Source organism: Aotus nancymaae, unplaced genomic scaffold (genome assembly GCF_030222135.1).
Source record: "Aotus nancymaae isolate 86718 unplaced genomic scaffold, 86718_ANA_hifiasm-v0.15.2.pri h1tg000039l, whole genome shotgun sequence".
Lineage (NCBI taxonomy): Eukaryota > Metazoa > Chordata > Mammalia > Primates > Aotidae > Aotus > Aotus nancymaae.
Genome location: NW_026988453.1, coordinates 4,207,368 through 4,464,757, shown reverse-complemented (window position 1 = coordinate 4,464,757; position 257,390 = coordinate 4,207,368). Strand labels below are relative to the sequence as shown.

Genomic DNA, 257,390 nt, shown 5'->3' with positions numbered 1-257,390 from the left:
AGGGAGACGCCCCTCTGTCCTGTTCTGCTGGCTCATTGAGAAAGCCTGTGCTCAGCTCAGGAACAGAGAGAGAACTCTCTCTAGGAAAAAAGGAGTGTTTCTTGACCAGGCTGCCCAGGAGAGCCAGGCGTCCATCTCCCTCTGTATTGAGGTCATGGCAGAGACCAGCCTTGTCGGTGGAGGCTCCCGGGCTGGTGGCAGAACCATAGGTCTTGCCCCAAAGGAGTGCTCCATCTTATGGGGGCTACCCAGGCGACTCTAAAGCAGCTTCCTCTGAAGAAAGAGAGGCAGAGGCAGGAAGGCCACATCAAGGAGCAGACTTTAGATAACAGAGCACACGGTAGGTGTGCCTTGGTAAAACTGGTGGTTATTTCTTGTTCATGAGTATACCCCGGTAAAACACCACGTGAACAGCAAATCCTCTCTGAAACTCCACACAGAGCTTCTAAAACAACGCCTGGCATAAAACTAGGCACTCAATAACAAACATTTTTAAATAGGTGAATACACAAGGGCTAACTAATTTAATGTAAATTAAGTCGAACTTGGATCCTAACCAGATCCTCACTGAAACACCGAAAAGCTGCTTTGCCCTAAAAGTTCACTGGGGATTTATTACTATTCTGGGACCACTATGTGCATTCTCCTGTACACACTCACACCCCTGGGAACACATGAGCAGTGAAACTTCATTCATGTAGCATGCTCTGCTGCCATGCAGGGAGCCCACATCAGTGAAATCGGTGTGTAACAGGAGCCGAGTGTTTTGTAAAGTATTTACTTTGATGGAAATCTTTCTAAAAGGCATCACTTTCTGTCTTGCCTCCTAAAGCAAACAATACTGAACGTACTTCCTGTACTTCTTGATGCCCTGGGTTTCTTGTTCTGGACATCCATTACTGAACTGTGTGATTGTGTAGTCTGGTCAGCTTCTTAGTTTTGGGGCCTCCACCAGCTGTGTGACCCTATCACAGCTGTCACTCTTGCTGCCATTTGTAGCTGCTGCTCACAGCTCACATGCTTCACTTTTAGTTTGCTTTTAGGGAATTTTATGTCGAGGAAGGATCCAGAAGACTGAATGACTGTCTTGGGGACCACATGAAGGCCACTCATGCACTTCCTGAGATGTGGGTGTTACACGCGGGGAGTCCCAACTTTCCCAAGGAACGTATTTCTAGTAGCAATTTGCAGAGCAGATTACTGGAAAGCAGATTACAGTCTCCAATAGAAACAGTTTTATTATTGAGGACTGTATTCCTAGGAACAGCCTCAAGTGAGCCAGAGATGTGACCAAAAACACTTCATAGATGTGTACAAAACACCTGTAAACCTCTGTAATCACTTAATATTGTGAGATTCTGCTTCCAGAGCCCTGGACTCCATCCAGCCAAGCACTGCATTTCACTGATGAGGAGAGGAGGCAGCTTGCTTGGAATGCCACAGTTAATATGTGGCAAAGCCTGCATCCTAACCAGGCCCTGTGACTCCTGGCACAGTGCTCGTTCCACCACATCATCCAGCTTCCCTTATAAAAGTCCTATAAAATGGGCATTAAAGTACAGTGCACACCGATTATATAAGGGCCCCAATGTACTATAAAGTATACACAGCAGCATATAAAAATACAATTCCATTGTATCACACATTTGGCCTGTCTAAAACCTAATACACCAGCCACAATAAATGTTAATTACGTCTTTAAATAATGATAATTTTCCTATTCTAGGATATAGAAGGGCCCTGAAGGAGGGGTTAGAGTAGCTCATCTGCCTATAAAAGGCAAGTCCATGGAAGCTGAATTGATTATCTTTAAAATCATTTCCAGGTATGAAGTTCAGTTTTTCTAGCTACTTCTCTACTATGTTAATATTGACATTATTTTGACATATTGGTAGCAATAGCCCATATTTACTATGCTCCTACACACACCATGCCTACCAACCAGGCATGGTTCTGAGCCCTGTACATGAACCACGTCATTTGATTCCTTACTTTGACTCTATGAGATGGGCACCATCACCCTTCTTTTTCAGATGAGGAAACTGAGGCTCCATGAGGCCACCCAGCTGGTAATGGGCAGAGACGAGGCAACTGCGATCCAGAGCTGGACACTCAGTGGCAGTGCCAGGCTGCCTCCTCGAGATTTCCCTGTGACAAGCAGATCCTTTTCTGGATGGGTCTTTTAACAGCATCCATTCCCATCACAGGGCATGAAAGTCAGGCCAGCTGGGGTCCCGATCTAGTTATGTCGCTAACTGGCTTCATGTTAGATAAGTGCCTTCCTCTGTCCCTCACACCAATCTGCAAAGAGAGGGGTAAACTTGGTGGCCCCCAAAGTCCACGCTAGCCTAACACTCTATAATTCTGAGGTCAACTGTGGGAATTTGCAGAGCAGGACATCTTGAATCAGGTTCTTCGGACAGAGGAGGAGAGGAAAGGGCAGTCAGGTTACATACTCTGGGCCACGGTGAGGGAGGTGTACTCAGGCTGGGAGGATTGGTTTGGGGCTCAGGTGTATGTATGGTTTTGAGCCAGCAGGCCAGTGTCATTTCCATCACCTCTTTCTCTCTTCTGCCTGCCTGAGCCCCACCCTATATGAGGCCTGTCTCAGAAATCAACCAGCAAGGAGGTAACACTCCTGAAGTGAAGAAAAGAAGTGAAGGAGGCACAGTCGCACGGTCTGAGCTCTGAAATGGCATGCTTTCAGGTGACTGTCAGAACATATATCTAGATGGTAAAATTCTAATGGATATAGGTTAATTTCAACTTGGAAGGTATTGGGGGTAGTCAGGGGAACCTTCCTGAAAGAAGTTAATTTTGACTTGATTCTGAAATGAGTATATTTTCATCCTCAAAGGAATGAGTACCAATGGGCTTCTAATTCTCTTTGCTGCCTGCCCTAAAGCATTAAGTGTGACCCAGATTTCACTTTCAACATTCAGGCTCCCAGACTTCATATCCTGTCATCTCTGTGTTCATTAAAAAGTAAAATATGAGTTCATTTATTCAACAAGTATTGGCTGAGCCTCTGCTATGCAACAGACCCTGTCCCAGGTACTAAGATACAATGGTGAGGAAGGCAAAATTCCTGCCCTTATAGAGTTTACTGTTTTTTTTTTTTTTTTTTTTGAGACAGTGTCTCTCTCTGTCACTCTCGCTCTGTGCAGTGGTGCAATCTCAGCTCACTGCAACCTCTGCCCCCTGGGTTCAAGTAATTCTCCTGCCTCAGCCTCCCGAGTAGCTGGGATTACCGGTGCACACCACCATGCCCAGCTAAATTTTGTATTTTTAGTAGAGACAGAGTTTCACCACGTTGGTCAGACTGGTCTCAAACTCTTGATCTCAGGTGATCCACCCACCTCGGCCTCCCAGAGTGCTGGAATTACAGGCATGAGCCACCGTGCCTTTCCTAGAGCTTACTTTCTACAGGGGAGAATAAGGAAGGCTGGGCCAGGGATGGGGGCTGGCCCAAGGAAGGCTGAGAGGAGGTCTCTGGGGCTCCTGCTGCTTCTAAGAGTGTCTGGGCTGAATCTTCTTGCTCAGTTTCCAGCCCACAGGTGAGGGGACCTGCTCTAGCTGAACCCCTCCCTGATGCAAACCCCTCAGGGATGTGGGAGAGGTAGGCTTTCTTTCTGGATCCCTGGGCTTGCCAGGTGGCCCCACCTTACTCCTCCCAGTCCCTCTGCAACTGATATTCCTGGACAGCGGCCAGGGGGCCGCTGTTGTGAAGGGCTCCCTGTTGTGAAGACTTTTCTGGATGAGATCCTTTGGCCGGTTAGCAGGCTCCTCAATGGCTGCTCAACTCAGAAATCTTATGCCCTTCCCTGATGAACTCACACTGCCCCCGCCCCAGTCTCTAAATCGCTTCTGTCTTCTCTCCTGTGTTATTTCGTTTTCATCCTGGCACCCACCTCATGCAGCCACTGCCCCTTACCTCTGCATATTTGCTGTTGCCTCTGTGCAGAACACTGTTGGTCAGTTACGTAAATATGTATTGAGTGCCTGAAGGGGCTAGACCCTATGTCAACCCTGGGGATACAATGATGAAAAAGACCAACTCCAACATGGCGACAGAGCAAGACTCCAGCTCAAAATAATAATAATAAGAAGAAGAACAGGGGCTTTGGAGTCAATAGGCCAAGCTGTGCACCCTAACTTTGCCACTGCTAGCTGGGTGACCTGGAACAGGCCATCTAGCTTCTCCGTACCTCAGTTTCCTCAACCATAACATTAGATTAGTAACATCTACCTCACAGGGGCCTTACTACCATCAATGGGTATTATACATAAAATGCCTAACAGTGTTTGATATACTGTAGGTTTCTCATGGGGCCTATGTTCTAAAAAGGTAGACAAAGAGTCAATTTGTAAATGATTGCAAATTATGTTAAATGCTACGAAAGAAACAATGAACAGCCTAGAGGCTGCAGAGAGGGACAGCTCTAGCTATGGAGGGCAGAGTTAGGCTGAGACTTGAAGGATGAGAGGCAGCTGCCCATCTCAGAGGTGGGGGAAGGGGCTCTGGGCAGTGGGAATGATGAGTGTACAAGCCATGAACCTGGCACGTCTTCCAGATAGACCAGGGAGACTGGGCAGGTGGGCATGAAATGGGCATGTGGGCAGTGCTATCCCCTAAAGCTTTCTTTGATCATTAAAATGTTCCCTGTCTGTGCCAGCCATTTAAATCAGTTCAAATTGTATAAAGGAAACATTCAGTTCCTTAAACATACCAGCCCCATTTTAAGGGCTTGATAGCCACATGCCAGTAGTGGCCACTATATTGGCCAGTGCAGGATCATGCTGGAGCTTAGAAACTTCTGTCTGGGGGTTGAATTTTATTCTAAGAGCAATGATGGGCCACTGAAAAGTCTTAAGCAAGCGGGTGACAATCCCCTCCTACCTCCTGCCTCGATGCCACTCGTCAATCCTATCTGTCCCCGTGGAAGAATCTCCAAACCGAATTCAAGACCCTGTCCTGGGGCCCTTTGTGCCTGGTGCCTACTGTGTTATAGCCCTTGGCCACTTTGTCATACTCACATGTCCATGAGGCCTGGAGCAGGCTGGGGGAGGGGATGTGTGCTATTCATTTCTGTTTCCTCCCTGTTCACACAGGTACTCATCAGGTGCTCAATAAATGTCTTTGTTAAACTGAAGCCGCCATCTTGCTCTGGAGCAAGGCCATGTCCCAGACCTTTCCCAGGTCTCTGGAGTGGTTTGAGCTCCCGGCATCCTGGCCAAGCTTTTGCCTTTCATAAGGCCAGTTTCCATTAAGACCACTGTCCTCATCTCCTGCCAGTAGGGATGCCCTCAGGAACACACATACAGCCCCTGCTCATCCCACTGGGCTTCCACAGAGCACAGAAGACCTGCCCTTCTCACTTCTCAAGGAAAATTTACATCGGGATGCCAGAATTCATCCAACCCACTGCCCTGTCCTGGGCATCTCAGAAAAAATCAATCCAGGAAGTAATCTTCACAAGGATCTGTACAAACAATGCCTCATAGAAACCCTGTGATGACTCCTTCCAGAATCCCAGACCCTCACCACCCTCAGGGTACCAGGGCAAGAATGGACTAGACTCCCAGCCTGACTCCTGGTGTGATATATGCCACTGCAGGTACCAGACTGCAAGCCATTATGCCTGGAAAGTGCAGACAGTGCACAGAGAGGCTCCCAACCATGGACAGGGAAATGGGGGCTACTGGGGCAGGGGTGGGAACAGTAGGGGCCACTCCCCTAGCCCTCTGGCAAGCACCCCAATTAGAGGATCAGGGCATGTGACCATAAATCTCCAATTCATGAGGGTGGGGGCGAGAAGGCTGGCCTGTGCCTATTCACACCAACCCAGCTCTGCTCTGGAAGGAGCTGAGGGGGACGTGCTGGTAGTGGGAGGAGAGAGACAGTGAAAGGGCTGGTTACAGAGGCCCAGAAAGGAGGGTTTGGATGAGTCTAAGGCGTGCTGGGCTAGGCCAGCTAAGGGGCGAGGCCAGGGTGTGCACCGAGGGCTCCTCCACACGCCAGAACGCTCTCAGAGCTGCCCTTCTGGTCTCTCTGGGTGGGGTGGGTGGGGTGGAGGCGATGAATAACAGCAGGGACCCAGCCCCATGCTGACTGGCTGCTGTCAGCATTAGATTTGTCCTGGGTCCTGCCCCTCTGCCAACCCAAATTCTCGTTCTGTCTCCCGACGCTGGCATGCCAGGGCCCTGCCTCTTTACCCACCCTTTTCCCCTGGCCAGCAGTGCTGTTTTGTGGCTCTCCTGGAAGGACGAGGGCCCCAGGCCTGGACCACAACCTCAGGATCCTGCTTAGCCCCCAGCTCTCTCTGGGACCAAAAGCCATTTCACATAGACTCCAAAGTGTGTCTAGTGGGACAGACTGGGAAAATAAGAACAGGGGTTTTGGGCCAGGTGCAGTGGCTCACGCCTATAATTGCAGCACTTTGGGAGGCTGAGGAGGGCAGATCATGAGATGGGGAGATTGAGACCATTCTGGCCAGTATGGTGAAGCCCTGTCTGTACTTAAAAAAAAAAGTACAAAAATTAGCTGGGCGTGGTGGCACATGCCTGTAATCCCAGCTACTCTGGAGGCTGAGGCAGGAGAATCACTTGAACCTGGAAGGCGGAGGTTTCAGTGAGCCTAGATCTCACCACTGCACTCCAACATGGCGACAGAGCAAGACTTCAGCTCAAAATAATAATAATAAGAAGAAGAACAGGGGCTTTGGAGTCAATAGGCCAAGCTGTGCACCCTAACTTTGCCACTGCTAGCTGGGTGACCTGGAACAGGCCATCTAGCTTCTCCGTACCTCAGTTTCCTCAACCATAACATTAGATTAGTAACATCTACCTCACAGGGGTCTTACTACCATCAATGTGTATTATACATAAAATGCCTAACAGTGTTTGATATACTGTAGGTTTCTAATAAAGATGCAGAAATTCTTCCTTCCACTAGCGGCACCGCCTGGCCTGCTATCTAACTGCCCTCTCTCCCACACTCTCTCCTTTTGACATATTTTCCAGGGCCAAATTCCCAGCTCATGCCCTTCCTTCCTAGTCTCAGGGCCTTCAAGCATTCCTCCTTGCCCTGGGAGCGGGGCCATACCCCACTCCGGGGTCCGCTCACAGCCTCTCTGCTAGCGTCCCCCCCTCTCATCCTCTCCCCATCCAGCATTTTTGTCTGCAGCTGTGGCTCTGCCATTATTGCCTTTGGAGACTTCAGAAGTGCAGAGGTGGAAGGGGCCTCAGAGCCCAGCCCTTTGAGCCCCTGCATTTGTCAGAAGAGGCAGCTGAATACAGGGAGGCATGGTGACGTGGTCTTGCGAAGCCCTGGGTATCTGGGTCCTACTTCCCCCACGTGGGGGCCCGGGTTCCCTCCTCCTTCCTTGGCAGGTGGATGGGGGAGGGGGCTTGGTGACAAGCTTGAGCCTTAAAAGGGAAGCCGAGGCTGGAGAGGCATCCCAGAGATGGTTCCTGCAGGAGCTGCTCCTGCTGCCCTGTGCTGGAGGCATCACTGGTATTTGGGAGGTGGAGCAGCAGCACAGGGAAAGGCCGTGGGAGCCACAGAGCTGGCATCAGTGTGGGGTGTGTGGCGGAGCGCCGAGCAGGCTCCTGTGCTCACTCTTTCTCTCGGTCTCACAGTCACCAGCCCAGCCCCAACCCCAGCCCTGCACAGCCTCGATGATAATTTCATGAGTCACCTGCCCTTGCCTGCAGACAGGGCAGCCACACCCAGGGCAGCTGGCACCCTAGCCAGGGTTTCTGCTGTGAGCTGCTGGGCAGGCAGGCTGCCAGGCCACGACGGCCACTGATGGGGAGCCAAGATGCTCCAGCACCTCGGGCCAGGCCAGGAACCTGCTGAGTGGCAGAGCCTCCCACCTGCATTGCCCCATTGCTACGGCCAGGGCCTCCTGTGGAAAGCCTCGGCCAGGTGCCTCCTTATTAGGATCACTAATAACAAGCAACGGGCCGGCACCTGCCCCATCTGTATTCAGTGAAGCCCTGGGCTTCAGGCTACTCCCAAAGGGTGGGAGTCTCCCTCTGACGGGGCTTGAGTCTGGAGCCACGATGGGTCACTTGCGGCTCTCTCTGCCAGACACAGCTGGGACTTCATCGCTGACCCTTTGAATCCCATCATGGCTCTGCCCTTTGAAGCCCAACTCAAATGCTCTCACCTCCCCCACAACCCTCCCGATGTCCCAGCTGGGGGTGACCCCTCCCTCCTCGAGCTCTCAGAGGGACTTGTACCTCCTTTGCCACTTTGTGCACCATGGGAAGTGCTGAGGTGCACTGTGGGTTCTTGGTTTCACCAGCAGATCCGCCATAGTGCTCTGAATATCAGAATGGCTCAACAAATGTCTGTACAGCCGATCCACGGTCCACTTACGTATTCTGTTACGACATTCCTGGGACCAGATGCCGCTCTCGGCACCTTTCCCCTCCCCGTCCCCTCTGCTCTTTCTAGGCCATATTATCCTACTGGACACCATCCAGCAGGCCTTGACTTTAGGCCCTGCTGGGGTTGGAGCTGGGCCTGGACCAATTTTGACAAAAAGCCCTCGAGGAATTGGGAGCTTTCATGACACTCTGACCTCCCAGCCGTCTCCAGCCTCAGCGCTCCATGGTTCACCACAGCTGCCAAAGGAGCAGGGTAGGGGGCACAGCAGCCTGGGCAGAGCCTGGGAGAGCTGGGGAGAGCCCCTCTCCTGCCTTCCAGAGGGGCCTTGTGATGATGCTTCGTGTTGGCCATTCCTAGCCCTGGACTGGCTTGCTCTGAGAGTCCCTTTTGCCCAAGAGAGACACTGGGTGACCAGTATCATGCATGGTTCTGTCTCCAGCTCCACTGTCTTAGAAGCTGATTAGTCAAGGAGGGATCACTGGGATTGGATTGGTAAGAGGGGTCAACTCATCAGCTCAGTGTTCTTCTCGTGACCCCAACCCCCAGCTTAGGCCAAATAGGCCTGCCTCAGCTCCAGAACTCAGGCTGGGGGTAACAGGGACCAGGTGTTGGGGAGAGTGGGCAATGTGACAGTTGAGACAGAAGTTGGGGGCCTTCTAGGAGGCTTTGAATACTGGAGACCACTGAAACCGGGAAGGTGAGTTTGTAGTCCATGGAAAATAGTTTTGTTTTTACTGCTGCAAAGGGAAATCATATGCTGACTCCCAAAAACAGTCAGGACTTTGAGGGTTCCTTGCGGTTTTGATGATTTTGCCTCTACTTTCGCCTTTTTGCACACAGGACCATGATAATGTTTCAAATCTATCTAGTTCCTTACAGTCTACCAAGTGGTTTCCAGCCCTTTATCGCCTGGGATCTGCCCATCTATCCCTTGAGAATTGTGGTCATCCTGTTATCATCCCATTATAAAGATTAGGGGACTGAGGCTCAGACAGGGTGTGTGGCTTGTCCAAAGTCACCACTGTTTAGTGGCAGAGCTGGGCCTCAAAGGTGCTACCTATGGCTCCGAGCCCACTGCTTTTCCTCCATGCCACACCATACGTGCTGCAAGATATTTCTGGGCTGGAGCGAGCTGCTGTGACATGCAGTCTTCAGGGGACACTTTATTCTCATGAATGGCACCCCACCAAAAAAGGTATGTCCATGTCCTAACCCCTAAAACCTGTGACCGTGACCGTACTGGGAAAAGGGTCTTTGCAGATGTCGTTAAGGGAAGGATCTTGAGTTGAGATTATCCTGGGTTTAGGGCAGGTCCTCAATCCAATGGCAGGAGTCCCTCCAGTAGAAAGGCTGAGGGAGACTGGAGACACAGAGAAGGCCACGTCTTACAGAGTTATGCTGCCACAGCCAAGGAATGCCCAGAACCTCCAGAAGAACCTGACCAGGACGATACCTTGATTTTGGACTACTGGCCTCCAGAACTGCGAGCAAACACATTTCTGTTTTATTAAGACAACAAGTTAGTGCTAATTTCTGCAGTAGTCCTAGGAAATTAATAGGACATTAACCCTGAAACTCCCAGTCACATGGCATGAGCTGTCAGTCTCTCAGCAAACCCTCTCAGCATGTGGCCTGGTGGGCGTGTGAGATTCGTGAATGGCTTGGTGGGCAGTACCAGAGTGACATCGCCCCTTAGCAATGGTCCGTGTGAGGACTAACTGGCTCCTGCCCAGCGCCGGATGGCCAATCTCTCGCTCCTTTGCCCTGCCTGCTTCAGCACCCGCCTTTACGTCTGGTTTCACTCCACACCAAGAAAAGAATGATGCCCCAACGGCCCTGGGAAAAGTGAAGCAGCCATGGGCTACGTCACCGTTCCTCCAGGAGGAATTTACGAAGCCAGTTACGCCTCTGCCAGGAAGTTGGGGGGGCCAGCCCCTAATAACTGCCAGCCTCTCAGCCCTGGCAGGCGTCATCTTCATACTTCTCCACTTAATGGGATGTCTCGAGGCAGTCAAAGGCAACACAGCCACAATTAAACACAACAAGAAAACATAATAGGACTTTGTCTTTCCATGGGGCCTTTCATTCTGAGAGCTCGGGCAGTTTTATGAGCCTTGGGAGGCCCCCTGTTACTCCCTTTACAGAAGGGTAAACTGAGGTTCTACACAGGAAGAGCACCAGAACAGGGCTCTGGTCAAGTTATTAATCAGTGCTACTGACCCAGAGCTTAATTCTGAAGGTCCATCTAGCTCCCTTGATGGTCAGGGCCAGCAGGCTTCAACAGGAAGCTTAGTTGTTATTTTTTTTTTCAGAAAGTTCTCAGGATTTGTGGTGTCTTCTTAGAAATGGTCAGAATGGGGCTCAGATAGCCTGCCCCGCCTGATGGGGAGGAGCGGATTGGTGGGGCAGAAGGTGGGCATTGAGGCAGAAAAAGCGCTGCACTAGGAGTCCTTGGTACTCACTCTAGCTGAGACAAAGCAGAGTTATGGGCACGGGTTGGCTACCAATGCAGAGTTATGCTGCGTGGCTTTGGACAAGCCACTTGCCCTCTCTGGTTTCAGTTTCCTTGCTTGTAAAATGAGGGGTTGGAGTAGACGCTCTCAGTCAGTACTTCTCAAATCTTAATGCACACTGAATCACTAGGAACCTTGTTAAAATGCACATTCTGATTCAGCAGGTCTGGGGCGGGGCCTGAGGCTTTGCGTTTCCCGCAAGCTTCCAGGTGATGTGGATGCTGGAGGTCCTCTGACCACACTTAGAACAAGTCTCAGGACAGGTCACTCAGCCATGAGCTGTAAATGCCGTCACCTCATCCTCTCCACTTCCTCAGGGGTGCTGTTTGGAGAACAAACGGGCTAAAGTGGGTAAGAGCGCTTTATAAGCTATAAAGTCCTGTACAAATATGTTTTTTAAAAGATCACCAATACATGATTAAGACTTGATATTTGATGCCAAAGAACTCGGTTCAAGAGCCTGGTCTCGGTGAGCCTGTGACATGGGGATAATAAACCTACCTCGTGGACTTGTTATGAGGACTAAATAAAACAAGATCATTGAGAGCAGCAACAGAACAGCAGATCTTGTACACGAAGACACTCAGTGGCCATTCTTCCTCTTAACCATGGTCCCACGTGCAGGATGGGAACCCATCAGCAGGAAGCGGATGCCTTCAGTCTCACCTGCTTTTGTCCCTGCCATACTGGAGTCCACCTGCTGGGCTGTGACATAATGGCCATTTGGTCTCCAAGGTCCCCTAAGGTCCTCCCCCAAACTCCTCCACTTTCCTATTGTCCTAGAGGCTGGACCAGCAGCTCCTGCCCAAGCCCCCTGACTGTGCCTGGGTGCTCCACTTGGAGCTGCTGCAGCATCTGTGAACACAGCTCCAAGGGAGCGTAGCCACCTCCCCACCCCATCTCTGCGCCCACTGCTCCTGAAGATGCCCTGATTGGGTCGGGAGGGAGGCTACCTGGCTCAGGTCAGAGGCATGCACATTTCATTTTTCTTGGGAAACTGCCTGCCGCTTGAATGTGCATGGGGGTTTGCCCGAGAAGTCTCCTCTGCGATGGAGTAAGCTTTGGGCACAGCCTCCCACCCCCATCCAGGCCTTGGTAACAATGGGGACTCCTCCAAGTACTGGCCTTTCCTGTCCCCACCCTGTCCCCCAGCATGAGCCACTTGCGGGGTGGACGCTGTGACACCAGAAGCGGCAGCGTGCAGACTTCTGGAGAAGGTTTCAAGTGTAGACTGTCTCCCAACCCGTGGCAGTGAAGTCTGGTTATGTCTAAACAGAACAATTACGCTAATTGCTGTTTGTGCTAGTTATACTGTCATCGTTGGTCCGAGGATAGGATAGGCATTACTCACCCCACCTGGTCAAGGAACAGCAGCCTGCTGCAGGCCAGAGCCCAAGCCACTGGAGAGGGAGGACCCAGAATGCAGCTCAGATGGCCCCCGGATGCCAGCCAAGTCCTGTTTGAGCCTAGGTCTACCACGCAGCACACTCCCGGCCTTTAGGAGTCTCTGACCATGATTAGAAGATCTCTTCATTTCTAGGTATGATTAAGATTTATGGATGCACAAAGTTTATATCATATACTTAAGTGTGCAAAAAAAAAAAAAAGTAATTACTTTCTTGTCTGTACCCAATACTACTGAACTCACAGGCCCCCTTTCTGATGATGGTAGTGAATCGATAGTAGAAATCAAACCAAACTTGCCCACTGAAGGAAACTGGGATCATTATTGCTATTATTTTTTTGAGATGGAGTTTTGCTGTGTTGCCAGCCTGGAATGCAGTGGTGTGATCTTGGCTCACTGCAACCTCCAACTCCCTGGTTTAAGGATTCTCCTGCCTCAGCCTCCCAAGTAGCTGGGACTACAGGTGCGCGCCACCACGCCCAGCTAATTTTTGTATTTTTTTTTTTTTTTTTTTTTTTTTGAGACGGAGTTTCGCTCTTGATACCCAGGCTGGAGTGCAATGGCGCGATCTCGGCTCACCGCAATCTCCGCCTCCTGGGTTCAGGCAATTCTCCTGCCTCAGCCTCCTGAGTAGCTGGGATTACAGGCACGCGCCACTGTGCCCAGCTAATTTTTTGTATTAGTAGAGACGGGGTTTCACCATGTTGACCAGGATGGTCTCGATCTCTTGACCTCGTGATCCACCCGCCTCGGCCTCCCAAAGTGCTGGGATTACAGGCTTGAGCCACCGCGCCCGGCCTTTTGTATTTTTAAGTAGAGATGGGGTTTCACCATGTCGGCCAGGATGGTCTCGATCTCCTGACCTCGTGATCCGCCCACCTCAGCCTCCCAAAGTGCTAGGATTACAAGTGGGAGCCACCGCGCCTGGCCTGGAATTTTGCATAGAAGCCTCTTGGATTCATTCAAAGTGATTTGGGGATGTAGTCAATTCAGAATCAAAACTGTCTATAGGGCTGTCCCTGCCCATCTAAAGGGGCTTCTCCACTCACCCACCCCCTTGCCTCCTGCCCCAAATGCTCATTCATGGTTTTGGGAGAGTGGGGTCTGCCCACTGCCCTCTGCCCTCCGCTTTCTGAGCCTTCTTCGATGTCTGGGGTCTGGGTGAGACCCCACCCCATCTCCGTGCTCGCTGGTCCTAAAGAAGTTCCAAGTCCTTCTTGGGACAAGAACTCCACCCTGGCCTGGGTGTGCCACCCTGTAGCTCCTGGCTGTTTCCTGCCCCATCACGGAATCCCTGGCAGATCTGCCAGTCAGCACTCTCAGTCTCTTGTGCAGCTTCCTCGGGGGCATGTAGAAACTTCTAGATGTCCTGCATGCCTCTGAAAGGCCACAGCCAGTCAAGGGACAAGAACTCAGGACCACCTCTCTTGGTCATCTGTAATCTGTTGCCTTGTCCCTTTTTGGAGTCTAGTGGCTCCATGGGGACCATGAGAGTTTTCTGAGAGCCTAGAGATTGTCTACGTCTACATCCTTAGAACTTATGAGCAAGGTCCCTGCCCCGGAGTCTCCCACCAACTGTCTCTGGGTATTTCTACCCCTAATGATACTTTCTTCCTCTTGCTGTGAACCTGGTAGGGGAGGGGGGCAGGACACTCATGTCTGATCCCTTTATCCTCCCCCCACAGCCTTTCCTGTCCCTTCTCCCAGGTTACAGGAGGGTTTTCTCTCTCTTCCTGTTGGGTGGAAGCTTCTTTCCCCTCTTCTATAGCCTTCCTTAGCAATAAGCCTCCTGGCTTAGCCTAATCACAGAAGAACTTCAGGGAAAGGAAGAAAAAAAAATCTGGATTATATCAGGAGACATTTGAAAATCATCAACCACATTATTCAGAAAACTCGTAGCGACCTGGGACAGAGGAACGAGCTGGGACTTGGAGCCAGAAGGACTGGTTTATGTCCCAGCACCGCTCCTTTCCTAGCTCCGCCTTTTCAGAAAGAGCGTGCCCTGACAGTGACATGGACCTTTGGGGGTCCAGCTCACCTGAACAGCTCCAAGCAGTAAGCCTGAATATGGAATCGGGACTCTGTGCTAATGAGCCTCTCTGGGTAGCGGGGAGCCTATTTGTCTACCATGTTGTCTGGCATATGGAGAACCCCGTTTCAGAGAGAGAGAATGAAGCAGAGCCACAGGGAGAACAGAAGAGACAAGTGAGTCTTAGCAGACGTCCAGCCCCTGATTCTCACTCGGGTGGCCTTGTGGCATCCTGGTGTTTGGCACCCATGATAACTAATAGTAGACTCTTTTGAGCAAGGGAGGGGCCTGGTCCCTGGGGAATAAAATCAATGACAGCACCCATTTACCAGGTGATTCCACACAGCCTGGCTCTCAAGATCAGACATGGCCTCCTGGCCGCCAGCCAGTGTCCACCCTCTCCCAGACACTGCCTGTGGACACTTCCCTGTGGACGAAGCCTCTGTGAATAATGAATCATCCTGGACACAGACATGGGAGCGCCATGGTACAAGGGAGTCTGGCAGTGATGGGAAGAGCCACATGGCCTACTGGGCTCCTCCCGTCATAGGATCTGGTTCTGAGGCACGGCTCTGCCTCGGTGTCGGTCAAGGCAGAGGGGATTAGCTCTCCACCTCCCTCCCTCCCTGCAGCACTGCCGCTGAGGCAGCTGGATCAGGATTGAGCAACGAGGACGAGCTTATCCCAGACAGAGCGGCTGCCATGTCAAGGGTCCAAGGCCAGCAGACACAGTGGAGTGTTGCAGGGTCCCTGCAGGCTCCTGGACACAGCCGCCTGCCGGGGGAAGACTGGCCATGTCTACATACTCCTCCAGACCAGTTTCTCATCCCTAGTCAGGCCTCTTCATTCCAGCCAATGGTTCTCAAACTACAGAGCATGAGAATCATCTGGCAGTACTTCTTTTAAAAGGGACATTTCAGGAACCCACCCAGATCTAGGCTGAAGCTCAGGAATATGAACTTTTAAGGAGCACTTGGGTCTAGCTAAATAATTACACATTTTTTGACTGGTGCGGTGGCTCACGTCTATAATCCCAGCACTTTGGGAGGCTGAGGCAGGCAGATCACAAGGTCAGGAGTTTGAGACCAGCCTGGCCAATGTGGTGCAACCCCGTCTCTACAAAAAATACAAAAAAATTAGCCAGGCATGGTGGCACATGCCTGTAATCCCAGCTACTCAGGAGGCTGAGGCAGAGAATTGCTTGAACCAGGGAGGCGGAGGTTGTGGGGAATTAAGATTGTGCCACGGCACTCCAGCCTGGGCAACAGAGCGAGACTCTGTCTAAAAAAAATTATTATTATTGTTATTATTATTATACATTTTTTATTGTGGCAATATATGCAAAACATAAAATTCACCATTTTAATGATTTTTAAATATACAATTGAATGGCATTAGTACATTCGCGTCGCTGTGTTGCTCTCACTGCCATCCTTCTCAGAATTATTTCATCATCACTTACTGAAACTCCGCAGCCATTAGAGAAGGACTCCTGTTTCCTTCTTCCCCTAGCCCCTGACGCATCATCCTCTATAAATTCGACCACTCTCGGCAACTCATACAAGTGGAATCGTACAGTGTTTGTCTTCTGGTGACTGGCGTATTTCTCTCAGCATAATGTCATTAAGATTCATCCTACTGTGGCGCGTGGCAGAGCTTCCATCCTTTCCTGCCACGTGGATAGACCACATGTTGCTTCCCCGTTCACTGGTCAGTGGGCGGTGGGTTATTCCCCCTTTTGGCTGTAGTGAGCAACGCTGTGATGTACGTGGGCGGACAAATCTCTGTTCAAGTCCCTGTTTGCAATTTTTGGGGTGTATACTCAGGCCCTTCTCTGGCATCTCCCTCTGCCATTTCATCCTGTTTACTTGCATGACCTAGAATGCTGTCTTGATTTCCGTCTTCCAAGCCTCATTCTGTTTCCCTTGCCTCGTCTAAACCTCTCTAAATCTTGAGTCCCTAAGGCCAGCTTGGGAAGCAGCACAGCGGAGGGCACTGGCTCCGGGGCGGGACTGGGGGGTCCGTGCCTGTCTCAGAGGCCCACCAGTCTGTGTCCTCTGACTACTTACCTAACTGCCCTACCTTCAGTTTTGCTCTCTGTAAAAGGAGACAGGGAAACGCGCTTGTAGGATCACTTGAGAGGATTCAGTGGGAAAGGCCGTATAAAGTTTCTGGCACAGAGCAGGTATTTAATAAATGGTGGTGGTGGTTGGAATTTTTTCAGAAAGCTTTTCCTGACAGGGTAGATACAGGATGTAGCACTTTGCAAAGCAAACTCTGCACTCAGAGAAGACGAGTCAAATCAAATCCCCTCTCCTCACGGAAATAACCGTACGGTTTCTGCCACTGTAAATTAGTATGAGTTAGTAGCAGGCAAACTCTTGGAATTTAGGAAGTTATGTTTTCTGAGTAATTTCCATTTCTTTTGCTGTAATTTAAATACATCTCATCTTTTTTTGTCCTCAGTAATTTCCCAGAACTCCTGCTCAGAATTCTCTGGCATTTTTTTTCTAAATGGCTTTTAGGACTTAAGAACCTGATATATCCCCAAACTCTGACAATTAGAGTCAAAACCCAGAAACCCAATTCTGTGTGCCTGTGGCCAGCCACATTCCAGGGAATAGCACCGAGGCTGGAGGAGAATGAGGCAGGCTCCTTGTTTCTGAGGAGGCCACAGGCATTCAGGCAGGACTTACTCGTATGAGGCAATTCAGGGAACAATACGAGACACCTGTGACTCATCCGCTTCATATCAAAGCAAGTAGAGGGTGTGGACAGAGCTGATCATGTTAGCATCAGCAATATGAAGAGAAATAGCACAGCCACTATACACATAGACTATGGAGGGAGGGGGACAGGGAGGAGGGGAGATAGCCTGAAAGCAGGTGAAGAGTCCAGGCTGGAAGAAACCCTGAGCTGAAAACAGAAACAAATTTCTCACCAGCGTTTCAGGTGTCAGAGTATGATGATACAATATCAATTCAAAGACTAGATAATTATAAAACTCAATGAGATGTAGAGATAGCAGGGTTAGGAAAACACATTGGGAGCTAGATACAATTATACAGCTAATCAACTAGTTAGAAAGGAGAGGCTTGAAATCATCACGACCCGTGCAGAGGAAACAAGAGGCAGAGATTCAAGCAGTTCAGAGGTGGGAGGTTTGGAGGATACAAGAAAGGAAGGGAGGAAGGGACAAAGGGAGGGAGAAAGGGAGGGAGGGAAGGAGGAAGCAAGGGAGGAGGGAGGGAAGGAGAGAGGGAGGAAGGAAGGGAGGAGGGAGGAAGCAAAGGAGGGAGGGAGGAAGCAAGGGAGGAAGGAAGAGGAAGGAAGAGGGAGGGAGGGGGAAGAGAAGAAGGAAGGAAGGGGGGAGCGAGGGAGGGAGGAAGGGAGGTAGGAAGAAAAGGACAGAGGGAGCGAGGGAGGAAGGAAGGAAAGAAGAAAGGAAAGCAGGGAAGGAGAGAGGGAGGAAGGAAGGGAGGAAGGGAGGAAAAGAGGAAGGAAGGGAGGAAAGGAGGAGGGAGGAGGGAGGGAGGGAAGGAAGGAAAGAAGGAAGGAAAGGAGGGAAGGAGAGAGGGAGGAAGGAAGGGAGGAAGCAAAGGAGGGAGGGAGAAAGCAAGGGAGGAAGGAAGAGGGAGGGAGGAAGGGAGGTAGGAAGAAAAGGAGGGAGGGAGTGAGGGAGGAAGGAAGGAAAGAAGGAAGGAAAGGAGGGAAGAGGGAGGGAAGGAGAGAGGGAGGAAGGAAGGGAGGAAAGGAGGAAAAGAGGAAGGAAGGAAGGGAGAGAGGAAGGGAGGAAAGGAGGAGGGAGGAGGGAGGGAGGGAAGGAGGGAGGGAGGGAATGAGGAAGCAAGGGAGGAAGGAAGAGGAAGGAAGACGGAGGAAGGGAAGGAAGGAAGATTAGCCAATATAAGAATAATTAATATCCCTAAGTAGAAAATCATATAAATGAAACAGGAAAGATATTCAGGGATATAATACAGAAAATTTTTTTCTTCAATAGGGACTGAATTTACAAAAAAAAAAAAAAAAATGGCACATGACATACCAGAAAAAAAATAGAAAATGGTCCACACTGAGACATATCCTGTTTAAGTTATTGAACTTCAAAGCATAAATAATTTTTCAGGAGTGCAGGCAGGAAAAAAAAAAGTCATCACAAGACAGAAAATGCAGGTTCTACTCAGACTTCTCCACATTTAATGCCAGAGGTCAATAAGGCAATATCCACAAAACACTGAGTGAGGTGAGCGTGACCCACAAACGCCGTACCCGGTAAGTTGCATCAGGTGGAAAGGCAGTAGTCCAAAATCAGTTCCAGAGCAGAAGGGGTGGGCGCCACCGGCTGGCCTGTGACGAAGACTCTGCCCTCCCTCTGTGAGACCGGTTGGCCCTCTCCAATGACAGGGACGATACAGGAGTCAGCTGCCTGGAGGAGACGGAGTTGGAGCTGAGTCCTGGAGAGCATCTGTTCTGCCGGGCATTTCATGAATTATCTTCCTCCATCTTCCTAGATCTGTGGAGTGGCGAGGATGTACTGCATTTTAAGGATGAGGAAATGGAGGCCGGAGAGCAACAGCAAGGGAGGAACACACGAGACAGAAGCACGAAGCACGGGACTTCTGGGAACTTTAAGTGCGGCGGGAACTCCGACTGGCAGCGCTCAGACCTGGCCTCCTATGGTGGCTCGGCAGAACCCTGGGGAGAATATCCCAGTCTGAGCGAGGGAGGTTCTATACAGAGGCTCTGGGGTGGGACCTTGGAGCGGTGTGTTTGTCTTCAGAAGTAGATGGCAGGGAGACTGGACTGGGGAGGGGGCGGTATTGGCCTCCACCTCCCATGCCACAACAGACAGGGTCCCAGGCGCTGCAGACCAGCTCCCAGCAGCGACAAGCAGTGCCTGGCCCAAGAGAGGGAAGGCGAGACAGACTGAAGCCACAGCAGCAGGCAAAGGTCATGGCGGTGACTGTACCCAACCGAACCTGCAGGGCACAGAGACTCAGATCTCAAATGGGGTCACGCTCTCAGAGATCATAAATGACTCTCCTGCTCCTTTTGCCTCCCAAAAGGTCATTAAGTCATTAATTATATAGCAAGTGACAATAAAATGGTCTCAGCTTTCCTCCTCTTCCCCAGAGCTCAGAGCCTTGGGACTCATGACCCAAGGGTTCTGTTCTGAGCCAGCTGCCTTGCTATATCCCACTTGAGCTCCAATATCCCACTTGAAACCGGTCATTGACTGGCTGGCGGAACCGTCACAGCACAGCAGTCCTGACCTTGCAGTCAGGCCCGCGACCTACCCACTGGATGATTCTAATGCAGATGCATAGAAAGACCCAGAACATTTTCAGAGAACATCGGTTCTGCCCTTGTCCTTGCTTTGACCTTCGAAGCTCATTCCTTCCCTCTCCACGGATGGAATTTTCCCAAGCTCCACTCCTACCTCCGAGACTTCAACCATCTCATGGGAAAAGCTAGAGGTGAACCGTGCGAGCTTGGAAGTCCAGTAAATTGTATTTGAATCATGGCTCTGCCACTTGCTAGGGGTGTGATCCAGGCTGAGTTAGTTAACCTCTCAGCCCAGTTTCCTCAGACATAAAATGGAGATATGATTTACCCCATCTATTTGTCTGTCCCTCCTCCCTCCCCTTCCCCTCCCCTCTTCCCCCTTCCCCTCCCCTCCCCTCTTCCCCCTTCCCCTCCCCTCCCCTCTTCCCCCTTCCCCTCCCCTCCTCTTCCCCTCCCCTTCCCCTCCCCTCCCCCTCCCTTCCCTTCCCCTCCCTTCTTTTCTCCCAGTTAGGGGACCTACTGAGAGCAGAGTTGGAATGAAAGCCAATTGGGTAGGGGAGTCACACAGCCAGGGGACCTTCTGCAAAGGGACTGGTGGGGAAGTGGGAGGAGCTCCTGGTTGCTATGGGGCTTAAATGGGACAGCACAGATAAGGTGTCTGAGATATGGCAGATGCAGATGCCCAACAAGAGCGACTCCTTCCTGCCTACCTTTTCCTTACTGTCATGGTCACGGATTTCCTTTGCACTCCTGACCTCTTTTAGAGCTGGGTGCTGGCTGGTGGCCTCGGACAGTCAGGTTTCCTCTCTGGTCTCAGTTTCCCCACCAGCTGCTGGGCTGTGGGTCTAGCTGATCTCTGGTCACCTGACCCTGTTCATAGGGCCTGGCCTTGGGTCAGATTTCTGCCAGTCAGGAGGGCAGGGCTGGGCTGCATGCCGGACAGAGCCTTCAGATTCCAGAGCTGGAGGAGAACGGGAAGAGACGCCTGTAGACCACAGCTCTCCAACAGAAACACGACGTGAGCCACCTGTGCAAAATTTCCTAGTAATTGCATTTTAAAAAGTAAAAAGAAATGATGAATTTTAATGTTTTATTTACTCCAAAATATTATCATTTCAACCTGTCATGAATGTAAAAATTGAGCTATTTTGCATCCTTCTCCTATGACATGTTGGAAACCTGTGTTCCACAGTCACACTTGATAATAGACAGTGAAGATTTTCAAGGCAGAAACAAGAGTATCATGACGAGGAGCCTGGGCGTGGACAAAGGAAGCCGGTGAGATGTGAGATATTCATCCAGCCAGCCGGTAGCCAGAGCTCCTCCCACTTCCCCACCAGGCCCTTTGCAGGAGGCCCCCTGGCTGTGCGACTCCCCTACCCAATTGGGTTCCATTCCCAACTCTGCTCTCAGCAGGTCCCCTATCTGGGAGAAAAGAAGGGAAGAGAAGGGAAGGTGGGGAAGGGGAGGGAGTAGGGACAGAGAATAGAATAGAAAAGGTCCCTCTTGATCTCAGGCCCTGGGGGATTTGGGGACAGAGGAACTAGCCTCAAGTCTCCCCACAACTTCATTCAACACATATTTATGATGGTAGCCCAGCAACAGGCCTTGGGAGGAGTGGCAAGTGGCCCAGGCCGGCCCCTGCCCTCATGGAGCTTCCATTTCAGGGTGGAGCAGGGGAGAGCCTGAGATCTGGAGACCTTCCGGGAGGACTGGAGAGCAACTGCTCAGGGCCCGGTCCGCTCCCCATCTGCCACCCCGGGTATCCCCGGTCCACTGACGCCCTGTCTTTCACCAGAGCCCATCCCCCTCCACCTCTGCCACCCCCTCCTCCGGCCACTCTCAGGCCCCAGGCCCTGCCAGGGAAGCTGGCCTCCCTGGTCACAGAAATCCTGAAAGAAGGCAAGCTCCCTCCTTCTGTCCTGAGGGTGGGAAAGCACAACAGTCAAGCTTCCTGGTGACAACAGCGGGACAGAGACTCCCCCTTCCTGCCATGACACAGACTCCTCGCTTCATGCCCGCATGCTTGCTGAGTGACTATCAGGTGATGTAAATCTCCCAACTCAACAGAGACGCCCATTCAGACCAGGATTCACCCACCCTCCTGGGCTCCTCACCGCAACCTGACATTCCTGGAGGCCTCGGGGGTTTCTGCCACTAGCCAGTTGCATAATCTCAGGCGCGGTCCTCTCCTCTGTCAGCTTACATCCTCATCCACAAAGTGGGGTAGTAACCCCTGCTTTGCTGAACGGTCATGAGAATGAAATTAGGTCATAAAGACTCAGGGCACATGGCAAGCACTCCATGCTAGGGAGAGCCTACCCACCATCACCTACCTCCTTGCTCACAGAGAGGGGTCTTTTGGGGTGCCCAATGCCTCTCTCTGAGGCAAGGCCCCACCACCACGAACTTCAAAGCATGGGTCGTGGGACCCAGGGATCCCCCTGGAGCTACTAGGGGAAGAGGCAGAAGGTTCCTCCCAGTGGGTGGGGTTCTGGACCCTTCTTGCCTAATTCTGAGTGGTTTCACTTTGTCTGCTTCATGTATTCAGGTTCCAAATAGCATTGTTTGAAATTTCTGATGCCCTGAGAGTTTGACGTCACTTCTTTCTAACCTCTTCATTTTATAGATTAGAGAAATGGAGGCCTTGCCCAAGATCGTAGAGAAAAGGCAATGCGGAGCTTAGCAATGAAGCCAGAGCTCTGTGGCTGTGAGCGGGTTCCCTCCAGCGCTGGGGCAGGGGGCTACTAACTCATGCCCCACAGCTTCCCCAGGTGGAGTTCAGACTCGAGCCTCAGCTATCAACACCCCAGCACAGGCAGGGCACTCAGCTCCCAGCGCCCTACCTTCCTGGATTCTGTGGGTGCAGGGAGGCTTCTCACCCTGGGTAAGTATTCGTAGATCTTAGAGCAGGGAGCGTCAAGACCGTGGGGAGTGGATTCGTCGGGGACTCTGTGAGTTCAGTGGGGTCGTCCTTCACTCTCAGAAGTCTCTGGACACAAGCCTGGGTACCCGGAGATCCCCTCTGATAGGGAGACAGTGTGAGGGGCGACTGTGTAAAAGGAAGGCAAGCCAATCAAGAAAAGGGTTTCACCCCGGCGGGCGCGGTGGCTCATGTCTATAATCCTGGCACTTTGGGAGGCCCAGGCAGGTGGATCAGAAGGTCAAGAGATCGAGACCATCCTGGCCAACATGGTGAAACCCCGTCTCTACTAAAAGTACAAAATTAGTTGGGCACGGGGTTAAGTGACTGTAATCTCAGCTACCCTGGAGGCTGAGACAGGAGAATCGCTTGAACCCGGGAGGTGGAGGTTGCAGTGAGCAGAGATCGCACCACTGTACTCCAGCCTGGAGACAGAGAGAGACTTTGTCTTAAAAAAAAAAAGAAAAAGAAAAAGAAAGGGTTTCCATGCACAGACTGGTGCCCAGTGCCAGGTCCTGGCGGGATGCAAAGGTGATTGTAACACAGGTCACTATTCACAGAGAAGGACGTTCAGGGTATGGGAATGTGCTGTATTTTGATTTTTATACATTCATCAGAATTCGTCAAGTTGTACACTTAGGGTCGGTGCATTTTCTTGTAGGTAAAATGTACTTCAGTGACTAAAAGTATCACCTGAGGGAGACACTAGGAAGGAGGAAAGTTTTGAATGGGGACCACCAGGTAGGTACCAGCCGCCTGCACAAAGGCCCGAGCAGAAAGGACTCCATCACATGGCGGAGAGCCGGGTGTGGCTGCCCATCCCAGCAGGGGCCCCGGGAGTGCCCGGATGGCTTCTGTGTCAGGAAGCCCAGACCAGACACGCCCATCCGTGTGTGCACAATTTTACCGGAACCCTCCCTCTGCACAGGCCTCTCTCCAGTCTGGAGGACACACCAAGACCTGCACTCAGGCTGGGCACAGGCCAGCTAGCTCTTGGTCCCTTTCCCGTCCTCAGCCACACCCTCGGGGTTTGGGGAAGAGGCTGGGGGCATTCGTCCCCAGACTGGAGGAGGAGGGTCTGTTCACCTGCAGCTTCATTTCCCTCCTGTCCACCGACGGGCCTCCCTCCTGCAGAGGGAAAGGCAGGCAGGCACGGGCTGTTCGCAGAGAGGGGATCTGGGAGCACTCTGCAAAGCTGTCCCAGATGACAGGGTGTGAGCCGCCAGCAGCTTGGGGCGGCAGGCTGGGAGCCATGTCTCATCGCTTGGGAAGCCGGGTGCAAGCGCCGACAGCTCCCCTGACGCGGGAGGTGGGGGTGGAGGACAGGTGCTGCTCCAGGGAAACAGCAGCCCCCACCCCGCCAGCCTACCAGGCCTGGTACAAGTACCCCAGCGAGCATCCCAGGCACCCCATCATCCCAGCACCCCTTTCCCTGGGGGTCCACACCCTGGTGGAGCCTGCCTGGGCTTGGCCTCCTGGGCAAGGGGTCGCCCTTCCTGGCTCCAGAATGGGAGGCTCCCAGAAGAGGGCGGCTCTCTGGGTGAGGCCAGGCCTGGGGGAGGGGCGGATCCACCACCGCAGCCCCCAAACAACCAGGCCACTCCCCTCTTACCTATAACAGGTGAAGGCTCCCCCACCCAGGTCTCCCTGACCAAACTCGCCTTCTGCCCACCCTAACCCTGTAACTGCCATGAGGGTGCACGACTGGGCCCTGCCCTCTTCCCCCGCTGAGCTGTCCTGGTAACTTCCCAAGCCCAGCCTCCCCCAGCTCCAGGAGGGAGGCTCGCGCTCTCGGCCTCTATGGGGAAAGCCACCAGCAAAGGAGCAGAGTGGCCTAAGACAGTCCCCAGCTCCTGGGGCCGCTCAGGATTCGGCAGTGCCCGCGATGCTGCTAGGACGAGCCAACATGACCAATTCACTGATCTTTTATTTTTCTTAATCATTAAAAAAACAAAAACAAAACCAAAACCTCCTCCAACTGTCAGGAAGGAGTTTGAAAACGGAAATCTCAGTAGAACTGGGGGCCTTTCCCCTTCCCAGTGTCAGGGGACAGCAAGCCTGGGAACAGGAGAGGGCTGGCTCAGGGCCTCTGGGGTCCTGTGCTGTGTGGCCCCTGCCACGGCTCCCGCGGCCCGCCCTCCGATGCAGCCCTGCCTCTCTCCAGCTCTGCCCTCACCTTGCCCAGTGTCTACTGCTCTTGGGCCAACACACATTATTTCAGCGTTTGAACTGCGAGTGGGCCGCATCGGCTGAGGCCGACATCAGAGATGAATGGCACAGCAGAGCCGGCGTGGGCACTCAGCGTCCCGTGCAGGTGCCCGAACTCCGCTGCGCTGTGGACGGGAGAACTACTCCTCAACCACCAGCCTAGTGGCCTTCTGGGCAGGGAAGCAGCCGAGGGGGGTGGGCTCCCGCCTGAGGACGTGTCTCCTCCACAGTCCAGTCATGAGCCACTAGGGTGCCCTGGGGACCTCAAGCCTGGGGAACAAGCCCCGGTGCTGTGAGCTGCTTGTGGGATTGGGAAGAGGAGGGGGACAGAGGGACAGGGCTGAGCTTCCTGGGTGAGGGGGGATGTCCACACAGGGACGAGAGGCCCACAGAGAGTGACTGGGGGTGGGAGTGCAGGCTGGCAGGGTTTGACCCTGGCTGAAGGAGTCGGGGTTTTGTGGAGCAGCCTACTCCCCGAAAGTGGAGGCTGGAGACAGCTGCTACCTGCATCACCCCATCACTCCATCACCCCATCACTCCATCACCCCATCACCCCATCACACCATCACTCCATCACTCCATCTAACCCCAGCACTCCATCACTCCATCACCCCATCACCCCATCACCCCATCACCCCATCACTCCATCACCCCAACACTTCATCACTCCATCTCACCCCATCACTCCATCACCCTGTCACTCCATCACTCCCTCACTCCATCACTCCATCTCACCCCATCACCCCATCACTCCACCACTCCCTCACTCCATCACCCCATCACTCCATCACTCTATCTCACCCCATCACTCCATCTCACCCCATCACTCCATTTCAACCCATCACTCCATCACTCCATCACCCCAACACTCCATCACTCCATCACCCCATCACCCCATCACTCCATCACTCCATTGCTCCATCACCCCATCACTCATCACTCTATCTCACCCCATCACTCCATCACCCCATCACTCCATCACCCCATCACTCCATTTCACCCCATCACTCCATCACCCCATCACTCCATCACCCCAACACTTCATCACTCCATCTCACCCCATCACTCCATCACCCTGTCACTCCATCACTCCATCACTCCATCACCCCATCACTCCATCTCACCCCATCACCCCATCACTCCACCACTCCATCACCCCATCACTCCATCACTCCATCACCCCATCACTCCATCACTCCATCACTCCATCACCCCAACACTCCATCACTCCATCACCCCATCACCCCCTCACTCCATCACCCCAACACTCCATCACTCCATCACCCCATCACCCCATCACTCCATCACTCCATTGCTCCATCACCCCATCACTCATCACTCCATCTCACCCCATCACCCCATCACTCCATCACTCCATCGCTCCATCACCCCATCACTCATCACTCTATCTCACCCCATCACTCCATCTCACCCCATCACTCCCCATCACTCCATTTCACCCCATCACTCCATCACTCCATCACCCCATCACTCCATCACTCCATCACCCCAACACTCCATCACTCCATCACCCCATCACCCCATCACTCCATCACTCCATTGCTCCATCACCCCATCACTCATCACTCTATCTCACCCCATCACTCCATCACCCCATCACTCCATCACCCTATCACCCCATCACTCCATCACCCCATCACTCCATTTCACCCCATCACTCCATCACCCCATCACTCCATCACCCCAACACTTCATCACTCCATCTCACCCCATCACTCCATCACCCTGTCACTCCATCACTCCATCACTCCATCACCCCATCACTCCATCTCACCCCATCACCCCATCACTCCACCACTCCATCACTCCATCACCCCATCACTCCATCACTCTATCTCACCCCATCACTCTATCACTCCATTTCACCCCATCACTCCATCACTCCATCACCCCAACACTCCATCACTCCATCACCCCATCACCCCATCACTCCATCACTCCATCGCTCCATCACCCCATCACTCATCACTCTATCTCACCCCATCACTCCATCTCACCCCATCACTCCCCATCACTCCATTTCACCCCATCACTCCATCACTCCATCACCCCATCACTCATCACTCCATCACTCCATCACCCCATCACTCCATCACTCCATCACCCCATCACTCCATCACTCCATCTCACCTCATCACTCTATCTCACCCCATCACTCCATCACTCCATTTCACCCCATCACTCCATCACTCCATCTCACCCCACCACTCCATCACTCCATCACCCCATCACCCCATCACTCCATCACTCCATCACCCCATCACTCATCACTCTATCTCACCCCATCACTCCATCTCACCCCATCACTCCCCATCACTCCATTTCACCCCATCACTCCATCACTCCATCACCCCATCACTCCATCACTCCATCACCCCATCACTCCATCACTCCATCTCACCCCATCACTCCATCTCACCCCATCACTCCCCATCACTCCATTTCACCCCATCACTCCCCATCACTCCATTTCACCCCATCACTCCATCACTCCATCACCCCATCACTCCATCTCACCTCATCACTCCATCTCACCCCATCACTCCATCACTCCATTTCACCCCATCACTCCATCACCCCATCACTCCATCACCCCATCACTCCATCACTCCATTTCACCTCATCACTCCATCTCACCCCATCACTCCATCTCACCCCATCACTCCCCATCACTCCATTTCACCCCATCACTCCCCATCACTCCATTTCACCCCATCACTCCATCACTCCATCACCCCATCACTCCATCACTCCATCTCACCTCATCACTCCATCTCACCCCATCACTCCATCACTCCATTTCACCCCATCACTCCATCACCCCATCACTCCATCACCCCATCACTCCATCACTCCATTTCACCTCATCACTCCATCTCACCCCATCACTCCATCACTCCGTTTCACCCCATCACTCCATCACTCCATCACCCCATCACTCCATCTCACCTCATCACTCCATCTCACCCCATCACTCCATCACTCCGTTTCACCCCATCACTCCATCACTCCATCATCCCATCACTCCATCACTCTATCTCACCCCATCACTCTATCACTCCATCACTCCATCTCACCCCATCACCCCATCATTCCATCACTCCATCACTCCATCTCACCCCATCACCCCATCACACCATCACCCCATCACTGCGGCTCACCCCATCACTCAGGGTTGGGAGGAGCCCTCCCCAACAGCTGGATGGTGGCAGCTTCTGCAGCATCAGCAGCAGCCAACTGCCAAGGAGAGGAGAGCTCTGCCCCTTCCCTCGAGGCCTCCCGCTTGAGCCTGTGCCCCACATCCCAGGCGCCTCACCCAGGACACTTGTCCTAGGAGTGCGACAGGACTGTCAGCAGCCAAGGCCGCACCCTGAGGCCTCTCTTCTGCCACTGGCCACCCCCACAGGCTCCCCAGCCGAGAGGTGTAGGGTGGAGAGAAAGGACTGACGCCATCTTCCAGGGAGCGTATCTTGCCAGTGAGCCCAGTGCCGGCTCCTGGCCTCAGAGTCCTCTGTTCCATCCCCTGTTCCTGCAGTCCTGTTCAGGCCATCTGAGCCAGGTCCCGAGGGAGCTGCCATGCCCTCCTTGACCCTCAGGGAGACCCCCAGCTGTGAACCAAGGGAAGAAGAGGCGAGGGCTGACCTGAGGGCCCACCTTCTGCTCCACCGCTCTGTCCCCTGGGTCCCACAGGGCCAGAAGAGGAGGGAGTCTAGAATCCTGCCAGCATCTGGGAGGAAGGAAGTGGAAAGAGGGGCGTCTGTGGTGGGGGGCCGGTGAGGAGGCCAAGCTAGCTGGGCACACAGGAGAGGGCGGATGGCGCCAGGCTGGGGCACCGAGGGCCAGTTAGCCCCTCCCTCACACACACCCCCAGGCTTCCCAGGGCCCACCCCACCGACCTCCACTCTGCAGACCCTCTGTGATGCCCAGAGCCTGAGTCCTGACCTCTGGAAGACCCCAGGCTGAGGACCATAGAGGACAGTGAGGAGGGGAAGGAGGCACCCCTCACCCTGGGGACAGCATGCCATCTTCCCCAGAGAGACCTGAGAGAGGGAGAACCTGCTGGTGCCCCATTACATGTTCCCTGCCCCAGGCTGTGCCCAGAGGTCTCAAAGGGCCCACTCGCGTCGCCCCAGCCCCAGCCCTTCTTCAAAGCCTGTGGTGCCACCTGGTGGTCTTGTCTGGGATGGCAGGCTGACCCCAGGGACTTGGGAAGGGGTCCAGGCCTCTCCTGCTCCCTCCAGCTCTGTCCACCCACTGAATCCCGCTTTGCTTTCCCTGGGGCTTCTGGCCCCCAGTGATTCAGCTGCGGTGTCCACAGCTGCTCCTTGGGTGTGCTGGAGAGCCACGCCACGCTGGCCTCCACCCGGGGTGTGAGAAGAGATCTGGAAATAATAGCAACGCTATGATGCGGTGTGACCTTGAACCCTATAGCGCTCTTGGGGAGAGTCCATTATTATCTCCATTTTACAGATGACGAGCTGGCCTCCGGATGTGAAGCCACTTGCCCAAAGCTACTCAGCTAGTAAACATCACACTGCATTGAAACATCCAGGAAGCCCGGAGCTTCCCCCAGCGGGGCCAGCGGAATCCACGACCTCAATCCCAGGACAAGCGCTAGCCCTGGACGGGGAGAGTGGAGAGAATGTAAACTAGCAGTTTGGTTTTAAGCCCAGTTCTGGCACTAACTCGCCGTGGACGCGGGGCAATCTCTCTCTGGGCCTTCTCCACCCTAAAGGAATCAGATCAGGCAATCCCAAGCATCCCCCAGCTGGAGCTGGGCCCTGGGCTCAGAGGTCCAGGCTGCTCCTCGCAGGGCTGGGCTTGGCTGGGCGGCTGTGGCTCCCACAGGAAGGTATTAAATGGAACCCTGAGTTCTGATGGTGGTGTCTGAAATGGGCCCTCACAAACTGCAGGTCAAGGCTCCATGACACCTCCTTTGTGCCCCACCTCTCCTCCTTCTAGAAAGCGCCTCTGATGATTCCTTAAAACCCCTGACCTCCCCTTGTCCGGAAGCCTTCGAAGCCCTCCTCTCACTCCCCACCCACCATGGGCTCCAGCGCCCTCAGGATTCCTTCTGATGGTCAGAGGTGCTTTCCTGGCCTCTGACTGCACGGGCCTCTCCGCCCTGAAACGCTCTCCCCTCACCACTTAGCCAGGAAGCCTCTGTCCCCCCAGGCCTCAGCCCAGGCCCGCTTGGGACCCTGTGTCATATGGCCCCATGGCACCCAGCACTTCCTATGGAATTTGCACTGGTTTGGCTGGTACAGTCAGCCCTCTGGGGAGCGTCACGGGGAGCCTGCTGCAGCACCCTGAATCCGCTGCTGCCCACGACTTGCAGATGCTCCAAACGCCTACGCACTTCAGGGCACGGCCTCCTGCGACCGTCTATCGCCACCTGCCCGTGGCATCTGGCCCCACACTCGCTTTCACGCATTTCCTACCCCCTGCACCCCTGTCCACCTAAAGACAGGAGCTCTGCCTCTCCCGCCTCCACAGAGGGCCTCCTCCAGCCCCGGCCCCAGCTCGCTGTCATCCACAGCGCAGGCATCCTGGGAAGGTGCCTGACACATCACCAGCCTAGGCCGTGCTCTCCTCCCCTGGGCAGCAGAGTGCAAACCTGGGGAGTGGACACATGTTGAACGCCAGGAGGAGGGAGGAGGCCCAGCCCCACTGCGGCCAGAGAGTGTCAGAAGCACAGGACGAGCAGGAACGAACCCCGGGGTCACCTAGTCCAACCTGCTCATGCACAGAGAAGAGAACAGAGGCACAGATGAGGTGGGGACTTGCCGGCCTCTCAGAGCTGAGGTTGGAGGCCAGGGGTTCTGGCCCGGGCTCTGGCGCTCTCTGTGGTCCTGGGTGCTCCAGGCTGGGTCCCCATGGAGGCGGGAGAGTCCCTGACCAGCTCCCCAATATAGTAGGGTAGGACTGCAGGACCGGATTCCTCCAGGCAGGAGACAGGAGCAGAGCCTTCCTCCCTCTTGAGTTCTGTTCTCCAAGACCAACGTCTCGCTCCCTGGGGAATTTCAATTCCCAGCAACCTGGCATTGAAGCCTGTTATTACTGCTGTTATGAATAGTCTAATACTAATAGCCTGTTAGTATCCTGACAGCAGTCGAACGCCTGCTAGGTGCTAAGCACTTCCCACACATATTTCCTCATTTAATCCCAGCAACTCCAAAATCCAGGTATTATTACCTCATTGGACAGATGGAGACGAGGTGTGGGGCGATGAAGTGGCCGGAGAAACGCTGCCTGCTGCTGTACCCCTCCCTGCAGCCCCTTCAGACTCCTCTCCCTGCCTGGCTTCCTCACCATCCCTGCGTGGCACTCCCCGCCCAGCTCAGGCACCACGTGGGGCAGTTGGAAAGGTCTCCAGGATGGTGGCCCTGCTGCCCAGCTCTGTACTCTGCTCCCAGAGACCCTGCGGGGCAAGCTGCGTCTGCTGCTCCCGGGCCAGCTTCTTGGCCTGCAGCCTCTGTAGCGGGGACCTGGGGGCTGGAGGGCATGGGGCTCCATGAGCTGGGCCCACTAGCAGCCACTTCCTCTCAAGGTCTGCCCTTGTGGCAGAGTCCAGTGGCCCGAGGAGGCAGCACCATCCCCCCTATGCTTCGGCTTGTGGGCCTCCTTCTCTGCCCAGAACGTCTCACTCAGGCCTGCACATCCTCCCATCTTGGCACTCCCTGGGTGCCCCTCCCACCCACCTTGCTGCTTGGCCCTGGCTGCTTCTGAGCCCTCTGTCCACCTTGGAGGCCACCGTCAGCTCACCCCTCTTCTCGGTTGGCACCCTATCCCGGGGCAACGTCAACCCCCCCCCCACATGCTTCTAACCAAAGGGATGGTGACGCCTCCCAAATGCAGACCTCCAACCCCGACCCCCCACCGGACCTCCCGCCAGTCAACATGCTGTGTTTCAGATGACCTCATCTCTACCCTCCCGTCTCTCAGGAGTGGCACCACTGCCCCCTCAGCTGCAGCCAATCATGAAGCACCATGAACTTCACCTCCTTCCCTCCCAGAACTCCCACTTCTCAGTGGCTCCTCTATCTTGAACTTCCTCCTTGCCTACATGATGCTCCAATTTCTGCTTTGTCCTCTGGGACTCTGCTCAGGTGCCACCTCCTCCATGAAGCCTTCCTTGATTCCTCTAGGCTGAGTCGGGTATCCCACTGAAGCACTTCCATGGTGCCCTGTGCTTATCTAAGCTAAGACTGACCTGCCAATAATGCAACTGCCTGGCCACTGGCCAATGCCCCCTAAACTGGGGACTACTCTAGGCCATAATATGTTCTCTCAGCACCCAGGTTGTACCTGGCACGTAGTGAGCACTCTGTAACTACTGGATGAGGGAATCGATACAGTCATGAGAATAATGCTTGGGAAACCCTGAGGCTTTGGGGCTGGGAAAACATCCACAAGGGAAGAAGTGAGACGGCAAGGTCTTCTCTGCCCATCAGTACTCCTCCCCACAAAGCCCGGGGCCCTGCTGTCATTCGCCAGCGTCTGTGAAGGAGACGGCAGGGTCTTCTCTGCCCATCGGTACTCCTCCCCACAAAGCCCGGGGCCCTGCTGTCATTCGCCAGCGTCTGTGAAGGAGACGGCAGGGTCTTCTCTGCCCATCGGTACTCCTCCCCACAAAACCCGGGGCCCTGCTGTCATTCGCCAGCGTCTGTGAAGGAGACTGTGAAAGAGACACGGTGGGAGCCAGTTACACATCACCCAGTGTCCGGAGTGCTTGAAGCACGTTCATTCTCACGACCTTGTGAAGCAGGCAGGACAGAATCTCAGCTCATTTGAGGAAAGCCCAAGGCCCAGGGTGGCTAAGTGAGGAGCCCAAGGTCCCCTCACAAGGCAGGGCTACCTTCTGACTCCCCGTGCAGTCTGACCACCCCTGTTCTCAGCAGTTGTTCTCCAGCCGCTGCACCCCAGAGCCTCCACTCATCAGCTCTGCCACAGTCTCCTTCACCTCCCTCAGCCTCAGCTGGTTTCCATCCAACTGTAGCTGCAGAGCCTAGGAGAGCGGCCCACCTGGCCCAGCACCCTCTCCACCTCCAAGGTGCTCCGGGCTACACCCCACAGCCTCTGCCTCTGCCCCAGCCTCCAGCCAACCCCTACTGTAGCAGGAGCCTAGGGGCTGGAGGGCAGGGGGCTTCATGAGCTGGGCCCACCAGAAGCCACTTGGGGCCTGTAACCCAACAACCCTCCAATACTCCTCTCTCCAGGGCTTGGAGCGTCTCCTGGGTCTCCCGGAGGCTGGTGGCCAAAGGCTAGACATGGCACTGCAGACAGAAGCCTGATGCCTGGACGCAGTCCAGCCCTTGCTTGAGCAGCCTCAAGGCCCCTGCTTGGCACGCCTGCCTCTCCTGCAGCATGGCCAGGGGCTCTGCAGCTCCATCCTGGCCCGGAGTGCCTGGGTCAGTCTCTCCTAGGGGGCTCTGACCAGGGCCTGCTTGGGTACCCCTGCTGCTCAGAGCTGGGCCTGCACCATCCGAAGCTCACCCAGCTCCTATCCCAGGACCCCCAGGCCAGGGTCCTGAACCCAACAAAGCAGGGGGCCACTTTCCTGCTTGAGACACGTCCTGCACCCTTGCTGCATTCCTAATCATTTATAGTCACAACAGACTCACTTCACGTTCTCCTGCCAGCCCCTGTGGGAGGCATTTTATGTACCCTTCTTTCTCTCTGAAAGGAGTGCTATTTCGTGCTCATTTTGCCGATAAGGAAGCCGAGGTTCAGAGAGGTTAAGGAACTTGCTTAATATCACAAGGCTGGTCAGTTTATTGGGTTGAGACATTAGTTTGACTCCAAAGCCCATAACTAAATTACAACCCATTATGGTTTGGATGTTTGTCCCTTCCGAGATTTATGTTGAAACTTAGTCCCCAGTGTGGCAGTATGGAGAGGTGAGACCTGTAAGAGGTGACTGGGTCATGAGGACTCTGCCCTCATGAATGGGTTAACACATTCATAGGTCGGTGGGTGAATGGGTGAACGCAGGAGCAGGACTGGTGGCTTTATAAGAAAAGGAGGAGAGACTTGAGCTAGCCTGCTCAGCCCCCTTGCCGTGGGGTGCCCTGGGCCCCCTCAGGATGCTGCAGAGTCCCCACCAGCAAGAAGGCCCTCTCCAGATGCAGCCCTCCACCGTGGACTTGTCGGCCTCTATAAATCTAAGAAACAAGTTTTCGTTCCTTATACATTACCCAGTTTCAGGCATTCTGTTATAAGCAACAGAAAACAGACTAAGACACTACCCTATTCATTATTCATCAAATCTTTGAGTGTCTGTTTTGTGCCACGTACTACTTTAGGCCTGGAAATAGAGCAGTGAACATAAAAGAAAAAACAAGCTTGTGAAAAAGCAAGTGGCAGGTAAGAAATCTTACATTCTCACAGGAGTGATGCAGACACAAGGCAAACCAATAGACCCAATGTGTCATGCAGTGATGTTAGAAAGATAAACCAAGGAAAATGGACAGGGATTGGTGACAGAGAGGAAGGTCGCCATCTTAGATGAGGTGGTCAGAAAAGGCCTCATGAAGAAGGTATTGATGGAACACAGACCTGAAGGAGGTGTGGGGGGTGAGCCGTGCAGATATCTGAGGAAGAATGTTCCAGAGAAGGGGACAACAAGGAGACCAGTGGGGCTGGAACAAAGGTGGCCAAGACCAGTAGCTGGGCTCAGAGAGGTACAGGGGGGCCGGGGACAGCCTCCCTAAAACAATACGGTACCCAAGCATAATGAAAGATGTCACTTCTTTGAAATCCCCAGAAGTTTAGCCAGCTGTGGGTGGGCTGGCACCAGGTTTCTCGTTCACTCCACATCCACCAAGTTACTTACTTCATCAACCCAACTGTGGCAAGTGGCAGGTAAGGGAGGGATGGTCCAATCTTACAGGAGGAGAAAACTGAGGCCGGGAATGGGTCCTAGCCACAGAAAGCAGTGACTTCCCCACAAGGAATTTCGATTCTTTGTCTCTTTAGGGTTTGGAGGGTCGGGGTGAGAGAGGTCAGAGATGAGAGTGATCCTCTTTCTTGTTTGCACGGGACAGAGTAATACGCTAGTCTGGAGCCAGAAACTACATCCTCCCCAATCAATGCTCCCACAACACCGAGCTCCAGGAACCTAAGGCACAGGCCTGGCGCCCCGCACCTGGCCCAGGTGAGCCCAACCTGGAAAGCCCTGGAAGGAGGTGCTAAGGTCGTCAGAGCAACTGGCTTCCGATTGGCTGCTGCCGGGCTCCCTTGGCCAATGAGAGGAAAGAGAGGGAAGGCTGGGCTTGTGGCCTCTGGGTAGAGATGGAGTGGGCAGGGCCAGGTGGTCGAGCGTCAGGTGGACACAGTGGACGGATGCACGTGAGATGACGTAGGGTCATCATTGTTCACCACGGCAGACAGTTCCCAGCAATGATATTATCTTTTATATGTCATGCAGGTATAAGAACTTTCATCTATGCAAGGTCTGAAATTAGGAACAGAAAACACATGATTCATATACATCTGTAATCCAATCTAATACATTTAGGTTTGGAATCTAAACTAATACACTCAACAGCACTCTTTCAACTACTATATAATACATATCTAATTCAGTTAAGCGGCGTCAGGAGAGGTGAAAGAAGAGGGAGGGAGAGAAATGTTTTGTGCAATCGTTTATTACTTTTACTATTTTATTGTTAAATATATCATCCATACGAGAATTTATGAACAGATATTTTTTGGCTTAAAGAATGATAATAAACTCCATGTTACACTACCCATATAAAAAAATTAACAAATAGACTATTACCGGTTCCTTAAAGGCCTCCCCTTAGTTCCTCCCCTATCTTATTCTCTTCCCCTCAGGAGCAACCACTATCCACCTAATTTCCCACTTGCTTCTCCTTGTAGCTGCACCACCGATGCAAGTATCCATCCTTAAGCAGCATGTTCAGTTTTACTTAGTTTTGACCTTTACGTAACTGACTTGGACTGTATGTAGTTTATGTCCTTTGTTTCTTTCAACCAAGTTGGTTTTGCAACACATTCATCTTGCTGAATGAAGCAGTTTTTCATTCTTTTTCAAAGCTTTATTATGTTTTTATTGATTCTACCATGGAGGGTATTGGGTTATCTCCAGTTTGTGGCTATTGAATAGCCACAGTGCTGTTATGAACATTCTTTTACACAGGACACATGTGCAAAAGTTTATCATCTAGTTTATGTACTAGACACATGAATTGGAATTGCTGGGTTAGAATACGTGATTTCCATGGTCAGCCTGACCAGGTAATGGCAGACTTTCCCCAATTTGCACTCTTATCAGCAGTGGGTGAGAGTTCCTATTTCTTCACAGTTTCACCAAAACTTGTAACAGATTATTAAGGTTTGACAACCTAATAGAGGTGAACTATTACGCAATTGTGGCTCAACTATGCACTTCTAGAGTTACAAATGACGCTAAGTATCTTTTCACATGTTTATGGGCCAATATTTGTTGAGTTTTTTTCTCACTGATTTGAAAAGTTTCTCGTGAATATTAATTATGTACAACAATTTAACAGATTTTTCTGTGGTAAATATTTCTCCTACCCTGTGGGATATCCTTGGACACATGTCTAATTTTAATATAGTCAAATTTATAATATTTTCCTTTATGGCTTTGCCTTTAGAATTTTGTTCAAGAACTCCTTCCCTACTTCAAAGGAACAGAGATATTGTCCTATAGCATCTTCTAAGATTTATAGTTTTGCCACCTACATATAAATGTTTAATACATCTAGAATTCATTTTTGTTTATGGTATAAGGTAGGGATTCAATTTCACTTGGATAATCAATTGTTCCAGAACAAGTTATTAAACAGTTTATCCTTAACCTATTGACCTGTAATAACCACTGTATCATAAATTGTTTCCAAATAGGAAACTGTTCTTGTTTACTATTCTATGTGGCTATTGATACACCAATATTAGACTGTTTTAATTGCTATAGAGATAATAAGTCTTGATATCTGATAGGGCACATTTTCTCCCTTCCTTTTTCTTCTTCAGCAATGTCTTCACTATTTTTGATTCTTGGCTCATTCACATCAATTTTAGAATCACTTTGTCAATTTGCGTGAAAAGCCCTGTTGGGATTTTTATTGAAATGCATTGAATCTATAGATTCAATTAACATCTTTGAAATACTATCTTCCTATCCTAGAACATAGCATGTTAATTTATTTATGCCTTTAAAACATTTTTTCAATGAAGTTTCATGTGGGTTTTGCACACTTTTTCTTAGGTCTGTTTCTGGGTGTTTCATATGTTTGTGGCTATCCAAAATGATACCTGTTTAAAGTAACATTTTCTAATTGACTAGCTGTTCATGGAAATACAAATAATTTTTTAATGTGGATTATTTTATTCAGAATTTCTGTTAAATTGTTTTGTTAATTAGCATAATTTATAGATTATTTGGTTTATGTTGGTAATTATACCATCTGCAGTAGCTTTGCTTCTCTCTTTCCAACTCTTATGTATCCATTCCACTGACTAGTTGCCCCAGTCCAGTGATTATTTCTATAAGTGATGACAGTAACAATTTGTCTTGCTTCTGATTTTAAAGAGAATGCTTTCAACATTTCAACATTAATTATAATGTTTCCTGCAGGTCTTTCTAGATGCCCTTTCTAGGGTTTTGAATGTTTCCTTGTTTTTCTAGTTAACTGTTTGTTTGTTTGTTTTCGAGACACAGTTTCGCTCTTTCACCCAAGCTGGAGTGCAGTGGCACAATCTCAGCTCAATGCAACCTCCACCTCCTGGGTTCAAGCGATTCTCCTGCCTCAGCCTCCTGAGTAGCTGGGATTACAGGTACATGCCACCATCCCTGGCTAATTTTTGTATTTTTAGTAGAGACAGAGTTTCACCATGTTGGAAAGACTGGTCCCAAACTCTTGACCTCAGGTGATGCACCCACCTTGGCCTCCCAAAGTGCTAGGATTACAGGCGTGAGCCACCCTGTGGGCCAACTAACAGTCCTTTAAAATCACAACTATAAGAGCAAACATGTATTACCACGTGAAAAGATTGTTCTAAATGCCTTACATATGTAAATTCTTTTAATCCTCACAACTTCATAAATAATAATACCTATGAAGAAAATATTATTATTTTTATCTGTATAGATAAGAAAGGAAACTGAAGCTCCGAGAGATTAAATACTTTGCTGAAGGTTATAAAGTTTCTTAATAGTATAATCAGCATTCAAAACCAGGCTGTCTGGCTAGAGTCCCTCTTATAACACTCTACTACCTCTCACTAGATGATGAATTTTATTGAATTTTTTATCTACATCTATTGAGGCGATTGTGTGGTTTTCCCATTTATCAGTGTGGTGAAATATATTAATCATTTTTCTAATATTAATCCCATTTTGCAACTCTGGTATAAATCTATCTTGGTTGTAATGTTAAACATGTTTCCTTCTTGCTGAATTCAATTCACTGACCTTTGTTAAGAATTTCATTGAAGACTTTGCATCTAAATTACTAAATTAGATTAGCCTGTAAATTTCCTCCTTTGTGCTCTCTTTGTGATTCTAGTGTCAACATTAGTCTAATTTCATTTAATAAATTGAGGAGGATATTAGTGAGCTCAGGCTGCCACAACAAAATATTATAGATTGGGTGGCTTCAATGACAGAAATTTGTTTCTCCTGGTTTTGGCCAGGAAGTCCAAGATCAAGGTACCAGCTAATTCCACTCCCAGTGAAGGCTCTCCTCCTGGCTTGCAGATGGCTCCTTTCCTCCTGTGCACTCACCTGGCTTTTCCTTGGTGTTTGCATATGGAGAGGGAGAGAAAGCTCTCTAGTGTCTCTTCTTATAAGGACATTAATCCCACCGTGAAGACTCCACCTTCATGACTTCATCTAACCCTAATTACCTTCCAAAGACCTCATCTCCAACTACCATCACATTGAGATTTAGGGCTTCAACACATGTATTTTGGGAGGACATAAACATTCCATAACAGGAACTGAATGAACTGGCAAAGTTTGTAAAGATTGTAAATGTTCCTCAAACATTTGAAAGAACTTTTCACCTACCAGATTTTTGGGCTGCGTTTTCTTTGTGGGAAAATGCTTAACTACCAATGGGATTTAATTAATAATATAAGACTATTTAAGTTTTCTATCTCTTCTTGAGTCTCTTTTAGTAAATTTTTTTTCTAGAAATTTACACGTGCTTTCAATTACATTAACCTATTGTTTCAAATAGTATCTTTTATCTCTTTTGAATCTGTAATGGGTCCTCTTTTTCATTCTTAATAGTATTTGACATCTCTTTTTTTCTTTGATTAATCATGACAGATTTAATATTAATAGCCACTTCAAAAAGACAATATTTGAATTTGATTATCTACTCTATAATGTGTTTTAAAATCATTAATTGCTGCCCTTTATTGTTTTCTTCTAAGTTCTTTTAAATTTATTTTGCTCTTTTTCATTTTTAAAAAGTTATTTTCTATATTAGTCAAGATAGGCTAACTGCTGTAACAACCTCCAAATCTCAGTAGCCCTAACACAGTTAAAGTATGTTTCTCATATCTCAGTCCAATGTAGGTTGCCCTGGAGAACCTTGCTTCATCCAAAATCATTCAGGAACTGGAGACACTTTCATCAGTTGGCTCCACTATACTCTGGATTACAGAGTCCTACAAAAGAAGCTTTGCATTCAGCTGGTAGATGAAGGAAGAGAGAAAGAATGGATGCTTGTACAGGAAGTAACATTATTCACATTGCTTCTGCCCTTATTCCCTTGACCAGAGCTTGGTCACATGATCATATCTGACTGTGGGAGGCTGGGAAATTGTCTCTGACATGGATCCTTGTCTTATTAATATTGAACCTTTCTATTCTTTTTCAGAGTAAGCATATAAGCTACAAATTTTCTTCTACATTTTCTTTTCACTGGATTCTACAAGTTTTGATATATGGTTTAAAAAATTACTTAGTTCTATATATTTTCTTCGTTTTTATTATGTTTTCTTTGTGTAATTAATTGTTCAATGGTATGCTTTTGAATCTCCAAATGTATGGACTTTTTATATATCCTATTTGTTTTAAAATATCTATACTGCCATTCTTTCTTGCTTCTCAGAACTTATCTCTAGAATAATTTTTCTTCTATCTGAAGTTAATGAGTTGAAAATTATTCAGTTTATTGGTAAATTCTCTCAGCTCTGTTTTTCTGAAAAAGTCTCTATTTTGCCCTCATGACAATATATTCAGAGAAGTTAAATTATTGTATCACCAAGAGATCTATACATGTTAAGGCTTTTGATATATATTAACGAATTTTCCTGCAGAGATATTCTATCAAATTATAGAACAGCAGTATATAAAAGTTTATATTTTTGATACACTGAAAGACTAGTTATTATAATTCTTTAACTCTTACTAAACTGAGGGGTGACAAGTGGCACATAATGGCAATACATTGCTTCATAATTTTTATAAATTACACAATTCCTTTTTGTACAAATGTCTATTACAGTGTTGTAATAGACAATTTTCTTTTCTTGTTGACTTATAAAAACTCTTTATTATCAAAATTTGACTGCCATATATGTTGTAAAAAATTTAAACCAATTTTCCATTTGCCTTTTAATTTTATGGTCATTTTAAAATTCAAACGTTATTTTGTTATGTAGTCAACTCGTTAAAAAGTTGTTGTCTTTGATGGAAAGGACTCAGAAAGCCCTTTTCCAACCCCAAGATGAAATATATATTAACTTACATTTTTTCTATTCCTTTCATACATGCATGTTTTATACCTGTCTCTTTAATCCAGCTGGAATGTGTTACGAAGTATGGTATGAAGTAAGCATCCAATTAAGTTTTTCCCAAACAGTTGATCAATTATCCAAGTACCATTTCTTTCCTTACTCAAAAAGCCATCTTTATTTTACCTTTACGCCAAGCATTTGATTTTTTATTTGTTTGAATAAAGTCTTTCTCTCCAACCACATGGCATTTGGTAGATTTCCTCAGCCAAATATGACTAAAAATTGTACTTACATCAAACATTTATTTCACTTTCTGTACATTTGTCTCATAGTCTCTCTTTAAACCTTCTCTCCTTTTTATAAATTAGAGCTAAGATGTGTGAGTAGTGCTGTCTCTGCATGTGGGCCTTTGAGAGATTAGGAGGGATACTCACATCTTGAGAAGAAATAAAAATATTGGAGCTCACTCTATGCCAGGGACTGAGCAAAAAGTTGAGAAGCCAATAACAAATAAGATCCAGCACCTTGTTCTAGTTGGAGAGACAGACGAAGAAGCTGAAAAGACAAATAATGAACTGGTAGATGCATTCCTTTAACATGGTGAACGATACAGGGATGCCTGTTATTTATGCTGCAGTTACAGAGTTGGAAGCAGTAGTCAATGCAATAGTGAGGAAAATTAGGGTGCAAAAAACAGGAAGAGGAAGAGAAGAAGTGAAACTGCATTATTTGCAGATGACAGGATAAAATATTAGACACTGAAAAGATTTAACAAACTATTATAACTAATACGTTTAGCAAAATTGCTGAATACAATATTAACTTTTAAAAAATAAATATCAGTGTTTTACATCATCGGTAACCAACTAAAAAATAGAGCAGACAATAGAATGCCATTCATAGTTACGAAGGCTACAAAGGAGCCAGGAATTACTCTAGCAAAGGATGTACATCACATTCTTAGAGAAAACGTGAAATTTAATAAAGGGCATTTAATAAAAGACATTGAATAAGGTCAAGACGTTTAAAGATTTGAACAAGTGAAAAGGTTAAATCTTTCTCATCAGTAGAATAACTAAATATTGTAAATTTGTCCATTATCTCCTTTGATTACATTAAATCAATGTAATCTCAATTAAAATTCCTACAGTATTTTTTAAAACCCAAACTTATACCAAATTCTATATTGAAAAGTAAAGTTCTACAAATAGCCATGTCAACTTTGTAAAAGAAAATCCAAAAGAGGGGTTTAACCCACCACCTATGAAGTCATACTTAAAATTACACCACTATACTACTGGTGTGGAAATAGGAAATGGATCGAATAACAGAACACAGAGACCAGAAACATATCAAATTACATACGAGAACTTTCCCAGGCGGTAGAAGAAGAGATTATTGAATAGCATTAGAAAACTTGATCAGAAAATGGAGAGAAATAAAGATGGCTTCTACTTCCATCCATTTATGAAGGTGAACTACCAATGATTTAAAGACCTAAATGTGAAAGTAATACAGCTAACCAAAGGAAATGTAGTTGGATATCTTTGTGACTTTTGGGTCCAGAACGATTTCTTAAACAAAACTCCCCTGCAACACACACACACACACACACACACACACACACACACACACACACACAAAATAAAGAAAAGAATAATGGATTTTGCTACATGCAAATTCATGATTTTTGTTTACTAAAAAGCACCATAGGTTAAGTTAACAAACATGATAGGTTAGGAGCCTTCCATTTCTAGCAATATAATGGGAAAAATATCCTGAAAACCCAGTGCTGCAAAACACCTAAAAAATGCCAGATAAAATATTTTTAAATACAATTTGAAATGCATAGCTGAGATTGCAAGAAAGAAAGGAAAATCCTGAGAGGCCAAAAATAAACTGGAGCACAAATCCTGAGTGTCAAGTCAGCGTTGTGCCATCATCAACACCTTTAGAGTTTATCGATTTTAATGACGGCGGTAGAGGGACAGGAAACAGGACCTTTGGTGAAATAAGTCTTAAAAGGATCACACGGATTCCAAGAAACTTAACTGTGTGCCAGAACAAAGACCAACACTATTTAAAGGAATGTAACAAAATCGAAGATACAACAGTGTAAATTTACAATGCCTGGTGTCAAATAAAACATTACCACGTATGTCAATGATAAATACGTGTCCCGTTACCAGGAGAAAATCCATCAAGATAAACATACCCAGAAATCACAGCGATGGTAGAATTAGTAGGCAAGGATGTTAAAACCACTATTACAAATGTGCTCCATAACCTCAAGAAGGTAGAAAACGCGATATGACAAGAGAAACAAAAGATCCACACGTACTTCAATGGAGCTTCTAGAGATTTAAAAAATGCAATATCTGAAATGAAAAACATACCGAATGAGGTCACCAGAAGTTTAGAGACTGCAGAAGAAAAAAATTTAATGAACTTCAATACATAGCTATTGAAGCACAGAAAAAAAAAGAATGAAAAAAAAACCAACAACACCAAAAAATACCCAGAGCCCTAATGAGTTGTGTTCAGATGTCAAGCAGTCTAACATAAGTGAAATTGGAGCCACAAAAGTGAAGGTACAGAAAAATATTTGAATAAATAATAGCCAACATTTCTAAATTTGATGAAAATGACAACCCACAAATCCTTCACACAGAGAAAACTCCAAGCTCAGTGGTTTTATCGGTAAATCCTACCAAACATTTAAGGATAATATAACATCAACTGTATACAAACTTTTCCAGAAAATAGAAGAGGAGTAAGTAATAGGGAGTCTAAAAGTTGACCCACAGATACATGGTCAATTGACTTTCAACAATCCCCCAAGCTAAATAATCATAAAGAAAATCCCACCAAGGCATATTTTAATTAAATTGCTGATAAGGAGAAAATATTAAAAGCAGAGAAAAACGTTCTTTTACCTAAAAATAAAGATAAGAATGATAGACTTTTCAACAAAAATTGCAAGTCAAAAGATAATGAAGTGAGAAAAGATGATGAGGTAACAGATTAAGAATAAAAGAGAGACAACACATGTTTCTGCTATGATGAATGAAAGGGGATATCACTAGAGAGCCTACAGATGAAACGATTGTAAGGGAATATTATAAGCAACTTTGTACCAACAAATTCAACAACGTAGATGAAACTGACAAATTCTTTAAGTGTCGCAACTTATCAAAGCTCGTTCAGGAAGATATTGGTAGCTTGGATAGCCCTATATATTTATTGAAAAATTGAGCTTGAGGTCTAATCCTTTTCACAAACGAAACTCCAGGTCCCCTAGTTTCATTGGTAAATTCTACCAAACATTTAAGGAATAAGTAATAAAAAGTCTAAAAGTGGACCCACACATATATGGTCAATTGACTTTCAACAAGCATTCCAAGGTAATTCAATGGAGACAGAAAATCCAAGGAGAGACCCGACCTTTACCTTTTTTTTTTTTTGACAGTCTCATTCTTGTCGCCCAGGCTGGAGTATGATGGCACGATCTCAGCTCACTGCAACCTGCCTCCTAGGTTCAAGCAATTCTTCTGCCTCAGCCTCCCAAGTAACTGGGATTACAGGCTTATGCCATCATATCCGGCTAAGTTTTTGGATATTTAGTAGAGTCAGAGTTTCACCATGTTGATCAGGTTGGTCTCAAACTCCTGACCTCAGGTGATCCACCCGCCTCGGCCTCCAGAAGTGCTGGGATTAGAGGTGTGAGCCACTGTGCCCACCCCCTACCCTGACTCTTATACTACATACCAAAATTAACATAAAATGCACAGAACGACATGTAAGAAGTAAAACCATAACACCTCTAGAAGAAAGCAGGAGAAAAATCTTTGTGACCTTGGATTAGGCAACTCTTATTCTTAATTTACAAATGAAGAATGAGGCATAGATAGGTTAAACATCTTGCACAACTAGCTAGTAGCAGAACTAGTCTTTAAACCCTTAAACTTATGCTCAGATTCTATACTTGGCTGGCAAGGACTTTTTCTGGCTTTGTGTGGAAATGAATGAAAATGCCATGACTGTTCCACTGTCCCTTTTGCCTTTTTTGTCTTCATATCCCACCCCAGTTACAGAAGTATGTTAGCCCCTCCCAGGGACACCTAATCTGCCCCAAGATATTGACACTCTGCTGTCCGCTGCCAAAAGAGACCACCGCTTTCCACTGTCCCAGGCCTCTGAGGGCGGGAACTCTGCCTCCGTCGTTGTTGGTACCCAGAGCACACATAGGCCTGTAAATTTGGTCCAGGAGTGTTTCCCTGTGGCATTAGACCAAGGGCTGGGATAGCCATGTAGGTCACCTGGAGTTGTCCGCACTGAATCCTTGCCAGCGCTGGAACCCAGCCCGTGCTTCCCTACCTCCTTGACTTTGCTCATGGTGTTCTCCGCCCCGATGCCGCCTTGCCCGTTTTTGCCTGTCCAGTTGCCACTTCTCCCTCAAGGATGTTACCACTTCAGGAAGCCGTCCTTGAGGCTCTCAGCCCGCAGCATCTCTCCTCCTCTGCACTCCTCTGGACTTTACTGGCGCCTTTCTACCTTGGATTATGGCTTTTGGTACACAAGTCTTGCCTCCCCGCCCTGGGTCCCTTGGCGACAGAAATCAGGTCTGAGTCATCTTCGTCTCTGCCTCCACAGCGCCTGATCCAGGCTCATCAAAGAAATGACGGTATCTCATGAAGCCATCATGGGTTACAGTCTTTTCTCCTTATATTGACTCAAAAGATCAGTCCCCAGTACCCCACCCTTAGAGGTGCAGAAAGGTCTCTCTTCTCATCCTTAATATGAGTGTCTGATCAGAGCTAGGCATGCCGCGGGCACTGGATCACCCACTCTGTGCAAATGACCTCTTCTCTGCATTTCTGAAATCACAGACTATTGGCCTGAGGCTCTGCCCTCCTTCAACTCCAGGACTACACAGCAGGGAAAGCACTCATGAGAACAGCCCCACATAGGCTGAGGTGTCAAGCAACTGCCTCTCAGGTTCTGAGAACTCCCTTTTTCCCTATGGCCCTGCTGCGATAGCAAGGTAGAGATAACGAGAGAAATTCCAAGGAACAGTTCATGCAGGTTTTTTTGGTGGGGGAAGGAATGCACTGTAAAAGGTCATCTGGTCCACGCCCCTGCCTCTGGGGGACACTCTTGGTCTATTTTGGGTGAACAGTTCTCTCTCCGATTCAAGGAGCCCTCCCTTGGTCACATATTCTCACTCTTCAGAAACGGGTTTTCACATCATTGCCTCCTCCTGTGATTCACGCTCCTTCCTTCCTGCAGCTGACTGGCAGTTAGTGGCAAAGGGGGGCTGTGGGAAGCAGAAGCCAGGATCTGAGCAGAGCGAGTGAAAGGCAGACAGCGTTCTAGCTCATCGGGTCATCTGCTGGGCTCAGAGCTGATGCCCTGGGAGAGAGTGGGGCTCGGCCTTCCTCAGGGCTCCTTCCTTCCTTTTGGCTCCTGGAAACCGGAGTATTTCCTGGCAGCCTGAGAGTTTTGGGGCCGTGGCTTGAGAATAGGGAGTGTGAGGGAGTGTAGGAGTTCTGGGGGCAGTGGCGGGGTGACCCGCGTGGGAAAGGGAGGCAGCCCATCTCTCCTGTGACATGGGGCAGTGGGGGCTGTGGAGAAGCTGAGGAGGCCTCATGGAGCCTGAGTGAGAGTCATGCCCTCAGGTGCTTGATGGTCTCATTCATCCCTTCTGACAGGGCTCAGATCCCGGAGTAGGATTCTCCCCAACTCAGGCTCTTTCTCATCCTGGAGAGTGACAGACATACGACAGCCCTGAGCAACCCCAGCCCTGTGGTCCCCACACGTAACACCTGGGGAGGCCTCCGGCCCTGCTGCTCACAGGATTCCTGCCAGCCCGGAGTGCAGGAGGCGGGCCAGGAGGAAGAGAGGCGTCTCCATTACCCACTAACCCTTCTTGGCTTTCTCCCTCTTGCCACTAGCTGTGCAGGTCAGGGCTGCAGGAGAATCCAGTTCTGAGCCCATTCTTCCCTCCATCCAGAACCCACCCATCCTTCCAACTGGAGCCTGGAATAAAGGCTCTGCTTTGGGAATCTTTCCTCCAACACACCCACCCCCAGTAAATTTGCAAATGATCTGCTCATATTAGCCTAATGTTTTAATGAAGAAAAGTACACATGCCACACCCCTGTGCCCACCCACACACACGCCCTCGATGCCCTAGTCCTCACCCAGGTCCTCTGACCTCCTCTCCTCTTTCTTCCCTGGGGTGACAGCAGGCCCAGCTGTGCCCACCCTCCCTCCAAGGGGCTCAGCCCAGGAAAATAAGGAGCTGGCCCATCCTGCAGGCAGGTGCCCTCTGGATCTCCTGAAGCGAAGAAGAAAGAAACCCATATGGTGAGGGTCCAGGAGGTCTGCTGTCATTCTGTTGAGTGACTTAGCTTGGAGCCAGGAGGCAGAATGCCCTCCTCCCTTGTTTTTCTTCCCTAAGGACTTCATGTCCTCCTGGCCAAAACCTCACCAGGAGTCTTCTCACTTCCGTCTTCCTGGGGCTCCGGGCATGGCCTCCATCCATCCTTTGGGACTGGCTTCCTGGGCCAGTGCAGGTGGCAGAAGTGAAGCTCGGAGGGTCCAGGACCATCCCAGGGTGAGGTGGAGCTAGGAGCTGGGTTCTGCAAGACACAGGATATTCCCATTGGTCCAGTGGGGCAGCCACCCCACCCCACACCTGCTTAGTGGTGAAGAAAACTCAGCATGGGGTTCAGGCTACGGGCTCTGCTGTTGGGGGTGTGGGTTCAAATCCGGAGCCACCAGTGCTCTCTGAGCTTGGGTAAAGCCCTTTGCTGGCCCCTTAGAGAACCATAACCACCCCCAATAGCAGCTTCTTTCCAAGACTATATGTGTACACAAGCTGGGGTGCTTCGAGAGTGGCTTCCCAAATGCCTGAGCATACGTGCTGCAGAGAGGAGAGATGCTCTGCTCCAGTGAAGAGGAGCTGTTTCTGCACAAAGGTCAATTGAGGGTTGCCTTTTATTGCTATTCAAAATATAAGGTGTCTTAAGTACTATTGAAGGAAAAAATGTTATTTACATATGTTATTTGCGCTACCGAAAAGGAGACTATCAATGAGCGAATCAGCACAGCTTTCTAGGCACTAAATGTCCATATCTGGACATATTTAAGAAAGAGCAAAACAGACACCTGTTCATCTCTCAGGCTGCCATGTGTCACGTGCCCCACTGGGAAGCTTACGTGGACAGTACACAGCCCTTCAATCAATGGTTGCTCACCGAGTTCAAATACCTCATTTTAACAGTGGACAAATCGGCCAGGCGTGGTGGCTCACGCCTGTAATCCCAGCACTTTGGTGGGCCGAGGCAGGTGGATCACCTGAGGTCAGGAGTTTGAGACCAGCCTGACCAACATGGTGAAACCCCGCTTCTACTAAAAATACAAAAAATTAGCCAGGTGTGGTGGCAGGCACCTGTAATCCCAGCTACTCAGGAGGCTGAGGCAGGAGAATCGCTGGAACCCAAGAGGTGGAGGTTGCAGTGGGCCGAGATGGCGCCATTGCACTCCAGCCTGGGCAACAAGAGCAATACTCCATCTCAAAAAATAAATAAATTAATTAATTAAAAAGTGGGCAAATCAAGACCCCAGGTGGACCAGTGTTGGTCAGTTACATAACTGAAAGTTCACAGTCAGGCAGAGAGCCCCTGTCTTCTGACCCCTGGCTGAATCCCTCCAGCCCCCTCCCCCAGAGGTTTTCTGAAGGCAGGCAGGTGGCTGCCCTCCTGGCTGTCCTTCCCGTCCCACTGCCACGGCAGCCACCATTACCTATGACAATGAGGGTGGCCGTGCTGACCGCCTGGCCCAGCGTGTTCTCGGCCACAGCCTTGTACTCGCCGCTGTCCTTAGGGGACACGCTGGGGATGGTGAGGGAGCACACGCCCAGCAGGTCGGTGCTGTACACCCTGGGGCTTCCTTCCAGGCTTTGGTCGTTCTTGAACCAGGTGACGTGGGGCCGGGGCGAGCCCTGCACCGCGCAGCTCATGCAGCACTCACAGCCCTGGGGCAGCAGATGGGACCGCAGGCCCACCAGGAACCGGGGCTTCTGGCTCAGATCGGGTTCCCGGTAGCTTGGAGCCTTCACTGTGAACCTGTCTGTGGTGAAAACCGGGGTCAGAGGGAGGAGGGTGAGAAAGTGAGGGAGGCCTGGCTGAGGCCCAAGTCTGAGTAGAGAGCTCATGATGCTACCACGTGGGCCTTAGTTGGGGCTTCCTGCTCATCTTGCCTGCAGATTTGGACCCCGAGGCCTGACGCAGTCTATCCTTTTCCTAAAATTCTTTATGGATTTTTTTTTTTTACTACATGCTAACACACATTCACGGTGGACAACTTAGAATACACAGAGATTCAAAGGAGAAAGAATAAAAACCAGTCATATTTCACTACCTGTAGATGACCACAGCTGACATTTTGGTGTAGAGCTTTCCTGATCTGTTTGTATTTTAGGAAAATGAAACCATCATCTGATTTTATAGCCTACTTTTCCAGTGACTGATCTTAAGGTCCACATCTACTTGGTTGCAAAATACATTTTGTTGGATGGGCGCGGTGGCTCATGCCTGTAATCCCAGCATTTTGGGAGGCCGAGGCAGGCAGATCATGAGGTCAGGATATTGAGACCATCCTGGTTATCACAGTGAAACCCCATCTCTACTAAAAATACAAAAAATTAGCTGGGCTGTGGTGGCGCACACCTGTAGTCCCAGCTACTCAGGAGGCTGAGGCAGCAGAATCACTTGAACCAGGGAGGCAGAGTTGCAGTGAACTTAGATCGCACCACTGCACGCCAGCCTGTGAGACAAAGCGAGACTCCGTCTCAAAAAACACACACACACACAACGCTTTGTTTTTCAGAGAAATGTTTAACCTCTATTCACCTTATTTTCTAAGGCTACTTTTGAAGTTTCTCCCAAAGGCATCTCAGACACCCAAACACCCACACCCATCTCGTTCTCCCCACGGAGGTCAGGGGTGCAGAGGATGTCAGTACAGGTGTGTGTGAGGCAGGAGTGGGAGGAGCAGCAGCCCAGGGCTGCTGGCTGTTATTTGGCGTGCTCCGGGCCAGGTCTGCCACAGCCCCTATCCTGCGCGCCTGCCATACTTGGGTGCACCCCGCTGCAGTGCAGAGCGCAGCCCCCACCCTGCCTGCTCCCCACTCTCAGGGGCTGCTTACCGCGCTGCCGGGGGATGCACCAGGGCTGGCTGGTGTCCGAGGGTTTGCTGGTCCCCAGCTCATTCTTGGCCACCACCCTGAAGTAGTACTCATGGCCGGGGACGACACCCAGGAGGGTGAAGCGGTTTGTGTGGATACGGTCGGCCGCCTCGCGCCAGGGGCCGTGCGCGGAGGAGCGCGTGAGTACCGCGTAGTGCAGCGGGACGCCCCGGGCCTCATCTGGAGAGGGCTCCCACTCAGCTGTGACCGTCCCAGGCACGTTCTCCTGCAGGTGGATGGGCCCAGGCGCCTGCGGGCATGCTTCAAGAGAGATGGCAGAGGGAGGTCACATGGAGGGGACCCAGCAGGGCTGCTGCCAGCCCCCTCCAGGTCCCAGGTCTTCTGAGAGCCCTGGGGAATGCAGTCTCGTCACCACTCAGCTGGCTGAAGCCAGACTGAGCTTAGCCAGAGGTCCAAAGTTATCTCTAGAGGGTAGAAAATCTCCCCAAAAGAGTAATTTTAATTCACTTCAGTTTTTAAGTAAAATGACCCAGGACAAGGCGTGCATTTTTGGGCAGAGGCAGGGCTCTCCTGAGGCTGCATTACAGAGCCCCCACTGTTAGTCTCTTTGCTCATTTTTGGATATCCAGAAACTCCTCCAGGGCGGGAGCTGTGTGGAGCCACGGCTGGGGAGGAAAGCCTTTATCCTGCGCAAGGGCTGCCGACAACTCTGCCCTCTGGGTCTTGGGAGTGAAGTAAGGGCGGTGACTGTCTCTGCTCACTCACTCACAGGGAAGGATAACTGAGGCTGGAGAGGAGACACAACATGACTGTCTCCAGGCTCCTGAGGCAGAAGAACAATGGAAGTCCCCAGGGACACTTCCTGGGTCTTTTCTACTTTTATAACCAAGCACGGAGGAGAAGCAGAGAATGGAGTGACCTTGCACACCCAGCCCTGGTGAGTGGCCGAGCCAGCATCCCGAGCCCAGAGCCAGGCCTGCCTCACCTGCCACCGTGATGCGGAAGCTGTGGGCAACCTCCTTCCCCTGTGAGGTCCTCAGCACCACAGTGTAGAGACCGCTGTCCGAGAGGCTGGCCACAGGGATCAGAAGCTGGGTGAGGCCATCCTTGGTGATAGTCACACTTCTTTTGGGCAAGGGCAAGCCATCCTTCAGCCAGGTCACCTCAGGCATGGGCACAGCCTGAGAAAGGAGAGGAAGGAAAAGTTGCGAAGGGGCAGCTGGCAGTTTCATGGAAGTGATGGCATTTAAGCTAGGCTGAATATAGAAGCGGTGAGAAGAGCCTTCTACAGGGAAAAAGTCGACAAGAAAATACAGGGAGAAAGAGGGGTGGTGATAAAGTGTGAGGTTGGCAGGTGGGGATGGTAGCAGGTTGGTGTAACAGGAAAGGAAGTTGGACGGGAGGTTCAGCAAAAATCCAACGTGCCTTCCACGTCACCTGTACAGACGTCTGGATGTTATCCTGTAAGCCAGGAGCTGCTGTTGTCAGATTCTGAGCGGGAAAGCATAATGAGTTCTGGATTCACATGGCAGGGGGTGGGATGGGAATGAGAAGGGACGTGTGGGGAGGGAAGCGTTAACCACCTTGCATCCAAGACGACGTCGGAGATAATTTGGGAATCCCAGCAATAGTGCAGGAGGAGGATTGTGGTGTCCTGGCCTTGAGCTGTGGTGACCCTGAACAGGGTGGGAAGGCCATCCCAGCTGCCTGGTGACTGTGCCACCAACTCCCTACAGGGCCCTCAGTACAGGGCACGCTGGGCATCAGAGTCAAATGAAGACGCTGATAGTAACTAATGGACCCTATGGGATTGTTCTGAGAATTTAAGGCATTAATACATGAAGGCCAGGCCTGGTGGCTCATGCTCGTAATCCCAGCACTTTGGAAGGCCAAGGAGGGTGGACTGCCTGAAGTTGGGAGTTCCAGACCAGCCTGACCAACATGGAGAAACCCTGTCTCTACTAAAAATCCAAAATTAGCTGGGCGTGGTGGTGCCTGCCTGCAGTCCCAGCTACTCAGGAGACTGAGTCAGGAGAATCACTTGAACCTGGTGGGTAGAGGTTGTGGTGAGCCGAGATCACACCATTGCACTCCAGCCTGGGCAACAAGAGAAAAACTCCATCTCAAAATACCAATACCAATAATAATAATAATAGATGGAAAGCAGAGAGAACAAGGCCTAGGACGTGGTAAATACTCAGTGTGTGTTAAATATTCTTGTCATTATCGTTGTCTTATTATGGTTAAGAACAAGTCGTTTGAGTAAGATAGACGGGTTTGAATCTTGCTGTGTGTGCTATGAGCTTCCTCCACAGATGCTGATGGTTTTAAACAATAATAACAATATTCAAACATAGTGGGTACTGCCATACGCCTGGCCCTACTTACGCACTTTCAATATAGTAATTCCTTGAACACTCAGAACAACCCTTGGAGATAGGTTACTGTTAATATGCCCTTTCGACAGATGAGGAAGGTGAAACACAGAGACGTTAAGATATTTGTGCAGACCGGGAGCGGTGGCTCACGCCTGTAATCCCAGCACTTTGGGAGACTGAGGCGGGTGGATCACCTGAGGTCAGGAGTTCGAGACCAGGCTGGCCACCATGGTGAGACCTTGTCTCTACTAAAAATACAAAAATGAGCCGAGCGTGGTGGTACCTGCCTGTAATCCCAGCTACTTGGGAGGCTGAGGCAGGAGAATTGCTTGAACCCAGGAGGCAGGGGTTGTGGTGAGCCAAGATCGCACCACTGCACTCCAGACTGGGAGACAGAGCGAGATTCCGTTTCAAATATATATATATATGTCCAAAGTCAAACAGTTGTGAGTGATGATGTTGGAATTTGAACATAGGCAGTTTGTACTTTTAGACACCACCCTACTGTTACAAAGTCAGGTGGTGCTGGTGTTGGTTGATGTCACTCTGAGTTAAATGCAGGTCGTATGCTTGCACAAAAATACACTGTGAAGTCAAAAGGGATTATTTGCACGGCAGGCTCCCTGAATTCCCAGACTAGGAGAGGTGGAGAACAGGAAGAGCCCTAGTTTGGAGGTGCAGTATCAGAAGCTACCACTAGAGGGATTTGCGGGCCTGGAGCAGAATGGCCACCCAGTGGCCAAGCGAGGGCGGTACCTTCGAGGAGGACCTGAATCCTTCCTTCATCATGTCTCGTCTGATTTCCACAAGCCCGGGGCACTAACTAGGGGCCAAAAAGGAACAGGGAAGAAAAGAGAGCCACAGGGCTGAGTCTGGTCCCTTGGCCTCTCTGGGCTTCCCTCCCCACACCCCTGTAGGTACACTCACTTCAAAGGAGACGGGCACACGGACGGTGTCCCCAACCTTGACCGTCAGCAAGTCCTTGGTGCTGGAGTCCATGAGGAACTTGGGACAGACTGAAACACACAAGAGGACTGGTTACCTCCCTCCTCCCTCGCAGTAAACTCCTGGTCCCCAGCAAGGCAGGGCTGGAGGGGAAGACTGGGCCAGTTTGATTGATGCTGAGACCCCCACACTGGGGTCTCTGAAGGACTGGAGTGCAGCTGGCAGCAGACTCTTCAGGGGGACCCCGGGGACTGGTGGGGAGATGCTCCCAGGGGAGGGACAGGAGCTGAGAAAGGGATGCTGCAGGGAGAGGGGTGGGCTAGGCTGGAACAGAGGAAGATGCTGATTTGTGATGGGGCGCTTATGTTTTGCAGATGAGATAACCACCAATCTAAGACAAGCAGTGACTTCCTGAGGTCACACCCTGTTCAGGAGGGAGCCAGGACAAGATTCCGGGAGTCTGGACTCTGTGTGCTGTGTATGCGTCTCCCTACTGTCACAGTGACGGCTAGGGTCAGTGTCAGCTTGGGTCAGAGGCAGCTCAGGGACTTGTAGTGGTTAAAGCCCAAAGGCAAAGACAATCCTCTTTTCAATAATAACAGGGAGCTGGGTGTGTCCCGTTCTGAATGTGAACCGAGGGAGCCAAGCTGCACGTAGGCCTTCTAAGGCCATGCCCAGGAAGCAGCAGCCCTCTCTCCCGGACAGCATCAACTTTGGAGCCTCCAGGTTTAAATCCTGGCTCTACCACATACCATGGGTGACAATTTGGGCAAAGTACCTTGAACCTCAGTTTTCTTTTCTGTAACTTAGGAATAAAAACATTAACCTTGTAGCAGAGTTGAAATGAGAAAACATTTCTAAGAAGGAACTGCCTAGCTCAGTGCCCAGCACATAGTAGGTGCTCAATAAATGTTGCTTGCTGAAACTGAGGGTGGGGATCCTGGCTCAGCAAGTGAATGGCAGCTGCTCAGGGGCCCCCTCTCAGGAGGGGCCTCCAGGGCTCAGGGGTTGGGGGAGGAGGCAGCACTCACCAGTAACAGGCACGGCTTGCACTAGTGTGTCCAGGGCAGTGGGCTGGCTCTGGCCTCCTTCGTTAACTGCTGTCACCCGCACGAAGTAGCCCTCTCTGGGCCGAAGCCCCTTGGCTGTGTAGGTGGTGGCTGGCACGGTGCCCGCATGGCATGGGAACCATTGGAGGCTGTCTGAGCCGCACAGCTCCACCACGAATCCCTGGGCTTCATCCCCGTCCTGGGTGTCTGGCTCGGCCCAGCTGAGGGTGATGCTGGTGTTTGATGTGTCTGTGACTTGGAGATTCCGTACCGGCCCAGGGGGTCCTGCGGGGCCACATGGGAGCGTCAGGAAGGGCATCTCCTGAGGGAGGCCACTCAGCACGGATATTGATTAGCTTTCCTTGTGGGAGGCTGGGAATTTTTTTCACTTAGCAATTCTGCCTTTAGATTCTTCTTGAATTTTTTTTTTTTTTTTTTAAGATGGAGTCTCTCTCTGCCTACCAGGCTGGAGTGCAGTGGCCTGATCTCGGCTCACTGCGACCTCCACCTTCTGGATCCAAGTGATTCTACTGCCTCAGCCTCCTGAGTAGCTTGGATTACAGGTGAACACCACCTCGCCTGGCTAATTTTTGTATTTTTAGTAGAGATGGGGTTTCACTAGGCTGGTCTCGAACTCTTGACCTTGTGATCTACCTGCCTCGGCCACCCAAAGTGCTGGGATTACAGGTGTGAGCCTTGATCCAAATTCTTACTCTAACCAGTACTTTGTTATGTGCACAAATCCCAGGCCACCTCCCCCAGGAAGCCTTCCCCAACCCATTCCCCTCATTCCTTCACCAACCTGCCAAATGCCTTGTCCTAAATATCCTTCTGTAATTCCTGAAAACCGATATTTTAGTTGATGACCTCTTGGGTTCCATTATCCTGCAAGACTAGACTTCTATGTGTTTGTATTCTGGACTCTAAGCTCTCAGAGTCAAGACTGTGCCTTTTGGGTATGCCAGTGCAGGCTTCCTGTTCTCCACTTGCTGCGTGAGAACAGTAATAACAGCCCCGCCCACCCACAGAGGTTTTCGAACAAGCAAAAAGCACAATGAGTGTGAAAGGGCATGGAAATTGCCCAGCAGTCTAGGGTTCCGGCCCTCAAGCCTGGCTGCGCATTGGAAATACCTGGCGAGCTTAAACATACCGGCACCTGGATGCCACCCCAGAGAGTCTGACGTAATTAGTCCGGGGTGCGGTCTAGGCATCCACATTTTTTAGAGCTTTCCAGGTGTTTCGAAATATGCAGTGAAGTGTGAAAACCATTGGGCTAGGGCAGTACTTCTCAAACTTTAATTAGTATAGAAGTTACCTGGGTGTTTTAGTAAAAATACAGACCCTGATCCAGTAGGGCTGGGGTGACGCCTGAGATTCAGCATTTCTCATAAGTTCTAATAAGGTGATGTTGCTGGATCATGGACCTTGCTCAGCAGCAAGAATCCAGAAAATGTAGTGACTGCTGTGGCTACTGTTAGACACTGCTTATCCTATCTATTATCTCCACTCCCCACCACTGATCAGAGAGGTTAACAGGCTGCAGGCCTGTGGCTCATGCCTGTAATCCCAGCACTTTAGGAGGCCGAGGCAGGAGGATAGCTTGAGAGCAGGAGTTCAAGACCAGCCTAGGCAATATAGTGAGACCCTGTCTCTACAAAAACAAATTAGCAGGTCATGGTGACATATGCTTATAGTTCCAGCTGCTCAGGAGGCTGAGGCAGGAGGATTGCTTGAGCCCAGGAGTTGGAGGCTGGAGTGAACCGAGATTGCATCACTGCACTCCAGCCTGGGTTAAAGAGTGAGACCCTGTCAAGAAAGAAAAAAGAAAGGAAAGAAAGAAGAGAAAGGAATGAAAGGAAAAAAGGAAAGGAGGGAAAGAAAGAAAAAGGAAGAAGGAAATAAAGAGAAGAAGGAAATAAAGAAAGAGAAGAAATGAAAGGGAGGGGAAAGGAAAGAAAGAAGGAGAAAGACAAAGGAAAGGAAGGGAGAAAGAAAGAGAAGGAAAGAAAGAAAGAGAAGGAAAGAAAGAAAGAGAAAAGGAAAGAGAGAGAAGGAGGGAGGGAGGGAAGGAAAAGAAAAGATAGAACATGCTTGGTCCATTTGCAAGGAGTAAGTTGCATGGGCCAGCTTTCTTCCCCCATCCCTCCATTCCACACCCTGCCCTTCCTAGGACTAAAACTCAGATACCACTTGAACAACGACACTTAGAGAATGTTCCGGTCTTGTTGGGTTCATTCAAACAGCCTGAACACCTGCAGTGGGCTAGGCCCTGTGGGGCACAGAGATTCTCTCCAGGTGTTGACCACCTGCCCCATCCAGCAAGTGCCAGAAATGTGCTGCTCCCCAGAGGACTTGACGCAGGCAAACTCATTAGGGGAGGAGAAATACGGAACAGCATTTTCTAAGCTGTGTGCCTTGGAGTGACGCTTTTAATAGGTATTTTGTGAAAAAGCTAGATTTGGATCAAGGTTAGACGGTTTTTTTCCCCCCGCAGGACATGTAAATACTTAGGCTCACATCATACAGATCTTTGATCCCAGACATTTTTGCTGTTCCTGTTATTCTTAGAATGTCTGTTGGCACCTCTTGATACACTCGAGGTTCCTGAGACCACAGGTCTCAGAAACGAAATGCTATCTCAGACTAAGTTTCTCAAGGGCAGAGACCAGGATTGACTCACCTACTTCCTGGCACAATGCTGGCCATTTAGTAGGTGATGGGCAAATACTCATTGGCTAAAGAATTGATGCTGAGCTTCCCCTGTTACCTGCCCCCTGCCCTGCCTGAGGGGCACACTGGGGTGAGTGGATGCTTATGGGACTGGGGCATGTGGACCAGCTTGGGGGCTGAACTGCGTAGAGGCCAAAGAGTGAGTTAAGTGATCTTGAAAAGGACTCTCCTTTTTTCTTTCTTTTCTTTTTTTTGAGAAACATTGTCCCTCTGTTATGTAAGCTGGAGTGCAGTGGTACAATCATAGTTTACTGTAGCCTCAAACTCCCAGGCTCAAGCAATCCTCCTGCCTTTGCCTCCCAAAGGGCTAGGATTACTGGTGTGAACCATTACACCTGGCGGGGAAGGAATCTTCTCATCCCACTGCCTGGCTCCTGGGCCTATTTGATCTCGATGTAGGGCCCCTAAGACATGCCTCACCCAAGAAGCCTTTTGATTTTTATACCCAGCCCTCCTGCCCGTCTCCTTCAGGACTGCCCCTGACCTGTGACCTCCTGTCGTGTCCCACCCGGCTTTGGGGCTATCCCGTGCTCACCCCCACCCCCATCCTGGGTTGGCACTCTACTTACTCATGGGGTCCCGAGCAAAGATGGCATCTGATGGGGGCCCAGGCTCTCCGGGGCCTGAGGGAGCCACAGCTGTGACCCGGAACTCGTACTGACAGCCCTGCCGCACGTCTGCCACCGTCCACTTCCTCTCTGTGAACAGCCCACCCATGTGAGTCCCACCCTGATGGGGCTGGACATGGGAGAAAGCTTGGGTGCCTCCGAGTTCTGAAGGAGACCAAGCCTGGGGTTCTAACACATCCCTCCCTACATCCCGCCACCCACTGTGACTCAGTTCCCTCCAAGGTGGAAAGGGCACTGCTCACAGCGTCAGGGGCCCCGGAGCCCTATCTGGTTCCACCACTGACTTGCTGGGTGTTCTTGGGCAAGTGCCTTAATGTCCCTGGTTGTCTCTGCCTTATTGAGTTGCTGTCATATTTAAATAAAGCAGAATCACTAAATAGTGAAATTGGAAGGATGCCTTTAGTTCATCTCTCTCTTTCCAGAGATAAGGAAACTGAAGTCCTGACAGGCCTTAGCTTCTAAGTAGCAGAGCCACGACCTGAACCCAGGTCTCCTGGGAAGCTGTTCTGAGCCCGTTCTTTCCTCCTCAAACCTGGACTTCCCCGGCACGCGTGCAGAGCAAAGAAATGCTAAGGGTTGTCAGAAGACCCCTCAGCATCTGCCCAGCCCTTTGGCTTTTCCAAGTTCTTTCTGATCTCAGAATGCAGTTTGTTTCTCAGGAAACTACTTAGTGGGGCGGGGAGCGGGGGCCTTCTCTCCACTTTATGTTGTGGAAATTAAGATCTAGGCCCAGCATGGTGGCTCACGCCTACAATCCCAGCACTTTAGGCCGAGACGGGTAGATCACTTGAGGTCAGGAGTTCAAGACCAGCCTGGCCAACATGGTGAAACCTCATCTCTACTCAAAGAACAAAAATTAGCTGGGCGTGGTGGTGCAGGCCTGTAGTCCCAGCTACTTGGGAGGCTGAGGCAGGAGAATCACTTGAACCCAGGAGGTGGAGGCTGCAGTGAGCCAAGATCACACCACTGCACTCCAACCTGGGTGACAGAGTGAGACTCTGTCTCAAAAAAAAAAAAAAAATCTAGAGAGGAAGTGAACTGTCCAAGGTCAAGGCCAGAAGTATAGGGGCCAGGGCTAACGGCTTCATCTCTGACTCCCAGCCAGGATTTCTGGATCAGGGCTTCTTGACCTCAGCACAACAGACATTTCTTTTGCCAGATACTTCTTTGGGTGTTTTGAGAGGAGGGCGTGGGTTCCGCCCTGGGTGCTGTAGGGTGTTTAATGGCATCCCCGACCTCTTCGCACTAGAGGCCAGTGACATCTACTCTCCACCCAGTTGTGACAATGAAAAGTGTCTCCAGACATTGCCAAACTACCCTAGATGAGAACCACTGTATCAAACCAATCTGAACTGACGAATCCCCGGGATCCTGGAGCCAGGAGGGGTCTAAGGAAGCTCTGGAAGCCAGGACCATGCTCACCAGGCACAGGCTGGTCATTCACTGCTGTCCAGGTATTGCTGCCCTTCTTACGCCTCTCGATCAGGTAGCCCAGGATGTGGGCGCTGCCAGGGCCCTGAGGTGTCGTCCATGTTAGTGTAATGCCCTGGCTGGAGGCCGACAGGATGGCTGGTGCAGAAGGCGCCTTGGGGAGAGCTGGGGGCAGGAAAGGGTCCAGTCAGCCAGAGGCCCGGGAAAGGTGCCGGCTGATGGGGAGCCCCTGGGGGTAGGAGGCACGGGCATCTGGGGCAGGCCACTCTCCACCCTGTCCTGGGGAGTTTAGGGGCTGAGCCAGCCTGCCCTGGGTCAGCGTTCTGGCTGTTCAGAGGAAGGAATGAAGGGACAGAGAAGGCACTGTATCCTCGGAGCCTGGAGCTGGCCCTGAGGCCCCTCAGCCTCCAGTCCCCTGATAGGATGTTGGAGGCGGATGCTCCTCTCTCCCTGGGCCAGAGACAGTGGGCTTTGCTGGCCCATACCCTCACTCCCGGAGACTCTGTAAAACACTTCCCGATCTGAGTGCCAGATCCCAAATGCAGCTGAGGGAAGGAGTCTCTAGAGTGCTCCAGAAGGGCCTCTGGAGCCCCGAGCACAGGCTGGTGTCAGCCTCTGGGGCAGTCTGCCCACCTCAGCACAGCGGGGAGCCCAGGAGCCTTTTCTCAGCCCCAGCCTTTTCTCTCACCCTCAGGAGCCACCAATGTCTCCTCGGACTCCAGGGCCTCGCCAGCGCCCTCCGAGGTCACAGCCCGCACTCGGAAGGTGTACTTCCTGCCCGGCTCCACGTGGGCATCCGTGAAGGTGGTGCTGTCAGCGGGGGCCTCGCCCACCTGCAGCCAAGTGCTCCTGCCAGCCTGCCGTCTCTCCACCACATAGCGCTCTACAGGCCGGCCCCCATCGTCCCTTGGGGGCCGCCAGCGGAGGCAGACACCAGCCTTGTGGCAATCCTGAACCTCCAGGGGGCCTTGTGGGAGATCAGGCTTGTCTGGGGACCCACAGAGAGGAGCAGGAAGAGGGGAGGGTCAGAGGAGCTGGAGGGGAGCAGCGCTGGTTCCCTTCCCATGCCATCAGCAATGGGGCAGACTGTCCAGAGAGCCTTGGGCATTACCCGGAGGGCCACACAGGCTTGACATTCGTCTCCACCCAAACACACGCGTGCACCCAGGGATGTGCCATGGAATGCGCCAGGTCCGCCATCCAGTGGCTGGTATGGGCACCTGCTTGGCCCACAGCAGTCCTACCTTGCTGGCGCCACTGAGGCCTGGGGACCATCATCCCACCCAGCAACTTCCTGAGGGCCCATGTATTGGGCTCAGAGAGGCACAACCGGCTCCACCCCCCGCAGGAGCCCAGCACGTTGCTGATCTCAACTGTTTTTTCCTAAGCAGTGTGAGCAGAGTTAAGGGTAGGTCTGGATGCAGATGAGGATCAGAGCCAGCAGACATCACACCCCAGCCCTGCCCTTGCTGATGGGGAGGGGACTCAGGCCTTGGCTGGGGGAAGACGGGGCTGGTACCTATGACTTGCAGGGTGAACTCAGCCTGCACGGAGCCTCCCTTGCTCCTCAGCGTCACACTGTATTGGCCACAGTCCTTCCTGCCTGCGCTGGGGAGGCACAGCCGAGAGTAGCCATCCCCCAGGTCCACCTGGGCCTCCCCGTCACCACTGCCCACCACCTCGGCCCCGTCCTTCCTCCAGGCAGCATGAATGGGGACGTGGCTCTGGAAGGGGATCTTCACTGTCACCGGCTTCCCAGCCTTGACCACCAGCGGCTCTCTCAGTTTCTCTGTCACATCTGGAGCAACGGTGGGGGCATCTAGAGATAAAACAAGAGACTCAAAGAAGACCAGGGCCCTGGGCCCCTGGAGAACGCAGAAAGGAGGACCCAGAGAAGGAAGTTTGGGCTAAGAGTAAGGAACCCTGTACCCTGCCACATGGGGACTAACAAGGGGAGCGGGTTTCATCTGCAGCAGGAGAGACCAGGCTTAGACTTCACCGAGGACTCCCTGGCAAGGAAAGAGCTCAGATGCTGGAACAGGCAGGGTATGAGTCGGCTTTTCCCGTCATCTTCTCTGGGGATGAGATTAGATACTTGCTGCAGACTAGCCGCATGTTCAGGTGTTTTAAAGCAAGGCATGGCACCTGGTATAAAGAGACTGTGGGACAGGTCAGGGCAGGGCTCGGCCTTACCCTGGACAGTCAGGGTGGCCTCGCTCTGCTGGTCGCCGGCTACAAAGGTGTACCTCCCGGCTTGGGTCCCCTGTGCATGTGCGATGAAGAGTCGGCGCACAAGACCGTCTTGCTCAAAGATGACTCCATCCTGGGCGGTGAGCTGGAGACAGGCCAGAGCAGGAGAAGGTCACCCCACCCCCAGCGCAGCCCCGCCAGCTAACCAGAGCCCTTTACTGATGCTGGGATCCTGATGACAGCTGTGTGAATGGAATGCTTATCGCATGCCAATGCTCTCTGTGCTTAGCACCTTATCTAATTGTCATAACAACCTGATGAAGTAAGTACTATTATTAGTCCCACTTTATAGATGAGGGAGCCAGAATGTTAGCTGCTTGCTTGAGGTCCCATAACTGGTAGTGGCAGAGCCGGGATCTGAAGCCAGACCTAGCTGACACCGAGGCCCCTGCCCTGAGCCGCTGCAATGTCTATCTTGGGGTGGCAGCTGTAATGCAGGACAGAGGGGTTGTACAGGGAGATGAGGGCTCCCCTCTGGTAGGGATGAGAAGGTGGCATTTGTACGAGGCCTTGAAGCACGGGTAGGACGCTGCAGGTGTAGAAGAGGCATTTGGCATGGTGGAAGAACAAGGGGTGCGCTGAGGGGCGTAGGACATGCATCATTTAAAAATCCAATTTTATTTTAAACACACCAAGTTAGTAGCTATTGAAATGTCTCCCAGGGTGGATACATTAGTAAAATGGAGGGAAAAAATCTTTCTTTTAAAGCCTCTACCCCTTCCTCTTCCCTGCTTTACCTCTGTCCCTCCAGCTTGTAAAGAGAAGGTGTGAGGGGGACACAGTACCTTGACTCCATCCTTAAACCAGGTGCCGGGTCCCAGGTCGCTGGTGAGGGTACAGGAGAGTGTGGTAGCCTCCCCCTGCTGCACCTCCGTGTCAGCCAGGCCCTGGGAGAAGTGGCCCATGGGGCCTGGAGAGACACAGAGGGAGTCCTCAGGGCCGAGCCTCCCAGGCCATGGCCTGCACTATGCCCTGCAGGGCCACTGTGGTCCTGCCAATGGGCTCAGCTGGTGTCAGCAGGGTGGTTCCCAGCATCTATGCTGCCTTGGCGCCAACACCCTGGTCTTCCCACACAGGAGACCAAGCATTGCTGCTTTTCTCAGCAGGACCTAGGCTGGTCCAGGAGACCTGGGGAGTAAGATACATGAAGCCCCTCCACCGCCCACCGAGTCACAGAGGGGAGAAGTCTGGTAACCCACAGAGAGTTGGGTCCATAACCCTGGTGCTGTGGACATCAGGTTTCACGAGCAGATACCTAGGAGACCTCTGAGCCTCTCACAGGCTGGATCCCATCGGCACAAAGAGGAAATGGTTGTTTCCTAAATTTGCAAAAGGTTCCTGAGAATGGAACAGACTCCTGGGGCTGGAGGCAGAATTGGAACAGACCCAAGCATCCTGGTGGTCAGGGAGCTCCCCACTATCTCCAGCCCACTGGAGCCGGCTCAGCGGAGAAACACCTACCTCGGGCCTCCTTGGAGAACCTGCCAGTGCCAGGCTTGTATCTGGATGTGGAACTCTGGGTAGCATCTCTCTTGTCTCCACAGACGTCCAACCTGCCGTCTTTGCCACCTCTCTTGCTGCCAAGGTGACCGGGTGGCTCCCAGCTCTGATCTTCATGCAGCGTCCCCTCTTGGCAGCCCCAGTCCTCCCCAGCTGGTGGCTGCCCCCTGCTTCCGACCCCGTCTGCTCCTCTTCTCTTTGCTCCTCCAAACTCAGCCCCTGACTGTGCCTGAGACCTGCCCCTGAGTGAGCCAGGCCTCCTGCCTGACCTCCCAGCCTCTTCTGCTCTCTGCCTGTCATCCTCCTTCAGGGCCCCAGGACCCTGGGCCTCACCATTCTCAGCCTTCAGCAACCCCAAGGGCCCCCTCTTTCCTCCTCTCTGTCCCTTGCCTAGCTGAGAGCTCAGGCCCTGGGTCCCTCCTGACCCATCTCCAGAGGCTTTTCTGCCAAAGGGACCATCTAAGCCATGCCAGGCTCCCTGAGGACCTGACTCCCCAGGTTTTGAGGTGAATGCATTCCCCTGCTCAGTAGAATTCCCTTTGCCCAGGATACCTGAGTCCTCTGTGCCACCAGACCTGCCCCTTCCAGGACTTGAACCTTTGCTAGCCGGGGACCATGGGCTTTGGCATCCACCAGCCACCTCTTGGCCTGGTGCACCCTCCCTGCCCTTAGAGCCCCCTGGCCCTTCCTGGGTCCTACCAAAAGCAACGTCTTTCTCCTGCAGAGAACCGGAAGCCCTGGAGCCTGTGGGCTGCTTCCCAGCACCTGTGCTGCCCCGGCCAAACCCCTGGTCTTCCCAATCGGGAGCCCAAGCATTGCTCATCCCCTGGCTGTCAGCAGGCCCTGATGTCTTGTCCCTTCCCCCAGGCATAGAGCTGCTGTCCAGATCCTGGCCTGTCCCCGCTGAGCTCCCTGAGCCTGCTCCCATCCTTCTGCCTCCCAAAAGTGCGTGCCCATCTCCCTGAGATGCTGATCCCTCCCAGCCAGCAACTCTACCCCTGTCTGTCATTCCTGGGCCTGCTTTCCAGATGTCCTGTCCATATCCAGACCCCAGAGCAGCCATTCCCGCCCAGGTCTCACCTTCCACTGCCCCATTGCCATCAAGAAACCCAGAAGCCCCTATAATCCCTGCATGGTCTGGAGATCTGTCCTTCGCCCTGGGAGCCCCTTTGCCCCTAGACGACGCTGGAGTCCCAGAACTCTCTTGCCACTCTTTGACATCTGATTTTCCCTTGGTACCAGCAGCCTCCTCAGCCTCAGGGATCTTTGAGGTTCTATAGTCCCCAAGACCACTGGTGGAGCCTCGCCCATCTGAGAGAGTCTGTGGCCCTCCCTGAGACCCCAGCACCCCGGGGCCTCTGTCTCTGTGTGCTGTGCCACTTGCAGCGCCCACCATTCCAGCCATAGATTCCACCCCAGCTCCTGCCCCATCCACAAGCCCTGTTTCTCTGGCTGTCTCTGAACCATCCTTGGAGCTTGTGCCACCCTCTGATGTTACCCAATATCCTGTCCTGTGCCCCATGGCTTCGTGACCTCTGGGTCTAGCCTCATGTCCTGTTCCTACCAGTGAGCCTGGTGCTCCAAGCCACCCTGGACCATCTCCACAACCCATCTCACCCCCTGGCCCCATTTCCCCAGATCCTCCTGAGCCACCCCTGTAACTGACCTCACCCCCTGACACCATGCCATCAGTCCCCCCAAAGCCTTGCCTAGAACCTGCCTCACTCCATGACAAAATGCCCCCAGAATCCTCCAAACTACCCCTAGAACCTGCCTCACTCCCTGATGGAATCCTCCCAGAACCCCCTAAAACGTTCCTATAACCTGCCTTACCTCCTGAACTGATTTTTCCAGAACCACCTACACCATTCCTATAATCTGTGTAACTCCCTGAGCCCATTCCCTCAGGAGCCCCCAAATCCTTCCTATAACCTGCCTCACCTCCTGAACTGATTTTTCCAGAACCGCCTACACCATTCCTATAATCTGTGTAACTCCGTGAGCCCATTCCCTCAGGAGCCCCCAAATCCTTCCTATAACCTTCCTCATCCACTGACCCAATTTCCCCAGAACCCCCTAAACCATCCCTAAAACCTGCCTTACTCCCTGAGCCCATTCCCTCAGGAGCCCCCAAATCCTTCCTACAACCTGCCTCATCAACTGACCCCATCTCCCCAGAACCCCTTAAGCCACCCCTATAACCTGAACCCATTCCCTCAGGAGCCCCCAAATCCTTCCTATAACCTTCCTCATCCACTAACCCCATTTCCCCAGAACCCCCTAAACCATCCCTAAAACCTGCCTTACTCCCTGAGCCCATTCCCTCAAGAGCCCCCAAATCCTTCCTATAACCTGCCTCATCAACTGACCCCATCTCCCCAGAACCCCTTAAGCCACCCCTGTAACCTGAACCCATTCCCTCAGGAGCCCCCAAAACCTTCCTATAACCTTCCTCATCCACTGACCCCATCTCCCCAGAACCCCTTAAGCCACTCCTATAACCTGAACCCATTCCCTCAGGAGCCCCCAAATCCTTCTTATAACCTTTCTCATTCACTGACCCCATTTCCCCAGAACCCCTTAAGCCACCCCTATAACCTGCCTTGCTCCCTGAACCCACTCCTTCACAAATCCCCAAATCCTTCCTATAGGCTGCCTCATCAATTGACCTCATTTCCCCAGAACCCCTTAAACGCCCCCTGTAACCTGTCTTGCTCCCTGTGCTCATTCCCTCAGGAGCCCACAGATTCTCCCTATAACCTGACCCCATTTCCCCATAACCTCCAATTCCATCCCTATGACGTGACTCATCCACTGACCCTATCTCCCCAGAACCCCTTAAACCACCCCTATAACCTGTGCCCATTCCCTCAGGAACCCCCAAATCTTTTCTATAATCTGCTTCAGTCACTGATCCCATTTCCCTGGAACCCTTTAAACTACCCCTATAATCTGCCTTGCTCCCTGAACCCATTCCCTCAGGAGCCCCTAAATATTTCCTATAACCTGCTTCATCCATTGACCCCATTTCCCCAGAACTCCCTACACCATCCCTATAAGCAGCCTTGCTCCCTGAACCCATATTCTCAGGAGCCCCCAAATCTTTCCTATAACCTTCCTTATCCACTGACCCCATTTCCCCAGAACTCCCAATACCTTTCCTAAAACCTGGCCCATCTGCTGATCCCATTCCTTGGACGCCCCCTGAACCATCTCTAAAGCCTGTCTCACCCCTGGGCCCTGTACTTCTAGGCCCAAGGCCCCTTGACCCTTCTCCATATGCTGCTCTGACCCCAGTTCCCTGAGCCCCTGGATGTTCTGATCCATCCTCATAACCCCGCACACTGCCAGCCCCATAAGCCCACTGGCTCTCAGAAGCAGCCCCGATGTGAGGCGTGAGTGCCTCAGGGTCCCTGGTATTGTCCCTATAACCAGCTCCAGCTCCAGAGGCCCTGGCACCAGGGTATCTTGTCCCATCCCCCTCACCCACTTTGCTCCCTGCCCTCAGAGACCCTGGCTCCATGGCTCCTGGACCCCCAGAGCCATCTTCATAGTCTCCTTCTCCAAAGGCCCCCAGGTCCTCTGAGGCCCTGAAGCCCCCATAATTTGCAGTCTGACCCCAAGGCCTTATTCTTCCAGAGCTCCCTGACTCTGCTTCCACACTTCGAGTCTCAACAGTCTCCAGTGCTCCAGGGGTCTTGAGACCACCTCTACCCACAGACCCCACCATCCCAGGACTCCCTAGGGCGCCATCTGAACGGTGCCCTCCTCCAGGGCCCATGCCAGCCTGGCATGCAGAGGCCCAATTCCTGGCTCCACCCATGGGTGCTCCATCAGGGACACCTGAGCCATTCTTAAGACTGGCAACTCTCCCAGGCCCTCCTCCTGCAGGGCCAGAATCTTCTTTGTTTCCAGACCACACTCCCCCGGGCACTGCGGAGCCACGCTTGTAAGCACCCTCTTCCTCAGACTCCATTCCCACAGGTGCCCCAGGGGACACTCTACAACCAGCACCATGGCTCAACCCCATTTCTCCTGGCACCCCTGAGCCATAGCTATAACCAGCCCCGCTTTCAGAACCTATTCCCCTAGAATATCCTAAGCCATTCTCATACCTAGATTCCATTCTCCCAGGACCTTCCAAGCCATCCTTATAACCTGTCTCACCTCTGGGTCCTTTTACTCCAGAGCTCCCCGACCCATTCCAGAAATCTGGTTCAGACCTTATTGACCCAGGACCTTTGAATCCTTCCGTATCTCCTAGTGTTCCCCCAGATCCCCGAGCACCTAGGCCTGGAGACCCACTTAGCCCATGGCTTCTGGCCTCCACCCCCTGACCAGACTCTGTCAGTCCAGCCACCCAGACACCACCCATATCCTCTTGCCCTTGGACCCCAGTTTTTCCAAGGCTAGATGGCGTGTCATCCCAAGGACTTGTGCCCTTAGAGTCTATTCTGCCAGCACTGCCTGCTGCTCTGTGACCTGCTGTCCAGCCCTGGGAAGACTGGAAGATTCTGGGCTCATCTCCTACCTCGCCCGAGGCCCAAGCTATTTCCTGGCCATCCCTTCCCCTGAGCCCCTGGAGGCTGCCTTCGCAGCCCCTGGGGTCTCCTGGGCCTCCAGGGCCAGTTTTGTAGACACTTCCTCCAACTATGGACTCCCCCTGGTATGGACCATCTGCCTCCTGCAGTGAGTCTTCAGCTTTGGCCTCAGGACTCCCATCTCCCAGAAGGAATTTTCCACCACCTGATAGTGATGGTTCCTGGAAGTCCTTGCCTCCAGGTTTCTGTCCTAGAAACTCTCCTGACCCCCAGTAGCCCCTGGCATCCCCATAGTCAGTAACTGTACTTCCTTGGGAACCCCAGGATTTAGGGCCCATGCCTGCCTTGGAGCCAGAACCTCTTCCTCCAGTAAACTCCAGGGTGCCAGGACCTCCTGCCCCATTGCTGCCTCCAGCTTCTCCCAGGCCAGTCCCACTACCCCACGCTACCACTCCTCTCTTGGCTTCCCTACTCGAAGCATCCCCTCCCTCCATCTCAGCCAGGCTATCACCCTGCGAAATCTTCTCCATCTGCTTTCCTCTTGGCCAGGACCCTACAGGATCAGACTGGCATCCCTGCAGGTCCCTCTGTCCTCTCCCAGGTCCCAGTCGAGTGTCCCACAGTTGCTCCTGGCCGTGCCTGTCCAGTTGTCGTCCACTGTCCCCCCCACTGTCCCCTCCACTGTCCCTTCCACTGTCCCCTCCACTGTCCCCTCTGTGCTCCTTTCCTTCCCTGCTGCTCCCCAGTCCTCCAGCCTGAAGCGGATGGGACCCAGCCTCCCAACCTCCTGCTGTCCTCCAGCATCCATCACTGTTGCTGTCTCTGCCACCATCTTGCTGTCGTTTTTCTGGGAGGCCCAACCCTGATTCTGAGCTCTCTCCCTGTAGATGGACCCCCCCTGCAAGGCTTCCAGCCCAGCCTCCCTCTCTGAGGGGCTGAGTTTCCCTAGGAAGAGTGACTCTGCTTGTCTCTGCTTCTAGAAAGCCCTCGCCCTCCTGTCCAGGGCCCCAGGATGAGTCAGCTGCCCCTTTGTCCCCCATCAAGGAGTGGCCACACCTGCCAAGGCCATCCCTGTCTGGGCTGGCTATGTGCTGGAGCCCAGAAGCCAGCCCAGCCCCATCAAGGGAGCTCCCTCTGGGGCCCTGCTCTCTGAATTTCTCTCCCTGGCTGCTGGTGCTCCCAGAGTCTTCTGCTCCTGAGGCCTGGGCTCCTTGCTTCTGCAGTTGGTGGTCAGCACTTGTGGATTGAAGGTCTTTATCCTTCCCAGCTTCAGTGAGGGGTTATTCACGTGGAAGGTCAGTGCCCACGCAGAGAGACAAGAGAAAATACCAAAACTCCAGTTAAATCCGGCCAAAGCACCTGCCTGAGCACAGCTGCTCACCTGGCCTGGGCTTCCCCAGTAGAGAAGCAAGCTGACCATCTGGAGAGGCAGCCAGGCTGCTCCAGGGATGGATGGGTGAATCCCATCACCACCTCCCCTCTTCCTATACCCACAGGCCACCTGCTACGGGGCTCATGAGGATTTTGGAGAAAATGCATAAGCCAGAAGCCATTTGTAATCAAACTGCCACAGCAGGTGCACGGTTTTTAAAATATCTACTTGCTCTACACCTGCCTTCCTTATGTCCAATTTACACTTTTCTGGGAACATCTTGAACCCAAATTTCAATCCCCAGGGAGGTTTCAGAGTGTTCTCTGGTGTGGTGCAGGGGGTTCTCGTCCACACCGAACCTAGGCCACTGTCCCCAGGCTGCCTACGACCGTACGGCCATCTGTGCCCCAGAGTAATTCCAAGAGCCCCAGTGGAGCAGGCACAGCTGAGGAGGGTGGGGGTGGCCACAACAGTCTGCACTGCAGTGGGTGGAGAGTGATCTAAGGAGCCTTCCTTATTCTCTCTGAGCAAGGGAATTGTTCCAGAGTAAATGGCTGACCAAAGGCAATCCCACTGCCTCGCCTTCCTCATGCTCTCCCAGCCCCAAGGTCTTCCCGGGAGACGTGAAGCACTCACCTTCAACCACCAGCCAGGCGCTGGAAGTGTGGAGCCCAGTGCCCAGTGAGTAGGGGCCCATGTCTGAAAAACGGGCCCCCCTCACCACCAGCCGGTGGGTCAGCCCGTCAGGGGACACAAACACTTCATATTTGTCACTGGGGTGGAGTAGCCGGTGCCGGAAATGCCAGGCTGCACTAGGGCAGGGGCTGGAGAGGGTGCACTCGAAGACTGCATCACCCTGCTCCTCACAGCGGGTCTCGGTCAGCGGGACCACCACTCTGGGGGGGATGGCTGCCGGGGAAGCAGGAATGGGGGTGTCAGCTAGATGCTATGACACAGTGTGACCTAAGGCAGCAAGGCTGGCAGTTCAGAAATGCAGGCTTCGACCAGCTCAGCCACAAACTCTCTGTGCTACCTTGGACAGGTCACCTCCATACCTCAGGTGTCAATTCCCCCCACATAAAGTGAGGGGTTATCGTTATGAGCAATGGGGCTATTTTCAGCTCTGGGATTCTATACTTCTAAACCCAAAAGTTATATTTGGGGACAAGGTGGGTGCATGAAGGAAACCACATGCTAAGAGCCAGTACTTGATCTTATTAATCCTTGTGACCATCTCCAAGGTCAGTATTATTAATTTATTTTTACAGGTGAGAAAACTGAGGCTTAAAAAGTTAAATAACTTGCCCCAGTCTCATGCAGCTAAGGGAAACCAAGATTCACAGCCAGGTCTGGTTGATTCCCAAGCTTATACTCCTTTTCCCAACCTGCACTGCTGTCAGGCTTTCCAAAGTCCCCTCTGGGCACCTCCCCGCTGCTGGGACACAACACCCCTTCTCTCTCCCCAAACCTCGATTCAGCCGTGTTCTTATAAACATATCTGCCCAAAGCTCACTTCCCTGGGGCTCTCCTTGTCCTTCCAAGAACCCCCCTTGAGTTGGCAGGTGCTCTGAGAGCGATGTGGACACAGGCACTTGTGGGGATGGGACTGAGTTTGATGAGGGAGGGGTGGCAGTTCCTAGAAGGGGAAGGAATACAGGAAGCAGGAAAGGAAAGGTCTGTATGGAGCACGAGGATGCCTAAATAGAGATTCTTGCTGGGGCATTGTGGAAGATGAGACACGCAACAGAAAGGCGTTCTAGAGCCTCTGCAACTCGTCTGGATCTGATCTAGCAGAGACATGACACGTATGCTCTATGTCTGTGATGATGATTCAGTAGAGCCCAGCTCAGCACCAGGAGAAGAGAGAACGTCCACCGAGGCTTTTGGAAAACAGACAGCATCATAATTTAGCCATCTGGGTATGCATCCCACTTTGCAGTGGGGGCCACGTCACATTTACCCCCCGACACACACTTTGCACCAACATGGGCTCCACTTCTAACGGATCTCCCCGACTCCAACTTTAGCAGTGTAGACCACTCACCACTGGCCTCCAGCTCTGTGGAGAAGACCACAGCATCCTCCACCTTCACCTGGTAGATCCCAGAGTCCTCGGGCTGCAGGTCCCGGATCTGGAATTCGTAGCGCTTCCCCAGCCGGCGCAGACTGTGCTTGGTCTGGTTGTTGAAGCCATAGGGGATCATCTCACCATCCTAAGGCAGAAAAGGAAGAGGGTCCTCAGTGGGTCCCCAGTGCTTCCTGCCCCAGTCCCATTCTGGTTATAGCCAGCAGTTTTCTCCCCCTGGCCCAGTCACCAGACAGAAGATTCCTGGAGTCATGGAGGAGCTGGGGTGGGGCAGACAGCAGGGCCTGGAGGACATGGGAACAGGGATTGAGAGCTGGATGGGAATACATGCTCTAGGAATGTCCATGGAGCGAAAACTCTGCATGTGCTGTGCAAAGGGGCACCTGAAGTTACTGACATTCCAGCTCAGGCTATGAGTAATTACCGCCCAGCGGCCCGGCGAGGATAGCAGAGAGGCAGGACACAACAGCAATGGCCCAGGCGCCCCAGCTCAACTTACTCACCAACGGGAACTTTCAGAGAATACCATCAGATATCTGTAAGGCTCTACAAAACCCAGTAATCTATATGCATACCTACTTTAACTAAGCCCTAGATAGGTTTGCTACTTGCTGAATATTAACAACGGCTAATACTTATGAGGGGCCCACTGTGTGCCCGGCACTGTTTTAGGTACTTAGGACACATCAATGAATAAAACAAAGATGGGCAGATCACAAGGTCAAGAGATCGATACTATCCTGGCCAACATAGTGAATGAAACCCCGTCTCTACTAAAAATACAAAAATTAGCTGGGCGTGGTGGCGCGCGCCTGTAGTCCCAGCTACTCGGGAGGCTGAGGCAGGAGAATTGCTTGAACCCGGGAAGCGGAGGTTGCAGTGAGCCAAGATTGCCCCACTGCACTCCAGCCTGGTGACAGAGAAAGACTCTGTCTCAAAACAAAAAGAACAAAGAAGAAACCCGCAGAGATTCCCGCTCTCACTAGCTAAAATCCTAGGGGGGGCATATAAATAATAAATGTCATAAGTCAGTAAATATTTTATGTTAGAAAGAAATAGAATTAGGGAACAAAAAGGTAGATATGGGTTCAGGGCTCTGGAGTGTCAGGATGGGGCTGGAGGGGTATAGGGGAATCACACGGAGCGGCCGAGGGAAGTCTCTCTGCCACAAAGAGATTAGTCCTGTTGATATCGGGGATGAGCATGCTAAGCAGAGGGAATAGCTGGGGCAAAGGAACAGGGACGAGGCCAGTGGGGCAGGAATAAAGGGCAAGGGGAAGAGAAGCTGGAATAAGCAGAGAGGTGGGGGGAGGGGCAAGTCACACATGATGTCGTGAGGCAGGTCCTCTATGACCCCCAGTTCACGAGTGAGGAAACCGAGGCATGGGGAGATAAGTATCTTGTCTGAAGTCACACAGCTTGTAAGTGATGGAGCTGGATGAGTTTGGCTACAGAACTAGCCAAATTTTACCAACTGCTCCCCACTTGCCTCTGCCCCCATCTGGTTGGCAGGTAATTACTCCTAGAGCCCAGGTAGGGATGTGTTAAGTCTCCGGAAAGAAAGCCCAGATGGAAAGGGGTGCACTTTCTCAGAGCCCTCTTTTCACCCCTGTGCTCTGGCGTTAGCCACAATATACAGAGAGTCACAGGCCCAGCTGGGGAGCCTGGTTGCTCAGTGTGAGATCTGAAGTCCCTGTGGATGGACAGTCTACACCACAGTTTGGCCCAGCTCCAACCAGGAACTCCATGGGCTGAGGGGCTCACCACTTGTGTGCTCCGGTTGTTCCCATGGGGGAATCCAGGGTACTCATCATTCCCACCTCACTAGACCTGCAGCAGCCCTGCCAGATCCCCCCACCCATAGCCCCTCCAGCCTCACCTTGTACAGGTAAATCTTGCTCTGAGAATCCTTGAGATCCAGCTCCAGGTCAAACTTCGCAATTCCCTCCTTGGTGACCCTGACGTGTCTCAAGTTGGCGATGGTGTTGATGTACTGCAGAGCAGACAAACCCACCAGGAGATTTCCTGGAGTCCTCTCTTTGGGGTACTCCAAACCCTCATAGGCCCTGGTACCATCCTAGGCCCACAGCATCCCAGGCGAGCATGCACTGAAGCGGGGAGAAGCAAGCCCCTCAAGCAAGGAAGTTGAGAGATCAGGCCACGAGGACAACCAAGAAAAGACCCCAGGTGTCCAGGTAACACAGTAGGGCTTTTCTATTCATCTGTTCTTCTAACAAACATTAGTCGAACACCTACTGTGTACAAAGCTCTGTGCTGGGTCGTGTGTTAAAGCCAATGAGAAACCTTGGAGGAGAGAAAGCTGAGACCCTGGGTGTCAGGTTTAAGGAAACTTATCCTTCAAGGGGATAAGGTACTATTTTCAGGATAATAAAAACTAGTTGTTTTCCATTTTCAGAAGAAAAATTAGACATGCTATAGTTAAGTTAGACACAAGAAAGAACTTCCTGGTACAGTTGATAAGATTCTGGGATCGGAGTGCTAATGGGAACTGTGAAATTCCCTTCTGTAGAAGCCTTTAGAAATAACCGGGTACCTCCCGATCTGGCGACGATGGTAATGACAGCAAACATCAGCCCCTTACCATGTATCAGGCACTAGGCTAAGTACTTTAAGTACATTCTCTCATTTATCCTCCCAATAACCCTATGAGGTAGGCATGACTATAATTTCCATTTTAAAGATTGCGAAACCGTGAAACAGAGGCCCTAACTCTTCCAAAGCTCCAGAGTTTAGTAAGTATCAGAACCAGGTTGCAAAGGCAGGGCACCAACCTGGGGTCCCAGGGCCTTAGCCAGATACCCCACTGGGGGCTAGATGGAGACAGGCCCCTCGACCATACTTGGTTTTCTAGGGTCTGCCTCCAAGCCCACCTCCAGGTGTGAGGCACCTGTGGTCCAGGCGTGTGATGTGGGCATGTGGTGAGGGGTGGGCGTGGGGTGAGGCACTGTGGTCCAGGTGTGTGCGGTGGGCATGGAGGGGTGGGCATGGGGTAAGGCACTGTGGTCCAGGTGTGTGCGGTGGGCATGCGGTGAGGGGTGGGCATGGGGTGAGGCACTGTGGTCCAGGTGTGTGCGGTGGGCATGGAGGGGTGGGCATGGGGTGAGGCACTGTGGTCCAGGTGTGTGGAGTGGGCATGTGGTGAGGGGTGGGCATGGGATGAGGCACTGTGGTCCAGGTGTGTGGGGTGGGCATGCGGTGAGGGGTGGGCATGCGGTGAGGGGTGGGCGTGGAGTGAGGCACTGTGGTCCAGGTGTGTGGAGTGGGCATGCGGTGAGGGGTGGGCGTGGGGTGAGGCACTGAGGTCCAGGTGTGTGGGGTGGGCATGCAGTGAGGGGTGGGCATGCGGTGAGGGGTGGGCATGCGGTGAGGGGTGGGTATGAGGTGAGGGGTGGGCATGGGGTGAGGCACTGTGGTCCAGGTGTGTGGTCTGGGCATGCGGTGAGGGGTGGGCGTGGAGTGAGGCACTGTGGTCCAGGTGTGTGGGGTGGGCGTGCGGTGAGGGGTGGGCATGCGGTGAGGGGTGGGCGTGGGGTGAGGCACTGTGGTCCAGGTGTGTGGGGTGGGCATGTGGTGAGGGGTGGGCGTGGGGTGAGGCACTGAGGTCCAGGTGTGTGGGGTGGGCATGCGGTGAGGGGTGGGCGTGGGGTGAGGCACTGAGGTCCAGGTGTGTGGGGTGGGCATGCGGTGAGGGGTGGGCGTGGGGTGAGGCACTGTGGTCCAGGTGTGTGGGGTAGGCATGCGGTGAGGGGTGGGGTGGGGTGAGGCACTGTGGTCCAGGTGTGTGGGGTGGGCATGCGGTGAGGGGTGGGCGTGGGGTGAGGCACCTGTGCCATCTTGTCCTCCTGCTCCTTCTTCATCTCCTGCAGCCTGCGCAGCATGCCCCGGTAGTCGACGATGCCATACTTCATGCAGATCTGCTCGTAGTCCTTCCTGTCTGCCGTCATCAGCAGCTGCCACACCTGCCCAAGGTCTATCTTTTCCTCGGGGGCTGGTGGGGCCCTGGAGAGCAAGGCCGGCAGGTCAGAGGTCAGAGGAACCCCGGTTCCCCTGTTGGTCACCTGGCTCTGGTGCCCCAAGTAGTCCTGGGAAGCTGCTCTATCTGCACTCGAGGAAGCACAGAGCCTGGAATCTCTGGGACTGACCACTGTGGGGACCAGAAGGATTCAGAGACCAGTGGGGAAAGCCTCACCCCACAGCTCCAGCTTTCAGGAGAAACTGCTGCTAACGACTTGTAGATTTCTATGTAAGATATCTGCGGGAAAGTGGGTGTTGCATTGTTCTGTTGCTTTTTTAAAAAAGTTACATCAGTGTTCCAGTGGACCACCACATTTTGCAAAGGAGGAATCAGAGGAGAGATAATTAAGTCGAGGATGCGGAGCTTTGAAGCAGGAGAGCTGGAGCCAGAATTCCCAGTTCAGCGTCCTTCCCATCCTCCCATCTGCTACCGGCAGTCTAGCTCCCTGCTGTCTCGGTTGGAGGTGGCACCTGAGCCCAGCTTACTTATGGAAATAGCAGAGAATGTATACTATGGGAGCCTCCAAAATCCCTCATGGACAGGCCCAAACCCACCTCTTTTTCAGCAACTTCCGGAAGTCCATCAGCTCCTTCCTGAGGTCTGGAAAAGGAGCAGGAATGAGACCCCAGTCCCAGATGGGATGCCTGAGGGTCGACGCAGGGCTTTTCTGTGTGGTCCGTGCTGCCACCTGGGCCTTAGGAAGGGGCTCTCCTGAAGGCTGGCAGTGACCCACAAGGTGTGCATGGTGGCTTGACCAGGCAGGGAACACCGGGAAATAAGTAGCCTCCCCCGCAGGCCCCAAGGAGGTTTCTGACAAATCTACTTACCTTCCTGCGGTTCCTTTTGCCTCTTCCGATTCTTCCTAAAGCCAACTGGATCATCCAGGGTGGAGAGGAAGGAGTCGATGTGGACAAGCAGGGAGAGAAGAGAGACACGTTGATGGTCTTCCTGAGGAACTGACGGATCCCAGAGCCCTGCTCTCCCCACAGTCCTCTAAGGCATGGACGATCCCGAGCAAGAGGGATGGAGCAGGGTGGAGGGTCTGTCCATCAGAAGCTTTTTGACCCCAGAGCCTTACCATGACCAAGGGGACCAACCTGAGCATGATCTCATGCTGGGGAGGCCCAGTCATGTATCCACAGGGGCCAGGGAGGTGCCATAAACGCCTGAAGCAGACACTGGCAACCACAACAAACTCAAGAGTCTCTAAAATTTTGGGCAGCTGCTCTTTCATTCCACCTGGGAGCTGCCATTTCAGGGTATAGGTCAGACACTGCTGTTCGGCTGATCCTGCAGCCATTTGTAACCCTCATCATCTGCTTCCACTAGAAAGGCGGAAAAAGCTAAACACTCGCCTTCCCAGGTTCCTTTGCAACTAGCATGCTCATGTGACATAATTCTGACCAATGAACTCCAGGAATTTCTAAGAAAGCTTTTGCTTCCTCTATAAAAAGGGTGGATGGGCTGGGCATAGTGGCTCACACCTGTAATCCCAGCATTTTGGGAGGCCAAGGTGGGAGGATAGCTTGAGCCCAGGAGTTCCAGACCAGCCTGGGCAACAAAGGGAGACCTGGCCTCTACAAAAAAAATAATTAGCTGGGTGTGATGATGCATGCATTTGGTCCCAGCTACTTGGGAGGCTGAGGTGGGAGGATCACTTGAACCTCAAGGCTGCAGTGAGCTGTAATCACGCCACTGCACTCCAGCCTGGGCAACAGGTCTCAAAAAATAAAAAATAAAAGGCTGGGCACAGTGGCTCACGCCTGTAATCCCAGCACTTTGGGAGGCTTTGGCGGGTGGATCACCTGAGACCAGGAGTTCGAGACCAGCCTGGCCAACATGGTGAAGCCCTGTCTCAACTAAAAATACAAAAATTAGCCAGGCGTGGTTGTGCACACCTGTAATCCCAGCTACTCAGGAGGCTGAGGGAGGAGAATCCCTTAAACCTGGGAGGTGGAGGTTGCAGTGAGCAGAGATCGTGCCACTGCACTCCTGCCTGTGTGATGGAGTGAGACTCTGTCTCAAAAAAAAAAAAAAAATTAAGAGAGGCAAGTGGACCTGGGCCACTTCTGCCGTCTTCCTACCCTGAACATGGATTAAGTTTGGATCTACCATAACCCTCTTACGGTGATGAGGTGATGAGCCAGCCTGCTAAGGATGGCAGAGTAGGGGGACCGAAAGAATCAGCTCTCCCATGGCAGCCCTGAGCTGTGTTGTGAGCCCTGGATGCCACTCTCAGAACTTCTTACTATTTGAGAGATGAAAATATCTATTTCTTAGGCTACTCTTAATAGGATTTTCTGCTACTTGTAGGCAGATCAATTGTAAGCATAACAAATGGTGAGACTAGACCTGCTTCCTCGAGACAAACCTACCTTTTAATTACCACAGGTTGACAGTTTAAAAAATTTCAAACATGATGCATGCCAAAAAAAAACATGCCTGAGAGAGAATTTGGCCTTTGTGTGACCTGTTTGTCACCTCTGGCATGGCCTGTCTAAAAGATCCTTTGTACAGGAGAGAAACCGAGACCCCGAGAGGAAAACAAAGCCCATTGAATGAGTTAGCAGAAGCTCTAGGACTAGAAGCCAGTTTTCAGGTCCTGTCTATTGACTGGGCCAAGAGAATATCCTTCAGAGAATCAGCCAAGGTGCGACTTTTAAAACACATGCAGACTCAGTGTGCACGTGGATAAAGTCGGGAGCCCAGCACAAAATGGGGCAGCGGCAGCTGCAGCAGCCCCCGTAGGCCTCCCCTCCCCTCTCCTCCCTCACCGGCCACGGGGCCTCTGATTCTTCTGCAGGCTCTCTGCCCCATGCACTGATGAGACGAGCTCGGGGAAACGCCCACCTTCGATGACAGTGAGTCTCGCTGAGCACGCAGCCTCTCCGTACACATTCACTGCTGTGCAGCGGTACAGATCTGTGTCCTCGCCTGTCAGCTTGTTGATCTGCAGAGAGGCCAAGGGCAGAGGGACGGGGCGACCATGTACCCTTCCTCTGTTTACTAGACACAGCTATGTGTTGGGGTATAAAGTGAGTAAGACGTGGTCCTTGTCCTCAGGGAGCTCACAATCTTTATCAGGAAAGAGAGACCCCAAAACAAAAGCCAGGTTCGGGACAGAGGGTGGATGTACCAATTCTTTGCCATCAGAGGCAATGTAGCGAGTAGAAAGAGTGTGTTTTCTGGGTCAGATGGACCTGGGATGGAAAACAGTCTGTATTACTAGCTGTGGGACTTTGGAAAAGTTACTTAACTTCTCTAAACTTTAGTTTCTTCGTTTATAAGATGGGAATATAATACCTCAAAAAAGTGGTGAATGATTAGAACTAGATATATAACCTATGTCGAATATCTAGCCCCGGGCCTGGCTATAGTAGGTATCCCATGGTTAGTGTTTGTAACATTGCTAAGATTAGCCAAGATTGATTGTGTACTCACTACAGGCCAGGCACTAGTTAGACACTTTACATAAAACTTTCATCCTTGTAACAACTCCCGGCCAGGCACAGTGGCTCACGTCGGTAATCCCAGCACTTTAGGAGGCCGAGGCAGATGGATCACCTGTGGTTAGGAGTTCAAGACCAGCCTGCTCAACATGGTGAAACCCCATCTCTACTGAAAATACAAAACTTGGCCTGGCGTGGTGGTGCATGCCTATAAATCTAGCTACTCAGGAGGCCAAGGCAGGAGAATCACTTGAACCTGGAAGGTGGAGGTTGCATTGAGCCAAGATTGTGCCACTGCACTCCAGCCTGGGTGACAGAGCGAGATCTGTCCCAACTACAGCTCATAACAACTCCTTAAAGTAGACACTATTATTGCCCCATTTTTACAAATGAGGAGACAGAGGTAGAAAGAGGCAAGTGACTTTCCAAAGCCAAGGTGGTGGGCCTGGGATTGTAACCCAGGCAGTCTGACTTCAGAGCTTGAGCTCTTACGCTCCGGTCTACACCACCTCCCAGGTTATCAGCAGAGGTATCTGCGAGTCTGCCAGACCCATTCTTGGCTCAGGCAACTTTGAGTCACAAGATGAAGTTGAATGGATTCAACTTCAGAGAGGACTGTGTCTTACTCCTCTAGGGATTGGAGGCTGCCAAAGAGACCTCCAAGGGGATGGGAAGAGATGAGTAGACCCAGGTCGAGGGAAGAGCTGTGGTTCTTACCTGCAGCACATGCTCCTTGCTGCCCGGGCTGGAGGAGATGTTGTACTTGCTGGAGTTACTGAGGTCACCTTTGGAGTTCTGCCAACGCACCTCCGGCCTGGGCTCCCCACAGACCAGAGCCCGAAAAACAGCATTTTTCCCTGCAGCAGGAGGAGACGGACAGGGAGGCTGACAAGTTGGGAGATGGTGGCTGTGTTCTTTATTTAAATTCTAATTTATATCATCTTCCTCTTCTAGATATTTCAACTACCCCTTCCAAAAAGGGTGCCAGGTCTTGGTCCCCTTGACTCAGGACTCAGAACATGCAGGTGGAAAGCAGCAGATTCCAGGCGCCCAGAGGGCGTCTTTCCTCTTTCTGTATTGCAGAAGCTCGGGCTGCTTGAGGGAAAGAGGCAGCTGGACTGGCCCTGGTGAAAGGAAAGGCCAGCAGGGCTTTGGGGGAGAGGGGCTTTTCTTTGAGAGTGGATGAACAAGGAATCGGAAGGCTCTGCCAAGACTGGAAAGGGAATGAGCTTTTGTGAGTTCCAGCTGAGCACAGGGGCTAGCACTTTGGGAGGCTGAGATGGGTGGATCACCTTAGGTCAGGAGTTTGAGACCAGTCTGACCAACACAGTGAAACCCTGTCTCTACTAAAAATAAAAAAATTAGCCAGGCATGGTAGCACGTGCCTGTAGTACCAGTTTCTCAGGAGGCTGAGACAGGAGAATCGCTTGAACCCAGGAGGCAGAGGTTGTGGTGAGTGGAGATCGTGCCACTGCACTGCAGCCTGGGCAACAGAGCAAGACTCCATCTCAAAAAAAAAAAAAAAAAGAGAGAGAGAGATTTTTGTGGATTCCCTTCCTACTCTCTAGGGGAAGGAGGAATCACAACCATGGGAAGGAATGGCTATTTGGTGCCCAAAGGAGCTGGTCATGAGACACAGGTTCCAGCCTCAGAGAAGACTCCAAGCTCCATGCCTGGCATGAAGGCCTGGGAACTGCCCACCCTCAAGGAATCCCTCAGCCTCCCACCAGGAACATGCAATATAGACCAAATACAGACCAAAGGCTCAAGGACCCTTCCCAATTTCTCATTACCTTGTTCCAGAGTTAGAAAAATAAAATACCGTTCTTTTTCTTATTTGCAGAATGTTATGAACTAAAATTTATTGCACGGATGTATGTTGGGGAAGGAACACCAGTTCCCACTTTTCCCCCAACAAGCCTTTGTTCCCACCGCTTTCCCAGACACTTCCTTATGTGGCCTTCTAGAAGGGCCTTCCTGAGCCCAGCCTGTGAGCCACTGTGGGAGCTGCTGCGGGAGCTGCTGCCTGGAGGCGAGGGTTGGGAGGAGTCAGATCACCTGTTTTAACAGTGCCTCTCTGCAGCAGTGGCTTTGAAGCAAGGAAGGAGGGACCAGGGAAAATCACAGCCTCTCCCTGCTCCCCAGTTTAGCATTTTCCATCCTTGCCTCCCAGATATTTCTCACACCAGAATAGCATTGTGTCTCTTCATTCTCTTTATCCACTTTTTTCCCCAGGCCCCTTGTCAATTCTAGGGTTCCAGGCAAGCGCATACCCCCTCAAGGATAGGAGGGAGACGGGCTACGGCCTGGTGATGGATGTAGGGCCTGGGTGCCCAGGAAGGTGGGTGCTCCAGGCCTCTCTCCTGGGAGGTAGGGGAGCAGGAATCTTGCCTCCCCTCTGTAGCTCCCCTCTGAGCCCTCACCCTCTGGCAGAGCCAAGGTGACGGGCTTCTGCTCAAAGTCCGGCGTGCTGTAGCCTTCAGGGATCTCCTCCACCAGTTGCCAGATGCTCACCCCAGGGATGTGGGACTTCCGGAGCTTTCCTAGAGAACACAGGAGAGAGGGAGATGGGCCTCTCGCCTCCTCCTATTGGGTGGCCCTTCCACAGAATGAGCATTTACCCACTCACCCGAGGAGCAAGAAGCCCCTTCTCGCTCCTACTGTTGGGGCAGGAGTATCTGTCCCACCTCCTGCCTGTGCACACTACTTTTTAATTCTCTACTGGGAATCTGGTGGCCGCCCTCCAGCGGTGTGAATGGAGCCTCTAGGGAGTGGGTAGGGTACCCGGGGAAGACCCTGAGTGTGTCTCTGAGGAAAAGCTGGGAAAAGAGAATGGGAAAGGATTCCTTCTCAGGAAGCAGGAGCTCATGTGGGGGCTCTTTACCCCTTACTCAGGAAAACAAATCAAAACCCAAAGCCAAGGCGCTAAAAAAAAAAAAAAGTGCCTATCATGGTGGCTCACATCTATAATCCCAGCACTTTGGGAGGCTGAGGAGGGTGGATCACATAAGGTCAGGAGTTCAAGACCAGCCTGGCCAACATGGTGAAACTCAGTCTCTACTAAAAATACAAAAATTAGCCGGGTGTGGTCGCACGAGCCTGTAATCCCAGCTACTCGGGAGGCTAAGGCCGGAGAATCACTTGAACCCAAGAGGCAGAAGTTGCAATGAGCTGAGATCGCACAGCTGCACTCCAGCCCAGGCAACAAGAATGAGACTCTGTCTCAAAACAAGCAAACAAGCAAACGAAACGAGATGGGTGAGTTCCCAGAAATCTCTGATCCCTACCACTTCTCTCTTCTCTGTCCTGGTGAAGATCGCCAGGGAGGGTTGGGAGGGGAGGTTTGTTCTTCTCTCACCTGCCATGGCTCTGTCTCCGCTTTGACTCCTCTGAGGGTGGAAGTTCTATTTTCCTGAGAACAGAAGTGGAATTGCTTTTGAGAGATTCAGGCTGGTCTCACCCCAGTCCGCCACACCATCAGTGCATCAGCCAATGTCTGGGGTGGGAGCTTGGAAAAGCTGCTGCCTCCGAGAGCTTTTCTAACCCACGAATGCCACTGAAGTTTCCTGCAATTCCCTGTCCCCAGCAAAACCAGTTTCTCAGAGGTCAGGGAGGGGGTAGGATGCTACCCAGTTGTTAACGTTCCCAGGTAAAGGGAACCATGGGCTGAGCCTGTACACTGTGATGACCCTGCTCAGAGGGTGAGACACAGACAGCCCAAACCTGGGGAACTCAGACTCATTCAGGATCTTTCCAGCTGTGTAACAGCTTGCCCCATTGACTCTGGAATGAGAATTCTTCAAGGACATTCTTTGGGTCTCCTGGCTCCTTCCCCAGCTCTGAGATTTTTCTGGCTGGACCCCGAAGCCCTCTACCTCCCACACTCCACCAATCTGGAATCCTTCCGGTCATAAGGTCTCCTGGGCAGAGTCCTCAACTTTGCTGCTCTTAAGCTCTTCTTGGCCTATGACAGTAGGATCCCCATAAATCCATGTGCCCCCTTCTGAAGCCAGTGAATTATAGTGTCAGGTGAACAGGAGTATTTTCCATTCTCTCACTACCGCCATCTCTCCCGATTTCCTCTTAATTGCATCCATCTGTTATGATCAATGGGGAGTCCCACACAGGAGAGGAAGGGGGTTGGCTCTGGGATGGGATGAGTGCCATAAATCAGGGTTCGGGGGACGACTTGAAAGAATTCTCCAGCAGTCCTACCCTCTGTGCGATTGGCCCATGGCCAAGTGGTTCCATTTTGGGGACTCCATTTTCTGCCCAAAGATCCCTGCAGTTAATATAGAATCACACATGACAGAGCAGATTGCTCTCTCCCATGGAGATTGCTCCATTTCGCAACTGCCCACCCACTGGCATTTCTGGCTCCTGGCGGCCCCTCACCAGCCCAGACGCTGCACCCTAGCATGCTGGAATGCCATGGTACGCCAACTGCGTTCTGGAGCGGTCACAGGTGCCGCAGGCGCTACGCCGAAGGGAGTCACGAGGAAGGGTGGGAGGGAAGGCAGTCACCAACAGACGGGGACCCAGCTGGCCGTGGCCAGGAGGAGGGCTGCAGGGGCCTCCGTCCCAGCCACCCCTCAGTGCAGCCTCCCGGTAGATGCAAGTGCACTGGCACAGTTGGTAACCCCACACTGGAGTAGTTGGAGTTCAACACAGCTATCTGAGTCATCATCCCCATCGCCACGCACACCATCATCACGAGCTATCAGTCCGTTACTCAGCTATTGGTCACACATGAAGAAATAACGCTAATACCACTCTTCTCCCTCCAGCCTCCCGCCTAGAGCTCCCAGCGGAGGAGGGCAAGAGGAGCAGAGCCCTTGGGGGAACTCAGGGGTGAGACGTTAAGCCATCCACTTCTGGAGCTCCGCTCTCTTCTAGAATGAGCCAGATTTGGTTTTCAGTGACATAGGGGAAGAGAGCTATTGGGTGGGAGACTAGAGGGATGTGGTCTCGGCCGGAAGGGATGAGAAAGGAAATGAACTCTCTCCATAATTCATTCCCACATTCAAGAAGAATTTCAGTTCTTTCCAGAAGCAAATAGCAACTTGTATCCTCACTTCAGCTGTCCCAACAACACTCTCAGCACTGGAACCCCGGGGCAGTGTCTCCCTGGCCCCTCTCCAGGACCCATGGCACCCCACCCTCCCCAGATCCATCCTGCAGATCCAGGTCCCTGCTACCCCCAGGTGGTCCCTGCTACTTCTCAACTGGTAGAAACTGTGGTAGGAAGAGCCAAACGGGTTTCTCTCCACTGCTTTGACCATGTTATTAACCAAAATATAACAAGTCTCAGCCCGAGGTCCTTATTCTGCACTGCTAGTGATATTTTTAATCTGGTCATCATATCACACCCAAAGTCAAGCTGTGTCCAGAAAATTAGAGCCAGGACAGAACCACCCAGACAGACTCAGTGAAATTCTCTTCTCCAGATAACTGGAGTCGCCGAGAGGGGATACAGATGCACCCCAGCGTGTGATTGCCCAGCCAGGCAATGCTCCCCAAGCAGATGTCCTGCCCACTGCCTGCCCCTTCCTGCATAGGAAAGCTGGACGGCAGACTAGTGTCTCCATCCTGGCCCTACCCTGGCCTGGGTAGGCAGCCAGGTGTGAATGCCCACTTACCTGGGTGTACAGCTGGCCTCCCGCTTCCTGTCTGCTCCCTCCTCACTGTGTGCAGCTGCTGCTTGCTGGAGGCTCTGGATCGACTGTTGGTGGACAGGGAGGGCTGGAGCAGGTGTCGGTTGCTGCAGGCGCCTCTGCTCCCTCCGCCCCTCCCACTCACCCCGCCTCCTCCTCCTCCTCCAGTCCAGGCTTGGCAGGGCAAGGCCCCCCAGGGCTAACGCTCTAGCTCAGAGGAGGTCAGAGATGGAAGGGTCCTGTGACATCAGTCCATCCAACTCCCTGCTTTGCAGAGCTTTAAGCTCTTAACCGGACTGGCTTAGTGTAAATTTGCACCATGATGCCTCGTTTATATGACCCTTTTTAGCAAGGACATTTTCATCACCCAAACCCTTAACTTTTCAGCTAAGCTGGTCCCTTGTGATCTTTGACACCATAACTCACACAGCTACATAAAGCCACCGGCCTCTTGGGAATCACACCTCAAAGTGGTACCAAAGAGGCAGCAAACTTTGGGAGTGGGAGGGAAGGCAGCCACTAATGGAGTCACAGGCACAGAGTCCTCCGAGAGGGGCCGGGAAGGTGCCCAGGGAGGAGGAGCCCCTGGGAATGGTGTAGTCGGGAGGCCTGCTGGAGAAGGTGAGCTTGCTCAGGGGCTTTTCAAGGAATAGAAGGGGTGACCTGACCAGCAGCGTTGGGGGCCGAAGTTGGCAGGACAGAGGGTTGGGTTTTTGGCTGGACAGATGGATGGCAAGTGGAAATTGGAAATACAACGGCTGGTAATTGATTTTCTTAAGGAGAGTGGAGGGCGGGTGAGGCCCAGGAGATAAGGCCACCTGGCATGCTTTGAAAGAGCCACCTCCTCTCTCCTTAAGGACAGAAAACTGCTTTGTTGCCACCCATAAGCAAGGCTTGATCGAGGAGTCAGGTGAAATAGAAAGGAAATGGGGTGAATGTTTGCTTCCAGGGGAGGACAGTGAATATTTACATGTATTCATTAGCACCTTGCCGATTTCTACAGGAGCTACCTCTGCATGTGCTCTGGGAGGGGAGGCGTTTGTCCTCTTACGCTCAAGTGTGTGTATGTGTGTGCGTGCATGCACACATACATGCATTTGTGTGTCCTCTCTGTGTGTTTCTGAGCGTCAGGGCTGGTCTTTCATTTGTTCAACGAACATGTGTTGAACACCTACTCTGGGTTGAGCCCTGGCTCTGGCACTGTGTTAAGCCCTGGGAATAAAAAACTAAGCAAATGACTGGGCCCTCCCATCATGAAGCTTGTAGTCTAATGGGGCAGACAGATGTTAAATACCTAATTAGAGGCCAGGCACGGTGGCTCACACCTGTAATCCCAGCACCTTGGGAGGTCAAGGCGGGTGGATCAGCAGTTCAAGACCAGCCTGGCCAAGATGGTGAAACCCCATCTCTACTAAAAATACAAAAATTAGCCAGGCGCAGTGGCAGGTGCCTATACTCTCAGTTTCTCAGGAGGCTAAGGCTGGAGAGTCGCTTGAACCTGGGAGGCAGAGGTTGCAGTGAGCCGAGATCACACCACTGCACTCCAACCTGGGCGACAGAGCAAGACTCCGTCTCAGATAAACACGTAAATGAATTAAAAATATCTAATTAGAAACCACCTTGGGGGCTCTGAAGGAGACAATGGAGAGCAAGGGAAAGAGTGGTGGTGAGAGTTGAGTTTGGGCAGGTAGGCTTTGGGGGCCATTGAAGAGTTTTCACCTCTATTGTAAGGGTAACTGAGGTTCGTTTAAACTGGAGGGCTGACAGGATCCAGTCTGCATTTTAAAAACCTCATTCTGGCTGCAGAGATGGAAAAGATTGGAGGAAGGAGGAAGTGAGAGGTGGGAGTCTACCTCCCAGGAGGGCAGTCCCAGGAGAACACCCCAGTGTGTTCTTTCTCATGGTGGGGCCCTGAGCTCCAGGGGCCTCCTGAGCCACAGTGCTGCATTATCCCAGGACAGGGAAGGAGGAGGCTGTGAACATGGCTCAAATCAGAGCCCTTCAGCATTTCAGCTCCCTCTGTTGCCCCCTAGATAGCTCATGCGCTCTTCCCTGAGGCCTGGGGATGGCCTGCAGATCCATGAGTCAAGGTGTGGCCTGCTACCTGGCCTCCGTTTTCCATGTTGTTGTGTTGTTTTCTAAATAGAGACGAGATTTTGCCATGCTACCCAGGCTGGTCTCGAACTCCTGGGCTCAAGTGATTCTCCCATCGGCCTTCCAAAGTGGTGGGATGGCAGGTGCGAATCGCTGCACCCACCCCTGTTCTCCATGTTTTAACAGCAGCCCACACGAGGGAGACCACTCCTTTCTGCGCTGTGTCATGCTTGGGTCCCTCTCATTGCAATAAAATGGAAATTTCAGGACTCCAAGGAACTGAGATGAGTCACACAGTTTTTACCACTCTCCCCGCTTTATCCTCTAGTAAACGTAATGTTCGGTAATACTTAGCTATGTCTGGATCTCCAGCCATTTACCACCACTTCTCAGGGTATAATCTTACTATACCTCCTGATAGACTTTTCCTTTGAGAGACAGAGACAGGATCTTCACTTCATCGATTATGGGAATATCCACGTCAAAACAACTCTGGGAAGTGAATTTGTGTGCATTATTCATTGTTCCTCAGTGCCTTATGGAAAGGGCTCAGTGACTTTGGGTAGGAATAGGGTCACAATTCATTAATGCTCTCCTGTCTCCACAAGAACAAAACACATTGTATGCAGGTTCCAAGAGGCTCAGGCCCCTTAAAGGCCTCTCTCTTGGGACCCTCTAACTCCTGATGGCATGAGTCAGATGAGATGAACTCTGAGATCCTGGCCAACTTTAACCTTCTACAGTCCTGTGACTGAAAGGGAAAGGCCCTGTGGACTTGAAAAGCAGTCCATGTGACTCAGGAGAGTTTCAATTCATTCACAGGCGGCCATTGCCTCTGTTTTGGTGTAAAACTGGTTCTGTCCCAGCCGAGTGAGTCATGGAGGGTGTCCTCTCTCACACCCAACGGGGTCCAGGTAGATGGGTTTGCAGAGGAGTGTTCTAAACAGACATCCAAACATGCTCACACACAAATATACACATACACCACACAACACCAATAGAGTGGCTCTTTGTGAAAGGCAGAAGACTACGAGCTGCCCTGTGGAGACGGCTTCAGAGACTAGGGGCCTTCTCCAGGCCTAGAACTAGGGCATAAGATTCTATTTCAACCACAGTCCCCATCAGGAAGATGAAGCTGGGAGGACCAGTGGACAAATGACACCCCTCCTGTGCTTCCCACCATCCTCCTTGGCCACTGTCAAGGCTGCCCTCCAGTCTACCTGCTCCCTTGAACCATCCACTCTGCCCTGCAGCTGCCTGCCTGGCCTGCATTCCTCCCTATCTCCCATCCAGCCCATGTGTCAGCCTTAGTTCCTGTCTTTCTCATCCCACCTGCAGTGTCATGAATCCCACGTGACCCCATGGGAAAGAAGACCTTGGGGACCCTGAGGGCAATTTCATGCTGGCAAAGCTGGCTTTCAGTGGCAGAGAAACTCGAGCCAGGAGCCAATCCCTAATCTGGAAGGGCCTAGTCCAGCAGGCTCAGCTGGCCCAGGGGCTACAGGAGGGGATCCTTTGGACCCTCAGGAAGGAGAGGCTGGGGAGGAGTCCCTACTCCACTTTCCAGGAACGGATGAGCCATAACAGGCTTCAGTCTATTGAGGCAGTGTAGACCCTTAGAGAATATCAGAGCTGGACAGGATCATTGAGGACATCTAACAACAACAATAAAATTATAACAGTAACAACAACAGTATTAACCCTGACCGAATTCTTGCTACATGCCAGATGGTCTTCTGAATCTCTAGCTATATTAACTCATTTAATCCCTCACAACAAATCCAAAAGGCAGAATCGATCACTAACCGCATTGTACAGAAGGGGAAACTGAGATACAGAGAGATTATGTAACTTGCCCAAGGTCACACAGCTGGTGCGTGGCAGAGCCTGGGTGTGGAGCAGGGCCATCCAGTACAAAGTCCACAATCTTAATGACTATTCTGTGGATCTAGTGGATCCAATCCAATCCCCTTCTTTTCAGAAATGGACACTGAAGCCTGGAGAGAAGTGGTTTCCTCCTGGAAGGCATACAGTGAAGTGGTTTGCAGCCAGATTCGCCTCCTGGTGGGAGTGAGGCACCAAACCCTAAGTCATTCCAGAAAGCCGCTTCCTTCAAGTCTCCACCAGGTCGTGAGGAGGTAAATAAACCACTCCAGCTAAACAGATGCAAACCCACTCAGCTTTGTAACGTTGCATTTTCATTTTGCAGGGACACTTGCCTATTTTTATATAATCAAGCAAATCACAGCACTCACTGGCCCCCAATCTACCGTGTGAGGGTTTCTGCCTGGGTTGTTTCATTTAGCCCACGTAACACCCTATGACTAGTAGCATGTCTCCACTTTACAGAGAAGAGAGTTGAAGCTAAGAGCAACTAAATAACGTTTCCACTCTTACACAGCTAGTAAGTGATCGAGTAAAGATGTAAACCAGGCCATCTGATTCTGCCTCCTGCCCTAGATATCGGATTCTTTAAAAAGACATAGTCTCACACTTTGCAGTTTTCATGGCTGTATTCTTTTCATCATCAATCTTATCCTTAAGAGCTCTAACAGGGCCTATCAGAAGATGAGAAGGGCCTGGCCACTTGCAATTTTTGAGATTTCTGGTATTTTTTTTAAAAGAAGGAAATAGGACTAGAAATAACGGGTAGTACATTTTAAATATTTACATTAAACCACTTAAAACTTAGTTCATTCCTGATGACCTCCCAGTAGGTAAGAGTGTTTACCGGGAACAAACACTATTTGTGGTTAAAGGTATAAAATGAGTGTTCTCTTCTTTCATTTCCATCACTGGTTTTTCTATGGCCATGCGGATAACTCATTTGGTTATAATGTTGGGGCACTTCAAGGAGCACCCCCTCCCCATCCCCATGACAGGCTTTGTCTAGGGCCAGAGTCCAGCAAGGAGGCAGGTCTGCGAGGTTAGAGAAGGCTCTGCCTCACCCCTTCTCCAGGCCCTGGCTCTCTCCGCACAGCGGCTCCAGCTCACAATGGCCTTGGAAGACTGGCCTAGTGACTGGCAGAGAGGAAGGAGGCAGCAAGCCCCTGGGAAAAAGGTGCCCACCTACTCATCTCTCCCAAGAGCGGCGAGGAGGCTGGGGCTGTTGCTGCCACAGCTCAGAGCAGCCATGCCATGTGCCTCTGATAACCCCCAGCGGCCGCTTCTCCTGGTGGCCCTGGGCCTTGCAGGAAGAGGCTTTATGCTGGCAGGAGATGGGGCGGGGCAGGACTGCAGACCCCACCTGGGCAGTCGCCTGGAATCCTCACCCAGCTCTCAGCTAAGTCACCACCCTGAGCAACTCCAAGAACCCAGGGCTGAAAGTCATTTTCTCAGGTGCAGAAACAGGCCAGAAGGAACTAGAATGCTGGGTAAGTAGCAGTGAGGAGGAGCCAGCCACGTTGAGTTGGGAGACCTTAAAAGGGACCCTGAGGCAGACTGGGGCAGAGGGGGCAGGAGACCCGAGTCCTGGAACTGTTTCCTGGAAGCCCCAAGCCGGACAGCCTGACTCAGACTCTTATATTAGAAACAGACTCTGTCGGGCCGGATTTGGAATGGAGTCGCTCTTCCATGCTGAAGAGGACACACTCCTGCCCATGCATGGAGCCTGGCTTATGACGAATCCGAACTCTTCCCGGCATCCAGAGCATTTCACCAACCGACACCCTCCCCACTGACCTCCCAGCGTGTTCCCTCCAACTCAGGCAGGCTGGCTTCTCATCCCCACTGTGTTCTCCCTCCTGCCTGGAGTGCTGACCTCCCTCTCCTCCTGTGATCACCATATTAAGTGACACTTCCATGTGAGTGCATTAATTCACCTCGGTTTTTGGGTATCGGGTCTGTCTTGTAGACACGCTCTGTCTTCTTCTGAGTCCTGGGAATTTCCCAAGAGCCAGAATTACCTCTCCTTCTATTCCACCTTTCCACATCCCACCACAACCCAGGACATGACTCTGATCACAGAAGCTTTATGACAGGGCAGTTTTTCCAGAGCCTGTAGCTGGGAGATGCTCAGAAGCGATATCAACCCTGTCCAATCCCCACCCTGCAAGGAAGAGTTCCCTTTAAGTAAAAGAGTCTTGGCTAGACATGTGTTTAGCAGATTCCCAAAATCGTGCTTCAAGCAGGTCAAATTTCTTGACATGACAGGAAAGAGCCCATTACCAACAGGCCTATCCACACCCAGGAAAGCTGTAAAGTATTATCTGTACTTTGTTATGGAGTTTGGCACTTATTTTGGAGTAGATGAGGAGTCATGGGAGGTTCTCAGGCAGAGAAATAACATATTTATGTTTTAGAAAGAGCCCGTGGGTGGTGAGCATTGGTTGAATTAGAGTGGAAAATATTCTGAAGCCAAGACCTGTCTCTCCCAAGTGTAGGGGCTCCTACATCAGACCCGTGACTCCTAAGGGCAGGTACAGGGACTCCCAACCCCTGTGCTCGATCCTGGACACACACTCAGGGAAAGCTCAATGCCTGTGGACTGATTTACCTGAGGTGGAAATTGAGGCTGATGGGGACATAACTTATCTCCAGGAACCCTCACTCCCCCTGGCCAGCCCAGAAAGGGACCCTGGGGATGCAACTATGTGTCACAGTCCCCCTGCCTCCAGCGTGGCTCCTTCCCTGGCATCATCTGTCCTCCTTCTGGCACCAACTTCCCAAATTCCCAGCAGCCCAGCCACACACAGCTGGTGGTAAAGATCAGGCTGAAACCCCATCCCTGCCCAGTGGCTTGGCTCTGGAGCACTGCACCAAAGCAGAACACGGCAGGCAGGACAGGCTGAGGGCTGGGCAGGGAGCGGCTGGGGTTTGCTGGGCACCTCAAGTCCTTGGGAAGTATGGGGAGGAAATGTGGCTGAACTCCCCTGCCTAAGAAACATACGGACAGGACCCTCCTCCTAGGGTTGGTGAGGAGACAGTTCCTGCCCACAGGAGGCTTAGCCTCAGGCTTCCACGTAGGATGGCAGAGGCAAAATCTAAGTCCTCTGATTGAGGAGACATGATCTCCACTGTCAGGTCACCATTAAATGGTATCTGTCATTGCTATGGTCAGCTCCAACAGCCATCCTGTCTCTGACAAGTGGAAATTGAAACTAACAGGTATTATGCATCTACAGTGGGTGACCGCGCAAGGTACTCAGCACTGGGCAATTCTCTCTTTAATCATCTCATTTCGTGTTGCTGTTTCCACTGTGGATTGTAGAGAGGTGTTTGTACGTGCTGTAGCCTCTGCCTAGCTGACTGGTTTTCAGATTGGTTTAACGTGACCTTTGATTGTCGAACACAAAGTAACTAGCACTTATTGTCACTGCAATTATCCTATCCATCTTAGGGCATGGCTTGGTTTATGGGCTTTCTCCCCACATAAAATGCAACTTCGATTGCAAGCCCCATGAGAGGGATTCTGTCTTGTTCACTGATTTTGATAATAGCGCTGGACATTTATTTATTTATTAAATGAACAGGGCCTGAGAGAATCTGCAAATAGTTCACCTGACTCAAATTTTAAGGGGGAGTAGGGGAGGGTGAGGAAGAATAGATTCATTTCCACCGCAACTTGATTTTAAGTCTAGAGATATTTGGAGACTCTTCTGTCACTGTAACTATGAGAGGGGAGGAGATGTCTATTAAGGCTTTGTATAATGAAACTGGAAGACAGGGAAGGGAGAGGTTCCACATAAAAGAGAACAATAAGATTCTGAGTGGGAATGAAACCCACTGGGAATTATACACTTTAACAGCCAAGTTAGAAACATGGCTAGGCCAGGCACGGTGGCTCATGCCTGTAATCCAGCACTTTGGGAGGCCGAGGCGGGCAGATCACCTGAGGCCAGGAGTTCGAGACCAGCCTGGCCAACATGGCGAAACTCGTCTCTACTAAAATACAAAATTAGCCAGGCATGATGGCGGGTGCCTATAGTTTCAGCTACTTGGGAGGCTGAGGCAGGAGAATCGCTTAAACCCGGGAGGTGGAGGTTGTAGTGAACTGAGATTGTACCACTGCACTCCAGCCTGGGTGACAGAGTGAGACTCCATCAAAAAAGAAAGAAAGAAAGAAAGAGAGAAGGAGATAGAGAGAGAGACAGAGAGAGGGGAGGGAGGGAAGGAAGGAAGGAAAGAAAGAAAGGAGAGAGAGAGAGAAGGAAGGAAGGAAGAGAGGGAAGAAAGAAACGTGACTGGTCCTAGCCTTAGAGCTAGGGGCTGAGAGTAGGGTTATGATGTAGGATTAATAGAGAAACCCTCTCTTGCCTCAGCCCCAAGTGCTGCGTTACGACAATGTTTTACAGTCACCATGTGGCTTGCCAAAGCTGTCCACTCTCCCGATTCCTGAGCAGCGATAGAGAATTGGTTAACAACTGGAGACTGAAAGGGCGCCACAGTAGAAAGCAAAACCCACCTCTCTACCGATTTTTGTTTAAAGAGCATGACTGGTGCTTCAAGGATTCAGTCAGAATTTGAGATGCAAAGTGTTAAAATTTCCTCAAATATTTAAATATTTCCAAACACAAATACAAAAGAGCAGCAAAAGGAAATACATTGAGTGCTGGAGTAACATCAGTTACTCTAAAGTTAGAACCAGGAGTTGGGGTGTGTTTGTTGATATGCAAGGCACTTGGCTCTGTGCAATGTGGAAAACTTTGCCCCATGAGGTCTTGTTGTCTGAAAATTTGCATCTTTTTTTACTTCCCAAATGTTTTTACCACAATTAATCCCTATTCATTTAATTTCTCAAACATAGCCACAAATAAATTTGGGGTTTCTTCTCTAAAAATTAAATCTTATATTCCGGAAGGTTTGTGCCACTGTCAGAGTCCAGCAAATGGCAGAGGTCAGGTGGACATGGAGCCCTTTACCACGACAGTAACTTTATGCCCTGGTTTAGTGCCAGGTGCCACGCTGGGCTCTTAAATGTATGGGCACTTTTAATCCCACAACCCCTCTGTAAGGTGGGATTCCTATGCCTACTTTACACATAGCAAACCTGGGACATGGGAGGTGAAGTAAGTTTAGGTGACAGAGTGAGTCCTGATGAATGCAGTGGCAGAGCTGGAAATGAAACTGGCACACAAGTCTCTTGGCCTCTCAAAATGTAGTCTCCGCCATTTATAAAACAAGAAACAAGGTGTGCGTGAATGCAACCCCGTTCTGTTCCCCCTAAAGAAGTCCTCCTAGAAAACCAGAAAAGACATAAGAAAAAGAAAGGAAGGGAGTAAGGGATGGATGGAAGGAAGGAGAGAGCATGTGGAAGAAAGAGAAAGACAAACTAAAAATAAATAAATGAAAGGAGAATTCCACAGAGGAATACCATTAGTACCAGCCATGAGACAGACACTTTGGTTGTTTAGCTCAGTGACGTCCTTTGGTGCTGCTCTGTCCAGATGCCCAGCCAGCATCAACCAGTGATTTCAGGCAGCCAGAGCGTGCTTCTCCCTCTTCTGTCCCAGCTTTCCTTTTCCTAAACTCCCATTCCTCCCACTTTCCCTGCAGTTAATTCTGGAAAGTGCCCCAGGCAGTCCCTGAGCTAACTTAGACAATATCCCAGGGGGCCACCTGTCAGTCTAGGTTTTTAGATGTTTGCTCCTGGGAGACTGACTGAGCCGGCTGGATCTCATTAATGCCCAGGGCGGAAAAGGACTTTGCTGCCTGGTGACTGATTTGTGTCCCTGGAGGAACTCGATCAGGAACCGCTTGACAGTGCGCCAGTATGGTGGCTTCACAGAACTGAGAACCTGAAGACTTGAGATCCATTCTTGGTTCAGTCTTGTGTCCATCCTGAAGATAGTAATGCTGGTGTTCATCTCCATGCTGGAGAAAATTCTCAGGGACTCTCTTCCCCATTTCTTCTCATTGCATGGGTGTGATCTGACCCGCATGAGTGGAAAATGGGGTCCTGAGCCTGCTGGTTCTCTCCTGGGGCTTTCTTGTCTAAAGGGCCTTTCGATGTCCCCCCATGATGGCTCCACTGGTGATACAATGAAGTCTTTTCATTGGCATCTCCTGAGTCTCCTAGAGTGCCCCGAGTGCCCTCTCTGCAAGAGGTTGGGAGCAGACTTTTCAGGTATACTCTCTATTTTATTTTTAAAACTCTTGTGGGTGAAAAAACTGCCCTTACATTCTGGTAACATGAGAATTGAAAGGAAAAGAAATTTTCATTTCCTGGCTGACTTTCTGAGATCAGTTTAAACTATAAGCTAAAAGGACCAAGACCACAAGCTATGGTAGAAATGAGAATTACGAGGAATTTGGTACAGTGGAGGTGCCTGAACTGTCAATGATATTATATCCTGGTCCACACTGGGGACATTTATGATCCTCTAGAAGAACTGGATTGGTATGGAAACTATCTCAGGATTTACAACTACACTGACATTTCCTAGTCATGTGACTGTAGCCTGAACGTCTGTTTCCTCATTTGTAAGAAGGGATGACAATACTCTTACTGGAAGGAGTATAGGCTTTTTAACCAGACAGACCCAGGTTTAAATTCCACTTTTACTGAGCCTGGAGTGGATGGAAGAGAGAAGGGTCCAGTGATCACATTGGGCCATAAGACCATAGAAATGACTTTGACTTTGACTCTGAATAAGATGGGAAGCAGTTGCAATGTTTTGAGCAGAGGGATCATAAGATGTAACTCATGTTTTTAAGAGACTGGCCTGGCTGCTGGATTGAAAATAGACTGAAGGGAAAAATGCGTGGAAAGTCGGAGACCCAGATATGCAGCCCCTGCAATAATCAAAGTGAGCAAGGATGATACCTTGGAGGATGGTGTCACAGTGGAGATGGTGAGCAGGTTAGATTCTAGACGTACTTGCAGGTAGGGTCTAAGGATTTACTGACTTGTCAGTTTACCATTACATAATTGAGTAGTTATTTCTTAAGACTTTGTCCAATCTACTAAACTGACTATGGGGCAAGAATCATACGTGTATTTTATGCACTGATGAGTTTCTTGTGTTGAGCTCAGTTCAGCAATATTCGATGAAGGAATGAAACCCGAACATCTTGACAAGCTCTGTCTGCTGTGCCCCCTGAGCCAACGATCTCTTGCCCACTCTCTCCACTCCTCTCCAGCAATTCTCTGAATCCACAGCAAAGTGACAGTTTGGCTAGAGCTGAGGCCAGAGAGGAATTGCAGCCATGGGCAAGGAGGGAGAGTGGTGGAAAAGTCGTGATGGAGGTGGAGGGAAAGGAAATGTGGAGAGGAAAAGGACGTACTCAGCCAGCAGCCTGAATAATCACAGGGCTAGAGAGCGGGGAGATGGGAGAGTCACATGGAGGATGGAGGCTGGGGCCAAAAGAAGAGAGAAACGGAGTCTAAGCTTTGCTATGACTAATGTTGCTGTGGGTGCTCCTCTGAGATCAGTCCACCAGTGACACTGATTCACGGGCATGGTAGGGATGGACTTTACATCAGAAATACTGGGAGCCATGGAGTTGTTAGCTTGTGCTCTGCCCTGGGCACTAATGGTCAAAGATCTATGCCTGATTTATCTGACTTCCTCCTCTTTTGTAGCCTGCTGGTTCTGGGACAGGGTAGAAATGGATGTGGGTGGGTGGAGATATTGGGGTTGAAGAGGTGTCTAAGTCTGCTTTATGCTGCTATAGCAGAACACCACAGGCTGGGAAACTTATGAATGATAAAAGTTTATTTGGCTCATGATTCTGGAGGCTGGGAAGTCCAACAGCATGGCACCAGCATCTGGTGAATGTCATCTCATGACGGAAGGCAGAAAGCAGAAGAGTGCATGAGACAGAAAGAGAAAGGGGGATAAACTTATCCTTTCTATCAGGATCCCACTCCCATGATAACTAACCCATTCCCAAGATAATGGCATTAATTTTCCCATGAGGGCAGGGTCCTCATGACTTGATCATCTCTTAAAGACCCCACCTCCTAATGCCAGCACAATGGCAATTACATTTCAACATGTGTTTTGGAGGGGGCATTCAAACCATACCAAGGGGCATGTGTATGTGAGAGCAAAGCTGAAGGAGGAGAATGGTGCACATAGAGTGTGAATGCACCTCAGGGACAGAGCAGACCGTGACCGGGGTCTGAAGGAGAATAAGAGAGAGGATCACAAGGAAGGGGGCACAGGGATACAGGGATGCTCCTCTTCTGACCCATGTCATCTTCTTTTTAAATTAGTGATCCTCCCTCACCAGGCCATCACACACCATCCCTGTCTTCAGCAGGGATTCACACATGTTCACAGGCTGTCATAGCTGTGGCCACAGCCCACGCTCACTCCCACACACAGCTCACCTTGCTACCTGCGACATACATGTGCACACACTCCTTGCTTTCTCCACTGCCTCACCCATAGAATAACCTCACACATTTGGTTGTCTAACATGTGTAAGTATGCAAACACATGCATACATACCACACACACGCACACATACCACACACGTGCGCACACACACACACACACATCTAGGCAACAGGCAATTTAGTCTTAAGATCATAAGTGCTGCCCTGAAATGTGAAGCCTTCCTTGCCTCATCATTCTTCTTCTAGGTCTGATCTGGAGAGAGAAAATTCTGATGATACTGGAATTTTTTTCTAGCCCAACATACCTATAAGAGCCTTATTGTAGTCCTTCCAATCAAAGGCCCCCTTTGCTGCCTCCGAGCCTATTTTAAAGTCACTTAATCTGCTCTGAATCCGGATCTCTTTTTGTCAAGTACTATTCTTCAAAGCTTGTTGAAGCTCTGTCTCTGCCAGAAACCTTCCCTGGTTAATTCTTCTTGACTCAGTTTCCTCCTGCCCTCTCCTCCGTATCTCCCCCTCCATCTGCTGCCATTTCAGCATCACATGAATGCAAAGAAGCCTGCCAGAGACCAGGCCTGCATGTCTTATCCACTCCCCTACACACACACACACACACACACACACACACACACACTCTCAATACACAATCCCTATGAGCTCCCTAAGGAGAGGACGGTGTCTCCTTCTCCCTCTGGTTATCCCCACAGCACCTCAGCCTGGGTTCTGCCCAGGAATTACTCAGTCCTGGGTGTTTTGCCAGGAGATGGGATCTTTAAGGGCAGAGACCCGAGCAGACTAAGTGTATCACATGTTTACCGAATGACTGCCTGAGAAATGGAGAGGGGTGGAGGGGACAGTCAGAGAGTGGCTGGCTCAGCATTACAGGTGCTAGGGTGAGGCTTCTCACCCAGCAAGGCCAGACTCAGAACTTGACACGGGCCTCCCCTACTACAGAATGACCTACAGGAGCTTGCCCTTGACTGGCTGGAGATGATTTAGCACCCCTCCAGCTCTAGCAATGAATGAGCTGCCCAGGCTGTTAATTGCCTTCAGTTAATTGTTAGCTTTTCTGCCAGGGACACTCTGGCGAGGAGAGGAGGTGAGAAGAACCTGACTACGGGGAAGGAGGGCAAGTCTTACAGGGCAGGGAGTTGCGGAGCCTCTACAGTCTAAGGGGACGTGGGCAAATCGATCCCCTGTACTGAGGGCCACCCCGGGAGGTGAGAGGCCAGAGACAAAGGGCCAGGAATAGAAAGAGATTTTTATATTTGCTTACAATCTATTTTTAATGTCCCATAAACATGCTTTGCTCGTAACCAAGGCCTAACTGAGCTTCCAAGCAGGCTCATTCCAGTTGCCCCCCAAGAATTCCTCAAAGATCATCCCATCAAAGTCACAAAATCCTGAAATCAAGAGAGTCAGCAACTCCTGAGTCACAGGTCTGGCACTACCCAAGGGCTGTGATTGGGGCCATTTATGGCTGGTCCCAAAGAAAAGGGTGAAAATAGGTCAAGACAGGTTTTCCAAAGAGATAAGGAGAGATGGGCATGGAGGAGGCATGAACAGGCTGGAAACACATCTCTCCTTCCTCCTCTCTTCCCCTCCTGTCCACCCACAAGCTGGTTTCTGACCAGCCTGGAGTGGCAGAGCTACCTCCAATGGGCACTGAGAATCACAGCAGTGTGGTTGGGGCAAGGCAGGGTGCAAAAGGAAGGGTGAGCTGCTATTTGAACTCAAATTCTCACTGGGTCCTTTCACCTGATGTTCTCTAGCTTGTGTTTGTTTCCCTGACTCTGCAACACACATCTGGGTGCCTCTCCTTTCTGGGGAAATTGGGAAGGTTGGTATGATGACCAAGAGAAGTTTCCTGCTGCTCCTTGGGACAAGGTTGCTGAGTCCAAAGGATATTATCAGAACCCTTAGGCTGCAAGCCCAGCCCATATTCCCCAGCTGGTGGCAGAGGAGGGTTGGGGGCGGCCTGCAGTTAATTTGCAGTGGTGTGAAAATCCTAATTCTAGCTACAGTCGGGATTTTCTGAAGAACACAATAAACTCAGGAACACCCCTTTCAAAAGAAAACCCCTCAAACTACTCCCAAGGTAAAGATTCACTTTGCCAAGGCTTCCTTTACACACACATACACATACACACACACACACACACTCTCTCTCTCTCTCTTTCTCTCACATGCACACACACACACACACTCTGTACCTTTGTACATACTTTGTATTTATTTATTTATTTTAGAGACCAGGTCTCACTTCATCACCCAGGCTGGAGTGCTGTGGCAGTCATCATTCACTGCAACCTCGAACTGAAATCCTGGGCTCAAGCGATCCTCCTGCCTTGGCCTCCCAGAGCTCTGGGCATACCTTCATACTCATGAAGGGGAACTAAGTCATGGGAAACAATACGGTGCTCAAGAATAAAGGGGAACTGGAAGTTTCCCTTCCAGGAGGAGTCCAGGAAAATATTCCCCCAATCACTTTAAGGCCCACTGAAACAAGATGGCTGCCTCTGTTCAAACAACTCTTGGAACATACGGTACACACACACTAGTAAGAACAGAAGCTGAAAGGGAAAGGTTGGTACTATGACCACAGGAAAGGATCTTTGCTCTCTCTCAAACTTCTTGGGAACTTTACAGAGAATGTGATGGACACTGATCTGAGTGAAATTCATTCGTTCATTTAATAAATATTTATTGAGCTACTTCTGTAGACAGATATTGTGCAAGGTGCTGGGGTCCTTGTCCTCACAAAGTTTTCAGTCTAACTTACATTCTAGCATGAGATACAGGTGAAACAAGTAACCACAGAGAAGCATAGCAAAGGCTTTAGTGGGGGACTATCAGTCAGAGCTCAATGGGAGCACATACAGGAACACCAACCGAAAACTGGGGGAGGAGAGCAATCTGAGGAGGCTTCCTGGAGGAGATGACTGGATGAGAAGGATCTAGTTAAGTGGAGAAGATGGAAGAAGCAGCAGAGAAAACAGCATACGCAGAGGCTTAGAGGTGGAAGAAAGAGGGGGTGCCCCAGAGGAAACAAAATAAGTCCATTACATCTGAGATAATTCCTCGAGGCCCCTCCTCACCAAAGACCTCCCAGAGCTGTTGGGCACCCTGTCTCCTCACCAGCCACACACAAGCTAATGAGGATCTGCTTCAGGATTTCTTCCTAAGTGCGTCTGAAAGGTCTGGTAAGGTCAGTGAGAAGATTTGTGTGGGGCTCCTTCCTTAGGGCAGGACTGAACACAGTGGCCAGAAGACCTGTGGGGGGCAGGTGTGGTGGCTCACGCCTATAATCCTAGCACTTTGGGAGGCCGAGGTGGGCGGATCACCTGAGGTCACGGGTTCGGGACCAGCCTGGCCAACATGGCGAAACCCCGTCTCTACTAAAAATACAAAAATTAGCCGGACTTGGTGGCACATGCCTGTAATCCCAGCTACTTGGAAGGCTGAGGCAGGAAAATCGCTTGAACCCAGGAGGTGGAGATTGCAGGGAGCTAACACCACTGCACTCCAGCCTGGGCAACAGAGTGAGGCTCTGTCTCAAAAAAAAAAAAAAAAAAAAAAGACCTATGGGTCTCCTCCCTCTTGACACAGCACCCCACGGCTCCATTACCGAAGAGCAATCTTGTTGACCCTTGGTTAGTGTTCCCCAGTGGCTTCTATCTACTGATGACCTCTGGTGGGATGGGTGAGGGAGGGGCCCCATGCTTCTGCAGGTCCAGGGTACATCTTAGCCAGCCAATGACATTACAGAGAAATGCCCACTGCTGCCTCTTGGGGTGCCCACCCATGCCCCAACCTTAAACCACTTCTATTAGAAGCCAGCAAACTATGGTGTACAGCATTTTTTTTTTTTTTTTTTGAGACAGAGTTTTGCTATGTTGCCTAGGTTGGCATGCAGTGGCACAATCTCGGCTCACCTCCCTGCTTCAGCCTCCCTGGTTCAAGTGATTCTCCTTCCTCAGCCTCCCAAGTAGCTGGGCCTACAGGCACCCACCTCTACACCCAGCTAATTTTTGTATTTTTAGTAGAGACGGGGTTTCACTATGTTGGCCAGCCTGGTCTTGAACTCCTAACCTCGTGATCCACCCACCTCGGCCTCCCAAAGTGCTAGGATTACAGGTGTCAGCCACTGCGCCCAACCACAGCCTATTTCTATAAATAACATTTTATTGGAAAAAGCCAAGCCCATTTATTTACTTATCACCTGTGGCCACTTTTGTGTTCCAACAGCAGAACTGAGTCGTTGGCACAGAACTTGTATGACCTGCATAAAATATTCACTATCTGGGCCTTTACAGGAAAAGTTTGCAGACCCCTGAGCTACATTATCTGAATACTTTAAATCCTTATATATGCCCCAACAAATCCCTGAAAGCCTGCCCCCAGAAATTTCATTTCACCAAATGCCCTGGCATCATAAGTTGTCAACACTGAGAAACATTGACAAGAAACATGAAGAATCCCCTTCTATGGAGATTTGTAAGAAGAGCTCTCAGTTGGGCATGGAGGAGGGGTCGTCCGGCAGAGAAGCAGGACGTGGGCTCCTTCACCTCCTAGCCCTCTGAGTGAGCTGAGACCGGATGATGGAGGGATGACGTGGAAGGTTATGACAAAAGATTATGAAATCATGGCAGCTGTGAGAGAAGCGTCAGGTGGAAACAAGAAGGGCTAGGTCATTGGGAGGCCAGGGCTCCTGGAAGAGCAGGAAGAGGGCTCCATGCTCAGCCCTCGTGACTCATGAGATAGAGAGACCCTGTCAAGTGATGTTTTCTGATGGCTGCCTCATCAGCACCCCTAATCCTACAGGGTTTGCACACTCCTCTTCTGTCCCACAACGACAGCTGAACTCACTCAAGAGGCCCAGACTGGCCTGTTGGACAGTACAGAAAGAGAAGCAAGTGAAGTCTGAGAGGGAGGAATTCTCCAGGGGGGGATTGGAGGATTGTAAATCCGAAAGGGCCTCCAGAGGTCATCTTGATCACCCCTTCTCTGGCGAGAGTGGCACACACCCAGCTGGAGGGAGGGAGAATATTTTTGGTGGATGCAGTCTGAGGCTGACAACTATACTGTTAGTAAGTTCTTCCCAGCCCCATCCCTGCTGGGCCTGGGTGACTCAGAGGATGGATTCTGGAGCCGGAGGGTCTGGGTTTGAATCCCAGCTCTGACAGTTCCTTGCTGTATAACTTGGGTCAAATAATTTAACCTTTCTATTTCTCTGTTTCCTTATTGTAAAGTGGGAATAAAATGATGTTTGGGGTAAGGTCTTTCAAATTCCAGAGGATTTTTTCATCACTTAATGTGTGCCAGACACTGTGTTAGGCACTTTATGCAGGTTGGGTCATTTGGAAGGGCTTCGCCGGAGATAGTGAGACTCCATTGATATGTGCCAACATCTTCATGCTGGGAGCACTTATTCCACTGTCTTCTTCCTGGAACTAATTTTCAGGCCTCAAGGGTAACTGTAGGAGGTCCTTCCCTAGTTACTCCTGCCTGTGTCTGCCCCTCCTAACCATGGCCGGACAGTCCCTGTCCCAGGCTAAGCCAGCTGCAGTTGGCTGTGATTAATGGCCTCTATTAACAGCATGTTGTAAACTGATCAAGTACACAGTGCCCAAGAAGATCTCACCTCTGCTAAATTCCACACCAGTGAGTACTCACTCCTTAACCCCTGAAACCTCCTGCGTTGCCTCGTTTGAGGGACATAGTGACAGAAAGTACCTTTACCAGAGGAATTCAAAATGCTCTGGAAGCAGGAAACAACACCATGAATTCTTTAGGGGAAAGGCCAAATCCTAAAACCTGGTTTCACATGGAGTGGAGCCTGGGGGAGATGAGATTAAAGTCCAGGTCAGGGAAGGTAGTTTCCATCAGCCTCAAAGAAATCCCAGGACAGACTCTGACCAACAGCTGCCTGCCCTTGGATAGGAGAAAGTCACTTTCTCCTATTTGGGCATCGGTTTCCTTATTTGTTAAATGAGAAATTTGGTTCAAAATGATTCCCACTCTCCTACTCTAATTGGTAGACGTAAGAGTGGTTCTGATCACAGCAATCTTTTTACCAACAACAAAAAAAATCGCACTCCAGTCCTTAGTCCCATTCCTTCTTTCCCTGAGAGAATCTCTGCAAAGCAGCAGCCCTCTTCCACCTGGTCATCCCCTGCTCTCTACACTCATCCGACCAAACAATTAGGTTGGTTTCCTTCAAGTCGATTATCAACATTTTTTTTAAAACGATGACATTGGCATTCCTTGGTGAGCAAGGCTAGAGAGGGATGTGAGATCCACAGTCCAAAGAAAGCCTTGCACTCCTGACGCGTTCTTTCCAAATACTTCGGAGTCTCTGTTTTATCCTTAAAAGGCAAAGAGAGGCACAGGTTTTAGCTTAACCCTGCGCAGGTGAGAAAACTGAAGGCAAGGGGCAGGTGGGGGGTTAGAACCCGTGAGGCTGCTGCCGCCTCTGCTCCCTCCCTGCTAGGCTCTGTCCCACAACGCCCCAGAGCAGGAGCTGAAAGCCTCTAACACCCACAGATCCCTCTCTCTATGAGTGCAATGTGAGGTACGTAATCTCTCTCGTGTAAAGTGATTATGTGTAAAAACAGCGGATTAGTGTCTCCGTGCTGCTATGTCTTCCGGGATCAGCAGGACCCAGCCTCCTGTCCCGCCCCGGGACACTGAACGGTGACCTCCGGGCGCGGTAAATCGCCGCGGCGCCCGGGACCCAGTGGCCAGCGCACCCCCGCGAGAGGGCCCGGCGGGCTTTCCACGACCTTCGCTTCACGCTTTTAGCCCGCCGCCCGGCAGGGGGCCTGGGTCCTCCCAGCTCCACCCCGTGCCCTCCCCGCCGCCCCCCTCAAATCCTTCCAGGCTCGGCCCCGCGTGGGGAAGGACGGAGCGAGCGGGCGGCTGGCTGGAGGCCCGAGTCTCGGGGATTGGTTACATTTTTCCCCCGGGTTAATTACCACGGATGGGAATCTGAGCTGTGCCTGTCTCGGGCACAACAAGCCTTGTCGCCTGGTGGGGGAATCTCAGTCTTACTCAGGTAACACCTGCTGGCCCGGGACAGAAATGTCCTCATTCTGGAGGGCGCCACCTCCCGCAGAGGATTGCAAACGCCCCAGGCGGCCTGGACCCGGGGTGGAGCCTCCCTGGGTAGAGATTGGACGGGGTGGTGACGGGACTGGACGGGGTGGTGACGGGACTGGACGGCTGGAGTGTGCGGTCACTCGGGGGTGGGGCTAGGGCGGGCCATGTTTGAGCTGCGAGGCCCAGGCCTGAAAGGAATCCCTCCTTGGCCAGCCCCACCCTGTTTAACCCTGATGCAATGCACTTGCCCTTTGCGTTTACCCGGGGCAAATATTTAACCTTTCCATTTTTTGCACTGACTTAATGAGTCTCCGTGTCTAGCACAGGGCTTGACACATAGTAGGCATCCGATATCTGTTTGTGAATGCACGAGTCCATCAGCGTGTCTGTCTCCTAGGGGAGTGGCGTTCTCAGACTTGTCAGCGTTTTAGGACCCAGTTATGACATGTCACGTGGGCTACTACTGGTAAAAATGTGAGCATCCAAATGAGTGCATTTTTCACTTTTAAGGGTAAGTTGAAATAGATCGAAGACTATTTCCATCATAATGCTGCTCACTCTCTTGACTCTGATGTGCTATCATGAATGGGAGAGAAAAGGGTGGAGATTGTAGGGAACACGTTATTTGGCTCTTCTTCTAGTAATAGCTTCTGATTTCATCTTAGGGGATGACCTTGGGCCGACAATCAAGGTGTCCTGACCTTCCTGCCAAGGAGCAGGCTTGAGACCAAGTTAGGTCCAAGGGACTGTCATCTGGACTTTGAATGCTGAATAGTGACCTAAGAATAAGGGGGAAATCCATCACAGCCAATGCACCCCTGTATCATGCCAGGAGAGGCCCTAGTTTCAGCCTTCTTCAAGTCTTGTTTTTCAGTCATTTCTTAGATGATAAGAATTTCCCGCTTCTTTCCAACAAACTCTTTTTTTCCTTAAGTTAAACAGATAGTTTCTGTTGCTGACAACCAAAGCACCCTGACTGCAGGAGTCACAGCTGAAGATTGGGAATATGTAACACTACCTAGCTTCTCTGGGAAGCAACTCAGTAGATTGCGTTCAGCATTAAAGAATCCTTAGTCGGCATTATTATTATTATTATTATTATTTTGAGACAGAGTCTTGCTCTGTCGCCAGGCTGGTGTTCAATGGGGCAATCTTGGCTTACTGCAACCTCCACCTCCTGGGTGCAAGTAGTTTTCCTGCCTCAGCCTCCTGAGTAGCTGGGACTGCAGGTGTGCGCCACCATGCCTGGCTAATTTTTGTATTTTTAGTAGAGACAGGGTTTCACCATGTTGGCCAGGATGGTCTTGAACTTCTGACCTTGTGACCCACGCGCCTTGGCCTCCCAAAGTGCGGGGATTACAGGTGTGAGCCACTGCACCCAGCCAGTCTACCCTATTATTTTACAGATGAAGAACTAAGGTTCCAAAAAGTTCAGTGACAAATTCAAGGTCACACAGCCAGACTCACAGGATCTCAGAGTTAAAAGGGAAGTCAGAGTCATTCATTAAACTTTTCATCTGATAGTTAAATTGTCTCTGAAATAGCTTCAACAAGTGACCATTCAAAAAAATGTGTGAATACCATCAGAGATAGCAAGAAATCTCTCTGGGCAACCCATTCCTCTTCCACATGGCATCCCCTCAGATAGCCAAAGACTGCTATCACCACCAAGATTTCTCTTCCCCAGGACAATGTCCCGTTTCCTGTAGCTGTTCCTCATGTGGCAGGGTTTGAGGCCTTCACCATAATGGCCACTGTCCTCCAAAGGCATTCTGGTCTGTTCCTTGGAGCATGTGTCCCTAAAATGGAACAGAGCACCCAGTTGTAGGCTGCTGGTGCCGAGTAGGTGGATCACCACTACGCTTATTCTAGAGAAAATGAGTTCTTAGGTCCTAAGTTCCTCTAATTCATCCTGAGGCCAAATTAGCTTATTTGTTTGTTCTTGTCAGTCACATTACACTTGTACTCTTCACTCAGCTATCCTCAGTTACATTTACCTGTTCCACTCGTATTTGTGTAAGTGGGAAACTTAGTTTCAGCCTTCATTTCAACCTTACAAGATCTTCTTTGATCCTAATATTCCCTGCTCCTCTACCCTCCTCCCTAACCCACCTCTGTACCTTCACACAGCTTTGCAGTTTCCGCAATTTTCCAAGCATGTGCTCTCTCCCCATCTAAGTTCTTTACACAAATGTGTGCATTCTAATCACTTTAGCCCAGGAGTTCAGACCAGCCTGGGCAATGTAGTGAGAACCTGTCTCTTAAAAAACAAAAGTAATAAAATTAGCTGGGCATGATGGTACAAGCTTGGAGTCCCAGCTTCTTGGGAGGCTGAAGTGGGAGGATCACTTGAGCCCAAGAGGTCAAGGCTGCAGTGAGCCATGATAGCACCACTGTACTCCAGCCTGGGTGACACAGTGAAACCTTATCTCAAAAATGAATAAGTAAATAAAAATAATGCCCCCCATACTGATTATGTGTACCAGGAACTAAAAACCTTTAATTAATTAATTAATTTATTTTTTGAGACAGAGTCTCGCTTTGTTGCCCAGGCTAAAGTGTAGTGGCATCATATCAACTGACAACCTCTGCCCCCCAGGCTCAAGCAATTCTCCTGCCTCAGCTTCCCAAGTGGCTGGGATTACAGGTGCCTGCCACCATGCCAGGCTATTCTTTGTATTTTTAGTAGAGACAGGATTTCACCATGTTGTCCAGGCTGGTCTTGAACTCCTGACTTCAAGTGATCCACCTGCCTCAGCCTCCCAAAGTGCTGGGATTACAGGCATGAGCCACCATGCCTAGCCTAAAAAACTTTTTAAATTAGAAAATCCCTGTAAGAATCTGAAAAAGTTTAAGAACATCTTTATTCCCCTCCTGTAAAACACACCTCTATATATTCATACCAGATTCATACAAGATTGTGTATGGTGATAACACTGAGTACCTTACGTCTCAGCAATTTTCTACTCCTAGATATATACCCAAGAGAGATAAGTGCATATGTCCACCAAAAGACATTTACAATAGTAGTAGCTTTGTTCACAATAGCCAAAGACTGGAAACAACACAAATGTCCAGCTGTGATAGAATGGATAAGTAAATCGTGGTGTATTCATACAAAGGAATACTATTTTGCAATGCAAATGAATGAACTGCTACATAGAACAATATCGATAATTTTCAAAAATATAATGGTGACTCAGAAAAACCAGATGTTGGAATTCACTTGGGGTTGCTGGCAAAATATTAGGGAAATATTAGGGAAAGTTAGATTATAGTCTCAAACCTTTTGGAAGGCCAAAAGGTTTTGATGGAATGGGCTGAAGGCAGCCAGTTCATTACATTAGAATTTTAAGTCATAGGGTAAAAGATTAGGAACAATAAAAGTTTCCCCAGTTGAGTCTGTTTACCCCACATCCCTTTGTCTCTGCTCTAATTTGTTTGCTCATGTACACTCTGTGCTGGATGGCCCTCTCAGGGGGAGGTCAAAGGGGAATTACCAGTTAATGGTGTTTACTCTGGGCCTCAGAACCTAAAGCTTTTGTCATTCATAAAACCACTCTTTTAACCATGTTAATTATCCACAAGCATGTTGACATAGAAGCTCTGTTATTAAATCTATACTGAATAAATGTGAGAAAGGACAGGGAGTCATGATCACTTAGCTGCAATCACTCTCTGAAAGCAGCCGACGACCATCCCTAGCCCACTCAGTGCGTGTGAACGTATTCATTCATCCATCGTTAAGTTAGGGTCTGCAGGACAGACCTCTGCAGAGGGTGATCAGTGTCTCAGGTGGTGACCCCAACGTGATCGAGGTATCAGCCAGGCACAGATGAAGAGTAGTTACTGTATGATTTAATTACAGGACTTTCAAGAACAGGCAAAAACCAATCTATGTTGAAAAAACTCAGAATACTTGTTACCTTCACAGTGAAGGAAACTAGGGCACAAAGAGCTTTCTAGGGGAACTGGGAATGATTTGCATCTATAGTTATACAAGTTTATGCATAGATAATGAAACCATCCTTGCAAAAATTATATCAGTAAGAAACTTATATTAGGGGAGATCTGGTCTAGTTAAACTTCATCTTAACTTTTGGCCTTTAAGCTGCCCTTAATTATTCCTGGGCTTAGGCCAAGCTAACTTTGGGAGACATTTAGCTTATAGTTGAAAGGATAATAGCCCATCCCCAAAACTCAGCCACCTTTGCAAAGCTAATGAGAGACCACCAGGCTAGGAGGATAGAGAAGACTGCAGTCAGCTAAGGTGTAGACATAAATGATTGCCAGTCATTATTCTGGAAGTCACTAGATACGCAACCTCCCCCATGACTCCTGCAGACAACAACATCACTGTTGCAGAACCCAAGAGCAGCCTTTTCAGATTTTTTCCATGTCTAACACCAGGCTCCACCTGGACTCACCAACCACTCCTATGGCCCCACCCAGAAGTAACTAGGCTCAAGAGGTCAGCTTTGACTCCCTATGATTTTATCTCTGACCCAACCAATCAGCACTCCCCATACCCTAGCCCCCTGCCCACCAAACTACCTTTGAAAAACCCCTAACCTCTAAGCCTTCTCTGAGAGAGACTGATTTGAGTAATAACGCTGTCTCCCTCATGGCGTGGCTGGGCTCGGTCTTCAGGACTTAGTGATTTTGTTTGTGCAGCTGGAAGGAAGAACCCATCAGGCTGTTATAGTAATAATTCATTGACCCCTTCAATTAAGATTTGTGTACTTCATCCTGTGCAAATTGTAACTCAATATGAAGGTTTAAAACATAAAAAATATGGCTGGGCATGGTGGCTCACACCTGTAATCCCAGCACTTTGGGAGGCCGAGGTGGGCAGATCGCGAGGTCAGGAGATTGAGACCATCCTGGCCATGGTGAAACGCTGTCTCTACTAAAATACAAAAAATTAGCTGGGCATGGTAGCATGTGCCTGTAGTCCTAGCTACTCGGTAGGCTGAGGTAGGGGAATCTCTTGAACCAGGAAGATGAATGTTACAGTGAGCCGGGATCGCACCACTGCACTCCAGCCTGGTGACAGAGCAAGACTCCGTCTCAAAATAAATAAATAAAAATAAAAAATACACCTCTATCAAAGTAAAAAATTCTCTTCCAAATACACTTAGAATCATCTTGCATACACATAGCACACTTTGTAAAATAACGACCTTGTTTAGAGCTCTCACTTTACAATTAGGGCAACTGAAATTCAGGAGGAAAAGAGCTGCCCTGCTCAGAGTCACACAGAGATTTAACAGCAGAGCTGTGGCAGAACCAGGGATCCTGACTCCTAGACCCGATTTTTCCAATGTAAAAATTCATGCAGCTGTATACTGGGGCTTACACACTTTATAGTAGACCTGTTATACCTGCATTAAAAAAATTTAAAGGAAAATATATATGATAGGACTAGGGTTTATTTTCTCCCTTTTGACTGCTGGTAGAAGAGTCTTTAATAAAACTCTAAAGAGTCAGGCTGGGCATGGTGGCTCACACCTTGTACTTTGGGAGGCTAAAGTAGGTGGGTCACTTGAGGCCAGGAGTTCAAGACCAGCCTGGGCACCATGGGCAAAACAAAATACTAAAAATACAAAAATTAGCCAAGCATGGTGGCAGGCACCTGTAATCCCAGCTACTTGAGAGACTGAGGCACAAGAATCGCTTGAACCGGGAAGGTAGAGGGTGCAGTGAGCTGAGATCATGTCGCTGTATTTCTAGCCTGGGCAACAGAGTGAGACTCTGTCTTGAAAAAAAAAAAAAGAATCATAGTCTTTTTTTCCGAGTCCAGTACTAGATGGACTTGGGAAAAAATTGTGAAGCTCATACATAGTATCGTGGGTAGTAACTAACTAGGGCCGGTGGTGCAGGTGGTAAAAGGAATCTATCAAGGTAGTCATGGGAGAAAGAAAGGCAGATTTATTAGAGAAAGAAAAATACATTGCAAGAAAGCAATGGACAAATTTGCAAGAGAGGAGCTGACTGCAAGGAGACAAAGGCTTGCTGGAGATTTTATAGGATGGTGCCTGTGTGGTGTGCTGGAAAGGGCTACATGCAATACTGATGATGCCAAGTTTGCAGTGAGCTAACTCGCATTTTTCTATCAGCTGAGGGTCTGGTGATAAGTCGAGGAAAGAAAGATTGTGGTTATTTGCACAGGAGGGCTGTATGTTCTGGACCGTGAAGAAAGGCAGATTTATAGCTTATCTGCTTTTTCTTTTTGCTTTTCCCTCCTCGTACCAGTCTAACTCCTTTCCCTAATTAGGACTCCACACATAAGTGATCAGGGGACATGAGTGGAGAGCAATTGCTTGCAGTCGGGGCCTCCGTTTCGGGCTGCCATTCTGGCTAAGCAAGGTCACACCCTTTAAAATTAAAAGACAGTTATCTTTGGCAGAAAACATAGACATAAAACATTGTCTGCGTTTCTATTCTTTTTCCTATGTTCACCATGAACAATACACCCTTGGCTCCAGGTAGCAAATCTACACCTTCTTCTATCTCTAAGTTACTAATTTAACTTTATAAAAGAGCCCTTTTTGAGTATTCTTAGAAGTTTTGACAGACTTCAGCTCATGCTGAACTTTTATCTCTCCTAAATATTACCCTTGTGATAATGAATGTATATATATAGTGAGTATGTGATAATATATATAATACATACGTATGTGATAATGAGTATATATATAATTTTCTCTTTAAAAGTGATAAATGTGATGCATGCTCATTAAAGAAAAATTTTAATGAAAAAGTAAAATAAACAAGTTACCCATAGTCCTTTCCTTACACCCTCCTGTGAAAAACAAGGAAACAATCTCGTTTTTTCCCTGCTTAGCATCCGATTGGGCTTGACAGGAGTTAATTATGGTGTCTCACCCACCAAGGGAGATGACCAGTCAGAGTTATTCATCGACCTGGACACAGTAATCGGTTGATGGATCAACATGTGATGCAAGCAAAGCCAATCAGAGTCTTCCCTGAGACTGGCCACATGGGTGCTATGATAGAGAGTCACTTTGTCTTTGATGTTCATAAGCCACAAGAATGTAGGGCTGAGGTCACTGGCAGTGTCTTTCCAACAATGTGAAATGTTCCTCCCTGGGAATAAAGCTAGTTCACAGAGGAAAGCAGAGCCAAGAAATGGAGACAGTGACAGAGGCCTCAGGATACCATTTCTCTGTAGAATCCCACTGTGCCTGAAGCTGGTTCTACACGAGTTTCCCAGTTACGTGTGCTAATGCATGACTATTTATTAGTTTGGACCATATGAAACCATCATTTTTGTATGTCAAAAGCAGTCAAATATTGGCAAGTTTATATGGTTCAGTTTAATATTCAAAGCAAATTTGAGTTAGATTGCAAGTTAGCATCTTGACTAATTCAGGTAGGCTTTTAAAAAAATTAACTCGTGATACAACTGTAGATTTGCATGTAGTTATAAGAAATGATGCATAAAGATCACATAACATTTTATTAAATGATAGGACAGTATTAAAACTAGGATATTAAGATTTCTATAATCAAGATAGAAAACATTTCCATCACTACAAGGATCCCTTACTTTGCCTTTTATAGTCATATCCACTTCCACCCCACTCCTTAACACCTGCTAATGTGTTCTCCATGTCTACAATTTTGCCATTTCAATCATTTATATAAATGGAATCATATAGTATGCAAACTGTTGGGATTGGTATTTTTACTCAGTATGATTCTCTGGAGATTCATCTAAGTTGTTGCATATATCAATAGTTGTTTCCTTTTTTTGTTTGTTTTTTGCTGAGTTCTATTTCATGGTAGGGACATACTAAAGTTTGTTTATTCACCCATAATAGAACATCTGAATCATTTCCAGTTTAGGGCTATTTTGAATAAAGTTGCTATAAACATTCATGCACAGGTTTTTCTGTGAACATAAGTCTTCTTTGCTTTAGGCAAATGCCCGGGAGTGCAATTGACTAGAGTCACATGGTAGTTTCAGGTTTAAAGAAACTGCCAACCTGTTTTCCCAAGAGGCTGTGCCATTTTCTATCTCCACCAGCAATGTATGAATGAGCCAATCCCTTCACATCCTCACCAGCATTTGGAATTACCACTATTTTTTTTTTATTTTAGCCATTCCAATAGACATGTAGTTAGTCATTCTGATAGATAGGTAGTGATAGCTCATTATTTTATTTTTGTTTTTAATTCTTACTTTTTATTTATTTACTTTTATTTTTTGAGACCTACTCTCACTCTGTCACCCAGGTTGAAGTGTAGTGGTGCAATCTTGGCTCACTGCACCCTCTGCCTCCCGGGTTCAAGCAATTCTCGTGCCTCAGCCTCCCAAATAGCTGGGACTACAGGTGTGTGCTATCATGCCCAACTAATTTTTGTATCTTTTTTTTTTTTTTTTTTGAGACTGAGTTTCACTCTTTTTGCACAGCCTGGAGAGCAATGGCCTGATCTTGGCTCACCGCAATTCTTGCCTCCTGGGTTCAAGCAATTCTCCTGCCTCAACCTCCCAAGTAGCTGGAATTACAGACATGCACCACCATGCCCAGCTAATTTTGTATTTTATTGTAGAGATGGGGTTTCTCCATGTTGGTCAGGCTGGTCTCAAACTCTTGACCTCAGGTGATCCACCTGCCTCGGCCTCCCAAAATGCTAGGATTACAGGCATGAGCCACTGTGCCTGGCCTAGTTTTTGTATCTTTAGTAGAAAAGGGGTTTCACCATGTTGGCCAGGCTGATCTCGAACTCCTGACCTCAGGCTATCTGTTCAGCTCAGCCTCCCAAAGTGTTGGGATTACAGGTGTGAACCACTGTGCCCGGCCTTATTTTTTTATTTTTTATTTGAGATAGGGTCTCACTGTGTTGCCCAGGCTAGAGTGCAGTGGCACGACCACAGTTCACTGCAGCTTTGACTTCCTAGGCTCAGGTGATTGTCCCACATCAGCCTCCCGAGTTGCTGGTACTACAGTCATGCACCACCACACCTAGCTAATTTTTTGTATTTTTGGTAGAGACAGGGTTTCACCATATTGCCCAGACTGGTCTCTAACTCCTGGGCTCAAGCGATCCACCTGCCTCAGCCTCCCAAAGTGCTAGGGTTACAGGCATGACCCACCATACTCAGCCTTCATTGTTTTAATTTGCATTTCCCTAATGGCTAGTGACATTGAATATCTTTTCATGTACTTATTTGCCACCTGTATATATCCTCTTTAGTGAAACGTCTATGTCTTTTTATATAGAAAGTCAACTTTCTAATTGTACTTTTTTTTACTGTTGAATTGTAAAAGTTCTTCATATATATTACATACCAGTCCTTCATTAGCTATGTCATGTACAAATATTTTTTTTTTATTCTCTTGACAGGCTCTTTCAGAGAGCAAAAGTTTTTAATTTTGATGAGGTCCAAGTAATCATTTTTTTTCTTTTGTGGATTATGGTTTTGGTATTAAGTTTAAGAACTCTTTGCCTAGCTCTAGATTCCAATAATTTTCTCTTATGATTTTTTCTAAATATTTTTAAAGTTTTCAGTCTTACATTTAAGTCTATGATTCTCTTTTTGAGTTATATTTTTTACAAGATATGAGACTTCAGTCAGGGTTCTTTTTTTTTCCCCCATATATGTCCAGTTGTTCCGGCACCATTCATTGAAAGGATATCTTTCCTCCACTTCATTGCTTATGCACTTTTGTCAGAAATCAACTGGGCAAAAGGTCAGGCATGGTGGCTCACACCTGTAATCCCAGCACTTTGGGAGGCCAAGGTGGGAGGATTGCTTGAACCCAGGAGTTCAAGATCAACCTGGGCAATATAGCAAGACTCTGTCTCCACAAAAAATAAAAATGAAACAATTAGCCTGGCACGGTAGCGCATGCCTAGAGTCCCAGCTACTCAAGAGCCTGGAGGTCAAGGCTGTGTGAGCCATGATTGTACCTGGGTGACAGAGATCCTGTCTCAGGAAAAGTAAAATCAGCTGGGCATATTTGTTTGGATTTATTCCTGGGTTCTCTGTTCTGTATGTCTATACCTCCACTAATACCACACACTCTTGGTCACCCATATGTTCCAAGGTTCCTGGCATGTAGTAGGTGCTCAGTACATGGAATTATTATTCATTCACCAAATAAATATATATTACTATTCACATAATTACTAACATTCTTTATATTTAATTTTTAGCAAAATGCACCTTATCCATTTTAGTGATTGGAAGTTCTTAGCCGTAGAAATGGCTATCATAAAGTCTCTGCATTAAAAGAAACAAAGTGCATATGTAGAATTTTATTTAGAGAAAAGCTGGTTCCAAATGATAGGACCTGATCTGTTAATACTCAGGGGATGGATCTAGGAGTCAATGGAGGAGCATTTCCCAAAGCGTGTTCCTTGGTACACTAGTCTTGAAGGATGCTCTTTGAAAATGAGTTTGTGGTCCAAACTGTGGGAAAACACTATATATGATAATGTATTTTAAGGGATTCACAATATATTTTATCACATCAAAGCATCTAAAAAGTCCTGTAGTAAAATGTGCCTATTTAACTTACTTTAAGGCTCCCAAACTAATTTATTCATAGAAACTACATTTTCCCCACATACAGTTTGCATCCCGCATACAATAACATCCCATAATACTATTCCTGGGAGCATATTCCCTGAAGTGTATTTTGAAAAATACTATCATGGAGTATTATCAGAAAGACTTCAGAATATCCGATCTGGTAGGAAACTTAGGGCCTTCTAAACCAGCAGTTTTCAAAGTATGGCCTGAGGATTCTGTGAGTCTACAAGACTCTTTGAGGGAGACAAGTTCTAACGATTTTCCTAGAAATACTAAGATGTTATTTGCTCTTTTCACTCCTTCTCCAACAACCATATAGTGCAGTTTACTGAAGGTTAGATGACATGTGATATTGCAACTGACCGAAGGCAAAACCAGATGTGAGAATGTACCTGTCTTCTGTTCAACCAGATGGCAAGGGGATTTACAAAAAAAAAGTAAATTAATGTCACTCTTCTTACTAAATTTTATCTTTTGGTAAACGTAGGGTTTTTTTTTTCACCAAAAGATGCTTATGCAGGCCGGGCGCGGTGGCTCACACTGTAATCCCAGCACTTTGGGAGGCCAAGGCAGGTGGATCACAAGGTCAAGAGATCGAGACCATCCTGGTCAACACGGTGAAACCCCGTCTCTACTAAAAATACAAAAAAAAAAAAAAAATTAGCTGGGCATGGTGGCACGTGCCTGTAATCCCAGATACTCAGGAGGCTGAGGCAGGAGAATTGCCTGAACCCAGGAGGCGGAGGTTGCGGTGAGCCGAGATAGCGCCATTGCACTCCAGTCTGGGTAACAAGAGTGAAACTCCGTCTCAAAAAAAAAAAAAAAAAAAAGATGCTTATGCATACAATGAATTTGTTGTTATTTTAAAACAAATAAATACGTTTAAATTTTCTATTTTAATTTTAATACTGCAAATATTGATAGGACCCAGATAAACAAAAGTTCTTTAGGGTTCTCAATTTAAAAAAAATTTTTTTTCTTCAATATAACCTCAATAATTTTTTTTTTTTTTTTTGTTATGGAGTTTCGATCTTGTTGCCCAGGTTGAAGTGCAATGGCGCGATCTCAGCTCACTGCAACCTCTGCCTCCTGGGTTCAAGCGACTGGTACCGAATGATAGAACCTGATCTGTTAATACTCAGGGGAAGGATCTAGGAGTCCATGGAGCAGCATTTGCCAAAGTGTGGAAATGCCTCAGCCTCCTGAGTAGCTGAGATTACAGGTGCCTGCCACCACACCCAGCTAATTTTTTGTATTTTTAGTAGAGACGGGGTTTCACCATGTTGGCCAGGCTGGCCTCAAACTCCTGGCCTCAGGTGATCTACCCACCTCAGCCTCCCAGAGTGCTGGAATTACAGGCATGAGCCACCGCACCTGGCTTAACCTCAATAATTTTTAAGGGTGTAAAAGGACACAAGACCCAAAAGTTTAAAAATTGCTAAACAAATCTTTTCGGGGAAACTGAGCTCCAATGGGCTAGTGCTTTGACAAGAGTGAGTTCAAACTAGAAGCCGGAACATGATTTCTGGTCCCAGGACCTTACCATGACCTTACCCTGCCTCCTACTCACTACTGTGAACTGAAAAACAAACAAAAACCCAAAATATTTGACCCAGTTAAGAACATTGAAACCAAAAAGTGAGCTGCTATCCTCTATTTATGCAGTGCCATGAAGTCTACCCTCAAAAGAGCATGCGCAGTCGTGGGAGCTGAACCAAGAAAAACACAACAGTGGGGGCAGAATGCGTAGCACCCAGGACTGTGCACATCAGAGTGCCTAATGGGCAACTGCTGATAGAATGCCTGACACAAACTGGGTCTAGTATATCAATTTAAATATGTGTGTATTACATCTGTGTGTGCATATATATATAAAATAGTAAACCAGGCAGAGTTTGTCATTTATTAAGCTTTAGGTAGAAAAATGCTTTTATTCTAAGTTTTGTTCAATTAAAATATAATTCAGCCAGGCACACAGACTCATGTCTATAATCCCAACACTGGGAGGCCAAAGCAGAAGGACCACTTGAAGTCAAAAGTTCAAGACCAGCCTGGGCGACATAGCAAGACCCTCATCTCTTAAAAAAAAAAAAGATGTAATTGCTCTTAGCTTAAATGTTGCTTTAGTCAAGTGGTGTTGAGAGAGCAGTGTGTGTGTGTGTGCAAAAAGGCAAGTATGGGGACCCCAGCCAAAAAAAGTGTGCCTGTCCAGGGCCTTGCCAAGCTAGGAAAAGGTACTGCACAGCAGGGTACTCTCTGCCCTTAGCTCAGTGCCCCCATTTCCCTGATGCCTGAGAAATCCTGCTATGGCCAGAGAGATAGAAGTTACTCAGGTATCTGAGGATGGTGCCCATCCTATTTCAAGGACATCGCCAGACCTGCCATCTGTGGCTAGAGGGCAATGTCCTTTAAGGGGGGGGTCAAGTACTCCTTTGTACCCCCACATTACTGCACCTGATCTCCCATCTGTGGCTAGAGGGCAATGTCCTATAAAAGGGAGGTCAAGCACTCCTTTGTACCCCCACATTACTGCCCCTTTGAGAGTGTTAACACGTATCTGTATTCTATCACTTGAGCTTTGTTCTCCGTTTAGGTTGATCTTTCAGTATGTCTAATACATGGTTGCTAATGCAAAAATTAGGAAGTTATCATCTCATAGGAGCTTGAGGTTATGAGACACTGGACAGAGAAGCTTCGGTGGGGATCAGAGGAAAAAGAGGGGCATATAGTTGATGCCAGGGAGAGTAGACACCATTTGGGAGTGATGACAGTGTTCATCCCCTGTCCAGGAGCACCAACAGTAGGGACAGGGAGTGAGGAGGAGCTCAGACACTCAGCTGTGGCACAGATGCCAAGGCCGCCTCATAAAGTCAAACTGATTTTAGGATTGTTGGATAAAAGTGAGCATGAACTAGAGGGTATGGGTTTTGGCCTGAGTCCTAGAGTTGCAAACTTGGGGTTAGAAGGAAGGCTAAGTGCTGAGAAGAGGCAGTGGGAGGCTCCAGAGCTTCCTTAGGCCTCCTCTGCTGGAGAGAGCACATTGCTGAGGTTACCTGGTCTTTACTCTCTCAGTGAGCCCCGAGCCAGGGGCTCCCTGCTCCCTCCTGGCTCACATTGTGACTCTGATGTCACTGAGCTCTCTGTCCTCCCTTCCCATTTGCTTGTCTTAGGATCGAGCCAAACTGAACCGTTAGCTCTTTCCCTACCTGCCTCTCCCTGCACTTCCCCAGCGCCATCTCTTTGCTCTTCCTACACCGCCCCGCCCCCACCAGCATGCCCTCCTCACCATCACCCTGCTCCTGAATTGCATCCCAAATTTTGCCCACCCTTCCTGGCAGTATTTGTTTCCCATGGCTGCTGTCACAAATTACCATAAATCTGGTGGCTTCAAACAACACAGATGTATTATCTTACAGCTCTGTAGCCCATAAGTCTGACAGAGGTGTTCCTGAACTAAAATCAGGGTGTTTACAGGGCCGCATTCCTTCTAGAAGTTCTAGGGAAGAGTGCACTGGCTTGCTTTGACCAGCTTCTGCAGCACCCGCAGTCCTTGCCTGGTGGCCCCCTGCCTGCATCTTCAAAGCCTCGCTCTGACCCCACTGCCGCGTCTATCTCCTTCTCTAACCACAGCCAGAAGAGTTCCTCTGTTAAGGAGCCATCTTAATTTGGGCCCACCTGGATAATCTAATCATCCCCACCCAAAGGCCTTAATTTAATTAAATTTACAAATAATATAATTACAAAATTACTTGAAAGCCGAGTTGCTGTGTAAGACAATATTCACAGGTTCCAGGGATTAGGATGTGGCCACTTGGGGGTGAGACACTTGTTCCCCACACCACTCCGGCCCAGCCCAAGTAGCCCTCAGTGCCCTCTAAGCCCCTCTCCACCATTCTGGGCAGCCCTGGCCCTTGGTCTAGGTTTCTTGAGTGCCTCTGCAGCCTTCCCCCAGCCCAGCTCTTACCACCCTGAATTGTAATTACTTGTTGATTTGTCATTTTCTTGCAATAAACTTCAAGTTCTGTGAGAACAAGAACAGGGTTTGTCTTGTTTACTGAGATATTCCCAGCACCTAGCATAGCGCTCGAAAAATATTTGGAGGGAAAATGCTCTTCTGATACAGGAGATAGAAATTATTTCGGCAGATGGTGAGTACGAAAAAGTCCTTGGCAGAACTTCCCGTCTAATAAGAAGCAGCCCTAGAAATCATTTCTTTTCTAACAAAGAGCAACCAAACATCTACAAGCAAGCTGGAAGCTTGCACGGGGAATGCTGGCAGCTGCACTCGTACACAAGGGCTACCTGGAGGCCAGGCACGGCCCCAGGGGGCTCCACCTTCCCTTTTTTGTTAGCAAATGTACAGTAAGAAAACCGGGCAACGTGGAGAAGCTCAAGCAGAGAACCCACATGCATGATAAAGACTGGGGTGGGGCTGCCAGAGATTCGCACCCTACGCAGATGGCACACCTGGTCCAACTGGTTTTTTGTGCCCTATATAAATGAGATACCACCTCCCCACTAGCTCATTATAAAACCGCCTGCATTTCACCTTGAATCAGCAGCCCATTTTTCCGGGACCCCTTTCTGTAGCAAAGAGCTATTCTCTTTCTTTTGCCTATTAAATGTCCACTCTTAACCTGAGTCTTTGTGTGTCTGCATCCTTGATCTCCACGGCCATGAGACAACAAACCTCAGGTGTCACCACAGACAACAAAGCCACTTCGCTTCTATAACACATCACTTTCTGTGTTACATTCTGACCATGTGATTGCTCCCCTATTAGGTTGTGAGTTATTTGAAAGCAGAGTTGCGTGTGATTTGTCTGTTGTATCCCTGGGGTACCTAGCACCTATAAGCCCTGGAGTTTGGCTGACACAGAGTGTTTGGCACGTGTTTGTGGAATTAAATTGAATGAATAATTCAGACTCACTTCACTGGCATGGCTCATAAACACAGGGCACATGGAGAATATATGGGCATGAGGTGGCCTGGGTCAGGTAGGATGATTTGGGAAAATCTTCTGCAAGGCAAGTGCTTGGGCAGGGATTTGGATGAGATGAAAGATAAGAACTGGCAGGGCTGGGGGTGATAATGTCCTATGGACTGCAATGAGGAAAGTCAAATGTAGGGACAGCTGGTGGGGGGAGTAACCAGTGATGAGATGGGGTGGAGAAGTGCAGAAATGGTAACCAGGGCTTGGTTGCCAAATGGAGGGGTCTGAATTACATGCAACAGCGTGCTTACTACCAGGGATTATTGAGCAATGAGCGATGTGCTGAAAACAGTTGGAGGAAGACAGGATGGACCGAGGAGGACAGAGGAAGGGAGTGCATTTCAGGGAGCAGAATGCTAGCTGAGGAAAGATACAGGCAGGGAGATGATAGCTGCCTCTTGGGGACAGCTGAATAGACTGGATGTGGAAATAGGAGAGAGGAGTCAAAGGCAGTTTGATGCCCCAATCTAGGACCTGCAGAAATGCAGAATGACAGTGGAAGGCCTTCTTTCTGTTTAATGAGGAAGATAGTGAGCTCAGTATTGGGTATCTTTAGTGTTGTGTGTCAGAGGGTCATCCATTGGAGGTGACAGACTCAGCCCCATGCTTTTGTCCCCATGAAAGTCCCCACCTCCACACAGAACGTATATGGGGTGAAGAAGTGTGTTTTTCTAGTACCTGAACTATCCCTTCTGCCCCGACGAGGTAGGCATCTTGTCTGTGCCAGAGCTTGCTCACCAAAGCAGCCATTCTGACCTCCACAATGAGCTAACATTTCCATTTAAAGAGCCTCCCTCTTTGTGCCAGATGCTGTTCTAGGTACTTTGCGCATATAAACTCATTATATCCCCACAACCACCCTGAAAATTTGGCAGTATGAATCCCATTTTATGGACATGGAAATGGAGACTTCTGAAAGGATTCCAAAGACTTCCAAAGACCCAAAGGCGGTGTCCTAAAGGAAACCACCCAAATTCACACAACTAGGAAGGGAGGAACCAGGATTCCTGCCCTGGTCACTCTACTCCAAAGCCCTGACCTTTGTATCACACCACAGGCCTCCTGGCCCTGCCCCTGCCAACGAGGTTTAATTTAATTCTACCAGTTCAGCTTAGCAAACACTTCCTTAGCACCCACCAAGCACAGGGCACTCTGCCAGGTGGCAACGATATAAAAAGGAATAAGACATAAGCATAGGATAGAGGAATATAAACTCAGTGGCCTCCAGGTAAGTGCCCACTTCAGTTCACAGGGCCTGCGAGGGGCTTGATTCCACCGGGACTCAACCCATATGCTAATCCAGCCACCAACTTCAAGTTGGGGCCATATTGATACCGCCCCCCACCCTAAGGAATCCTAACATATCAAAGCTGAAGGGGATCTTAGAATCCAGCCAGATCATTTTACAGATAAGGGAAGTAAGGGAAGCTGAGGCCCAGAGAAGGGAGGTACCTTTTCCAAGCTAACACAGCTGCAGAGCAGGCAGGGCCAGGGCCAAAGCCCTGGTGTCCCCACTCCAAGTCAAGTGCCCTGAATTCAGATGACTCCTCTTTCCTTCACAGCTGGCAAGAATTTCACATCTGCCCCATAACAGCCTGGGACCCCCACTCCTGAATCCTGGCCGTGCACACTTTGCCCCATTTTGCCAGGCCCAGCACCAGCATGGGGTAGGGGGACCAGGCTGAGGACGCTGCTGTGCACACTCCTCACAGGCCCAGCCCACACCACCCCATCGCCAACCCTCGATTTCTCCTTTTCAGGGGTGTGTGTAGGGGTAGAGGCGTTGCGTAGCAGAAAGTCTTCCGCAGCAAAGATGTGGATCCCTAAATAACATTTCCAGATTTTTAATGAGGACAAAGCCCTTCAATCTCTCTTACCGTTTTTGTTGATGTTACTAGCATACAGTGTAGAAAGTGCTTTCTCTTTAAAACAGCAGGATGAAACAAGCTGAGCTTTAAAATACAAGGAAGGGAGAAGCACTGCAGTGAGAGTTCTACAGGCCACACAAAGGCGAGACCCTTCCCCATGAGTTTGGAAGGCTGACTTTCCCTTTTCTGGTTTGATCGGGTTTGAGAAATGCCCGCCTCTCCCTTGCGCAAGAGTCTCCACGCCCAGGTGAAGGCGGGTCTTGTTGCCATAGCGACAGCGCGGTTGGGCTGGGGGGCTGCTCTGGCAGCCAATAGAAGCTAGGAGAGGGCGGGGCCAGCTGGGTCGTGTGCGGCTGCGGCGGGGCTTGCAGGTTCGTGGACGCGGCATTGGGGGAGGGGACGGGGGTCGCGGGGGCACTAGGGGTCCCAGTCCCCCCCAAGACCTCTGGGCGTGGTGGGCGCTGGCCTTCGCCGTCAGAGCAGGGGTCCCAGGCTTGCACCCAAAGTTCCCGTCGGGCCCAAGCGGGGAGGAGCTGCGGGGCGGGCCGAGGCGGAGATGGCGGAGGGCGGTGGGACGCGATGCGCGGGTCAGAGCCGGGCCTTGAGAAGAAACTAGAGGTCCCTGGCGGGTGTGTCTCGGCGAGGTCCCCTCTGCCTGGCCCACCAGTTGGCCGGCGGAGAGCGGGAGGCTTGGGCGGGAGGGAAAGCAGCGTTCGGCGACCGGGTTTAGCAGGCCCTGAAATCCTGGAGCCCAGCCCCCAACCCCAGTCCCACTTCTTGGCAAGATGGTTAAGGGCCTAGCGTGCTGGCTGCGGTGTGGCCACCATCCCGTTCTCCTACTCCGTATCTCTTTTTCCAGGTGTCCGGCTTTGCTGACCCAGCAAGCCTGATAAGCATGAAGCTCTTATCTTTGGTGGCTGTGGTCGGGTGTTTGCTGGTGCCCCCAGCTGAAGCCAACAAGGTGAGGGAGGTGAGCCAGCAGCACCTGGTCACGACCACCGTGCACGGCCACCCTGTCTACGGGGCTGACTCAGAGGTAGCTGCCCCTTAAGCCTGCCTCTCACTCACTTATAGGCCATACTTTTGTAGTGGTCTTCTTTCAGGTTCCAGGCTGCAGGTCTCCCGGGGAGGAGTGGGAAGGGTGGAGCACAGAGCACGGACTCAGACTCTGGATCAGACAGACCAGTGGTGGAATTCCAGCAAGGAAGTTTGGAGAAGTTATCTAAGTTCTCCGTAACTTCCTTTGCTTGGGACCAGAAGTATTTTTCGTTTCAGATATTTTTGGATTTGGGAGTATTTGCACATACAAAATGAGATATCTTAGGGAGGGCACCCAAGTCTAAAGCTGAAGTTCGTTTATGTTTCCTAAACGCTGTATCCACATAGTCTGAAGGTAATTTTATACAATATTTTCAACAGTTTTGTGCAGGAATCAAAGTTTATTTACACTGAACCATGAGAAAACAAAGATGTCATTATCTCAGCTACCCATGTGCATAGTCTGGTTGGTTGGCATCACCACTATTCCAGACAATGAATCTATATGTTACAGATAAATATTTTCTTACACGTAAGTACTTAACAGTAAAAAATATAATGTCCTATTAACACAGTGAAAAAAATAACGTGTTCAGGGTAACTAAGCACAGTAGCACCACCAGAATACCTGTGTCAGCTGCTAGACCTGGCGGCATAGGCTTTCTATCTCCTGCTATGATGCTGTGTTACACCTTCAGGTGAGAAGTATCTGAAGCAGTAGAGGGACCAGGAAGTGGGTCCCCTAGAGATGAGGCATTCTGCCAGATGGCTTTTAAAAATGTTTTTACCAATCACCTGATTCATGAACAAGCTTTTGTCTCAGAAGTCTCTGATTTTATAAACTGACATAATTTCTTTTTCTGTTACGAAGGCACTCTGTTCTAGTCCTTCAAGAAGCCCGTCACGTATTTTTACCACGTCTGTGGGTGCTTTTCTGCAGTGTTCACATCATCTTCATGGTCCTGTCAGTGCTTCACAAGTTTTAGATTTGGAGCGTTTTGAATTTTTGGATTAGGGATGCTAGAACTACCACCTGTAGTAGCGGTTGTGTCTGTTACTCTGCTAGGGCTAATGAAATTACATAGCAACGTAAAACTGGCCTGTAAATGTAAAGTCCTGTACGGATTGAAGTTTCTGTTATTCAGAGTGACCCACCTAAGTTCCAGGACTCCTGAGATAACTTCCATTCTTCAGGGGGACATTCCTATGGAGGTGTTTGGGTAAATCTGTAGAACTAAAGGTCACCCAGGCCTTGAAGTAAGGTTAAGGCTGAGCATTTGCTTCCATTCCCTCCTCAGAATTCCTAATTAGTAAAGACGTTTATGGTGATATCTCTTACTCAGAAGGGAAGAACTCTCAAAGGGGTTGCTTGAGTATTCTCACAGAAATGATCCACTTATTCTTATTCACCCCTGCCCTTTGTGTTTCCCCAGTCCTAACCTAAGAAGTTGGAGATGGAAGGCGGGAAAGAGGCTGGCTGCCAAGTCCTCTACACAGAGGTGCACACACAAGTGTGGGGTCTGGGGTAGAGGACTGCTACTCTGACACACACACACACACACACACACACCCATTTCCCCCTATTCCTCTAAGCACTCTACTTAGGGGCTGGCAGCCCTAGACAGCTTTCTGTGAGTCTCATTTGCCACCTGGACTTTTTCTGTCTTGAAGACCCTGTGCTGTAACTTGCTTCCAACAGAGGCAGTCCTTGCTGGACTTGAACTTGGGGATGCGGAAAGCTTAAGAGCATAGATATGGTTCACCTAACAGGATGGGGAACAGAAAATTGACAATCTTGCTAGAACCTGAACCCCAGGCAGGGTCTCCGCATACTTGACATGTGCTTTCTCTTCCAGAGTTCTGAAGACATCCGGTGCAAATGCATCTGTCCACCTTATAGAAACATCAGTGGGCACATTTACAACCAGAATGTGTCTCAGAAGGACTGGTAAGGCATTACACACAAGCCCCTGGCTGCTATACCCAGTCAAAGTTGTGGGTGTTTACTAGAGTTTTTGGACCCTTCAGAATAAGCATGCTCTCCCATTCCTGTGGAGAGCCTTTCAAAGGAATAATTTTTCATGTCACAGAACCAATTCCATAGTTGTCCACTGTCTGTGGAAACAGGACCCGGGTGTCTTGAATTCCAGCTCAGGGGTCCCTGGCTAGAGGAGTGAATTTTGTTGTTTTGCTTTGAACGTTGGTCTTTATTGATGTATACAGAATGATAGTAGAGAAGTGGGGAGAGGTAGGTATTATGACCACATACCATGGGATACCTAATGCTTTTGCAAAGCTGTGTTACATGTGTTATTCTGTGCCAGTCTCATAGCATCCTTATAAGGTAGGTGGGATGGATTTTGCTCCCATTTTATAATAGCTTAGACAGAGGCCCAAAGAAATAATTTAGAGTTTTGAATTCATTTCTGGGTACCTCACTTTTAAAAAGAGAAGAATAACTCAGAATTCATTCAGAGAAAGGAGACTAGTGTGGTGAAGGGAATTTTCAACACATTGTCCTGGAAGGAATGGTTTAAGGAAGCAGGGAGAGCCTAAAGACGAGAGGACTTGGGGACACATGATGATTGAGAGCTGGCCTGTTATGGGAGGTGGAATGTGTGGGAGCAGGTGCTGGAGGCTTCAGTTAAGTTCAGTGGGGCTTCTTGGTGTAGAGTTGGGGCCAGTGGATAAAGCCTTCAGGGAAACTGACGTATGCGTGAGTTGAGGGAGCATTTCTAATCTAGGCAGTTTTGGGACCCAGGAAGCTCCATTCTTGGAGGGCCCCGAGCACAGATGGGCCGAGGTCACTGTGGAAGGGATCAACATCAGATGAAGGTCCAGGTCATTGCTGCCTCTCCTGCTTTCTCAGAGCAGGTGAGCTTTGGGAAAATACAGATTCCCAGTACCATCATCACCCCCGATTTTGATTCTTCAAATACAGAGTGAGGGTGAGGGGAGGCCGTAACCTTTCTTAAAAGTTCCTTTGCTGCTTAGGATGCAGTTGATCCAGAGCAACATTTGAGAATTTTGAAACTCGTTGAATTTTCAGCGCTGAGACTGTCAGTGATTTTCTGAGAGGCAGTTTTGTTAGATAGATAGACTCTGTGTTCAGCCTTCCTGACTTCAAATTTAGCTTAGCCACTTGTTAATTGTGTAACAAACTACTTAATCTCAACTGCACTTTGATTTCCTTATCTGTAAATGGTGGCGATATTTTGACTGTTAAGTATATATGTGTTTGTGTGTGTGCACAGGTAAGTAACTATAGCGCTTAGAACAATACCTAGCACATAGTAAGTGCCTATGTAAATGTTAGCTGATATTGTTAATGTATATTATCGTGCCTTACTGGTGACCACATAGATAGTCATGGTCAGACTTATACCACAGACTGAGAAAATGGGCTCCTCCTGAAGCGCTGGCCTTATATTTATCAGAAGTCCAAGTAATCCCCTGGTATCTTGTGGTTATAGCTCAAATAGCATCAGTAAATACTTTGATGGGCTGTCTTAGCCCTTCACCAGATAACAAGGCTGTCTCCCACACTCCTTGTGCAGGCAGACACTTGCAGTTAGGAACACTCTCTCTGTCCTGGAGTTATAGATGGCCTGAAAACCCAAAGTCAGATGCCTGCAGAGGATGGAGTCCTGTCTAGACCTCTCGGGCTATAGTTTATCTCCTTCTTCACCTTAGAAGTCAGAATTAAGGTGCTACCTGATGAATAGCCTTACATCAAGAACCTCGGGGCAGTTCCATTAAGGGTGGTGGGTGTAAACTGAGGCTGGAGGAAAGACTCCAGGATTCTAGAACCTAGTGACGCTGACCTTGACTGGGAGTCATCATGCACTTGCCTGGAGCCCCTTAAGGGTAAGGTGGGGCCTTGACATTGATCTGAGTAAGAGGAGGAGGCCAGTTTGAGTGGGTCTTCTGTTTTGCCATGTTTTCACTTTGGTGTCACGTTGGTCTCCTGCTAAAGAACACTTGCACCCTTCCCCTTGGTTGTGCAGAGTAAAGCCAGACCCTCTGAGATGCGGTCCTCAGGTTTAATGGCCAAGCCATATATGTTCCTGTGTTGTTGGTGTCCTGCCATCTAGTGTTGAGAGTTTATAACCATATATGCATATAAAGGCAAAATCCCCAGTGTTGCCCCTTTGGTGGGTCTGGCAAGGAGATGTGTTATTAGAGACGCTCCCAGAGCAGGAAGGCACTTAATACGTCAGCTGGTCCCTTGCTTTTCAAACTTGTTAAAATAGAACCTTCTGCAAACAAAATCCCATTTTGGAAACAAAATCTATAGAACGTAAAGACGGAATTGCTCTGGCTGAGAGGGAAGCGTCCCTCAGTCCCTCCCTAACTACCACCCCACCGTACCGTGGTTCTTGTGGGACCCAAAAGAGTGCAGTTTGAAAGACACTGACCAAGTTTAGTCTCCATTTATAAATGAGGAAACCCAAGCCTGGAGAAGTTAAATAAGTTGCCATAAACACAGGAGAGCCGGAGACAGCAGAACTATTTCAGCCCCTTATTGTTGTTCCCCTGGGTAGCAGGATCCTGCATGGAAGGACTCAAGTCAGCCCTCCCAAACTGCCTGTGACACCTTGCCTTATAAGAAACCCATAGATCCCACTGCAGCACTGGTGTGACCTTCTAGACCCGGGACCCAGTGTGGCTCAGGAAAGGGAGCAATCTGGAGGCTTGTAGAGACTTCCTGGAGAAGGGAAGATGGCGTTCCTTCTGGGCAGGAATGACAACTAAGTGCCCTGGGTGACCCTGGCCTTGCTCCTCAACCCCTTCCTCCCAGAGGAAGTAACATGCAAGGCCTGAAAGTGGCACTTTGAGTTACAGCAGGGAGGGAGATGTGCTCACGGCAGGGAGTAACATGTTGGATGCAGAGATGGAACTGGGTCATGAGAGGGTTCGATAAACTCATGCATGCCACATACGGATTTTTAGGAGAACAGAGCCTTTTAGAGGACATCCCATTCTTATTCCAGCACATGATCTTTACATCACACACCCTGATGCTTCTGCCAGAAACCAAGCCCTATGGCTCAGAAGGGAGCTGTGCTGGACTTGCAGGATTCCTGTCAGAGCTGGAAGGACCTTTTAAAGATTACCTGGTGCAGCCGCTTTATCTCACAGAGGAGAGGACAGGCCCAGGGTGTAGACACTTGGCGGCAGAGCCAGGATAGAGCCCAGGTACACTGCAGCATGATACCTGCTTCACCTCTGCACACTGCCAAGGGCTTTGGTTTTTTTCTGCTGGTAGTGATGAAGTGCGTTCTCTAGGGTTTTTTGCTTTCTCAGTGCGGTCCATGAACCAAACGGTTGGAACCATGCTGATCTGTGGAAGGCTGGGAATGAGAGGCCTGAGACAAGCCAGGCACCAGCCCAGGCCCCACTGAGGCTGAGGGTCTGGATTTGGGTCCTGGCCTCACCACCACTACGGAGATGCCACTTTGCCTCCTAAGCCCATTTCCCTGTTTTTCAATGTGGAACCTATGATCTTTACCCTACCTTACTCAGGAGTGCCGTTAGATGAAAGTGGGCTAAGGAGGGCTACTCTTAAGACATGTCATTCCTGTGGCAGTCACTTAGTTACCGAGCTAGGCACTGGGAATATGGAGACGTATAATACATAACCCTGTGTTCAAGGATGTACATCTCCTCAGGAGACAGCACAAATAAATAAACATTGGGTTCTAATACCATGCATTGGGGGAGGGGGTGGCCAAGAGGAGATGGACAGGGGAGTTGGGGGAAGCTGGCTGTTGGGCACAGGCGGCTGAGCTGAGGGTTAAGATGTGGGGAGGTGGCAAAGCCATGCCCTCCTGGTGAGAGTGGGTGTGGCTCATTCAGATAGCAGCCTGGCAGATCAGTGCGATTGGAGGATGGGGAGGTGGGTGAGGGAGGAGTGGCGGGAGATGGAGCTGGATTGAGGTGGGTTGGGACCCCTGGCAGAGCAGTTGAGTTGGCCCTGGTGGCTCTGTGGAGGCACTGACTGGGCTTCAGCTGGGGAATGACATGGCCAGGATTGCGTTCTGGAAGACTGCCTGGCTGCCATGGAAGGTAGTATATGTTAGGCCAAGCTCGAGGCAGGAGGGCGGTGCAGAGCTGGGCGGTTGTCGAGGAAGACAGGACGAGGGCCTCGGCTACAACGCAGGAGCGGGAGAGAATAAAGGAGATGGGTTCTAGGAATTTTTAGGGAAGAAAAATCACCGGCCTTTGGTGGATTCATAGATGAGGGGAAGGCAGTGTCAAGGATGATTTCCAGGGTTTGACTCGGACAGTGAAGTGGATGGGAGAGGTGTTCTCTCTGCCATTGGGAATGGGAGGCAGTTTGCAGGACTAGAGAGTTGGGGGGCAAAGGGTATTCAGGGGTGGGTATAGAGTTCATAGTCTCAGTGGGACATGCAAAATGGTGACTCCTGTCGCTCATAAGAGGAGAGCAGCCCTGACTGGAGATTCTGATGTAAGACCCATCAGCTTCTGAGTTGAACCTTTGGGACAGATGAGCGCATGCAGGGAGAACATAGCATGAGATGAGGAAGGCGGCTGGGGGCAGAACTCTGGAACGTTGATGGTTTTGGTGCCGGCACCGTAGGCACAGTTTGGAGAGCTGGTTTTGATGTGCAAGGGCCATGGGCTCTGAGGCTGTGGGTGGGGAAGGGATTCTGCCAGCCTAACCCTTTATAAGCCCTCAGCCCTCTCTGGGAGCACCCTTCACCTTTGCCCAGCTACTGCCTCTCAGCTCCATGGTCTGGAGGCTTTAAGACCTTCTGGCGGCCCTGCCCTGACAGCCCCGTCTGTCTCTGTTACAGCAACTGCCTGCACGTGGTGGAGCCCATGCCGGTGCCTGGCCACGACGTGGAGGCCTACTGCCTGCTGTGTGAGTGCAGGTACGAGGAGCGCAGCACCACCACCATCAAGGTAACGCCAGGGTCTCCGGGAGTCAGCGGGGTTCCCACACGCCATCCCCCACTCCCGGGCTGGCCTACACCTGGAGTGTCTCACTTTATTCTGGAACGTTCCAATGACTATGAGACTGGCTTCTAAGCTGGCCTAGTACGGACACAGGGACCCACATCCCACACCTTCCTGGAGCCAGCTCCTTTCTCTGCTCTCTTTCCAGTGGTTTCCCACTACAGTGAGAGGGGAGAGCCCTGTGAGAGCTGTGTGAGACTCCTTTTCCCCTGCATCCTTTCCAGTTTTTTCTCTTCCTCTCTCTTCTTCCATTCATCCAGTAAATCTCTTTTCGGTGCCTGCTATATTCTGGGCACTGTGCAAGATGCTGCCAGTGGGGAGGTCGGCCCGCCCTCCTGGAGCTTAGTCTAATTAAGCTTCCAAAGTGACTAAGGACCTGTAAAAAGCATCAGAGCCGTGGACTAGGGCCGGGTGTTGGGTGCTGGGAGGGACATCAGATTGGTCCTTTTGTGTTTTCCTGATCCTCGTTCTCGTTGATGATTTGGGTAAATTCAGGAAAGAGATGATAGGCACAGCCACCACCATAGAGAATAAGGAAGGACGTCATGAGGTCTCTTTGATTTCTCTGCACCAGGCAGAACTTCCCGTCTCCTAGAGGCCGTGAAGTCACCCTAACAGAGGCCCTCATGACTCCCAACCTCCCACTGCGGTCTCCTAGTTCAGGCTCTGGTAACAATCCTGGGCCAGGCGCCTGGCACACCCGGTGCTCACTGATTACATAGCCATTTCTCTTTTTTTGTTGTTTTTTGGAGATTGGGTCTGACTCAGCTGCCTGTGTTGTAGTCCAGTGGCATGATCTCAGCTCACTGCAGCCCTGACCTCCCGGACTCACGCAGTCCTCCCTTCCCAGCCTCCTGATAAGCTAGCACCACAGAGGCACACCACCACACCCAGCTGATGTTTTAAGTTTTTTGTAGAGACAGGGTCTCACTTTCTTGCCCAGGCTGGTCTTGAACTCCTGGCCTCAAGCAGTGCTCCAGCCTTGGCTTCCCAAAGTGCTGGGATTATAGGTGTGAGCCACCATGCCCAGCCTAATGTAGCCTTTTCTGTTCCAGTTTGTAGCATTTCTCTGCTTGTCCTTCGAATAGTCTATAAACAGCGCTGGAAAATCATTCTCATATTTAAAGGCACTGCTGAATCCTCCATCAGGTTTCTCCTTTCGAGACACATTTTGGGGGCGGTGGTCTTCACTGCTGTCCTTCTTGCCTGTTCCAGGGAGCCCTGTGCTGTAGCCCTCTGTGTTCTCACCACTCAGGGAAAAAGCAGCTGTTTGTCCCCAAACCCTCCCAGCCAGTGCCCTGTGCAGACCTAACTCCTTTCATCCTCCCACCTGAGGCAGCCCCTCCTGGAGCTGCCTTTCTCCTTCTCTGAACTTGCTCCAGTGGGTCCCACCCTCCAGGGACCAGATGCCCGAGACCTGAAATTCAGAGCCAGATGTCACCGCCTCTCCCTATTTGGCAGGGAGGGGACTTCCCGGCATGGGGACCTCATCAGACACGACTTTCTAATCCCTCCCATTTCCCCCAGTCCTCCTACCTAGGAGGTTCCCCTCAACTTCAGCCTATTGAAGACCCAGCCCCTGTTCTCCTTCCGCCTTCCTGGGGTACGTGTGAGAGGTCTGATTATTTGCCCTGTTTAAACAGGCATGAACACGATATACCAATCAGGGTGGACATTGGTCTGGTGGAACTTGGCTATTGGCTGAGCTGGGCACCCAACTTGAAAGTCCTGAGGTTCTCCTTTTTTTCACCCTTCTTCACAGTCTAGGTAAGGCAGGGCTGAGATCAGAAGTCGGCAATGGCCAGGCATTGCAGAATTAGGAAAAGCATTTGAGAGGGAGTCAGCAAGTCTGGGTTTGCGTCACACCACCTCCATCTGGTAGCCTTGGGATCCCAGGTGATCTAGCCTAGCAGTTCTCACTCAGATGATTACAGCCCCCCAGTGGGTATTTAGAGGTGGGTGAAGGTGCTTTTGTGGTCCCAATAACTGAGGTGTATTACCAACACCATTACAGGGACCATGGATGCTAAATATCCCACCCAAAATCCCAGAGCACTCACAATTAGAAACATGGAATTTGCCTCATTAAATCTGTCTTTTCTGTAAGAACAAAATGACTCCAGCTTGTGAAGCACTGTGTATGTAAGAGATTCGTGGAGTTGTTGTTCTACCGCTGGCTTTCCCCTCCCTGCAGGGGACTGATCAGAGGGCAGGCGTGACCTCCTCCCCCTGCGCACGCCTTCTTACCAGCCCATGCCACTCTGCGCAGGGGCATGCCATGAATGGGCCAGTGTGCCCCGTCCGTCCTGCACTCCACAGAGGCAATGAGCTCCCCAGCCCAGGTTTCCTCTCCCTGGCCACAGCTTTCCAGGCTCTCCACAGCCAGTTCTTCCTTGCTGTTAGTTTCTGATTGCTTTCCGCCCTTCATCATGGACTCTTCTAGAGCCAGGGAGGCCCTGTGTTCCCACCTCTATCCTGGGAGCCTCTCAGGATGTCAGGCTCCAGACTTCTTCCTCTGTTGTCTGCCTTCTGTCTTGATGCCTTCTGTGTAGACTCCCTCAAGTTAGGACAGAGCGCTTCCTCTGTGGAGCAGGGCCCTCCCTTTCCCTTCGGGGCATGCTTTCCCTCCAGCCCATGTTGCCTCCAAGCCCTTTCTCAGTGCAGCACTTGAGGAGTCACTGCCAGCCATACACAGATGGCCCAAGACTAGAAACGTATTTCTAGCCCTGGCCTCAGATGCCGGTTCACGGGCACGCCGGTGTCTTCCTCAGGTCATCATTGTCATCTACCTGTCGGTGGTGGGTGCCCTTTTGCTCTACATGGCCTTCCTGATGCTGGTGGACCCTCTGATCCGAAAGCCGGATGCATACACCGAGCAACTCCACAATGAGGAGGAGAATGAGGTAAGAGGGCTTTGAGTGCCCAGGCCCTGGGCTTCCTGCGTGTGCGTCCCCAGGGCGGAACCCAGAGGAGCGTCTCCTAGGTCTAAGTTCCACCCCTGCCGCATGCTTCAAGTTGCTCTTCTCCCAGTTAGTGTCCTACACGTCACCCAGACTCAGCAGGGACCCACCCTTTGCCCTTCCAGGTGAAGCAGGACACCTGGCATCAGACAGCCTCAGAGCACAATCCGGGGGAGCTGTCGTCCTGCTACACAGAGGGGACATGACCAACCAGGGCCAGTCACTCATAGATAGACGTACTGTCCCCCGCGTGCTCAGACACTGGTGACAAGCTGCTGGTGGACTGGAAGGCGGCAGGTTAATTCGTTGGTTCAGTGATTCCACAAACATCTGTTGAACATTTGCTCCAGGGTCTGAGGGGAAATGGAGGATTTCAAGAGTGGAAGAGGAATGAGGCAGACAGTGGTGCCAGGCGGGGGACATTGCCTGATGAGTGCGTATGAGGAATATTGAGCATTGTAAGGATAGGGTAGGGATGTGGGAATAGTGGCAAAGAGAGCTGGCCAGTAGACTTAGGCCACATTATTAAAGATCCCAAATGTCAAGCTAAGGGGGGTTGGCTTTATCTGATAAGGTAAGTAAGGAGCCAGTGACGCCAGACAGCCTGCAAGACCTCCAGGAGTTCACACAATGGTGAGGAGCTGGTGGGGCCGGGCCCCGCACAGTTAACAGATGCTCTCACCGTCTTCCCATTCATCCTCATACTAAAAAGGACGCCATGGAGAGGAAACCTGGGGGGACAGGAAGGCTCAGGTGAAGGGCTCTTCATGGGAGTGAGACGTGGTGCACCTCCGTGCTGAGCAGTCACGATAAGCCCCACACTCCCCAGGTGGTCTAGGGGAATCTCCTTGCTGGAGTAAGGACTGTGCAGTCCCGTGTGCCTCGGGCTCCCCCTTTACACACTCATATACCAGCTAGCTGGGTGCACGAGGTAGCAGAGCTCGGAGGGTCTGCCAGCAGAGCAGGCTGCTTAGAGGCGTGCAGCCGAAGCAGGTGGGGTTGGCTGCTGTTTCCACCCTGAGCTCTGTACCCAGGGCCTTGCTGCCGGAAGATATTCCTGTTTATTGACTGATGGAGCAGTGCCCTGAGTGAACTCATGCATATGCATAAGGAATATCTAGTAGGGAAGTGCCTCAGCTAGTCCTGGGAGAATTAGTTGAAGAAACTGAAAGTTGTTTAGCTTGAAGTTGGAAACAACTAAAGGAGATGCAGGATAGCTGCCTTTAGAAGTTTGTAGGAGACAGCTTAGCCTCACCCAGGGACAGAGAGATTTAACAGTAACACGATGTGAGCTGGAGGCTAGGAGTCTCCCTGCAGACAGCGTGGTCTAACTATGAGGTAGGTGGGCTGGCTCCCGTGCAAGACCATGAGCCAGTTCCTCACCAAAAAGAGGACCCAGGGGCTCAAGTCTAAGTGTGAGGCTGCGTGGGTGATGTGGGTCTGGGCCAGCATGAACAGTGAAGACAAGGGCAGGTCAGGGAGGGAGCCTGGCTGCTCCCGCAGGCCGTGTTGCCCACCCTTTACACATGCCTGGACTTCTCCCAGTTTTCCCCCAGCCTCCTGCTGACATGAGTTTGGCCAAAGGTGGAGCAGAGGAGATGAGCCTTGCCCCGTTGGAGCTGGGGCCTGGGAGGTGGTGGCACTGGCAGTTGGGTGGTCTGTGTTCAAGAGGAAACCTCATGTGCCTACCTGGTTATTAATGTAGAGTAATAGCAGCTCTGATGGGGAGGAGCATCGCTAATAAACACTCAGTGATTAGGGGTAATGTGGTAATTGCAGTCCCGGCTGGGGTAGTAATTGAGAGATGCAGCCCAGTGATTTCCGTGGAATGCATGGCTCTGGGGCATGGCCTTGTGTCTCCCGCTGTCCTAGCTAGGGAGTTGGAGGGAGGGCAGCTCGGGGAGGGCAGCTTGCCATCCCTGAGTCTGAAGCCAGGTCTTTCTTACCCCCAGGAGACCTGGGGTGCTCCTCATTTGCAGCCTGGTTTTATGAGGGGCCTTGGGAGGAAGAAGGGGTTAGATTTGGAAACCTGTAGCAGGTGCTGGGAGGACAGCAGGTTGTGGCAGGCCATAGCACATAGAAGCTGGCGAGCCATGCTCCCGGCTGGAGGGGAAATTTCTACCCTGGGATGGATAGTATGACACCTCCTCACCTCTCACCCAAGGTTCTAAAAGGTCATAAAAAGTTGTGTTTAGTCTTTGATACCCTGACCTAGGGTGCAGCCAACTCTGGCAGCTTGTGGCCTGGGGCAGGTAGATGTCATCGTGTGCCCTTGACTGGGTAAGGAAGTGCCCCGGTCCCGTTCTTTGGCATCACCTCTCCATCCCCTCACCTCCTGTGATTCTGTGTGGTCTCTAGGTCGCAGGTGTCTGTGGTTCAGCAACTCTTGCTTTTCTCAGTATATTCAGAAGACCTGTAGGTGGCACTGCGTTGAGGTTTACACAGACCCCCTTGGCTCCCTCTCCCCAGTTCCTGTGGCCAGGAGCTCTCCTGCCCTGGGGGTAGAGAACTGGAAGAGGAAGGGGAGGCCTCCCCCTCAGCCGCAGCCCCTGTCATGGAGGGAGATGAAAGCCTGTCATGTCTGCCCTCGGGGGTTTAAGCCCCAAAAGCAGGTGAACCAGAAGGAAACGTAAAGGCTGGCAGTAAGATCTGGCTTCATAAGATGAGTGGTCAGCTGAGGAAGTCAGGTGCCTTGGGAGGTCCCTCTTTATTAGACAAGGGGTCGGGAAGTTACCCTTCCCTCCGTGTTAGTCTGGGAAGGAAGGCTTTGTGGTAGAGGGATTTTCAGTGCCAGCTCAGGATGGATGGGAGAGTGACCGCTGAACTGCAGGGAGGATGAATGGCGTACTACTGCGGATGGACAGAACCCAAGGAGCTTGTCTTTGCAGAGACCTGCGGCCCTAGTCCTGGACGGCAAGGGATGATCCACTGCCCCTCTCAGTGCACAGAGGAAAGGGATGTGGGGAAACGTGGGAGTTGGGGGCAGGCTCTCAGCTGAGCAGCAGCACCTAGGCTGTAGCTGTGTCTCTGGGTTTCACCCCAAGAGGAACAAAGTCTGGACATGGCCTCCTGGGGTACCTTGAAAGCTCGCCTAGGCCTGTACAACTCGGTGACTTTAGAAGAAAAATTCTCTCTAGGCTCCAGGGGCTTTCAGGCCCTATGCCCCAGGAGTCTGGGACCTAGTTAGAGGTGAGATCTGCAGGGCATTTTCTCAGGGTTAGGGGCCCCTTGACTCCCTTTCCCCAATTCCTGTGGCCAGGAGCTCTCTTGCCCTGGGGGTAGAGAACTGGAAGAGGAAGGGGAGGCCTCCCCCTCCTCAGCCGCAGCCCCGTTCATGGAGGGAGATGAAAGCCTGTCATGTTCCCTTTGAAAGCGTTGGCAGAGCCTCAGTGGGCCCTGATTGCTGGGCGCTGCCTCCCCTGGGATTCCAGCAGCATTAGGCCTAATCCCTGGGCTCAGACGCCCTTTGAAAGGAGGAAGCAAGCATGTTTGCTGGGGCAGAAATGGCAAACAGAGCTGTTTTAGATGTGCAGGTTGGGCCCTCTTTGAAGAGACACATGGTTTCTCTGAGGCTGGGGATGTCGCTGCTCATAGCGTGGGCCCAAGCTCTGAAGAGGTCTTCAAAGCGCTCACCCTCCTGGGGCAGTGGGTAGAGTTCTGAGCCCCATTTGGGAGAGAGTCTACAGGGAAATCGAGGAAAGGTGGTGATGATGGGAATTGGAACACATAGGCACCCGGGAGGGGACTCGGGCCGCTGAGGGGCAGTTTCCCCTCCTGTCTGCACGTGGGTGGACAGCTGTGTGTTGAGGACCCCAGCCCTGGGGAGCTGACAGTGAAACATGGCACAGACACGCTGATGAGGGCAATGCAGACGGCCTCCTCCCCCGAGGGCAGGATAGAAAGGTGTGCAATTGCACAGGCACTTCCAGAGCCCCCAGTCGGGGCGGCACAGCATTGTGGTGAATCACAGTCCTGGGAGGGCTGAGCCCTGCCACTGTCTGTGGTGCTGATGTCCTGGTTTAGTTTTCTAAATCTGGAACAGACATCATTTTTACCTCGGCATGGCTGTTGTGATCGTGTGTGTGGAAGCTTTACAAGTGTTTGCTCGTCCTTAAGAGTGTGCTGTTTCAATTAGGTGTTAACCCTTAACGTAGCATCATGATTGCTGGAGGGAAGCCTGAGGGACAGCGTGCACAGGGGCCTAAGTGAGGCGGTCACCTCAGGTAGAGAGAGACGCATGGACCAGTGTGGCCAGAGGGCTGGGGCAAGTGGGGAGGTGAGGCTGGGAGTGCCCTTGGATGTCAGGTTCAGCGGGGTTTTATTTGTGAGCAGCTGGATCCCAGCTGGGGTGTTGGAGCAGGGAAACAGCATGATTTGGTGTGTCATAGGAAGGTGGCTCTGGCCGCAGCGTGCAGGGAGAGCCTTGCAGCAGAGGTGCAGTGGGACAGCAAGGATTTGGGTCAAACTTGGAAAACTTAGGGAGGCTGTGTAGTCCCCTTGCTAAAGGGCTTTGCACTAGGGCCATGCTTTGCTCAGTGGCTGGTAAGTGACGAGACCGCCTGGTCATGCTCCTGGGCCTGGGCCTGGGGAGGAGGGAGGAAGAGCAGCCAGAGAGGGGAGAGCCGCCTGAGGTGGAGTTCTCTCTCTCCCTCTGTGTCCTCGTCGTCAGACTTGGGCCAAGTCCAGTACCAGCTCAGAACCAATGCTTCTGGGCGGACTGGGACTGCCTGAAGGGCTCAGGGCTAGTTTGATCAGCTCAGGCTTATCCACAGTTACTTGGGTCCTCCCAGTGCTGGAGAGGAGGGCCTCGCTTGATGTCCTGAGCACTGGTTCCTTACAGGTGCTTTGTTCTCGCTCTAGCTGTGAGGAAAGATACCAACCTGTCTCTTTGGTTGTCCACACTGGCTCCCTCTTAGGAGAAACCAGCCAAAGAAGGATCCAGCGGGTCCTAGGATAAGAGATATACATACATGGGTTCAAGTTCCGACTTAGCCACTAAACAGCTGTGCAGCCTCAGGCAGCAAGATGATTCACCTTTCAGAGCCTCAGTTTCTGCAGCTACAAGATGGGATGGTTTTACCCATTTTCCAGCGTTGTGAGCCTGGGAATAATGTGTAAAGTGCCGAGAGAGCACCTGGCTCATAGTGGCACTCATCATAGTCACCCTGGTCTGGTCCCCTCCGGGACCTCCTGGGACCCCTTCCGTGTCCAAGCTCTTTCTCCTGATTGGGAGGGCTCCACCCGCCTCCCCTCCTAACTGCCCTTCTGTTCCCGAGTTACCCAGAGGCCCAGCCTCAGGGGGAGAGGGGGAATTGGTGGTATTTCTGCTTCCACCCACCATACTTGCAGCAGAGCAAGCAAGGATGAGGCCCCACTCTGGGCTGTCTCTGAAACAGATGCGGAGTCTTTAATACCTTTTAATCAGACTATTAGCGATGGAAACACAGCCTCTCAGTGGCAGCTTTCCCCCACTTAGGAGCTGTTTGTTAAGACTTTACATGAAGGGAAAACAAATGATACTGTGGTAATGCGGTGAATTTCAGCATGTTCCCTTAATGCTCTGCTCTTGGCTCTGTCTGGCTTCCCCTCCTGAAGACGCTCCCCTGAGAAGCAGAGCAGTGGAAGGAGGGCAGAGTTAAAACTGCCCCACCCTTCCAAGCCTAGCGCCCCTCACTGCAGCCCAGTCATGAGGAAGACAGTCCCCGAAGGGACGAGCTTGGGAATGTAAAGAGGAAGAGAAGGCATGCCAGCCCCCAGAGCCAGGATGGCCAAGTCCTGGTGGGCCAGCAGCTTCCCACATGGGTCTTTAGTGCCCACCTCGTGTAGACGGCCGCACAGTGGCAGGACTGGGTGGAGGCTTGGCCTTAGCCCTGTGGCCAGCTCAGTCAGCACAGTGAACGGGGAAGGCATGGAACCGGAAGGAGGGGCAGCGGCCACAGCAGTTTTCACAGGTTTTCGCCTGGTAGCAGGCTGCCAGCCTTCCTGCCTAGTAGGTTCCATTGCTAGGGTCTGATACCAGTAATCGCTCCTAGGGAAGAAAGAAGCCAGACGTTTCTTGAGCCCTAGCTCTGTGACCGCCAGGATAGTAAGTGCTTTATATGTATGTCATTTAACTTTGCCATACCCATCTGCGAATCATAAACCAGTGTATTTCAAACAAGCCATTAGGTCATGAAATGAATTTTGTGAGTCATGACCAGGAGTTTTTAAAAAACAAAATGGAACAGAGCAAAGAATATCAGAATGATTTGTTTTGTGAAACTTCTTTTCACTTTGTGTGTGTCTCTGTATGTGTGTATGTGTTAGATAATTTGGTAACTATAATTCCTAATGACTATATAGCAGAAAAAAGTCTCAATGACTAGATTTATTATATTAAATTGAAGCTTGTTCCGGGACACACAGCCTCAGAAGTGACTGAGGTCATGACTCCTTTCCAGCCCTGCTGTGGACCTGTGGTTCCAACTGAGACATGGGCCTAGGGGGGTCTAAGGAGGGAAGGGGCAGGTGGTCCTCAGACTAGGAACAGAACCCAGGGGTTCTAATATCAAGCTCAATGTGCCCCCTGCCTGACACGGCCACCCCTGCCCTTCAGGCGTTGCCTGATCCTCACCTAGCCTGGCCCAGGAAGCCTTCCTCAGGGTCTGGACAAGAGGATCCCAGAGGGCAGTGTCCGCCTCTAACACAGCCTAGAGATGAGTGCTCACAAGACGAAGTACTCAGGGCTCCAAGAGGATGATGAAGAGCCCCTCCCAGCCTCCTCCCTGCCAGCTCATTCTCTGTCCACCCTACCCTCACCTCACCACCCCCCTTCTCCCCAGCCTGGCAGCTGCATGGTGACAGAAGCCGTGCCAGCTCGGAGCATTAGAAGCAGAGTTGCATTTACTGGGCGGCTCTGGGCTTAGAGAAGCACACTAATCCCTTAAGAGATGTGTGGCAGGAGATGAGAGGCAGGGAGAGCTAGGGAGGAAATCCCCATGGGGGTGCGGGCCTGGCCCTCAGCTCTAATTCTCTCCAAAGATCAGGTTCAGGTCCTGCAGGAAATGCATGGGCTCCGGAGCTTCAGAGGCAGAGAAGTGGTAATTAGGGGAGGATGCTTTTGACAGCAGCAACAGTTCTGAAAGCAAAGGGGAAGGGGATCAGCAGAGGCAGATAGGGAGGAAGCTGAGCTGTCCTCAGCTATCAAAGGAGGGAGTGGGCCAGAGCGGGCTCTGCAAAGGGAATGCTGGGGCAGCTCTGAAAGTCCATCCCTGCCAGACTCCCTGAGTGATGTCACTCACATCCCTTTTTCCCAGGGAAACTAAGATCCTGTGGATCTGGATCTGTGCAGACTTCTCAGTAGGCCCCTTCCTCCCATGTGGAGCAGATGTGCTGCCATCTCAGGGTAGCCAGACCCTAGCCCCTGGGCCTTCCTCCGGTTCCCTGGGCAGTGGTGGGGAGGGCAGGGGAGTTCTCCAGCCTAGTAACTAGCCCATGAGGGCACCTCAGTGCATTTCCTCAAATAACAAGTGTCATCTCGTCTCTAAGTGAGGTCTTGAAGCCTATGCTTAGAATCCTTCTTGAGAGTTAGAAATGGTGGAGTGGGGCATGGCGAGGGGTGGGTTCAGTCTGGGAACCTGACTTGAGCTAGCTCTGTTGCAGAACTGGGACCCCAGCAGAACCTACTCTTCCTGGAGTGCTTCCTTTCCCAGGCCCCAGGGAGGGGCCGGGGCCCTGTCCTGCAGATACTGTAGACACTAAGGCCTGCAGCCGGCCAGGCACACTGCGTTCAACTCTGCGGATGACAGGCAAGGTCCTCAGTGAGCCCACAGCCCCCCAGTCTGGGGGAGGTCATTCTTCCCACGTCAGACTTTCAGGACCCAGGACCCTCCTGGCTTGCAGTGCCAAAGCTTCTCTTGTTTTCTTCCCACTACAGGATGCTCGCTCTGTGGCAGCAGCCACTGCATCCCTCGGGGGACCCCGAGCAAACACAGTCCTGGAGCGCGTGGAAGGTGCTCAGCAGCGGTGGAAGCTGCAGGTGCAGGAGCAGCGGAAGACAGTCTTCGATCGGCACAAGATGCTCAGCTAGATGGGCCGGTGTGGTTGGGTCAAGGCCCCAGCGCCATGGCCGCCAGCTTCCAGGCTGGACAAAGCGGGGCTGCGTCTTCCTTTCCTCAGTGCCAGTCTTCCCTTTAAAGCCCATGGCATTTTTCCTCCTCCTCCCTGACTTGAGAAATGTTGTGCTTGGCTGTTTTGATTAGGGAAGAGTGATGGGGTCTCTGATCCCTGTTGTCTCCTTGGGTCTTTGGGATTGAAGGGAGGGGGAAGGCAGGCCAGAACGGAATGGAGACATTCGAGGTGGCCTCAGGAGCGGATGCGATCTGTCTCTCCTGGCTCCACCCTTGCCACCTTCCAGCTCCGAGTCTTGGGAATGTTGTTATCCTTGGACGATAAAGCTGAGTCTTCAGGAACTCGGTGTCTGGGAGGAAAGCCCGGCCCAGCATTCAGCATGTGCTCCTTTCTGCAGTGGGTTTACCACCACTTCCCTCCCAGCCCCAGTGCCTCAGCCCCAGCTCCAGCCCTGAGGACAGCTCTGATGGGAGAGCTGGGCCCCCTGAGCCCATGGTGGTCTTCAGCGTGCACCTGGAGGCTGGTTCCTGTGCCCCGTGCACTTCCCCCACCGGGGCATGGAGTGCCCATGCACACTCTGCTGCCGGTCCCCTCACCCACACTTCAGGGGACTGGGCAGTCCTTCCTCTCCCAGCATCCACAGTTGCTGAGCCAGACGGTTGGAACACGAGACTCAAGAGGCTGGGCGTGGATCTAAAGACCACGGCCCCTGTCCTTGGGTCGCCTCTTGTCCCCGAACTTGATTGTACCAGTGCATGGGGAGAAACTTTGTCCTGTTGTCTTAGGGTTGTGTGGAAATGAAGGAAGCCATCATTAAATTGTTTTATTTCTCTCACTTTCTGGATTATAAGAGATTTAGGGAACTAGGAATTTTTCACAAGTGACCTGGTAAATGTAGTGTCCAAGAGAGGGGACAGAGAGCATTGCGCTTGGTAGGTCCAGACAGAGGCAGAGCCTTGGGAAGTCCAGGTGGCTGTGGCAGAGCCATGGTGCAGTCAGGCCAAGGCCAGGGCTTGCTGGAAGTCCCCCTCACCTGATGAGGAAGGAGATGGGTAGGCTGGGGCAGGAGCACAGGGGGAACTGGCCCTTGGGAGTTTTCCTGAGATTTTATTTGCTTCATGTTTGTGGGCGATTCCTCTGAAACTGAACAGTGCCTGATTCATCCTAATATCCTACAGACACAGTAAATAGTGCTCCCTGCAAAACCCATATATATCCCCAAATGAAAACCAACAGATATTAGGAGAAGGGTTGGTGGGGGCAGCCAGAAGACTGGAGCTGCCGCATAGAAGGAAGTGCCAGCAGCTTCAACAGGGACACCCAGAGGAGCCCGGCACTGCATCAGCCCAGTCCAGATGTGTGGTGCAGGGCACGTCCAAGACCCAGGCGGAAGCAACGCATCTAGAGGGACTGAGCTCATGTTCCTGTCCTCAAGGTTGTCCAGATAAACATGGATTGAGAACCTTTGTGCGGGCCCCATGCTGGGTTCTTGCAGAGGGGAGGGAGGCTAGAGAAGAGGTGGGGGGTCAGTTTGAGGTGGGAAGTTCAGATCCAGTTAGAAGCATAAAGGGGTTGGGCCTGGGTGACCTGCAGATGGGGCTCCCAGGAGGAGCAGAGACTGGTTGGCATTGGAAACGAGGGACACCGCTGAGAGGGGACTAAGTGGATTATGGGATCCTGAGGGAGGGCACTGAGGAAGTTTGTGGTAGGGCTCGCAAGAGAGAGAGAGAGGTGCCCCAAATGCAAGGCTGGGACGGGGAGTCGGTACTGATGGCATTCTATCTGTTCCTTTAGTGGGCAGCTGCTCAGCGCCTACCAGGGCCAAGTACTGCTGTGGAAGCTACACTGGGCTATTTTATTCTTTCAGGATGGAGATGCTCTTATTTCAAAAGCAGCGCTTTCCAAAGGTGGGCAGGTGGGCGTACTGACTTACCAAGGATAACCAGTCCAGAAGTCGGTGTCTGACATTGCCTGGCCTCCCCTGTAAAACCACATGCCCTGGGGGAAACCGCGAGTGCTACATTTCTCTGAGGCTTGGCTAAGCCCTGCAGATGACCCAGCCTGGCTTTTAAGGATTTGGTCTGAAGCAAACAACTGCTGTTAACTATAAATAAGTCGAACTATAAGTCCAGTGTATGAACATTTATAAAATATTAGGAGTGACTGTTCGCTTTACTGAGGATTCAACCAGTAACCAAACATCTCAGAATGAGTGTTCACACTTTGTCTCTGTGAATATGAGAGGGTGGAGATCCCCAGCAGGGGGAGAGTGCACTGCTTGGCTGACAGCTGGAACAGATGTTAAGACCCCTGCAGCCGATGATGGAAAAGATACGAAGTGACGTTCTTCATCCCATCTTATGTGATGTAAAAGGAACAGAACTTGGTGCCGTTGTGTTCAGAAATCCTGTCTCCCCTCAAACCCACTCACCACGCTGTTCTGTAATAGATTGGTCCCACCTGGAAAAACAACTGGCTGGGGTTGGGCCTGAGAACCTGAGCCTTAGAATTGGTCTCCACGGTTAGAGGCCAGCACTCATCCCTCGTGTGGCTCTCAGGGAGGCCAATGGAGAGGGAGAAGCCAGCCTGCTTCCTCCTGGCCTTTCCTTCATTCTCCACCCAGCCTGACCCGGTCCTCCTCCTCCTCTTGTTTTCGGGTATCCATCGTTATGCATCTGCCAGCAAAACCCCAACCCCACCCAGTCTGACTTCCCTGCTCCTCCCTGGGCAGCCCGGTGCTGCCGCAGAGGCTGGGGTGCCCTGGCAGGTGCGTGGCCTCCGCCCCCTTCCTTCCCCCACGAGGGCCAATAATCCACTCGAGGCCACTAGGCAACCTTCCTGTCGCCGCTCTCCCTCTCCTAGAAAATCCTGCCTATGACTTCAAGAAAATTGAGTGATCTCTACTCCCTCACCCCCATCGTTAAATCATTCTTCATACTCATCCTGACTGCCTTTGCTAGTCTTGGGGGTAGTGTGTTCCTGCTCAAAGCCAACCCCCCACCCCATATTGCGTGGGACTCCATCATTTCTCCAACTCGCCCCACCAAATATGGCTTGGGACCTTCATTGTTTCTCCAGTTCCCCCAAATACTGCCTGAGACCTCCATCATTTCTCCAACACCTACCCCCAATACTGCCTGGGACCTCCACCATTTCTTCAATCCCCCCCCAATACTGCCTGGGACCTCCATTATTTCTCCAACCCCCCCCCAATACTGCCTGAGACCTCCATTATTTCTCCAACACCCACCCCCAATACTGCCTGGGACCTCCATTATTTCTCCAACCCCCCCAAATACTGCCTGAGACCTCCATCATTTCTCCAACACCCACCCCCAATACTGCCTGGGACCTCCACCATTTCTTCAATCCCCCCCAATACTGCCTGGGACCTCCATTATTTCTCCAACACCCCCAATACTGCCTGGGACCTTCATTTATTTCTCCAACCCCCCCCAATACTGCCTGAGACCTCCACCATTTCTCCAACCCCCCCAATACTGCCTGGGACCTCCACCATTTCTCCAACCCCCCCAATACTGCCTGGGACCTCTACCATTTCTCCAATCCCCCCAATACTGCCTGGGACCTCCATTATTTCTCCAACCCCCCAATACTGCCTGGGACCTCTACCATTTCTCCAATCCCCCCAATACTGTCTGGGACCTTCATTTATTTCTCCAACCCCCCCAATACTGCCTGGGACCTCCACCATTTCTCCAACCCCCCCCAATACTGTCTGGGACCTCCATTATTTCTCCAACCCCCCAATACTGCCTGGGACCTCTACCATTTCTCCAATCCCCCCGTACTGCCTGGGACCTCCATTTCTCCAACCCCCCCAATACTGCCTGGGACCTCCACCATTTCTCCAATCCCCCCAGTTCTGCCTGGAACCTCCATTTCTCCAACCCCCCCCAGTACTGCCTGGGACCTCTACCATTTCTCCAATCCCCCCAGTACTGCCTGGGACCTCCATTTCTCCAACCCCCCCAATACTGCCTGGGACCTCCACCATTTCTCCAATCCCCCCAGTACTGCCTGGGACTTCCATTTCTCCAATCCCCCCAATACTGCCTGGGACCTCCACCATTTCTCCAATCCCCCCAGTACTGCCTGGAACCTCCATTCCTCCAACCCCCCCAATACTGCCTGGGACCTCCACCATTTATCCAATCCCCCCAGTACTGCCTGGGACCTCCATTTCTCCAACCCCCCCAATACTGCCTGGGACCTCCACCATTTCTCCAATCCCCCCAAATACTGTTTGGGACCTTCGTTATGTATTTCTCCAACCCCCCCAATACTGTCTGGGACCTCCATTATTTCTCCAACCCCCCAATACTGCCTGGGACCTCCATTATTTCTGCAACCCCCCCAATACTGCCTGGGACCTCCATCATTTCTCCAACCTTGCCCTGTTTACTGGCCTTTCTCAGCCTAGTAACATGCTCGAGTCTTTGTCCTAAGAAACTTCCAGGGGCTCCAGGTCCAGCCCTGGCCACAGTGGAGTCTCCTCCCTGTCTCTGTGCACTCAGTCATTCACCCCATGCCCCTGCCCGCTGACCTTGACCTCCATACCCCTCTGAAACTGCACCCAGCAAGGTCACAGCTGGCTCTGTGAGCACCAGGCCCAGAGGGTGTCTTTGGTCCTTGTCCTTCAGGCCCTCTCCGCTGTATTTGGTGATGCCGATCCTCCCTCCATAACGCTCTTCGCTTGGCTCCTGGGACCTGGCCTCGTGGGTCTCCTTAGTCTTTCTGACCGTCCCTTCCCTTCCCGCTGAATGTTAGTTTCCCAGGCTTCCATGCTCAGCCTACTTGGCTCAATCTAAAACTTAATTTGTAAGTACTTTCCTTGGAAGTTTATTCTGTTTTGCAGTTTCATGGTGTTTATTCAAACTTCTCTATCTAACCCAGCCCTGACCAGCCCCCAAGCTGCAGACTTGCATATCTGGTTCCCAGTTGGACTGTGCTCCTCAGCACCCCAGAGCCTGTTCAAAATAGGCATGTCTAAGATTAAACCAACCTGTGTCCTGAAATTGGCTTTTATATATATAATATATAACACAGATTTTATACATAAATATATAATGTATATTTTATATATAATACATATTTTATATAAAATAAGCTAATTATATGTAATATAAAATTTTATATATATATATAAACACACACAGACACACACACATGAGACCGGAGTCTTGCTCTGTCTCCCAGGTTGGAGTGCAGTGACATGATCTTGGTTCACTGCAACCTCCACCTCCCGGGTTCAAGTGATTCTCCTGCCTTAGCCTCCCGAGTAGCTGGGACTACAGGCCCGAGCCACCATGCCTGGCTAATTTTTGTGTTTTTAGTAGAGACCGGATCTCACCATGTTGGCCAGGCTGGTCTCGAACTCCTGATCACAAGTCATCCGCCTGCCTCAGCCTCCCAAAGTGCTGGGATTGCATGTGTGAACCACTGTGCCCAGCAGCTTCTTTTATATTCTTAACTGGTGGTACCATCACCCACCAAGTTGTTCAGGCCAGAGACCTGAAGGTCATCAATTCTCGACTCTTCTCTTGTACAATCACAACGTCTCGCCAACTTTACCTCCAAATAGTCCTCAGATCTGTCCCCTCCCCTCAGCCCGTTACCACTGCCCCAGTTCATGCCTCCTCGTTTCTTATCAGATATTACGGTTCTTGTCGGAAGTGCCAGAGAGCATGCTTTTAATCCAACCAGGTCACTTCCCTCCAGAGCCATCAGGGGCTCCCACTTCCTAAGGCATGAGTTCTTTATGGAGCCCTGTAGGGCCTTAAGGCCATGATATGTCTGCTCCTCTGGACTTTAGCCCCAGAAGCAATCGGCAGGAGTCACTGGGTGGGGCCCCTACAAGCTCTTGGAAGTGCTGGAGTTGGACAGGCCCTCCAGATGTGTGCACACCTAGGTGGGTGCCGGGTCTTGGGTACTAGGCAGGCAGCTAATGCCAGGCTGCCCCATGAGGCTCTGTGTCCTGGGTAGGAGCTGCCTCATCTCCCCACCAGCTCTCACAGTTCAGGCCCTGCTCTAGGGGGTGAGGGGATAGCTGAGCTTGAAGAAGTGATGGGACGGGTGGAAGGGGGATGCCCCAAGCCTGCATTTACTGTCTAACACTGGAGCATCTGTTTCCCACTGCACAGGCAGTGCCTACGTGGCTGCAGGGGTCAGTAGGTGCTGTGGACAGAGTATGGTCTGAAAGCCAGAAGCCACCTGGGTTCTCAACCCAGCTCTGCCCCTTGGCAATCCCTGAACCCCTTTGGGCTGGTTTCCTCATCTATAATGATACCAGGCCTCAGGGCTTAGCCTGTATAAATCCTCCAGGAGCTCAGGCGCCCTCAGAGCCAGCCCTGCCTGCAGCCTTGGCTCTGTGCTCAGTTCCACGCCTGGGGACAGGGAGCCAGAGGAGAAGTTACCCCACCTGGAAGTGTGGAATCCAACCTCAACAAGGCTGGGATCTAGCTGAGGGGTCAGTGTTTTCTGGAGCCTAAAGGGCCCCTGGTGACACTGAGCAGGAAGTCCCTGTTGAATCTTCGAACGCTGACGTGATGGGTGGAGTTTATGCGGTGATAGTGATAGCAGTGACCTGACCGAGAACAGCCGGCACTCACTGAGCGCTGACACTGCGGAACTGTTCTAAGCGTTTCACGCATGTTCACGGTGCCCTCCCGCCAACAACCCGGTGCAGTCAGTAGTTGGTAGTTTCTATCTGTAATAACACCAGGCCTCAGGGTCTAGCCTGCAGTAAATCCTCATCAAATGAGGCAGGCGCTGGGGCCTAAAGCTCCCTAAATGACCCATCTTCCAGCTAGTAAAGTAAGTGGCGTGGCTGAGAGCACGTACGCTGAGTTCAGTACTGTGGGCACGAATCCCGACTCCGCCACTTACCAGCTAGGCAGCTTAGAGTAAATATTCAAAATCTGCATGCCTCTGTTTCCTCACTGCGAAATGGGCTATCAACTACTGACTGCACCGGGTTGTTGGCGGGAGGGCATCGTGAACGTGCATGAAACGCTTAGAACAGTTCCGCAGTGTCACCGCATAACCTCCACCCATCACGTCAGGGTTCGCAGATTCAACAGGGACTTCCTGCTCAGTGTCACCAGGGGCCCTTTAGGCTCCAGAAAACCCTGACCCCTCATCAAGATCCCACCCTTGTTGAGGTTGGATTCCACACTTCCAGGTGGGGTGACTTCTCCTCCGGCTCCCCTGTCCCCAGGCGTGGAACTGAGCACAGAGCCAACCTACAGGCACCGTCTGAGGGCGCCTGAGCTCCTAGAGGTTTGGGGGCTCCTCTGATTCCTGCCTCCAGGTAGACACGGAGGCCGAGGCTCCAGGCTGGGAATCAGGACCCCTGACCCTGGCTCTGCTGCTGTTTGCTGTGTGACCTTGGGCAGGACAGGCCTCCTCTCTGATCCTCAGTCTCTCTAGATATCCTCTCCAGACAGAGCACATTGAACTAGCCCATGGTCTAGCAAAGCATGGTGCACACAGGCGAGGCGATTTTAGGTGGTGTCCAGAAAAACACTTTTTAGCAGTAGTTATGTAATTATGTTCAATATATTAGAAAAAAACATAATTGGCACATACACTTCATGATTTTGTGGATATTAATGCTAAGGACGAGTAAAAAGGTGCCGGGGAGTGAGCACATACAAAGAAACCCATCAGGAAAACGGTGAGTGCAAATGGTGCTCTAAAGGGCAGAAGCTGTGGAAGCCGCTGCATGCTGACAGCGCCAGTGTGGGCGCCCTGAGCCAACCGCCCTCCAAGGGACCTTCAGATCCCACATCTGTCAACTACAGAATCTCTAGATTTCAGTCTGCCTGTTGACCAACTGGGGCTGAAAAGGGTGAAGAGAGGGTTTGCTCAAGGCTCTGCCGTTGCAGGGGTGAGAGGCAGCTCAGACCAGGTCCCGGATGGATCCACACCCAGAAACCCAGAAGGACACTGGTACAGGGGCCGGGAGTGTAGACCCCAGGGGAGTGAGACCCCGGAGCCAGACCGCCAGGGTCCAGTCCCAGCACTGACGCTTCCTCGCTGTGTGACCTTGGGCGAATCAATCTGTCTCCGTTTCCCCAGCTAAAACACGGGAATAGTGCCTTCTCTGATGGGGTGTGGTGAGGGTAAGTGTGTGTGAACGAGTCGGGAGCAGGGCCTGGCATGTCATGAGTGCTCAGTGGCTGTGGTTGTCTTTCTTCGCACGTCTCTGTGCAGCGGAAAGGAGGACCTCCCTGCTGCTACCGAGAAAGGTCCCCGTGGCACCTCAGCCCAGTCCCTAGGCTTTTTCTCTCTGCAGAGAAACAATGCAGAGTATGGATGTGGAGTGAGGGTGGGACGGTGGGGAGGCAGAAGCTGGAACACAGGTCTCTCGGCTCCGAGCACAGGCCTCCTCCCTAGAGCCACAGGCCCCGCCATGCAGAGCTGGGCCTTCACCTTGGCAGAGGCTCATCTGGTGGGCCACATATCCCTGGGACACCTCTTCCCTCTCTGGGTGCCACTGGCCTCAGCTGGCCACTGGGGAAGATGGCCTTGGTGACCTCCATGGGCCCCTCCAGCTCTGACACCAGGCAGCTCTGTGCACGTGCAGTGCCACTGCCCTGCAGTCCCTGGCGGGGCCAGCTGTGCGATGGCCCTCCCAGCCCCGCATTGTCTCCCTGGGAGCCGCAGCAGCCCTCCCAGTCACCGGTTCAACCCCAGGAGTGCCAGTGATCACCTGACAGTGCCCACCTGCAAACTGGCATCATGAAAACCACTCCAGAAAGAGTGTGGGCTTCTCCTGACCATAAGGACTTCCCCCATAAAAAGAGACTCCCTGCGTGTTCCTGGGTCTCTCGCCCTTCACGCTCACGATGCGTTTCCTACGCGCTGATTCAAGTCCCTCCTGCTGCACAGACTTCCATTCAGAGGTTATCTGAGGCTCCCTGCCAGCTGGTCCAGATGTGCCACCCTCCCTTGGCTCTCAGCAGCAGGGCAGTGCCCTGGAGGACAGCATCCCCACTCCTCCTAGGCTCCAGCCTGGAGCTGCTTGTCGCCTGCCCAGACTCGGGGCAGCCAATCACAGGAGGCCAGGAGTGGCCTTCTCTCCTCCTTGGGAGCTGATCCCAGATCAGAGAAGCCCCCACCCCCTGCCGCCCCTCTTCCCTCCCCTTCTGGGTGTGTTGCTGTTTGAAGCTGAATCAGGTAAAGTGTACCTGGTTCCCGGTGCTGTGGCAGGAAAGCCTGGCCAGAGGCTGCCGAAGGCGCTGCTGGGCAGGCGGGCAGCCCCGAGATTCCACAATCCCCCCCAGGAGGTTCAAGAGCCACCGATCAGGAACAGCGCTGCTGGAGGAACAAACCCCAAGGTAACCGCGCGAAGATGGTGGCTGAGGGATGTGCCCGAGTTTGATCCTGAAACAGTGATGGCCCCACCTGGCCTGGAGGAGGGAGGCCAGGAACACTGTTTCCTCAGGGCTAAGTCACCCCTGATGGCTTTCCTACTCAAAGGAGAGGATAACAGAGCTAAGCTGCCTGCTAGCTGGGGCCACGGCACCCAGGCGAGATCCACTATGCTGCCAAGGGCATTGCCACTGAGCGGGCATTTTCCCATGGACTTGCTAATGTGAAGGGTCTGGGCAGGGGGAGAGTTGGGCCTGGGTCTGAACTTGGGAGCAGGCTCAGGAGGTGCAGGGCAGCGGTGAGGGGCCTGGTGGCGGGAAAGACTGACAGGCTCACACCCCAGCTCCATCACTTAGTCGTTGTGGGACCATGGGCCATTTGCATATCCAGGTCTCTGTCCTTTCACTTGTTAACTGGGCTAATAATGGTGTATGCCTCACAGCACTGCATGAGAATCAAACGGGTAAAGTGCTTAGACTAGTACTTGGTATAGAATAAATGTTACACAAATATTTTTGTTGTCTTTAATCCTGCTATTAACTAAAAATATGATCCCCCTTAAGCTCACTGAGCCTCAGTTTCTCCACCTGTAAAATGGGAGGAGAAAGTCACTTAAGGGAGGGCGGGGTGCAGTGGCTCATGCCTGTAAGCACAGCCACTCTGGAGGCTGAGATGGGAGGATCACTTGAGGCCAGGAGTTCAAGATTTTGTCTCTCCAAAAACATTTTTAACAATTAACCCAGCATGGTGGTGTGTCGCTGTAATCAAGAGGCTGAGTCAGCAGGATTGCTTGAACCCAGGAGTTCAAGGTTACAGTGAGCTATGATTAGGCCACTGCACTCTAGCCTGCATGACAAGGTGAGATCCTGTTTCAAAAATAAAAAAAAAAAAATTGACTTTAAAAATTGCTAAAGGAACTTGAAGAGATAAAATAAATAAATTGCTAGCACATGGTAGGTGCCTAGTAAATACCAGTCTCATTCCCTGTGGTGTGAGCCAAGATCCTGTCCCGTTAGAACTCAGCATTTTCTCCCACTCAGGGCCTGTGCTTTTAATCCTGCTCCCAGAGAAGGCACTTTGCATTTTCAGGCCCAGACCTCTAGCCCGCTGCTGTACCACAGACGTTAAGCGAAGGTGACACGGCTCGTGAGAGCGCCTGCTTTGCTATAACAGTCACGGATTGGTGACACTCACCTGTGCCCAGCAATTGCCGTTCATCCAGCAGCCATTCGATTGCCCCTCCGCATCAGGACACCTTCTATGTGTCAAGGGCAGGGCTGGGCCTGCAGGATACGGAGGGGGCATAACGTTCCTTCCCTTCAAGGAACTCCTGCTCCTTGAGAGAGCAAGACGCAAAAGCGTGGCAAGGTGAATGGCAAGGCGAGAGCTCGCCAACCAACAATGACCACTGAGAGCCAACACACCAAGGCTCAGGATTCAGGGAGAGGGAGAAAGAGCAGGAACAGGAGAGGGTAGCAGAGCTCTGCGGACAAAGAAAGACCCAAACGGGTCCCAGAAGTAGGAGTAGGAGTTGGATGGGTGGAAAGGCAAGGGGCCGATTCTCCCGGAAAGGGGCAACTCTGTTTAAAAAAAAACATTTTTAACAATTAACCCAGCATGGTGGTGCATCGCTGTAATCCAGAGGCCGAGTCAGGAGGATTGCTTGAGCCCAGGCGTTCAAGGTGACAGTGAGCTATGATTGTGTCACTGCACTCCAATGGGTGTGGAGGGGAGAGCGCAGAGGCTGCTTGAGAGAAGAGGAAGAGTTGTGTTCATGCTGCAGCTGAGGGCCGATCTGGGGATATGGGGGAGGAGAAGGTTGGAGAGAAGGATGGCAGACTGCTGGGAACCTAGATGGCAGGCCTGGGAGTGTGCACAGGTGTTGATTCCCGAGCACTTCCCAGCCACGAAGCATGCCAAGGTGTTTTCATGCACGGTCTCCTTGAACTTGGCAGTAGCCTCAGGAAGTGAGTGCTGTGGCTCTCCCCATCCTACAGAAGAGGAAACGGAATAGGCCTGCACAAGGCCTGGGATATCGCTGGGAAGTGGCAAAGCCAGGGTTCTCAGACACATCTGGCTGGCTCCAGAGTCCCTGGTCGTAAGCCAGGGTACGACAAGTTCAGAGAGTACCAGTTCCCTCTAAAATATGGGTAACCGCAGGCATGAGACAGGCTGGAGAATCCCAGAGACGGCCTGCATGCAGAGGGAGCTGCGAGGGCCTTGGCTGCCAGGAAGGGAACCTGGGGTGCAGGCAGTGGAGAACCAGGGCCGTGGTCCACCCTGGCCGCAGGTCCAGGCTCTCCTGGCCTTGGTCCCTCCTGTGGAGTGGGGGCTGCAGACACCCACTTCACAAGGACACCTGAGGCTCGAATGAGATCCAGAGTGTGAGTTCATGAGTCTCCCTCCCTCATTACAGACGCCATCTCCCCTGCAGCCCTGCAGCTGCAGTCACCTCCCACCTTCACATTCTCTGGATCTATTCATATTATCTGGAGAGGCTACCAGGCCCACCTTCCTTGGGAACACTCAAACTTTTGTTCTGTGGCCCCTAAGGGCATTTTCCCCCCCATGAAATACCCATCACCTGCAAGGGAGACTCCTTCTGTAGAGAAGCGAGTGAGAATCCTCTGTTCCCCTGAGTTGGCAATAATGCGGGCCCCAGGACATTACTCACTGCTTGAGGTCGGCACTGCAGCCTAGGGCAGGAGGGCCGGGCACAGACAGAGGTGATGATGGGTGGGAGGCTCAAGGGCAGAAGCTGGCAGGCAGCGCCCTCGGGGGCAGATTCCATGGTACTCATTGCTCAACCTTAGCCTCCCTGGCTTCCCAACCTATGAACCCAGCTCCAAGGCCGACTGCTCCTCATCAAGGGAGGCTCATGCCCAGCTTGAATTTCTGGGGTTCAAACTGATTTCATCTGCAAAGCTGCCTGGTTTCATCCTGACCGTGACTTCACTGTGTCTATAGGATGATTTTCCTTCCTCTTTGTCTTCTTTGAAATTAACATTGATTCATTGTGAGTGTTCAAAAACACCCTTGAGCACCTACTGTGTGCAACCAGTGATGAAAACAGGAAGCATAGTAACTTGCATTTGCACAGCAGTATGAGTCACTTCAGCCAGAGAGACCAAGTTGAATACTGGGTTCCCAGTCACAGTTTTGGCCAGGGTCTCACCTTTCCCTTCCGCAACCCCCAAATCCACCCCCACTGAGGCTGCTGGACTCCTCAGAAGGTATTTCTACTCCCTGAAAGGCAAAGTAAGGAGTCGTTTTATCTGATTGTGAGATTTGAGCAGAGTCACATTAGCACTTACTGGTGGCTTTGAGACAAGAGTCCAGGAGTCCGGCTCCTGAGCCATAGACTCTTCCTCCTCCCCTTGGGGGTTGGGGGTAGTAGGAGTAATGTAGGGAACGGACTTTCTTCTGAATCTGAGACTTATTCTTCTGGGCTAAGAAAGATGCATCCCTGGACAGATGACGATGCCGACTCAGTCCCAGAGTGTAGAAAGGATCCCTTGAATCCCAGATCAACACTTGTCAGTTGTGTGACCTGGGGCAAGTTGCTTAGCCACTCTGTGCCTTGTTCTTCTCATCTGTAAGATGGAGACACCATCCGTCCTGACATCATAGCGCTGTAACGAGAGTTTTGTGGCACACTTAGAGCAGCGACTGACATATAGGTAAGTGCTAGGTGTGTGTGGCACTGTGACTAACGTGGCCCTTCACTCCTCTACTAAACTGAGGACAGCAGTTGGCGTTGTCCTCTGCTGGGTCGCCAGAAGGGTTCCTGGAAGGAGCTCAGGAGGTGTTATTTGGTAGGTGGATTGGCAGGCAATAGAACACACGGTTGAATGAATCCAATTTATTAGAATTATTTGAATTCAGTTACCCTTTTCATTCAAAGATTTGAGGGAAAAAAAAACAGATACTTAATGCGTAGAATTTTCCCTTCAGACATTGTGAGGGCAGATGTGACTTAGGAATCTCCTGAGTGTGAGCATGGTACTGTGCCCATTGCAATGTTGGTGGGGCACCTGCCCTTCTGGACTTCTCTTAGCTACATACAAGGGTCCTAGAGCTTGCGGGAGCTTTTCCGAAATAATAACAGCTGCCATTAATTCAGTTGTTATTAGGGGCCACGTGGCTCACATACGTTACCTTTATCTTTACAGTAACCTCTAAGGCAGGTATTATTACCCTCGCTTTTCAGATGCGGAAACGGGCTTACAGAAATCAACAACTGGCCTAAAGCTACTTAACCAGTAAGAGCAGCACCAGGACTCATCCCAGCCAGTTGATCTAAAGCCCATGCTCAGAGTTTAGAAGGTAGAAGCCTGATATTTTTCCTGGGAAGTGGGGCTAGTTGCCTCTGGGAACATCTTCCCATGACTCCACAGCGTTGCAAATGCCCAGTTATATTCAGGGAACTGGGAAGAACTAAGCTCCTCGCCCAACTCCGGCCCCCAGGAGATCTTGTAACAATCATGACTCATCAAAAAGTTGGGGACCCCTGCCCAGCCAAGAAAGTCCTCATATATCAACCCAATGAGACTCTGGTGAATTCGACCAGCGGTGTGACCCTGAGCAGCCGCTCAGCCTCTCTGAGCATGTTTTCTCTTCTGTTCTGTAAACAGGAACAGTAATAGCTCCTCGCAGGTGTGAGGATGACATGAGATAGGGAAAGCAGAGCATGCCGCAAAGCGCCAGGCATCAGAGGGCACCTAATCCACGCTAGCCCTTCCTTCTCCACCCTCTTTCTCTTCTTTAAGACTCTCAGCAAAGTGATGCCGCATTGAGGACTCAGCTTGCTCAGCCCATGTCAAAGCTCTGTGAGCTTTTTCCTTCATGAAACTGGATGCAGACAGGTGGCTGGGAAGCAACAGAGGTTTCCAAACTGGGGGCAGGGAGGATGGCATGGAGGGCCGTGGGAGGCTCTGGGACCCACGGATAGTACTGCCTCATTCAGGGCAGGTTAAGGGGCACGTAGGGCTGGAATCCCGCCTGCACAGCTCGACAGCCACCCAGAGCATGAAGCATCATTTTCTAACCCAGCAAGGTGCCATGTGGGCTCATGGGCACAGGGCCTGGCTGCCCCTTCTCCCATCAACGTTGAAACTATATCCATCAAGATTCTGAAAGGATTGTTTATGTTGAATATGGGGTCTGGAGTGTTCACTGTGTTTATGGTGGGGGTGGTGGGGTTATCCTTCTAGAAATATTCACCAGATATGTGAACAGAAAGGGAGACGGTAGGATTTCCTCTTTGGTTTCTTGTTGTTGTTTTGGGGTTTTTTTTGAGATAGGGTCTGGGTCTGTCACTCAGCCAGGTGCAGTGGTGCAGTCACAGCTCACCGCAGCCTCCACCTCCGGGGCTCAACTCCCACCTCAGCCTCCAGAGTAGCTGGGACTACAGGCGTGCATCACCAAGTCCAGTTAATTGCTTTTATTTTCAGTAGAGACAGGGTCTCCACAAAAGTATGCAGAACCTAATGAAAGACGAATGTGATATTTAATGAGAGATTTTTTTCAAGTTAGTGATAAAAAGATGGCCTGCTTAATGAATGCAAAATAAATTGACACTGCTCATTATTGGTCTACAAAATTAAAACAGAACCCTATTTGAAACCCATTTACAAAACTGAGTTCCTAAAGGGAAATGTAGGGGTGAGTAAGACTTAAACAGGACTAGAAACACAAGTTTCCCAAGCTGGTCACAAATTCCTGGGCTCAAGCGATCTCCCACCTCGGCCTCTGAAAGTGCTGGGATTACAGGGGTGAGCCACCACACCCGGCCCCTATTTGTTTTCCAAAATATATATTTATCCTGGATATTTAAAGGCAGAATTTCCTGAAGGGTGTTCTATTTGATGTTAGTAGGCTTAAGACAATTTATTTTTAAGTGTTCTGTGATCCGTTTGGGAATTTGGGGGTTAAGCACACACAGGATTCTTTACTCAAAGGGCTTCGCAGAGCCTCTGATGCTAATGTGCCCTCCAAGGGCTAATGCTAATGTGGGTATCCCAGGAGGGGCAGAGGGGCATGCGGGGAGCTGCATTTATCAACTTATGGAGCCCTCAGGGGAAAGGTTTAAGCACCCACCTTGCCTGGAGGCAGGGGGATGAGTGAGGATGCCACAAAGCTAATGAATGAATTCTGGCTTTCTGAGTCCTCGGCTTCCTTACAAATGTTCCCAGCTTTTGGCAGCAGTGGGTAGAGGGGAGGTTATGAAAGCAATCTCCCTGCTGCTTCTCAAAAGCAACATTATGGACCAGTCAACTCTCAGAAATCTCTCAGAGTGGTAGGAGAAGAAGACTATGGAATCACGTTCCCCAGTACCTCCCCCAGAGCCATGGGCTCCCTGCCGAAAGAGACACGTTCAGCCAGTTTCTGACCTCAGACCCCCAGCTCTGGTTCCAGTCCCAGCAAAGACAATGAGAAGCTGGAAAGTGGAATCATGTTGTCTGCTTCTTCAAGTTCACATCGGCCTTCGTCTCCCCAGGGCTTCCCACCAGTGTCAAGCAACAAACACTGAGTTTCTACCGTGTGTCTCAAAGAAGGATGAGACCAGAGTTCTTGGGCTCACAGTTTACAGCCTGGGTTGGGGGCAGTGACAGGAAGAGCCCTGGGGAGAGGGCCCTTAGGCTGCCTGTCACCCGCACAGAGCATAAGGCTGAGGAGAGTGGGGAGACAGGGCCCTGGAGAACGTTGGGCACCAGGGAGAGGCCTGGGAGAGATGGGCAGGGGATGAGTATGAAACCATCGACAGTAAGTTATGATAATGGGCCATCCCTGGGGGTGTGGACAGTGAGACCCTCTGGCAATAGGGACAACAAGGGGCTAATAGGATGCTGCACAACTAGAAGCAGCAAGGCCTTGCAAAGGAGGCCCGGGAGACCCGTGCTAGCAATGCACCCTCTCTCGTGCAAGTCAGATTTGAGGATTAGAAAGTTCTTTGCACAATAACTGTGCACGGTACAACTGAAGCACAGACTTCAGACGTAAGAGCTCAGTGTAGCTTTTGCATCACAAAGAAAGCTCTTGGGGGACACAGCAGTCACTTCTTGCCAAGCACATCTGCCCGGTTGTTTCCCAGAGCAAAGTAAACTAGAGTACAGCTGGTGATGAATGGGTTGCTGGGGCCGAGGAGTGGCTCCTGTCCCAGAGAGGAACCAGGGCCCCTTAAAAAGGCGGACCGCGTTGCCTGCAACTAATAGTCTGTGCCTACCTAAGGCAATCAGGGGGTTCATTCAGCTAGCCATGGGGGCTAAGAGTGAAGGGAAAGCTCTTCCACTGTTTCGGAGCCACATTTTTATAGTAAGTTGCCTAATGCTGATGCAATGTGCTATTTTTTATTCAAACAAAGTACATCTAATTGTATTAATACATATTTTATGTATTGGTACATAGTGAAAGTTTAGGTGATATGAATTGCTTCACAAACACAGGGAGAACATTAGTAGATGTTGACAGAAAACTCAGTAGCTTTTCCTAAGGGGTCTTCTCTTACTCTGAATTTTCCAGAAGATCTAGGGACCCACAGTCCCCAAAGGGAGCTGTCACAGGAAGTGATGACTTTGACACCCGTGGGGTCGGCATGGGAATTTCATCCATGGGCAGCCGCCATTGCTTCTCATCACCACACGGTGGCGCCATTGACAGCTGGTTCTGCCCAGTCCTATGAACCTAGCGGATGAGTAGGTTCCCTGCTACTGACCGATGCTCCTGGGGTCTCTGCTCAGGTTTTCTAAGCTCGGGCAAGGGGGCTTCTGCTGCTTGAATCAGTCTGACGATACTCCAGTCGTCATCTTCCCAGCAGCAGAAACCCATGGGCCACCCTCCAAGCACATCTTCAAGGGGATGCTACCCTCCCAAAAGACGACCAGGGTGACCTGCAGTACTTCTCTTATCAGAACAGAAGCTAAATAACAGCATCATAATTTGAATCTTCAGTGGGACATCCCCTCCAGGGATTATAATTATAATTCCTTTCCAGCGGGAATTATAATTTACTAAGATCCTTTTGTTAGGTCAACGTAAAGCTCTCCCATCCTTTGATCAGATGAGAAGCCACTAGGAGGGAGAGGTAGGAAACTGAGGGGTAGATTAGCCTTTATTAGTTCACGAATTCCTAACCGTGGGGCCTTAAAAAGTGACTTAACCTTCATGGGCCTCAAGTCTCTCACCAGTAAAAGCAGATAATATTAGCACCTACCTCTCAAGGACGGCGTGAGAATTCAAGATGATTCATGTCAGGCTCTTAGCACGGTGTCTTGCACATGATGCATAATAAGTGCAGCTATGATTATCATCACCATTATTATTATTTCACTACAATGCTTGTTTACTGTTCTATCCCAGTTCCTAGGGCAGTCCCAGGACACGCAGGGCCCTCTGCATACATTTACTGAATGAAAATCATGCTGCTTAATGGTCATGGGCTACACAGTGCCCCTCGGCTTCTGTACTCAGTGATGGAAGCAGAACACAGTTCCCTTGCAGGTGTGTACTCACCTATGCTACCCGGCAGGTAGATTGTAAGGTTTTTTTGTTTGTATTTGTGTTTTTTTTTTGTTTTTTTTTTTTTTTTTGAGACGGAGTCTCGCTTTGTCACCCAGGCTGGAGTGCAGTGGCACGATCTCAGCTCACTGCAACCTCTGCCTCCTGGGTTCAAGCGATTCTGTGCCTCGGCCTCCCTAGTAGCTGGGATTATAGGCACATGTCACCACCCCTGGCTAATTTTTGTATTTTTAGCAGAGACGGGGTTTCACCATGTTGGCCAGGCTGGTTTCAAACTCCTGACCTCAAGTGATCCACCTGCCTCGGCCTCCCAAAGTGCTGGGATTATAGGCATGAGCCACTGCGCCCGGCCTATACGTTCTAATTTTTTTTTTTTTTTTTTTTTGAGACAGGATCTCACTCTGTCGCCGAGGCTGGAGTGCAGTGGTGCAGTCTCGGCTGACTGCAACATTTGCCTCCTGGGCTCAAGCCATCCTCCCAACTCAGCCTCCGCCTGAGTAGCTAAGACCACAGACACGTGCCACTGCACCCCACTAATTTTTAAATTTTTTTGTAAAGACAGGGTTTTGCCACATTGCCTAGGCTGGTCTCAAACTTCTGTGCTCAAGTGATCCTCCCTCCTTGGCCTCACAAAGTGCCAGGATTACAGGCGCGAGCCACCCCGCCTGGCCTATCAGTTCTTTTCTAAAAGTAAAGACAAAATTGGCTCAAGAAATACATAGTCCAGCTGTGAGATTTCTTGTTTGAATCACCTTTCTGAATTGTTATATGAAAAAAATATAAATAGTATATGAGGAAAACAGATAAGTTATAAATAATGAATCAACATGAACAGATAGTAAGTTGTATTTGTTAAAATTGTCATAAACTTCTGACCTCTATCAAATTAAATTTAAATAATTAAGTCAAGCTCGGGTGCTGTGGCTCACGCCTGTAGTCCCAGCACTTTGGGAGGCTGAGGCAGGCAGACCACCAGGTCAAGAGATCAAGACCATCTTGGCCAACATGATGAAACCCCATCTCTACTAAAACAAAAAGTAGCTGGGCGTGGTGGCGCGAGCCTGTTGTCCCAACTACTCAGGAGGCTGAGGCAGGAGAATCCCTTGAACCCAGGAGGAGGGGGATGCAGTGAGCCAAGATCACGTCACTACACTCCAGCCTGGTGACAGAGCGAGACTCCCTCTCAAAAAAAAAAAAAAAATTAAATCAAATATGAATAGACAGAAATCATATGGGAGAGTGCAATCTGGATCCCATAAAGAGCACTGCTGGAAAATCATTTTGAGCTCCCATTATGTGCCTAGCACTGAGCAAGGGACCGATAGGCATTACCTGAGAAATAAAAGCCCTAGCCCCTGCCTTCCGACTGCTTACATTCTGGTTGAAGACTTAGAATGCACAACCTCAAAAAGAATTTGCCACCTTAGAATGCACAACCCATGTTGGAAGCTGGAGAGCTCGGGCAGTCAGGATGGGTAGGAGCTGGAATCGAGGATGGCTGGACTCTGGGTAAAGCAGAGAGGTGTAGAGAGGGCCCCCCGGACCAGAGCCAGCGTAAGCCAAGCGTGAGATCAGGAGAGCAAGGAGTTCCAGAGAAGACTTGACCTGATAGATCTGAGGGTCTGTTTGAGAGACATTTTCTAGAACCTTCTCTTGAAAGCAACGGGGAGCCTTTGAAGGCCATTGAGAAGGGGAGGGATATGTGAATTTGTCCTGAATTCTCAGATATTTGGTTTCACGTGTGTGTGTGTGTGTGTGTGTGTGTGTGTGTGTGTATGGAGTTTTGCTGTCATCCGAGCTGAAGTGCAGTAGCATGATCTTGGTTCACTGCAACCTCCACCTCCCGTGTTCAGGCGATTCTCCTGTCTCAGCCTCCCAAGTAGCTGGGATTACAGGCGCCCACCAGCCCACCCAGCTAGATTTTGTATTTTCAGTAGAGACGGGGTTTCAACCATGCTGGCCAGACTGGTCTCGAGCTTCTGCCCTCAAGTGATCCACCCACCTCAGCCTCCCAAAGTGCTGGGATTATAGGCGTGAGCCACTGGGCTCGGCCTGGTTTCACTTTTGAGAGCATATCTAAGTCCGTGATGCTTAGAATCACTGTTGCTTTTTCTTGGTCCTCATTTAGTGTGGTGGACAAAGCCAGCTGGAAACAGACTCGGGGCTTGCAAAAAGGACAGAGGTGAGAGAGTGCAGAAGGAGACATTCTCAGGAATCTGACTTTGCCGCCTGTCAGGGAGAGAGCCAGCCCTTTTTGTCTCTTGGGGAGGCTGTGCCCCGTGGCCAAGGCGTCACGCTGCCCATCACTCATTCACTTGCTGAGTCCTGAGCTTTTTTTATGAAGAAGAGAAAAATAATAGTTCAATACGTGCTAAGATGGCACTCATGGGACACTGCAGACACACACAAGAGGGAGGAGTGGGATCAGAGAGGCTTCCCAGACAAAATGGCACCTCGCTCGGATCTGATAACCACATGCAATGAAGCTTGGTGGCACCTAAACTCAACACAGACCAATTATTTCTGAAATAACAGCTTCCTAAAGCCTATGAAAGGCTGCGCGTAATCAGTTCCAACCTGACAAGCCCAGCTTTCTGCCTAATCCTCTCTGTTATTCCACACGTATTTGTGGAGCATCCATTACTTGACAGGGGCGGGCTAGGCTTGGGGCACGCAGGTGAAAGAACGGACACCTCCATCAGGTGCCATGGAGAAACCCAGGGTGGGGTAAGACGGTGTCTCCCGGACCATCTGGAAAGGGGTAAGATCCTTTGATGACTGTCTATGCCAGGCAGAGGGCTTTGAACGGCCCAACACCTACCTTGTAATCAAAGAGGCATTCCTTTCCATGAAGAGATGGCTTCCCTTGTTGGCTGATGGCTGCTGCTGCTAATTCAATAGACAGTCTCAGACTTCCTTCTAGATGTAAAGCCCTGGAAGGGATCAGTGATGAGACTTAATTCCCACTCTCGAGGGACGTGACCAAATTGGGCATTTGTATAAGCTGTGCCCTTTAGGAGGTGTTTTTGCATATATTTCTTCACATCTGATTCTCATATCTTATTAATATCCTGTGGAGGATATTTCCCTTGTCCTTCCGTTACGGAAACCACCACTCACAGTGGTCACCCGACTACTAAAGGGGTGGGCACAAGATTTTAAGCCAGATCTGTGCCCCTTCAGCAGCCAACTGTCTCTCCTCCTGAGGCTTACAGTCCCATTTGTGGGTGAGGATGATACAAAGAAGCCCATAATACAGGCCTTTCCTAACCGATATGTTCACTCTCCTCTCCTCTTCTTTAGAATGTTCTCCGGACTTCCTCCGCCGAACTGGCGCACTCCTAACAGCAGCCATCAGCGTGAGCACCCCTGACAGCCCAGGGTTCTCGAGGCCGTGAGGACCAACAACCAGGCGCTGGGGTAGGGGAGGGGGGCATGGAACCTGGGGTTTAGGCCGGAGGTGCCCATGTTGGAAGGCAGGAAGAGGCAGGGCGCACGGCTCTGTGGCGGTGCCCATGGGTGCTGTGGAGCGGGGTGACGGCCCTCAGAGTTCCGCGGCGCCATGGGCTGGATCTGAGAAGGCGGGCACCGACCCCCTGGGAGGGGCCACACTTGTCCAGGGCGATGGCTCGTGTTAGGGAGTTCTCGGAAGCCACCCTAAAGGGCGAGAAGAGGCCCTAGCAAGTCCTGGCACCCCGGAGCTGCTGCTAGCGATGTGACTCGCCCCAGCGGTGGAGACCAGTGCAGACCCCAAGCAGGGGCCATTCGCTGGGGGACTCTCTCCGGGTCCAGCTCCACGCGGCACCATGAACAATAACTTCTGCCGGGCGCTGGCGGACCGGAGGCCCCTGGGCTCCCCCGGCTGCATGCAGCTGAGCATCGTGCCCCCTCCCCGGCAGGCGCCCCTGCCCCGCGCCGAGCCCCTGGGCAACGTGCCCTTCCTGCTGTACCCGGGGCCCTCCGAGCCGCCCTACTACGACGCCTACGCGGGGGTGTTCCCCTACGTGCCCTTCCCCGGCGCCTTCGGGGTCTACGATTACCCCTTCGAGCCCGCCTTCATCCAGAAGCGCAACGAGCGCGAGCGGCAGCGCGTCAAGTGCGTCAACGAGGGCTACGCGCGCCTCCGCGGCCACCTCCCCGGCGCCCTGGCCGAGAAGCGGCTCAGCAAGGTGGAGACGCTGCGCGCCGCCATCCGCTACATCAAGTACCTGCAGGAGCTGCTGAGCGCGGCCCCCGACGGCGCGCCGCTCCCCGCCGCCCGCGTCCTCCCGGGCACCGGGCCCTGCCCCGCGCCGCCCGCCGCCCCCCGGCCCGACCGCCCCGGCGACGGCGAGGACCGGGCGCCCTCCTCCCTGGTGCCAGAGTCATCCGAGTCCTCCTGCTTCTCCCCCTCGCCTTTCTTGGAGTCGGAGGAATCCTGCCACTGATCTGGCCTGTGGCCGTCCCCGGCTTGGGGGTTGATCCGCCCGCCCCGTCCCACTCTCGGGAGCAGCGGGGGGCTGCTGGGTCACCCGCGATGCGCAGCAAGCCGGTGACTGTAGGAGGCCCGCGGACACCCTCCCTCCTCCACCAGCTTGGGGCGGAAGTGCGGGCAAGGGGTGCGAGGGGCGCGATGGAGACCTGAGGAGCTCCGCGGGTGCAGCGAGGGGCAGGGCCTGGGACTGCTCCGGGCGCGCTGCCTTCCCTCCGGGGTGCAGGGGGGCACCCCAGGACCGTCATCCCTGGGTCTGGCTCCCGCTCGGCCTCAGGTGGCTCTGGTCCGTCCTTCCTCGCCCCAGGCGCAGCCCAGTCTCTGCGAGTCCGCGGGAGGCGAGCCCGGCTTTGATCCCTCGGTTATATGCCCTGCTGTCCACCAGATGGCCTCAAATACAAACGACTTCTTCGAGAGCGCGCTTGGCCCTTGAGAAAGGAACCCAGAAGAAGGGATGGGAGACCAGACTGCTGCCGGCGCTCAGCCCAGAGGGAACCCACAGACTTAGCAGAGGCGACCTGTGTGCCCTGGTGGCGTTCTCTGGCTTCCTTGGTGGGGGGCGATCATTCCCTCCCCGCCCCCGCAATGAGGTCGTCTAGTTTCGTCCCAGGCTGGGTGGGAACTGTGTTTTTTCCTCAGACTGTAAGCCTTGGGGGAGGGGGTGTGCATATGGGTACATTGGCACTGTGTTGGCACCAAAGAGCTAAATAAAATGATTGTTGAATTTTCTCATTCCTAGATCATTGTCTACCCTCACCCTTCCTGGTGCCCCGTTCTCATTCCCGCACCCAGTCCAGAGTACTTGCTGGGAGGGTATGTGGGCTGCAGTGTTAGCTCAGAGATTCAATGAACTTTCTTTTTTTCCACAGAGTTTTGCTGTCTCCCAGGCTGGAGTGCAGTGGTGTGATCCTTCCTCACTGCAACCTTCACCTCCTGGGTTCAAGCGATTCTCCTGCCTCACCCTCCAGAGTAGCTGGGATTATAGGCGCACACCACCATGCCCACTAAATTTTGTATTTTTAGAGAGTCCAGGTTTCACCATGTTGGCCATGCTGGTCTCGTACTCCTGACCTCAAGTGATCTGCCCACCTTTGCTTCCCAAAGTGCTGGAATTACAGACATGAGCCACCTCACCTGGCCTCAATGAACTTTTTGTCTCACTCTGTCACCCACGCCGGAGTGCAGTGGCGCAATCTTGGCTCACTGCAGCCTCAACCTCCTCGGTTCAACTGATCATCCCACCTTGGCCTCCCTAGTAGCTGGGACTACAAACACACACCATCGCACCCTGCTAATTTGTGTAATTTTTGTAGAGACAGAGTTTCATCACGTTGCCCTGGCTGGTCTCAAACTCCTGAGCTCAAGCTATCCGCCCACCTTGGCCTTCCAAAATGTTGGGATTACAAGCGTGAGCCACCATGCCTGGCCTCAGTGAACACAGGGAGTGTAGTGTATGTGGGGACTCTCCAGAGGAGGGGCCAGAGTCCCAGAGATGAAGCACACAAGCTTTACACCTGTAGGGGTGGGAGGAGGTGGGGAAGAAAGATACACAGTAGATGCTCCACAGTGAGGCAGGTGCTATGTCAGAGGTGTGCACACTCGGGGCTGTCCTGGGAGCCTTCCAGCCCACTGGGGAGGCGTTTACTGTTTCCCTGACATGGGATTGCTTGGGGGTTGGGTGAGGGTATGCTTGGGGAGTCTTGGCTGATGATGCAGATACTGAGATGAGTGTTGGAGGGCGGGGTGCTGTGGAGCTGTCCTGACTTAGGCTGCCCAGTGCCTTCTCCAGACAATGTCATGGAGCTGAGGAGGGGGAAACCTAATTTTGGCATGAGGGGGCCACTCTGCAGTTGGAGGTTTCATAGCGAAGGCTACCCCTTCCCTACCTCTGTGGCCCCAGGCTTGAAACCTTCCATCCCAACTCCGTCTCCCGCTGCCCCTGCCCCCTCCCAGGCCTGTGTGTAGGCTCTTTCCCCAACCCGCCGCCCTACTCAGGGGACAGATTGGGAAGTCACTGGCTGGGCTGGATGGAATGACAGCTGCCTGGCCTCGGGAGCTCAGGCCCGGCAGCAGGGAGCCGAGTGGAAGCTAATTTTACTTGCTGGGAGCGAGGAGAGTAATCCTCCTGCCCCCATTCCTGCCCCCGCCCCCCAGCTGGCTCAGCAGGGCAGGCTCAGCCGACAGCCTCACCCAGCCCAGTCCCCAAGGCGGGGGCATTGGAGACACAGGGAAGAGAAGGCACTGGGGTGAGGGAGCAGGAGAAAGCCAGGTTACCAGGGGAGCCATGGAGCCGTCCTCACCCCAGGATGAAGGCCTGAGAAAGAAACAGCCCAAGAAGCCAGCTCCTGAGATTCTGCCAAGGCCACCCCGGGCCTTGTTCTGCCTGACCCTGCAGAATCCCCTGAGGAAGGCCTGCATCGACATCGTGGAGTGGAAGTATCCTTCAGGGACCGGGGTGTGTGTCATGGGGGAGGGATGTGTGGCGGTCACAGAGCACAAACTTTCTACAGGAGGGCCAGGGAGACCCGGAACTTAGATATGGGGTGAACCCACAGAATGGAGTGAGGAGCCTGGGAAGGAGCCCTCAGCTTAGCAGGAGAGGAGGAGGAGGAGGAGAAGGAGAAGGAGAAGGAGGAAGAGGAGGAGGCGGAGGAGGAGGAAGAGGAGGAGGAGGAGGAAGAGGAGGAGGAGGAGGACTTGGTGGGAGGACTTGCTGGGGCTTCCTGGGCCTTAGTGGGCCTCCCAAGTCCTGTGTGACAACCAGAGATGCCTACTGACCACCTATGGGTGGGGCCTGTTTCATGGGGACTGTTCCCAGGTGTGCCCAAATCCACATTACCATGAGGTGCCACTAGGTTTTTGAAGCACCAGCCTCATTTTGGAATAGGATAGGGACCCAAAAAAGTCACGATGACCTCTTTGAGATAACTCTCCCTTGATTGGGTTGGGTGGGAGGTGACAGTGGAGAGGTGAGTTGAGGGAAGGCTCCCTCTGGGGGCGCGTCCCAGCTAAGGACAGAGCCAAGTGGGGAAGGGTCTGCAAGATGCCTGCCCTGAGTGGCTCCAAGATGCAGGCCAAGCAAGCCTGGCTGTTCTAGCTCACAGGCCACCCTGGGGACAGGGACTTCGAATCCCATGCTGTGTTTTCCTCTGCTCGGGGAGGAAGAATGATGAAAATATCTGGGTTATTTGGGGAAAGGAGGAAGGAGTGGCCGCAAGAGGGAGAGGCCTGTGTTGAGTGGGTTCTGAGAGCGAGGGTCGGGCATATCTGAAATATTTCTGAGGAGTTCTGGAAGGCTGGGCACCCACCAGCTATTCCCTAGAAGGAAAGAGAATGAGGGATAACTGGAAGGACAAGGGAAACGTGGGGCAAGTGGAGATAGTTCGGGGTCAGGGTCAGCCCCGCTCCCCTCACCTGCTCTCAGCCAGGTCGGTGGATTGCCCTCATCAAACCCTCCTGGGCCCTCCTTCCCTGCCTCTCTTCTGCAATCGGGTTGACCCTATGGGTTCTCCCTCTCCTCCACCCTCTGCTCCTCTGAGCCTTCCCCTCTCATAGCCCCCTGTGGCCCTCCTCTTTTCTCAAACATTGGAGGTTACTGGGAAGAGAATGGGGTTTTTCCGTCAAGCTTATCTACATAATATGCCTCCCCATTCGCCCCCTGGCAACCCCTTTGCTTCCTCCCTTGCTTCATCTAGTTCTTTTCACACTTGCCATCTAATGGGTCAGAAAGGTAAGAAAGCCATGGGCCTGGGGTGCCCTCTGGAAATGGCTGTGGCAGGGTAGGTGTGTCTGGGAGGGGTGAGGTGTGACGGGTGTGATCACGTGCACCCCAGCAGGGGCACGTGACTCCGGAAATTCAGCTTTCATCTCCCCATCCCTTGTTCCCAGTCCTGCTCGGTGAGTTCTCAACCTTACCCTACATCAACCCTTACCCTCCCGTGCCATTTCTCTGGGTGAGCCCCTGCAGATTGGCCAGAATCTGAGGAAGTCATAGCTCCTTGGGAGCAGAAGGGCTTGGGCAGGCACTGGGAGAGGAGCAGTGTGAAGACCCCCTAGGCCTTCAAGCTGAGGAGCCCTCAGCCAGGTCCCACACCTTTGCCATTCCAAGGTATCTACGTGGAAGTGACTTGTTCCTGAGGAGAGGGAGCCAGATGTCCAAGCAGGAACCTGGTCCTCACTGTACCCTGCCAGGGGCTGAGGGAAGGAACAGAGTGGGCAAGTGTCCAAGAAAGAGCCTGTCTACCAGCCTGGCGTCAGTCACAGTCCAGACGGACCCTCAGCTCCCTCTTCCCCTTAAGTCCCATGCCTCACTCAAGGGCTCTCCTTAACCCTGGCTCCAGGCCCTTCGAGACGATCATCTTGCTCACCATCTTTGCCAACTGTGTGGCCCTGGCCGTGTACCTGCCCATGCCTGAAGATGACAACAACTCTCTGAACCTCGGCCTGGTAAGATTGGCACTTCCATCCCCCTTCCTGTAGGCCTGCAGCCCCAGGCTTGGGGAGGCCTCCTTGGTGGACTCTGTTCTGGGGGATGGTACAGTGGTTGACCTCGCTGAGGAAGCAGGCCCCGAGTCCACAGCCACCCGCAGGGCTGGCTGAGTGGCTCAACAGGCTTCAAGGGTCAATCTACTTATTCCTGATTCTGCGATATTGTCAGCCAGCACTGAGCACGCACTAACTGGTCCCAGCCACTGTGCTAACACCTTATGAGAGTAAACTCATTTAATCCTCACAACCGCCTCATAAAGTGGCTCCATTTGACAGATGTGGAAACTGAGGCTTTGCAAGGTCAGCTAGTGAGCCACAGAGGTTGAATGCTAATTTCCCTCGTCCAGATGTAGTTCAGAAGAAACTTGCATCCATTGAATTTGCCTTCATGGGAGAGTTTTATCCAGGAATCTGAAGCAAAACATCTTTTAGAGTTTTATAACATTATTTTGTCTTTACTCCTTCATCAGCAACACATGCCTGGAACCATAAAATGCCAGGGCTGGAAGAAACATTAAAAATTAGGCTGTCCTACCTCCTTCCCACCTCATTCTGTTTTATGGATGAGAAAACTGAGACCCAGAGAGGTTCAGGGACTTACTTACCCAACAGACAATTGATAATAATAACGGTTAGTGTTTAGTAAGTGCTTATTAAATGCTGGGATTTGTGATAAATATTTTACATTATTGTATTATTTAATCCCCACAACTACTCCTGTGGGGTAAGTAACACTATCAGACCCATTTAAAAGACAAGGAGACTGATGTTGAGAAAGTTTAGGTACGTTGCCCAGGGCCACCCCACATCTAAGTCTCGTGGTAGGGCCTCCAGTGTGGTCTCTCTGACTTTAGAACCTGCTTTTTTTTTTTTTTTTAAAGGGTCTCACTCTGTTGCCCAGGCTGGAGTGCCATGGTGTGATCTCAGCTCACTGCAACCTCTGTCTCCCAGGTTCAAGGGATTCTCCTGCCTCAGCCTCCCAAGTAGCTGGGATTAGAGGTGACCACCACCAAGCCCAGCTAATTTTCGTATTTTTAGTAGAGATGGGATTTCGCCATGTTGGCCAGGCTAGTCTCGAACTCCTGGCTTCAGGTGATCTGCCTGCCTCAGCCTCCCCAAGTGCTGCGATTACAGGTGTGAGCCACCGCACCTGTTGAGAACCTGCTATTGTACAGGCTGTGTTGCCAAGGTGGTGGGTGACAGCAGAAAGACTTCTAGGGGAAGCCCTCTTAGAAACAATGGCCTCAGCCCCCCTAGGGGACAGGACAATGGAACCACATTTTCAACAGGGCTTTTTCCTGCACTGAAACTGCAGGGGCCTTGAAGGAGGAAGCATTTTAGCATGTGTCCAGGGCCTGACACATCTCCGTATTTTCTTTATGCTGGTTTCCATGGGAATCTATCTTGAGTTGATGGGAAGCTGGGATTCTAATGCATGCTTGCCGTGAGGGGAAATCACTCTGAGCTCCCAAGTGTGGAAGGAGAGTGGGATTAAATGTTGGCAGGATCAGTGCCACCTTTGCCAGCAAGGAAGAGATTTCTTTTTTCTTTTTTTTTTTTTTTTTTTTGAGACAGTCTTGCACTGTCGCCCAGGCTGGAGTACAATAGCGTGATCTTGGCTCACTGCACCCTCCTCCTCCCGGGTTCAAGCAATTTTCCTGCCTTAGCCTCCCAAGTAGCTGGGATTACAGGCACCCCATCATGCTCAGCTAATTTTTTGTAGTTGTATGAGAGAGGGGGTTTGACTATGTTGGCCAGGCTGGTCTGGAACTCCTGACCTCATAATCCACCTGCCTTGGCCTCCCAAAGTGCTGGGATTATAGGTGTGAGCCACTGCGCCCAGCCAGAAGGCATTTCTTAGAGTCTGGGCATTCTACACCATGGACTTGGTTCTCTATGTCCCTGAATGCAGGGAGAGCTCTGGGTCTACCCCACCCTTCAAGATTTCATATTTTTGGGCCTCAGTTCTTACGACATTGACTACTTTTGCAACAAACCCTGCCCCACCTTGGAGGATATTAAATTACACCATTGCTGGATGCAGTGACTCACACTTGTAATCCCAGCAATTTGGGAGGCTGAGATGTGAAGATCGCTTGAGCCCAGGAGTTGGAGATCAGCTTGGGCAAGGTAGAGAGACTCCTGTCTAAATTACCAGGGCCTGGTGGCACATACCTGTAGTCCCATCTACTTGGGAGGCTGGAGTGGGAGGATTGCTTGAGCCTGGGAGGTCGAGGCTGCAGTGAGCTGAGATCATGCCACTGCACTCCAGCCTGAGCAACAAAGTGAGACTCTGTCTCCAAAAAAAAAAATTACATCTTAGTGGTGTGTCATCTTCCATCTTGAAACAAAATGGCTGCCTTAACTGGTTCATGTGGTCCCGTGTGTGTTTTTCTTTAGTTTGTGGGCTGGAGTTGCAAAACCTTGGGTCAGACCTAGAGTTCATAGAGACAGGATTATGAGTTCCCTGGAAGAGGGAAGCCTAATCAGAAATGTTTCCAAAGCAGCAAATGTCACCTGGCATGTCAGAGCTCTATGGGAAATGAATGTTCAGTGATGCCTCCTAATCCGACCCCTTCATTGTGAAGTCCATAGGAAGTTGGTGACACCCAAGCTCACGCAGCCAGCTTCGAGCTCAGGCCTCCTCACTGTTCATGTCCACAAAACCCAGCAAGAGGGAGATAAGAGGAGCCAGAGGAGGAAGGGGCAGGAGGTACTGTCTCTGTCTTACCCTATTGGCTGCTTTGTTCGTGTCGGAGAAGGGTTAGGGTCTTCCAGTCATCCAGAATAACCCATAGCTTTCAAGAAGGGAGGCCTAAGGATTAATTATTCATGAACTTTCTCATTCATTTAACGAATGTTTCTTTAGTGCTTATCATATCCCTGACATATACTGGGGATACCACTGTGAACCAGGTAGACAGAGTTCCCATCTTCACAGAGCTTAATTACATGGATTAAACAAGGAAATATAATAAAACCAATTAAACAAGTAGTTAAAATGCAATGGGAAAAGTTCGAGGTTTGGGAACACTATGGTAACATATTGGCAGAGAACCTAAGGCTTCCCGGGGATGGGATGTTTAACCTGAGACCTAAAGGTTGAGGACAGGGACAGCTCACGCATGTGCCACCTATGCAGTCCCAGAGGACCCGTACTCGGAAGGGCCCCACATTTGGGTTTGAATGCTCTGTGGTCAAAGTATTAAAATTTTAATTAAATTTATCTTTGAATTTATGATTTGTAAGTGAAGTCCATTGGGAAAATGGCACATGCACCTCAAGCTTAGAGCCTTGGCTTACAAGAGGTCCTGCCTTCTGCCATCTCCTGCCTCTGAGGAGGGGCTCTCAGCTTGATGTTTTGACCTCTGGCGTTCTGGGCCACTTGGCAGAGGCCCGAGTGGGAGGATGGGAAGGGCTGTGTCTCAGGAAAGGACAGTGTCTCAGAGAAGGACATGTCTCTGGTTGTCTCTATCCTGGGCTGACAGTGCTACAGTAAATGACCCTATGAGGTTGAGCCTCTAAGGCCCATCCCCGTTCTGGGTACTTAGTGTCTCCCAGGAAGCAGAGATTTTACATGTCCACTGTGGGCTGAGGCGGTGGGTCTGAGTGAAGGGGAGATGCCTGGCTCCACACCTCCGCTTCTGGCCAGGGCACAGGATGTCGGGCGGTGGGATGGTGAGGGTGGAGGGGGGAGATTGGGAGGAGGTGCCCGTGACAGTCTGCGTTTGCCCCGCACAGCACCGGACAGCAATCAAAAGACACCCAGGTAGGCAGAGAAAGGGGCTGAAAGGGGCTGAAATAAGGGCAAACTTTATATTTAGTGCCTTCATCAGAGACGGAGAGGTCAGGTGGGGATTTAGAGAAGTCTCTCAGGCCCCATATGGGGCATGGATTGGGGCGATGTGGGGTGGGATGGGAAGTAGGGGACAGGACAGAGAGCCCAGGGAAGTCATCCAAGCAGGAAATGGGAAGGCTGGGCCGATGTAAAGATGGCGATGGTAAAGATGGCTGCCAGGTGGCCGTGAGACCTGCCAGGTGGAATTCATGGTGAGGACTGGATGTGGGGATGGAAGTGTGGGGGCCGGGCGAGGGTGACACGGGTGTCAGAAGGGGACAGAGCAGATGGCAGTGCCACTTACCAAGACTGCAGGTGGGGGTGGGGAGGAGGAACGTGGCGAGTTCGGCTTTAGACGTGTGGAGATACAGGTGCCTGTGTCCTCTGATGGGCAATTGGATTTGCAGGTCTGAGCATTTTATGACAGAGGTTCCTCACTTTGGCACATTCCAGACTGGCTGGGGCGGGGCTGGGGCGGGGATGGTTACAGACAAGAAAGGCTTCCCGAAAAGGGTCGGGAAATGGCTGCTGTCTGTGGGAATGGGCTTCCCTGGGAGTGTCTCTCATGTCCCTTCTGCCTGCATTGGCTGAGGGTAATAGACATGGACGAGTTTCCTGGGGCTGGGGCATCCTCTGACTCTGCCTGCTCTGTGTCAGTGGGAAAGCCCAGGATCCTCCCTGAATGGAAAAGGAAACTGAGGCCCAGAGTGAGCAAGGAGTCCTGGGAATATGCAGCAGGCCAGAGCGTGGCCAGAGGAGGACCCAGGATGCTGACGTCCTGGCCACTTATGGGATGTCACAGTGGCTGAGGAAATGGGCTCTGAAATCAGCCCACTGTGGCATGGTGGTTATAAGAATGGGTTCAGAAGCTAGAACCTGCTTTTGAGACCAGGCCCAGTCACGTACTAGCTGTGTGATCTTAGGCAAGTGATGTGACCTTTCTGCTCCCTCAGTCTCCTCCTTTATAAAATAGGGATGATATTGTATACTTGAGAGAAGTCGCTGGATGAGTGACGACCTTCTAAGTTGTAGTGCTTTATCTATCAACGGAAGGCACTTTGATCATGCAGGCCCCACAGCGCCTCCGAGCGGGCTCACCAGCCAAAATGCCTGTAGCCATAGAGACCCCAGGTTGTTCTAGATTCAAAGGGTCTAACCCCCAACAGTTACGCCAAAGGATCGTTTCAGGTAAAGAATTCCTCTGCACCCCGCCCATCACCTGTCCCTGGTTTCTCTTTACCTCTGTGTCTTCTCTCCTTGAAGCGTCTAACTTTCCTGGGTGGCTTTCTTGGTCTCCCCTCCCCAGTCCTCCAGCAAATCAGCAGCAGCAGCAACGACATTCAACATTTGTCGATGACTTGCCTGTTGTCAGGCGCTGCTCCAGTGCCTTGTATGTGTTATCACACTGAATGCCCACGAGGCAGGTGCTGCTCCAGTGCTTTGCATGTGTTATCACACTGAATGCCCACGAGGCAGGTGCTGCTCCAGTGCTTTGCATGTGTTATCACACTGAATGCCCACGAGGCAGGTGCTGCTCCAGTGCTTTGTATGTGTTATCACACTGAATGCCCACGAGGCGGGCGCTGCTCCAGTGCTTTGTATGTGTTATCACACTGAATGCCCACGAGGCAGGTGCTGCTCCAGTGCTTTGTATGTGTTATCACACTGAATGCCCACGAGGCAGGTGCTGCTCCAGTGCTTTGTATGTGTTATCACACTGAATGCCCACGAGGCGGGCGCTGCTCCAGTGCTTTGCATGTGTTATCACACTGAATGCCCACGAGGCGGGCACTGCTCCAGTGCTTTGTATGTGTTATCACACTGAATGCCCACGAGGCAGGTGCTGCTCCAGTGCTTTGTATGTGTTATCACACTGAATGCCCACGAGGCGGGCGCTGCTCCAGTGCTTTGTATGTGTTATCACACTGAATGCGCACGAGGCGGGCACTGCTCCAGTGCTTTGCATGTGTTATCACACTGAATACCCACGAGGCGGGCGCTGCTCCAGTGCTTTGTATGTGTTATCACACTGAATGCCCACGAGGCGGGCACTGCTCCAGTGCTTTGCATGTGTTATCACACTGAATGCCCACGAGGCGGGCGCTGCTCCAGTGCTTTGTATGTGTTATCACACTGAATGCCCATGAGGCGGGTGCTGCTCCAGTGCTTTGTATGTGTTATCACACTGAATGCCCACGAAGCGGGCACTGTGCCAGTGCTTTGTATGTGTTATTACACTGAATGCCCACGAAGCGGGCACTGTGCCAGTGCTTTGTATGTGTTATCACACTGAATGCCCACGAGGCAGGTGCTGCTCCAGTGCTTTGTATGTGTTATCACACTGAATGCCCACGAGGCGGGCGCTGCTCCAGTGCTTTGTATGTGTTATCACACTGAATGCCCACGAAGCGGGCACTGTGCCAGTGCTTTGTATGTGTTATTACACTGAATGCCCACGAAGCGGGCACTGTGCCAGTGCTTTGTATGTGTTATCACACTGAATGCCCACGAGGCAGGTGCTGCTCCAGTGCTTTGTATGTGTTATCACACTGAATGCCCACGAGGCGGGCGCTGCTCCAGTGCTTTGTATGTGTTATCACACTGAATGCGCACGAGGCGGGCACTGCTCCAGTGCTTTGTATGTGTTATCACACTGAATGCCCATGAAGCGGGCACTGTGCCAGTGCTTTGTATGTGTTATTACACTGAATGCCCACGAAGCGGGCACTGTGCCAGTGCTTTGTATGTGTTATCACACTGAATGCCCACGAGGCAGGTGCTGCTCCAGTGCTTTGCATGTGTTATCACACTGAATGCCCACGAGGCGGGCGCTGCTCCAGTGCTTTGTATGTGTTATCACACTGAATGCCCACGAGGCGGGCACTGCTCCAGTGCTTTGCATGTGTTATCACACTGAATGCCCACGAGGCGGGCGCTGCTCCAGTGCTTTGTATGTGTTATCACACTGAATGCCCATGAGGCGGGTGCTGCTCCAGTGCTTTGTATGTGTTATCACACTGAATGCCCACGAAGCGGGCACTGTGCCAGTGCTTTGTATGTGTTATTACACTGAATGCCCACGAAGCGGGCACTGTGCCAGTGCTTTGTATGTGTTATCACACTGAATGCCCACGAGGCAGGTGCTGCTCCAGTGCTTTGTATGTGTTATCACACTGAATGCCCACGAGGCGGGCGCTGCTCCAGTGCTTTGTATGTGTTATCACACTGAATGCCCACGAAGCGGGCACTGTGCCAGTGCTTTGTATGTGTTATTACACTGAATGCCCACGAAGCGGGCACTGTGCCAGTGCTTTGTATGTGTTATCACACTGAATGCCCACGAGGCAGGTGCTGCTCCAGTGCTTTGTATGTGTTATCACACTGAATGCCCACAAAGCGGGCACTGTGCCAGTGCTTTGTATGTGTTATTACACTGAATGCCCACGAAGCGGGCACTGTGCCAGTGCTTTGTATGTGTTATCACACTGAATGCCCACGAGGCGGGCGCTGCTCCAGTGCTTTGTATGTGTTATCACACTGAATGCCCACGAGGCGGGCGCTGCTCCAGTGCTTTGTATGTGTTATCACACTTAATGCCCACGAGACAGGCACTTTCATTTTTCTCATTTGTACAGAGCAGAGAGGTTAGATCACGGCACATGCCCACGTGGCTCCGTGAGCAGGCCTACGTCCTCTGTTCAGCAGGGTCACCATTCCAGCCTAGGCCGGGCGGAGGGGACCAACGTGGAAAAGCAGAAACAATAATCAGACTGACTAATGATTGGGCAGAGATGAGAAACTGATTGCTTTTGCTACATTATCTCATTTCACCCTCAAACCAATCCTACGTCAAAGTATGATGTTCAAAAGGTGAAAACACAACTGTGAGTAAAATACAGAAAAAAACACATATCAAAGATTAGTTCAGCTCAAAAGAGAACAAGCAGGCATCTGAAGCTGGGTTAAAGGGAATTAGAGGAGCAGAAGTTATGAATCTGGAGAAGGAATGATGGGACGGGGCCGGGCGAGGTGGCTCATGCCTGTAATCTCAGTACTTTGGGAGGCCGAGGCGGGCGGATCACAAGGTCAGGAGATCGAGACCATCCTGGCTAACACGGTGAAACCGAGTCTCTACTAAAGTACAAAAAAATTAGCAGGGCTTGGTGGTGTGAGACTGTAGTCCCAGCTACCTGGGAGGCCGAGGCAGGAGAATCACTTGAATCCGGGAGGCGGAGGTTGCAGTGAGCCAAGATCATGTCACTGCACTCCAGCCTGGTGACAGAGCAAAATTCCATCTGGAAAAAAAAAAAAAAAAAAAAAAAGAATGATGGGATAGGATTGCTAGGTTAGATACCAAGCTGGTTAATGTCCTACAGGGCAATGAAACCTTAACCATTAGAGTGCTCTTCCTATCAGGCAGAATTCATTTGCATCTCTAGGGGATAGAATAGTGAGAGTTAAACAAAGCTACATTGTCTCCTAGGTCAGTGATTTTCAAGGGATTGGGGAGGGGAAGTAGTTCTGCCCCAGAGGACATTTGTCAATAACTGGAATTGTGAGGGGGAGGGGCGGGGGCGGAGATGTGTGCTCCTAGCATCTAGTGGGGTAGAGGCAGGAGCCCTGCAACGCACAGGACAGGCCCCTCCCACTAACCAAGAAGTATCCAGAACAAAATATCATTAGGGCTGAGGTTAAGAACCCCTGCTCCGGACAATTAGATAATCCTTGGCCAGGCCTGTTATAAAATGCTCCAATGTGAGATTACAAAGCTATGGAGCCCTCTCTTTGCTTTATTTCCAAGTTCTGGATAATTTAGATTTTTAAGTAGATGGTGCCTGCTGGCCTTGAGGGCAGGGCAGGGCAGGGCAGGACGGCTCGGCAAGATGGCTGCCCGTTTGGCCCCTCCTGGGCTGCAGGGTGCTGCCCACCCCTCAGGCATCAGCCGGCTCCACCAGGCAGACACATTCCTGGGGTTCAAGTTGCTGCAATGTCCTCCAGGAGGCTGGAGCCTAAGCCTCTGGCAGCCAGGGGATTTGTCTTTTTATAGGGTCTGGAATGTGCTCGCCAACTTTAGCGGCCAGCAGCCCACACTCCCATCTGGGGAGGCTGGGGCCTCAGAAGCACCGCAGCTCTGGCCTCAGCCCTCAGAGATCCCGGACCTGCAGAGCACAGTGTGGTTTGAGCCTGGACCACCGTACAGAGAAGTGACAGTGCTCAAAAAGGCTCTGTGGAAATGAATGAAAGCCTGGATTTTAGACCCCCTTGGGAGCCCCGCTGCAAGGACTCAGCTCCCCTTTCAGGGCACTTAGCTTCTCCCCGCATCCCAATCCATGCCCCTTCACACCAGGGCCAGGGGCTGCAGACGCTGTAATAGCTGAACAACAGAAGCCTTGGAGGAAAGCCTGACGCTTTGCCCAAGCTCTGCTATCTCCCCAGGGAGTCTCGGGAAAGGACGGGCTCTCAAGTCAAACCAACCTGCTGCAATCTGGACTGTGGATGGCAGCTTCCTGAACTCAAAACCTCCATTACTTCAACCTCATCTGTGAACAGAGGTCAATTTATTCTCTCTTCCTTCCTTCCTTCCTGTCTTCTTTCCTTCCTTCCTTCCTTCTTTCTTTTGACCAAGTTTCACTCTGTCGCCCAGGCTGGAGTGTAGTGGTGCGACCTCGGCTCACTGTAACCTCCACCTCACAGGTTCAAGCAATTCTCCTGTCTCAGCCTCCCGAGTAGCTGGGACTGTGGGCACACACCACCACACCTGGCTAATTGTTTTTGTATTTTTAGTAGAGACGAGGTTTCACCACGTTGTTCAGGCTGGTCCACAATATCTTTCTTTTCGGGACTGTTACATCCTTGAGTGCAGCAACCTCGTGTCAGAGCTGGACGCAGAAGTTGCTCAGTAAATGTTCCTTCCTTTCCTTCTCTGCCCTCCCAGCACTAACAGCTCACAGCTGAAGTCACCCTGAACACAAGCTTCAGGGGTTAAAGATGGACCTGGCCTGAGGGCAGGATCTGACAAACGTATCCAGAGGTCCCAGGCATGCTGTTTCTCTCCCTCCCCTGGCTGGCATGGTGGCTGAGACCACGGAGTCTGGAATCAAACTGTCTGTCTATATCATGGCTTTGCCTCTTGGTAGCTATGTGATCCTGGATGAATTAATCCCTCTGTGCTTTGGTTTTCTTGTCTGTAAAATGGGGATAAGAGTACTTACCTTAGACAGCTGTCGTCAGAAGCTGGGAGAATGATGAAGGACTGCCCCGCACAGACCGGGATGCGTGTTGGGTGTGACTGTAGCTGCGTGTCCACTCTCAGCAGGAGCCGGGCAACATGGAGGTTTGTGGTCCTGTTGCTGACTGAAGGAAATGTGTCGGGCCCTCCTTTCAAACTGGTTCCTCTGTTGGGCCCAAGGGTTGGGAGTAGGAGACCGTATCCCAGGCCGACGAGGGCTTGCCCCTTTCCTTGGGCACCTCGTTGCTTTCACCCCATACCCTTCCCTGCTTTTGCCCTCGAAGTGGTTGTATGTGGGAAGCCCGTCTCAGTTCCTGTGACCTATTTGCCTTGAACCAAGGAGGAGCATCTGGCCTCTGCTGTGACACTGGGATCCGAGGCCTTTCCCTGTCCACTCTGGAGCCTGCCCTACACTGCACCAAGCACTTGACTCCCAGACCCCCTCCTCCTTCCCTTCACTTCCCCTTTCTTGCCTTCAGGTCACATAGCGCTGTGCTGTATCCAGCACCACAGAAACCTCAGTGTTCATCCTCTGCTGGGCTCAGAGGCACAAGGAAGCCTTGGGGTGTGGGGAAAGACTGTTCTCATCTGGAGATTACTCCCAGGCCAGGGGGCTGCTGCGTGCTTCACATACACCCTTGAAAGAGGAAGCCCCTTTGGGGCAGAGAGGTGAGGACTTCATTTCAACTTAGGCTGGTGGAGGAGCGGGGATTCTTTTTCTTCTCTTCTTCTTCTCCTCCTCCTCATTCTCCTTCTTCTTGACTCATTAGGAGTTAATATTGCAAAGAGTAGTTTACATCTCCACTTTCTGAAGACACTTGAATTGAGGACCGATGTAGCTGTCATGGCAGGGGCCATCAGGTTTGGCCACCTCACACCCACCATCCCCCCCATGGGGCTCCAAGACCTGAGACACCAAGCAGCAGCCTGCCCAGATCGCCCCGTTCATCCTGCACGCTCCCAAGGCTGGTCCATGCCAGCACAACCTCTGGGCATCAGACATCCGAAGGTCTGTGTGCCTCAGCCCTGAAAGGCACAGGTCTGTCTCACCCTCTCCTGCATCAGGGAGCAGATGCATTACCAGCAGAGAAGGACCACCTGGCCCTGCCCTAGCCGGGACCCCTGCGGCTTGGGTAGAGGTGCTGAGCCCCTATGTCAAAGTTGCTAAATGTTTTACTTTCGTCCCATCCTAGCTCTTTTTCCCCCCTTTCCTGATAATTGATTTTACAAAAGATACAGTTCAGAGGGCCCTGGAAGCGAGGAGGAAGGTGAGGGTTGGTTTTTGCCAAAAGCCTGAGTAGAGTGATCTGGGCTATCGGACACCCTCCTGGATGGAACCCCAGAGGACCCCCTGTGTGGAAGGGTCCCTGGATTTTCCCCTGGCCCCAGCCTCTCCCTCTTCAGCCATGTTCATGGCAGAGAAGATAAGAACTTTTAAGAACCTCTTATCTAGCCCGTTTCTCACTGGAGAGGAAAGCTCATCTGGCTTTGTGGAGAAATTCCCATTTTACACTCGTAGGACATGATCTTTCCTGTGTGCTAGAACATCACATTTCAAAGGACATCTTAAAAAAGGGATGTAAAACGCTTGGATGAACTTGTATTATGACATTAACGCTATTGAGAGTATCTGCTTTCTGGGTGAAGTGTACATTCATTCTTCTACTCCTACCTCAGCCCTTTGTAATCTGTGATGATTATTTTTCTTTTTAATACAAAAATGTCTACAAATAAAAACTTGAAAAGCCGACGACAACGGCGACAAAAGTACCTTGTAAGGTTTCGGTGAGGATTAAATGTATGCATGTGGCCAGAATAGGGCCTGGCGGGTAAGTGGGTGCTTACTGAAGCTGAGCTATTGTCATCCTCATTACCCAGGACAGCGCTCGCCTCCCTTCCTCTCTCAGCCCCCTTCGCCCTGAGCGTACAGACCCCTCCTGGCACCCTCAGCCCCACTGTCCCTCTGTCTAGTCAGCCCTGGTGTGCCTGGCCTGCCCAGATCTGGGGGAGCTTGCTTCTCTGGTGAGGGAAGTGGTGTGCAGGGAAGGGAAGGGGGAAACGGAAGAGGGAAATGAGACCCCTGTGAGGGAGGTAGGATGGCAAGGGAGACCCATTCCAGCTACATCTATTTGGGTGAGCGTTCATTGGGCTAAACATAGCCACTTCCCTCACTCCTCAGCGGGTCATCTTCCAAACCTGGAGGCTGAGGTGGTCGTGGAGACGCCAGGGTCCTGGACACCCAGTGTGCGGTGTGGCCATAGAGGCCAGCACATCAGGCCGAGCTACCAGAAACGCTGTGGCCTCAGTCACGGCAGGCAGGCAGGGCCTCCTAGCCTTTGGCAGGCAGCTCCATTCCCCTCTTCACTTCCCTCCTCTGCGAAACAGGAAAAACAGCACAGCAGGACCGAACCTCTGTCCACAACTGAGGTGTGCAAGAGATGATGTGTTTTTTCCTGTGAACCAACTTTCCGTGGATCCTGAGCAAATATCCATCTGGGATGGAGAGGGATACCTGCAGCTATTCTGGTGCATCCAGTTACCCCACCTGCCTGGGGACGTGCCCAGGCCCTGGGTCTCAGGCAGTGCGCAGGCGACAGGGTCACAGGTCCCCTGCACCCTTCTGAAGGCAGGAATCGAGGCTGGGTCCTCCTCCCAGATCCTGCCACACCTTCAAACTGTGAGCTCTACCCTTGAGGCCTCCCAGTGCTGTGGGGATTCTCAGGCTTTGGAAAACAAAAACCTGGTACTCTGCCACAAATCCGTCCTGAAGCAAGGGGGCCCAGCTCTGCTGTCAGCTTAAGGGTGCAAGAAAGTGGGGGAATCTGGGAGGAAAGCAATCATGAATATTGTAAAACTGTCTTGTGATAGTAGCACCTGCCCAGCCTGTGTAGAGAGATTCCTGTGAGGTCCCTAAGACGGAGGGGACATTTGAGGATGTCCGTCCTCCACCCCAGCCTAAGCTCCCTGCAAGCCCTCTGGGCTCCCTCCCCCTCCCCCAAATATACCTTGCCTCCTTGCAGCACATGTGCCTTAAAGAGTTAACAACAAATAAGAGTCCAATGCCTCCCCGCTCAGTGAGATTTGTGCCTAAGCAGGTAACACTGCCTTGACCCTAAGGACGGAGACTTTCAAGCCCAGGTGACAGGCAGTCATGTGTTAGCAGAGCACCTTCCCTGGGAGCCCTTCCACTGCAGCTGCCTTGCCGCCTCTGCCAGCCCCTCCCCAGGCCAGCCCAGTAAGGTCCTTTCAGTGGGCTCTGTAGACCCCAGAACCCTCCAGGGGGTGGGACATGGGGAGCCTGGGAGCCTGGAGTCCTGACCAGGCCACGGTGCTAGGGGTAGGATTACAGGGGAAGAAGGTGCAGAAGCTGCTGCCTCTGTGGTTCCAGACAGGGACACTGGCACTGAGCAGATGCCTTTGGAGGGAAGCCCAACCAGTTCTCATCATTTTCCCACAAAACCCCACGCAGGCCAGGGGAGGAGAAGCATTCAGGACTGGCTGAACCTTGGAGAGAGCAGACTCAGCCTAGAAATAGAGGCAGTGGGAGGGTGAGGGGATGTGTGATTGCAGCCCTGCTTTTCTCAGCCCAAGATTCTGGGAGTAAGTGCGAGGCCTGTGCATCGGGGTGCCAACCTCCAGCTAAATGTGGCCCCAGGGTGCACCAGTTGGAGGCTTGTCTATGGGGGAAGGATGAGAATTCCCTTGAAGGGGACATTTGGTAACAAAGGTCCTTGTTGGCGGCTGAGGTAAGGGAGTTGTCACCTCCCAAAGTCGGCGGGCTCACTGTCCTCCCCTGAGCTCAGAGGTCAGGGGGTCAGGGACAGGCACTGCTCCCCTACTCTGGGGTCAGAGCCTGAGGTCCAGTGTCTCTTCTTAGGAATGCAGATCCCAAGGCTGCACCTGGTTTGAAGGTGAGCAGAGATTGTGACTTTCCATTGTTCGTTTATTCAACAAACGTTGCTTGAGAGCCTCCTGGGTGCCAGACAGGATGATGCATTCCGGGCAGAGCTTCTCGGATGATCTGTGGGGAGACCACGGTTGGTTGTTTTTACTATGAGGGGTTTTTACTGTTGTTGCTGTTGTTTTAAGACAGAGTCTGGCTCTCTCGCCCAGGCTGGAGTGCAGTGGCACGATCTTAACTCACTGCAACCTCTGCCTCCCAGGTACAAGCAATTCTCCTGACTCAGCCTCCTGAGTAGCTGAGACTACAGGTGCCCGCCACCACACCCGGCTAATTTTTTAATTTTTTATTCTTTTGTATTTTTAGTAGAGACGGGTTTCACCATATTGGCCAAGTTGGTCTCGAACTCCTGACCTTGTGATCTGCCCGCCTTGGCCTCCCAAAGTGCTGGGCTTACAGGCGTGAGATACTGTGCCCTGCAGTTTCTCATTTTAAATTTCTACTCCATCACGGCCTGATACATGGTACTACTTCATGGAAACCCTTCACAGCATGTGCCAGCTGGGACTCGCCATGTGACTTTGACAAACCCAGACTGGTCTATAGTCCACCCGCATGCATGGAAGTGACTGCAGAGTACCGTGGGATTTTCCAAATGCTTACTCAACGCCTACACTGACCGCATCTCAGAGTGATAGCGACAGTGTGCGGCCGTACCTGCCGGCAGCAGAGCCCTGGGACCCTGGTTCATTCATTCCATCACAGCACTTTCAGACACTGTTCCAGATGCAGTTGACACAGCAGTGAACAGAGCTGTGTCCCTGTTCTCATGGATGTTATATTCAGGTCAGGAAGATGGGTCAAATGAATCAAGAAATATATAGTGAGTCGAGTTCTGACAACAGCTGAAAAGAAAAGTAAATCAGGCTAAGAAGATAGACAGTGGGGGGCAGTGAGGGCCCAGAAGGTCTCAGAGATAAGGTGACATTCCAGGTGGGGCCTGAAAGAAAGAAGAAAGTGATTCACGTGGATATCTGGGAAAGAGCATTCCAGGGAGAGAGAACAGCAAGGGCGGAGGCCCTGAGGCTGAAATATTCTCAGCTGTGTCAGGGAACCATAGGCCCCCGGAGAAAGGGTGTCAGAATCACCAGTCGGGGGAAGTTTTCAAGCCATACGACCTTCCCTCACCCACCACCAGCTGCAACCATGAGAAGCCTTCTTTAGAGAGTGACCCTGGCCCTCATGCCCAAATGCTATTACTGATGGGGGAATGTCACCTCTCTCCTGTTCTTGGGGTGGAGAAGCCATGGAGAATCCTCACAGTTAGGAACACACCTGAGAATGACGTGGTCTCAAGGAGGCTGCGGTCTGGCAGAAGGCAGCAAAGAGCAGCCGAGGGTCACAGGGGATGGTGAGGACACAGAGCGGGTGCTCCCTGTCCGGGGTGGGGGGTCAGAGGGTTGTAACGGGCAAGAGGTCTACTTGGGCAGTGGGCCTCAGAGACGCTCTAGGCAGAGGGGCCGGGGTAATCAAAGGTGAAAGCTGGCGGGGCTGGAGAGCTAGGGGACCTGCAAGTCATTCCCTGTGAGTAACGGGGTGACCAGCAGGCCAGTGGGGAGGCCAGAGGGATGAGCAGGGGTCATGTTATGGAGGACCTTGCATGCCACGGGAAGCATTTGGATTCTTCTGGTAAGTGTTGTGGAATCGTTGAAGACTTGCAGGCAAGGCAGCGGCCAGATCTGTATGGAGAAGGGCCTAGGGGAGGACATGTGGATGGCCGTGGATCACAGCAGACAGGGAGGAGCCAGCAAGGGCGGGGACAGTCGAAGAGGCGGGGCTGGTTGCAGGAGGCGGTAGGGCTGGAATGGTCTGGACCTGCTGGACACTGGGACCCGGGGAGAGCAAGAGGGAGGAGGAGTCCAGAAAGACCTGGGGGTTCCTGGCTTGGGCCACTGAGTGCCTTTGGCTGAGACAGGGACACGTGAGGAAGAGCAGCTCTATCAGGAGGGGGAGTTTCGTTTCCGACATGTTGAGTGTGAGGTGGATCAGAGCCAAGCTCTGGTGGCCGCTCACAGACATGACAACAACAGCTCCGTGAAAACCAATAGAACACAGTGTAGGCAGAAAACAGACCTTCACCAAGAGCCAGGTGTCTCGTAAGAGTAGCTGTGATGGGTTCAGCATTCGGTGCATGCCAGGCAAGGGCAGACGCTTCCTTACAAGGTGCCGTTTAATTCTCACCATGACTCCTCCAGGTAGCTCTCATTATCTCAGTTTTACAGATGAGGAAACCGAGGTTCACAGAGGCTTAGGAACTTGCCAGAGGCAGCAGAGCTGGTGAAAAGAATCACACCATACATCTACTGCCTCCCAGCTGCCCATGGTGGACTCCGAGGGGTGTCACAGGAAATTGGGATGACTTTGAGCTTGGGGAGACAGCCAGGTCTTACTCAGGGCATCCAGTCCAGAGCTTAATAAATATCTGTGGAATGACTATCCCTCATTTTTCCATGGATGACTGAGCACAGGCTGCAGAGGCTGTCGGCCAACTCGGTGTGTCATTGATGACATTGTTCCTATGATGCAAGAGTGGACATATCCCTCTTCCCTGTCCTCCGGAACAAGGGCTCATGCTGTGCGCACGCAGAGGGATTGTATGGTACTGAGTTTTAATTCCAGGCACTCCAGGGTTGGACTGGAGGGAGTATGGTGGAAAGAGGCAGGTCTTGGAGCTGACAGGCTGAGGAAACTGAGTGACCTCATCTGAAGCCCACAGCCCCCGACAATCTCTCTCCCAGCCAGGCTGTGGCCAGACAGGCAGTGGCAGGTGCAGGCAGTGCTCTGGTCTTCATGGCTGGCTGCCCAGCCTGTGAACACTGCAACTATTTCAGGGCCTGTTTTTCCTTGCCTCCGCAGTGTGCTGATGGGGAGGGCCCCTGGTCCCAGGACATGCTTCCAGGGGTGTGAGCATTGGAGACTAACGGTGATGGGGGCTGGGATGTGGGGGTACAGACCCCCTTGTTGTGTGACTCCAGGGAGCACCAATCAGGATGGATCTGTATATACACACACACCCCCTGGAGCTGAGCTGTGCTGCAGCCTGACCTAGGCAGCAGGCTGGGTCAGTGCCCCTCGGGAGGCTTTGCTTGGCTGGGGAGGCCTGGGGGCCAGAGCTCTTAGAGGCTGCTAAGCTAGGGTTCAGATGGCTGCAAGGAGAGCAGTTTCAGCCTGGAGTCCTGACAAGACAGACCTGCTTTCTCAGTTAGAAATAGCTCTCGCCTGGACCCAGAAGAGGGGGAAGGGTGATGTGGCCAAGGATAGGGTAACTCAGAGGATCAGGCTACGAGGACAGGGCCTGGAGTGTCGGCAAGGCCTTTTGCAGGTGTGGCTGAGCCGAAACCTCAGCCTCTTACCTGTGCTCCCTCCATACAGTGAACCCTGTACTCCACTCACCCTGCTAATAGCGTCATGCCCTTAAGGGACTGCCTAAAGGAAGCCGATGTGAGGGCAGCTGGGATGAGCAGTGAACCTGAAGGGAAAATGAATTAAAGAGCAACGCTGCCCAGCATCGGGAGTCCTGGGAGATCCACCCCCATCTCCTACCGTCCATCCCCTGCACGATGGGAGAAGAAAGGTGCCCAAACCAGAAACCACCTGGGGACTGTCATTTGGGGAACCTCAGATCCTTCATTTATTCAACCAATTCTAATCCCTGGAAGTCAAGTAATGAAAAAAATGGACAAAAATCCCCATGTTTCGTCCGGGTGTGGTGGCTCACGCCTGTAATCCCAGCACTTTGGAGGCCAAGGCGGGCGGATCACCTGAGGTTGGGAGTCCAAGACCAGCCTGACCAACATGGTGAAACCCTGTCTTAAAAAAAAAAAAAAAATCCCCATAATTCATGGAGTTTATATCCTAGTGGGGAAAAGAAATAATGAACAAGAGTCTATATATAATATATTTTATATATATTTATTATAATATAATATATTTTATATATATGGTATTTAAGCTAAGGTTAAGTGCTAAGACCAAATTAAGCAGAGTAGAGGAACATGAAACCCTGGAGGTGGCTCACATTACACTTGGTGGCCAGAGAAGGCCTCAGTGAAAGAATTTTGAGTAAAGACCTGTGGAAAGTGAGGGAGTGGCAATGTGTGGGTGTGTAGGGGTGAAGGGGGTGAGCATCCCAGCAAGTGCAAATGTCCTGAGGCGGGCGTGCCTGAGCAACAGCAGGGACCCCAGCGTGGCTGCAGGGAAGAGAGCAGGGGTGCACTGAGAGAGCACAGAGGCATGCTGTGACTGTGTTTGCCCCCACAGGAGAAGCTGGAGTATTTCTTCCTCATCGTCTTCTCAATTGAAGCTGCCATGAAGATCATTGCCTATGGGTTCTTGTTCCACCAGGACGCTTACCTGCGCAGCGGCTGGAATGTGCTGGACTTCACCATTGTCTTCCTGGGGTGAGAGCTGGGTGTGGGGTACTGGAGGTCAGACCCTCTCTGAGGACTCTGTGCCCACTGCCACCACCACCAGCGTCTTAGAGGCGGGGTGGGACTCCAGAGTCAAGCTAACCGCTGCATCGAGCAGCCTCTGTTAGAGGCCGGCCCGGCAAGGATGCTGACCATGTTGGTGGAGCAGGGACCATTGCCCCCACCCCACCTGCCAGTCCCAATCTCCTTCCCCGGCTAGATGCTATAAATTCCGTTATCCTTCTCCCATCACACACGTTGGGAAATGATGTGGGTGTTTCCACTGGCCAGCAGTTTCTGGATGCTTCTAAGTTTCTCAGCCTCTGTTGTTTATGTCTCTTCCACGGACGTGTACTGAGTACCTGTTATTTGGGTTCACAGAAACGGACACTTATTAGCCTGTATTAGTTTGCTAGGGCTGCCACAATAACACTCCGCAGGTTGGGAAGCCGAAGCAACAGGAATCCATTTCTCACAGTTCTGGAGCTGCAAGTTCAAGGTCGAGGTGCGGGCAGGGTTGGGTTCACACGGTCTCTCCTCTGTGCGTGCGCATCCTTCGCGTCTCTTTGCGTGTCTAGAGTTCCTCTGCTTACAAGGAGACCAGGCAAATGGGATGAGGGCCCCACCCGACAACCTCGTTTCATCTTAGAGCCTGTTCAAACACCGTGTCTCCAAATACAACCGCCTTCTGAGGTGCTGGGGGTTAGGGCTTCAGCATATGAATCTGGAGGGAGCGTAGCTCTACCCACAGCATTACCATGAGTAACTACCGTGTAATGATAACAATAGCATTTATCAAGCACTTAATATGTGCTTACACATACCATCTCATTTAATTCTCCCCATAATCCTGTTTTTCCTCATTTTATGAATAAGGAAGCTAAAGAACAGAAAAGTCAAGCAGCTTGTCCAAGGTCACACAGGTAACTGGTGGCAGTGCTGGGATTCAAGCCCAAAGCAGTCTGGGCTCCAGAGGCCGCATGCTTAGCCGGCATGCTGTCCTTCAGTTCTCAAAGGATGGTGTTGGTTACCCGCTAACCATCCCGTGCTGCTTTCGGCTCAGTGGAGAAAATAGAAGAATTCTGTGAATCAGCCTCTGCCTCTTACAGACTGTCCCTGTTGGAAGCCAACGCAAATGCATACGGAATAGTAGAATGCAGAAAGCAGTGCCTCACGGTGCGTCACTGTTCCATACGCAATGTATCCCCGGGAGTTCTTCCGTCAGGAGGATTCGGAGGAGAAGGAATTTGAGGTAGACTTCAAAGGATAATGGAAATTCGAGCAAATTAAGAGAGGAAGAGGAGGCCAGTAGGAAAGAAAATAAAGGGCATTATCAAAAAGTGCACACGGGAGGAAAAGCACAGAGGGAGAACTCGCTGTGGATTTTCTTCTCTGGGTCACCCCTGAGTGTGGTACAGGTAACCTCCAGCCCACGTGGGCGGTGCTCAGCCCCAGGGCCAGCGACTGCGCCTGTGGCACACGTACCTCGACCCCATTCGGCACCCAAAGTAGACCTCACAAGTGGAGCACAGTACTCTTTTCACTGAGTAGGTACCTGATGTCAGAATCCTTTCAAATGAAATTCCCCAGATAAGCATGACCAGATGATTAGTTAGCAGCTGGTGAACCGTATTTGCTGTCTCTCCTCTAGGCCTTTCCACAGGTGCCCCAGCATGGACAGGACACAGGGCCCCAGACCACCGGGGCAGTGGCTTTTCCAACCCCTGGACCCCTTCTCTCCCTCTTCTCCACTCTAGGGTCTTCACCGTGATTCTGGAACAGGTTAACGTCATCCAGAGCAACACGGCCCCAATGAGCAGCAAAGGAGCGGGCTTGGATGTCAAGGCTCTCAGAGCCTTCCGAGTGCTGAGACCACTCCGACTGGTGTCGGGGGTGCCCAGTGGGTGGCAGTGTCCCTGCAGACCCCTTTCCCCTCTCCCTTCCTGTTCCCTTGACCCCAGTTCTGGGTCCCATTCCTACCTTGACATCCCAGAGGCTTCCCAAGATTTATGGGGAGGGAGGGCCATGAGACCAAGTGTGGGGGAGGTGACTCCTCTTTCCCCTCCCTGCTCACCTCTGCAGGCCTGCAGGTGGTCCTGAACTCCATCTTCAAGGCCATGCTCCCCCTGTTCCACATTGCCCTGCTGGTCCTCTTTATGGTCATCATCTATGCCATCATCGGGCTGGAGCTCTTCAAGGGCAAGATGCACAAAACCTGCTACTTCACTGGCACAGGTGAGCTCCCAGGGAAAGTGGGGCTGTGGGAGAGGGCCTAGCACAGCTGGTGAGGGAGCCCAGGGGTCGGCCATTGCCACCACACCTGTTGACCTTGGGAATGGGTTTCTCCTGGATAAGGGGGACTTGGAGGAAGGACAGCTCTGCTGGGTCAGTGAGCAAAGAAAGTGAGCAGGGGTCTGGGCCATGGCTTGTTCTGAAACACCCACATGCGATGTGGTATCTTCCAGGCTCTCTGGGCCAGCGGTAGATGGAGACACAGGCATGGAATAAATCTGAATTTCTATGTGTACTTTCTCCTGTCACATAGTTTTAGCTTCAGTCTGAGCTGCCCCTCAGAGCAGAATAGGGTCTGAATGGGACCTCAGAAAAAACACCCAAGAGCCAAAGGGGATCATTTGTTCAGTTTCCAGAAATAACCTACATTGAAGCCCAGATATACTTGAGCCGAACCAGCATTTCTCAGACTTTTTGTCCTGAGGACCCCTTTTCACCCTTATGAATTACTGAGGACCTCAGAGAGCTCTTGTTGATATAGGTCTGATCTGCTGTTATTCATGGAATGAGAAATCAAAACCGAGGAGCATGTCATGATATTAATTTATTAATTCAGTTTTAAAGAACGGTAAGAAACTCGTGACATGAGAACATAAATAGTATATTTCTAATAAAAATGACTAGATTTTCCAAACCCAGTAGCATTTGGTGAGAAGAGTGGTGATGCTATTTTACACTTTTTGTAAATCTCTTCAATGCCTTGCTTGATAGAGGCTGCTGGATTTTCACGTCAACTTCTGTGTGTGTGTGCTGCCACATCACATCACACCCTTGTAGCCTCTGGAAAATTGCAGTCTACATTGTTCAGAGACTGGGAGACAGATGGGCAACTCCCATCTTAACAGTATTGTGAAAATCATTTTGGTCAGGCCGACATCCTGAAACAATCTCGAGTCCCACTCTGAGACTAGCTGCTCTACCCTGCCAGCAGCTCGCTGGGCCTTAGCCTCCTCCGTGAGCCCGGGCATCGAACTTGCCAGAATAACTCTCCTTGACCTTCAGCGTCTTAGGAGACTCGAATCACCTCCTCATGCCCAATGCCAGTCCCAAGCCCAATTCATGAGAGTAAACTCTGATCCAGCTTTCAGGGGTTACATTCCTAGACCCTCCTATTTCAGCCTCTTCCCATCACCACCACAATCTACATCCTATAATAAGCACGATCAGGATGGATAGATGGGGACATTCAATCACACCTTCAACCTGAATTTGGAGGTCTCACTGGTGTTCTCGTGAGATCTTGAGGAATGCTGAGCAGCAGTGCTCAAAAGCCCCTCTCGGATCAGGGCTTCCGACTTCATGGGATCAGGTCCCCCACGGGACCATCAGTGTCCTCTCCTTTCCACCTTCAGAGCATTGAGCCTACACAGCAGTTATGAGTAAGGCAGAGCGTTCCAGTTCTGCTGAGCCAATCTAATCTCTGAACACAAAAGGAGACTGTAAAACATCCTAAGATAAAAGGGGATGCAGGATGTCATCAGAAGCGCAGGATTTTCGCGACAAGAAAGCACCATCCAGGGGAACAAAGGGGAGTGCAGGCTCGGGCCTGGCAGGAACTTCCCAAGTGCAGACCCCTGCCCCATCAGCTGGGTGTCTTGTACAGCCCAGCCCAGTACTGCGGGAGCTTCTCCAATTTCACCTCCCAGACAGAGCTCTCAAGTCAGAACATGTGAGCCCTCCACCTCCAGCCCCAGTCCAGCCAGGCAGCTGCCTCCTTTTTTAAAGTTCTATGGGGACACATGACACTCAGATTACTCCTCTTTCATGGGTTGCACTGCATAGGACAATTAATCCTGGAAGCGGACCCTGCCATGAGGCCCGGGGGCCCAAGACATACTTCCCGCTGCCTGTGGCCATCCTCAGCCCCAGGCATTCCTCCTCGCCGTCACCACCTGCTCCGTGTGACGCTGTCTTTCGCATTTTCAGCAGAGCGTCTTTAGACTACGATCAGTTCTCTCAGACTGCTCCTGACACCTTTCCTACTGTCACTGCCCACCGACTGCCGTTGTCTGATGCTCGCTCTGCCTTCTGCCTCCAGATATCGTGGCCACGGTGGAGAATGAGGAGCCGTCACCCTGCGCCAGGACGGGCTCAGGGCGCCGGTGCACCATCAACGGCAGTGAGTGCCGAGGCGGCTGGCCAGGGCCCAACCACGGCATCACCCACTTTGACAACTTCGGCTTCTCCATGCTCACCGTGTACCAGTGCATCACCATGGAGGGATGGACTGACGTCCTTTACTGGGTGGGTCTGGGCTTGCACCTGTTAGAACCGTCTCCCTTCATCCACAGGCTTGCAAGGGAGTGGGGAGGGAGAGCTTGCCAGTCCACACAGGAGGCCAGTCTCTGACTTGAGTGACCACAGCTCCCTCTTGCTCCTCCCTGGGGAATCTATATGGGATGTGAGGCCCCTTCTTGTTCCCAGGTATGTGCCCCAGCATCCTATGGGGAAGTCCTCATGAGACAGTATGTCTGTGCAGGATCCAAGGGGCGGGTGAAGAATGGAAACCAGGAAAAACCTGGCTGTGAGTGACTCAGTTCTGATGGCTTCGAATTTCAGACCTTTTGAGGAATAAAGGGCCTTTTGAGTCTTTTTCTCTGCCTCTGCAAGACTCCTCTCCTATATAAGTATTATTAGATACTAGTTTCCTCCACCATAAAATAAGGATAATAATACTGTCTATATCAGAGTTAGTGGGAGGATTAACTCAATTACAACAGTGCCTGGCACACAGTCAACACTTAAGAGTTTCTTTGTTGGAGTATAGTATTTATTTGGTGTTTGTTAAGAGATTCCTTATTTCATCCTTCAATGATGGAAGACATGGCTCCCATTTTACAGATAAGGAAACTGAGGCTCAGAGAGATTAAAGTAAGTTGCCCACAGTTAAGAACTTAGTAAGCAACAGAGCCAAGAATCAAACTCTGATCCCCCTGGCTCTAATCTGGAATTAACCGCAATACGATGCTGCCTATGAAAGGAAAATTGTAAAAGTGTCAAACGCTTTACAAATATAAAGGATTAGTATAAATATTTATTGTAAGTGTGTATTGGGGAGCAAATTATTTTAAATGTCAAAGGACTGTCATATGTACGATTTCACCTCTGTTTCAAGCCTGTGAGGAGAGAGAGCCCATGTCATTCTCGCCGTTAGATGGGAATAATGCTCAGAGATGTTAGGTGACTTGTCCAGGGTCACGGAGCTTGTTTATTTGAAAAATCTTGGCTTTAAATAAATCAACTGGAGATAGAGTCCATGAGAGGTGTCAGGTGAGGGAGGCAGGTAGGAGACACTCTCGGTCGGAGGGAAAATGGGTCAGTCTTGGCCCAGCCAGGTGGGCAGTCAGCAACATCTCCCTGGGGAGATGCTTCCAGACCAGATCCTAGTCCTCAGGCTGGAAAAGTCCTTCCTGACTAGTCCTCCGGCTGGGAAAAAAGTCCCGTCACTGTCCCCGCATGGCTTCTCTCCTTGTCCCCCAGGGTTGGGTGGAGTCTTCATGAGCACACTTGGGGAAGGGGAGCCGAGCCCTCAGCTCAGAGGATCACACCCCTGCCCCGACCAGGTCAATGATGCCATCGGCAACGAGTGGCCCTGGATCTATTTTGTCACCCTCATTCTGCTGGGATCCTTCTTCATCCTCAACCTGGTGCTGGGTGTCCTGAGCGGGTAAGAAAGTTCAAAGGCAACTGGGGGACTGGAGGAAGGAGGAGGAGGAGGGAGAAGGAAACGAGGGAGAAGAAACAGGAGGGGCGGGGGGAAGAGGAGGAGGAGAGAAAGGAGTGAAGCAGGGCAGGGGGCTGTGGGTCAGGTCCTTGACTCAAACCTGGGTTCTCTGTAACCTCAACTGGGGCAAGAGTGCTTCCTTCCTGGTGAGCAGGAAAGAGAGGAGATGCAGGCAGGAGCCCTTCAATTTTTAATTTGCCTTTCTCCTCCTCCTCAAGTCCTCCCCCATTCTCACCCTTCCTGTGCCTCTGCTTTGACACTCCTCAGTGAAGCCCCTGAGGCTCCAGCCTCCCGGCCCCAGGGGCGCCCAAGTGGCACCTCGGCACCAAAAGGCAGTGGAGTTTTGGTTAAGCGCACGGACTCTGGAGCTAGAATGCCCACATTTAAATCCCTGCACTGGCGGCTGTGTGACCTTTATCTAATTACCTAGCTTCTCCGTGCCTTAATTTCCACGTCTGCCAAATAAGAATTATTTCAGTATCTATCTCATAGGGTTCTTGTGAGGATTAAATAAGTTAATACATATAAAGTACTTAGAACAGAGTGCAGCACAAAATAAGCACTGAATACTAATGGTCATGATTCATGAGAGCTGTTCTCTTTGAGACCGTCCTGCTGCCGTCCGTCCACCCACCCCAGCGTAGAGGAGAGGCTAGAAGTTGCCATCAGCCTTCTTCCCCCGTGGTGTTACTGCATTCCAGAAGCTTCCCTCCAGGCAGTCTGTAGACAGAATTCAGGGGTCTGTGAACTTGGATAGGAAACATGTATCTTTATTTTTCACAACTGTAACTGAAATTTAGTGTTTCCTTCAGTAATAAACATAGACAACAAGCCACAGTGCTATTAGCAGGGCCTGTGACTTGTCCTCTCAGAAATCGTGTCACCTTACATTGTGAATAGTATTTATACTAATCACGCCGTACTTTGAAATTGTGATCATCAGACCTGCAGCTGCATCTTGCTAGTTAATGAGTTAATGAAAAAGCACATGGACTACTCCATCCCAATTTTTTTTGCATTTTAATAGTGACATTTTAACATACAGTCATCTGCTGCATGATGACAATTCAGTCAGTGACGGGCTGCAGATACAACAGTGGTGCGCTAAGATTGTACTGCATTTTTATTGTACCTTTTCCATGTTCCGCCGTGTTTAGATCCACAGATACTTACAGTTGCCTACAGTATGCAGCATAGTATACAGTATGCCTGCTGTCCAGCTTTGTAGCCTAGGAGCCATAGGCTATGCCACACAGCCCAGATGTGTAGTGGGCTCTCCCATCTGGGTGTGTGTAAGTACACTCCTGATGTCTACACAGAGATGAAGTCGCCTAGCGATGCCCTTCTCAGAACGTAGACCAGTCATTGAGAGAAGCCTGGCTGTAATTGGCGTCTTTGTCGTGCTATGGTTTGATTTTATGCATTTCACATTATTCTGAGGCGTGATCCATAGGCTTCACTGGACTTTCAAAGAGTCCGTGGCACAAACTGGTCACGAACCCCTGCCTGGATCCCGCCTGGCCAGGGCGACTCCACCTGTCCTGTGGGCCGACCCCTCCTGGCCGCTGGGCCCAGCTCCTCAGAGCCCACGCCTGCGCTGCCGTCTTCCCCTGTCCCACGGGGTCCTGCCTGGTGGCTCAGGGCTGCCCTCTGCTGGCCTGAAGATCCCTCGCAGAACCTCGGGACCTTTTTTCCAGCCCTGCCACTTTGCTTTTTGGAGTCCCAGGAGAATTTTCTCCAGGCCTTTCTGTACAAAACTAAATTTCTAAGGTAGCTTGAAAGGTTGGTGTGGCCAATGGGGGGCTCCGTGGATGATTCAGTTAGGCAATGGACTGCCTTGTCAGGAACCTCCAACGTCCAAGGGGCACCCCAAAACAAGGCAGGAGACACTGAGATGGATGAGAAGGAAGAAACGAGGAAGGGGCAGGGAGTGCTCCAGGGTGTTCCTGGAGAGTGCAGAGAGGTGAGCGGGCAGGGAGAGGGGCTGCCCCTCACCCACCTTGAGGGGCACCTGGGCTCCCGGCAACACCCCGGGGCCAGAAAAAGCAGTACTCCAGCCACAGAATGCGCTTGTCCACCCCCAGGAAGCCCAGTCTTTCCCCAGCCCTGTTTTTTCTTCTCCTCCCCTCCTGGCATCCCCATCCCATTTCAGGGAATTCACCAAGGAGCGGGAGAAGGCCAAGTCCAGGGGAACCTTCCAGAAGCTCCGGGAGAAGCAGCAACTGGATGAGGACCTTCGGGGCTACATGAGCTGGATCACGCAGGGCGAGGTCATGGATGTTGAAGACTTCAGAGAAGGTTTGGGCCCAAAGACGTGGTCAGTACTCACCCCACCCTCTCACTCCCACCTCTAAGCTGCACCTTGCCTGCAGGCTCCATGGAGAGCACTACCTCATTTAACCCCAGCAGGCCTGGGAGACCCAGTGAACAAGTCCAACATTAGCCCTTTAGGGTGAATGACTTGCCTAAAGAAAATGGCTCAAAATGATAAGATCCAGGTGTGACCAGAATTCTTCCCAAAGATGCAGGCTGCCCTCCTCATGGCTCCGAGGCTGCAGATAAAGTGGGCTTTTTGGCCGAGTACAGTGGCTCACACCTGTAAGCCACTGCATTCCGCCAAAGAGCAGATCACGAAGTCAGGAGTTCAAGGCCAGACTAACCAACTTAGTGAAACCCCGTCTCTACTAAACATACAAAAATTAACTGGACTTTGTGGTGTCTGCCTGTAAGCCCAGCTACTCATGAGGCTGAGACAGGAGAATCGCTTGAACCTGGGAGGTGGAGGTTGCAGCGAGCCTAGATCGCGCCGCTGCCCTCCAGCCTGGGTGATGGAGCGAGACTCCATCTCAAAAAAAGAAAAAAAAAAAGTGGGCTTTTTAGCACTTGGGACTCTCAGTCTCTGGAAAACACAAAGAAATCCAGGCCTACCGAGGACCTGTTGTCGCAGATGTCTCTGGTCAATGGGCCCTTGTCTTGGTTGCCCAACCCAGGTGTGTCCAGCGCAGAGGGGCCCCGAAGGCTGGCTGACTCTTTCTCTCCTGTCTCCAGGAAAGCTGTCTTTGGATGAAGGTGGCTCTGATACGGAGAGCCTGTATGAAATTGCGGGCTTGAACAAAGTCATCCAGTTCATGTGAGTATCTGCCCATCGCCCCAGGAAACCCCCAGCCCCCAGCTTCCTGAGACACGAGGGTAGAGTCCAGTTACTTCCCCTCAGTGGCTTCAAAGTCACGTGTCTAATCCTTTAGAAAGGCAGCCTTTTTAAGAAAACAGGGCCAGTTTCTGCTCTGAGGGACCTCCGCAGGGACCAGATCCTCAGGGAATGTGCGATCAGAGGGGTCCTGAGCAGATGACCTATTTATGTAGCACACAAGAAGGACACTGGGAGCCTCCAGGGCAGTGAGCATGCTTGGGGCTGCACTCTGATCCGGGCGAAGCTTCGTGAGGTCATTCGTGCTGGCAACCTCTGCGAGGGAAGAGGGAAGGTGCGCGGCAGAGGCTGCACGAACCAGGAGCCCCTCAGGAAGGAGGCTGGAGACAAGAGCACACGCCACGCTCTCTCGCCTTTGTCTTAAGAGGAGGGTTGGTTGGTTTGGTTGGCTGTTTCCTGTTATAAATTCACACTTAATTATAATTTTAAAGATCAAACAATAGAGATATACATCAAAGAAAAGATGAAGGTCCCCAGTGCCCTTCAAAGAGGTAACCATGGTAACAGATGTGTGTGCCTCGAAGACCTTTTCTGTGCTCGCGTCTCTCTTCACATGCACACACACAGGCACACACACACACACACACACACACACGTGCCAGGATTTTTTTGTTTTTGTTCTGATTTTTTTACATAACGGGGTTGTTTATGTTAACTGCTGTCACTGCAGGGACTAGAGCAGTGCCTAGCACATGGGAGGTGTGGCCAAATGTTTGTCAAATAAATGAATAGAATATACACTAAAGGATAATCCATTAAAGGATTATCTAGTGACTTACATTTTTTTAACTTAAAATAATCTATTGAGAGCAATTTTCACAAGAGAGTCACTTTCTTTTTATGTATCTTTGGGTGTAAAATATTCCGCAGGTTGAATATATCACAACGTAGTTCATCCTTCCCCGCTTTGGCAATGCGAACGGTGCTGCAGGGAACAGCTGTGCATGAGTATGACCATTTCTGCCAAGGGAACTCTAGAAATAGAAGTGCTGGGTCACAGGGTATAGCTACTCCCAGCTCCTCGGGAGTCTGAGGTGGGAGGATCACTTGAGCACGAGAGTTCAAGTCCAGTCTAGGCAACCTAGCAAGACCTGTCCAAATAAATAAATAATAAAACAATACATAGAGCATATGGATTTTAAATTTTAGTAAGTGCTGCCAATTCATCCCAAAACATTGTACTATCAAAGCTGATTTCTCCACATCCCCCCACCAGATGTTAATTTGTTGAAGAGTGGCCTTTGATAATGGGCTAAATGTGGTGTCCCAGAGTTGCTTTAATTAAAATTAAACCACATGGAGCGCCTGCTCCTTGCCAGGCACTTGGGCTAAGCATTTTGCCTGCATCCTCTCATTCCACTGCCTGGGAGGTTTGCCCTGCTGTTGCTGTTCCGTGAAAGCTGGAGGATTTTACTCAGTCTGGCTCTCCAGCTCATGCCCTGAGCTCCTTTCACGTGGCTGGAGGAAGAGGGTGGTCAGGCTACGCATGGCTGGAGTGTGTCTGAAGGCAGCGTGGAAAGGCGGGGTGTAGAGCAGCACAGCACTGCGCGCCGTCCTCTGTCCCCTCCCTCAGCCGGCACTGGAGGCAGTGGAACCGCATCTTTCGCTGGAAGTGCCACGACATCGTGAAGTCCAAGGTCTTCTACTGGCTGGTGATTCTCATCGTTGCCCTGAACACCCTGTCTATCGCCTCAGAGCATCACAACCAACCTCTCTGGCTGACCCACTTGCAAGGTAAGGCGGAACGGACTGAAGCCAGGAGGAGGGCAGATGTGGCTGTGGCTGGATGCCAAAACCTCTTCTTTACAGAAGAGGTCGATTAGATATCAACATCATTTTCTAAAAATTATGGACCATGAGTGCTGGATTATATGACCTAACCCGTTCCTTTCCCAAGGGAAAAACAGAGACCTCAAGTGGCAAAGCGACATACCCAACTCTCTTCTGCCTGGGCTTGTTGCTCACCGAGGCAGTCAAAGCCATAGGTTGGGACAGGTGCTTGCCCAGGTGTCCAGGCAGATTATTCCAACCACAGGTCACTGGACATAAAATTGCTAGTAATTTAGAACTCTGTGCACCCAAGTTCACATTCTGCTACAAAAACAGCAGTCTTTCACCAGGTACTTACTGAGTGCGTCCTGTACGTAAGGCACGGGGAAATAACTCAGGATACAGAGAACAGTAATACACTGCTCCTGGCTTCAAGGAGCTTACTTGGCCAGAGGGGAGGCTGATGTTAATAAATAATTCCAAGTCAATACAAGGAGGGCAATGACAGAGGGGAATACAAGGTAGCAGCAAGAGGAGAATCACAGAAGAGATGCTGGCGCTCTGTGGATCTTAAGGGACATGTAGACAAGCCCCAGGCGGTCAAAGGGAGGAGGGGATGCTGCAGAAGGAACAGTGTGTGCAAAGATATGAAGATGTGAAACAGCTTAGTGAATTCGGGAAGCCGTAGGAGTTTATGTGTGTCTAAGAGAGCAATAGGGATCCTAAGCCTAGATAGTAAGAGATGTGTTTGCTCACGGGGGCCTTGTGTCAGGCCATCCTTGCACTGCTATAAGAAACTACCTGAGACTAGGTAATTTATGAAGAAAAGAGGTTTGGTTGGCTCACAGCTCTGCAGGCTTCACAGCAAACATGGGCTGGCACCCGCTCGGCTTCCGAGGAGGCCTTGGGAAGCCTGCAATCATGGTGGAAGGCACAGGGAGGGCAGGCACGTCACATGGTGAAAGCGGGAGCAAGAGAGAGAGAGTGGAGGGGAGGGGCCACACGCTTTTAAATGACGGGTTTTGTGGTGAACTCAGAGGGAGCTCACTTACCACCAAAGAAATGGCCCAAGCCATTCATGAGGAATCCCTCCCCATAATCCAAACACCCCCCTGACCCCGCCACCAGGCCCCAGCTCCAGTATTGGGGATTACATTTCAACATGAGATCTGGGCAGGGATATCTATGCAAACACTATCAGGCCTTCTATGTTAATAAAGTGTTGGACTTTACACTTTAGGCCATGGAAAGCCAATGAGAAGTTAAAAGCAGGAAATGATGTGATCAGACTTGAGTCTTGGAAAACTCAGTCTTGGTGGCAGGCGAATGAGTCGGCCTGGTTGGTGTGGTAGATATTCCCCTGGGTGCGGAGCTCTGGACCAGGAGAGGCGTGGGATCTAAGAAAAGGAGGGCCGGTTCCAACGACACCGTGGATGTACTAAGTGCCCTCCCCACCACGGACACGCCACGATGCTGCACGAGGCATAATAACGGTGTCTCACGGAATGAAAAGGAAGTCTCCGAGTGGCAGAAACAAAGGAGTGAGCCAAAGCCGGAGCAGTGAGCGTGTGAGCTGCCTTCCAAGGACATTTCAGACCTAGGCCTAAACCCTAATGGGCAGCAGCTGGGTTCCTAAGTCCCGTGCAGGGCTGGCGACAGGGCCCTGGGCCTGCGTGAGGTGGGAACGGGAACTGGCACAGCTGCATAGAGCCAGGGCCCTAGAGAGGCCGCCCCCATGGAAAGGAAGCAAAAAGTTCACTGGGCCAGGGAGTGAGCTCAGAAGTTTATTCCTGCCAGAGGCCCGAGGAGAAAGGAAACATGTCTCGAGTGAAAAATCAAAATCCGATCAGTGCCTTGCATAGGTATGGGGGCCAATATGCTCTACCTCTCATGGTCCGAGGAGCCTAAGCTAAGATAGCAGCCTAAAAATCAAGTTGCAAACAAGCAAAATTCCTGGGGTACCCAACAGAAGCAAACATTAACCGTTCTTTAAGGATGCTTCTTAATCGAAGGCACGTAGAATTCCTGCAGGGAAGAGTGTTTCCTGAAGATGAGCTCACAATTTAAAACAAAAAAAAACCCGGGAAACCAAAGAAGGAACAGAGCCACCCTGACAAAGAGTCATCAGGTCCAACCAATGAAAGCCGGCAGCTCGGGAAACCTGAGATGATGGAACGGTGCAAAGGAGACTGTTTTAAAATGATAAAAGAGGTAAAAGAAGGAAAATAAATAGAAAACAAGATTGTCTTTTTCTATGGGAATGAAATAGGAAACAAAGCTAGTTCTAAGTTACTAGCTACAGATCAGATGAATTCATTCATTCATTCATTTAAACCAGTCTTCTTGAGAGCACCTTGAATGTGCCAATCATTGCCAAAGCACTGTCAATGACCAAATGTGGAGATGATGTGAACACTGCCCACCACGAGGAGTCAGGTGTGATTTTGAGGTTTGTAGTCTATGCAGATAAATGGGTAGTAGTGCCACCTACTGAGAAAATGGTTAATGACCAAGTATTTTGGGTAGCGGGGGAGGATGGGCAGTGTCCATGAGCTTCGTCTTGGCCATGGTGAGTTTGATGTGCCTTTGAGACATCCCAATGGGTATGTCAAGAAAGCAGATGGAAAAATAGATCTGGAACTCAGCAGAGTGGTCTCAGTTGAAAAATTAAATCTGAGAGGCACTGGTGGGGATGGTCTGAAGCTGTGGTCTTAGATAACACCAGATCCCCAGGGCAGTGTATACTCAAGGGAATCACTCAAATCAAGCATTCAATGACTTGCTGTTTTATCCTGCTGAACCCTCAGCTGGAATTGCCCCAAAAGCAGTGGTAGGGGAATTCTCACAAAGGACTACCCCAAACAGCCCTGAGATAGGGTGGGTTGTGATTCCAAAGAAAGAAGCACTAAACGCCAGGGTGGTCCCTCCAAAGCTGTTACTGGAGAAACTCACGACAGAATGCTGCAGCAATCCTCGCGATGGACAGCAAGAGAAAAGGGGTGTTCTACCTCGGCTGATCCGCAGCCATAGGGTCAGGGCATGGACTTTATATAAGGGTTTAAGGAATCTGGCTCAGGGCTGCGGCCAGTTCCTGTCAATGTTTGGGGCAACACCTATTGGCTTTGTTAGCGCCTGGGAATGTTCAAAGCCCCGGGTTGAGGTCAAGCCTGCCGAGAAAAACCTGTAGCTGCAGGGCAGAGTGGTCAAGGCACTCTGATTTTCAGTCAGGACACAGAAACAAAGTGGGGGGACTGGAAGACCCTATTCTTGCTGATATAAAGAATGCACCTGTAGAGGAGGCTTAGGAAAATACAGAGAAGTAGAGGAAACCCAGAAGGATGTGACACCACAGAAGCCAAGGACGGAATGCTTGAAAAAGAAAGATGATGGGCCACAGTGCCCAGTGCTGCTGGGAGGTCAGGAGCAGGGGGTTAGATCAGCATTAGATGTGGCAGATTGACGCCCCTGGAGGAAATTGTGCTGGTGAAGTAGCGAGGGTGCGTCCAGGTAGGAATGAGGCGAAGAGCAAACGGGGCAGGGCAAGGGGTGAAGTGAAGAGAGCGATATAGACAACTCTGTTGGGAACTTGACGGTGACCGGCAGGAGAGGCGAGGACAAGAGATGGAGGGAAAATGGGAGAGACTTGGGCTTTTAAGAATGGCAAAGGGGCCGGGCGCGGTGGCTCACGCCTGTAATCCCAGCACTTTGGGAGGCCGAGGTGGGCGGATCAAAAGATCAGGAGATCGAAACCATCCTGGCTAACACAGTGAAACCCCATCTCTACTGAAAAATATATATATATATTAGCCAGGCGTGGTGGCACGTGCCCGTAGTCCCAGATACTTGGGAGGCTGAGGCAGGAGAATCGCTTGAACTCAGGAGGCGAAGGTTGCAGTGAGCCAAGTTCAAGCCATTGCACTCCAGCCTGGGTGACAAAGTGAGACTCCGTCTAAAAAAAGAAAAATTAATAAGAATGGCAAAGGGAGGGTCCATTTGAAGGAAGAATTTAAATAAGGGTCATGGACAGGGAGCTTCCCAAGAAGGGGGAGGGGGCAAAGCAAAGGAGGAAGGATTGGCTTCGGGTATGTGAGGAGACCCTTCTCTACCAGGAGGGAGGGAGGCGTATAGGAGTGAGAGAATAGTGGACTTCATGAACCTCAGTAGAATGAAAAGTAATAAGATCCTCTTTCTGTTAAATATGAATTAGCTTGCAAGTAATCAATGGGCAAAAGTCATCAGGTTTCTTTTTAAGTTAATTAAAATATTCGCTGGGCACAGTGGTTCACACCCGTAATCCCAGCATTTTGGGAGGTTGAGGCCAGCAGATTGCTTGAGCCCAGGAGTTCAAGACCAGCCTGGGCAACAGGAATGAAACCCTGTTTCTACTAAAAATAAAAAAATTAGCTGGATGTGGTGGTGCATGCCGGTGGGGTGGAGGAACACTTGATCCTGGGAATTCGAGGCTGCGGTGTGCCATGATTGTGCCACTTCACTCCAGTCTGGGCAGCATGAGGCCCTGCCCCCTGAACCTCCCCCCAGAAATCCATGGTGCCTTGGAAACAAGGAAACAAGAGAAGGGGTGTCCTGGGTTGAGGCCCAGCCAAGACCAAGGCTGGGAGGCGGGAGAAGGGAAGAAGAGTGATGCCAGGGCTGTGCTACCAACCCTGCAGACATCGCCAACCGGGTGCTGCTGTCCCTGTTCACCATCGAGATGCTGATGAAGATGTATGGGCTGGGCCTGCGCCAGTACTTCATGTCCATCTTCAACCGCTTTGACTGCTTCGTGGTGTGCAGCGGCATCCTGGAGGTCCTGCTGGTGGAGGCGGGCGCCATGACGCCCCTAGGCATCTCCGTGCTCCGCTGCATCCGCCTCCTGAGGATCTTCAAGATCACCAAGTGAGCACCAGGGTCGGCTGGCACTCTGGGGTCCCCCATGGGCACCACGGCCTGGTCTGGTCTACACTCGTCTCATTTCCCGGGTCTGGGATCTGTGCAGGTCCACCAGTGGCCCCTTGCCCGGACTTCCCTCCCTCCTTGAAATAACCTCCTTCTGTGAAAAAGGAATCACTTCCCCAGTTTGAACTCATTTCTCTATTCTTTTCTTACCACAGTCTGTGGCAGGGCAGGGAGAAGGGGTGGTGGAAAAGAGAAAGGAAGAAGAGAAAAGGAAAGATGGGAAGAGGGAAGGCAGACAGGAAGAGCAGTAGGGAAAGGGGTGGAAACAAGAAAGAAGGAGGGACACACAGAATCGGGGCCTCTGTGAGGTGGCCGGGGAAGAGGAGCTGGGTCCATCTGCTGGCCGTACTTATCCAGCACCCGCGTGAGCTGGGTACTGTGCTAAGCACAGGGCACTGGGGCTGTGCAGGAGAGAAGCTGTCCTTACTCTCACGGAGTTTCTCGTCCAGTGATGGGACCTAAAGTTAATCAATAGTCATATTAACGAGTGTGAAATTACAAACAGGAAAGTGCTCTGAGGAAGGAGAGTGAGCACGCAGCCACGGATCCAGGGCCTTGCAGCCCCCTCCTTCTGTGTCACCTCAGTCCCGAGCCTTCCCCCCAGGCCTGTCCACACCTCTTGGGCCCCAGTGAGAGGGTCTGTCCCCTCCCTGCTTGCGGCTCCCCCTCCTTCAGGTATTGGACGTCGCTGAGCAACCTGGTGGCGTCCCTGCTGAACTCCATCCGCTCCATCGCCTCCCTGCTGCTGCTGCTCTTCCTCTTCATCGTCATCTTCGCCCTCCTGGGCATGCAGCTCTTTGGGGGCAGGTATGACTTTGAGGACACAGAAGTTCGGCGCAGCAACTTCGACAACTTTCCCCAAGCCCTCATCAGCGTCTTCCAGGTAGGCTAGCCCTCTGCGTGTCCCTCCTTCTGTACAGTTGCTGAATCCTGCTCCTTGTCCTTCAAGGTCAAGGTGGGCATCACCTCCTCCAGGAAGCCTTCTCTGATCTCCTGGTTGAGTACAATGTCTTTCTCCGAGTTCCCCTGTCACCTGTGCTTCTCTCCATTGTAACACTTGCTTATGTGTCCCCTTCACTGCGTCTGCACCCACTTTGTCTGATTAGTCTCTGTTTCTGGCACCCAGCACAGTGCTGGCCTGCTGCAGGATAATATGACTGCATTAGGGACGGCCTGCGAGTCCAGATGTGAGCTTTCTCTCCCATGTGCTACTCATGTCTCAGGCCAAAGTCAGATAAGGGAAGCATTTCCTCCCCAAGGCTGGGAAAGCCCCAGAGAAATGCAAACCATTTCCCACTCTGCAGGCACAGCACGGCCAATCCGCCAATCCGCTATCAGCCACCCGGGGAGCATGACTGTGGCCCAGTGAGAGGCTTTCAGGACGCCTGGTCTCCTGGAGGAGTTTTCTTAGTGTACGCATGGACACACTCCTCTGTGGGGTGGCCCATATTTCATGAGTGACACCTTCCTGTTGTACCAGTGAGAGGGGCCATGTGTGATCGTCTGTCGGTCCTGTGGATGGCTTTGCCCTCTCTTTCTTCCATTAGCCCCACTGGCTGGTCAGGCCTCAGGCCTTTCAAGAGGCTTGACATTTCACATGACTTCTAAGGCCAGAATAACAGGAGGCCTGGATGGGTGCAGCACAGTGAAGCCCGGGGATAAGGACAGAACAGGGAAGGGGCGAGCCCACAGTCCAATTCCTTGTCCACAGAGAGCAGCAGTAAGCTTCTAGATCATTGGAATAGGGGTTTTGTTTTGTTTTTTGAGATGGAGTCTCGCTCTGTTGCCCAGACTGGATTGCAGTGGCACAATCTCAGCTCACTGCACCCTCCACCTCCTGGGGTCAAGCGATTCTCCTACCTCAGCCTCCCAAGTAGCTGAGATTGCAGGTGCCTGTCACCACGCCTGGCTAATTTTTGCATTTTTACCATATTGACCAAGCTGGTCTCGAACTCCTGACCTCAAATAATCCACCCACCTTGGCCTCCTCAATGTACTAGGATTACAGGTGTGAGCCACTGCACCCAGCTGGAATAGGGGTTTTGAGGAGAGCAGCGGGTGGCCACAAGGACCGTGGAATGAAAAGAGGGAAGGTCTAAGAGAACCGCAGAGTGAGAGGAGGCTCCTGAGCCCTTGTTCCTCCGTCCACACAGGTCCTGACAGGTGAAGACTGGACCTCGATGATGTACAACGGGATCATGGCCTACGGCGGGCCAGCCTACCCTGGCGTGCTTGTGTGCATTTATTTCATCATCCTTTTCGTCTGCGGCAACTGTATCCCCCCGGAAGCAGGGTGCAGAAAAGAGCTCAGTGGGGGGTGGGGGAACGGGCTTAAAACGAGGGTCAAGGGTGTCTGGTTTCTAGGCAGCCAGGCCCTCTGGCTGGAGGGGAGTTCCCAGGCCCACGGGGTGGTGGGCAGGTCATAGCAAGCGCAGGTATAGATGTAGGATAATTCTTTCTGCCAGAAGCGTTAGAGACTCACTGGGGTGTGTGGCTATAGCTGGGAGGAATTAAGTCCAGCCAGGTCAGTGCGCCTGGAGCAGCGGGGAGGAAGGACAGAGCTTTGCTGAGGAGCACGAAGATGGTAGGACAGCCTCCTCCAAAGGTTCAGAGGCAGGCAGGGAGCCACCAGGACCCTGTGGCCGGGATGATCCGTCTGAGTGCTGGGACCAGAAGAATGGAGCTAGGACAGGCCGAGAGATGAGAGGAGAGATATGAGGGGAGGTGGATGGGGCCGTGGAGATGCTGGCAGCGCCTGCACCGTGGAATCCGATATTGTGGGGAGTGGGGAGGAAGGACACCACTGTTCCCCGACTCGGGCGTGCTTCGCGTGGCTCTCACTTGTTTAGCCTCTCTGGCTCTCCATGCAGCTCAGTGTGGGAGCTGCAGCCAGTCTGGACAGGAAATGCATGGGTTCAAGGCCACAGTGGATTCAGGCTCCTTTCTGGGTACCCTCTGCAGGCAGGTTTCCCTGAGGGCCTTCAGCTGTGTCCCATGGGTAGCTCTGGGAGTGGGGTTAGGACCTGCCCACATGCAGGCAGGCAGGACTCCTGCTCCGGAGGCTCCCTTCCACCTCCAACCCAAGGCTCCTTAGCTAAACCTGCTCAGACATCCTGCTCAATGTCTTCCTGGCCATTGCCGTGGACAACCTGGCCGAGGCGGAGAGCCTGACTTCTGCCCAGAAGGCCAAGGCTGAGGAGAGAAAACGCAGGAAGATGTCCAAGTGAGTGCTTCCTTAGCAGGAAGGGACCTGGAGTGCACAGCCATGGCCATGGCCTTCCAGCCCTGGACAGGCCTCCCTGTAGCCCAATGAGCAGGGGCCCTGACATGGTGACACCCGCCCCAGTGGGCAAACTTCTGCAACCTGCACATGGGGATGGCTGAGGTCCTTCCCTGCGGGCAGGACCAGAGGCAGGTTGGCCTTCTGGACAGACGGGCCTCAGGATGTGGAATGAAAGAGCCTCAGAGCCCGGCCAGGTGGGCAGGGATCCCCTGGGAAGGGATCCTGGGAATTCCCCTCCCAACCCCGTCACTGAGTCACTGTGCTTCTGGGAGAGAGCCATTGCCCTTTGCTGAGCCTCAGGCATCCTCTCTTCTGTGAAGTGGCCACTGGCTTCCCAGATTCTTCACAAGCCTCTCCATCTGTGACCTTGTTAGTGAACTCTGTAGCCTGGGACCCTCCTCCAGCAGTGGAAGGAGACTCGTGTTCTAGACGGTGTTTCTCAAACTCCAACTGCAAACAGGTCACCTAGGAATCTTGTTGAAATGCTGATTCTGTTTCAGCTGGTCCAAATCAGATGGGGTGGGATCAGAGTTCTCCATCAAACAGGCTCCCGGGTGGTGCCCATGCTGCTGGTTGGAGGACTATGCTTCAAGGACCTAGGTTCTAGACAGAGTCCTGCTTCTCCCAATGCCCATGCCTGCAGGAATGGGACCCCCATTCCTGCTAAGGCAAGATGGAAAGAGAAAGGGAAAAAGAGGGACCATCATGGAGTTCAGACTTTTCTGAAGAGTTGGAGCCGGCCGGGCGCGGTGGCTCACCCCTGTAATCCCAGCACTTTGGGAGGCCAAGGCGGGTGGATCACGAGGTCAAGAGATTGAGACCATCCTGGCCAACATGGTGAAACTCCATCTCTACTAAAAAATATAAAAATTAACTGGGCATGGTGGCACAAGCCTGTAGTCCCAGCTACTCGGGAGACTGAGACAGGAGAATTGCTTGAACCTGGGAGGTGGAGGTTGCAGTGAGCCGAGATTGCACCACTGCACTCCAGCCTGGCACCTGGTGACAGAACGAGACTCTGTCTCAAAAAAAAAAAAAATTGGAGCCATCTTGGGCAAACCATGCTCCCACTCTGTGAATCTTGTATAAACCCAGTACAAAGCCACATTTCTCCCATTAACTATCAACCAACATTAAACATGGCTGCCCAGTGAGCCACAGGTAGCCGTGGGCCCACGCTGTGTGTCAGACCCTCTCACCACAGAGAAGGGACTTGCCTGAGCCCACTGCCCTTCCCATTTGGGGGCCAGTGCCACTCCTCCCACAGATCCCCCCGGAGCCCTTGCCATGGGATCCTCCGGAGGGTGTTGTCAGGCTGAGCAGCTCCCTGAGAACTTTCTGGTTTGGCTTCCACTTTGTGTTTTCGAACTCAGGGGTCTCCCAGACAAGTCAGAGGAGGAGAAGTCCACGATGGTCAAGAAGCTGGAGCAGAAACCCAAGGGTGAGGGCATCCCCACCACTGCCAAGGTGAGCACCCCATGTGGGGATGCTGGAGGCAGGCTGGGGTTCTTACAGTCCCGTGGTTCCCCTCCTGCCACAGAGTACAGATGCGGTAGGGTGGGGAGGTGGGAGTTATCAGCCAGGTGAGGGCATCTCCCCACGTGCTACTGGAGGGAGAGCCGACAGATCCATCTCCAGGGACTCCTGCACTGAGAGGCACAGACCTTCCAATCTGGGAACCAGACTTCCCCAGAGTAGCAGCTTCCCACTCCAGACCAAGGAGATAATTCCTCTCCCTGACACCCACTTTGCACTGAGAGGACCAGACTGGCTTCCACCACTGCTAGCCCTGCCCTGCCTGTTCCCATCTGACTCTGCTCAACATTCCTGAAAACTGAGGAGTGGAGTTCAAAAAGTCAGGGAACTGGGCCCACAGGGGCCAGAGGTCCTGGCCTGGGAAGGTCCACTCTCTTGTAGATATCCAAGCAGTGGCCATGTGAAGATAGAGTCAGACAGGACCGGATGGGCTCAGGCCTTGCCCCGTGGGAGCCTGTGCAGGTTGTCCGACCTTGCTGGGCCTCGCTTCTCATTTGTAAAATGGGGATGATCATAATATTCCCTGTCCCTCAGGCTATCGGGATGATTGAGTCAGCTGAAAGCTCACAGGCTCTCCAGTCGATGCTCACCGAGGGGAAACTGCATCTTCTCCTTCATTGTTACAGTCATTGTGTTCCTTCCTACAGCTGAAAATCGATGAGTTTGAATCTAACGTCAATGAGGTGAAGGATCCCTACCCCTCAGCCGACTTCCCAGGTGAGGGTGCTGGAGCCCGGGCGGGAGCAGGGTGCTGGCGTGAAGGAGGGGTGTGCCCGTCCTGAATTCTCCCTATGGGCACTCTCTTGTGTGTCCCTGCCTGTGGAGATCGGGACACTGGAGACATCCCTTCTGTGCAAATAAGCCATCTGCCAGTTTGTCTCTCCCAACAATGCACACGATAGAAAAACCCAGACATTTTATTCTCATGGAACTCAGCGAGTATTTATTGAGCACCAGCTGTGTGCCTCAGTGCTGAGGACTCAGTTTTCAAGAAGCACAGAGACTCGTGGGTATACAAGTCTTCCCTGACAGTCATGCAGAATGGATCATAAATGAGGACACATCCCTCTGTGTAGTGATGAGGCAGATCACTCACTATCCAGTGTCCGGTAGGGCTGGGGGCCGGAAGGTACAGGGATGAACAGAACCATGAGAGGCAGTGTGGGAAAGTGCAAGGGGAGGAGAAAATGGTAGGATGGCGGGAGCATGGATAACAAAAACCGTGGATAAACCACAAACATCTTGTAAATGCAAATAACCAGTGACTGCTGCAGAAACCCCATTTATCTGGACCAGAGGAGGACACGTGGAGGAAGCAGAACCCGGCTGGAGTGATGTTACAAGGCCACCTGGAAGAGCCCTGGGGCCAAGAGCCCTCTGAGTCCTGGGTCCCTCTGGAGCACCGTGTCAGTGGGGCAATTTTAGGTCTACTTGTCACATCAGCTGATCAGCTACTTTTATGTCTACTTGTGAGACCTGCAGATTAGCATCTGTTTGCTCCAGTGACTCTAAGCTCCAGGGGGACTTTTGTGTTCTACACGGCACGGTGTTTGGCTCAGAGGAGACACTCAATGAATTGAATGAATGAATGCATGAAAGAATTTTGCAAAGTGAAGTGTGGGGAGAATGGAGCTGGTACAAGTGAGACTAATGACATTTCTTCAAATATCTACCGGCGATGAATATGTGTGTTTTAGAATAACTCATTTTGAGTTGTTTCATCGAACAGTTATCACCCATTAGCTGGGAGTGACTGGTATGCAGGTGAGATGGTGGCTGATAGGAAAGGGAAGGGGCTGGAAAGAAGTGAGGAGGGGAGGGTAGAGGGGGTGTGGGCTGGGCAGCAGGAAGACAGCCTTACCAAGGGGGCTGAATGTGTTTATATCCTGTTTCTTTCTAAAAATAGTTTGAAACGGCTTACAGCAAAAGATACGTGCAACGAAATTAACAAACTGGGCACAGAAAAAAAACAAAAAAACAAAAAAACAAAACAAAACAAAAAACTGGGCATAGGCAGAGGAAGTAAGAAGGCTGGGGAAGGACGCCAATACGCTCACTCTAAGAATGAGCGGTCTCTGCGATTAAGCGTGAAACGTGTCTCTGGGATCTGTGGCAGGCTGGGCAAGACAGGAAATGTCATGTTAGGACACTCATTCTGAGGAATAAGAGTTTTAGCTTCTCAGGTGGACAGAAAAATTGGAATGTGACTTAGTGGATTTGAGAACCCCGACAGGTCTTGGCTTCCCTCAAAGCCTCTGCCAGGGGCCGGTGGGGGTAAGGAGAAGGTGGCTCTCAGGGGAGGGAACCAAGAGAAACCCCAGCTTTGGATTATGCGCTCACCATCCGATCATGGGATCCTCCCATCCTGGAGCTGAGGATTTCGGGTACTCAGCTTCCTCATGGGGCCACGAGACCCAGCGAATGTGCTTGGGATGTCTGTCGCTTCCTCCTCTATCCCCCAGCCCCCAGCTCCAGTCCTGGGGACTGGCTGAAGCTCAAGAAATTCTGATTGCTTTTTTCCATGCTGGAAGCTTCTCTGTGAAGTTACTATTTTTGAAATCCTAGCCCAGGAGAGGATCACAGAATCCTTTTATTTCAACAATGCTCCTGCCCCTTGTCGGATTCACGAATTGGAAAGCTGACGCTGAAGAAGGGCACAGACCTTTCCAGCACTGCACAGCAAGTCAGAGGCAGAGCCGGGGCTAGGACCCACGTCTCCTCTTCCGAAGCAGGGCTTTCCACTCTATCCCCCGACCTATGGATATTTGAGGCAGTGTGGGTGGAGCCGTGAGACAGAAGATGCAACCACAAAGTTACTTGGGCTTGCTCTCAACCCCATTTCTGGAAGGTTGTGGGCCTGCCTTACCGACCCCTGACAGCTCAGATCTGCTCACTGAAGGCAAGAGATGCCCAGCTGGACTCTGCTGAAGCCCTAGGGTCCCACGTCAGCCTGGCACCACCTTGCTTACTGGCTGCAGGGGCTCCTAGGAGGTCTCTGAGCACAGAAGCCACGGCATAGCAAAGCATGAGAAACACCCCTAATTCCTCCCTCTCTTCCCACAGGGGACGATGAGGAAGATGAGCCCGAGATCCCGCTGAGCCCCCGACCACGCCCCCTGGCTGAGCTGCAGTTGAAAGAGAAGGCCGTGCCCATTCCAGAAGCCAGCTCCTTCTTCATCTTCAGCCCCACCAATAAGTGGGTGCCCCCTGGTTGCTGTGGGGATGATTTATGAGGCTCCCGTCTGCTTCCCTGCATGCCTACAGTTTCACTGTGAAAAACTCAGTGTTTTAGCTTAAGATCTTGTGCCCTATTTAAAATGCTAGTATATCTGGGAGAAGTAGTGCTGTAAACCTTATCAGTTATTTACACCTAAGAGGGACCTGTTTATTGCTTCCTTTCTGAGAGGAGAGTTTTAGACAGGACAAGGGGGAGACAGCAAGGGAAGCTATAGTTTTTATTGGCTTCACAATTTTACATCTTTAAAGTATATATAGACTATAGTCTTTGTGGAGTTTCGTCTGTCTGGCTCATGGATAGAGATCGGTCTGTCCCATTTTCATTTGATGGGAAACCTCAAGGTGGTGCCGTTCATTGCAGGAAGGGGCAGGTGGTGGGAGGGGCTAGGCTGGGAGGCGGAACTAAGGCTTTAGAAACAGATCGAGGGGCCAGGGCTCCCTGTGTGTCCAGCCAGAGGACCCTGCAGGTGCAGCGCTGCACTTCTCCGCTGACCAGGGAGGAGCAGGACGTGCATCCCATGTCCCTCCACAGGGTGGAGGCTGATGAGGCCAGAGCCTCCAGCAGCTCACAGCTCCCCTGCCCTCCCTACCTCACCCCCAGGATCCGCATCCTGTGTCACCGCATCGTCAATGCCACCTGGTTCACCAACTTCATCCTGCTCTTCATCATGCTCAGCAGCGCTGCACTGGCTGCGGAAGACCCCATCCGGGCCGAGTCCACGAGGAATCAGGTGACAGGTGTCACCCTCTCTGCCACTCAGCACCCCTGCCCCCTCCAGCCTCAGTCTGGTGCCCAGAGTTTCAGCTGTATCCTCTCTGTGGCTACAGGCATCCGAGTTTCTTAGAGTCCAATTCCTCAGGGTTAGGACAACCCACTCCAATCCTTCTGAACCGCACAGGCTGGGGCACAGACTGGCTCTGACTGCCTGCTCTGATGCTGCTGCTGCTGATACTGTTGCCTCCTCCCCTCACTGACTGCTCCCTCCCCTGCCTCATCCCCAGATCCTTAAGCACTTTGATGTCGGGTTCACCTCTGTCTTCACCGTGGAGATTGTCCTCAAGGTGAGCGAAGGCTGTGGGGCAGCCCTGGGCAGGGGGGTTCCCTGATGTGGCTCCAGCTTATGCACACTGAACTCAGGGGTGGAGAGAAGCAGGAAAGAGGTGGAGAGTGGCAGGAAAGACTCATGGGACCTGGTACACGGAGCAGGCCCGCAGGTGTCTGGGTGGTGGGCTGGAGAGTGAAGCCCAGCCAGCCTGAGGCTCCCCCATTCACAGAGCACAGCCCGTGCCTTTAAGCCTCTGGCATTTTTCTTTTTTCTTTTTGAGACGGAGTTTTGCTCTTGTTGCCCAGGCTGGAGTGCAATGGTGCAATCTCGACTCACCCGCAATCTCCACCTCCCAGGTTCAAGCTTCTCCTGCCTCAGCCTCCCAAGTAGCTGGGATTACAGGCATGTGCCTCCACACCTGGCTAATTTTTTGAATTTTTAGTAGAGATGGGGTTTCTCCATCTTGGTCAGGCTGGTCTCAAACTCCTGACCTCAGGTGATCCACCCGCCTTGGCCTCCCAAAGCCCTGGGATTACAGGCGTGAGCCACTGCACCTGGCTCTTTTCTTTTCTTTTTTAAGATGGAGTCTTGCTTTATCACCAGGCTAGGCTGCAGTGCAGTGGTGCAATCTCCACTCACTGCAACCTCAGCCTCCCAGGTTCAAGCGATTCTCCTGCCTCAGCCTCCTGAGTAGCTGGGATTATAGGCGTCCACTACCACACCCAGATAATTTTCTGTATTTTTAGTAGAGATGGGATTTCACCATGTTGGGTAGGATGGTCTCGATCTCTTGACCTCGTGATCTGCCCGCCCTGGCCTCCCGAAGTGCTGGGATTACAGGCGTGAGCCACCGCATCCAGTCAACCTCCGGCATTTTTCGTCCACACAGTTAGCTTAAGAGCAGACCTGGGGAGCTGTGATTTGTTGCTCCTAGACCTCTGTTAGCAGTGACTGGAAAGACCTTTTCCTCCAGGAGTCTCCAGAGAAGTGACCACTGCCCTGAGCAGGGTTCCTGGCACTCTGCCCCATCATGCCTTTTCCACACCTTATCCACAGCACATCACCGCCCACCCATTCCCAACACAGATGCATGGGGTTCCAGCCATTCTGGGGGTGGTGGGCTCTGGAGGCAGAGGGAGGACCCGTCTGTGCCTGAGACCCAGTAGCGCTAGCCTGTACATTCATGAACTAAGACAGGAGAGGCTAGCCCAGCCCCAGGAACCGGCTCGGAGCAGGCTGTGGTGTGAAATCAGGACAGTACCTTATTTCGGAGCCTCAACTATAGAAGGAATTGAGCAGAGGGAGATGGTGGCTTCCTCGAGGTCAGGAAGTTTGTGGAGTTGGGGGCATTAGAGCCCGACCTTGAAGTTGGACAAGACTTTGTTAGGGAGAGACAGCTGGGGCGGTCTAGGACAGACAGTAGCAAGTACACTGTAAGGAGATTTGGGGACGTTGCCAGAGAGGACAAAGTGGCCCCTTTGGGCTGGGATGTACCGCACATACAGGGAGGCCTAGGTGCTGAGTCTGGGAAGGCAAATTAAGATGAAATCTCCTAGTGCCCTGAGTGCTGGAAAAGGTTTCAGCCCTGTCTGATTTTAAGGGCATAATGCACGTATGCAAAGACCTGGAGGATTGTTAGAGAATATATCCAAGAAGCTGAGAGGGGAGCGAGAAGGCAGGCACTGGGAAGGAGATGGAGAGGGAGGAGAGAGGGCCCAGGACCCCTGGAGTCCTGGAGGGCGTGCAGCCTGACTCAGCAAGCCACAGGGCAGAGGGGATTGCCCAAGAAGCTTTCCAGGAAGGAGGAGAAATCTTATGTCCCGCCGGAGACAGTGGGGCCAGGGCTCCCCCACTCTGTGGCCCCATGGGAAAGGAGACGCAGGGTTCCCTATGGCGTGTAAAGAGAGAGACTTGCGTTCTGAGAGAGAAGTCTGGCCCGGCTGCCCGTGAGAAGTCCCCACGTTTCAACAACCATGAGCAGAGATAGGAAATGCATTTAGGCCACCGCAAGGAGCTGAGTGAAATCTAGAGATTTCCGGAAGGCTATTGCCTCAGTAAGTGCTCTCCTGTGCAGTGCCTCCCATGTCTGTGGGAGACAGGCCTGTTCCCTGAGCTCCTCCACCCAGGCTGCTCCCTCTGTCTCCCCAGATGACGACCTACGGGGCCTTCCTGCACAAGGGTTCCTTCTGCCGCAATTACTTCAACATCCTGGACCTGCTGGTGGTGGCCGTGTCCCTCATCTCCATGGGACTTGAGTGAGCAGCAGCAAGGGCCAGTCCTGGGCACGGATGCCCACTGCCCCATGCCAGGGCTTTGTAGTGGGAGTCCCACCATGTTGGTGGGCACCTGCCACAAGAGGAGGGTCTCTCAGGGCCTCCGATGGGGGCAGGGGGAGCTGTGGGTTGTGGGTTGCCACCACTGAAGTGGACAACACCCTGTTCTAGAGACCGGCAGGGGATGCAGAGAGGAGGGAGTGGCCCTTCCCTCCCCGACCCTGTGGGGAGCACAGCCCCTGCCTTCGGGGCGCACAGTGTCTGATGGGAGGGACGAGCCTCTAGCCACCCACAGGGGAAGGCTGTACTCTGCTTCATGACACACCCATGAGAGCACGGTCCAGATAGCAGGGGGTGGCTGTGCCCTGGAGCAGGGCACACTCTCACAGCTGTAGGAAAGGGAAAGGGGAAGATGGGAGTGTTTTCAGGCAGAAAGGCAGCTGGTGTGGAGGGCAGGATACAGCTGGAGGCTCCTCTGCAGACCAGGCTGGCTGGAGCAGGCTGCCTTCAGCCCCCGCACGGTTGCCGCCTCCCCAGGTCCAGCGCCATCTCCGTGGTGAAGATCCTCAGGGTGCTGAGGGTGCTCCGACCACTCAGAGCCATCAACAGAGCCAAGGGGTTGAAGGTGAGAGAGGGCCTGGGCAGGACCCTGGAAGAGGGATGGGAGGGGCCGCAGGGTCCTGACTCCAGAAACCTCAGCCCAGCCATGGGCGGAACCCCGTCCCGTCTCCTTGGCCAGACAGGGGTAAGGATGAGGCTGGGGTAGCCGTGTTTCCCCACCAGCCTCTCCCCGCTTCCAGCTGGTCAGGAGGCAGCACATCTTGCACGCCTGGGGTTTCCTCAGCTGGGCTAGGGGGGTATGGTGGGTGCGCCCCCAGTCCCCATTGGCCCCTGTCTCCCCAGCACGTGGTGCAGTGCATGTTCGTGGCCATCAGCACCATCGGGAACATCGTGCTGGTCACCACCCTCCTGCAGTTCATGTTTGCCTGCATCGGCGTCCAGCTCTTCAAGGTGAGGCCCTGCCCTCGCGACCAGCCTCACCTCCCGCTCCCAGCCCTGATGCCAGCTCTCTAGCCAAGGCAAGGGCCCGTCAGTTGGTTCCCCTCTCTAAGCAAAAGGAGCCCCAAATTGTGAAAACAGATGTTTTTGAATGCACAGTTTTTCATATGAGAATATCTTATTTTGAAAATAGGTCTTTACCACACCAAACACATACGGTAGCAGAAAGCCAGTAAGACACCATTACGTTTGTGTAGCACCTTGAGTTCCACAAAAGCCACCCAGTGAGAGCATAAACAGCCCACGGGCTTCTAACGCTACTGAAACAGTAGCAGAGGCTCATGTGTCTATTGAGTTGAAATTAAAATACAACTCAAGCGCCATCTCTTAAAGCTATCGTCATGTGCTAAGAATTCTATAAAACGAGACAAGAAAATGTGTAGTTTGATGTCCATCTTTTAAATATGACTATGAAATTCAGACTATAAATACAGCTTTCCTAAGTCAAACTTTTAAGAGGCAGCCATCTTTCAGTGACGATTAATAGCTTAAAGAGATCAATAAGCTAAAATGAAAACTTGACAGCAACTATCTTAAGCTCTTTTAAAAATTAAATACACAAGCAACACAACACGTTGAGACTCAGAGTGAATTTGCTTCCGTTGAATGCACCGAGTTTTGAAGCTAATATATGGCAGGTCCAGATCCAGTTTCCTCGGTGACGTCCATCCCGGGCCTCCGTGGTTCTGCTGACCACCATTGCCATTGTATCTGCTGTCTCCCCGCCCCCGCACTGCTTCTCCTTGGGGAGGAAGGCCCCTCCTCCCAGGGCCCTGCAGCCATTTCCCTCCCTTCCCACCCTTGCCCATTTCCTCCCATCCTGCCAGGCCTGTCCCAAGCATACGCCCCCCCGAGCCCCACACTGTGCCTCCCATCTTCCCGGCTGGTATGCCTGGCATCATCCATATCTACCAGGGCCTTCTAAGGCCCTGGGATTCAGTTCATCATCTCACCTCTGGAGCCAGCCTTATTCTTTTCTCACTTTCCTGGGAGAACACAGCTATTCAGTTCCTCTCTGGGAATCAGCCCTACAAAGATGTCCCTCCCACAGAGCTCTGATTTCCAGATGTCTCTGGCTCTCAGATCATTTGCAGGACAGAGAAATTGACTCCCAAGTGTACACCAACACCCTTGACACCCCTGCATGACCCAAATGCTCCTGCCACCAGAGCGCCATCCTTCAAAGCCATGATTACATAACCTCAGTCAGTCTTAACCGTGTAGCGGCATCATCTTACAATCGTTCATTCATTCAACAAACATGTATAGAGCATGTTTTCTCTTTTTTTTTTTTTTTTTGAGAAGGAGTTTCGCTCTTGTTACCCAGGCTGGAGTGCAATGGCGTGATCTTGGCTCACTGTGACCTCCGCCTCCTGGGTTCAGGCAATTCTCCTGCCTCAACCTCCTACGTAGCTGGGATTATAGGCATGCGCCACCATGCCCAGCTAATTTGTTGTATTTTTAGTAGAGACGGGGTTTCACCATGTTGACCGGGATGGTCTTGATCTCTTGACCTCATGATCCACCCGTCTCGGCCTCCCAAAGTGCTGGGATTACAGGCGTGAGCCACCGCGCCCATCCTAGAGCATGTTTTCTATACATGAGCCAGGGCCTCTGCTAGAGCTGAGGGACTTACAAGCCAAATCCTCCCTGAGGGCAGGGAACAGGCTTTGAGAGAAGCAGCAGGGTGGGGCCTTCGGTGGGGGGAACAGGTCTTGGTGGTCGCTGTCCTGGAGGGATGGGAGTGTTTATAGTGTCTGGCTACTCTGCCATGTGGCCTTCTCCCCCTGGCCCAGCTGAGGGCTGTCCACCTCCTGCCCCCCAGCCTCCTCCTCTGTCAGGTTTGGGTCCCCAGAAACCCTTGAGGGCAGAGTCTGTGTCTGCCTCATCCCTTCTCCTGTCCCCCCGCCCAGGGCCTGGTGCAGAGGAGGCCCACCAGACACGCTCCCTGAAAGAATGAATGAGCAGCTGCCCTCCCTTTGGCTTCCACGACCCTTCCAGATAAGCAAGAGCAATTGCCTGTCAACACCCAACTCTCGCCAGGCTTTGTCTCTCATTAAAAGACCCCCAGCGCCTGCCGTCCAGGAGGTCCCAGGAGCATATCAGTTCCAGTTGGCATTTGATGTTGCATTTGACTCTGTGGAAACTTGCCATGTGCATTCCACGTTATAGCAGAGAGTCGTGCTTTGCTTTCCATAGTAAATTGGGCATTTGGTGTTAAGTGCTCAGACTCTGCCTAATGGCAGCTCTATCCACTCCCTGCTTAGCCCCCAGCACCATTCGCCTCACCTTCACCCTCTGCTCCAGCAACCATAGAAAGGGCATGTAGTGGGAACAGCACAGACCTGTGTGGCAGGGGCAGTGCGGGGCACGGACCAGCTGTGTCTTCAGCTAGTGCAGTTTCCCTATCTGAGTCTTTGAAGAAACTGCACCAGAATCCATGGATTTCAAGCCTGTTAGCCTCATTAAGAACCTAGCCATCCTGCGGGGTGCAGTGGCTCACGCTGGTAATCCCAGCACTTTGGGAGGCCTAGGCAGGCAGATCACTTGAGGTTGGGAGTTCAAAACCAGCCTGGTCAACATGGTGAAACCCCTTCTCTACTAAAAATACAAAAATTAGCTGGGAGTGATGGTGCATGCGTGTAATCCCAGCTACTCAGGAGGCTAAGGCAGGAGAATTGCTTGAACCCGGAAGGCAGAGGTTGCAATGAGCCAAGATCGTACTAATGCACTCCAGTCTGGGTGACAGAGTGAGACTCCATCTAAAAAAAAAAAGACATAGCCATCCACTCCTTTCATTCAAACATGTGCAGGGGCCCAGTATGTGACATAGATAAAAGGAGCAGATAAAAGGAGCAGCTGCTCTGATCAGTCAGTGCAGAGGAGCACAGAGCCCCGCTACCTGTGTCTTGGGGTGGGGCATGCTGGGATCCTTCTCGACTCTGAGACAAGTTGAGTCAGAGCGCAGCTGGGCTCCACCGCTGCGCCTCCCACCCCATTGGCAGGAGGATGGAGGTGGGAGGTGGGCAGCCCCTCCTCCTTGCTCTGCAATGGGGAGCCCCTGGAAGGCCTCCTGCAGCAGTGGGGGAGGTGAGGGGCTCAGGAGCTCAGAGGCTCAGCTCCCTGAGGGAGGGGCAGGGGCCGAGCTGCACTCATGTCCATCCCCTCAGCCCACTGCGGAGCACTCAGTAAATGCCCTTCTGAGGCACTGCCTTCAAGGTCTTGGCAGCATCTAGGCCGGGTGGGGAAGCCCTGGCGAGCTGTGGGAATGGATGATAGTGAACAAGAGCGACTGCTCTGGGGTCCTGCCCCAAGGGTGAGTTCATGCCTCTGAGAGGAAGAGACAGGCTCCTTTTTCAGACGCCTGCCTTTCCTCCCCACTTCCACTCCTCACTCCCAGAACCCACTTTGTATCCTGTTTCCATGACAACATGCTTCCCTCCCTCCTTCTCCTGGATGCAGGGAAAGTTCTTCAGGTGCACTGACTTGTCCAAGATGACAGAGGAGGAGTGCAGGTACACGGGGCAGGGAGCACGGTGGGATGGTCACAGGGCAGGGGGCATGGTGGACAGTCACGGGGCAGGGAGCATGTTGGGATGGTCACGGGGCAGGGGGCACGGTGGACAGTCACGGGGCAGGGAGCACGGTGGGACGGTCATGGGGCAGGGGGCGCGGTGGGACAGTAGGAAGCACAGTGGGACGATCACGGGGCAGGGAGCACGGTGGGATGGTCACAGGGCAGGGGGCACGGTGGACAGTCACGGGGCAGGGGGCACGGTGGGACAGTCATGGGGCAGGGGGCGCGGTGGGACAGTAGGGAGCACAGTGCGACGATCACGGGGCAGGGAGCGCGGTGGGACGGTCACGGGGCAGGGGGCACGGTGGGACAGTCACGGGGCAGGGAGCGCGGTGGGACTGTCACGGGGCAGGGAGCACGGTGGGACGGTCACGGGGCAGGGAGCACGGTGGGACGGTCACGGGGCAGGGGACCGTGTGTTGGCGTATGGTGGTCCTTCAAGCTGGAAACTGGGGAAGCTTGGCCTTTAGGCCTAGGAGGAATACTCATAGAGGCCGCTTTCCTCGGGGTCTCCCAGTGGTGTCCCCTCGGGTCCCCCAGTGGTGTCCCCTCGGGTCCCAGATCTGGACCTTCATTTCTCCTGCACACTCTCTGCCCGGGGCCCAGAGGATGTGGTGGGGTGAGGTGGCCCAGCCGTGCCCTGTGGAGTGACTGGGCCTCCCTGCCACAGGGGCTACTACTACGTGTACAAGGACGGGGACCCCGCGCAGATAGAGCTGCGCCGCCGCGAGTGGGTACACAGCGACTTCCACTTCGACAATGTCCTCTCCGCCATGATGTCCCTCTTCACGGTCTCCACCTTCGAGGGCTGGCCTCAGTGAGTGAGGGCTGGGGCCTGGGTCCCTCTCGGGCATGGGCTGCTCGGACCAGGCAGCCAGCCTGCCCTTCGGCAGCCCGCACGGCGCTACTGCTCTCCGTGGCAGGTGCCCACCAAATCCCAAACCCCACTGACTCTGATGGTGTGTTGACTGGTCACTTCAAAGCAGGCCTGACCTGGGGGGCTCTGACAAAATGTACCCAGTCCCCTATAGGTGTATGACTCCCTGTCCACAGGGGACCCTACTGATAAATAAGGCAGCCTCTGGAAAGGCAGGGCCATTCCAGGATTGGGTCTGGTCTTCCCTGGCTCCGTCCTAACTCCTGTCTTATAACCTGACAGTTGAGAAGGCTCTCTTGGCTCTCCACAGCCAGTGGGATGAAGCCCATCCTTCCTGGCCTGACCCTGCCTTGTCACCCTGGCCAGCCTGTCCTCTCTTCTCCGCTCACCCCAGGCTGCTGTACAAGGCCATAGACTCCAATGGGGAGGATGTGGGTCCCATCTACAACAACCGTGTGGAGATGGCCATCTTCTTCATCATCTACATCATCCTCATTGCCTTCTTCATGATGAACATCTTCGTGGGCTTTGTCATTGTCACCTTCCAGGAGCAGGGGGAGACCGAGTACAAGAACTGTGAGCTGGACAAGAACCAGGTGCCTGGTCCGCCGGCCAGAGGTGGAGGGGAGAGCTGCAGCGGGCCTCCTGCTGCCCGAGCCCTAGGTCTAGCCAGCGAAGACAGGCCTAGGGGTGACCCCAGAACCTGCATTTGATGCCAAGCCCTCGCCTCCCTGCACCCTACCCTATCTCCAACTTGAAGCAATACAAGTTGGTAGAGTGGGTCTTCTCATGGAACCTCATGATGCCCAGAGAAAGGAAGCCCTTCAGCCCCCCGGGCTAGTCTACAGCACCCATAGGAATGGGCTGTGATAACTCAAGGGGAACCCAAGAGCCCAACAGGATTCTTCCCCTAAACAGTGCAGAGTCCTCAGCCACAGCCCCTGGCCACAGCTGCTCCTGACTTGCCCTTCAAGGCCCTGGTGTGGAAAGGGAGGGAGGGAGGGGCCTCTCGGTGCTGGTGCTGACCTGTTCCTGTGGTGTGTGTTACAGCGCCAATGTGTACAGTATGCCCTGAAGGCCCGCCCACTGAGGTGCTACATTCCCAAAAACCCATACCAGTACCAGGTGTGGTACATTGTCACCTCCTCCTACTTTGAATACCTAATGTTTGCCCTCATCATGCTCAACACCATCTGCCTGGGTATGCAGGTAAGGGATCCCCAGTAGACAAATGTCTGATCAGCCTGGGGCCAAGGCAGGGTGGGGAGAGCAGGGTGAGTAGGGCAGTGTGGGTAGGGAAGGGTGGGAAGCACAGGGTGGGAAGGGCAGGGTGGGTAGGGGAGGGTGGGAAGCGCAGGGTGGGAAGGGGAGGGTGGGAAGGGTAGGATGGGAAGGGCAGGGTGGGAAGGGAAGGGTGGGAAGGGTAGGGTGGGAAGGGCAGTGTGGGTAGGGGAGGGTGGGAAGGGGAGGGTGGGAAGGGTAGGATGGGAAGGGCAGGGTGGGAAGGGAAGGGTGGGAAGGGTAGGGTGGGAAGGGCAGTGTGGTTAGGGGAGGGTGGGAAGAGCAGGGTGGGAAGGGGAGGGTGGGAAGGGTAGGATGGGAAGGGCAGGGTGGGAAGGGAAGGGTGGGAAGGGTAGGGTGGGAAGGGCAGTGTGGGTAGGGAAGGGTGGGAAGCGCAGGGTGGGAAGGGCAGGGTGGGTAGGGGAGGGTGGGAAGGGCAGGGTGGGAAGGGTAGGATGGGAAGGGCAGGGTGGGAAGGGCAGGGTGGGAAGGGCAGGGTGGGTAGGGGAGGGTGGGAAGGGCAGAGTGGGAAGGGGAGGGTGGGAAGGGTAGGGTGGGAATTGCAGGGTGGGTAGGGAAGGGTGGGAAGGGTAGGGTGGGAAGGGTAGGGTGGGAAGGGCAGTGTGGGTAGGGAAGGGTGGAAAGTGCAGGGTGGGAAGGGCAGGGTGGGTAGGGGAGGGTGGGAAGGGCAGGGTGGGAAGAGGAGGGTGGGAAGGGTAGGGTGGGAATTGCAGGGTGGGAAGTGCAGGGTGGGTAGGGAAGGTGGGAAGGGTAGGGTGGGAAGGGAAGGGTGGGAAGGAAAGGGTGGGAAGGGTAGGGTGGGAAGGGCAGTGTGGGTAGGGAAGGGTGGGAAGCGCAGGGTGGGAAGGGCAGGGTGGGAAGGGCAGGGTGGGTAGGGGAGGGTGGGAAGGGTAGGGTGGGAAGGGAAGGGTGGGAAGGGCAGTGTGGGTAGGGAAGGGTGGGAAGCGCAGGGTGGGAAGGGCAGGGTGGGAAGGGCAGGGTGGGAAGTGCAGGGTGGGTAGGGGAGGGTGGGAAGGGAAGGGTGGGAATTGCAGGGTGGGAAGCGCAGGGTGGGTAGGGGAGGGTGGGAAGGGCAGGGTGGGAAGGGAAGGGAGGAAAGCGCAAGGTGGGAAGGGCAGAGTGAGAAGGGCAGGGTGGGAAATGTAGTGTGGGTAGGGGAGGGTGGGAAGGGCAGGGTGGGAAGGGCAGGATAGCCCGGATTCCCCACAGTAGCCTGTGTACTATGTGATGAGGCACTACGTGGAATACACAAGGGAACTGCGCCTAGGCCTTGTCACCAGGCATTTACTGCGCCCGGGCCTTGTCACCAGGCATTTACTGCGCCTGGGCCTTGTCACCAGGCATTTACTGCGCCCGGGCCTTGTCACCAGGCATTTGCTGCGCCCGGGCCTTGTCACCAGGCATTTACTGCACCCGGGCCTTGTCACCAGGCATTTGCTGCGCCCGGGCCTTGTCACCAGGCGTTTACTGTGCCCGGGCCTTGTCACCAGGCGTTTATGGTTTATGAAGGAGGTAATTCAAGCGTAGAAACAGTATGGTAACTCTGCAAACATGAGAGAGGTACCACAGAAGGAGAAGAATGGGTGGGAAGCAGAAAGTGCTTTCTCTTGTTTTTCTTCTGCTGTTGCAAATCTGGATGGTTGAGTTGGCTGGAATCTTGGCTCTGGTCCCAAGAAAAATGGGTTTAGTATTTGCAGAACAGGTGTCTCTCTTGGGAGCTGAGCACCCTTTATAGGCAGTATCTTAATGATCAGCATCGTTATCAAGCCTTGATTAAGCATCTGATTCCTTAAGCCCTGTATGAAGAGGATGGTACAGCTAGGCTCCCTGCTCCTAGAAGCCCAAGACATGCCCAATGATGAGAACGTGCATTGCTAGGTCACGGTGATATGGAAAGACAGTCACTGAGCCAGGAGGCCCGGATCGCAGAGGATCGTCAGCACTGGCTGTGCTGGGGGCTGAGTGAGGCAGAACTGGGCAGTCCTGCCGAGGCAGGGCAGGGTGGAGGCAGCCATCAGATCCTTCCAAACTACCTGGAAGGTTTTGTGAAAGAGGTAGAATTTCATCCACTTTCTAATAAAAGAGGAAGAGATCCCTGGGAAAACTTACAAGGAAATAGGGAGGGTCATGGTGGTGGGTCACAGGGCCTCACCATCGTGCCTTACCGTCATCACAGGGGGTGGTGTGCAGACACAGTAAGCTTGGTGAGTTCTCAGTTTCCCACTAGTAGCCAGTGATAACACAGACTGTGGAACCCAGGGGTCTTCTTTCCCAGTCCTGCGCCCAAATGACTAAATGGAACCGGTCACAGAGCCCTGCCTGGACTACCTGCCATCCTGATCACCCCAGAGCCAATATGTCAACAGGCTCTGGCCTGGCAGCCCTGCATGTAAATGAACGTGCTCAGCGGGACTTGGAATTGGAGCCCCCGCCCCTCCTGTGTTACCTCGTTTGTGGTGGTGGGGTAGAAGGAGGGTGTTCACAAAATTTGGTGGAATTCAGGGGGTTGCTAAAGCAGCTCCTAGTTTTCTAAGCTATAACAAGGTGAGCAGGGAGCCCAAGGGTTGGGGGCTGCCCGGGAAGAGGCAGGGGCTCTGGGAATGCAGTCTGCAGGGTGGGCAAGCCTGGACCCCTGACCCACCGCTCCCGTGTCCCCTCCACAGCACTACAACCAGTCAGAGCAGATGAACCACATCTCAGACATTCTCAACGTGGCCTTCACCATCATCTTCACCCTGGAGATGATCCTCAAGCTCATGGCCTTCAAGGCCAGGGTGAGTGTGGGGCTGCAGAGCCAGATGAGCAGCTGGGGTGGGCGGGGAGGGTGAGGCCTTGCAGTGGAATTCCATCCCCATCCCTCATCCTATCCGGGGCCCTCTGCTCAGCACTTCTGCTCCCAACTTGCTCACCCCTTTGCCCGCTTCCACCTTCAGACACAGGGCAGGCAAATCTTCAGGTGGCCAGCATCTAGCAATGACAGGAAGACTCTGGGCCCTTCTTCCCAACGCTTTCTTTGAGCTTCTCTTACATTCTAGCCTTCCCTTAGGTTTCTGAAGAACAGGCCCAGGGCTGGGGGAAGATCTCGCCCTGTCGCTTTGGTTCTCAAGTCCATTGCCATGGTTTGCAGCACAGTCCTGTCGGTTTTGCACTGCCAGGGCCCAGATAGGATGCTAAGTGAGGTTCAGGGGGTGAAAGAGATGTTTCTCTGGACCAGGACCCCAACAAGTCTCCCCTCCCCTCCCAGCATTTTCTGCCCTGGAGGAAAGGGGAGAGGAGTGTCAGAGTTGGGGGGCTCACCGGAGCACCAGTGGGAGGTGGAGTCACGGGCGCCCCACCTCGGCCCGACCCACAGCTCCGCATTAGCTCGGGTGGGACACGTCCTCCACCAGCGGCCAGAGCTCCTTCCTCCCAAAGCTCACACCCTCGCTCTCCCATCCTTTTCCTTCCCAGGGCTACTTTGGAGACCCCTGGAATGTGTTTGACTTCCTGATTGTCATTGGCAGCATCATCGATGTCATCCTCAGCGAGATTGACGTGAGTATCAGGCAGGCAGAGCCATCACTAGGGTGGGTCCAAGAGCACATGTTCAGTCCACAGATATTTGCGGGGTGCCCACTGTGTGTGCAACATGGAACCCCCCAGAGGTTACAAAGGTGGAATGACAAGTCGTGGCTTCTGCCCTCAAGGGGCTGCCATCCTGCAGGGCAGAGAGATAACTCACCTCCCAGGTGGACGTCGTGGGTGCACCTACTGCACTACCGGAGGCAACAGCTGTAACGGAAAGGAGAGTCGTCTGGGTGGGGTGGTCAGAGAAGGCTTCATGGAGGTGGTGCCCTCTGCCGGAAGGAAAGGGAGGTGGTGACTGGAGCTGGAGAGGAGGGCAAGCACCTCAGGCAGGGGTACTGTAGGAAAGGCACAGAGCAGGAAATGCAAAGAAGGTTCAGGGCATGCTGAGTGGTCCGGTTTATCGGAAGCATAAGAACCTGCAGAGGAGGGAAGCGGGAGGGCAAGGCTGGAGAGGTAAGCGGTGAGGGAGGCTTGAGCTTTATGGGCAGGCGGTGGGAAGGCACTAAAAGCTTTTGAACAGGGCAGTGGAAGGGTTAGAGTCCTACTTCTTTAAAAAAAAAAACAAAAAAACTTTTGGCCAGTCATGGTGGCTCATGCCTGTAATCTCAGCACTTTGGGAGTCCAAGGCAGGTGGATCATGAGGTCAGGAGTTCAAGACCAGCCTAGCCAAGATGGTGAAGCCCTATCTCTACTAAAAGTACAAAAATTAGCCAGTCGTGGTGGTGGGTGCCTGTAATCCCAGCTACTCAGGAAGCTGAGGCAGGAGAATTGCTTGAACCTGGGAGGCGGAGGTTGTAGTGAGCTGAGATCGTGCCATTGCACTCCAGCCTGGGTGACAGAGTGAGATTCCATCTCAAAAAAATAAAAAAAGAAAGTTTTTGGTAATATAAACTCTGTTGCCCAGGCTGGTCTCCAACTCCTGGGCTCAAGTGATCCACGTGCCTCAGCCTCCCAAAGTGCTGGAATTACAGGTGTGAGCCACCACACTGAGCCCCTAGAACCCTGCTTCTAAAAAATTAGTCTGGGCTGGGCACAGTGGCTCACCTCTGTAATCCCAGCGCTTTGGGAGGCCGAGGCAGATGGATCATGAGGTCAGGAGTTCGAGACCAGCCTGACCAACATGGTGAACCCCATCTCTACTAAAAATGCAAAAATTAGCTGGGCATGGTGGCACACGCCTGTAATCCCAGCTACTCAGGAGACTGAGGCAGGAGAATTGCCTGAACCTGGGAGGCAGAGGTCGCAGTGAGCCAAGATCACGCCACTGCACTCCAGCCTGGGCAACAGAGTGAGACTTCATCTCAAGAAAAAAAAAAAAGTTAATCTGGAGGTGAGTGACAGGAAGTGAGAATGACTAAACTCAGGAGACCCAGTTAGAAGACTCACTCGTTTATTTCTCAAGTATGTACTGAGTAGCTCCCACGTGCCGGGCATGGTTGTTGCTGCCTGAGGTACACGAAATCGTGGAACAAACTGGCAATACATAAATCAATCTCTGATGAGACAGGTATGACAAATACACAGTGTTATACTGACATAAAGGGAGTTAGGGGCTTAGAGTGGAAGAGAATGGGAGGGTGGTGTCCAGAGGACACTGGAGCAGAAACCTGAAGAAAGCAAGGGGCTGAGCCAGAGTGTCGGCAGAAGAGGACAGCAGGTGCAAAGGCCCTGCAGCAGGCTGTGCTTGCTGAGTTTGGGGACGAGCAGGAGGCCCTTGTAGCTGGAGAGAATGGTGGAGATGAAGTGAGAGAGAGAAGGCAGGGGCCGGATCATCTAGGCCTTTGAAGACCACGGTCACGATCTTGGATTTTATTCTGAGGGAGATGAGAGCCCTTTGGAGGGTTTAAGTGTGAACAGACTTTAGTTCTTAAACAATCACTGTGGCTGCTGTGTTGAGAACAAGCTAAACCGTAGGGGACATGAGGGCTGACCCAGAGAGAGAAGCCAGGGGGTTCCCGCAGTGATCCAGATGAGAGGCGAAGGGGGCCAGGGCTGCCTGTGGAGGCCGTGAGAAGGGGCCAGCACCTAGATCTATTTTGAAGGTTGAGCTGAGAGGAAGGCAGATGGCCCAGGATCTGGACGAAGGGGTTGAGGCCTTGGAGGTGGAATGAGAAACAGCAGCAGGACCTGCCTTGTGAGGGGGATGAAAGGAGCGGGGAGGCAGTTCCAGCCAGAGAGGGTCACATTCAAGATCTCAGAAGCCGTCCAGGAGCGGTGGCTCACGCCTGTAATCCCAGCACTTTGGGAGGCTGAGGTGGGTGGATCACGAGGTCAGGGGTTTGAGACCAGCCTGGCCAGCATGACGAAACTTCACCTCTACTAAAAATACCAAAAAAAATTAGCCGGGTATGGTGGCAGGTGCCTGTAGTCACAGCTACTTGGAAGGCTGAAGGCAGGAGAATCGCCTGAACGCAGCAGGTGAAGGTTGCAGTGAGCTGAGATCGCACCACTGCACTCCAGCCTGGGTGACAAATCGAGACTCCAACTCAAAGAAAAAAAAAAAAAGATCGTAGAAGCCGAGCCCTCCAGAGGCTGCCTTGCCAAGGGTCTGCGGGTGAAGGTGGCTGCAGCAAAGGAGGGTGGAGGCAATCCAAGAATCGGAGGCCGAAATCAAAAAACAGTTGCCCAAGTGGCATCCTGGGAGGGACACAGTGGAAGAGAGAAAGACGAGCATTCTTCTTTCTGAGCCCTGGGGAGCTAAGGGAGGGATGTTACCCAAGAGCTGGCTGATCTGGCCATGAGGGATCCCAGCACCTTGGAAGGCCGAGGCAGGTGCATCACGAGGTCAGGAGTTCAAGACCAGGGCTTTCTTCTGAACTACCCTCTGCTCAATAGAAAGCCCTTAGGCTATGCCGGTCCAGGGGTGAACCTTAGGGTGGGTTAGGGGTAGGGGTGCAAGGGTCAGCACTGGAGATGCCTGAGGTAGGGTGTGGGTGAGAGAAACAGCTGAGTTAAAGTCTGGAGTCTCTGAAGAAGGAGCCCTCAGCTGAGGCTCCTAAAGGCTGAGCCCTGGCAGGGAGTGGGGACTTGGCTGCCTCACTGGCTGTCTGATGTGCTAGGGTGGGACCCCTGTTCACCCACCATGCACAGGACAGTGACAGACAACCCCATCTGCTCAAATCCGCTGGGGCCCTGAACCAGAGAAGGGCAGGATGGGCTCTGAGCAAAACCGTGTGTGTGTGTGTGTGTGTGTGTGTGTGTGTGTGTGTGTGTACGCATGTGTGTGTGTGTTGTGTATTTCCATCCACGCTCAGTTTTTGCTGGGAAATAGTATTCCAAAAGCCTCCATGGTTTGACAGCAGCACTTTTCACCAGCATAGCCAGAGCAGAGAAATCTAAACAGCCGAAATAAACAGCCTAACCTAAAAATAGTTACTTCTTAAAATTTGAGGTCTGTGGAGGGGAAGCCTGGATAAATCAAAAGAGTCTCTTTGGTGATGGAGGCCGGGAGGGCATCACTGGTTTTGGTTATTTGATTTTTCAGGAGTAGCGGGTGTCTCTTACAAGTAGTGTTTGCTTAAAGTCACATGAAGATTGATTTACATAGCTGATGTACCAACCAGGGAAAGGACTAGGGGAGCACACTGGTTAGAACTTTCTGCGAAGACAGAAACGGCCTGCCCTGTCCGATAGAGTAGCCGCTAGCCACAGATGTCTGCTGGTCACTGGGAAGGCGGCTAGAGGAACTGAGGAACCAGATTTTCTGGTTCTATTTAATTGTCATTGTATTCAAATGGTGACATGTGGCCAGTGGCTACCGTATTGGATGGCACAGGTTTAGAACAGTGGTTGTCATCCTCGCTTGCAAATGAGAATCACCTGTGGTGCCTTTAAACTTCTGAACCAGCACCCATCCCCTAGAAGCTGACTGAATTGACCTGGGGGGAGACCCAGCAAAGGTGTATGTATTTTTCGACTTCTCCGGGTGATTCTGACATGCAGCAAGGCTTGAGAACCAGCAGTCCAGGGAAACTCTGCCCCAAACTGTTGTTTAATGGGGAGACCAGTATTCCTGTAGAAAAGTGGAAGATAAAACATGACTTCTTTGGACCCAAGGCTCCAGAACAAGGTCTTCTCATGAAGAGTGACCCAAGGAAGTAAACAGGAAAAAATTGCTCCCTCACACCTACCCGCCTGCTCTTTAGGAGCCTGATTACTGAGATAAGCCTTGGTCCCAGGTCCAGTCCGGGGCAGAGAAACATCTGCTGTGGGAATCTCAGATTCCCCAAGAGGAGCTGTGCCTCTGGGAGATGGGACTTCCGAAGGGGCCTGGACCTTGGCCTCGCGGTGCTACGGATGTGAATCCACTTACAATGAGCAGGCATTTTCCAATGCACCCTAGTCGGGGATGTCCCCAGCATCACGTAACCCAAACGCATAAGAAAAACCCCGAGCCCTCGCCACGGGTAGCTGCATCTCCAACATGAGAAGGGACCTGTCTGTGTCCAGCCTTCCCTCCCTTCTGATTTCCTCAGCCCCTGCCTCTTGCCTCACAGTTCCCACAGAGCTTGAGTCCTCACTCCCACCCACCCCGCCCCGATTGACAGCCTTGTGGGGTCTTCAGCCCCTGCCTCTCTTTTTCTCTTTAACTCTTCTGTGTGTCTGTCCTTTCTGACACGTCTCTTCACCTCCCTCCCATGTGTCTCTCCTCCTCTCTCTCTCCTCTCCTTCCCCTCCCCTCGTCTCTTTTCTCCACAGACTTTCCTGGCCTCCAGCGGGGGACTGTATTGCCTGGGTGGAGGCTGCGGGAACGTTGTAATTTCAGGCTGCACGAGCCTGCCCGGCACGCTCACCAGCTCCCGCCCTGCCCTGCCACTTGCATGCATGGGCCTGGCTGCGTGGATTGCATGGGGTGGATCAGCACTCAGGGCTCCCTCCCCAGGGCAGGCCCCGCTGAGGACCCAGGCTAGGCTGGGGCGGGGACAGAGGCTCTGCGGTCAAGTGTGCATGGATATAGTGGCTTCCTCAGAGCTCTGGGAGATGGAGTGTGGGTTCTCTCTGGCACCTTCTATGCAAATGGAAACACAGTCCAGAGAGAACTGTGATCGCTGACAAAGGACCTTAGTGACAGTTTATTGGGCACAAGGCCTTTGAGGACACAGGAAGCAGAGCAGGGATGGCTCTCCCCTTCCAGAGTAATTTGTGTATCTAAAGCTGGCATAAGATTAGAGGCTTGCCTGGCTTAGAACAGCCGCGTGTGGGGTGGGAGTGATGGGGAGTAGCCACATTGAGTTTATGGCAATAGAGCAGCCAAGCTTTGGGAAATCTTTGCACTGGGAGGATGCCAGGGGAGGTGCCCTAGGAGGGCCACCAGGGTCCTCGACTCAGTGGCCGCTTGAGGAGATTGTGAGATGCGGAGGAGGCCCCAGAGGGCGGGCAGTGGGCCCGGGTGCAGCCGCACCCCAGGGCGAGTCCCTGCCGCTGCTCCCAAGCGTGGGCTCACCACGCTGCCCGGTGCCCCACGTCCTCTTCCCTGCCTCCCAGATGAACAGCCCCAGAGCCCTGCGCCCGAGGATGGCCTTGTACGAGTGGACAACAGGGGCTTCTGCGTGGGGCTGGAGCTCCTCCCCATCACGAACATCTCCCCAACACACACAGTGCACCTCCCTCCCCGCCCTGCCCCTTACCTCTCTGAGGTGCTGCCCCCAGACTGACCTCTGGGGCTGCTGCCCCGCAGGACCCAGACGAGAGTGCCCGCATCTCCAGCGCCTTCTTCCGTCTGTTCCGAGTCATGAGGCTGATCAAGCTGCTGAGCCGGGCAGAGGGAGTGCGCACCCTCCTGTGGACGTTCATCAAGTCCTTCCAGGTGCAACAGGGACCCTGGAAACTGGGCGGATCTGGGGAGGCCACTAGGGACATCTGCCTCAGCCCAGGGTGGGTCCCTGGGGAGCCGGGAGCAAGGCAGAGCCCTGGGGAGCTAAGGGAGGGTGGGGCTGCAGACACACAGTGGAGCCCTAAGGCACTGGCTGACACTCCCGCCCGCCCCACAGGCCCTGCCCTACGTGGCTCTGCTCATCGTCATGCTCTTCTTCATCTACGCTGTCATCGGCATGCAGGTGAGAGGCAGGCGAGCCCAGGCCAAAGCGTGGATCTTGGCCGAGTTAGAGGGTCATCCGTGCAGCCTGAGGAGCTTGAACAGCACATGGGCTGGGCCCTCTGCCCTCCCTACCTTGCTCATGAGAAAGGAGGGGCACCTCCCTGATCCTGGATGGTGGGAGTGTCAGATGCTTGGATGCCATCCAGGAGAAACCTGGGCATGTGAATGGACAGCAGGGGCCAGGCTGTGTCTCTAGGGCCCGATCAGAGGCCTGGGTGGCCTCTGTCCACCCTCCCTGAGAGCCCTTCCCCGACACATTGACTTACTGGGTCCACTTGCGGCTGGGAAAACCGGTCTACCCTCCTGCTTTTCTTTGGCTTGCTGGGAAGAACTTTACCTGACCTAGAAAATAACCCCGTTTTTTTGGCTTCAGGTCTGATGTGGCCTGCAATGAAGGAAATTGGGGGGAAGTGGGGGCGAAGGTAGAGGGCAGGCAGGAGAAGGCTGTGGGAGATGAGCTGAGGGGGCACGTTTATCTAGGTTTCACAGTCAGGGCCCTTTGTGACTTGCAGATGTTTGGGAAGATCGCCTTGGTGGATGGGACCCAAATAAACCGGAACAACAACTTCCAGACCTTCCCACAAGCCGTGCTGCTGCTCTTCAGGCACGAGCCTCCCACCACCCGCCGCCCTGCCCTGAGCCCACTGAGCAGTCCAGCCTTCGCTCTGTTCTAATCTGCACCGGAGGCAGATCACACTCAGAAGGGTCCCCTGCTTGGCTGCATGCTCTGCTGTCACTGTCTTAAAGATATTCATCGTTTTTTGAGCAGGTGGCCCCACAGCTGTATTTTGCACTGGGCTCCTCCTCGGAGTGACATGCAGCATTTCCCTCCCATCTCATCCCCATGAAGCAAGAGACGGAGGTCAAATATCTTCTCCTGGACACTGGACATTTGCCCTCGTAGCTCCCAGAGCATGAGCAGGAATATAGGACAAGGCAGGGCAAAGAGCCAGTTGGGGTTGGGGGCGGTGCCACAGGTAGGGTGCAGGGCTCTTCCTTGGTCAGGGCACAGGAGCTAGAACTTGGATTGCATCCGAGGATCCGGTCCTGCAGGCCTGCTGGGCGTGCAGGAGCCAGGCAGGAGAGGTGAGCTTCCTGGCCCACGGTGGAATGCTCCACTGAGACCAGACGAGGCCCAGGGACACCCCACACACACAGCCCCTTCTTGGCATGGCCTGTCGAAGGTTCCATGAGGTCACAGCAGCCTGCCGCCCTTATGGCCCGAGAAAGGAGACTGCCAGCTCACTGTGTGCAGGCAGAGATTCCCACCTCACCCCTGGCTCTGCACCTCCGGGAGCACCTCAACTCCAAACCCCAGGCCCCCTGCACTACCTGCTCCAGGAAGGAAGGGAGTACCTGAAATGAGCCAGTTATTAAACACAAAGGCATGGGAAGTTATGCAGTCAGGCTGAATGTGACTAGGGGAGACACTTCTTCCCAGCTGGCGAGGTGGAGGGAGGTTATCTACAGAGCGGGTGGTAGCAGTTATTGGAAAAAATACAAACACGTCATGCATATGCACCTCGGATGCATTGAGAGTCTTCACTCGCCAGAGACACATCCACAGGTGTGAGATCTAAGGGTTGCTTTTGTGACTCAGCCAGACTGAGTGGCAGCTGAATTCAGCCAGTTAGGTTCAATTGTGGGGTCACCTCAGAGAGTGGAGTCAGTTCACCCCCCTGAGGCCTCCGTGACATCTGACCCTGCCTCACTTAGGTCAGAACAGTGCAGCCCTCTAGTAACTCGAATCATAGATTGATTTTGCCCTCTTCTCTAAAGTTTAGCTCCTGCTTGTAACACCCCACGGGGGCTGCGGTACAGAGGGGAAACTGAGGCCCAGCTCACACTGCGCCACGCGGTGAACATGGACCTCCCTACTTCTGGGCAGCAGCCCCAGTTTGCTCATCCGTCCACACCCTGCTCCCACCTGGCTGCCAGCCTCCTGCGAGGCCAGGCAGGAGCAGATAGGTGACAGGAGCCTCTTCTGTCCTCCAGGTGTGCAACAGGTGAGGCCTGGCAGGAGATCCTCCTGGCCTGCAGTTACGGGAAGCTGTGTGACCCGGAGTCGGAGTATGCCCCAGGGGAGGAGTACACATGTGGCACCAACTTTGCGTATTACTACTTCATCAGCTTCTACATGCTCTGCGCCTTCCTGGTGAGACGCTGCGGGCCTGTGGGGCAGGGAGATGGCTTTGATGAGCCTGCCTGCTCCTTCCTGGCCAGCTTCTGCCTCTCCTGGGATTCATCTCAGGGACGCAGGAAGCTCTAGTTAGGTTGTCCCCGGTTCTGGTTATCCCGAGTGTGGCTTTGTTTCCTGGGTGCTTTTTCACACTAAGAGAGGTTGCCAGAAGTTCTCACTGTCTTTTGTTTTGGTTAGCACTTTATCAAAAGGAATTGAACAAGGCCAGAGGGCACTGACTGTGCAAGAGCACAGGGACATGACAGAGCATTGCTGTGTGTGTGACGTGGGTGGCTCAGAAGGGCTAGAACCAAGGGCACAGGTGGCGAGAGGTTGTGGACATGGCCACCTCCCAGCTCCCCCTCCTATCCCTGTACCAACCGCCTTCTGTGTGGGGAGCCCTTGTGGACATGGTCACCTCCCAGCTCCGCTTCCATCCCTGTACCAACTGCTTTCTGTGTGGGGAACCCTTGTGGACATGGCCACCTCCCAGCTCCCCCTCCTATCCCTGTACCGACCGCCTTCTGTGTGGGGAACCCTTGGTTCTTCTCTTGCAGGTCATCAACCTCTTTGTGGCTGTCATCATGGACAATTTTGACTATCTCACCCGGGACTGGTCCATCCTGGGCCCTCATCACCTGGATGAGTTCAAGGCCATCTGGGCAGAGTATGACCCGGAGGCTAAGTGAGTCCAGTCTGTAGGCTCTGACCCTTCCTAGCATCTGTCCAGTTTATTCAGTATGAGTGGGCTTCTCCTCCCCTCACCTATCCAGGGTCTCAGATCAGAGAATCAGAGTCTCTCCAGGTTGGAAGGAATCCTATAGCTTCCCAGGGTAGAAACATCCTTGACTTTATTGGGAAATGGTCACCCAGCTCCTGTTTGGACACTCCTAGAAGGAAACTCCATACCTCATCAGGAACTGTAGACCCCGAATCAAAGTGCAGTCCTCTGACTAGCAGAATCTGAGCTTGATTAAAATGCAGAGTCCCAGGCCCCACCCAGACTGAATCATTCAGATTCTTGCATTGCTGTGAACCTGAGTGCATGCATATGCACTTTAAAGCTTGGCGAGCCAGCTCTCTTACATTCTTTCCCAACAGAAAATACGCTCATATTTCATGTATGTTTCCCAGGCATCAGGCACTGTGCTACACACTACTTGTATCATCTCATTTAGTCCTTCCAACAACCTGTGGCACAGGCATCCCGATGGTCTCAGTCTCAGAAACTGAGGTTCAGAGAGGTTAAGTAAGTTGCCCTGGGCCATGCAGCTAGTAAGGGATGATGCCAAGATTCAGTGCGGTCTGTCTGGTGCCTGTCGCAACCATGCTTCAAAATGCCTCCATCCACAGGAGCCAAACCCACTTGCCTCTACCAGCCACCCACAAGTCCTCACTCAGCCCTCTGGAGACAGGCGGGAATGTTTCATCTCTTTTTCACAACCAGCCCATCAAAGAAAAGAGGAAGCCACTATGATCTTCCAAAATGATTTTTCTCAGGCAACACTCACAAGCCGCTTTTGCCACGCTTGTCTTTTGATCTGACCCCCCTGGTTGTCCTGTTTTATGTCTATTCTGGGAGTCATGGTCCCAATGAAAATGTGGTTTCCAGCTCTGGACCAACCTCTGGAAGTGGGGTTCCACCTCCCTTGATCTATACCCTGTACTTCTATTAATATAGCCCAAGAGCCCCTATTAAAGTGACCAAAACCTAAAAAAGGTCCTGATGGGGAAAATGAGGTCTGGATTCCAGACCTGGAGATCCCGTATCTGAGGGAATGCTCCAAAAAAGAGAGCCTGTTTTGGGGTACCGGTTTTGCAGACAACAGCGAATCCTAACATTGTCTCTTCTTTTAAAAGGGAGCTGGGCCCCCACTTCCTAAACACAGTTGGAAAGTAAGGAAACGCTCCCGTTTCCTGGCTCTCCATCCCTCTGCCCATCCTCTGAGCAGAAAGCTTCTGGCGGCAGCGGAGGGTACCAGGTACACAAGTCTCCATGTCCTCCCGCAGGGGGAGAATCAAACACCTGGACGTCGTGACCCTGCTGAGAAGGATCCAGCCACCTCTGGGCTTTGGGAAGTTCTGCCCTCATCGGGTAGCTTGTAAGGTAACCAGAGCTGCCAGGGAGGGGTGGCCCCAGGGAGAGGTAGAGTCACCGAGGCACAGGGAAGCTGCTGAGGACCTGATAGAATGAAGCGTTTTAGTGCTGGGATCTCCTGGGTCCCCAAGTTCCTCCTGGATGACCTGAAGTCTCAACAATGTCACCCCAACTCATCATTCTGTCCCCTCACAAAGGAAGTCCTGGTCAGCCGACACCCCCAGCCCTCATGTCCCATCCCCTCCCGGCCCACAGACCGGGTGAGGATGATCTGCCAAGCTTGGCCTGGTCCCAGCTCAGCAGCAAGCCACTGCCTCTCCCTGCACAGCGGCTGGTGGGCATGAACATGCCCCTGAACAGCGACGGCACGGTCACCTTCAATGCCACACTTTTCGCCCTGGTCCGCACGGCACTCAAGATCAAGACGGAAGGTGAGAGGGCCTTCCAGCGTGAGCCCCCTCCTTTCTCTCAGAGGGTGTTTCTGGCTCAGATTCTGCCAGATTCTCAGAGCTCGGTTGCTCTCAAGAGCTGTAGGAAGAAGCGGAGGGAGGACCCCAGGCCATGGCCACAAAGCCCTCCTGCCCCTGGAGGCTCGGAGGGAGCCTGAGGGTTCTCTGCAAGGCAAAGATCACCAAGGGTCTGTTCCCACAGGCCTCAGCTGTGTCTGGGGGCCAGAGAAAGGCCGGTGGTAGCACAGGGTTCAGGGGTGCCCTGCAGTCTGGCTCTGAGCAGGAGCAGAGGAGATTCTCAGGCAGTGCTGGGCAGGCTGACGGGAGTCCACATTCGACTCCACTAAATCACAGGTCCTCAGCTACTGGGAAGACAGGCATGGTGGGAGCAGGGGAAGGAGTCAGGGTGGGGCCTCAGCATTGTCTCTGAGCTCTTACTCAAGTCTCCCACTGTATCAAGTTCAAGGCTCCAGCCGTATCAGGTCCATCCCCACAAAGGGACCATTGCAGGAGTCTGCGACAACCTCAGGGTAAGCTTCCTTAAGAGGGCAAGATGAGGAAGGCCAGGAGTCAGGAAGGAGCAGGTTAGAGCTGCAGCCAGGCTGCCTGGAGATATTTGGGACAGACCACAGTGCCTAGGGAATTGAAAGATTTTGGAAGAAGAGCGGGAGATGACAGCCAGTAAAGCCAACCACTCTGGGCACTGGAAGCCAAGGCCTGTGGGGAGAACGTACATGACCCAAAGGTTGGGCTGCCTCGGGGGACAGCGATGCCCTCCCACCATTGCCAGTACCCAGCAAGGCACTTGCCGCAAAAGAAAACTCAGCCAATGTTGCTGAGTGAATGACTGGCTCTCTGAGAGGTTCAGAAAGGACTGGGCGGCCTTGTCGAGTGCAGTTGGTGGGCCCTGGATAACTTTGGGCCACTTTGCCTTTCTCCTGCTCCAGGCAACTTTGAGCAGGCTAATGAGGAGCTGAGGGCCATCATCAAGAAGATCTGGAAGAGAACCAGCATGAAGCTCTTGGACCAGGTCATCCCTCCGATAGGAGGTAGGTGCTGCTTTGGGGGACCAGAGTCCAGAAGCAGCCGCAGGATGGGGTGGGAGCTTCTCCAAGGAGCCCCATGGGACTCTGAGGATAGACCAGACCCTCCATAAATGCCTTAGTAGACCCCATCGGCATCCAGCTTCAGGAGGGAGAGCACGTAATGACCAAATCAGCAAGAGAAGGGATTGCTCATGTGCCGGGCCTGATGACAGCTGGCTCCCGATCTGAATCCAGGGTCGGGTTCCCACCAGCCTTCAGGGCATCTCTTGTTGGCTACTCCGCAGATGATGAGGTGACAGTGGGGAAGTTCTACGCCACCTTCCTCATTCAGGAGCACTTCCGGAAGTTCATGAAGCGCCAGGAGGAGTATTATGGCTATCGGCCCAAGAAGGACATTGTTCAGATTCAGGTAAGCCCAACCCAGGTACGTTCCAAGGGGCCCCCACTGAGCCAGGTCTCCAGACTCTAGTTATCCTTCCGTGTCCTTGAGAGGCCAGTGGTGGAAACACAGAGGTGACGAAGGAGGCCCAGAAGAGTGAAACAATGTCAGGACGGCTCTGGATAGCCCACGATTGGAAACGTTTCAACCTCAAAGAAAGAACCAGGAGCACTTCATCTCTGGATGATAGGACCAAAGAAAACAGGATTTGTTCAAAGGAGAGACAAATTAGATAAGTACACTGGTCCCTAGGCTAGGCACGGTGGCTCACGCCTGTAATCCCAGCACTTTGGGAGGCCGAGCCGGGCAGATCACTTGAGGTCGGGAGTTCAAGACCAGCCTGGCCAACATGGCAAAACCCCATCTCCACCAAAAATACAAAAATTAGTTGGGTGTGGTGGCGCATGCCTGTAATCCCAACTGCTTGAGAGGCTGAGGTATGAGAATCGATTGACCCTGGAAGCTGAGGTTGCCCTGAGCTGAAATCACGACACTGCACCCCAGCCTGAGCAATAGAGTGAGACTGTGTCTCAAGGGAAGGAAAGGGGAAGGGAAGAGGAAGGGAAAGGGAAGGGAAAGGGAAGGGAAAGGGAAGGGAAAGGGAAAGGGAAGGGAAAGGGAAGGGAAGCCCTCCTCTCCAGAAGGCAGCTCACTTGGGGTTGGGAGTTCAAGACCAGCTTGGCCAACATGGTGAAACCCCACCTCTACTAAAAATACAAGGATTAGCCGGGCATGTTGGCACACACCTGTAATCCCAGCTACTCGGGAGGCTGAGACAGGAGAATCACTTGAACTCAGGAGGCAGAAGGGTAGGGGAGGGGAGAGGAGGGGAGGGGAGGACAGAGGTCTCTAAAGAAAGGAGGTCTCTGAAGGGCACTTAAAATGTTCCACTGGGTATGGGTCCAGGTGCGGTGGTTTATGCCTGTAATCCCAGCACTTTGGGAGGCTGAGAAGGGTGGATCACTTGAAGTCAGGAGTCCAAGACCAGCCTGGGCAAGATGGTGGAACCCCATCTCTACTAAAAACGCAAAAATTAGCTGGGCATGGTGGCATATACTTGTAATCGCAGCTATTTGGGAGGCTGAAGCAGTAGGATCACATTGTAATGCGCAGAATTTATAATTTATTAATGCACATAAAATATAAATATTTATAAAATATACATGCATTTGAGCTATGCGCTCAAAAATTTATTTCAATGACTATTTTTATTTTGAAATAATCTCATACTTTTAAAAAGTTGCAAGTATAATACAAAACCTTTTTTTTCCTGAACCATTTCAGAGTAACTCCAAAATGATGTTCTGTCATCCAAAACACTTTAATGCCTATTTCAAGGTATTATGTGTGTATTCAAAGCAAAATGTGTATTACAAAGGCATTACCTTGCGTAATTTTTCTATGTAACCACAACATAACCACCAAAATCAGGAAATTAACACTGATACTGTTTTTTTTTGTTTGTTGTTTTTTTTTTTTGAGACAGAGTCTTGCTGTATTGCCCAGGCTGAAGTGCAGTGGCACGATCTTGGCTCACTACAACCTCCACCTCCCGGGTTTAAGCCATTCTCATGCCTCAGCCTCCCGAGTAGCTGGGAGTACAAGCACACACCACCATGCCAGGGTACTTTTTGTATTTTTAGTAGAGATGGGGTTTTGCTGTGTTGGCTAGGCTGGTCTCAAACTCCTAACCTCAAGTGATCTGCCTGCCTCAGCTTCTCAAAGTGCGGGGATTACAGGCATGAGCCACCGTGCCCAGCTGATACATTACTACATTCTAATCCTCAGATCCCATTCATATTTCACTTGCTGTCCCAATAAATGTCCTTTATAGCAAAAGGATCCAATCCAGAATCACACAGTGCATTGAGTTGCCATATCTCTAATCTCTTCCATCTGGAACTTTCTCAGTCTTTCCTTGACACGATCTTGACACTTTTGAAGACTGCAGGCCAGTATGTCCCTCAGTTGGGGTCTGTCTGATTACTAGGACGTGCATCTCGGATAAGAATGCCACAGAAATGATGCTGTGTTCTCATTACAAGCTATTAGGTGACACCAGTCTTGACTTGTCCCCTTGTTGCTGAAATTAACTTTGATCAACTATATATGCATGACATATGCAATCAATAGAGATCACTGATCTAGGAGACGGTACTGAGTAAGAAGACTTCTCAACCTGGAAGCCTGGGAAGGGCATGAAGTTTCCACCAGTGGGGTCAAGAGATGACTCACTGGGAACAACTAATGTGTGGGCTATTCCAGAGGCCAGAGCAGGACTTGGTGGCCTCTCAGGTCCCTGAGACGTTGAATGACCCAAGAGGGAGAGTGGGGCCTAGACTGGGGCTTTGGGAGAGCCCTGGGTACAGTGATAAGAGTCAAGTGAGCCACAAAAAGTGGTTCTGGCCAGGCTCAGTGGCCCATGCCTGTAATCCCAGCACTTTGGGAGGCCGAGGCAGGCAGCTCACGAGGTTGGGAGTTCGAGACCAGCTTGGCCAACATGGTGAAACCCTGTCTCTACTAAAAATACAATCATTAGCCGGGTATGGTGGCGCACACCTGTAATATCAGCTACTCAGGAGGCTGAGGCAGGAGAATCACTTGAACCCAGGAGGCGGAGGTTGCAGTGAGCTCACATTGTGCCACTGAACCCCAGCCTGGGCAACAGAGTGAGATTCTATAAAAAAAAAAAAAAAAGTGGTTCTGGTATCCTCTCCTGGGCTGGAGAGATCACTGGGTCCCTTCTCCATCCCCAGGCAGGGCTGCGGACCATTGAGGAGGAGGCAGCCCCCGAGATCCGTCGCACAGTCTCAGGCGACCTGGCCGCTGAGGAGGAGCTGGAGAGAGCCATGGTGGAGGCTGCGATGGAGGAGGGAATATTCCGGGTGAGGGAGAGCCAGGAGCACTCCTAGTGGTGTAGACACCATGAGTGGCAATGTCCCACAGAGAGGAGGGCCAGGAGCCCAGCCACACAAGAGGGGGACAAGGGAGCCGTAGCTACCCCTCTCCACCTCTCCACCTCACCACCCAGTTCTCCTGGGAGGACTCAGAATCAATGACCTGACCTACTAGAGGTGTCAAATTCCACACACCCTTTCCTGCCTTTCCCTGCCCAATGTCACCCCTTCCCTCTCCTCCCCACCCACAAACCCTAGGCAACCACCCAGAGGCCCTCCAGGATCAAATGCCCCGCCTGCCTCCAGTGAGGGCCGTCCTCCATCCTTAGCTCTGTCTGTTGTTTCTTATAACACTTTAGAGCTGGAAGGTCTTTAGTGACACCTAGGTAGGTCTTTTTAGGTTATTCATGAGGAAATAGTAACCCACAGAGATCATGTGAGATGTCCAGTATTAACTAGTAAATTAGTTTCTGAGAGGGGACTAGAACCCAGTGCTGCAGACTCCTGATTCAGCCCTCACCCCTGCACCACACTTCCCTTCCGTGTGCCCGTGTCCCCTCTAACCTCACTTCCCTTCCCCATGCCCGTGTCCCCTCTAACCTTGCTTCCCTTCTGCGTGCCTGTGTGTCCTCTATACCTCCTTAGGCATATGCTGTCTGCCCCATGAAACAAATAACTTTCTAAGGGTAGGGATTCTCTTCTTTTGGTCTCACCACTCAGTCCATCCTCCTCTGGCCTTGTAAGAGTTGTCTCTCAAGACTATCACTTCTTCCCAACAGCACTGTCCCAGAGTGACAGCCCCCCACGCCCTCCCTGCCCTCATCCCCAAGTCACTGCTCTTCTCCTTGCCCCTAGAGGACCGGAGGCCTGTTTGGACAGGTGGACAACTTCCTGGAAAGGACCAACTCCCTGCCCCCCGTCATGGCCAATCAGCGACCCCTCCAGTTTGCTGAGATAGAGATGGAAGAGCTGGAGTCACCTGTCTTCTTGGAGGACTTCCCTCAAGATCCACGCGCCAACCCCCTGGCTCGTGCCAATACCAACAATGCCAACGCCAATGTTGCCTATGGCAACAGCAGCCACAGCAACAGCCATGTGCTTTCCAGGTAGTGGCGGCCACTGCCATCCCTGGGTGTGGACGTACTGGGATAGGACTGGGAGGACAGTGTTAGCAGGTTCCAGATCGGATTGGAAGAGGGTACCCCAAAGTTGTAGGGTGTCTTTTGCTTGCCTTTGTGCCCCAATCCATCCTGAACCTTAATCTAAGTGTCCGACCTGGACTGCAGAGGCTCCTTTGGCCAGCAGGGGGAAGCCTCACGTCATGTCAGTATTGCCCCAATGCTGAGGGGTTCTTTAGTTCCATCGTCCTCAGCAGGTCTAGGAAGTGAGATCTATTGAGCACGTGATAGGTTAGGAGAGGACCTTCGGTGGCAGCACATACCACAAAAGACTGTGGACAATAAGGTTCCATCACTGGATTCAGGTTCCAGGGAGATCCCACTGTGCTGCGTGGTTCCCATCTCACCAACCTTAGGCTCTACACTAAATATAATCTGTGATTGCGTAAGTGTCATGGAAAACAGCAGAATGAGGGGGAGAGCATCTCAGCAATCATAACTTAGGGACTGGGCTCCAGGCAGAGCTTCTGTTCCAGACAGGTCAGCTGATTGGAGGTCTCTCTGGCCTGGAAAGGCTAAGTCCCAGGCCTCAGGAACAAGCAAGACAGGTCAGTGGCAGCCACTTCTCATGACCAGGGCTACCTGCACCCCTTCCATTCACAGAGACCCTTTAAATTCAGCCCACAAGCCTTGAAGGGTGCATGCACCTTTGGGTCACGTGGAAATACAGAAGTGTCAGACCTGGGCCCTGCCCTGAGGGAGGTTGTAGTCTTGTTGGGTGATATATTATGTGATATGATAGGGACCAAATAATCACAGAGGCCAGGCATGGTGGCTTATGCTTATAATCCCAGCATTTTGGGAGGCCAAGGCAGATGGGTCCCTTGAGGTCACGAGTTTAAGACCAGCCTGACCAACACAGTGAAACCCTGTCTCTACTAAAAATACAACAAAATTAGTCAGGTGTGGTGGTGCATGCCTGAAATCTCAGCTACTCTGGAGGCTGAGGCAGAAGAATCTCTTGAACTCAGAAGGTGGAGATTGCAGTGAGCCGATTGTGCCACTGCACTCCAGCTTGAGAGTGCAGAGCGGGTATGGACCACCATGGGCTGGAAAGACCTAGAACAGTTCTTGGCCTTGGCTATACATTAGATAATCCAGGGAGCGTCTGCAAATCCCAGTGCCTGGGCCTCACCACAGATGCTGGGTGTGGGACACAGCCAGCACTCATCTTTAAAGCTCCTCAGGTGACCCTATGCGTGGCCAAGGTGGAGAAGCAGTGTCCTAAAGGCTGGGAGGCTGCAGCTGGGCCTTGGAAGATGAAGAGACTGTGGAAAGGGCAGAGGGGGCCATTGAGCAAAGGAGTGGAGTCAGGAATGCACCGGCCTCCTTCCTCCTAGAGAGTCAGGGCCGGCTGGGGCACAGGGGAGTGCCAGCCTGGAGTCACGGCTACTGTACTAGGTTGGCCTTGCACAGACTCTGAGGGAAAAGGACGTTTGGGGTCACAGAGCGGCAGGGATGGCGAGAGAACTAGCAGCCTTCTCTGGTTCATCCGGCCTTCTTCCATTTCAGTGTCCACTATGAAATGGAGTTCCCAGAAGAGACAGAGACACCTGCTGCCAGAGGAGAAGCCCCTGGCCAGCCCTGCAGGGCCCTGGGTCAGTCCCTTCTGTGCATCTAAGAAGCTTGGGTCTTCTCCCAGAGGGGTCTGAGAAGCCCCACTCTTTTCTTAGAGGCTGGGAGCTTGGCTCGGGGTGCTGGCTTGGGGGCCTGTTACAGTGGCAACCATCTGGGCCCTGGGATGGGAAAACCGTCAGGGCCAGCTCCTTGTCTGAGTGGGAAAGCAGGGCACCATCTAGGCGGCTGAGCGAGGTGGAAGGGGGAAAGCCTGTGCATGCTAAAAGGGCCCTCTGCAGCCTCCCAGGAAACTCACCCTGCCCCCTACACCATCCCCAGCACAGGAGTGTCCACACTGCCCCAGGTCCCTGGAAGGGCAGCCCCTGGACACACTGGCATCTTGACTCTGGGGCCCTTCAGCAGACGATCTTGCAGTCTCCTAGTACGTCCTCGACCACTGTGTGTCAGCAGGAGCCCCAGGGATGCTGGGGGCCAGTGGCAATGAGGATACTGCTGTGTTCCCCAGCACACATTCTCTAATGTGCTCACACCCAGGGACCACAGAGGACCAGCTTGGCCAAAGACCCTGGCCCTTATCCCCTCTCCCAGATGCTCAAGAACAGAGACCAGGGCCAGTAGAGTTGGGGCAGCCCTGCCTGGCCTGGAGTTGGTTGGGCCTCATTATGTGTCCATCCCCTAAGACACCTTCCGCAGCCCTGAGAATCTCAGAGAGCTCTCAGAGTTTGGCTAGCTGGCCAAGCGAGCCTCTGCTGACTCGGGGCTCCTGGCAGAAGTCAGCAGCCCCTCTTATCCTTGCTCCTTCTTGCCCACAGGACCCCACGGCAAAGCCTGTGTGGAGAAGCTTCAGGGACTGCTGACCCAGAGGGCAATGCCCAGAGGCCAGGCACCTCCTGCCCCCTGCCAGGTAACAGAGGCAGAGGCAGATGCCTGGGAGCAAACTCCATACAGAGGACCTGCCTGGCCTGATACCTGGAGTGGGACCATGGCCGGAGAAGGCTGTGGCAGCAATGTGTCCAATAGCACAGAAGGGATGGGATCGCTGCCTCCTCCCCTTTCTGTGGATCTTAGTTGATTTGCCCTCGGATGATCTGGAATTTTGCTCATCGGTGGGCTCCAGCGCCCCCATGGGGATCTTTGCTTTTGTGCATTTGGAACAGTGCCCCAGGGCGGAGTCCCCCATGCCTGAGGACAGGAAGAGCTCCACAGCAGGGTCTCTGCATGAGGAGACCCCCCACGGCAGGAGCGCCAGGGAGAACACTTCCAGCTGCTCAGCGCCAGCTACAGCCCAGTTGATCCAAGAGGTGAGCCGGGGGCTGGGACGCAGCAGTGGCTGCACTGAGCGGTGGCCGTGTGATGGCCTGGCATGGAGAGAGGGGAGGGCCAACAGAGGCGGGTCCCCAAAGGCGGCTTCCCAAGAAGACCCCGCCCAGCCTCCTCTCCTCCCTGCAGGCTCTGGTTCGAGGGGGCCTGGGCACCTTGGCAGCTGATGCAAACTTCATCAGGGCAACAGGCCAGGCCCTGGCAGATGCCTGCCAGATGGAACCGGAGGAAGTGGAGGTCCTGGCCACAGAGCTACTGAAAGGACGAGAGGCCCCAGAGGGCGTGGCCAGCTCCCTGGGATCCCTGAACCTCGGGTCCTCCCTGGGCAGCCTCGACCAGCACCAGGGCTCCCAGGAGACCCTTATTCCTCCCAGGCTGTGAGGCCCACACAGCATCAGCATGGGCTTAGAGCTGGCATGACCAATGGAGGTGGGGAGGTGGCTGGGGTGGAGAAGGGCTGGCCCACCGCAGCAGCCTCCCTCCCTCTCAGCAGCTAGATGCATGGCCTGAGGCGGGGTGGTCAGGAACCGCCTCAGAAAGTTGGGAGGAAGTAGCTGGACAGGCCCCGCCCCTCACCAGCAATAGGCATGATTGGATGGAGCTTCTCATGTCATTCAAAAGGCCTGGTCAGTGCCTGTGTCTGTCTGACCCATGGCCACTCCCACCAGCAGAACATTAAAATCTTCAGGCCTGTGACACTGGCAACGGGCCTCTGCTTGTCCCCTTTTTTGGACTCTTCTACACTCGTGCTTCCACCTCCCCAGTCCCTTCCCTAGGAACCCTGTCCATGGGCTTGGGAGACTGGGCCAGAGAGAAAGACAGAGGGGCCATCTGCATTTTTTTCTGCATGAGGCAGAGAGGGACCTGTTGTGGGTTCTCCCGGAAGTCCACAGCCAAGTCCACTGACTGAGGCCAAGCAGCCCCAGGAAGGACTGGTGACCTCAGAAGCAGCCCCACGCCCCAGGTCACACCACGGCCCAACATCTTCGAAGCTATGACCGTGTCTCATTGGCCAGAGTCCACTGCCAGCACAGCCTCTCAGAGCCCTCAACTGCCCCAGTTTATGGCCTTAAATATCAAAGTTCTACATTCTCCAGGGCTCCTCTTAGCCACACCATGTAACGAGTAACAGTGGCTACTATTTACCAAGTGCCTCCCGCATGCCACCTTCGCACCTGCTCTCACGCCAGGAGCCACAATACGTTATGTTTACAAAGCACTTTCATTTACAATATTCATTCTACTGCCACCCCGACTGTGCGAGGTAGGTGCGGATTCCACATTAAAGATGAGGCGATGGAGGTGCGCAGAGGTGACAGGACAGCCCTGGGGTGCACAGCCAGAGGCAAGGTCAGGGCTCTGCGCCAGGCCCTCTCTGTCCCCGCAGCATCCTTCCTCTTCACTGGACTCTTTGCTCTTCTCACCAGTCCGTCATTAAGCCTGTGCCAAGCACCTGGTCTGTGGCTGTTGTTGTAAAAACCACACTGGCCTCCCCGTGCAGCTTCCTGGCGAACCCCCGGGCAGCTTCTGGGCTTCTCAGCCACGCCTAGGGTATCAGTCACGCAGGGCAGGGACGCTCACACTCTCAATGCACTGTGCATCCCCGTCCCCAGCCTCAATCAGGCCCCAGTGCTTCCTAGTTCATCAGTACAGCAATCTCAACTCCCTTCTCTCCTCGAACCCCAACACCAGCAGCTAGCTTTGCTCCCTCCTCCACAAAAAATAGAAGCTATCAGGAGATTCCCATCTCAGCTCCTGTCCCCACACTGATGAACCCACCTTCCCTTCTGACCCAGTGGACGCCAGGTCTCTCCTCTTGCCAGCTCCTGAGATTCTACTCCAGCCCTTATCCCCTCTCTGCCTCTCCACAGGCTCCTTCTAGCTGCATGGAACACGTTCCAGGTGCCTCCCTCGTAGCAGACTGACCCTGCAGCCACCCTATTTCTCTCTCCCTCTCTTTCCATCCATCCATGCATCCATCCATGCATCCATCCATCCATCCATGCATCCATCCATCCATCCATGCATCCATCCATCCATCATCTATGATCTATCATCTGTCAACCTATCTCTTTCCATTATTGAGGGCCAAACTTTTTTTTTTTTTTTTTGAGACAGAGTCTCACTCTGGCACCCAGGCTGGAGTGCAGTGGCACAAACTCGGTTCACTGTAAACTCCACATCCTGGGTTCAAGCGATTCTCCTCCCTCAGCCTCCTGAGTAGCTGACTGCAGGTGTGCACGGCCACGTCTGGCTAATTGTTGTATTTTTAGTAGAAACGGCGTTTCACCATGTTGGCCAGGCTGGTCTCGAACTCCTGACCTCAAGCGATCTGCCCACCTCAGCCTCCCAAAGTGCTGGGATTATAAGCCTGCGCCACTGAGCCTGGCTGAGGATTAAATTTCTTACCTGGGTGGTCTTCTTGTCCACACTTCTGTTTCTCCTTCCATTCCCATTTCTCCCCTCCAGGCAATCTGCCTCCACCTCACCCCTTCTCTGAAACCACACTCACCAACTATCTGGCTGCTAACCCACTGAGCTGTGACATCTTTTACCTTACTTAACTTGTAGGCAGCATGAGATACGATTTACCCCTCTCCCTGCCTGAAATTCCCCCCAAGTGCCAGATCTCCCCTGGAGTGTTCCAAGTTGAAGCTTCTTTGGAGTTCCCCCTTGGCCCACTGACCTCTCGGGTAGGCTCTGTCTCCTTGACCCTTTCTTCTGATGCGGCACACATTCATATCTTAGTTGCATGTATGTGCCGATAATTTCAAAATCCGTATTTCTATTCCAAATCTCTCCTAAGCTCCAGATCTCCGTATCCTGCTCCTCCCAGACAACTCTGCATAGATGTCTCCCTTGCGCCTAATGCTCACTTTGTCCAATGGTGGCCTCTTACCCTTTCCCCAAGGCCTGCTACTCCTCCGGTGTTGTCCGTCTCAGAGAAGCCCGCTCCTTATTCAAACCAGAAGTCTGACAGTTGATCTGGACGCCTACCTCGCCCTCCCACCGCGCCCCACAGTGTGACCCTCCTAAGTACCTCTCACACCTGCCTCCCTTCCCTTCATCCTCACAGTCACTCTCCTGATACACTCACCATCATCTCGTGCTTCGTCCATTGTGACAGCCTTTGAACAAGTCTCCCAGCCTCCTCTTTTCTCTTCCTCCCCATCTGTCTCTGATCTTTCTAAAAGGAAGAACCAATCATCTTATTTCCTTGCTGAAAATGTTTATTGGCCTTCCCAAAGCCCTCTGAATAGCAAGCAAAATCCTTGTCTGCGCTCACAAGCCTCTCCTAGGTCAGACCCTGCGCAAGTCTCCCGCTCACCCTACCCAGAGGGAGCTCTCACCTCTGAGCTCGCGTGTGCCGTTCTCTCTGGAAGCATCCTGAGCCCTCCACCTGACTGACCTCTAGTCACCCTTCAAACCTCAGCTTTGCTATTGCTTCCTGCAGAAGGCTTTCCCTGAACACCCCCGAATGCTCTGTAGCCTGGCCCAGGAATTTGGCCTCCATCTCTCCTCCGTTACAGTAGGGATCATAACTGCGTCGTAACTACTTGTTTATTTTTATCCCAGCCAGACACCAAGCTCCACAAAGCAGGAGCTGTGTCCACCTTGTTCACAGTTCTCTGTCCGGGGCTGAGCTCTTTTCAACAGAGATTGCTGGCTCTATGTCGCTGGTTAAATAAATGCAGGAAAGAGCTATGGGGTGTGGACCCTGCCCGCAGCAGGCTCTCTGCCCAGTATCACCTGCTCAGCTCTGCAGCTTCAGCTGCCGTGGCTGTCCCATCTATACCAAAAGGAGGCAGCGAGGAGGGGCTCTGCATCTGGAGTGTGACCAGCTAGACTCCACGGTGCAGCGCCCACAGGCAGGAGGGAGCTCTCCACACCCCACAGCTACGCACACTGTCTCCTGCTCAATTGACTCATCTCCAAGGAAGACAAGATAATATGGAACATAAGGGTAGGTTGTAAAGTTCTAGAAAAGGACATTCTTATTTATGAGGGACCTGAATATCTTAAATTAATGCATACCACATATAGAACGCTAACTAGGGCTACACGCAGCGGCTCACATCTGCAATCCCAGCACTTTGGGAGGCAGAGGTGGGAGGATTGTTTGAGACCAGGAGTTCGAGACCAGCCTGGGAAATGTAGCAAGATTCCTGTCTCTACACACAAACACACACACACCACCCCCATGGTTGCACGATCTGATAGCCTGAGCTACTTGGGAGGTTAGGATGAGAGACAGTGCTATTTACTCCAGCCTGAGTGACAAAATGAGACCCTGTCTCCAAAAATAAGCTAAGTATATGGCAGGCCCTCTTCCAAGAGTTTTGCATATATTAATTTATTTAATCCTCTTAACAATTAAGAAAGGTATCATTATCCTCACTTTGCAAAAATGACACAGAGAGGGCCTGGTGCATTGGCTCACGCCTGTAATCTCAGCACTTTGCGAGGCCAAGGCGGGTGGATCACGTGAGGTCAGGAGTTCGAGACCAGCCTGGCCAATATGGTGAAACCCCATCTCTACTGAAAATATGAGAAAATTAGCCGAGCATGATGGCACACGTGTAATCCCAGCTACTTGGGAGACTGAGGCAGGAGAATCGCTTGAACCTAGGAGGCAGAGATTGCAGCGAGCCAAGTTCACACCACTGCACTCCAGCCTAGATGACAACTGCAAAACTCCTCCTCTTCAAAAAAAAAAAAAAAAAAAAAAAAAACAGAACAAAAGTAACTTGCCTAAAGCCACACCGCTCGTAAGAGAGCCAAGGTGGGAGTCAAACCCAGGCAGTTTAGCATCAAATTCCTCGTCCTTGACTGTGCATCATTCGGCAAATCTATGCTGTCCCTCCCGGCCTAACTAACAGATATATGTGTAAACACGGGCTCTGAGAAACTTTCCTATTAGGTCTTCACCCTATGGAAAAGTTCAGGCATTTTCCTTTGCAACATATAAGATGTAATTTATCAGAATGCACAAAATCCTACCTCTGCACCTGTTTCGCTTGAAGTAATAGGTGGGTTCCCCCTTATAGGGCTGCCGAGCTACTCGAATAAAGCCTAAAAGAACAAACTGTGGCAGAATGAGGGCTGAGATGGGAGGGAGGAGAAGGGAGCAGATACAGAGAAGACAGACATCCCCAGCAGGACTTCCTGACAGAGACAGTGTACCCCTAGGAGCAGGTGGGCCCCCTTCTGTCACCTGGGGGCACTGGCCAGGGACAGTGTCTGCCAGACCCCTGTCTTCTCCCTGACAGTTCCCTGCAGACATGGGGCTCAGCTGCTGGATAAGGGGATCTGCCAGAGGGATGGGTTGTGACTGGCGGGAGGGGTAGACACAAAGCCCCGTGCTGGGGCTGTGGAGACTGAGAGACTCCTCCATCTAGGAGGCCCAGAGCTCAGCTGGAGGGAAGGTGGAAAAGGGTGGGTCCCAGTTCCAGTTCGTCTTCAGAATGGGGAGGAGCTCCCTGGCCTGAGGAACTCCTGCCGAGTTGCCTCTCCTGGCTGCTTAAGGCAGGGAGGTGCCCGAATCCCCTTCCCCTGTGTCCATGTTGAGTGATGGTCAGGCAGTTCACATAACCCTCTGAAGTTTCTGCTCCTCCCTCTGTCTAATGGGAAAGTCATTCCCACTCCTAGGGTTGCTGTGAGGTGTAAGTGTCACGGTGGAAGGACCTAGCGCGGGCAGGAAGGGACGCTGTTTCGATTCTGTCAGATGCTGGCTAGTGATGGGGTCAGACTTGTCAGACAGGAGAAAGCCAAATTTCGGGCTTCCCAGGAACTTTAGGGGATGCGGGGCGGCAGCAACAGGCAGCCCACACACCTCAGCACCACGCCTCATCCTTCTAAAGGCCCTGCCAGCTCTCACCAACCGGCGTGGCTGTAGAGGCCTGTTCCTGCCCCAGACCGCTAGAGGAGACACTGCCAACCCGAGGCTCACCTTAATGCCAGCTCCTATTTCACAAAGTCTTGCCCCCATTCTTCTGGCATCTGATCCCTAGTTCCATGTGACCCCAAGCCTTGGGCTGACAGTTCACAGTGCCAACCTCACCACAGGTCATCGTCCTGCCATTTTACTGATGAGGTCACCGAGAGGTAAGGTCTCATAGCTGCTAAGTGGCGGATCTGGGATATGCCCTCAAGCCTTCTAATTCCATTGCTACTTTCCCCCATGGCACACAACCGTGTCTCTCAATGGAACTTAAAGTCCAGTTGAGGAAGCCAAAGCACAGAAGCATTTTTAAAAGAAATTGGCCACAAATACAAGGGACAAGCGACAATTTTGGTATGGAGCGTCTGCTGAAAACGCTGTGGTGTCACACACCTTGGTAAGACAGAAACTGGAGTTTGAAAGGTTCGGAGGAGGGAGACTTTATGGGTGTTGCTTTAAAGTCAAATGAAAATTAGCCAGGCATGGCGGTGTGTGCCTGTCGTCCTAGCTACGTGGGAGGCTGAGGTGCGAGGATCCCTTGAGCCTGGGAGATCGAGGCTGCAGTGAGCCGCGGTTGCACCACTACACTCCTGCCCCGCCAACAGAGTGAGACCCTACATCAAAAAATAAATAAAAATAAGCCAGGTGCGGTGGGTCACGCCTGTAATCCCAGCACTTTGGGAGGCAGAGGCAGGCAGATCACAAGGTCAGAGATCGAGACCATCCTGGCCAACGTGGTGAAACCCTGTCTCTACTAAAAATACAAAAATTAGCTGGGCTTAGTGGTGCGCGCCTGTAGTCCCAGCTACTTGGGACGCTGAGGCAGGAGAATCCTTGAACGTGGGAGGTAGGGGTTTCAGTGGGCCGAGATCGTGCTACTGCACTCCAGCCTGGGCGACAGAGGGAGACTCCGTCTCAAAAAAAAATAAATAAATAAATAAAAATTAAAAATAAAGTCAAATGAAGAAAGAGGAGATTCCATGGTGGGAGAGAAGGGAAACAAAGACCCAGGGAAGGAAAAACCCCATGTACCTCACATCACTAAGTCCACGAGAAGAGCCCGGAAGAGACTCCAGGCTCCCTCAAGCAAGCTTTGGAAAGGCTGCGTTGAAACGAGCAGCCTGCAGCAGAGTGAGGCCCTGGACTCGCAGAGCACCTATTCCCATTTCCACTCGTGTGTTCTTCTAAAAATGTTTCTGCCCTTTGGTCTCCTCAGCTGCAGAACAATAAGGGCTGCAACATACACTGAGCCTGATGCATTAATCATTTTGCCTTTCACATCTCATGCAATCATTGGGACACATAAAATAGGTATCACTATTAATCCCATTTGATGATGGAAAAACAGAGGTTCAGAAAGGCTGAATGAATTAGTTGCAGTCGCTTGGCCCTGAGATGGTGAAGCCAGGTGTCTAGCAGGAGCCCGGCCACTATTCTTAAGCCTCTTACTTCTTGTATTCTTGTGAGGCTCACATGACAACCCACCCCTACCCTCCAATCCCCACTCATCCTCCACTAATCTGGCCTGAAACCCTTTGCACACCCTGCCAAGCACCAGCCCAACCACACGCAACTCAACAACTCCCCCCTGCACAGGCCACGTACTCTCAGGCTTCCACAACAGTATCCCTGCACCCAACGAACCCCTCCTTGGGCCTCAGCCTGCCAGGGCCTCTCTCAAGTCTTCTCTGATCCCCCCAGTAAACTTAGTTACTGCTTCCTTAGTGCGCCTAGAGCACCTGTAGCTCTCACTATGGCATTTACGACACTGCATCCCAATTAGGAGTAGCTGTTTGTTTTTTCCAAGCATCCTGTGAGTTTCTCAAGGGCAGGCACTGAATCTTTACCAACTTTGTATTCCTAGCAAGGAAAAAATTGAAGGAAGAGAAAAAGGAAGGCAGGAAGGGAGGAGAGAGGGAGGAAAGGTGGAAAATTCAAGAGACTGCTGCATAGAACATATCACACGGTATCATTTGAAACCGCCAATATTCTGCGCCTTCTTGTCTATAAAATGATAAATTATATTTTACTTAGTGTAACGAGGGTGGGTTTCCTCACTAGCCAGACCCACCCAAATACCCCCACTCACCCTCTGTTAGTCCCTGTCTTTTGTTTTGGGACAGTTTACAAGCGTCTTGACCACACAAAATGGTTAGGATGGGGGCTTACCAAGCTGGGCACCCTATGGGGCAGTTCTTGGGCAGTGTACAGACCGAAATTGATGGGGGCTTTCTGTACCTCTTCTCATTGAGACCACCTTGAGACGTCCACCTCTGAGTCCCCTCTGAGCGGGGAGGTGAAGGCTGACTCAGTGACGATGTGGAGTCTGCAGGTGGGGGCCCAGCCACCCCAGCACCAGCCACCATCGGAGCTTGACTGCCTCTCCAGGAAGACCTCCCTTGCCTCTCACAGCACCCCAAGTCTGATCCTCTTGTCTTGTGGTCTGACCTCCTTCAGGGCCTGGTCCCTATCTCTTCTCTCCCCTTTTCTAGCCCAAGGGACCCTCATTGCTAGAGGATGAGAGACACTGAGAATTTGGTAACATTAAGAATTCCCCACAGTTCTTCCTGCCTCATCACTGGAGGGTGGGAGAAAATGGCCTCTTCTTCTATGATCTTTTTAATTTTGGTTGTGAATTAAAGTCTTTGCTGCACCCAGTCCTGGCCTGCTGTTTGGATCCTCTGAGTTCGGAAGTTAAAGAGAAAAAAAAAGGCCTTTTCCTACTTCTCCGCCTCTTCACTGAATCCTAATTCCCAAATTCTCCTTAAGGCAAAGGGTCTCCTCTGTCTACTGATACAAGCGTCAGGAAATATAAGGGTTGCAGGGAGGACACAGACGAACTTTTCAGGAATTGTTTCACCTCAGGCCAACATGACTATCTTGGTCAAAATAGCCTTTGAAGTGCTCTTAAAACCATCCATGAGATTCAGCATGCACACTGCCTGGAGTGCTGGCATTCACAACCGTCCCTTCAAACCCTCAGTCTGGTTGCATTTCTGGAGAGCTGGCACTTTAGAGGTTGACCTCTCCCCCCATGCTGCCTCCAAGCCCTCTCCTCTTCCCCTCGATTTTTAAAGTGTTAAATGTATATTTGCTGGCAATTAGCTCTGCAGGGTCTGGCTGAGGCAGCTATCTATTAAAATCCAAGAAAATGACACATCCTGGGGACCGAGCGTCAACGGCTCCCAGGGCAGGGCAGGGTGGTGGTGGTGATTTGTTAACTTCATCAGGGGCAGGGGCATACACGGGTGGCATCTGACAAAGGAGGGAAATGTCTCCTCTGGGGTTTGGCTAGGACTGCTCAGAGCCTCCTCCTTATCCCCAGGGGTGGGAAGGGGTCCCATCTCCTGTCTCTCCTCTTCTCTTGTCCCCAGGCCTGAGGCTTCATCTCTGTTTTTCTCTTCTCTGATGTCCCCAGCCTGGCCTCTTGCTGGCCTCTCTCCAGTGTCCCCTCTCCTGTTTGTTTGTTTTTGTTTTGAGATGGAGTCTTGCTCCATCACCCAGACTGGAATGCAGTGGCACGATCTCGGCTCACCGCAGTCTCTGTCTCCTGGGTTCCAGCAATTCTCCTGCCTCAGCCTCCTGTGTAGCTGGGATTACAAGCGTATGCCACCACACCTGGCTAATTTTTGTATTTTTAGTAGAGACAGGGTTTTGCCATGTTGGCCAGGCTGGTCTCGAACTCCTGACCTCAGGTGATTTGCCCACCTCGGCCTCCCAAAGTGCTGGGATTACATGCTTGAGCCACCATGCCCAGCCTCTGTCTCCTATTTTATGCCACCTTTCTGTCTGTGTTTCTCAACTTCCCTGCCACTAGCACCTTCTTGGGAGGTGGGACCTTCCATGAGGCCATAGGCCATGTGGTCTCAGAGAGAGGTAGCCAGGACTTTAACTGACTGTCCCCATGACCCAAGAGAAGTCACCACCCACTCCGCATCTCTGTTTGAACAAAGAAGTCGGGACAAGTTATTTTTCAACAGCTTCATTGAGATATTTAATATTATTAATGTATAATAATCTGCACATATTCAAAGTGTGTAATTTGATTAGTCTGACAAATGTATTAGCACACACCCATGGAAGCATCACCACCAAGACAATGAATATGCCAGGCGCAGTGGCTCATGCCTGTAATCCCAGCACTTTGGGAGGTCGAGGCTGACAGACTGCTTGAGCAAAGGAGTTCGAGACCAGCCTGGGCAACATGGTGAAACCGTCTCTACAAACATACAAAAATTAGTCAGGCGTGGTGGTGCGGTGTGCGCCTGTGGTCCCAGCTACTCAGGAGGCCAAGGTGGGAGGATCTCTTGAGCCCAGGGAGCTCGAGGCTGCAGTGAGCCATGATCGCACCACTGTACTCCAGCCTAGGCGACAGAGCAAGGCCTTGTCTCAGAAAAAGAATAAAGAATAAATAGAATAAATATACCCGCCACCTCAAAATGTTTATCATGCCCTCCTACCCCTCCCAGATCCATCCCCTTGTCAGGCAACCACTGATCTGCCTTCTGACACTACAGTTTACATTTCTAGAACTTGTGTATCAGTGGAATTGCACGGCATGTGCTCTTTTTGGTCTGGCTTCTCTCACTGAGCATAATTAATTTTGGGATTCATCCATATTGTATCATTTATCAATAGTTCATTCCTTCTTGTTACTAAATAGTATTCCACCATATGATACACCACAGATTCCTAATCCATTCCCCTGTTGATGGACATTTATGGGATCTCCAGTTTGGGCCTATGACAAAGCTGCCGGGGTCCTTCGTGCGCATGTAGACGCATGAAGCTGACAACTTCTTAGGGGGCTCTGCTCACTTTCTTGGCAGCTCAGCAGCTGCCAAGACCAGATTCATCCTTCTTCTTCCCTGTAATTCAGTGGAGGATGAAACCAGCAGCAGCGTGCTTGAATTTGAACCCTGCCCACCACGTGCGGTGTGACCTTGTGTGCCTCTTGGTGTCCTGGTTTTATGTTCCTACCTCCCTGGGTTGTGTGAGCATTCCATGACTGTATGGATCAGAAGCATTTAGGGCAATGCCCAGCACGAGCTTCAGAAATAGTAGCTGTTTCTTATTTTGCAGGCATCTCTGAGAAGATCTACACAATCCAGAATGGGCTTCCTCTAGAGTCTCCGAGCAGTTACCCTAACCCTCTGAAGTGGCTCCATTTCACAGAGGAGTAACTGGGTCCCAAAGCCCAGAGTGACTTGAGTAGGGCTGATCTCTGATTTGGGAGTGAATGCAGACGTGTCCTGATACCCAACTATTTCCTAGTTGGGTGATAAGCAGAGAGGAAGTTGGAATTTTCCAATTATTTCTCAGAGTGTCCTGGAGAACCCTGAGAAGTAGCTCAGCACAGCCAACCAGAAAGACTATGAGACCCCCAAAGGTTCATACAAAACCACACTCATTTAGTGAGTTTGAAGGGCTCAGCAACCTGGAAACCCCGCAAAATCGCGGTCAAATCAGGGGGTAAAGAGATAGGGGTAGGGAGGTTGTCTACCCCACCCCCCCCCGCCCCACAGTGCTCCAAGTAGCCCAAAAGGGGGCTTCTGTGTGTCTTGGGCAAGCAGGTGGATCTCTGGAAGGCACTTATGCCCTCTGGCATTTTTACAAACCAGGCCTCTGAACTGTAGCTCTGCCCCTTATTAACCGTGTCAGGGTAAGCCAGGCTTGCCATGGCAACACACAACTTGTAAGTTCGGTAATTTAACACAGTAAAAGTTTATTTCTCATTTACACTCTATGAACAACATAGGTGTGAGGGCGCCAGAGTCCTAAAGCTTCCACTAGAGACGACGCCCATCAGTTCTGCCACGTTTTATTGGTTAAAGTCGGTCACATGTCCACAGCTAGCATCAAAGAAGAGTGAGGACATGCAATCCTACCTTGTGCCAGAAGGCAGAGAGCCGGAAATATTTGGAGACAGCACTAATGACCACTACACTAGCCAAGTGACCTTTGAGCTCATTTCCTCCTCTGCAAAATGGGGACGAGAACAGTATTTGCCTCATAGATTGTTGTGAGGATTAAAAGAGAAAAGTTATGTAACACCCTTGGCACAGTGTGGCACACGGGTGAGGTTGAGGCCCGGGGTATTTGTGTACAATGAGGACCCAGCATGCCAAGGCTCCCTCCTCCCCTGCAAACACTGACCCTGGATCCCGAGGCTCCATCGCTGAGTGGTGAGCAGAGAACGGATAATTTTCTGCAAATCTGTCTTCTCTCACCCTAGGTTCTGACAGTGACCACCTGATCTGACAGTGACCACTTAGGTCAGGCAAACTTCATTGCCATAAAATGTCCCCCCACCCCCAGCCTCATTCACAATCATCTGAGACTTCCTATCCCTCATGTGACTGCTTTATGACAAATCTGCCCTTCTGTGCAGTTAGAGGACAGAAGTCCACTGAAGAAGGGTTACAGAATCCGAGGTAAATGTGAAGGAAATTAACATCTATTTTTTGCTGAGCACTGTGCTGGATGCTTGACCCACGTTACCTCATTTAAACCTCATAATAGTCCTGTAATAAAGTGAGTGTGATTATCCTCATTTTGAAGTGTGGGAGCTGATGTTTGGAGTAGTTACATACCAGCCCAGGGTTACATAGCTAGTCAATGGCAGAGCTAGGATTTGAACACAAACTCCGTGACTCAGAAGACCATACCTTAGCTTCTGGGCTGTCTTTTCCTATTTCATTCAGACTTTTTTCTTTTCTTTTCTTTTTTTGAGACAGAGTCTTGCTCTGCCCCCAGGTTGGAGTACAGTGGCTCGATCTCAGCTCACTGAAATCTCCACCTCCCGGATTCAAGCGATCATCGTGCCTCATCCTCTCCGGTACCTGGGATTACAGGCATGTGCCACCACATCTGGCCAATTTTTGTATTTTTCAGTAGAGATGACGTTTTGCCACGTTGGCCAGGTTGGTCTTGAACTCCCGGCCTCAAGTGATCCACCCACCTCAGCTTCCCGAAGTGCTGAGATTACAGGCGTGAGCCTCTGTGCCTGGTCCAGACTAACTTTTATCCAGGCCATAAACTCACCAACAGCCCAATCACAGATGTTTATTAGCCTTTGGGTTCTACTGTGCTGTTGTGGAAACTGCCCTGCTTCTGAAGCACAGGGACCAGGCTTTTAGTCACTGCTCACTCCCTGCCTTACTGTGCAACTTTGGACAAGTCCTTTTACCTTTCTGGGCCTCAGTTTCTTCACTGAAAATAAAGGGACTGGACTGATTTTTTTAGGTCCTTTCCGTATCTAGGATTTGGTAACATTGAGAATTCCCCACATCTCTTCCTGCCTTTGGCCCTAATACTGTATCAGAAAGCATCACAAAGTAGGAAGGTAGATAAAGATCCCACATTTGAAGTTATACAGAGCATTAATTAGACTCTCATTATTATTTGAAACTAAAAATAGTTTGTTTGAAGATTGATGGCGTGTTTGTAATCCATAGCAGTTTTCTCTCTTCCTTGCTATTTATAACAAACTCTGGTTTCCTCTGTAACTAAGTCTGTCTCCTCCTATAAAAGAGGAAGTCAGGCTGAGCCTGCTACTGAGCTAAGATCTCCTGAGTCTGCACCCCAGGAGAGCCTCTCTGGAGTTCTGAGCTCCTGTTGCTGGGTGGAACTGGGCTTAGTCTCCAGATGGGCATTGGAAGTGGCTGGACTATATGCCAGCAGGATGGGCTATGCCTGTTCTCCCATGGAACCATGCATAGCTGCTGGGGTGTGGCTCGGTGTTAGGGCTGGAGGTCCAGAACGCTGTACCTTCCACTCCTAGAACTTTTGCTTAATGCTCCGAGAGTTTTTGCAAATGCCAAATGCCCAGTGCTAACCCTGAAGAAGACAAAAGGAAACAGGGCTCAAGTTCAGGTCACTTTGGGTGACATTTTCAGGGTCTGTAAGTATCTCTTAGGTTTTTAATTTGTTCCAATACGGAGGTTGTTGAGAGCTGGGTGTCCTGGGAGATCTGGGCATCCCAGATGGCTGCCCCAAGTTGCTGCCGGAGTATTTTAACTACAGTAGCGTGGGAGCTTCCTGCCTCAGAGAGGGCTCCCCACACCTCCCCCAGGTTCCCATCTGCCCAGACGCCCACAGCTCCTGTCAAGAGAAATGATGGAAGCCCCAAGATGCCTGGGGGGAGGGCCTCAGCTCAGGACAAGAGCCAGGCTCAAACCCTAGTCCAATCAGCGGACTCTCGGGGCCAGCTCATCATGGGGTGTGTGTGCCTGTTTCCGTGAGGCAGTGAGGAACGCATTGCGGGTGGGGGAGATATGCACATGGGCCACTAATCCTGAGAAACTTTGGGTTTTGGGAAGGAGAGAAGAAAGAAGAAAAGCTGGAAGGAGATAGAGGTGGTGGGAGAGAGGGGCATGGGAAAAAACCAAAGAGAAGACGCAGTGGCTGTGCTGAAGCTGGACAGTGACTGAAAAGGGCAAGGCTTGTCCTAGACTTCCTCTGACTCATCTAACCTAAATCTCCCCACGCTGTGGTTTAAACCTCTTTCCTACCTTGGCCCCCATCTGGCCTCTGAGTAGCAGAGCCCAGGAGTCAGGTCTGGACACTGGCTGCCCTGCTGCTCCCTGGTGGCCCAGAAGGGAGCTACTTCCGAATAGCCAAAGTCCTGGGGAGTTTCCTGCCCATGTGCCTCCCTGCTTCCCCTGACTCGACACCCAGTGGCCTGGAGGGATGCAGAGGGGGCGGGCAGCGGCTCTGGAGGCATTTCCCAGCAGTAGAACTGTGAGTCAGAGGGTCACCTATTGTCGGAAGTCAGAGGGGACCTCCTGCAGGCAGGAAACCAGAATTGGGTCCCAGAAAGGTCCAGAGATGAGATGGAGGGAAAGTAGGTCTTCAGAATGTTACCATCTGGGAGGGTTGAACCCGGAGCCCACTGTGCCTGCAGGAAAAGTCTGAGCCAGCCCAGCTCCCTTCTGCTTGGGCAGTTACTCGGAGGTCATCTGGGAAGTCTGGAAGCAGATATACAAGTTCAAATCCAGACTCTGTTGCTTATGTGCTGGAACTCATATATGTGAGGCTCAGTTTCCTCATCTGCAAAATTTAAAAAGAATAAAAAAGCCCAGCTCACAAGGTTACAGGGATAAAATGAGAATATGTGCATAAAGTGTCTTGTGTAGGTGGTCCATATGTGTTAGTCTCCTCCCCATGTCTTATTTTGGTTGGAAGATGGGGAGGACTTGTCCAGGATCTGACTGCAACATTCTGCTAGCCTCTTGCTCTAGGAGAGGTGATCCCCTGGCCCCAGGGAGAGCTTCCTCTACATTCAAATGCTAATAAATAGTAATGAAAGGCCCAGGATCCCACTAAGACCTCCTCTCCAGCCCCCACCCAGGGGGCAC

At 51.7% G+C, this 257,390-nt stretch overlaps 4 protein-coding genes across 6 annotated transcripts; 3 read left to right on the top strand and 1 right to left on the bottom strand.

Moving 5' to 3' along the window:
- Positions 1 to 46,679: 46,679 nt before the first annotated feature.
- On the bottom strand, positions 46,680 to 83,863 carry IGFN1 (immunoglobulin like and fibronectin type III domain containing 1). The gene is made up of 24 exons (XM_064360223.1): positions 83,777 to 83,863; positions 81,496 to 81,549; positions 80,561 to 80,680; positions 78,855 to 78,994; positions 77,539 to 77,638; positions 75,516 to 75,560; positions 75,243 to 75,288; positions 74,498 to 74,672; positions 72,532 to 72,645; positions 70,611 to 70,779; positions 69,203 to 69,475; positions 62,615 to 68,461; positions 61,939 to 62,063; positions 61,097 to 61,238; positions 60,423 to 60,722; positions 59,592 to 59,891; positions 58,895 to 59,068; positions 57,413 to 57,541; positions 54,096 to 54,398; positions 53,047 to 53,135; positions 50,727 to 50,922; positions 49,742 to 50,041; positions 48,337 to 48,663; positions 46,680 to 47,171 (listed from the first exon to the last, which is right to left on the bottom strand). Exons 2-24 carry the CDS (start codon positions 81,500 to 81,502, stop codon positions 47,158 to 47,160), a joined length of 9,435 nt encoding a protein of 3,144 aa, XP_064216293.1. The 5' UTR covers positions 81,503 to 81,549; positions 83,777 to 83,863; the 3' UTR covers positions 46,680 to 47,157.
- Positions 83,864 to 121,027: 37,164 nt separating this feature from the next.
- On the top strand, positions 121,028 to 140,625 carry TMEM9 (transmembrane protein 9). 2 transcript variants are annotated; one of them, XM_012459527.2, is made up of 6 exons: positions 121,028 to 121,070; positions 121,559 to 121,660; positions 123,594 to 123,685; positions 128,559 to 128,667; positions 131,493 to 131,624; positions 139,597 to 140,625. In XM_012459527.2, exons 2-6 carry the CDS (start codon positions 121,595 to 121,597, stop codon positions 139,747 to 139,749), a joined length of 552 nt encoding a protein of 183 aa, XP_012314950.1. In that variant the 5' UTR covers positions 121,028 to 121,070; positions 121,559 to 121,594; the 3' UTR covers positions 139,750 to 140,625. The 2 variants fall into 2 exon arrangements, with proteins under 2 accessions (XP_012314950.1, XP_012314949.1); XM_012459526.3 differs by lacking the exon at positions 121,028 to 121,070 and adding an exon at positions 121,296 to 121,317.
- Positions 140,626 to 149,056: 8,431 nt separating this feature from the next.
- On the top strand, positions 149,057 to 162,915 carry ASCL5 (achaete-scute family bHLH transcription factor 5). Its single transcript, XM_021677339.2, has 3 exons — positions 149,057 to 149,155; positions 151,313 to 151,315; positions 161,010 to 162,915. Exon 3 carries the CDS (start codon positions 161,513 to 161,515, stop codon positions 162,131 to 162,133), a length of 621 nt encoding a protein of 206 aa, XP_021533014.2. The 5' UTR covers positions 149,057 to 149,155; positions 151,313 to 151,315; positions 161,010 to 161,512; the 3' UTR covers positions 162,134 to 162,915.
- A 1,458-nt stretch (positions 162,916 to 164,373) lies between these two features.
- Positions 164,374 to 242,801, top strand: CACNA1S (calcium voltage-gated channel subunit alpha1 S). 2 transcript variants are annotated; one of them, XM_064360222.1, is made up of 44 exons: positions 164,374 to 164,613; positions 166,518 to 166,623; positions 184,954 to 185,093; positions 186,860 to 187,002; positions 187,185 to 187,337; positions 189,433 to 189,638; positions 190,958 to 191,061; positions 193,271 to 193,416; positions 194,167 to 194,248; positions 195,900 to 196,060; positions 200,767 to 200,992; positions 201,728 to 201,935; positions 203,206 to 203,326; positions 204,161 to 204,275; positions 205,709 to 205,802; positions 206,519 to 206,588; positions 208,935 to 209,067; positions 209,710 to 209,839; positions 210,111 to 210,170; positions 212,303 to 212,409; positions 212,965 to 213,052; positions 213,331 to 213,438; positions 216,949 to 217,001; positions 217,734 to 217,880; positions 218,335 to 218,536; positions 218,991 to 219,149; positions 221,906 to 222,016; positions 222,693 to 222,776; positions 227,508 to 227,564; positions 228,487 to 228,615; positions 228,800 to 228,865; positions 229,419 to 229,510; positions 230,902 to 231,061; positions 231,643 to 231,770; positions 233,096 to 233,192; positions 233,512 to 233,614; positions 234,580 to 234,681; positions 234,963 to 235,087; positions 237,874 to 238,002; positions 238,870 to 239,120; positions 240,705 to 240,790; positions 241,583 to 241,674; positions 241,928 to 242,071; positions 242,220 to 242,801. In XM_064360222.1, the coding sequence occupies exons 1-44, from the start codon at positions 164,462 to 164,464 to the stop codon at positions 242,469 to 242,471; spliced, it is 5,622 nt and encodes a 1,873-aa protein (XP_064216292.1). In that variant the 5' UTR covers positions 164,374 to 164,461; the 3' UTR covers positions 242,472 to 242,801. The 2 variants fall into 2 exon arrangements, with proteins under 2 accessions (XP_064216292.1, XP_064216291.1); XM_064360221.1 differs by having other exon boundaries at positions 238,870 to 239,123.
- Positions 242,802 to 257,390: the final 14,589 nt, after the last annotated feature.

Coding starts and splice junctions, on each gene's coding strand:
- IGFN1 (XM_064360223.1), bottom strand. Junction 69,476..70,610: donor CACAGAGCTGGAGGCCAGTG/GTGAGTGGTCTA, acceptor CTTCCCCGGCAG/CCATCCCCCCCAGAGTGGTG. Junction 59,069..59,591: donor GACATTGGTGGCTCCTGAGG/GTGAGAGAAAAG, acceptor TCCTGCCCCCAG/CTCTCCCCAAGGCGCCTTCT.
- TMEM9 (XM_012459527.2), top strand. CDS start 121,595: ATGAAGCTCTTATCTTTGGTGGCTGTGGTCGGGTGTTTGCTGGTGCCC. Junction 123,686..128,558: donor AATGTGTCTCAGAAGGACTG/GTAAGGCATTAC, acceptor TCTCTGTTACAG/CAACTGCCTGCACGTGGTGG. Junction 131,625..139,596: donor ACAATGAGGAGGAGAATGAG/GTAAGAGGGCTT, acceptor TTCCCACTACAG/GATGCTCGCTCTGTGGCAGC.
- ASCL5 (XM_021677339.2), top strand. CDS start 161,513: ATGAACAATAACTTCTGCCGGGCGCTGGCGGACCGGAGGCCCCTGGGC.
- CACNA1S (XM_064360221.1), top strand. CDS start 164,462: ATGGAGCCGTCCTCACCCCAGGATGAAGGCCTGAGAAAGAAACAGCCC. Junction 189,639..190,957: donor GGACTGACGTCCTTTACTGG/GTGGGTCTGGGC, acceptor TGCCCCGACCAG/GTCAATGATGCCATCGGCAA. Junction 231,062..231,642: donor ACATGCTCTGCGCCTTCCTG/GTGAGACGCTGC, acceptor CTTCTCTTGCAG/GTCATCAACCTCTTTGTGGC.